Here is a 263411-nt window from a genome sequence, read left to right as displayed (position 1 = left end):
CAAAATCTGAGTTGCCAGAGACTTTTGGTGAGGCCAGCCGTGCTGACGGCCATGGGGCCAAGCTGGGCACAGAAAGGGTGCTGGTCATTTTCTCGGAAGCTCCAGAGCCCAGGGTTTGCTCTGTTTCACTTTCAAGGCAAACAGAGATTACGGAAAACACTGACGTCAGTATTCCCCTCTCCGAGGTGAGAAAGCCAGCAAGTCCTGCAGAGCCTAATAATTCTGTCTTCTGCCGAAAGTGTGCAGGGCAGAGGCGAACAGCAAGTAGGCACTGGGCATCCAGCCAGGCTGCTGCGGTCCTCTTCCCTCCGTCACTGCCCTCTGCTCTCCGGGCGCTCCCTGGCTCACCCATGCCCCGTCCCAACTGCCAGGCTTTTCACCTGTAACACAAGGCTCCCCGCCCCCACCACATGGTCTGCACAGCTTTCTCTAGAATAGTCTTTGCAGAGGGGCGAGCAGCCACCTACCACCAAACTTGTAAAATCCGCCAGGGAAGATGCACTTGAAATATGCAGTCCCTTTTTTAACTGTAAAATCATATTGAGGTACATTTTAAGAGTGTTTATCAGACCTTCGAGCACTGAAGTTCTGGAAAAATGCAGTCTCCGGGACCTCCTCACTTGTGCGGCCAGGAGTCTTCAGAGAAACCCCCAAATTGTTTTCCTGTTCACGGTTCCCTCCTTTGTTTGCCAACTAAGTCCCAGACATACTTGATTTGACTGTGAAGAAATACTACTTGTTTATCATCATTACTATCTATGCCTGGTTGTCATGTGGTACAAAAACAGTAATAGGCATCATTTCAAATACGGGGCGGATTAATTTTGTTAAATTTATTGTTTGATTATACCAAATTTTGTTGAACACTCGTAGTCTGACGCTTGTGTAACTTGCTGCCAATGGTCTCTTGTTTTTCTTAATTAGAAGAAGTATTTGTTAGGTCTACTCTTTTAATCTTATCAGCAAAGCCAGTTTACCACTGGGCCCTGTAAGCACGGCCCTTGCTAGTTTTCAGGACCTAAGAAGATGGGGGGTGGAGGTGACAACTCCAAACTATGAAAAGAAACCTGCAATAGTTAAATTAATGTTTAACTAAATGAAACATATCACATCAATTAGTCAAATGCAACTTAACTTTTATATCATAACATATAAATTATAATAAAGTAAACATTTTACAAAATGGAAATCTAAGTACTTTTGATGTGATGTGGGCGGTGCCTTCAGAAGCAGGAGTATCTTAGATGTACACAGCCCTTGAACTTGGACCTAGAAAGCCCTTCAACTGGATCATCCATCCTTCACAATGAGTATCATTGTCTGGATATAAAGGAATAATTTAAAACTTTTTGATAACTAGAAGGAAGACGGAGATTAAAGGAGATAGAGACGCATTGTATAGGAAAGGGATGCCCTGAGAGAGCTCGAACAGAGCTGTGAATTCTGAGAGGGAGGGTGGGAGGCACGGGTGTGCACTTTGCCTGGGAGGAAACCAGAGGTCTTGGACCAGTCACTTCCCCTCACTGGCCGGCAGGGGGCGCAGGGCCGAGGACCACTTGCTTGCTTTGGGTGAAGCAGGGAGAGATTTGGTGAATTACAGGATAGAGAAGTAATGTGCAACCAGACACTTCTGTGTACTGGGTGTTTCACAGTCAAATTTTTGTTAACTCGTGGAATACGTGTGTACCGTGCAGATTGCAGGTGACTCTTACAGTTGCATAGTTTTGTGGGGGCTTTTTTTCAACATCTTTATTGGAGTATAATTGCTTTACAATGGTGTGTTAGCTTCTGCTGTATAACAAAGTGAATCAGCTATACATATACATATATTCCCATATCCCCTCCCTCTTGTGTCTCCCTCCCACCCTCCCTATCCCACCTCTCTAGGTGGTCACAAAGCACCGAGCTGATCTCCCTGTGCTATGCGGCTGCTTCCCACTAGCTAGCTATTTTACATTTGATAATGTATATATGTCCATGCCACTCTCTTACTTCGTCCCAGCGTATCCTTCCCTCTCCCCATGTCCTCAAGTCCGTTCTCTACGTCTGTGTCTTTGTTCCTGTCCTGCCCCTAGGTTCTTCAGAACCTTTTTTTTTTTTTTTTTTTTTAGATTCCATATATATGTGTTAGCATACGGTATTTGTTTTTCTCTTTCTGACTTACTTCACTCTGTATGACAGACTCTAGGTCCATCCACCTCACTACAAATAACTCAATTTCGTTTCTTTTTATGGCTGAGTAATATTCCATTGTATATATGTGCCACATCTTCTTTATCCACTCATCTGTCGATGGACACTTAGGATGCTTCCATGTCCTGGCTATTGTAAATACAGCTGCAATGAACATTGTGGTACATGACCCTTTTTGAATTATGGTTTTCTCAGGGTACATGCCCAGTAGTGGGATTGCTGGGTTGTATGGTAGTTCCATTTTTAGTTTTTTAAGGAACCTCCATACTGTTCTCCATAGTGGCTGTATCAATTTACATTGCCACCAACAGTGCAAGAGGGTTCCCTCTTCTCCACACCCTCTCCAGCATTTATTGTTTGTAGATTTTTTGATGATGGCCATTCTGAGTGGTGTGAGGTGATACCTCATTGTAGTTTTGATTTGCATTTCTCTAATGATTAGTGATGTTGAGCATCCTTTCATGTGTTTGTTGGCAATCTGTGTATCTTCTTTGGAGAAATGTCTGTTTAGGTCTTCTGCCCATTTTTGGATTGGGTTGTTTGTTTTTTTGATATTGAGCTGCATGAGCTGCTTGTGTATTTTGGAGGTTAATCCTTTGTCAGTTGCTTCATTTGCAAATATTTTCTCCCATTCTCAGGGTTGTCTTTTCATCTTGTTTATGGTTTCCTTTGCCGTGCAAAAGCTTTTAAGTTTCATTAGGTCTCATTTGTTTATTTTTGTTTTCATTTCCGTTACTCTAGGAGGTGGGTCAAAAAGGACCTTGGGGTGATTCATGTCATAGAGTGTTCTGCCTATGTTTTCCTCTAAGAGTTTTACAGTGTCTGGTCTTACATTTAGGTCTTTAATCCATTTTGAGTTTATTTTTGTGTCTGGCGGTAAGGAGTGTTCTAATTTCATTGGTTGCATAGTTTTGTAATTCATGCGAGTTTGGGTCCCCCTGAGATCCCGGGACTGAGGTCGGAGGAAGGAAGCCGAGGCTGGGGCGCAGGTGAGCAGGGGAAGAGAGAGGGCGCACAGCGGCCCTGAGGGTCGGGAGCGGGTGCACAGGTGAGCTGTCGAGGCTGACCGGTGTTAATGAGCAGTTTTAACGTGGGCCCAGACCTGCTCTCCGGCCTTGCTGCTGGGCTGGAAGGAGGCGATGTGAAGGCAGGACAAGGGAAGCAGGAAGCACAGGGGTAAGTTCGAGTGGGGCCTCTCCCTGAGGGGCTGCTTCTCCGAGTCTAGCCTAAGACAGAAGTTTCCATCCTAACTTCCTGCACTGGCAAATTTAAACTCCTGAATTGGAGCCAGTCCTAAGGGAGATTGTAAGGGCGGCTCAGCTGCAAATTTAAACTCCTGAATTGGAGCCAGTCCTAAGGGAGATTGTAAGGGCGGCTCAGCTGCCGTTTTCCTTTTTTCCCCACCTCTGGCTGCTCTTCCCCCAACTTGAGCACACAGGCTCCAACCCCTCATGAAAATCTGTACCAAGAAGATAATTTAATACCAATCCATTAAGGGCTTATTCTGATGAGCAAGTATATTAACTCTTCCAAGAGTGATCACATAGAGGCATAGACTTCTGTGGTCAAAGGGACCTGAAAATCAGATATTCAAACAGTAGAAGATATTCCAAAACTAGCCTATCTTGGTCCCCTGTGCAGAATTCCTGACAAGAAGCCGCACAGCCTGTCCTGGAACAGCTTCCTGAACAGGACTAAGGCTCAGAGAGATTAAAATACTTGCTCAAAGCCCTACAGCTACTAAGTAGAAACATCTCGTCCTTTATGAACACAGATCCAGATGGTCGGAACCGAGGTTCCAGGAACCATGTTTGTTTCAGTCCCCAAGCTGTCCGTTCATGGTAGGCAGAACTCGAAGCCCCAAAGTTCACCAGCCCCGGGGTGCACACACCTTTTCCCAGTTCTTCAATCAAACGCTAATCTCAGTGCAGTGTGAAGGGATTCTGCAGGTGTAATTCAGGCCCCAAATCAGTTGACCTTACACGAGGGAGATTACGTGGGCGAGCCTTCCCTAATCACGTGAGCCCTTTGAGGGAGAATTTGCCCCAGCTGGTGGCGGAAGCCTCCGGACTTTCAGTGCAGGGGAGTGGAGATCCTCTCCCGGTGGCCTTGAAGGTGAGGCTGCCATGTGGTGGGCCACGTGCTGGTGTCGGCAGGCACCTCTAGGAGCTGAGCACGGCCTCTGGCCGACCGCCAGGAAGCCAGCAGGGGCCTCAGACCCCAGGTTGCGAGCAACTGGATTCCGTTAACCACCTGAGAGGTGCTGGGGGACCCGAGCTGCAGATGGAGCAGCCAGGAAGGTCGGCTAGCGCATGGCCCCCAGCAGAGGACCCGCCGCGCCCCGCCAGACGCCGTCCCGCCATTGGGCTTGCGGCAGTGTGTTACACACGGTGCACTAGAAAAGCGCACCACTGCCTCCCCTTTGGTCTGAGGTCAGTGCCCCTGGCCTGAAACAAGGATTTTACTTTATTAATTTTAATTATAAAATGCTCTTTTTAAATACTTTATTTACTGTATTGAAGTATAGGTGATCTACAGTATTGTGTTTCAGGTGAACAGCAAAGTGATTCAGTCTTATATATATAGATAGATAGATATTTTTCAGATTCTTTTCCATTATACGTTATTACAAGATGTTGAATATAGTTCCCTGTGCTATACAGGAAATCCTTGTTGCTTATCTATTTTATATATAGTAGTGTGTATATGTTAATCCCAAGCTCCTAATTCATCCCTCCCCCTTTCCCTTTCGGAAACCATAAGCTTGTTTTCTACGTCTGTGAGTGTGTTTCTGTTTTGTAAATAAATTCATTTGTATTATTTTTTAGATTCCACATATAAGTGATATCATATAGTATTTGTCTTTCTCTGTCTGACTTACTTCACTTAGTATAATATACTCTAGGTCCATCCATGTTGCTGCAAATGGCAGGATTTCATTCTTTTTTATGGCTGAGTAATATTTCATTGTATATATACCACATATATATACATATATATACCACATCTTCTTTATCCATTCATCTATCGATGGACATTTAAGTTGCTTTTATATCTTGGCTACTGTAAATACTGCTGCTATGAACATTAGGGTACATGTATCCTTTCGGATTAGAGTTTTTGTCTTTTCCGGATATATGCCCAGGAGTTGAATTGCTGGACTACACGGTAACTCTGTTTTTAGCTTTTTGAGGAACCTCCATGCTGTTCTCCATAGTGGCTGCACCAATTTACATCCCCACCAACAGTGCAAGAGGGTTCCCTTTTCTCCACACCGTCTCCAGCATTTATTATTTGCAGACTTTTTAATGATGGCCGTTCTGACCGGTGTGGGGTGATACCTCATTTTAGTTTTGATTTGCATTTCTCTAATAATTAGCGATATTGAGCATATTCTCGTGTGTTTGTTGGCCATCTGTATACCTTCTTTGGGGGAATGTCTGTTTAGGTCTTCTCATTTTTTTTTTTTTTTGGCTGTGGAGCATGGGCTCTAGGCGTGTGGGCTTCAGTAGTTGTGGCACATGGGCTCAGTAGTTGTGGCTCGTGGGCTCTAGAGCGCAGGCTCAGTAGTCGTGGCGCGTGGGCTTAGTTGCTCCGTGGCATGTGGGACCTTCCCGGACCAGGGCTCGAACCCGCGTCCCCTGCATCGGCAGGCGGATTCTTAACCACTGCGCCACCAGGGAAGTCCTCAGGTCTTCTCATTTTTTGATTGAGTTATCTGTTCTTTTTTTTTGATATTGAGCTGCCTGAGCTGTTTATGTATTTTGGAAATTAACCCCTCGTCAGTTGCATTATTTGCATGTATTTTTTCCCAGTCTGTAGGTTGTCTTTTCATCTTGTGTACGGTTTCCTTTGCTTTTAAGTTTGATTAGGTCCCATTTGTTTATTTTTGCTTTTATTTCTATTGCCTTGGGAGACTGACCTAAGAAAATATTGCTACGGTTTATGTCAGAGAATGTTTTGCCTATGGTCTCTTCTAGGGGTTTTATGGTGTCATGTGTCTGTGTTTAAGTCTTTAAGCCATTTCGAGTTTACTGTTCTGTATGTTGAGAGGGTGTGTTCTAACATCATTGATTTACACACGGCTGTCCCGTTTTCCCATCACCACTTGCTGAAGAGACTGTCTTTGCTCCGTTGTATATTCTTGCCTCCTTTGTCGAAGATTGACTGTAGGTGGTTGGATTTATTTCTGGGCCTGAGACAAGGGTTTAAGTGGAAGTTTGTTAGGGGGCTGATCCCAGGAAGCCCAGGAGGGCAGTGGGGACGGAGCAGGGAAAGGAAGGAAGGAAGCGGCCTTCCGCACTGGGGTCCGTAAGAGACCCCATCACTGAGTTGCCCCCCTGAGTCAGGGAAGCTGGGCTATTTAGCCTCCAGTCTGTCCTTGACTGACCGTCCTTCCAGAGGGGTGTTACAGGCAGGACACGCAGAAGGGGGTCTGGGAAGGACAGTCAGCTATGGAGATGCTCTTGAGAAGGTACCCCCGTCTAGCGACACAGGCCATGTAGCCCAGGGTCCCGGTTGGGCCCCTTAGCGGGTGATGCTGTCTTCTCCATACTTTGCAGATACTTGCAGTTTTCAGTTCCTGCAATTTTCATGCTCCCCAGGTGCTCTCTTCACTAGCTGAACATCTCCAGGCTCTTCCTGGACCCCCACGAAACAGGAATCTGAGTCCTTTACAGTCTGGGGTCGGGTGGGGGGACACTGGACCCGGAACTGGTTGGGTGGCTCCCAGCTGAGAGCTGAAACCAGCGCTGCTTTGACCACGTCAGCTTCCGGGCAGCCGCCTCACTCTGGTGATTCACGTGAAGCTGTCCTGGTCCTTTGTGGAGCTGCAAAGACCATGTCACCCTTCCTGCCGCTCTGCTGGTAGTGCTGGGATCGTAGGGGAAGGACGCGTCATTACTGGGTGGGCCTGGGCCTGGTTCTGGGGGAAGGGCCCCGTGTTCACGGCCAGTTTGCTCAGGCCTGCGTTCAGTATTTAAAATACTTAAATCAGCTACGAGGAACAGGCAGGGTGGGGCGCACGTGATCAGAAGAGGCCGCTCCAAGCAGCTGTCTCAGCTGCTCGTAACCTGTGCCTTTGGCCTTTGCTTCGGGAAATGCTCGCCTGTTGTCACTGGTCCTCTGAGATGACCGGTCACCTGGGAGCTGCTGTTGGAAGCTTCCCTTTGCTCCCCGTTCTCTGCCCTCCCCAGGCTGCTCTGCCATGGGACGGCTGCGGCAGCCCTCTGCAGGCGGACCCCGTCCTTTGAGCTGTGCGGAGAGGGGCCAGAGGAGTGACAGCCCGTGGACCGGGGGCGGTTAGGCCAGGACTCAGGGCCTCTGTGGACACGCAGCCTCCGGCGGGGCACTCAGCAGTGACAGCTGTGACCTCCACGGGGCTTAGGAGGAAGCGGGCCCCCCGAGCCAGTGCCCGGGGACCACGCTACATGCCGAACACGAAGTTGTCGGGCCTGAAGATCTGGCCGAAGGGTCCAGACCTGACCGAGTCCATGGTGCCCGGCTCCAGATCCACCAGGATGGCCCGAGGCACATATTTGTTACCTGCGGGGACAGAGCAGGACTCAGACCTGCGGTAAGCAAAGGAGTCACAGTGCCCTGCCCTCTGGGCCCGTCACGGCAGAATTCAGCAGGGAAAATTCCAGCATGAGACAAAAGTAGGAGATTAGAGGCGGTTTCTGCTCTACAAAGGGAGATAATGGCCTGCCTCGTCACGGCAAACATGCAGGAGACTTCAGGAACTCTGAAGTGTGTTTTTGAGCAGTTAAAAATGCATGCAGGAAGCCTTTCTTTGTCATTTGCATGTTCCTAATACATTGCGTCTGCCGCAGAACAGAAAGCAAGGTGAGGGGGCAGGAAAGCTTCCAATAGTCACCGGCAGCTTCATTGTAGTACACGTTGATTCTCTCCAGCTGCAGGTCACTGTCTCCATGGTGACTGCCCGTGGGGTCGATCCCATGCTCATCGCTGATGACCTCCCAAAACTGGAAATAAAGAAAACCGCGTGATGGCCTGGCATCCGAAGTATCAGTAAAGATGGCCCCCTTCTTCCTCTCCTGTCCTTGGAACAGCGGCATTGTGGTCAGACAGTCGAGGAGCCCCAGACAGACCAATAGCTGCCGCCCCTGATCCTGCGGCAGCTGCTGCCGAGGGGCTCAGGAACCCGCCCAGCATCAGCCATGTTATGGCGACAGGCTGAAAAGCTGGGAGGAGCCCTGAAGGAGGAGCGTGGGCACAGCCGCGGGGGCTGCGGAGGCCGTCACCCCCAGGCAGGGCTGAGTGTCGGCATCCAGCTGATGGACGGGTCGCCCCTGGGGCAGTGGCCAGAGCTGGGACCCTACTGTCAAGTAGAACACATTCAGACTTAGAGATGGAACAGCTTTCATCGAAAAGACTGTTACCGTCGGGAGAATGCGCTGATCTCAGAAGTGTGCAAGCATCCAGAATTAAAGGGAATGGGCTTTTTTCTGGTAGGGAGGGGTGAACAGGGCTAGTGGGAACTTTGTGGGCGGGGAGGGAGAGAGGGTGGGACAAGCAGATGTGAAATCAGCTTTTGCTGCAGCCGGGAGAGCGTTCTGTCGTCGGCAGACCCTCAGCCTGACCGTTACAGGCACAGCGTTCACCTGTGTGCTTGCTTCAGCCTGGGGGCCGTGGAGGTGGGACTGACTGAAGTTTGGTAAGAGGTGGGCAATTGTGAACACCTGGTCGTTGCCCCTGTTGTTTTATACAGACAAAATCTGTGGCTAAGTGCTACTAGGGATGAATAACAGTGTGAGGTTGACGTGGGTTCGGTTAGTTGTCAGGGCTGGGTGGGCTTCCAGGTTCTTGGTGGCCCTGAAGGACCAGCTGTTACCATCTGCTGAGCACGTTTCCAGACTGGCAGGTGTTAGAGGGTCTTAGAGACCAGGGGTTTCACAAGAGGTGTGCTTAGGAATATTATTTTTTAAAAATATTACAGGTTAAATTAGGGAGTAAAAACACAGTTTGAAGTTGGAAGGGAGTTGGTTGAGAAGGCTCTGAGATGTTGGGCCTGAAGCATATTTAAATGGCAGAGTGAGAGTGACAGTGGCAATTTGATGGATTTCTCGGTTTGCGGTAAATATTTCGGGCGGCGGCGTAGACGTTTATGGGATTGCATGCACAGCCGTTACTCCTGACCTCTGCCCCAGGGCCCCTTTGGGCAGCCCGGACCATGTCCAATGGCAGGCAGCTGTTGGGGACCGTTCACTGAGTTCCTGGAGTTCTCTCGTGGTGATGTGTGTCCTAGGTAAGAGTGTCCACGGTGCTGGTCGCTTCCTGAAGCGGAGGAGGAAAGCGTAGAGGTTCTGGCAAACTGGCTGCATGGCCCACCGGCAGCAGCTCCAGACACACATGTCCGCACGTGATCTGCAGCGGTCAGGCCTTTTGAGAGCCCTCCCAGTCCCTTAGCCTCTTGTTCTAAGGCTTCTTGAGAACCTGGCAAGGAAGGAAGGTCAGAGCTTCTTTCTGCAGCCAGGATTCTGCATGTAGACTTGTAGCTGTAGCATGCTTCTGTTCCGTGAAGATAGCCACAGATAGCTTTTGGATCACCTAGTGCCTGAAAGCTGAAATCAGAGGTAATAGTACAGTTATGGTGATGAAAGAAAGCAGTCTGGTTAAAGATTTGATAAGGGCCAGTAAGATTCGCTAGTAACAGGATCTAATCCAACCGCAGGCATGATCTTCCCTGTTTTGGCCATGCCCCGCCCCATGGGAGACATTTGTAGAACCAAGAGGTCATATCCACCAGACCCTGCACCATGTCCCACATCCTAGGATGTCTGAATTGCCTGCCCAGTCTGCTCCAAGCCCACTTCTAGCACAGAGATGAGCCTCTCTCCCAGGGTCTTCCTGAGGGCAGGTTATTGAAACTTAGTACAAAAAAGATGCCTGCCGTGTGCACCTCTAGGACCAAGGGGAGGCTGTGTGGGGAGACGGAGTGGTGGGGTTTGGTGTGTGGGCTGGGATGTCCACAAACACGCCCCTGAAGCCCAAGAGAAACTCTGAACACGGAGTTTCAGGCGAACGCCCCAGGCTGGCAATACTCCGTGCACAATGTCACACGTGGATGCAGGGAAGTGACGTGTCCTGACTCCATGGAAGGACAGCAGAAACCCTGTGTCTGGTTCGTCTCTGGACTCAGCCCTTTGCATTCTTCCCTTGGCTGCTTTTAGTCTGTACCCTTTCCCTGTGAAAACAAAACAGAACTGTAGCTGTGAGTGTAACAGCTTTCGGTAAAGTTCTGAGTCCTCCTAGTGAATTATCAAACCTAAGGGTGCCCTTGGGGACCTTTGACCTTGCAGTTGGTATCAGAAGCAAGAATAGTCTTGGAGACCGTTCCCTCTAACCTCACAGCTGGCCCAGATGCTTCACAGTTGGTGTCAGACGTGGCATTTGCTCGTGTGACCCTGACTCGCGGAAACGTATGGCTCAAGAAGAGGGCGGATGACGGGGTGGAGAGTGATGAACTTGTGGTTCCTCGGGGACCACAGGTCAGCTGAGGTGTAGAACTGGAGCCGTGCTGCACTTAGTTCTCGGAGGTGAAAGTCACGTGATGGCTCCAGCCCCTGAGTAGTTAGCTCACTGGACGCACGAGAAAATGCGGAGTAACAAAGAACAAGCGAATGAGTACCCGTCCCTGCGTGTTTTTCTCTGCAATAACCAAAGTGATAGTGGGGTGTTAGGATGGATCTTGAGGCTGAGCCACGCTTGGATTCAGGCTGCTCTGAGCTAACTCAGGGCTGCCACCAAACGGGATAGTGAAGCCAAAGACACAGATGGCTGAGATCTGCAAGATAATGGGGAAAAGACAAAGGGGAAAGTCAGAGCCGGTCCCAGTGGGGTTCAAATCTGTGAGCGGTTACTATTGGATAAGTTAAGCAGACGTTGATGGGATCAGAATAAAGGTCTTACTGCAGCACTCTCAGAAGTCAGATGGGCCCATGGGAGCCTCTGCTGGTTCCTCCACATTGAAGGGCCTTAAATCTGCTTCGTTCACCCTGGTTTGGAGGAATTTTAAAAGCTGGAAGGCACAGATGACAATGAGACAGCTGACCAAGAATTTCATGAGGTGACGGCCCCGTAGTCTAATCAAGGCACAGACTGGCTAAGAGCCCAGGTCCCTTGGGCAATCCCCCGCCCCGAGCTGGGGGCCCAGGGTGTGTGCCTGTGAGGGGGCGGAAGACTCAGGGGGTGGAGGAGATGCTTTGGGAGATCCTTGACACAGGAGCCCCGTGCACTCTGCTGCCAAAGCTACAGTTAGATTCGGAGGATACAGGGAGAAAAGAGTCGGTGGTGGGAACATATGTATGTGTATAACTGATTCACTTTGTTATAAAGCAGAAACTAACACACCATCGTAAAGCAAGTATACTCCAATAAAGATGTTTTAAAAAAAAAAAAAAAAAAAAAGAGTCGGTGGGACTGAGGTGAAAGTTTGGATGAAAACTGAAATGTTCCAGCAGACTCTGTGAAGTGGTTTGTGTGTTCTTTACCTGAATGTTTCATGGGGACAGATGTTGTGTCTGACTGGGGAATGCCTCCCCGACCTAGTATTATAAAACAGGAGGTAGGTAAAGCCATCCCCAGCTTTATTACTGTTGATTTGACAGCTAAGTGGTAGTCACTGAGATTGCCTGAAGCCCCCAGCTTGCTCATGTGACCGGGGCGAAGTACGGAGAGATTATCTGTACAGTGACCCGAGTGGGGTGCAGACCGGGGCTTATGGCAGAAGCCTGTGAATCCCGCCTGGCAGTGACCACTGGGATTCCCACTGGAGAATTCCGGAAAATTTCCATTGCAAAGATCATTCCTAGCCTGCTATTGGACATTACTTGAAACTGCCCCGATGGCTGAAGGACGTAAGATAACCTTGGAACCTGAAAGACCCGTAACGTCTTGGGTGACGTCGGAGAAATGCTCTCTAGCGAGGGGCGTGCGAAGAGCGTCCCGTAGTGGATGGAACTGGTTTGTACAGGAAAGGGTGCTGACGGGACACAAGGAGGAGAGGGCACCTCCGCCAGGACTGACTCTGGAGCCGCCTGAGACGCTGCCGGACTCTGCAGCCAGCTGCTTTGCCCTGTCACCAGCTCTCCTGACCCGCAACGGGCTGCTTGGTCTGTGGCCGGCAGCTGTGCAGCGAAGGCACTGCATCCCGTCTGGAGAGCTGCCGCTCTAACTGCGGGAGGAAGACAACAGTCAGCTCAGTGGCCTGGAATGCGAGCTGTTTGCCTCTGTGTTTGGGCTTTTAATGACTCAGGGGTTGTGGCCAATGGCCTGGCCCTAGGGTCAGGCGGACGGGCAGCGGAGCCTGGCCTGTTAAAGGGCCGCCTGCAGGGGGCACAGCCCTGTGGAAGTCACTCTGGGAGTTTGAGGGGTGCATCAGTGTAGGGCATGCTCGCTGCGCGTGAGAAGATCCCCCGTCGGGGATCGGGAGAGGTTGGGACGGGCAGGTGGCCATCCTTGAGGTGGCCCCGTGGGCCCATGAGCTCAGTGGACGTGTGGGTGCCACAGCCATGCGGAGATGGGCTGAATCTAGACACACTCTTCTGAGGCACAAAATGCCAGCCGTGCAGTCTGTGCACGCGGGACCAAGGCGCTCCAGGGGAGGGTAATGCCCACAGCCGTCAGGTGGGGCTGCTGCTGGCCCCCCCTCCCCCCATGGTAGTAGACACTCTGAGTTAGGTTTTGCATGCCTGGTGGAAGAGGCAATTGTACAAAATACTGTAAAAGGACTGGAATAGAAGGTATTGTACCAATTCGGGCCATGGAGCCCCATTTCTTTAGATCGAGGACCCCACTCTCATCCTGAGAAACAGTTGGGTAGATCACTGGAACAGGCAATGATTCAGGCAAGGAGGGCCGGCTTACACACCTCTGTGAATGTGTGCTCACACTCAACATGAAGGGGGCCGTGGAGGGTCCACCGGGGAGGTTCCTCCACTTTTCTGTGGCATCTGGGGTACAAGTGGGAGGGATGCTGATATTACTATACAACCCTTGCCCACATCACCTCAACTTCCTTTTTCTGCATGCAGTGGTCCTGGGACCAGGGCAGCAACCACTGGCCAGTAGTAAGGTTGATGCCTAAGCAAGAAACTCTCACCGTACCCTCCCATCTTTATGTCAGAATTCCTAAGGGCCAGAGGGAGTGGGTTGTGCCTTGATCTTATCTGGCAAAACCGGGGTTAACAGTGAATGCAGCTGTATTGCCTGGCGGTCAAGAAAGCCCACTCCTTCTGGACCTCGTAACCCTCCCCTACGAGAAAGGACGGGGGGACTGAAGGGGGGGGGGCTTGCCAGACTACCGTTGCTGCTGCCAACCCAACACGGAGGCTGAGCCTAGCATCCTTTCCAAACAGAGGTGGACAAGTCTGTTAAAAATAAAATGATAAATGTGGAGAAGGAGGAACGGGAGCTGAGGATAAAGGAATGAGTAAGTAAATGGTTTGTGCAGTGAAGGAAATGCAGCGTCTATGTTGGTGCCTTGAGAGAGACTCGGAACACGAGATGGTGGGGTCGCTTAGCCCGGGTACCCCGGCTGCCTGAGAGGGTGGGGCTGTCTGTTGCTGACACCACGCTTGCTTCTGGAACCTGAATGGTCGAGCGGAAGCCTGCAGGACTGAGTGGCATCACCCAGGGAGCACCTTAGGGTGTGACAATGCCCCGAGCCCGTCGTTGATGACTCAGTGGGACTCGGATGAAGCGTGATCTTTTGACTCTCGTTTGTCAGGCCGCCACGCTGTGATACGGGGTGACGCTGGCCTTGTTGGTGAGACTCAACCACCTTATGTAAACAAGTCTGATGATAATACTGATGTTGGTGATCAAATATAATGAGAAATGGAGTTAAAGCCTATTCAGGACGGACTGAAATGACTGGCTTGGGGAAGAACTGGGTTGACCCAACCATCAGCTAATTTTTATGCCGCATAGTTCTGTACAGGTTTATCACGAGGGGAAAAGAGTAATCAACTTAGTGCAGAAAGGCGGAAATACATGTACTGGCCTTGTAGGATAAATCGGTGCGTTGTTTCCTATTGCTCAGTCTGATAAATACTATATCAAGTCTAGATGCTCAAAGATGACTGCTTTGCTGTAAGAGAGCCTTGGCCAAAAGCCAGGGGTGGCCTGTGTGGTGACGAGTTAATCTTACCCAAGAGAGGTCTGGTCTCTTCCCTCGGCTGCTGGGAGGTGATTTCCAGGCCCCTGGAATGTCCTGCCTGATATGAGTGTGCTGTTTGCTTGGGGGGCTTTGGCCACTGACCGTCTAAGGAGTGACTTGCAGTTGGGGCTCTGGGCCACACGGTACCAGGTGAGACATCCCAGGAACTAGAGACCAAAGGCCTCAGCGTCCAGGAGGAGCTGGGGCAAGAGGCTGCTGGGTAGGCCGGGAGGTGGTCCAGACCCAGTAGGAACTCCGGGCTCACAGGCTCAGGTCATCGACCTCGTGGGCGATGGCAGGGGCTTCATGTGTCCGTGTCCCCACGGGGAGAGGACCACTGGGCCCTTGGCCCTCTGTTGGACACCCCTGGATACCTCCCATGTTTCTCCTCCCTCGGCTGATTTTAACCCATGTGCTTTCCCTGTAATAAACCGTAAGCAGGAGTAGAACAGCTTTCAGTGAGTTCTATGAGTCCTTCTGGCAGATTATTGAGACTGAGGGTGGTTTGGGGAACCCCTCAAACTTGTACCTGTCAGAAGTGTGAGGGCAGTCTTCTGTGTGGACGCCGTGCCCCGCCCCCGACTTTGTAGTTGTCCCTCATTTATTCAGGGGATGTGGTGAGTATTTACTGCTGAATTCTGAACCCCCCGGGCTTCTCCTTGGCTCTCAGCATGCTGGCAGCCCGGCGTAGGGAGCTGGGTGTTGGCGAGGGTATTCTGGGGAATATGGTCATCTCGGGAAGAAAGCCCTAATAATGGTGATTTTCTCTGCTATCTTTTGCTCTGTAACTAACCGCCCTCAAATTTGATGGGTTAAGACAAAGCACTTATTGTTAAGCACAGGTTTGAGGGTTGGCTGAGTGCGTTTTGTCCAGGGCCAGTCCCTCTGGGGTCCGTGTCCTGGGCCACCTCACTAGGGCTGGTGGTCGGCAGCTCGTTGGTCCAGTGACTCGCTGTCTTGTCTGGCTGTCAGCGTGATGTCAGCTGGACCAGCAGCCTGTCACCCGTCAGGTTAGTCACGCTCCTTCGTATGGTGGCAAAAGGTCCCCAGCGGTGCAGAGGGCAAGCCCCAGTCCACAGTGCCTCTCTTCACGTGTATCACCTAAGCTGTTTCTCTATCAGATCTGCATCCCAGTTATTCAGTGGTGCCTGGCGAGTGGGCATAGAAAGGAAAAAATCCACACTGAGCTCCTCCTGTGTCCGCCAGCCGGCCGAGGCGCTTTACACACGCACGTGCTCATGCACACTCGCACACACACAAGGTAGATCTGATCTCCTCCTCGGACATGAGGAAACTGGTGCAGAGGGGTTAAGAAAATGGCCTGGCATCACACGATGCCAGCAAAAAAAAAAAAAAAAAAAAAAAATCAATTGCATCTCCTGCCGCCTGACCACGCATTTCCTGGAGTTTCACATCCACGCTGTTTCCTAGGTAACCACCACACAGCCCGCAGGACCGTCTGCATGAAAGGAAGGGGGGTGGTCCATCCAGTGTCCACTCTTTCCCTCTCTTCCTGCATCAGCGGCGCTGCAGCCCTTTGTTAGGGCGTTACTGTGGGCAAAAACAGAAAGCCCAAAGCTTGCCGGTGGGATTAAATTTCCAGCAAGATACTTCTGCTCACTGAAGGACCACATTCATTGAGCGTCTCGCCTGTCGGAGCAGTGAGCCTGTTTCTATTTTTATTCGCTCCCTGCCTTTCCCTTCCCCTCAGGCTTTCTGTCTTCACAGCAGGCTCCCTTTGCTGGCGCCACAGCCGTGAGAACTCTTTACTCCAAAGAGCCTGTGCCCTTGACCCCAAGACCTCTTCCCCTCGGGCAGCGGGCAGCGGCTCTGCAAGGCCCTCATCCTGCCCTGACCTGCAAGTGACAGGACAGGGACCAGGGCCAGCAAGTGTCTGTGCCACGGGGCCGGTCATCCTGGCGCTGAGTCTTTGTCATCGTGCTTGCCCTGTGATGGTCCCTGCAGGTGGCCACTGGGACCTCAGGAATTTGACCCCCTGCCCTGATACCGGGACAGGCTTGGGGAGGGAGGAGATAGGCGAGGAACAGGAGAAGGGGGCAGCCCCTCCCTCCCGCCTTCAGCGGTTTGATCTTCCTCCGTCCAGAGCATTTCCTTTCCCTTTTCTACGAAGCTGAAACGCATTTGCTGTTACGAGCGCCTCTCTTCTGACATAAATATTAGTGAAATGTGAGCCCCCGGGCGCTGCTGCTGAGAGCCGTTTTTCTCGGCAGCGTTTTGCGCAGGCACCGGTCGGAACGTCTGTGTCCGGTCCTGTGATGCACGATTAACATCTTCACTTGCCACTTGAAATACGCCTGCACAGCTGCAGTGCGGGCCGCGTCAGGGTGGCCCATCAGCTCGGCCACGGGTGGCCCCCAGGGTCGGGACGTGGCCTCGGTGATGCGGGCGTGGGGAGGCGTCCGCATCGGGTCTGAGCTGCTGGGCGAAGGTGCCTGGCACGTCTCTGGGCAGTCTCATGCCCAAGTCGGGCTTTTGGTTCTGGAAGGCAGTGGGCAGGGTGGCGACGGGGCTCAGTGCCCAGGCGGCAGGGCCGGCAGCCAGTTCCAGCCGGCACACGACGCCTGGGCAGCGCAGCTGGGTATTAGGTGGGCCTGTGAGCTAGTGACACGCTTCCTGGGTGTGGTGACAGCACGGCGGTCGTGGGAGAGGGTGTCTTTGTCCTCAGGACGTGTGCTCTGACACTTTAGGGGGAGTGTTGTGATGTCTGTAATCTGTGTTCAAATAATTCAGCAAAAAATATACACACAAGCCAGGGCCACAAAGTGGGCAAGACATTAATAACGGTTGAAGTTAAAGAAAGGCTTACTAGGGTTAGGGTTGGCTGCTCTTCTTTCAGCTTGTAGGTTTTAAGTTTTATTTTTTAAATAAGTTTTTTTCAAAGGTTAATGATTAGTTCTAGGCCTGAGACGTGAAACGGTTTTCCTCATAACGGGCCTAGAGTTAAACTCTAGAATAAGTGGTAGTTTCTTAACTGTCTTGCCGACTTCCTCCTTATTAATGTGGAAGAGTCCAGAAAGGATGGACTTGGGTGAGAAAGCTACATTCAAATCCACCCGTTAGAAATATGTCTCACAACGCCGGCTGGTGTGTTCTATTTTTATCTCACTTTTTCTTGTTCTCACATATTCAGTGCTTAATTGTCTTTCTCACTGAAAAGAGCATTTTTATCTGACTGGCCGTCCTGCTGCAGTAAGAGGGGTGGAGTGGTGTCTGGAGATTAAACCCCAAGAGTGGATGGCGAGTCTTCAGGTCCCTTTCGTGGTTCTGCTTTTATTATAACCTTGAGGAAATAACTCCATCAGCTGAAACACACACAGGACAGCCACTCCTCTGGCCACTTGTATGTGAACAGCAAATCATTTAAAAAACAGATATTCTCTATTTTGATGCTTGTGTAAATATAACATGAATGCCTGGCTCAAATGGGTAAATGCATGGAAATCACACGATGGTGTCTGTCTCCCCTCCCAGACTGTGAGGTTCTTAAGGGCAGGGACAGTGTCTGTCTTAACCCCCATTGCCCAGCACCATAAATAATTTGTTGAATAAACACATGAATACATAAGTAAATGAAAAATAAATAAATGAAAAAAGGAAAATAAAGAGATGTGACAATATTTGAATTTTACAAACAGCCAAGGATTATGCAAATTTGTAATACCATTGTTTTTATGATTTATCATGTTTGTAGACTAAACATAACAGATGGATGTCCAGTGCTTACAAGGGAAATACTTAGGTAATGATACAACATTATCAACATGTAAAAGTCTGTTGTTGAGGAAGGATTAGACGCTAAAATTAAAAAAAAAAAAAAAGAAACTCTTGCGTTAGAGTGGTGAGACTTGAGGCAGCCTTCTTTATCCCGTGTAGCATTTTGTTTTTAATAAAAGTAACTTATAAATGAGTATGAACCCCGCAGACAAGCAAATGGAAGCTGTTTGATATAGAGAAGAAATAGCACAGCGTGGAGAATGATTTGCCTCAGTCCACGTGGAATCTAGATTCAGAGAAGTACATTACATGTTGCTCTTATTAGAATGTTGGGAAAGAGAAGAGGGGCTTTGGAAGTAGCAGAATCCTGAACACAGCCTGATGCCGTGGCCTTGGCTCCAGCAGGTGCTGACGGAGGGAGCAGGAAGGTGGGCGGGGAGGGGTGCATGTTGAAACAAAGTTCAATGTCCATGGTGAGCAGGCACACACGCAAAGACAGAGGTCAGCTTGAACTAGAAGAGTTCATCCCGTAAGCAGTCTACTTAATGTTGGACAAACTGTAAATCTACTCAATTTAAAGGTAAAAATAGCAGCACCCATTTCTGTGCCCATGGGTTCATCTTCAGATCCTAGAGTATCCTATTTTGTGAACATTAATTGCACAGAATTCAAAAGCACTGTAGTGGATTCAAAAACAATGCCTCCGGGCTTCCCTGGTGGCGCAGTGGTTGAGAATCTGCCTGCCAATGCAGGGGACACGGGTTCGAGCCCTGGTCCGGGAAGATCCCACATGCCGCGGAGCGGCTAGGCCCATGAGCCACAATTACTGAGCCTGCGCGTCTGGAGCCTGTGCTCCGCAACAAGAGCGGCCGCGACAGTGAGAGGCCCACGCACCGCGACGAAGAGTGGCCCCCGCTTGCCGCAACTAGAGAAAGCCCTCGCACAGAAACGAAGACCCAACACAGCCAAAAATAAATAAATTAAAATAAAAAAAAAAAATAATAATGCCTCCAGTGACATACGAATGGTGCTTATCCTCGCTGATAATTAGGAAATATAAATAAAATGAGAGTGAGATCATTTTTCATCAGGTTGGCAAAAATTTTGAATTTGATGATGTCCATTGTTAGAGAAGATGAATTTTTAGCACATAAACTAAAAATATGTTTATTAAAAATTTTTAAAGTTTCCTAAATTTTCTAAAATCAACCTTAGTTTCTATCTCAAGAGCCCCCGACTCTGGCAGAAAAGGCAACCTCAACTTAGTCGATGTAGGTTAATCTTTGTCAATTCAGAAGACCCTCTGTCAACTGGGGGTTTCACCCTCCCCTCTCCTCCCTGAGGCTGGTTCCGCGTTAGAGCTGGTATATGTGATGCCAGAGCATCCCAGAGAGGGGGTCTTGCTCTCCCCTTTCACTGTCATCTACCCACGCTCACACCTTTCGCGTACACACATCCCCTATCGTCCCCCAGGAGAGAGTTCGTGCTGACTTATCCTCCTGGTCCCGTTGTGACAGTTAATTGTATGTGTCAACGTGACTGGACCATGGGGTGCCCAGGTAGTTGGTTACAGGTAGTTGGAGTTTATCAGCGAAGATGCTTTTGGCTGCAAGAAACAGAAGGTCCAACTGAAAGTAGCTTTCATCTTAAGAAACTTATTACCTTGTGTAACAAGAATATTAGAGCAGTAGTTCTCAAAGTGTGATCTAGTGACCCCCTGGGGGTCCCTAAAGCCCTTTCAGGGCATCTGCGTGGTCAAAATCATCCATTCCAAGTGCAAGATAGACCAATGGATTTTAATGTAACAGAGCAGAAGTCAGCAGTCATTTACAGAAAGTTTATTACAAAAAAGGTGCTATAAGTTAAGTTTTATTGGCACACAGCCACACTTATTTGTTTATGTTTCTTGATGCTTTTGGCAGAGGGTAATGCAAATGGCAAAGTTTCATTCTTTTTCATGGCTGAGTAGTATTCCATTGTGTGTGTGTGTGTGTGTGTGTGTGTGTATGCACGTGCGTGTGTGTACACCACATCTTCTTTATCCATTCATCTATTTTTTTTTTTTTGTTATCCATTCATCTATTGATGGATACTTAGGTTGCTTCCATTTCTTGGCAATTGTAGATAATGCTGCTGTGAACACTGGGGTGCATGTATCTTTTCAAGTTAGAGTTTTTGTTTTTCAGATCTGTACCCAGGAGTGGAATTGCTCGGTCAAATGGTTGTTCTATTTTTAGTTTTTTGAGAAACCTCATACTGTTTCCACAGTGACTGCACCAATTTACATTCCCACCAACAATGTACAAGTGTTCCCTTTTCCCCACATCCTTGCCAACACTTGTTATTTGTGTTCTTTTTGATGATAGCCATTCTGACATCATGAGACATCATCAGTGGGAGGTGATATCTCATTGTAGTTTTGATTTGCATTTCCCTGATGATTAATGATGTTGAGCATCTTTTCATGGTCTGTTGGCCATCTGAATGTCCTTTTTGGAAAAATGTCTGTTCTGGTCTTCTGCCCATTTTTTAATCGAGTTGTTTGATTTTTTTGATGTTAAGTTGTATGAGCTGTTTATATATGTTGGATATTAACCCTTTATTAGTCATATCATTTGCAAATGTTTTCTCCCATTCAGTAGGTTGTCTTTTCATTTTGTCTGTGGTTTCCTTTCATGTGCGTGCAAAAGCTTTTAAATTTAATTAGGTCCCATTTGTTTATTTTTGCTTTTATTTTCTTCCCTTTAGGAGACAGATCCAAAAAAATATTGCTGTTATTTATATCAGAGTGTTCTGCCTATGTTTTCTACTAGGAGTTTTATGATTTCTGATCTTATATTTAGGTCTTTAATCCATTTTGAGTTTATTTTTGTCTGTGGTGTTAGAGAATGTTCTAAATTCATTCTTTTACATATAGCTGTCCAGTTTTCCCAGCACCACTTATTGAAGAGGCTGTCTTTTCTCCATTGTATATTCTTGCCTCCTTTTTTGTAGATTAATTGACCATAAGTGTGTGGGTTTACTTCTGGGCTCTCTATCCTGTTGCATTGATCTATGTGTCTGTTTTTGTGCCAGTACCATACTGTTTTGATTACTGTAGCTTTGTAGTGTAGTCTGAAGTCAGGGAGCACGATTCTTCCAGCTTCATTCTTTCTCAAGATTGTTTTGGCTCTTTGGGGTCTTTTGTGTTTCCATGTGTGTGGTTTTTGAATGGGTGTGGAGGTTGTGAATGGAGGGTCTCAAGAGAAGAGCAAGCAAATAAAATATTTTCCAAAACCCTTTTCGCATAAAAAGGAAGAAGTGATTTTTAGCAATTCAGGGGCATAAAAGTGAAATGGTTACAAAGCTGCCAAAATCAGGAAAGATTAGCTGCTCCAGACATTCGGTGAAGCAAGACAGAACTAGTTTTAGAAGCTGCGGAGCATCTGAATTCCCTTTTCATCTCATTATATCCAAATCTGAGGGGTTTCCAGGGGGAAGCAGAGCTAAGGCCCTGGCCAGCTCTCTTTCTGTACATGTGACGGGCTGTCGGTCCTGTCCCCACCTCTGCCTGCTTGGTGTCAGTCAGGACAGGTTTATGGATGCTGTCCCAACATCTGGGCTGTGAAAGGTCACCTCCCTGGATGACGCACAGGCCCCTGGAGCATTTCCAGTCCTCAGCAGTCTCTAGCCTGGGCAGGGCAACCAGGGCGAAGGGCCTGGAAGCAGGTCACATCCACAGGCATCTCCACAGGCAGGAGTCCCTGCCAGGTGGCAGAGCACTTACACCAAAATGCGGTTCAGCAAAAAGGTGTGGATGCCGAATGACTGAGACATTTTCCCACACTCGGTAGCCCAGCCTCTGTCACGTGGAGGCACTCAGTAAATGTCTGTGCAGTGAATGGTCAGTGAGGAAAGGGAAGAAAAGCATCCTTTTGAATAGGCTTCGTGGGCTGGCAGCAAAATGGGTAGACTGTGACCCCTTCAAGCAGGTGAGGTGTGGAAGTGTGACACGGGTGTTAGAGACTCTGCTACCCCCTTGTCTTATCTTGTTTTTAATATGCTAATGCTGCAAGGAAAACATTTATTCTGGGATCTCTGCAGCTAGAACTCAACACCCACCGACATCATCCAGGGGCCCCGCCCCTCCCTGGCTGGTGGGGCAACAGTGCGTCCCTGGGCGCAGGTTAGAAATGTAGGATTTCGGGCCCCGCCCCAGACGGACTGAGTCAGAATCTGCATTTTAACGAGATCCCCAGGGAAGAGCCGGCAGGTTAAAGTTTGAGGAGCCCCTGGGGACGCAGACACTCTTGCCCCTGTGATGAGTCGTCAGGAGAGCCTGGGAGACCCCTCTGCTCGAGACACACGTGGGGTCACATTAACAGAAATCTGGGGTTTTCTCCCCGGACCCCAGCGATTTCGTATGGTTCAGTGTCACACTTGGGGAGCGTCCAGAGTGTTTCCACGCTCCCCTCCTGGCTCAGTGCGCGGTGTCACCAGCTTCTGCTCGCTGACCTGGGTGCCAGCCGTGCCTCCTGAGAGATGGCCAGGGCTTCCAGAAGGGCGCCATGTTCAGGAGGTGACAGTTCTCCTCACCACCTTGAATGTTGTCAGCAACAACAATGACCACTGATAGTAATATCAAGTGCTGCCGTGTACCAAGCGCTGTTCTAGGGGCTGCGTCTGTATCTGACCCGCGGGGCAGGCATAACAACCGTTCCTATTTCGTAGGCGCAGAAACGAAAGCCCGGAGGCATTAAGTACTTGCCCAGTTCCCGCAGCTTGTACGTGGAATGACACCTGCTTGCGTCTGGGCCCTGGTGGCAGAGCTGCCTGATGCTCTGACAGCACAAGATTTCTTGTCACTCCCTGCTGGGCATACATGCTAAAGACTCAGAGGAGCCAGAGACGTAGTGAACGGTCTAAAAGTGGGTGAAGAAAGCGAGGACGTGAAAGGAAGCTGGTCATCCACGCCACTGTGGGCAGACATGTTCCCAGGAACCGAGGGGCCCCCTGAGTCCCACAGTCTGCAGTGTGATCTGGCCCAAGTCTGGCCCGTGTCCCTGGGACACATAGACCTCACTGAAGGACACAACTATCACAGACAATCAGCTGTGAGCGAGGACGGCTGGACAGGACGGGAGACGTGGGCAGGGGTGGGGGAGGAGTGCCAGGCCAGGGCCTGAGACCTCCAGGAGAGAGGCCCCTGAAGGCTTTGTCCAAGAAGCCCCCAAGTGGAGGTGCCTTCACCTCAGTGGTCTAGGGGTAACTGAGGGGACAGAACAGAACCGCCGGGGCCGGGGTGAGAGAGAGAGAGGAGCTCCGTCCCAGGTCCACGGTGACCCGAATGACCGAGTCTGTCCGGTTGGCGACCATCTCAGACAGCGTCAAAGTCAGGAAGGGGAGGTGGGAGGGGAGCCCATGTGGGAGACGGCTGAGTTAGGACGAGACTCTTGGAGCTTGGAAGTCCTTTGCTTCCAAGCCCTAGAATTTCTAATTTCCTCCAGGAAGTTTCTAACCTCATCTTAGGGACTTTATCTGGCAAAGGGAACTCCTCACCTGGACGAGGAGTCGGGGTGTCGCTGAACCCCTAGAGGCCAGGAGCAGCCTGGCCCTGCAGTGACCTCCTCAAGGCCTGGCCGTGAGCTAAGGCAGCTGGCGGAGGGGCGGCCGGGGGGCCGCCGACCCCTTCTCTCCCAGACTCCGGTCCCCCTCCTCTTTTAGTCGAAAGCTTTGGGCGGTGCTTGCCCTCAGCAGGCTCCCCTCCTGGGTGCTGTTGCTGAGGCTGACACAGGGGAAGGCCTTGCTGACACCATCTTTCTCCCGCCTCCTGGCCGCAGCGCTTGCTTCTGAGCTCCTGGGTCTCTAGGAAGACATTGCACATGGAGGTGCTGCTGGTTCCCAAGCATAACCACATCTTCTACGTCTCCTTAAAATCTCTCACTCAACCTTTGCATAATTGAATACCAGATTCAACACTAAAAAAACCAAAAACAACCAAAAAAATTCACTCTTATGAATAGAAGCAAGACACGCACATTGGTGCCGTGTGATGAAGATCTGCCCACAAAGACTGCTCTGGGCGGAAGCTGGGCGGGTGGCAGCCTGCCCTCATCCTGTGCCAGCACTCACATCCACCCACTGGCTTTTTCTGAGAAATATCCAAACAAAGGGGTACGATTGTGTGAAATGCCAGCCAAGGAGCCAGCCTGCGGGCCTCCCCGGGGTGATGGGAGGGGCTGGGCTGGGGAGGCTTGTCACGGGTCAGGAATGCAGGTGGACTCAGTGCCGGACTCCTTTCCGCAGAAGGACGGACGGAAAGCCACAGTCTGGGGTGTCTGCCACCAAGAGCAGGAGATAGCATCTACACCAAGCACGGCCACCCTGCTTCTTCCCGGACACCTGTCAGGATTGCTGGGGGAAGAGGAAAACAAATCAAAGACGAGGGAGGCCAGGCTCATGGTGATGGGGAGAAGCACGCAGCTCTGTGCAGGAAACCACTAATTATACAGCCACATTTTCTGTAATAACAGCTTGGCTGTTTCAAGAGCTATCGTTTAAACCAGCCCGTCGTCTCCTACGAGAGCCCTGATTCTCATTAATATGTGAGTCACATTAGACCTTCCAGTTTGGGGGGATGTAAATGTTGCTTTTCTATAGAAATTGGCCTGATTTCAAGCCAATGAGGGTGCGTTGATGCCTTCTCCGTGTTTCCATGGCATCTTTACAGCAGCTACCGCGGCCTGGTTGCACTTAATTGTGCTTCTGTTTGTCTCCCCAGCGGCGTGGAAACTCCTTGAAGGCTGGAGTGTGCTTATTCCTATCTGTATCCTTAGTACAGTGTCACGCACGCGGCAGGTGCCCAAAGATTATTTGTCGAAGTAAATGGTTGATGAAATAGAAGCGTGACGATCGAAAGCGAGACTTCAGAAATGACTGGATCCCAGGGTCCTTGGAAGACGGCGGCGGGGTCACGGCTTTGAGTCTCCATCAACCATCTTCCATCACCGCCCCCATCAAAAACAGGCCAAGAAACTGACCCTAATCAAACTAAAAAATCAAATCTCCCTTTCAGAACTAGCCTTATAGTAAGGAAAGCTGCTGGAAGCAGAGTCCATAATATGGAAGATGGGATTAACAGCATCAAAGGGAAGAAAAGATCCTGGTAAAAATGAGGGAGGGAGACTGATTGAAGCAGATCTCAGAAAGTAAGCTGGTTAAAAAAAAAAAAAAAATCACTTTCTGAAAACAACACAAGGGGGAGCAATAGAGCCATGCAGCTCTTTAAACTATCCTGGCCTTTCTTTTACGCCTAAAACTACAGGAAAACCCATTTCGCTTTAAAAAGGGCAACAGAAAAAAATCGTGCTCAAATCCCATTCAAAATTATTAATAAAAGCAAGAAGAATTATAAGCAGAATAATGTCTCTACAGATAATGAAAGTATGCCAAAAACACAACAGATTCAAATGGATGAAAGCTGTAACCTAAAATTTCAAATTATCTAAAAAAAAAAAAAAAAAAAAAAATCAAGCAAAGGATAACAGATATGAAAGAAAAATGCATTAAAGTTACAAAAACTCTGAAATGAGATTCTTGGAAAAAAAGTATTTCTAAATAGGTGAAAGAAGTGAGAAAAAAAGTAAAAAGAAAGAAAAATCATAAATGAAGTCCAAACTAAAAGGAATACAAGAGTAAATACACAGGACAGATACTGCCGTAAGAGAATTAGTAGTTGCAAGGGGAAAAAAAACCCAACACCATTTTAATCAAAAGGAAATGAAGAGAGGAATTCTACTTTCAGCCAAGATGGGGCAACAGGAATTGGATTACCCTTCTGACTGAAACAACTAAAAACCTGGGCAAAATATGTGAAACAATGGTTCTCAAGATGTTGGACACCAGGCAATCAATGACTGGCCGCTGAGGAAAGGGAGATGAAGTTAACATGTGATTGCCCCAGCTGACGGTTTGGAGGCAGCTTCCAGGCTGCAGTGGGGACGGGGGGAGGTGGAACCCAAACGGGGTTCGGTGGTCTCAGTGAGTTGAGGACCGAGACATCAGAATTCAGAGGGCCCAAGTCAGGCAGGGGCACAAGGCAGAAAACAGAAGAGGAAGGAGCGTCACAGAGAGAGCTCTGGGGGTCTGCAGAGAGGGCCTCTCGTGTCTTTGGCTGAGAACAAACGTGCACGTGCAAGGTTGGAGACTACTGCTCAGGAACAGGGGAAAAACTGCTGGAAAGCAGTAGACCAAACAGTTCCTAGACCTCACGCAGGGCTGGGCATGATTTGTGTTCCTGTTAGCTGGATTGGAAGCACCTCATCATGCTTGGGCGTTGCTGTAATAGTGGGGTTAAATTATCCCTGGACCAAAGACCACTTTGGATTTACCCTAGTAAAGCTTAGAAGCATGTTTCCAAAGGGCCCATTTGATTCCAAGTCACGAAACTGTGTGCCAGAACAGAGTCCCATAACATTTAAAGGACCATAACAAAATCCAGCAGTCAACAACATGAAACTCACAATGTCTGGCATCCAATCAAAAGATACAAAGAAGCAGGAAAATATGGCCCATGACCGCAACAAGGATCAATTATAGCAATAGATCTGGAAATGACAAAGATGATGAAATGCCAGACAAGGACCATAAAGCAGTTAGTGTATTGTATGCTCCATACACTCAAGAAAGTAGAGGAAAACGTGAACATGAAGAGGAGAGAAATGGAAAATTTTTAGAAGACACAAATAGAACTTCTAGAAACTAAATATATAATATCTGAGATGAAAAATACTTGTATGAGATTAACAGCAGAGAACAGTGAATTGAAGGTACAGCAGTCAAAACTTGAAGCACAGAGAAAAGACTGAACAAAAAATGAGCAGATTATCAGTAAAGTGTGAGACTATGTCAAGAAGTCTAAAATGGGGCTTCCCTGGTGGCACAGTGGTTAAGAATCCACCTGCCAATGCAGAGGACATGGGTTCGAGCCCTGGTCCGGGAAGATCCCACATGCCACGGAGCAACTAAGCCCGTGCGCCACAACTACTGAGCCTGTGCTCTAGAGCCCACGAGCCACAACTACTCAGCCCGTGCGCCACAACTACTGGAGCCCGTGTGCCTGGAGCCCATGCTCCACAACAAGAGAAGCCACCGCAATGAGAAGCCCACACAATGCAACAAAGAGTAGCCCCCGCTCACCGCAATTAGAGAAAGCCAATGAAGACCCGTGCAGCAATGAAGACCCAACACAGCCAAAAATAAAATAAATAAAATAAATAAATTAAAAAAAAAAGAAGTCTAAAATGCATGCAATTGGAATCTCAGAATAAAGTAAGGGGATGGAAAAATATTTGAAGAAATTATGGTAGAAAATTTTATGAATTTGATGAAACTACAAGCTCACAGATTCAGGAAGCTCAAGAAACCCCAAGTAGAATAGAGAGGAAAGCACCCCAAGGCACATCACCTTAAAACTGCTGGAAAATAGTGATTATCTTGAGAGCATCTTAAAAGCAGCTAGACAGAAAAATAAAACATTACATACAGGGAAACAAGGTTGATAATTATCGGTGATGTCTCATCTTATACAGCACAAGTTAGGAGACCATAGAATTATGTCTTTAAAGTGCGGACAGAAAACAAGTTGTCCACCTAGAATTCTATATCCAGCGAAAACATCTTTGAAAAATGAGGCAAAATACCTTTCTCAGCCAAACAAAAGCCGAGAGATTCATGGCCAGCAGGTCTGCACTACAAGAAACGTAAAGGAAGTTTTTCAGGCAGAAGGAGATGTGATCCACCCACAAAGATGAAGTGACCTGAATCGGTAAATGTTGTGGATAAATCTGTTTTTCTTAGTTTTTAATCTCTTAAAACTATATATAACATCACGCACTTTGGAGTCAGAAAACCCTGGGATTTATACACGGGTCCTCCACTTAGAGCTGAATGATTTGGGGGCGAGTCACTTAACCCGAGTTCTATCAGGAACGCTAAGTTCCCTAAGGAAGGATGAGACTGCCGGGCACGTGGCCCGTCCTCGCCCACCTCACAGGAGGACAGGAAGTCCAGGCTAGTCAACCAGCATTGCTTTTCTCTGACCACATGACCGATCCAGGGATGGGCGCACAACATCTGTCTGGCCAGTCTGGGTTCTTCTTTTCTCTGAGTCTCTAGGAATAGGGTGGAATGAACCTAACGTAGCCACCAGGTGGGGAGACCCTGCCTCAGCATGAAGCCCAACAGAAAACTGCGGAGCCAGGAGAGCAACAGAGAAGGACAACGTTCTGAGAACTTATTTAGAGGCTCCAGATGCAGCCATGAGACAGCCAGAAAGGTCTGCCCCTGGACTTTTAAGTTATGTGAGCCAACAATCTCCCAACCTTACCCCTTTTGTAAGTAAATTTTGAATTGATTTTGGACACAATGAAAAGCACCTAAACTGTACAGTATCTCTGAGAGGATGAAATGAGACAAACATGTAACCTACATGTTCAATAAACCCTGCATGTTATCACTTTCTTATCACTACACATAGCTTAATGCCCTTTAACCCTCCGTACGAGTAAGGTAAGAACTCTGTTTTATAAAGGAATTTACAGAGGTGAAGTGACTCATTAAGATCCCGGAGTTAATAAATGACGTGACTGAGAGCTGTGTCCCCTCTACACTGTGGTCTCCACAGTAACATTCCTGGCACGCGGTCGGCACTTGGTAAATGTTGAATCCCTGCCCCTTTCCTGTAAACGAGACCCTAAAATCATGCCTGTCTGCCCAGAGATCTAAAAGAAAGTAGAAGCTGAACAGCTGCTTGTCTTGATTCTGGCTCATTGCGGTATAGTTTGCTCTTCAGAGCATTATCTTTGAAGGATCTGACCTTCTCAAGGCTTGAATCTTCCCGTCTTAGCCTCCAAAGGCTCGTCCCTCTCAGCTGTCCCCTCGGGGTCTCCGCTGCGTCTGGAAGTGGCTGTCCCACAGATTCCCCGCCCCGGCTGGCCCTCCAACACACTGACTTGCATTGTTCCCTGGCATCTACCAGCGTCCTCCTGGGCAGGCTGTCCCCGTGACCCAGGTGGCCCCCAGCCGCTCATGCCCTGTGTATGCCCTGTACCCTCTCCTCCCACCCAATTCACCAAAGTCGCCTTGGTTCGTTCTCCTCAGTGACCAGGTGTGCAGGTCACATTGAACACATTCATGAAAAAAAATCCCATTGCTTTGGCCAAACAAATGTTCACAATCGGTGCAAGCTGACGTGACCACTGCACTACGGATCATTGGAAGGAATTTTCCTAGAGAAGCCATGGGCATGTGCTGTCATTAGCTGACTAAAAGTTAGGAAGGTCCGGAAGTAAGAGGAGTAAACATTTCGATCCAGGAATTTGAATCAAGAATCTTCTTTGATTCAGTCTTCAGCTCCCTGTTTTAGAAAATGGGAACTCCTGGCATGAAACACTTTGCAAACTCATGTCTGCAGAGAGCCCTGCAGCAGGAGCTAAGAGATCGGGGTTAATGTCACTCCTTAGCCGCCCTCTGATTATGGGAGAAACTTCTGGTTACCCATCCAGTGTCCATTCTCCACTTCTTCCTTCCCAAAAGAACCTCTGAGCTGGTGGCGGGGGCAGGGGGATAATGTGTGCACATCTAAAAGGCTACTTCTCTCTGCACCCCCCGCAAAAAGAACGTGGCCAGTGAAATGCAGGCAGAGGCCATGGAGGGGGCTCCTGGCACAAGTCTTTAAAGTGGCTTACTCAGCCAGAAGGTGCCTCTTTACCCTCCTCCTTCCCCCTTCTTGCCAAGAACCCAGACACCATGACCAGAGCTGCCGCAGCCATCCTGCAGCCCAAGGAGAACTCGAGGTTGAAAGCCAGTGGCAGCAACGGGTAGAGAATAAAGAGGATATTGTAGCGCTAAGGGCCTGGACTGGGTGTCTCTAGACTGTTTTAAGTTAGAGGAAAAAAATAACTCTAAGCCACTGTTGCTAGGAGCTGAACGTCAGCCTCAACTGGACAGAGTGACCTGAGGACATTGCTTACTTGGAGCCTTAGTTTCCTAATTTATGAGCTGCTGGAGTCATGTGCCATCTCTACAGTTCCCTCTGTTTCTAAGACTCTATACAGATGCACAAGTACGAAAACCCTAAGGCTCATCGGATCTCTGTTCCACCTTGGCCGCCTGGGCAAATTTGAAGGCATCTACATCCCTAGGTGGAGTCACTAGGGCTATAAATTTATACCACGTGACCCAGCAATTCCACTCCTGGGTATATACCCAGGAGAAATGAAAACACACATACACAAAAAAAGTGTGCATGAATGTTCATAGCAGTATTAGTCTTAATAGCTAAAAAGTGGAAGCAACCTAAATGTCCATCAATTGATGGATGGATAAACAGAAGGTGGCATATGCACACAGTGGAATATTATTCATCCGTAAAATGTCATGAAGTACTGACAACCTGCTACAACAGGGATGACCCTTGAAAACATTATGCTAAATTTAAAAAGCCAGACACAAAAGACCACATGTTGTATGACTCCGTGTATATGAAATGTCCAGAAAAGACAAGTTTGTAGAGACAGATTCGTGGCTGCCAGGTGTTGGAGGGAGAGGGGAACAGGGAGGGACGGCACGTGGGTGATGGGTGACGAAAATGTTCCAGAATCACACAGTGGTGATACTTGCACAACTCTGTGAATATACTAAAACCCACTGACTTGTACTCTTTTAAGTGGTGAATTTTGTGTCATGTGAATCATATCTCAGTTAATAGAAAAATAAAAAATGACTATGCAGCATTTTGAGTGAAATAGACTGCACCAAACTAAGCTTCTCTGGGTACGTGTCGGCAAGCATGCCTTAAGAAAAGCACGAAGGGTCAGGGAGGTAGGGGAAAAAGCCTTTAAGAAACACAGGTATGAATGAGTCTTTTCAAGTAAATGGCTCAACTTTGAGCCATTTAGAAAAGCATGACCTTGCAAGAGGATTTCTCTTACACACTGGAAATAAATCAGCATTATAATAGTTGTCAGGTAGTGTTGTGTAGTACGCAAGTCACAACTAAAATGGGGGTGTGTAAAAGGCGGTACTCCAAGGAATAGTCATGAACTTCCCACTCATATTCACAATAAGTACCCCCGATGGAGTATTCTTCTTGCAACCATAATTGCAGTAGGACATATGTGTGGTGTTTCAGAATCAGGAGATTCAGCGTTGCCTGACACTGACCCCGTCAGAGACAAAACGCTCGACCCTGTGCCCAGCCCATGTGGGAAGGATGAATGTGGACCCAGAGACACCTTTGGGTTTTTCCTTGAAGCCAGGACATTTCTCTTTCCCTCCTTCACAATCCTCGTGTGGCCTTGTAAACAACAGGACCTGGGAGGTGCGGCTACAGAGAAAAGAACAGAGTCCAAAATCTGATTTGTACAGAAAGTTCTGTGAACTGAGACAAAATTCTCTGACCCTCCATCTCCTTACTTACAAAATAAGGAAGTCCAACTAGATGACCTCTTCAGGTTACTTTTAGCTCAAATATCTATTAATCTAACACACTGTTAGTGATGAAATGGGAGCTCAGCTTAGGTCATCAGCTTAGCGCTGAGGCAGAGGTGCAGGCAAATCTGGAGCACGTTGGGGTTCCCATTCCTTCTCAGACGCGTGGGGTGACTCCAGCTCACCCTCCCTAAACCCAGCCTCAGAATCCTGCATCACATCCCAGTGGGTCTTGTAATTCGGGTACCATGCCTGACCAGAAAAGAATGTCCTCCTGGTGGCACCTCAGGGAGGGCTGGAAGAATTCCTTTGTAGAAATGGTGTCGAAAACACACACCGTCACCATCACCCCCACTACTAAATCCCGGCACACGATGCTAACGTGACAAACGAAAGTAACAGTTTCAAAAAGTATCTCGTAATTCAGCTGTTGTTCTGTGCATTTTCCTACTGTTGCAGTGTTTTCCTAAGTGTGCATTTCAAATCACTTTATACAACTGGGCTTTTAAAGCTTCGCCCTGGAGCGTCTGCTTGACGGGTTGGTCTGGCACCCCTGTTCCAGTCATGCAGAAGTGAGCCCTGGCAGTGTGCGTGTGTGGGTGTGCCGACGGGCTGGCAGGCTGGCCTGCTGGGTGCCTCCTGTCCGCTCTTTTCTCACAAGGTGGAAAGAGAACCAGGACACTTACAGGATGCCAAGAGGCACCTGGCAGGATTCCCTCTCGTCTCCAAAGTTACCCATCATGTGTCTGACAGGTCGTGGGAAGGCATGGCCAAGGGCGGATCCAGGGGGCCCTGGCAGCTGCCCCAAGTGATCAGAGCTCTTCAAACCCATGTTCCCCTTCAGCGAGGTTGTTGGAAGCTTTACACTAGCTCAGCAGGAAATGCACCTGCCTGTTCATTGTTAAATGTAGAAAATTAAAGCAGAATCCACTGGTTCCTGACCCGTTTGACCCTCCCCATCACTGGGTCTAGTTTTTATGATGTATAGTATTCAGAAGGTGAACTGCTGCTCATTTCCATTTGGGGGGCATTTGGTAGAATGAGCTTATTTTCACACTATTTAGAATGACACTGCTCACACTTTTTCTTTGAAACTGTTTTCATACTCCAGCCTCTTCACCCCTCATCTTTCTCCTTCTCATCTTCCTCCTCTTCCTCCTTTTTCTTCTTTAAAAAAATAAAAAACACTTAAGTAGGAATAGAACCAAGTAGAATGAAATAAACACAGGGTCAGATTTAAAGTAATGTTTTCTCTTATTTTGAATTTGTCTAAAAATTAGAGAAAAATCATAAGCCTACAGTTTCCTTGGTGTGTTTTTCTTCCTAGAGGGGTACGTAAATATGTTTTGCACATTTGTTTATTACCTACACTCCACTCTTCTCTTCCCAAAATGAGAAGCTGACTAGCCCGGACTAAGGCAGAACATTGGCACATTTTGACAAAGTATAACTGATCCCACAGAAGCATATAATCTTTACTGAAAGTCACTTGTTAAAATCCCACAGCTTCTTTGGTGATTGAGTTCAAGTCTAGAGGCAGGGTTGGGTTCAAATCCCAAATTCCAAAGCTGCATGGTAAGAACACAATAAACTGAAAATTATAGTGGCTTACCTATTAAAAGTAAAATTCTCCAATAATCCAGAATTTATAATTTCATATAAACTCAAAGGTGGTTAATGTGCACAGTTTGTAATGTAGTATAAACATAATTGCTGGGAGAAAGGTGGCTTGAGAATTTTAGTCTATTAACAATTTATAAATCTATGGCGATTCCTAAGTACAGGGGATTTCATTAACTTAAAATGTCACAGTATCATATACCCTTTGACAGAATATTCCACTTAGAGAACTTCACACAATGATATATGCACAAACTTATTCACCGTGGCACTATAAGATAAGAGTATAAGCAACCTACATGTCCATTGGTAGGGAACTGGTTAAATAAAATATGACACAGCTACATAATGGATACTATGTATCCATTTAAAGGAGGCGGCCGCTCTGTATTTTAAAGATACACTGTTTAGTGAAAAAAGGCAGCAGAACAGTATTGGTATCATAATGTGTGAAGAAAGAAAAAGGGAATAATCTAAATAGGTTTCAAGACTCATGGAATATTTCTGCAAGGACGCAAGAAAGATAACAATATAAGAATGCTTGCCGTCCGGAGAAGAAAATGCATCAAGAGACACAGGAGGAAGAGAGGCTTTCTTTCCACTCTCTAGAATTTAGAATTCTGTGCTTTAGAATTCTGTGCTGTGCGCATGTAGTAACTATCCAAAACAAAATTTTTTTTTGTAGGGGAAATAAAGGTATAGTAGAGTTTCTCCGTGAGAATAGTCAGTGTGCTTTCAAGCAGGCATCTCTCAACTCATAACATATTTACTTGAAGGCATCTTCAAATTCGGATTGCTCTCCCCTCTTAAATTGGGTATGATTGTGGTTGGTTCAGTTTTACCACACTGAACAGTAAATTCATGTGAGATTTTACCCACCCCTTCGCTTTTCTGAAGGAAGGATTCAATATAATGTGTTCTGAAAGTGCCATTTAAATTGCTAATAAAGAGAAGGAGACAGAAAAGAGGACACCATCAGGACACAAACGTTTATGTGATTTTAGCCATTACAACAGTAGTTCAGAAAGATCTCAGATGTTACATGGATGTCATCAATATTACAAAGAGGAAAAACAAAAAACAAAAAAAACGGACGGGCAACAGTGAAGAGAACCAGCGCCCAGCCGCAGTGACCCCAGCCCATGCTTCTCTCCTTCCGCGAGCCCCCCTCCCCCTCGCTCTCCTCCCGGCCTCCAGCCACGCGGCCTCAGGCCACATCCAGCCGCGCTCGGGGCTCAGGCCTCGTCCTCGCCCTCCTCCTCCTCAAACTCCCCCTGCTCGTCGGCCGTGGCGTCCTGGTACTGCTGGTACTCGGACACCAGGTCGTTCATGTTGCTCTCGGCCTCGGTGAACTCCATCTCGTCCATGCCCTCGCCCGTGTACCAGTGCAGGAAGGCCTTGCGGCGGAACATGGCCGTGAACTGCTCCGAGATGCGCTTGAACAGCTCCTGGATGGCCGTGCTGTTGCCGATGAAGGTGGCCGACATCTTGAGGCCGCGCGGCGGGATGTCGCACACGGCCGTCTTCACGTTGTTGGGGATCCACTCCACGAAGTAGCTGCTGTTCTTGTTCTGGACGTTGAGCATCTGCTCGTCCACCTCCTTCATGGACATGCGGCCCCGGAAGATGGCGGCCACGGTCAGGTAGCGGCCGTGGCGCGGGTCGCAGGCGGCCATCATGTTCTTGGAGTCGAACATCTGCTGCGTGAGCTCGGGCACCGTCAGCGCGCGGTACTGCTGGCTGCCCCGGCTGGTCAGCGGCGCGAAGCCGGGCATGAAGAAGTGCAGGCGCGGGAAGGGCACCATGTTCACGGCCAGCTTGCGCAGGTCGGCGTTCAGCTGGCCCGGGAAGCGCAGGCACGTGGTGACCCCGCTCATGGTGGCCGACACCAGGTGGTTGAGGTCCCCGTAGGTGGGCGTGGTCAGCTTCAGGGTGCGGAAGCAGATGTCGTACAGCGCCTCGTTGTCGATGCAGTAGGTCTCGTCCGTGTTCTCCACCAGCTGGTGCACGGACAGCGTGGCGTTGTAGGGCTCCACCACCGTGTCCGACACCTTGGGCGAGGGCATCACGCTGAAGGTGTTCATGATGCGGTCGGGGTACTCCTCGCGGATCTTGCTGATGAGGAGGGTACCCATCCCGGAGCCGGTGCCGCCCCCCAGCGAGTGGGTCAGCTGGAAGCCCTGCAGACAGTCACAGCTCTCCGACTCCTTCCGGACCACGTCCAGGACCGAGTCCACCAGCTCCGCGCCCTCCGTGTAGTGGCCCTTGGCCCAGTTGTTGCCGGCACCGCTCTGGCCTGCCGGAGGGAAAGAGTCTTCATAAGACCCTGATGACTGCCTTCAATTCCTTTTTCCCCTAAACCCTTTAATAGAGTTCAGGGAGTCAGTGTTCCGAGAAGATTATTTTAGGTTGTCGTTAAGATGGCCAGACATTAAAATATTTGGTCATGGACATAATTATAAATAAGGAGGGTTAGGGACCTGGCTATTAGAGGTTGAAGGGCATTTTGTTTTAGGTTATATTGAGACAAAATCAACACACAACTCTATACGTTCTCTAAGGCGGTCACACCCCTCCATCCTGAGCTGCCCAGCGTAAAATGATCCTCCCAGGCCATCAGCCATGGCAGTCACTCACCAAACACGAAGTTGTCGGGCCTGAAGATCTGGCCGAAGGGTCCAGACCTGACCGAGTCCATGGTGCCCGGCTCCAGATCCACCAGGATGGCCCGAGGCACATATTTGTTACCTGCGGGGACAGAGCAGGACTCAGACCTGCAGGCAGGGAGCTCGGGAGAGGAGGGCGTGGTACCAGCTTCCTTTTTGCAGGCGCTGCTTGCTTCCCCCAAACAAAGAAGGACATAGGATGACAGGATTCTCAAAGGGGCGCCCGCGGGAAAACCTCAGGGAAAGATGGGAATCCTAAATCCGCTAGTCTACCCTCCCCTGGGGCCACACTCCTGGGGTAAGTCCCCGGGGGAGAGGGGAAGGGGTAAAGGCAATCACCAGTGGCTTCATTGTAGTACACGTTGATTCTCTCCAGTTGCAGGTCACTGTCTCCATGGTAACTGCCGGTGGGGTCGATCCCATGCTCATCGCTGATGACCTCCCAAAACTGAGACACAGAAAAACCTTGCATTTAGCCACGCCCCACCCCTCAGAGAGGCCGTGACTCACAGGGAAAAGCCCCGACTCAGTTCCGATAACCCAACCTCTCAGGAGCTTTAGGGCAGCGGGACCTGCACAGCCGCAGGGCTTTTGCATTTTGCAATGTCACGGAGCTGAAACTGGGCGTTTCCCGGGCGAACAGCTGCTCGCGGCAGGAGGCGGGGGTCTGGCGGGGAGGGGCGGGCGCGCAGGGACCCCAGCGGCGCCGAGGGGGCGGGCCAGGGAACAGGGCCCGGAGGGGGCTGAAGGAGGGGGGTTTTAGGTTCAAAGCACGTCCAGAGACCTCGGGAAGCTCGCTCTCCGCCCCTCCCCCCGCAGCTCGACTCGGGTTCGAGCGCGTCAAATCGATTCTCCTGGCGTCGGGGCCCCGCCCGCAAAGCCGCGCACACAGCCCGGCGGACACACCGCCGCGCTCTCCAGGCCCGCGTGCCGGGCTAGAAGAGCCGGGAGGAAAGGGAGGCCGAGGGACCGGGATTCCAAACGAGTTACAGCAGAAAGTTGAGAGGTTCCTCCCCATCCCCCCCGAAAGTCGCCTCGGGCCCACGTCCCGCTCTGCGGCCCAAAGCAGCCGGGAAGAACTGCGCTTGGCGAGCCGCGGGCCTGCTCAGGACCACGCTCGCGCCCGCAGCCCCGGGCGGCGCTAGGCCGGCGTCCCCGTCCCCACCCCGACCCCACCCGGGCGCCGCGCCCACCTTGGCGCCGATCTGGTTGCCGCACTGGCCCGCCTGGATGTGCACGATCTCACGCATGGTGCCGGCTCGCTTCTTCTGGCCCCGGTCGGCGTCTGGTCAGTCTGTCCGTCCGCCTACACACCCACTGCGGGGTCACCGGGAACGCGCTCGGGAACCAGCCGGCTGAGAGCGTCCGCCCAGCGGGCTCGGCCTTTTATGCGAGGAGGGTGGGGCGCCCCGCGCAGGCCGCGCCCCCAGCCCGAGCACCCCAGTCCCCTTCGGGCTAGCGCTCTCCAGGCCCCGCTGACGTAATGCTCCGGGCCCCAGGGACCGTCCAAGGGGCTGGACCACGGGCCCGCGGCCAATCAGCACAGGCTTGCGGACCGGGCGAGGCATGGGGGCTGCGGGGGGTAGGATGGGGGCGTGCGCATTCTCTAGGATGGGGGGGGGGGGATGTGGAAAAGCTGGGCACTGCGGCTGCGGGGTGGGTGGAGGAACCGAGGGCGGAGGGCGGCGACGCGAGGGCGACCAGGGTGGCAGGCCGGGTGTCTGGGGGGAGAGCTGGCACTGAACGGGTGGGAGCCAGGGGACTGGAGCCCGTGGAGAGGCTGTCAGGTGCGCCGGAAAGGAGAGCGCTGTGCCCCGGGTGCTGGCAGGTGTCAGGGGTGGCGGGGTGGCGCAGGTTTCGCTACCAGCGAGGATTGCGGCCCTCCTCCGCCCAGGGCCGGAGACCCCTAAGCCACCCTCCCTGGTGAGACCACTGCCCCTTTCCCCAGCCCTTAGAGGCCAACGGCTGTCCTGCGGCCGAACCTCGGTCGCACAGAGTCTTGGGAGAGGACAGGCTGCCCCAGGAGAAAGTCCTGTGTGATCAGTTTGTTGGGGTCTGAAGGCGGTGACCTTGGACACCTAAGACCCAAGAGCCCCAGGGTGCCCTCCGCCCCGCCCCCCAGCATCCGCGCGTCCTCTCTTTTGTCTCTGCCAAGGGCCCCTTCTCTGTGGCGGCAGCATCCAGGGGAGGGGCGACCTCCGCGCCTCCTCCGCCCTGCGCGACCCTCTCCAAGAGTCCACAGCTCCCCGGCTGGTACCCAGGACCCCTCCACCCCGCGGGTCGGCTTTTGTTCCTCGGGAGTGGATGGGGTGGGTGTGGCCGGCCGCGCGGGCTGGACTGTCCAGCGGTCAGAAGAGGGTGGGGTTCGGGGGCGGGGCTGCGGCAGAACAAAGAGCTGGAAAATGCGTGGGCTGCCCTCCCAGAGCTGAGCATTTAAAAAGCACTGGGTTCAGTCCATCTATTGTCCAGAAAGGGGATGGGTTCCAAGGGAGGTCATCGCCCGCCCCACCGCTAACATTCTCGTCATCCATCAGGCGCCGGACCCCGAGGCGGCCCCGAGGTCCCCAGCCTTCTTGCTGCTGCTGCGGGTGAGGGACACGCCTGAAAACTGCGGCACCGCGAGGTAGAGGTCACCCGAGACCCCGAGGCGCTTTCCGCGCGCGTGCGCAGACGCGCAGCCCAGACACTCCTTCAAACCCACAATTTCTACAGAGGCCAAGAAGGAGCTGATCTCTTTGTTAGTTTTCGTGTGTGTGTGTGTGTGTGTGTGTGTGTGTATGTGTGTGAGAGAGAGAGAGAGCGAGCGAGCGCTGGAACCTGGCTCCCGCAATTCTGGGGGTGAAGCTTCCCCTCCTCCACCCTGACCCTTGACGGGTCTTCTGCGAGGTGACGTGACCCCTTTCCATCCTCAGGCGCGAGGGCCCGAATGACCCGGGTTCCCGCGGCGGAACGGAGCCCGCAGCTGTTGAGTGAGAGCCTCCCAGAAGTATCACCAAGCTGTCATCGCCTCCCTTCCCGCTGGGGGTGGAAGGGGGGCTTTCAACCCAATCCCTGCGCACAAAGAGAGACAGAGAGAACAAAAGCCCAGCCGCCCCCAAACACCCCTTGTGCCCGACTGCAGCTCGGGGCAGAGGTCCCCAGACGCGGCGGCCGTAGCCAGGGTTGGGAGGGGTGGGGCGGGGGGCAGAGGGGCGGAAGGTCGGTCCACATGCCCGCTTGCGGGGCTCCAAGGACCTGGGGCCTGGCCCCGAGTTACTAATCCAGCTCCCACAGATGCAGAAGCGTCCAGGGCGAGTGATGCCCGAGGTCACACAGCAAGTTAAAGACAGGACTCAGGCCGGAATCCCGCTTCCCGGCTCCCAGCCCTGGGCAAGGGGACCGCGTCCAGGCAGAGAGGGCTGTGCCTGGTGTCAGCACCGGACCTGGGGGTGGCGGCTCGGGTGGGACCGAGCCGCGCGGGAAGGACCCAAGCGAGGGCCGCACACACGCTGCGGGTGTGGACGCGCGCCAAGCGGCTAGAGCCCCGCCCGGGCGCCGAGCGCAGCGCTCCCGGGGATGAGCTCCTCGCCCGGCACCTTGAGCCCCACCAGCTCCCGCACCTAACGGTTTATTTCTCAGCTCCCGTTTCACCGCCAGATTTCCGCGGAGTGCCCGGCGTGGAAACGCGTGCTCAAGATTATGTGGATAAAAGGACCCTTTCCTCCAGGGTTTCTTTTTGGGAAGGGGCTTAGGATAAGGCGAGGCTGGAACTCATCCTTCCGAAAGCCTGGATACCCTTGAGGACTCAGCACTTTTGGCTCAAGGCCTGCCTTCATTTCCGACCATTTGCCGGTACTGTCCCCGCATCCCCGCCTCTACCGAGCGGGCATTCTCGTTAACCGTTCCACGGCCCCTCCCCAACTTGGATGTATGATACTGCGCATTTTAATTTTCGCAAGGAGCTGGTTTTGCGTCGGAAGGATGTGTTGATGACAACCAAATCTTTCCCCTAAGTTTTCAGTTTACCTGCCAACACTTATCACCCTTATTCTGCGTAGCTCTCAGAGAAGAGGCCGGTGAAGGGCTTTCAAAGAAAAAAACAAATCGCTCTCAGTTGGGTCCTCCAGCATCCAAGCATTTCTTTTTGTCTGTGTATTACACACAATTCCTCTCCATCTCGGTCGTTGTACGTCAGACATGAAGGCGTCAGAACAGTATATTTCATCATCACTTACATGCTATTAACTTTAATGATGCACTAACATTTCTAAATTTTCCCTTCCTGAGACCATTGTAGAAACTACACATGTAAAATAAAATCCAACCTTTATTTTATGAATAGCATTGTGTGGCTGAGGTGAGTAAGATTCCCCCTAAGCTATTGAAATCCTAGTTGCTCTCACACTTTTCAGAGTATTTTCAAGGGCACATTCTCAAGTGATTTTGCATTTATCTCTTAAGTGGCCACAGACTTGTGTTAATTAATTGAAGTCTGATAGAAAGGGGACATTACATAGCTGATTTGGTAGTAAATTTTTAAAGCGTTGTTTTCTTAAAGCAAGATATATGTTTTTACACACACTGAAATTGCAAGACTTGTAGCTTTTGGATTTTCCCACTGCCTGCTTGCATTCACCACTTAATACACAGCTCACAGGCCCGGTAGCCTGCCAGCAGACTCTGCAGCCGAGATGCACGCGGTTTCCTAGGCAACCGACACTTAGCCAATGAATGAAGAGGAATCGAAAGAAAGAGACTGCAAATCCATCATTATTTCCTTTTTTACTCGTCTCAATGCTCTCCAGCTAGAAATATTGGAAAGCTACCAACCCTAACATTTATGCAAAGGAGTCAAATGCCCAGAGAATTGGGCCTAGGAAGGGGTCCAGCCCTGTCTTGTGACTGCGGGGAGGGGGTGGTGGAGGGGGGTTCACGGGACTCGCCGAGACATGTGCTTTCTCAGCTTTGTCACTCCCCCTGTTGATGTCCCACTGTCCCCCGTTTCCTCCCAGGCCTTCCCTCCCCCCATGAGAAGCCAGCAGCTCCCGGCAGAGCTGCCCCAGGGGCTCTTTAATCAAAGGGCTGCCTGGGTGGGAGCCTCAAGCCCTTGTCCTTCCGCAGTCGTGGGGCTCTATGGGGACCAGAAGGCCCAGGTAACAAAAGACGAAGATGAGCAGAGAAAATTCCGAGGCCGTGAATGCAGGGTGTGGGGCGACATTTACTTTTGTTCCGCCGTGAGGCTGGCTGTTTTCCCATGGCCGGTGACTGAATCTGGGTTAAAATGGCCTCGGTCCAGACTGAGAGCGCTGAGCTTTCACCGAAGAGCTTTGCCTTCTTTGTCCTACAGATCGGCGGAGGGAGTCGGACCCCGGCTTTCCCGGGCACAGCTTCCCTTTTATAAGCGGCCTCCCCTCCCCTACACTATCAGGGATTTGTAAGATTCTTGGGCTGGGGGAGGGCAGGCCAGAGGATGCGGGCTCTGTGAATCCTAGGTGAACGGCATCTCATGACACAGAGTCAGACTGGGCGGAAAATAGAAGCAGAGTAGAAACCACCCTTGAATGGGAACATTATAGCATACTAAGATTGACAGGTGCAGCCCATGAAATCAACAAACGTAGAAATAAACTCCTTATGATATGAATGCTACACACAGAAGGTATGAGGGGAGCCATTTCAAGTTTCAGCCCAGATCGCTGTAGTATTGATGTGACTGCGAGGGTTGCCACTCCCCGACCCCCCAGTAGAAACCGGTCCACCAGCCACTGGTGCTCATGGGGATCCAGGCAGCTCACCATTTTCCCCAGACCTTTGCTTGCCACTTAAATAGAATTAAAACATGTATTCAGATAGATAGATGCACACAAATACATAGAGTTAACACCGTTGGCCTCTTGGATTTAGATGTCTGGTCACCATTAACGATGTCTTCACTGCAGAAACAGGTCACCTTCTGAGCAGGAGCTCTTGGCTTGACGTGTCCAGCCTCCTTTTTAGTGGCCACCACATATTCATGGTACATTTTCAAGAAAATAATGCATTAAGAGTACCTCTGGGAGAACCCTCTACCTCTTTCAAAATAACCACTGGAGAGGAAATGTATCAAAAGATTTGGTTTCTCACATATCTCCGGAATAATTGAAAGCAGAATTTCGAAGAGATATTTGTACACCCCTGTCCACAGCAGCGTTATTCACAATAGCCCACGGTGGAAGTAACCCTAAGTGTTCAGCAATAGATGAATGTACAAAAAAACCAAACGTGGTCTACACATACATGGAATACTCTTCAGCCTTAAAAAGGAAGGAAATTCTGACACCTGGTACAACATGGATGAACCCTGAAGATATTATGCTCAGTGAAATAAGCTAGTTATGAAAAGACAAATACTGTATAATTTCATGTATACAAGGTACCTAGAGTAGTCAGATTCACAGAGACAGAGAGCAGGATGGTGGGGGCCAGGGGCTGGGGGAGAGGATGGGGAGTAAGTAATGGGGACAGAGTTTCAGTTTTGCAAGACGAAAAGTGTTCCGGAGAGGATGGTGGTGGTGATTGCACGACAATGTGAATGGACTTAACGCCACTGAACTGTGTGTGTAAAAATGGTTGAGATGGAAAATTTTATGTTTATGTGCATTTTACCACAATTAAAGAATTAGCTCCTCACTATCTATGAAATATCGAGTGGCACCTTTTTTTTTAAAATTAATTAATTAATTAATTTATTTTTGGGTGTGTTGGGTCTTCATTTCTGTGCGAGGGCTTTCTCTAGTTGTGGCAAGCGGGGGCCACTCTTCATCGCGGTGCGCAGGCCTCTCACTGTCGCGGCCTCTTGTTGCGGAGCACAGGCTCCAGACGTGCAGGCTCAGTAGTTGTGGCTCACGGGCCCATTTGCTCCGCGGCATATGGGATCTTCCCAGACCAGGGCTCGAACCCGTGTCCCCTGCATTGGCAGGCAGATTCTCAACCACTGCGCCACTAGGGAAGCCCCTCTAGTAGCACCTTTTTTGTCTTGATGCTAATATGGTGCCCCAAGTTTCTCAATGATTGATAGACAGATACATAGATAGATACATAGATGATAGATACATAGATAGACAATAGATAGATATTTTAAAAACCAGTATCAATTTCATCATTTATTGCTCCTCCTTCTGCCCCAAAAGTGGTGTCAGAGGCATCTCAGCACTGTTGGCTCCTGTTCATTCGTCTCCACGGACTCCCTGTGGTCCACAGTCTTAGCGCAGAGTTCAGGCTGCTCCAGCCCGGGTGATCTGCCATCCCAGGGTCACCTGCACCCTCTGCCTCTACAGTACATCCCAGGAGGCTTGGACCTGCCCGCCCATCTCCTTTCAGGACGTGTTCTCTCAGCCTCTGCTTCTCTGCTCATGCTGTGCCATCGACCTGGAGTTACCCTCTCCTCTTCTTCACCTGGTGACATTTCAGTTGTTCTTCATGCTGCAGCTCAGCTCTCTGTGATTCGTCCCCCTGTTGCCAGGAACAACGAACTGAAGATGCTCTGCTCCTCCAGAGGCTTCTTCACGTGGTTAATGCCAGTTTTGCATTTGTTGCATTAAAGCAGTGATCACTGGGCTTTTTCATTGCACACCTCCACCCGTTAAAAAAAGAGTTGAGAATGCATGTTGCCCAATACTGTATATGTATTTATCCATAAATTGTATATATTTATTTATTGTAAACATTTATTTATTTTTGGCTGCATTGGGTCTTTGTTGCTGCACGCAGGCTTTTCTCTAGTTGCGGCGAGCAGGGGCTACTCTTTGTTGCGGTGATTACCGTGGCTTCTCTTGTTGCAGAGCATGGGTTCTAGGCGTGTGGGCTCAGTACTTGTGGCACATGGACTTAGCTGCTCCACGGCATGTGATCTTCCCGGACCAGGGCTCAAACCCGTGTCCCCTGCATTGGTAGGCGGATTCTCAACCACTGCGCCACCAGGGAGGTACCCTATACTTATTTTTATGAGCCAGTATCTCAAGGTACCATATACTTAGTATGAGTTGTACTGTGAATGATATCAGAAGTTAATCAACCTCTCAAATACACTTTTGTATAACTTTTAATTTTATTCTGGCGAACATCTCGCCAGACTTGAGCTCCTCATGGTTTTCTTACCTGGCAATGGGCTTGACTAAGAGCCCATGGAAGGAGCAGAGTGTCAGCTCTGCCATCTTATTTGTTTATATGTTTGCATCACTAATATCATCTTCACTTTGCAATTTCTTTGTTGTAGTGTTTTGAGCCCCTCCCTTGCCCAGTTGTGAGGGTCAGGGGAACAAAATCTAGATAACGTGTTGGTAAACCCATCGTTGTTTCCTCCTTTCCAGGGAATGATTCACAACATGTAACCACAGGACACAGTGTCCTGCGAGGCGCCAGCATCATTGGGAACGTTAACTAAAGTATCATTTCTTTAATTTTATGGGAAATAAGTATAAAGAGGAGTTCTCACAGTTTCTTCCCACGCTGCAAAGGCTGCCTGTCCCACCTCAACACCTCTGCGTGAGATTAGAGTTCGTCCCATCGAGGCCTCTGTTGATGGCAGGAGCCATGCCTTATTAGCCTTTATATCGCCCCCATTGTCTGAAACTAAGTGCAGGCAAACAGTAAATATTCCTCCAGTAAAGAAAATACCCCGAATTTACGGCAACCAGAGAACCCAGCTATTTCCAACCCACACAGAAGCAGGTTAGAGACGGAAAAGAGACCAAGTCATTTATACAGGTGGAAAAAAAAAAAATCACAGTTGTCCAGACTTTTCTAAAACAATATTCAATATTAGAAGATGATAGAACAATTCCTATAAAATTTTCAAGGAAAGTGTGCCCAAATATTTGTATATCCAGTTACATTGCCTTTTAATTTTAAAGGTAACAAATAAATATTTTTGAACATAGAAGAACTGAGGAAATGTAGTTTCTGTGAGTCATTTTGGAAAGAAAAAAAAAAAAGGATCCAGAGAATGTAGAAATAGAAATAAATGTTAGAAAGGTTGGCTGTTTGAAAGCACGTGACCTAAGAGATAATGGTATCTCTGAATATAGCCCAGAAACAGATACAGAAGCCCTTCAGTTGAGGAGTTCTGTGGAAATGCTTTTCCAAGATGCTGGTAGTGACCCTGGCCAAGGACCTGAGGCTGCCGGATCATAATCAAGTTCCCTGTAAATTGGAATTATTACCTCCTTACAGGGAATTGGTTGTTTGCCAGTTGATTCTGGAAGCTTCTCTGCTACAAAGAGTAGAAGATTTCAAGTGATGGAACAACAGATGCCCAGACATTGAAAAATGTCCCATGAAAATATAAAATTCTCAACAAATTGTAAGATTTTAGAGAGAAGATCAAAGCAACAAAGGTATCTCTTGAAGAACTCAGGATGCAAAATAAGAGTCTGTCTGAGGAGGTGAGTGGGCTTAGAGACACGCCGGGGCCTTGAAGAAAGGAACCAGATTGCAGCAGAAAATCCGCTTCTTATTTTGATGACTAAGGATAAATACCATGGAAAGAAACAGGACAAGCTATTGGGAAGTCAAAATTCTATGGAAATAACACAGTTTTTATAAGGAATTCAGTAAAACTCACAGAGGCCCCCCCCCCCCAAATGCTGTAATGAAGCTAAATTAGTAAAGATGAAGTCTACGGTCCACCAGGCTTACGAAGAAAATGACTAAATTTAAGAGCAGCGCGGAGCAGCGATGGAGGAATGAGAAATGCTCTGAGCTCAGTGAACTAATACAATTATGTGGAAACTCTTAGAAAGATGTGTGAGGAGGCTCGCTTGCAGAGAAAAGGAAATTGAAGTTTTAAATCATTGCATTTTGCAGTGGAAGCACAGGCCAATCACTGGAGTGACATTATTTTTAAAGAAACCAGAGAAGGAGGAAGATGAAGAGCTCACAGACAAATCTTTGCTAAATCCTTTGTTTCCAACGTAAGCTGACTGCTGAGAGGTCAGTTGGACCGACATTTGGCAGAAATTCTGCTGGAAAATGAAAGAAAAAACCTTGCAGCACAAAGCAGAGATCTGTAATGACCTCTCTCAAAAGAAATACCATACAGGGTTCTGAAAACGCAGCTGATTCACGACTGGTATAAATGGGAAAAGAAACGCAGAAGCCGCCAGCTGCAGAGGAAGTGAAACCTTACAAGCAGAGGAAGAAGACACACTGAATGCAGAATGGCAGCAGAGAGATCTCACAAAACCCCAGGCTGATCCTCGTGGGGGAAGCACGTGACAGCTGGCCCGCTGTTCTTGCTGGAGTGGAGGGGAAATATGCCAACCGAGGACAGAAATTGAGGCAGTCAAACCTGTGACTTCCGGAGAGAAATCCCCTTCTCCCTGCTGCTCTGCTCACACCCACGAGGACGCGGTACCCACAGCTCTGGATTTCTCTTCTCTTAGGGAAGAGATACGCCCCAAATGATCTGCGGATGGGCCGAGGGGATCATATGCAGTTTCTGGAACAAATTTGCCTCTGCCACGGGCTCCAGGAGCCATCATCAGTAAACCCAGAAACCTCTTCCCTTTGACAGTGATGATGTCACAGGTGAGGCTGGCCTCAGAGAACCCCGGCTTTCAACTGGAGGACGGAGGGTGCCCACGGGGTCCGCTTGGACACCTCCTCACCGTGGGTGGCTTCCGGCCTCTGCGCCGTCTCCCACCCCTTGCTCCCGCCGGGCTCCCCCTCCAGGCCTAGGGAACACTGCCCCCTCGGAGCAGGCCCTCACATGGGGGGAGGCCCTGCAGAGCCCCGCTCTAGAATCCCAGGCCCTCAGAGCTCTGCTCTGACCTCAGGCAGCCTCCCCCGCCCTCCTCCCTTCCCAGAGCCCTGCACTGCCTGCCTCCACCTTTTGCAAGATTCAGGAATGTCTTCAGGCTCCAGAGGTGACCTTGTCTCGTGGCTGCTCACAGGACGACTCTCAGGCCTCTCCCAGACCCTCGTGGTGACGATGAACGGGCGTCGTGACGATGAACGGGCTGCTGGAAACATCCCTGCCCTGTGCTTCAAGCCCATCTCTATTGTTCTCTTTTGTATCGAATTCTTTATTTTCCCAGGCTGACCTGAAGTTGTGCCCTCTGAGCCACAAATGAAGAAGACTCTGCAGATGCAGCCGCCTACAGCAGTACCTGTTTTATTTTGGTTACCACAATTCGAGTAGTTGGCAAATTACTTTAAACATTATGAAAATATGATGAAAATGAAATACCTTTAACAAATATTTTTAAAGTTCAGAATTGTTGTCAAGGTACCTTAAGAGGGAGAAAGAAAAAACCTCATTGTAATTTGAAGTGTAGCGAGGTGCCCACCTTTGCATCGTAACAATTTCCTCACTCGGGAATCAGATGATCTGGAATGACCACAGGGGCCTGTTCCTTTGTCCTAGTCGCTGCCTTCATCCTGGAAACCGATTGAAATTAGGTGTGTTCCCGAGCGGGTTAGCACTCTGCCACTTGAAAGGTGCACAGACTTCTCAGGCCCAGCTTTTTTCATGACCAGAAGGACACGGGAGAGTGGGTTATGTCACAGTGGAGGGTGAGGGTGAGGAAACAGAGCTTGCTTCCCAAAGCCACTCCGGTTCTGACATTTTCCCCAGGTGGGCAGAGGAAAGGGCCTGGTGGGCCTTTCCCGGGGAGGGGAGAGCGGGACGGCTCTGGCCTCCTCCCGAGGGTGAGCTGGGACCCCCATGGTGGGGTCAGGGCCAGGGTCTTGGCCTCTGGAGGTGCTGTCTTGCAGCTGGCACACCCAGCTTGATCCTTTAAAGTGGACTTAGAGGCCACCGAATTCATCCAACAAATATTTGCCGTGTGTCAGGCCCTGTTCTAGGCCCAGAAAGACAGCAGTGAATGAATCGGGCAGAAACCCCTGCCCTCCTGGAGCTAAGCTGCAGCCGAAGTTGTCAAGTTAGAAAAGTATGGTTCCTGGTTTTTGATGTTTTTTCTTCCTTATTTCCTTGCCCTCATTGGTTTTGTTCATCCTGTTTTTATGCTTCTCCAAGCCTTTCTTTTCTCTGTTAAATCAAGTGTGTGGTCAGACGGGTAATTAAAGGTTGCAGACACCTGGTGACAGTGAGTCTGGGACGGCTTGTGAGACGAGGTGCGGTCAGGTGCGTCACGCTGACACTCGCGGTAACGACACTAACCCATCCTCCAATCTCCTCCCACCCCCCTACCCGTGTCCTGTTTCTCTCTGAATGATTATAGATCCTGGTGTGAGAAAACAAGCGATTGAGTCTGGGATTTTGTGGAAAAAAAAAATAAAAAACAAGGAAGCAAACTCTCCGCCTAAAAATTGGCATCTTTAGTCATTACAGGGTCATCACGAAGGTGACTGCTAGGCCGAAGGCAAAGGTGAACCTACTTTCCGTTGTCACCTTGAAGCCTTTTTGCTACAGACCAGCCACAGGGGGAGAGAGAGAGAGAGAGAGAGACAGAGAGAGAGAGAGAGAGGGGGAGAGAGAGAGGGGGAGAGAGAGAGGAGGGGAGACTGAATCTCCCTAGGGCCCCAATCAAACTCCTGGGAGAGGGACTCCACGTGGCCCCAGGCTCCGCGTCTGCTGGGCGAGCACGCCAGGAGCCCACCGCGGTGTCGGCCAGGGTGCCAGGGAGGGGCCTTGTCTGGGAAAGTGTGCGTGAGCGGCAGACGGGGCGGGGTGCAGGGGGGTGGGAGGCTGGGCGTGGGGAGCTCCGTGACCCCCGTGGAGGGTTTTCATTTTAGCCGCGAGACGGCGATTCGCTGAAGACCCCCGCCGTCTGCGGCCCCTTAGCTGAGGCCTGTAGCAGCTGTGAGAGTCTCCAGAGCCCACGGGGCTCTGTGAAGCCTGCAGGTAAGCCTGGTTCTCCTTGCCTCGAGCCCCACGCGGGTCTGAGCGGTGAGAGGGGCAGCTGCAGGCCTGCGGCTCCCCCCCGGGCTCCTTCCTCCACGGGCTGCAGGGTGTCCGCGGTGTCTGCGCAGGAGGGATGGGCTCGGAGGGCGGGGCGCTCGCCCCGCAGCCTCAGCGGCCATCCTGCACGTGCCTGGAGGGCCGCAGGCGGGTGCGGGCCCGTCGAGCACAGGGGTTGCGTTGCTGTCGCTCTTGTCGCTGGACTGGGCTGTGCGGAGGCCAGGGCCGGGATACAGGAGAAGCGCGGGTCAGGGAGCCGGTGACGCAGTTAGACGTGTGGTGACGTCCTCTTGAACCTGGAGCGAAGCCTTAAAGATGCTACCGAGGGGAGCCCAGGTCGCACAGACGAAGCGGGAGAGCAGAGTGGGAAGAACGTCCAGTTTGGGCTCAAGCTGCGACCTAAACGGAGAAACTAGGGAATACGGACGCTCCCCCGGGTTGCTGACGTGTGGACGTGAGGCTCAGGCAGCGGGCCCCAGCGCCAAGTGGGGGGAACGACTTGGGAACGACTGTCACCGGTAGATGAGGGGATGGGAGGGCATAGGACCTTGTGCCAAAATGGTTGCGAAGAACCCAGCGTCAGAACTGGGACCCGGAATCGCACCGCCGTGCTGCAACTGGAAGGAAAGTACAAGGAGTTGCGAGGTGGAAGTGGGCAAAGCACAGACTTCACGCCTGGAATCCTGTGGGCAAGGAGGTGGCTCTTCAGCCTTGGCCTCCGCAGCCTGGTGCTGAGGCTTCAGGTGAGCTCGCTGTGGGGCTGGTGATGGCGGGAGGGCAGGCCTGGGCAAGCGGTGGGCGATGGCTGAACAGCGGTACTTCTGGGCTGGGAAGCCTTGCTGGGGAGGGGGGGGGTGCTCTTAGCAGCAGCTTCCAGAGAGCAGTGCCCAGAAAGGGGGCGACTGACCCAGTGGGGCCCTTGGAAGTGAAGTTGATGCAGAAGTTTACAGGAGAACTGCAACGTTAGTAACAATTTGTGATTTGCTCTGGATTCTCAGAGTGTTACCAACCTGAGTCCTTGGACTCTTTTTTTTTTTTTTTTTTAATTCATTTATTTAATTTTTGGCTGCATTGGGTCTTCGCTGCTGCACGCAGGTTTTCTCTAGTTGCTGAGAGAGGGGCTACTCTTTGTTGTGGTGCGCGGGCTTCTCATTGCGGTGGCTTCTCTTGTGGCGGAGCACGGGCTCTAGGCACGCGGGCTCAAGAGCGCGGGCTCAGTAGTTGTGGCGCACGGGCTTAGTTGCTGCGCAGCATGTGGGATCTTCCCGGACCAGGGCTCGAACCCGTGTCCCCTGCATTAGCAGGCAGATTCTTAACCACTGTGCCACCAGGGATGCCCTGGACTCTTTAATCAATAGAAATTGGTAAGAGGCCAGAGGAGAACTCCAGGCAAGGCTTTATTAGGACTCTGCAGCACGAGGGAGCGAAAACAAGTAGCAGGTGCCCTTGCTTGCTCCCTGAGGAGGGCAGGCTGGTCCCTTAAATGGGCTGCAGATGGGGCGGATCAGAGGTGTGGCTTAGGTGGACTGCCCACCCCTCTGGTGACGCCGTGTGCAGGGGGCATGCGCAGGACCCTGCTTTTGCTCCCGGCACCTCAGAAGTGGCAGCTGGGTTTTGGCCTTGTTGTTCATAATTTGCCCCAGCTGGGCATGCGTGCAGTTATTTTTCATCCCTTATAGTGTCTTTGTATTTTGGTGCTCTAGGAGGTGTTTGTTCAGGTGCAAGCACTGCAGCAAAGGGTCCCAGGTCCAAGGCTATGTCAAGAGGACCTGGTATAGTTTGGGCAGCAGAGTGTGTGGGGGCTTCTTAGGGTGATGAGACTTGGTTAAATACATCGTGTGAATGTATTTGACCTTCTGAGCTAGGGTCACCCTTCTTTTTTTAAAAAAAATTTTAATATTGGTAAAACACACATAACGTAAAATTTACCGTCTTAACCATTTTGAAGCACACAGGTCTGTGGTATCAAGTACATTCACACTGTTGTGCAACCATCACCACTGTCCATCCACAGGACTCTTTTTCATCTTGCAAAACCGAGACTCTGTCCCCATTAAACCCTAACTCCCTATTCCTCTCGCTCATGGGGCCCTGCCCCACCATCTACTTTCTGTCTCTCTCAGTCTGACCCCTCTAGGGACCTCATAGAAGTGGAACCATCAAGTATTTGTCCTTTTGTGTCTGGCTTATTCACTGGAGCACCATGTCCTCAAGGTTCCTCTGTGTTGTAGCCTGTGTCGGAATGTCCTCCCTTTTTAAGGCAAGGTCACCACTCTAAGTGGGTGTCCCGATGCTCAGATGAGGCTTTTCATTGGGGGGATCTGGCTGAATTTAATCCTCCCTTTTCCCCTGTCTCGCTGCCCTTTCTCAGCTCATCTCTCTCCCTATCCATTTAACAGGCTCTGAGCCCGCTCTGTCCTGTGCCCCCAGCTGTGTCCTCAGTGCTGACCCCACCTTCTGAGCGCCCTGCACTTTCCCCCCCTTGGTGCCTGTGCCCAGCCCAGGCCTCCCACCTGGTCCATCTGACTCCTCTGCATCCTCCCACTCCACTCCACCTCTTCCAGGAAGCCCTCCTAAGGGCTCAGTCTGCGCTGGGTGAACCCCCCAAGTCACTCCGCTTACTTCTAGCCCAGCCCTTACTGAGCTGCATTGTAGCTATTTGCTTTTCCATTTCTTTCACTAGAAAGAGCTTTGTCTTCCTCATTTTTTTTTTTTTTTTTTTTTTTTGTTCCCCTGGTGCCTGGCACAAAGTAGTCGTTCAATAATTGTTTGTAGGATAAACATATGCATGAATAAGTGAAAAACTGCTTGGGAACTCACCTCTGTGCAAGTCAGGGGCCATCATTAGGATCAATGGGCTTAATTGCTGCATTTTATGGACTGAGATAAAGACCTTTTTGGTGGAGACATGATGAAGTCTGGGGTGAATACGGAAGGGACCAGTACCGTTTAGATCTGGTTCTGCGCAAAGGTAGTATGTAGAACAGCTGCCTTTAAAGGCCTCCTGCTCTCTGAGTCAGTACACAAACATCTGTAGAGACACACAGATTCTTAAGCTATTCAAGGATAGATTCAGAAAGTGCTCAGAGCACAGCGCACGGCTCCACGGCTGTCCTAGCGGACACTGCACACCTTCCAGAGCCCCTTGGTGGCCTCCGTCCCTCGCCCCAGACAGTACCGCGGTCCTGACCCGTGGCACCAGGAATCCAGCGGCGCTGGATGCGTCTGCGTCCCTCACTGTGAGGTCCATTCATCCCGGTGCGATGCGCGTTCTCACACACCCGCGCTCCCGGCCCTGCGACGCGGTGCGTGGATGGAGGGGTGCCTCCCTCCCTCTGCTCGCGGCCCGGGGAGCGGGGTGGGCAGCCGGGGGCGGGGCGCGCGCTCAAGGGCATCTTTGTGCCCCCGGCACTCAGCGCGGGCCCTGGAGCACAGATGGCCTCAGTAAATGTTTGCCGAGTGAACCCGTGAATGGGCGTTTTGTCTCTGGATCTTTTCATTTTTTCCCTTGGCTTGCTCCCCGCTCTCCTTGAAATACAGCTGCTTTCATGGGCCGCGTCTTCCTTTATTGGGTCGCTGGGCTCGTCTTCAGGGCTAGGAAGAAAACACCAGAAACGGACCCGCCCAGCAGCCATGTTCCGGGCAAAGGAGGTCTCCTTTGTGCCACGAGCAGACCCGTCTACGCACTAGGAGGGGGCTCGGGGCCGAGGGGCTGGCCCACGGGCCGTGACTCACGCAGCGTCCGGGCACCAAGGCGGGAAGGGGCCTTGACATTCTTGAGACACCCCCCAACGTGCCGAGCAGCCAGCCCCATCTGCCCCTCCCACGGCAGGGCCTCTGCGGATGGATTCCTGCATCACATGATCCTTTCAGCAGGAGACACGCGCACACACGCAGGCTTTTGTTCCCTGTCCTCCGTGTCTGCTGATGGCGGGCTCAGCTCTGAAGTGTGGGCGAGGATTCTGCGAAAGCCTCAGGGGCTGCGCCCAGAGGCGGGCCCGGCGCTGGGCATAGGGATTAAGCTCCATCTTCCGCCGGCAGCTGTGTCCCTGCTTCCTTGTGAGCCTCACAGTGCCACCGACCCCACCTGCGCCCCGGAGCCTTCAGGTCACCCCCACCCCCCAACACAGTCACACGCACGACGACCACATTTCCCCGCCCCAGGGGGTACATGCCATCCGTGAAAAGGGTCCCCCTCCAGGTGTGTGACTTTGCTTATCTGAAAAGTGCTGAGTCACAAAGTAAAATCACATTGAGACCAACACTTACTTCACTGAAATATGAAACACCGGGATTGTGGGGAATTCTGAGGTCCGGGAGGAGAGACAGCAGGTCCCACTGACGTTGGTGACACGGCCCCAGCGTCGCTGTCCACCTTCAGGGCCACAGCAGATGTCCAGCTGTGGGAGCTGCCGTGGGAGGGCGGCGTGGAGCAGCCCCCCCCCCCCCCCCCGCCACCCCCGACACCCCGCAGCCTGTGCATCCCCTCCACCCTGGCTCCCGGCGGCGTTCAGCCCCGCCCTCTGATGGGGGAGGGGGCCCCGGTGGTGCCCACAGAGGCCATGCTCCGCCCTCAGTGACCAAGTGCCTTCTGGGCCCCTTGTCTATCCTGGGCTTCATTTCCTTGCTTGAAAACTCGAGTCACAACACCCACCTCACAGGATCGTCGTGAGGGTCTCCCACTCGTGACCCCCTCCCGCCGGCTGGGCTTCTCTGCCTGCAGGACACACGCTCCCCGGCCTGGCTCACAAGCTTCTCCCTGTCCGCCTGATTGTCCCCCATCAGGCCCGGCGCCCTGCCCGGACTAACCTGGCCCCCAGCTCCCCGCACAGTGCGGCCCTGCACCCACCCCGCATTGTTAATTATCGTCTGGTGTCTGCCTGGGGGTCAAGATGGAATGCTCTTCCCGCAGCTCCATGCGCCCTAAAAGCTGCTGGGAGAAGCAGGGGTCAGCGGCGTGAGGACACACGGCCACGCCCCTTGTTGGAACCCCCTTTCCTGCTTTGCTCCCCTAAATCCTAGGCTCATGTCGTCCTTCCCGGGGACTGTGGGCACCCACGCGGCTGCTCCCCTGGCCAGCCGGACTGGGGGGAACCTTTTTATTCGTCACTCATGGGTCAGCCAGAGGCAGGGACCAGACCTGCTCCGTCCTAGGGTGGAATTGGGGCTCCTGCTGAGTCCGGCGTGGAGTGAGGGCGTGGGAGGCCGGTCTGCGGCCGGCGCTGAGCAGGTTAACCTCGGGGAGCGGGGGGGGGGGGGGGTGGGGGGGCAGGCGGGGCTGTACTGAAGCGTAGTTGATAAAGAAACTGTATTGACATCTTTCAAAGAGTTATGGGGAAATCTCAGGGCGGATGATTCTGTGATCACAGTGACAACTTGTGTCTGCCCACTTTAAAGTTTGTTTCCCTCTGGAGCAAACTGATAGGATTATCTAATTTTCCTTTGGTGCCAGAGCCTGATGACATCAGGACTTGGGCAGGGGTTTCTTTTGCGAGCTAAGGAAAGCTCTGGGACAGCTGCTGCCAGAACAAATATTTTGTCTGCACTTGTGGAGACTGGGCGGGGGAGGCCAGGGAAGAGGTGGACGCACTGGGCATATAGCTTTTGGGGGATTCGAGGACTGACAGGGGAAATTAAAAAAGAAATAGGAACGGTTCTGATAGCCCCCAGGAAGGGGAACATTCTGGAAGACTTCCCTGGAAACAGACTGCTCATATTAGGCAGTTTTGGTTGTAGAATCTAATCCTCCTATCTCAAAAATGAGGTAAGAGGAAAGCCACTTTAAAGGACTCACTCTGTTACATTGAGAGTAGATGGTAAGGGGATGAGGGTGGGGCAGGGGGACCATTTAGAAGGTTAGCGCCTGAGTCCAGACGGCAGGCGACGGCGGAGGTGACGCACAGAGCTAGTAGGATTTGCTGATGAGGGAGACGCAGGTGTGAGAGGGAGACACAGGTGTGAGGGGGAGACGCAGGTGTGAGGGGGAGACGCAGGTGTGAGGGGGAGACGCAGGTGTAAGAGGGAGATGCAGGTGTGAGAGGAAGATGCCTGAACACCTACGAATCAGGGGCCGCGTTCCGAGGGGGGAGACAGCGGGGGTGGGGGGCAGGCTTCCTGGGGGACCCTTGTAAAGTTAGAGGTCTCTAGGCACATTCAGATGGAGATGCTGGGTGGGCAGCCGACCTTACAGGGTTGGGGCTCAGGAAGGAGGCTGGCTCCAGAGACACAAATTTGGGAGAAGTCAGTGTGTAGGAGGTTCGTAAGCTATGGGCTGGGGGGCGAGAGGGAGAGCAGCTAGGGCAGAGGGTGGACCCCAGAACAGAGGAGGCTGGGACTGTGACCCAGCACGAGGGGGAGACAGCCCGGAACGGCCTGGAAGCCACGGCAGCCCAGGCTGGGAGGAGACCGTGTTGGGCTCCGGCTCTGACACGCCGGGCTCTTTGGCGGCCTCAGTGGCAGCAGCTCGGTGACGGGAAGGGCAGCCCAGGGGAGTGAGTTCAGGAAAGAAAGGGTGAGGAATTGCAGGGGTGGGGGTGATCAGAGTCAATGGGGAGACAAAAATAGGTGTGAAGGATGTGTCTACACCGTGACGGGAATAGTCTGGAAGGGTGGGGGGGGGGGAAATCGAGGATGCAGGAGAGAGATACAAACCTCGGGGTGGTGCCCTGGAGGTTAGGCAGGGCCAGTGTGTGAGGAGGGCTAATCTTTATCCACAGGCACAGGACGGAGGTGGACTTAAGTTCAGTTGGAGAAGGTTCGTCGGCTTTGGTGGGGGAACAGATCTGGAGCAGGATGCGGGTTATCATGTACTCTTCGGGTTAGACAATGACTCAGATAGTTCAAGCACTTGGGGTGGTAGACGCAGCTTTGGGCCTCGCCTCCTGACCTCAGGCCTCTGGAAAATCTGGACAACGCTGGTTGGCAGATGCAGAGGCTCTCAGTAAGTCATGATCTGTTTTGTCACTGTGGCAGGGACATTGGTGCTCATCAAACACTCCATCTGCCCCGCTCAGCTTGTAACCCCTCTACCCCCCGGCAGGTAGATAGTGACAGGTGACTATTTCTGGCTAATGGGCTATGAGAGGGTGTGATGTGTCACTTCTAAGTTGGAGCATCGAAAGGCTGGACCCAACCCTGCAGCTGTGACCCAAGGAGCAGTCTGGGTCCTTGAAGGACCACGTGGAGCAGAGACCCCACCCTACCTCTTACCCCCTTGCCTGCATCCCAAGCTAGAAATACATCCTGAGCTGAAGATAGAGTTTGTTACATCACGGCACTGCCATTTCAGGGCTAAAATGTTACCACAGCATAACCTGATCTATTACTAACCCAGATACCACATTACCAACCATGGCATAGAACAGAGTTTGGGTTTGATTTTGGATTAAAGGTGCAAGGATCTCGTGAGAGAATCCTGTGATGCTGTAAACATCCTCGATGTTCCTGCGACTCACTGGGCACGTGCCCGGGGGCAGCTGCATCTCCAGGTGGGCACATCACGAACCCAGGACTCACCTTTCCTCACTTGGTGGGGAGCTGACAGGTGTCCTCCCCGTGGGCAGTTCTCTTAGCCATCATCTAAACCCTGTGGTTCTTGGTTCTTGGTGAATGAAATTCACACCAAAGCTCACAACCCAAACCGGTGGCAGAAAGAAGACAGGGATGAGTCGAAACACCGGGGCACCGTCCTCTCTTCAAGCAGACAGCTGGTAGGCTGGCCTCTTTCACAACCTCCTGCTGGGCCTTTGCATCTGTGGGCCGTGGGCTACCTGGGAAACAGGACCTGCAGCTGTTTCATCTGAGTGTTCTAAAATTGCAGAGTTTAGAGAAAAGACTGGCCCTGACGGAGATCTGAGTGTTCTAAAATTGCACAGTTTAGAGAGAAGACTGGCCCTGACAGAGTTCCCCGAGTTGAGGGTAGGAACTCAGGCCCTCCCCATCGCTTTGCAAAGCCAAGGCCACTCTGCATGGAGCCCGCCTCCTTCCCACCTGCCACCCTGTGGTCCCCTGCGGAATTACACCCTCCTGCTGGGGTTGGAATGGAAGGATCTGGTTACGGTTCTGCATTCTTATCTGATCTTTACAGGGTATTAGCCCTAGAAGGCGCCCTAGAGATAATCCAAGCCAATCTTCTCCATTTACAGCTCAGGTAACGGAGACCTAGCAGAGGGGCCCAGGGCTAATGAGCGGCGGGCCAGGCCTGGGGCCTGGGGGCCTTGAGAAGTTCTCTGTTTATTCTTCCCGCATTTCCTCACTCAGTCAACCACTCAATCAATATTTGCTTTGCCTGTGACATGCAGGGCCCCTGCTGGCTACCGCCCGGAAGATGAGAGACCCCGTAGCTGCCCTTAAGGAGCTTCCTGAGAAGGAAGATGGGCATGAAAAAGGCCACTGCATGAAACGATTGCTCTGGGGGAGGTAAAAAGGCAGGCCAGGAGAAGCTGCAGCCCGTCTGCCCGAGGCGGGGAAGGCTTCCTTAAGGGGCAGAGTCGGGGCAAACCTCCCGGGTTTCCCCTGCAGGGAAGCTGGGGCGGGCAGGGGCACGGCGTGCAGGGGAGCACAGGGCAAACGGAGGTGGTGGGTTCTGGCCGCCTCGTGGAGCTTGTTGTCAGCAGGGCATCAAGTCAGGAGGTGAGGGGCCTTGATGTCTGCAAAGGTGTTAGGCCTGAACACCGTTGAAGAACAATTAGGGGAAGTAACGTGGGCAGGTTTATTCACTCAGTCCATCTCTCCATTCATTCGTTCGTTCATTTGGTGAGAAAGACAAATTGGGAGCCGGTGAAGCAGGCGGCGGGGAAGCCAGTCGGAATGCCACAGCGGCAGCCCAGGCGACAGACGGGCAGGGTCTGTGCCAGGACGGAGGGCGGGGCCTGCAGGGGGAGGGCCGGAGGGGGCGTGGGCGACGTCTGCACTGTTTGCAGAAATAGAGAGGAAATCTGAGTTTGTGTGGGGAAAGGGTGGGACAGGTGTGCATTCACCAACGTAGGGACGACAGGAGGGAGAGGGCTGGGGGCGGGGGCGGTGGAGGGCGGAGAGGGTGGGTCCAGGTGCTTGGGCAAGGTTAGGAGGTGCTGGCCGGGAGGCATGTGTGCGGCTCGAAGAAGAGCAAGGCTGCCTGCAGAGTCACACTCTGGAGAGTGGGTGATGGGCAAGGTCAGGTCCCTGGATGTAATTGCCCAGGGCAAGTGCCAGGTGAGATGAGAGCAGGCCCCAGCAGGAGCTCTCCCGGGCTGGGTTCTGCAGAAAGCAGATTCAGAGAGCTGAGTCTGAATGTTGATGAGAGAGGACGCTGGGAAGCCACACCCATGGAAGGAGGCAGAGGATGGGACTGGGCAAAGGGAGCAGGAAGGTGCAGACCCCAAAGCCTCAGCTGACCCTGGGAACTGGGACCCTTTGCTGCAGAGCTGGCACCTGGACAAACGTCTCCTTGAGCAACAGAATAGGAAGTATAAGGGACTAAAGGTAACTGCACGCATACGCAGCTGGGGCAAATTATGAACAACAAGATACAAAGAGACCACAAACCAGCTGCCATTTCTGCGGTGCCGGGAGCAAGGGCAGGGTCCTGCGCGTGCCCCCTGCACACGGCGTCACCAAGCGGGTGGGCACACCACCTAAGACACTCCGGCCAGACCCACTCATCCACCTCCACCCTTTAGCCCGTTTAAGGGACCGGCTCGCCCCCTCGCCCACTTAGGGAGTGAGCAAGGGCACCTATTGTTTTCCTTAACTTGCGCTGTAGCAAGAGTCCAATAAAGCCTTGCCTGAATTTCCCATCTGGCCTCTTATCAATTTCTATTGATTAAGAGATTAAAGAGTCCAAGGACCCAGCTTGGCAACAACCCCATGGGGGGCTCCGGAGCTAAAATGGCTGTAGAGCCCCCGGGAAAGACCTTTGGGCAAGGAGGCTCTCGGCAGCCGAGGTAATCAAGAGGGGTGACACTTGAAGGTCCCAGACCCCAGGGCCCAGTGACAGTTCTTTCCTGGAAGGGGGATCTGCCCTTAGGCCAGAGGTGCTTTTTGGTCCGCTTACTGTCACAACTGGGCAGGGGATACCAAATGACTCGCAGGCAGGTCACCCAGGAGCAGGACATTTTCCTCCCTACCCCTGGGGGTGACAACAGCCCTAACCGCCTCTTGACATCGGGGTGCACCTCCCTGCTGGGGTGCCGCCTCTGCTTCGAGACTTGCGGGGCTCTGGACACAAGGAGCCCAAAGTGCTAGCGACAGCCATGCACAGCAACGGCTTCGCGGACTCCTGCCATGTCCCCTGGGGGCTCTGATCCTGCGGTGAGTGAAGGTTTGGGGAGCACCGTCCCCTAGATGGGTTTTTGGGAGGATGGTGAGTGCGGTTGCTCCTGCTGCCACCCCTGGCGTCCTTGGCTCATGAGGTCTTCCTCTTGGGGACATGGCACCACGGGAGGCACTTCGGTTCCAGCTGTGTGGGGCGTCCTGGGGGATGGCTCCCATCCTCACCATCTCTGAGCACCTCTTTCTTCGGTGGGCGGCAGCTTGTGGGTGGCAGAGGGTGATGTGACCAGCGGCTCCCGTGGGTCTGGGCCCACTCTCCCACCTCTTTCACTGTCTCGGTGACGTTACGTGGAATGCCACGCGGAGGACACACTCTGTAAGCAGCTGGATGGTGGCGCTCTCTGAGGCCCTGCGGACAGGAGGGCAAACCTGTACCTGGAATGTGGCCCGCATCAGAACAAATCGCTGGCGCCTCTGGGTGGAAGGAGCCCGTCACCACCACCCTGCTCCCACCCTTGGGGAGCAGCGCCAGAGAAGGGCTGGGGCCTGGGTCTCCCGGCCAGTAGGACATCCGGTGGCAGCAGTTGCTGGATCGACTTTGGGAAGTGGGATTCCGTGCTGCTGGCTCTTGCAGAACCTCCATCTCTGCTACCGTGGCTATTTTGTTCTTGGCCCTTTGTGCCAGCCCTGGGTGGTGGCAGACAGGGCCGACCAACATCAAGTGATGGAGTCATTTTGTCAGTTGATAAATTTGTCGCCTGTGGTGCACGTTCTCTGCTGGGTGATAGCACGTGACGCAGTGATCGCCACACTTCCTGGACAGTCCATCCACACGCCTCTTCCCCAGACTTCCCCGTCCTCCATCTTCCAGTCTTCCTCCAGGTCCTTGACCAGCCCAGCCAGGTCACTGGCCATTGCCCATGAGTCTGTGTATACTCTAACCTTGGGCTACTGCTCTGTCGACACACAGTAGATGACCAGGTGCACTGCCAGAGAGAATCTGTAATGCAACTGCCATCCATTTGTAGCCTGCATTGACCCATCCAAAAACCAAGCTCAGGCTTTTACCCCATTCTTCAGCTATTTTTATGGGATCCTGTATACAGCCGATAAGTGTGAGCTGAGGACGACAGGGCATTGGTGAAACAGAGGTGACAGTGATGTAATGCATCAGTGTGATATTATGTGGAATGTCTATAGACAGTGTAGAGCTCTTCAGACTACATTTTGTCAGGGGGTGGAGAGCTAACACAGCCTTGGGCTATGAGTACTGTTCATATAAACGAATATTGTCATCCATCCATGTCAATGCAAACCGTTTCTGCTCCTCTTCTCTGATCGGAAGAGAAAATGCATTTCCCAAATCCTGGTCCACCTACCATGTACCTGAAGACTTATTATTCTGCTCTGGCAAAGATACCACAGCTGCTGAGGCAGCTGCAATTGGGACTGCTTCTTGGTTGAGTTTATGGTGGTCTTTCGCCGTCTTCCAGCCTCAGCTGGTGAAGTAGAGAGGGAGGAGGACCACCGCCACTGCATCCTTTGGATCCACAATGCTCCATCCTCCTCTGGATGCAGTACTGCTTGGCTGAGGTGGGCCAGTATCACAGGCTCCCCCGTGGCGTTCTCCACTATGGTAGCTCCTACCCCAGGCCAAGGACCCAGTATGGGGGCGTGCCAACTTCCAAGTGCGTCCACCCCAAATACATGTTCAGGGACTAGGCGAATGGCCCCAGATGGGTCTGCAGACCCGGTGGACCCTTGGCCAGCACTCTGTTTATCTTCTGGTTCCTGTAGGCCCCCGCACTAGCAGGAGGGCAGTGATGGCACTTCTGGTCCTCAGATCTCAGCGCCAGCTCTGACCCTTGAAATGCCTGGGCCTCCCTCTTTCCCGAATGTACCGTTACCTGAGTAAATGGCCACTGGTCCCTTTGGGGAAGGGCTGGGGGTCACAGTGTGTTGCAGGGGACCTGGTCACCTCTTCAGTTATTTGGTTCCCAGAGACGGAGCAAGGGACCACGAGATCAGGGTGACTGCTGATCATCCGTCCTCAATGTTTTGTGATGGTGTAGGGTGACTACTAGCCTTGTATCACCCTCACCTTAAACCCTTAGCTGACTCCGTGGGCACCGTGGAGCGAAGAGGGCCCATCACAGCTGTCCTGCATTGGGCTGAAACGGCCTGGCCTTTACACAGCTGCCTCTGCCAGTCACTGGGTGTGGGCTGCCCTGGGGAGGGCGTGCAGACACTGCAGGAGGCCCCAGTGGGAGGCTCTCTGCTAATGGCGTTGCCAGCAGCTGGGACAACCCGTCCTTTCTGGAAGGGGTCTGGGTGGCACATCTCAGAGTCTTTGGAGAAGCCAGTGTGGTTGATGGAGTGGGTTCCTGAGGGCATGGAGGAGGACAGGGTCAGAGCACAGGGGAAGAGATCAACCTGGGACGAGGGGAGGGGCATCTCCTGCTTAATGAGGGGGAGAAGGAGGTAGGAATGGGGTCACATGAAGGTAAGGGTTTGAGAGGAGGGACAAGGAGTTGGGGAAATCGAGCCCGATGACCTCTGTTTTCTTTGTAAACTCAGAAGCTGGGTCATCTGCTGAATATGGGCTTGGGTAGCATTAGGACTTGAGGAGAAAAGTCCTCAAGGTAAATGAGAGGATGCAATCTGGGGACCACAGGAGAGTGTGTTGAGGGGCAGCTGATGATGGGGGTCCTGGAGGCTGTGAGCCCTGCCCGCTGGGTCATGTGGCTTCCGCAGCGGTTACCTGAGTCTGCCGGCGGGGCAGAGCACGCTCCCGCTTGTGGGGGGGAGAACAGGGGCAACAGGGTGTTAGCTTGTTGCCTTAGTTTCCCCAGACAGCTCTTCAAGACTCTTTAGAGAGGAACTCTCTGTTTTAAAAATGGTGTTTGTCTTCTAAGGGGACAAAGCATTAGAGGGTATTAGAGTTGATGTGTGGGTGACATCACCTGCTCCGTCAGTCCAGTTCATCGATTTATTCTTTTATGGATCATGCTTTTGGTGTTTTATTGTGAAATCTTTGTCTGATTAAAGGTCACAAAGGTTTTCTCCTACGTTTTCTTCTGGAAGTTTTACAGTTTTAGGTTTCATGTTTAGGTCTCTGAACCATTTTGAGTTCACCCTTGCGTATGGTGTGAAGTGTAAATTGAGGTTCATTAATGATTAAGGAAATGCAAATTAAAATCACGTTGAAATACTCCTTAGAATGGCTAAAATGAAAAAGACTGACCACACCAAGCAGCTGATACAGTCCTGGCTGTTTGATGAGGACGTGGAGGACCCAGAACTCATACTCTGCTGATGGGAACATACAAGGGTACAGTCACTGTGGAAACAGCTTGTCAGGTTCTTAAAAAGTTACACATGGTACAACCATTCTACTCCTAGGTCTTTAACTACAAGAAATGAAAGCATATGTTCATAGAGACTTGTACACATGTGTTCATGGCAGTTTGACTGCAATATCCCCAAACTGAAAACAGCCCAAATAGGCATCACCACCTGAGGGATAAACAAGCAGTGGTGCGTCCACCCAGCAGAACACAAAGGAAGGAACGACTGACACATGCAACAACCTGGATGAATATCAAAATAACTGTGATGAGTGAAAAGGCAGACCAAAAATTATACCTAGTGTACAGTCTATTTACATAAAACTCTAGAAAATGCAAACTAGTGACCAAGTACAGCACAGTGTTTGGGGGAGGCAGGAGGGGTTACAAAGGGCTTGAGGAAGCCTCTGGGGGTGATGGACATGTACATTCTCTTCATTGTGGGGATGGTTTCATGAGTTACACACGTGTCACAACTTCAATTCGTATACTTTAAATAGTGCAGTTATTGTAGGTTAATTATACCTTAACAAAGCTGTTAGAAACTATTGACCAGAAAATCAAGTACACAATTGAATCATTGATAATTAGTGAAGGGAACAAACTTTTAACAATACTCTTAAATGTCGATTTAGTCAACTTAGATCTATTAGAGATTTAAAAAGCACAACTCTGATAGTTCTGACATAAAACCCAACAGTCAGTTGTAACAGAATCTGACAAAAATGGGCGCTGTGTGCGTTTACCACAAACACTCTCTCTCAACACACTGAAGCCTTCCTATGTCAACTCCGAGTGTCCCAGAGTGACTACAAGTCAAGGTCCCCAGCAGGGATGACAGTGGCCCCCTTTCACCTGCTTCCCACGCCTCTGAGAGGCACCCGTTCTTACTTCCACTTTGCAGATGGGGAGACTGAGTCTCAGGGGTTGAACGGTTAGCCAAGGCCCACGCTTGTACAGGACATCAGCTCGGGGGGTCTGGGTCCGAAGGCGTGCCAACCCATCCCCCGTAACTCAGTCCATGCAATTTTCCTTTCTAGAGCTTTTCCCATATCGCTGCCATCCTCACGGCTAGCTGCATTCAAGGCTTCCTGCTGTTACGGGGCTGCTGGGAGCAGGAGGATTTTGGAAAATCTAACCGAGCACGAGGGACGGAGGAGGCTGCTTTGAGTGCTTGCGGCACCGACTGAACAGCGCTGCCCTCTGCTGGGCGGCGCGTCTCCACCAGGTAAGACGCTCCCGCAAGTGTACACTGCAGTCCGCAAGGACGCCGGCCCGCCCCCGGCCCGCCCCCGCCCACTCCCGGGACCCGCCCACTCCCGGGACCCGCCCCTCCGGCGTCCCACCTGGGCCCCGTCCTTCCCCGGAAAGCCCCGCCCACACCGGGATCCGCCCCGCCCACTCCCGAGCCCCCGCCCCAGGCCCCGCCCCCCCTCGGGATCGAAAACGAAGGCGCGCTCGACCTCTCGGCGCTCGCCTGCTCGGGTCTGGCGGCGGCGGCGAGGCTAGACCGGGTCCGGCGCGTGCGGCGGGGCCTCCGGGCGGCATGGAGGGGCCGGGGGCTGCTGCGCGGGGGAACGTCTCCCTGCACAACTTCAGCGCGAGGCTGTGGGAGCAGCTCGTCCACTTCCACGTCATGCGGCTGACGGACTCGCTCTTCCTGTGGGTGGGGGCCACGCCGCACCTGCGCAACCTCTCCGTGGCCATGTGCACCCGCTACGTGAGTGCGGCGGGAGGGCCGTGGGTGGGGAGAGGGGCCGGGGGGGAGGGAAGGGGCAGGCGGGGAGGGGGAGGAGGGGGCTAGGGATGCGGGGGAGGGATGGGGTCCCAGAGGCCGGGCCGGCGGGGGGAGGGGCCGGACGGTGACCGAGGGCCTCAGGCGCGCGCCCCGTGCCCACCAGGGGCCCGCCGGGGAGACCGCGGATTCGGTGGCCCCCAGGGCTGTCCCGGGCCGGGGAGGGGCGCTTGGGGCTCCCCGGGACCGGGGTCGGGGAGGGCTGCGCTACCCACCCGGGGAGAGCTGCGTCCCGCCGCTCGGCTGGTCCTCCTTCTCCATCTCTGGTTGGAGTGTCAGGGCTCCCTCGTGGGACCTCTGCTGTCCGCTCACACTCGCCCTGGGGGGTGGTATCTGCCCCTGTTTTTCTTGCCGGCTCCGTGTTGACCACATTTATTTACATTTCCGGCCCAGACCTCTTTCCCGCCCTTCCCCTCCCCTCCCGTGTCTCGCTGGCGAGTGTAATAGGCATCTCTCACTCGGCGTTCCAGGCTCCGCCCCTGCTCCTCCGGCAGCCAGCCCCTCTCTGTTACAGCAGCTCCGTCCCAACCTTGGGGTCATCTTTGGATCCCCCCTCCCACGCTCCACGCGCCCAGTGTCAGTGAAGCAGTAGGCACTGCCGTCAGCAGACCCTGCAGAATCCAGCCTCTTCTCACCTGCTGCCTGGGCCAAGCCTGCATCCCTCCCCGCGGCTGAGGTCCCCTTTGCCACGTTATAGGTTTCTCAGAGCTGCTGTTGCAAAGTGCCACAGACTGGGTGGCTGAAAAACAACGGAGGCTGATTCCCTCCCAGATCTGGAGGCCAGAAGCCTGAATCAAGGTGTCAGCAGGGCTGGTTCCTCCTGGAGGCTCTGGGGGAGAAGTCGTCCCCTGTGTCTGGGCTTCTGGTGCTGCTGGCACCTTGGTGCTCCTTGCTGGCAGCCTGGTCACCCCCAGTCCTGCCGCCAGTGTCACAGGCCTTCTCCTCTGTGTGCCTCTGTCTCTTCCTTTCTTCTGAAGACACCAGTCCTACTAGATGAAGGGTCCTTCTCACCTTAAGTTACATCTCAATTACACCTGCAAAGGCCCTATTTCCAAATAAAGTCACTTGCACAGGTGCCAGGGGTTAGGACCTGGACGTACCTTTTGGAGGTCGTGGTTCAGCCTTCGGCGCTGCCTTATGGCCAGTTCTCCATGGGCTGCAGTCAGTATCGTCATTCCTCTGCTCAGACCTTCCGAAAGTCCAGAGCCTGCACTGACCTCCAGGCCCTGTCAGCTGCTGGGGCGCCCCTGCCCCTCTGTCTTTGCACCCACTCGCCCCTCTGGGCTGCTCCAGCCCTTCACCGGGCAGGCCCTGCCTGCTGCCAGGAGAGGCTGCAGAACTAGGACGGCACAGGCCCACTGCAGGGGGAGGCCAGCCTGGGACAGGAAGGGGGCCGTGGGACCCTGGGTGCTCAGGTGATCCAGGAGCGTTGGGCCTTGCAGGTGGGGCAGCACTACCCTTTGTTTTCCTTGCAGGACCCCATCCCAGTGTCCACTGCCCTCCTTGGGGATATGTCCGACACGACGTCCACCGGCCTCGCCCAGCGCTTAGGTAGGTCCTGCAGCTTAGCTGCCCGAGTGCCTGCGGGGGGGGGGGGGACCTCGTTGTTCAGCGGAGCCGGGAGGCGAGTCACGGAGGAGGAAGGCTCTGTCTGGGAGGCGGACCCCCGGTCTCTGCGGGAAGGAAGGCCTCGTACACTGGGCTCCTCGAGAGCTGACCTGGTACCAGCGCCGCTCGGGGCTTGTGCTCCCCACGGGCTCCCGTGTCGCCCTGGCTGCCGTCCAGGCCGACCGGTGACAAGTGATTTGCTCCTCCTCGTGGGAGGAGAGGGCGAGTGATGCCCACAGTGCCTAGTGGGCAGCGGCCCCAGGTAGCCTCCGGGGGTTCGGTGGGGCCCCGCGGAGCAGGAGGGACCGCCCTTCGCCCCAGGTGATGTCGCTTAGAGCTCACCCTCTGCCTGGCCTGAGGGTGGCGTGAAAGGGCGTCAAGGAGGGCCCCGAGGTTGAGGGCTCCAGCCCCCCTGCACCCCAAACACGCATCCTGTAGATGCCCAGGTGGTTCAGGTAAAGATGCCCCCAGCTCGTACCCATGACTGCCGGGTGGTCCCAGGCGCCCGAGGACTTTGACCGGCAGGGCAGCCTTGTCCCCTGTCTGGCCTTCGTGTTCACAGTGTCCCAGCCACGTGCGGAGCCCCGGGTCCCGGCTGGGGTGTGGTGATGAGGCCCGGGCCCTGATTTTGAGGAGCTTATTTTGTAGTTGTGTTGACAGTCCTGTTAGCCTGATTTCGGGGGAGTGGGGATGTGTGTGTCAGTCGCTCCGGGACGCACGCGTGTGGACAGTGCGGCCACGCGGTGGAGGCACCGCCAGTGCGTCGAGGGCCGGGGCTGTCACAGGTGGCCCACAGGTCGCACGAGACGCGGCAGAGACCTGGCGGCTGCGTCTCGGGGACGTCCACCGCGCTTGTCCTTTAGCCTGAAGCTAGAGCAGCCTGGCTAGTAAGTTATTTTGGTAACTTTTTATGAGGAAGCAATTTACAATTTACAGAAAAGCCACAGGACAGATATAAAGGATTCCTGCCTAGCCTTCGCCCGGACTCCCAGGCGCTATCATTCCTGCTCTACGTTCGAGCTGCTAGTTTTTTGTGAACCACGTGAGAGCAGGTGGAAGGCCTGATGCCCCTTTGCTTCACTGCGTATTTGCCAGCGTTTCGGGGTGACGCACCCCCAGCAGGCAGGCCCCGTGTGCCGGGCCTGGTGGAGGAGGGAGGGAGGCTGCTGGTTTGTGGAGCTGGGACCAGTGGGTCTCCCCAGTGTGGAGAGTCCGGGAGAGGAGGGCGGCGGGAGCTCGTTTGATGAGCCACGAATCAGCTGGTTATTCCAGTGAAGTGAGATGGGCTCCCGGTGTCCTTGAGATGAGGCCTGGAAGCAGTTTGTGTGCGAAAACTAGGGTTCTTTTTCTTTTTTGGGGCATTTTGTGCAAATGTTGGGGCTGTTTTTAACATTCCTTCACGTGGCTTACATCGATTTATAATCTGCATAATTTGAAACAACACAGACCAAAAAATACATTCTTTCTAACTTAACTAAAGTCAGACGTCAATGGAGGCTCCCACCTCCCTGTATCGGCAAACCCTGCAGCCCTCGGCCACCGCCCAGCAGGGACGGGCACACGTGGTGAGATGCCAGCACCCCAGGGGGACAGGCGACGCGTGTGCTGAGGCCACAGGGGACCGTTCCGCAGGGAGGTCACCTGCAGTTGAAAATGCGTTATTAACCGCCGTTGGTTGTCTGGAGGGTGCTGAGAAGAGACAGGTGCCCCGAGACAGTGTCTTGTGTGGAAGAGGTGAACGGCCTGGGGGCGCTGGGGGCTTCGGTGTGGACGGGGACCCCTTGCCCTGTGTGGCTCTGGGGGGCGGGCGGGGGGGGCTGCCAGGTGGCCCATGCAGGCGGGATGGTTCTTGGCTCGCAGAGGGGCTGGAATCAGTGGCCCCCGGGGCTGGCGACTTTCCTGCCGCTGAATGCTCGCAGGCTGAGCGGCTGGGGCTCGACTGCCCCGCTCTCCCCCGTCCCCACCTCTTTGCCTTTGCCGATGGGACTGACGTAGCCCCTGACTTCGGTGGGGGGGAGGAGGGGCTTGCACCCGCCCCCTGTGGGATGGGGCCCAGGGAGGAGCTATTTCACCGGAAGAGGAAGAGGGGACCGGTGCCGGTACCGCCTGGCTCGTCCTCGGGACCTGTCCTGCCTTCAGGTTATGGGTGTGCAACCGCGCGTGCTTTTGGCGGTTGGAGCAGCTCACGTCAGCCGTGAACGGTGCCGTAGAAAGGAACTAAAACGCGTCTCTCGCATCACGTTGAGCAATCGTACGTGTGCGCCTGCACGTGCGTATGTGTAGGAACGCCGGCTCCCCTCTGTGGGCGGGGGGAGTTGCCGGAGGGGGCGGTGCTGAAGTATAGACAGATTTTTTGGGTCGTGCCCCGCTGCTCGCGGGATCTTAGTTCCTCGTCCAGGGATTGAGCCCAGGCCCTCGGCGGTGGAGGCGTGGAGTCCTAACCACTGGACCGCCAGGGAAGTCCCAGGACCTTAGTGCTTTAAATACTTGCACATTATCTGCGCTTTTTAAAAAGCAGCACAACCAGCCAGCCTCGTGTGCAGAGCGGTGGGTCTCAGACGGTGGAGTCCGAGAACAGACTCGGTGGGTCTGGGCGGGGCCGAGGGTCTGCATCTCTCACGCGGTCCCGGCGCCGTGGCCATGGGGACCGGGCCTTCAGAACCGCTGTTCAGTGCCTGTAGTCTGGTGTGCAGCAGCTGTCCGTGACGCCACAGGTGTCAGAGCTCGCTTCTCTCCCTGGAAGCCCGCCTTCCTCTTCCAGGCCTTTCCCCGCAGTGGGTCGCACGCGTCTGTGTGCTTTCTCTCGTTTCAGCCAGGAAGACCAGCAAACAGGTGTTTGTCAGCTATAACCTTCCAAACACCGACAGCAGCTTCACGTTGCTGGTAGAAAACAGGATCAAGGAGGAAATGGAGGCCTTTCCCGAGAAGTTCTAGCCGAGGCGGCAGCAAGGACGCGGATGCGCGCGCCCGGACGGACGTCTGAATAAACGCGTGGGGTCTCGCCAGCCGTCAGCAGGGTCACGCGTGACGTTTGTTTCTAAAGGGTCGGTCTTCCCGCCGTCACTGGAGTTGGGCCCCAGGGGTGCACCTGCAGGAGGAGGCAGGCGAAGGGCAGGGAAGGTTCCTCGCGGTCCTGGGGGGAGGGGTTCGGGGCCGTTGTGGGACGGAGGGGCTGCTCTCCATCCCTGGAGGGGAAATCAGTCACGACTCCGTCTGGCCCGAGGCCCGAGGTCTGTGAGGTCCTTCTGTCGTGTGTCCCCGCGTCCCGCCGCTCCCCGAGTCTCACTTCTCTGGGCCCCATTTCCTCACTTGTGAAGTGGGACGGTCTCACCTGGCTGGGTTATTGCTGGAAATGCTTCGCAAACCCTGGTGCTGTGGCCCCGAGGACCTGGGTCACGGTTTTACCCTCTTTGTTGAACGGATCCGAGTGTGTCAGCCCCTCCCTGGGCTTCCTGCTACCCTGTCTGTCCTTCCGTCCCCTCTTTCCTCCGGGTCCCAGGCCCCTGCTGCGTCGTCTTAATCCTTGGCCTTTTCCTGCCGCTTCAGGTGGAGGAGTCCAGTCTTTCTGGAACGTGTGCTCCTTTCCAGAAGCCGGTGTTTCTCAGGTCAGTGGCTCTTAACTTGACTTCCAAGGTCGAATTGCTGGCAGAGCTTTTACAGGTTCCCCTCCGCAGACTCAGGCGGCCGGAGGCCCAGGTTTTGTGGGGTTGGAAAGCCCCCCATGTGCTTCTCGGTGCAGGCAAGGCCGAGGACTACAGGCAAAGGACTCTCTGAGCTTTGGGGTCCACGTGGACCCCTTCTGTCATGAGAGGCGGACGGTTTCGGGCCCTGTGACACGGTTCACGCGATGGGTGGCAAGTCCCGTGTTGAGCCCGTGCAGGCAGCCAGAGCGGTGACACTTTGGCCGGGACGGAAAGGCCCTTCCGGGGACCAGGTCTGGGGCTCAGGACGCTAACCTGCAAGGCCCTGGCCGGTCGTGGTTTGGAAGCACAGCGGGCACCTTTCTAGGAAGAGCAAGTAACGCAAAATCAGGGCTATGGAGAGGAGAGTTTGGTATAAATACTTTATTAAAGAAATATTGCTTTCTTGTTAAAAAATACTACATTAAAGAGAGCTCTGGGTTCTCAGTCTCTCCTGACCGAATCACAGTGTCAGAATCGTTTCCTGTCTAGGAACCTTCAGGCCACGGATTAGATTAGCAGGACATCCACACACAAGAGAAAAGAACTCTGAAATCTGCTGTTGCCCCCCATTTCTCGGGGTCTACGAACGGCAGTTGGATGTTTCCTCTGCCTCTGCCCGCCTTTACGACGGGGAATCTGCAGGCAGAGAAGCCACCCGCGGTCCCCCGGGGGCAGAGCCGAGGCTGGGTTTACACAGGCGCTGAAGTAGGGACATAGCGAGACCTGAATCAACAGAGTTTATTACTCGTAGCCAGTGGTCATGAAATGCCCTTCACTGGATACTGTCAGATGAGGTAGGGAAGACATTCCAGAGGAAGTTTGTTAATGGGGCAACATTTTTATTTCTGTACGTTTACATACAAATCTCCCCCCGGGGTACAACAGCTGTGACGTCATGCAGACAGGACCGTGGGAGGGCAGGGCAGGACTGGGAGCGGGTTTGTGCCGGGAGCGGGTTTGTGCCGGGAGCGGGCACCTCCAGGCGTCCCGTCCGTCCGCGGGCCACACGGTTCTCACGCTGAAACCTCCGGCCCGGGGCTGCTGGGCCACCAGGGCACCCCCAGCGGCACGCAGGCCGCACCGCGTCCCCAGCACCCCGCGGCCCAGGGGCTTGTCCTTCGGCGGCACCTCGGCCGCCCTTGTGCGGCGCCAGGAAGTGCTATTTGCGGGCAGTACTTCCTCTGGGCGGTTTCCTTCTCCTGCTGTTCTGCGGCCGGACCAGCTTGCCAGCCCCCTGCCCCTAGTCGCAAGTGGTCATAACAGTCTTTCAGAAAACGCAACATTTAAAACGTTTACTCTGTGTCTTGGGTGCTAGTAGGCAGGGTATCGGATGCGTTGTTACCGACTTCCAGACAGGAACCGAAGGCAGGAGGGTCATGTTTGTGCCCGACTCGCTGGAAGGGGCTCCCGGCTCCCGGCTGGCTGGGACGGGGGGTGCGGCGTGATGCCGGAGGACGAGCTGGACCTTCCCGGGCGGCGGGCTGGGGGAGCCGGGCGGCGGACGTGCAGTGGCAGGCGCCTGAGAAGCGTCTCTCCACTCAGCACGGAGGGACCTGGGCCGAGGGGTCCACGCGTGACCACGGGGGTCTCACGGAGCAAGGCAGGACCGGCCCCGGCTGGGCTTGGGGCTGCCTCGCCCACGTGGTGTGGGGTCTCACGGGGCTCAGCCCACAGGAAGCTTTTCTGCTTTGGCCACACTCACAGCTGTCCCTCAGGGACCAGCCTGACCCGGGGCCGCGGGGGAGCCGGGAACCTCCCCTCCCTCACACCTGCCGCGACATCCCCTCCCTCACACCTGCCGGACTTTGGTCCTGGGAGCCCCGCCCTCGCAGCCAGCTTCTCTCCTAGTCCACGAGCTGGCCTGACCGCTGCGGACACGGTGCTGGGCTCCGTGGGACCAGCGTCTACTGTTGTCACTTAAGATGCACCTCTGAACGGGGGTCTGGGAGTGCTGTGCCCACCTTCCTGGAGGTGCCGGCCGCCCCCTGCGGCTTGAGCACGACCCCTAAAGGTCTACACGGCCAGCGGGAGGGCATGCACGGCCGGGGGTCCGGCGAGCAGCCTGGCTGCATGGTGCCCTGGCGCTGGGGTGGTGGGTGCAGACACACCTGGCAGGTGTGGCCCAGGGACCCCGCTGGCCCCGCGCCGCACGTCCCGCCCTGGACCGGGGGCCCTGCGGCCGGCACGCTGAGAGAGGCTGAGGTACTTCCCAGGTTTGGCACTCGAGCTGCACAGGTGTGAAGAAAGGCCTTGTAGATTAAGGTGAATGCGGACGGACGCTGAAACACAGGACAGACGTGACTCAAGACACCAGGCAGGGCCCCGAGCAGCTGGGCTGGGGCTCCTGGCTCCGTGCGGTTCAGTTGCTGGCGCCATGCAGGCCTGCGGGTCTGCTCGCCTCCTCACGACGTTCTCACCGAGCCGGCGGCGCCTCCCCGTGGCCGCCAGCTTGTAGGGGCGCCGTGGGGGGTGGTAGGACAGACTGGAGGGGACGGGAGGCGAGCGGGGACGCCTGGGCCTCGGGGTCCGAGCCGCCGTGGGCTGGGAGTCCCCTCGCTGCTTCCCACGGATCCGGGGCCACGCCTTCCCTGGAAGAAGAGCCCACGGCAGAGGCACCGTGGGGAGGTGGACCCTTCCAGGAAGAACCCAGGCTGTCCCGGCGCTGCCACAAGGCAGTGCCTGCCTGGCCAGCGAGGGCTGTTTCTCAGCATCTCCCGTGTTTCCTGTGAAACGGCTCCAGACAGGTGCAGAGAGCCTGACCTGGAAAGGCAGGGAGACGAAGTGAGGAACACGACGAAAACCCTCGGACACCGGGGACGGGGTGGGGCTCGAGCTTTGGTGAGTTATTGCTTCTCTCAGTTGGTCTTGACGCTCTCGGAGGCTGTGGTCAGCCGGGCTCCCCGGTGAGGGGCCCGCTCCTCGCCCCAGGCCCAGCTCCGTGCTGATGGAAGCAGAGGGCACGGGGCCATCCCCCGCAGGCTCTGGGGTCTCCGCCGGCGGCCAGCGGAGCCGAGGCCTCCAAGCTGGTGATTTCTGCGCGGTGTGTGCTCGGGACGCGGCTGACGGGCCGTATTTGCGGGAGCACCCCTCCCTCCTGGGGGGCTGCCTTAGTTGCCTGTTTAGTTATTTTCCTATTGGTTTTAGTTGAGGAAGTAGCCGTGTGTTCAAGTCGTGCTGGCAGAAAAGCTGACTGCAAGAGGGGACTTTTCTGCTGGAGCTGAACCGGGAGGGGAGGGGTGATACAGTAACTTGTCTCCGACTCGCTGCGTCTGCTGCTCGGGAGCTGAGCTGGGCAGACCTGCTTGGAAGAGCGCGGCAATGCCACCACTAATTAGGATTTCTGGTGAAATGGTTAAGCTTTTCCCCCAAAGAGCTTCCAGCATCAAGTATAAAAGGCTGATCTTGCAGGAAAGACTAAGCTGGTTTTAATGATACTGTGAGCTGCTTTCCCCCAGCACATGGAGTAGAAGCTCTTACCTTACAGAAAAAACCTTTAGAAACCATACAGACTCTAGCAAAACCCTAACCATTGACACTTCAGTCTGAATAAAGCGCAGCTGTGGGAGTGCTCCAGACACGGTGGCTGGTCAGTCTCTGCGCGCGGCCTCGGGGACAGCTGGCTCTGAGGGCGCAGCCGACCTCCCGGGGAGCCTGGGCTGCGCGGTCCTTACGGCGTGTCCTCGGCCACCGCGTCCCTCTTCCCGAGGAGGTGGCTCCATTTCGAGATCCGTGAAGGGAAGGGAATAAAGTGCTTCTTGTAAAAATGACCAAAATAAATACAAACGTTTAATGGCAGAGAGGAAAGTCTTTGAAGGGTCGTTTGCAAAGTCTGCTTCCTCAGACATGGGCTCCTCGGGGGTCCCCACGCCGGCCTCAGCAGAGTGGGCCCGCCCGTGGCCACGCTCAGCCCGGTCCGCCCCCAGGGCCCCGCTACATGGGCCGCCCGCCGTTGGCCGTGGTGCCATCCGGCAGCCCATCACCTGCGGCGGCCGCGTCGTGCAGCCCCGAGTAGTCCTTGAGCTCGGCGTTGGTGAGCAGGAGCGGCTGCTCCCCTCGCCTGGGTGGCAGCAGGGGCTGGCGCGTGTAGTGCTCGCCGTCGGGGATGCTCTCGGGCAGGTTCTGGTCCCGGCTCTCGGGAAGCAGCAGGAGGCAGATGATGCAGATGAGCGTGCAGCAGGCGAAGATGATGTGGTGCAGGAAGTAGCCCTTCTGGTTGTGCAGCTCGATGATGGGCGCCGTCAGCATGCCGAAGCCCGCACTGGCCAGCACCAGCCCCAGGCCGCCGCACCTGCGGGGAGCGCACAGGTCGGCAGCGGGTCGGACCCACAGGCACGGGGCCCCAGCACCAGCGCACGGCCGGCTCCCCCCAACCCCCTTCACCTCCTGCATCTGCTGCCACCGCTATTCAGTGAACGCTTTCCTCGCCAGCCCAGAACTTCTTACTTCATTTAGTTTGAAAGGTGACTGTAATGAATACCACCGTAAGGGGACAACCGGCCTCACTCGCCGTGAATAACATAACATTTTGTTTCTCAACCCTGTATCAATTTACGCTGTTTTTCCGAGGCTCGCTCTTCATTTAGAAGCGGGGAGGGCGGCCGGGGGTTAAAAGAAGGCATTAAGGACACGTCGACAGGAGAGCTGCCGAGGTGGTGGAGCCGAAAGACCCCCCCAGCTCGCCTCTTCCCATGGGCACGCCGGGCTCACAGTTGCGCGCAGAGCAACCATCGACGAAAAGGACCAGAGCCTGCCAGGAAAGATCTACAACTGAAGACATAAAGCAGGAGCCACAATGAGACGGGCAGGAGGAGCAGACGTGCGAGATGAGCAAGGCTCATGACCCCCACCGGGTGGGCGACCCACACACTGGAGAGCGATTACATCGCGGAGGTTCTCCCACGGGAGACAGTTCTGAGCCGCACGTCGGGCTCTGTAGCCTGCGGGTCCTGTACCAGGAAAATGGGCCCCCAGGGCGTGTGGCTTTGAAGGCCGGGGATGGGGGGCTTTCAGGGGTCCCAGAGGACTGGGGGAAACAGAGACTCCACTGTTACAGGGAGTACACAAAGTCCCACGTGCACTGGGACCAAGGGCAGAGCAGTAACTTGATACGAGCCTGGGCCAGACATACCTGCTGGACTTGGAGAGTCTCTCGGACAGGCAAGGGGGCAGCTGCAGCTCACCCTGGGGACATGGATGCTGGTGGCAGACATACTTGGGAGCTTTCTACCACGGGGACACTGGTGCTGGCGGCCACCGTCTTGGCTCATGAGCTCCAAGACCTGGTACCACCCAACCACTTGTAGGTGCCAGTGCTGGGATGCCTTGAGCCAACCAGCAGGGTGGGAACACAGCCCCACCCCTTGGTGGACAGGCTGCTTAGAGACTTCCTAAGCACACAGCCGCCTCTGGACATGGCCCTGCCCACCAGAGGGCCAAGGTTCAGCTCCACCCACCAGCTGACAGGCGCCGGCCTCTGCTGCGAGGAAGCCTGCACGAGCCTCTAGACCAGTCTCGCCCACCACGGGGCAGAAACCGGAAGCAAGAAAACCACAATCCTGTAGCTTGCAGACCTCGGCTGCTCGCAGCAGGCCAATGCAAGCTTCTGGGCACCTCAGACCCCATACCCAACTGTGTTAGGAACTGGCCCCAGCCACCGGCGATCCTACAGCAGCTCTGAGATCCCTGGGCCCTGCAGCCAGACTCCAGGACCCAGCTCTGCCTGCCAGCAGTCTGGCACTAACCCCAGGACCTGGCTTCACCCACCAGTAGGGGGTCAACAGCTCCAGAGTCGCCTGGACCCTGACTTCACCCATCAGTGACCCGGCACTAGCCCCAGGGCCCCCGGGGAGTCTGCAGTCAGCCGCCTCCTGACCAGGCCCCACGAACCAGTGGCCTCCACACAAGGCAGAGCTTGGCAGTCAACCAGACCGGGTGCCAACTAAGCCCACCAGACCACCCACATAGTCAGCCCTCCAAAACAGAAGGAACCACGCAGCCCTCATGGGGGCACCCCTAGAGCGTACAGCTTGGGTGATGAGGGGGAGTGTGCTGCTGGGATGCATAAGATGTCTCCTACAGAGGGCCACTTCTCTGAGGTCGAGAAACATGACCCACCACATACGTAATATACAAATAGCAACTCAGACAAGATGAGGTGGCAGAGGAACATGCTGCAGATGAAGGAACAAAATAAAACCCCAGGAGAACAACTAAGTGAAGTGGAGATAGTCTGCCCAAGAAAGAGTCCAGAATAATGATCGTAAAGATGATCAAAGAACTCGGGAGAAGGATGGATGCACAGAGCGAGGAGTTAAAAGCTTTTAACAAAGAGTCAGAAAATATAAAGAACAACCAGACAGAGATGAAGACTACAGTAATTGAAATGAAGGAGTCAACAGTAGACTAAGTGATACAGAGGCATGGATCACTGAGCTGGAGGACAGGGTAGTGGGAGTCACTGCTACTGCTGAACAGAAGAAAGAATGAAGAAGTGAGGGCAGTGTAAGAGACCTCTGGGACAACACCAAGTGCACTTAATATTTGCATTATAGGGGTCCCAGAAGGAGGAGAGAGAGAAAGGGGCACAGAACATATTTGAAGACATAACCACTGAAGACTTATTTAACCTGGGAAAGGAAACAGACATCAAGGTCCAGGAAGCACAGAGAGTCCCAAACAGGATCAACCCAAAGAGGACCACACCAAGACACACTGCAATTGAAATACCAAGAAATAAAAATAGAATATTAAAAGCAGCAAGAGAAAAGCAACAAATAACATACAAGGGAACTCCCATAAGGCTATCAGCTGGTTTTTCCAGTGGAAACTGCAGGCCAGAAGGGAATGGCATGGTATATTTTAAATGATGAAGGGACAAAAGCTACAACCAAGAATACTCTACCCAGCAAGGCTCTTGTTCAGATTTGATGGAGAGATCAAAGCTTTACAGACAAGCAAAAACTTAAGAGTTCAGCACCACCAAACCAGCTTTACAACATATGTTAAAGGGACTTCTCTAGAAGAAAAATAAACGGCTACAACTAGAAACAAGAAAACTATGAAATGAAAAAACTACGTGGTAAGGGCAAACGTATAGTAAAGGTAGGAAGTCATCCACAAACAAAGCTAGTAGGGGGGGTTAAAAGACAGAAGTAGTAAAATCATCTATATCCACAATAAGCAGTTAAGGGATGCACAAAACAATTAGATGTAAAACATGATGTCAAAAACAGTCATCGTGAGGGGAGAAGAGTACAGATGCAGGGTTTTCTTTGTTTTGTTTTTGTTTGTTTTTTAAAAATTTATTTTATTTATTTTTGGCTGCATTGGGTCTTCGTTGCTGCACACGGGCTTTCTCTAGTTGCAGCGAGCGGGGGCTATTCTTCGTTGCAGTGCATGGGCTCATTGTGGTGGCTTCTCTTGTTGCGGAGCACGGGCCCTAGGCTTGCGGGCTCAGTAGTTGTGGCGCAAGGGCTTAGTTGCTCCGCGGCATGTGGGATCTTCCTGGACCAGGGCTCAAACCCGTGTCCCCTGCGTTGGCAGGCGGATTCCCAACCACTGTGCCACCAGGGAAGTCCCAAATGCAGAGTTTTGTTTTGTTTTTTTTTAATTAAATTTATTTATTTATTTATTTGTTTCATTTTTGGCTGTGTTGGGTCTTCGTTTCTGTGTGAGGGCTTTCTCTTCTTGCAGCAAGTGGGGTCCACTCTTCATTGCAGTGCGCGGGCCTCTCAATATCGCAGCCTCTCTTGTTGCGGAGCACAGGCTCCAGACGCGCAGGCTCAGTAGTTGTGGCTCACGGGCCTAGTTGCTCCGTGGCATGTGGGATATTCCTAGACCAGGGCTCGAACCCGTGTCCCCTGCATTGGCAGGCAGATTCTCAACCACTGCGCCACCAGGGAAGCCCCAGAGTTTTAAAAGTACACTTGAAATTAAGAGATCAACACCTTGAAACGGTCACATGTATATGTAGACTGCTATATGAAAACCTCATGGCAACCACGAGTCAAAAATCTGTACTAGATACACCCATAAAAAAGAAAAAGGAATCCAAACGTAACACTAAAGATAGTCATCAGATCACAAGAGAAGAAAACAAAAGAAGAAAGGGGGGGATAAAGACCTCCAAAAACAAATCCAAAACAATGAACAAAATGGCAGTCGGAACATACATACTGATAATTACCTTGAGTGTAAATGGACTAAGTGCTCCAACCAAAAGACACAGGCTCGCTGAATGGATACAAAAACAAGACCCGTATATATGCTGTCTACAAGAGACCCACTTCAGACCTAGGGACACACACAGACTGAAAGTGAGGAGATTGAAAAGGTATTCCATGCAAATGGACATCAAAAGAAAGCTGGAGTAGCAATACTCATATCAGACAAAACAGACTTTAAAATAAAGACTATTACAAGAGACAAAGGAGAATACCACATTATGGATAAAATGATCCAAAAAGAAGATATAACCATTGTAAATATATATGCACCCAACACAGGAGCACCTCAGTATATAAGGCAAATGTTAACAGACATAAAGGAAGAAATTGACAGTAACACAATAGGGGACTTCAACAGCCCGCTCACATCAATGGACAGATCATCCAGACAGAAAATCAATAAGAAAACACTGACCCTCAATGACACACGAGACCAGATGCACTTAAGTGATATATATAAAGAGAGCATTCCATCTGAAAGCAGCAGAACGCACATTCTTTCCAAATGCATGTGGAACATTGTCCAGGACAGATCACATGCTAGGCCATAAAACAAGCCTCAGGAAATTTAATAAAATTGAAATCATATCCGGCAGCTTTTCTGACCACAAAACTATGATACTAGAAATCAACTACAAGAAAAGAACTGCAGAAAACACAAGCACATGGAGGCTAAACAATATGCAACTAAACAACCAATGGATCGCTGAAGAAATTAAAGAGGAAACAAAAAAATACCTAGACACAAATAAAAATGAAAACAGAACAATTCAAAACCTATGGGACACAGCAAAAGCAGTTCTAAGAGGTAAGTTTACAGTGATACAAGCTTACCTCAGGAAATAAGAAAAATTTCAAATGAACAACCTAACCGTACTCCTAAAGGAACTAGAGAAAGAACAAACAAAACCCGAAGTTAGTAGAAGGAACGAAATCATAAAAATCAGAGCAGAAATAAACGAAATAGACTAAAAAAACAATAGAAAAGATCAACGAAACTAAAAGCTGGTTCTTTGAAAAGATAAACAAAATTGATAAACCTTTAGCTAGACTCATCAAGAAAAAAAGGGAGAGGGCCCAAATCAATAAAATCATAAATGATAAAGAAGTTTCAGCCAACACCACAGACATACAAAGGACCATAAGAGACTGCTGTGAACAACTATATGCCAATAATAATAGTCAACCTAGAAGAAATGGGCAAATTCTTAGGTACAATCTCCCAAGACTGAACCAGGAAGAAATAGAAAATATGAACAGATCAATTACCAGTAATGAAACTGAATCAGTAATTTAAAAACTCCCAAAACACAAAAAAGTGCAGGACTAGATGGCTTCACAGGTGATTTCTACCAAACATTTAGAGAAGAGCTAACCCCCATCCTCCTCAAACTATTCCAAAAAAAATTGCAGAGGAAGGAACACTTCCAAATTCATTCTATGAGGCCACCATCACCCTGATACCAAAACCAGACAAAAATATCACAAAGTTATAGGCCGCTGATTAACATAGATGCAAAAATCCTCAACAAAACATTAACAAACCAAATCCAACAATACATTAAAAGGATCATACACCACAATCAAGTGGGATTTATCCCAGGGATGCAAGGGTTTTTCAATATCTGCAAGTCAGTGTGATACACCACACTGACAAACTGAAGAATAAAAACCATATGATTATCTCCATAGATGCAGAAAAAGCTTTTGACAAAACTCAACACCGATTTATGATAAAAACTCTCCAGAAAGTGGGCACAGAGGGAACATACCTCAACATAGTAAAGGCCATATATGACACACCCACAGCTAGCATCATACACAACAATGAAAAGCTGAAAGCATTCCTGTAAGATCAGGAACAAGACAAAGATACCCAGTCTTGCCACTTTTATTCAATATAGTTTTGGAAATCCTAGCCACAGCACTCAGAGAAGAAAAAGAAATAAAAAGAATCCAAATTGGAAAGGAAGAAGTAAAAACTGTCACTGTTTGTGGATGACATGATACTATAAATATATATAGAAAATCCTAAAGATGTCACTAGAAAACTATGGAGCTCATCAATGAATTTGGTAAAGTTGCAAGATATATAATATACAGAAATCTGTTGCATTTCTATACATTAACAATGAACTATCAGAAAGAGAAATTAAGGAAACAATCTCATATACCATTGCAACAAAGAGAATAAAATACTTAGGAATAAACCTACTCAGAAAACTAAGTCACTGATGAAAGAAATTGAAAACGACAAAAAGGGACGGAAAGATATATCGTGTTCTTGGATTGGGAGAATTAATTATTGTCAAAATGACCATACTATCCAAGACAATCTACAGATTCAATGCAATGCCTATCAAAATACCCATGACATTTTTCACAGAACTAGAACAAATAGTTTAAAAATTTTAATGGAAACGCAGGAGACCCTAAATAGCCAAAACAATCTTGAGGAAGAAGAACAGAGCTGGAAGAACCACACTCCCTGACTTCAGACTATACTACAAGGCTACAGTAATCAAAACAGTATGGTACTGGCACAAAAACAGACACATAGATCAGTGAAACAGAATAGAGGGCCCAGAAATAAACCCACGCTCTTATGGTCAATTAATCTATGACAAACGAGCCAAGAATGTACAATGGAGAAAAGACAGTCAAGGATTCTTTTCTGGAACATCCATGGCACACACTGTGCTTCCTAAATGTTGGGATGCTGCAGATCAGATCATCCTGGTTCCTCGGCAAGAGGGCCACTGTCCCAGTGAATGGGGCAGAGTGAATATGATGACCCTTACAAAGAGCAGTGTGACTGACTCCACCTGGAAGGTGAATAAACTAGCACCTGCGATAGCTCTTCAGTCCTTGTGAGTCTGGCCACTCCAGGAAGCCACAGGAGGCTGCAAGGAATTATATGGGGCACCGGAAATAAAGGACGTGTTTCACGGGCCTTTGATACCAGTGAGACATCATTTTCTCTAAAACTACCCACGTGGGACTGCGCTGGTGGCGCAGTGGCTAAGAATCCAATCCGCCTGCCAATGCAGGGGACACAGGTTCGAGCCCTGGTCCGGGAAGATCCCACATGCCGCGGAGCAACTAAGCCCGTGTGCCACAACTACTGAGCCTGCGCTCTAGAGCCCGCGAGCCACAACTACTGAGCCCTCGTGCCACAACTGCTGAAGCCCGTGTGCCTAGAGCCCGAGCTCAGCGACAAGAGAAGCCACCGCAATGAGAAGCCCGCGCACTGCAACGAAGAGCAGCCCCTGCTCACTGCAACTAGAGAAAGCCCGCTCGCAGCAACGAAGACCCAACACAGCCAAAAATAAATAAATAAATAAAATAAACTTATTAAAAAAAAAACCAAAACAAAACTGCCCACGTGTCTGCCTGAGCTTCCTGTGACTTGAGTGGGGTGGTGCTGACGAGCATGAGAGAGGCTTCCCCGCTCAGAGCAGTCAAGTGCTCACGTGGTTAGTGCACAGGGACGTGAGTGCACAGCCCACAAGGAATTCCTGAGCAAGGAGCTGGCGTCCCCTCAGAGTCCAGGTGAACTATGTCATGGTAGCAAGTCACGTCAAAAGAGATGGAACGTATTTGATTTATGGTAGGGTTCGATGACTTGTTTTTAAAAAGTACCGACATATCTACAGATGCATTTATATAATAACATGCAATACATGTACACATACATATGTAATATGCAATATAGCCTTATGTATTTTTTTCCACAAAAGCAATTTTCTGTTGGTTTTCTATCAAGGAGACCTTGAAATTAATAAGATTAGGAACAACTATGGCAGAATCTGGTATTCCATTTTTGGATCTGTGTTTCTTTTAGAAATCTCAGTTTAGAGAATGGGATCATTACGTGCTTGGTTCTCAGGTGCTAACTTCATCTTTCTCCCTGCAAATGCTGACTCTGTACACTTTCTGCTTTTCTGCAGGTTGTCACGAGAGGGCAGCACACGCTTAGGTTTAAACAGGAGAGCAGCCGCCTCGATTTGCAGATAAAGGAGAACCTGGAGCAAGATTGCCTTCTCGTGCTTTCGGAGCTCAAAGGCTTTTACTGGTTGTCTTTATTTTACTAGTAATAATACCTAAGTTACTTTGAGGACAGAAAGATAGGTATACAGGCAGACTTCTTAGAAGTAGCAAGCTTGACTTAAGAATTCTGGAATCTTCAGAAAAAAATAAAAAGAATGAAGGAAAAAAAAAAAGAAAAATAAACAACAAAAAAACAAAAACAACAAAAAAAAGAATCTTCAAATCATTCTTTTAACATGTCAATACCAGCGTCTTGAACACAGAAAACAAACCTCCTGTTTTCCACTTCCTTCTCTGTATTACTTAATTTGTCTTGACTACCTTTCTGTGAAGTCAAGGATGAACAAATAATTTCTGCCGATCTTTACAGAAATAAATGTCACTGCCAAAAATATTCAGGTAGGAATAATTAACACCACCACTTGTCACTTACTGTGGCCAGACCCTCTGTGTACAGTCTGTCCCCCACCGGTCCCCCCACGACAAGGCCGTCATGACTAGTCTTGTTTTGGGGCAGAGGTGAGCCCAGCTGAAGAACGTGCCCAAGGCCACGCAGGAACGCAGGTTCCCTGCCCGCTAAAGGCCCGAGTCTGGGGCTGTGGGGGGATGCGTCTTGTGTGCTTTGGCTGTCCCCTGTCCTGTCTGTGTCCCCCTCCTGCTGTTTGACGGTGAGGACTACCCATCATCTCCTCGGCCTGTGGTCACTCATTGAGCGTGTGTTATAAACATTTATATATATATGTATGACGCAAATTTTAAAACGAGCTAAACGACCCCTCATGTCACGTGACACACAGGCCATCTTTGTCCCTGGTGCCCGTTCCTGAGGCGTGTCTGGAGCAGTGACAGCGGGTGGGGTCCATTGGGGGTGGGCACAGGGAGGAGCCAGAAGGGAGGTCTCCGGAAGGAAGATGCTTGGAGGAAGGGGTGGGCACCTGAGGGGAGGGAAGAGCTCAGCCGGAGAAGGGGGTGCGCAGCCAGGGAGCGGGTGAGGAGGGGTCAGGAGGTGAAGTGGCTCGTCTCCTCAGGCAAAGGAAACAAAAGCAAAAATAAACAAATGGGACCTAATTAACTTTTTAAAGTTAAAGATTTTGCACAGTAAAGGAAACCATCGACAAAATGAAAAGACAGCCTACTGAATGGCAGACCCTATCTGCAAATGATGTGACCAATAAGGGGTTGACATCCAAAATATATAAACAGCTCATACAACTCAACATCAAAAACAAACAAAACCCCGACTGAAACAACGGCAGAAGAACTGAATAGGCATTTTTCCAAAGAAGAAATGCAGGTGGGCAATAGGCACATGAAAAGATGTTCAACACTGCTAGTCATCAGGGAGATGCAAGTCAAAACCACAATGAGGTATCACCTCATACCTGTCACAATGGCCGTCATCAAAAAGAACACAGGTGACACATGTTGACAAGGATATGGAGAAAAGAGAACCCTCGTACACTGTTGGTGGGAACGTGAAATGGTGCAGCCACTATGGAAACCAGTATGGAGGTTTCTCAAAAAACTAAAAATAGAACTACCATATGATCCAGTAATTCCACTTTAGGGCATACATCCAAAAAAACTGAAGATACTAATTCAAAAAGATACAGGCACCTGTGTTCGTAGCAGTATTATTTACAATAGCCAAGACATGGAAGCAACCTAAAGGTCTATTGACAAATAAAGAAGATGTGGTATACATATGTAGTGGAATATTACTCAGCCATCAAAAAGAATGAAATTTTGCCATTTGCAACATGGATGGACTTGGAGGGCATTATGCTAAGTGAAACAAGTCAGGGAAAGACAAATACTGTATGATACCACTTATATTTGGAATCTAAAAAATACAACAAACTAGGGAACAACAAAAAGGAAACAGACTCACAGATACAGAGAACAAACTAGTTAGTGGTTACCAGTGGGGAGTGGGAAGCAGGGAGGGGCGATATAGGGGTAGAGGGTGAGAGGTACGAACTATTAGGTATGAAACAAGCTACGAGGATGTATTGTATAACACGGGGACTATAGCCAGTATTTTATAATTTACCTTTAAATTAATATATAATAACCTTCAAAAATTGTGAATCACTATGTTGTACACCTGAAACATATAATATTGTATATCAACTATATCTCAGTAAAAAAGGAAGAAATACCCCGCAGCCAGGCCCTGGCGCTCAGGGAGCCTGAGGAGGTGTCGGGAGGTGAGGGATGCGTCCCTGCCACCAGCGCCTGCTCCCCCCCCGCTTTGTGAGGGCACACGGAGACAGCGAGGCCTCAGGGACCCGCCTGCAGCTTCCAGGTGACACTGGGCCTGCCACACCAAAGCCACCAGCTGCCCCTACACCAGGCGGGCCCCCCGTTACCGCCGAGGCCCAAGGGGAGGGTACCGAGAAGCACCTGCTGTAGCTGCAGGCCACGGGGAGGGGCGCCGTCAGCGTCTGGGTGGGCGCGCCGGACCGCTGTCATGCGTGGACAGCCGACGTCCCCCGGCCTCTGTGCAAAGGAGTTCTTACCCTCCTCTTTGCTTCTCGTTAGCCAACCCCTAACCTTCGCTACTGTCCTTGTTCAGAGGGTGTGTTTTTAACACCGTGTTGTAGAAAAGGCTAGTTTTGCACTAGGCAACGTGAAGCTCGCAGACCTGGGCGGCCCTCCCAGCTCCTCCTGGCTCACCCGTGAGAAGTCGGGGGAGGGCAGGAAGTCCACTTCCTCCCAGCGACTCCGTGGGACTGTCCCTGGGCGGACATGGAAGGAAGGGCCGGGACGAGGGGTGTCCCGCAGGGAGTGACTCGCCGGCAACACCAGACAGCCTTCTGTCCCCACCAGGAGACCCCCCCCCCCCGGACCTCATCTCCTTCCTCTGCAACTAGAAACGCATCACCTAGGGTCAAGTGAACATGTTTTCTAGTTTGTCATCCTGGCAAGCTGACCCCGAGAACATTTTCTATCCCCAAACTAATCTTTGCAGGTTTGCCTCAGAGAGGAAAAGGATACTGCATTTCCTTCAGTTTAGCTTGTTTAGCTTTTTTCAGCAAAATCTAACAATGATTAACGAGGTCTGCCGACTGCTGGAGGGGAGGGTGGCCACCCCCAGAGAAAGATACAACCACGCAAAGGTCTGACCTCGACTTCTGGTCTCCTGAAAGAGTCCTCCTTGCTGGGCTCCTTGGTAAAGGAAGGACATTAACCGGGTAAAGAAAGACACCGAGGGGCTGCTGTCCGCCTGGGGCGCTTTGCAACGTCCCCTCATGAAATGAGCTCCAGGCTCACTTCCCATGTCAGGTTAAGCAGAGGGTTGAACCCGGGTGAATTACTTGCACTGGCTTGCTTTTTCTTAAATGCACAATTCCCTGGCATTTTATTCCCCGGGTATGGGGCAGCCTTGAGGCGTGGCGTGCGTACGTAAGAATCCAGGAGGATGAATCAGAGCGAGGCCAGTGAAAATGCTGCGTCAGCGTGACGCCTGCAGACGTGGCCTCCTCCCAGAGCCCGGCACCGGGGCTGGGTGGTCAGTCCCGGGCGTCCTGCCTGGATGGGACCGGCCCCTGCTTGTCGCCCACGTGGGAAAGGGAGGATGGAACGGTGCCGTCGTGCTGGCTTCTGGGCGGTATCCCACAGCCGATTAACTGCCATACTCCCAATTACACTTTAATAGAGCGTGTGCACTGGGCAAGCTCATGGCGTTCCCACACCAAGCTCAGGAGCTCGACCGAAAGTCACAACAGTTGCTACCGCGAAGGGAGCGAGATGGCAGGGAGGCGATGCCCTTTACAAAAGGAAACCCTTCCGTGTCGCTGTAACCTCGACAGCACCAGAGGGTGTGCCCGCCCGCGTACCGCTGCCCGGACGGCGCCGGACAGAGCAGACACCCCCCCACCAGGAGAGCAAAGGCAGCTGAGTGCAGGTCACCCTGCCTTTCAGACACCGGACCCATCACGGACTCCTGGGGGCCGGGCTGCACACTCGGCCTCTGCCGGACACACGGGGGGTTCTTAACAAATATTTGTCAAACAAATCAGTGATGTAACTTGCTGGGCTTTCTCTGCGGGGCCTTTCTTTGGAGACATTGGCCTCTCAGGCCAGTAGAAAACCAAGGCCCTTTCTACTCTGCTTTGTATGTGAAACAGAGTTTCCTGAGTCCTCCTAGGAGAGTGGACGGCGTTTGGGTTGGAGCACAGGCGTAAATCCAGTGGCCTCCCACTCCACTCCTTTTCTTCCAGGCCCTGCCGTGCTGCTTGTGCAACGCTCAACGCTCCCCCTCCCTCCAGCTGCCTGGACGGGACCCCGGGTCCAGCCCTCACCTGACTCCGGGTTCCCTGGGGGTCAGGGCGGAACAGCGGTCTGGGAGCTGACACCCAGCACGGGCCGCAGCTCGTCCGGAGGCCAGAGCAGAGCTGGTGGTTCATTCGCCGGGAGCCCTGCCAGACGGGAAGCCCCGCCCCCCGTGTCCTCAGAAGAAACACGCCCCTGCACGGCGGCCCGCCACGCACCTTATTACTGTGGGAGTGATCTCTGCACAGAAGAACACGCTGAGGTTCCCCACTGCATGGGAGGCGAACATGCCCACGATGGAGAAGGTGATGGAGAACTTGTCCTTGACACTGTCGCTCATTCCTGGGGGAGAACCAGGGGGTGGTGAGGGGGGCGGAGGGGAGGGAGGCAGCTGGGGGTGGAGGGAGCAGGGGAGCGGGGCGGAGGGCGGCCTGGGGCCGACGAAGGGTCTTCCCTCCTCCCCTCTGCCCGGTTTGAGGTGCAGACCTGGGGGATGCAGCAGCATGTCCCGGGGTGGGAGGTCAGAGCCCTTCTGGCAGGAGCCTTTGTTGGGTCCCCCGGGAGTCCCTGCGGGTCTAAAACGTGGGGCTCAGGCTGACTCTGCCGGACGCCGTAGCCTCGAGCGGCCGGCAGGGAGGGAGGCTGGTGGTCTCCCCGATGCTACGGCAACGCCCTCCTATCCAGCCTTCCGGCTCGGCTCCAGAGAAAGGTCTCTGGTTCCAGAGAGCCTGGCCATCCTGGCCTCAGGCCTGACCAGTCCAATACAAGGGACAGGGCAGCCCAGGCTTGACTGAGGTGAACGAGAACTCAACCCCAAGAGGAGAACTTATGGGCCTGGAGGGAACGAGCTGGACCAACTTGAGCACCTTGCCAGTGGCACCGGGTCTGACCTCACCCCCAGGTGGCGCTAGGAGGGCACAGCAGGCCGCTGGGGTCCCACATTTGGGGCGCAGCCCAGTTCCCCACAAGGCTGCACTGGGAGCCCTGGTGGCATGGGCTCGGTCAGGCCAGGCACGTGTGCGCAGCAGGGTCGCGTGCGGGGCAGCGGCGGCTATGCCGTCCCAGAGGCCGAGGGCAGCGGGCTTGCGTCGCTCACAGGCGGGGACGGCTGCTTCCCCTGGCAGTGTGGTCAGCCAGACCCCCAGGGCCGTGTGGCCCAGCCCAGGCCTGTCCCCAAGGCCCTGCATCACCGTGGAGGCTGCTGGGCTGTGCTGGCCACTGGTGCCAGGGGCAAGGGCGAGGGCAGCATGCAAGCCGGGCACAAAGGGGGCGGGGGGGGGGGGCGGCCCGACTTTCTAGAGGCGCAACGGGCAGAGAGGACAAGTGGATGCGTGTAGTGTCCAACCTACGGCCAACTTCAGCTGCAACTCTTGGGGTGAAAGGGGGAGGGGAGAGAGAGGAAAGGGAAACCACAGGTCTGTGAGTCTTTGTGAAAACGCCCTGCAGGTGCAATAAAAAAGACAACGGTGCCGCATGTGCGTTCCGGCTCACCTGAGTCTGGATGCTGGCTGTATTTTCCGATCACTGGACCGCAGAAACGGCGGCAGACGAGGAGGAAGGCGGGCAGGGAGGGGAGAAAGAGAGCAGGTCGGACGGAAGTTACCACCGCGTGCTTCCACATGACTGGTTTCTAAGCAAGCCCCCTCCGGGACCAGCGGGGGTGGTCTTGCAGCCAGCCCGCCAGGCCCACTTGGGGACCCCAGCTGACCCCGCCAGGGGCCAGAGAGCAGGAGGGCCGTGGCGCAGATGTGGGGGAGGGTCCAGGGCATCAGGGCTGGCATTTGACCAAACGGAGCTCCTTCTGTTCGGAAGGGAGGGCTGGGCCCCTCTGGCCTCGTAACCCGGGGAGGACGCCAGCTCCTGAAAGCAGGGGCCCTCGCGCAGCGCCCGCCCTCAAGCCAAAGGGGGAATCTCGCCGTGTCCAAAGTTACTCAAGTCACTGCTGGTCTGTGCTCGGGGCACCAAGTGCTGTGGGCAGACCCGGCAGACAGCATCGCTATGCCCTCCCAGCCTGGTCCCCACGGTGCCCGGTCTCCTGGGCATCCCGGCTCAGGGACTAAGAGGGCGGCTGTGAGCCCCGGGGCTGCCGTGCCCCTGCACGTCTGCCCAACCGGCGGGAGCTGCAGAAGACTCCCCGAAGGGCAGCTTGGGTGACCCCACCAGGGGACACACCCCATGTCGTCACGGCTGAAAATGAGACCAGTCTCCCAGCAAGGTGCGGAACGCACGTGAACTTGCCCAAGTCAGAAAACTGCTCCTGAGTCTGACACTGGCTATTCTAGAATCCAGTTTGCACAACAAGGCAGAGAAAGTCCTCGGTTTTCTCTTTCTCTTCCTTCTGTTCTGGATACTCCCTCCCCACCCGGACGTCACGCAGACCTGAAACACTACTGCAGGCTTCTGACTTTCTCAGCAGCGCTGATCGAGCTCTGACAGCTCAGGGGGGAGGGCAGCCCTCAGAGCCACGTGTTCCCCGCGGCGCCTGAGCCCACTGTGGGGCACGGTCCTGGGCGAGAAGGCTCAGCCGCCCGGCTCACTCCCGCCTCGCCCCAGGCGGTCAGATGCCCTGCGGCTCGTCCCCGAGGCGAGGGCTTTCGTTCACCAGGAGCTGCACTGAGCTTGCCTCGTAGAGTTGGGTGGGCTACACGATTGGCTAGCTTTTCTTTAAATTACTTCTAACGCTTACTGAGAAACTCTCTGGCCCCAAGAGCAGCTGAGGAACTTGGAAACACGTGCTCAAGAGCAGTGTCCCAGTGAAAGGGTGTCAAAATGTATTTATCTCGCCCTTGACTTCACATGAGGAAAAAGTCCTTTGTTCCTTCTCATGTGACGGATCACAGCGGGAGAGCCTGGCCCCCAGCGGGGTCATCATGTCCAGCAGGACTGTGAGGGCCCCGGGAAGCCTTGGGGTCAGGCGGGAGGAGGGGGGGACCCCACGCACGCGTTCCAGTGAAAGCTCGTCCTTCCCGAAGCGGGAGGACACCTCGGGCTGCCCACGCACCCAGGGCTCTGGGGCGCCGCTCCGGCACGCCAGGCCCTGCCCCCGCCCGCCCAGGGCGCCGGGCCCACTCACGGTTGAGCAGCCCGAGCTGCAGAAGCGAGGCCAGGGCCGTCAGGATCATGAAGAGCAGCAGGCCCCCGCGGCGCCCCAGGACCCGCACCGCCGGGCACACGGCCAGGCAGGAGGCCAGGGCGATGCCGGCAGCCGTGTAGTAGTCGGCGTAGAAGTTCTCGAGCAGCGGCACCTTCACCTCGTGGCCCATCATGCTGCGTGCGAAGCAGTGGTGGATCCCGAAGCCCGTCAGCCTGCGGGGACACAGTGCCTGAGGCCACCACCTCCCAGCGGGGGCGGGGCACACCGCGTCGCGTCCAGGGGCAGAGCAGCCACTCGGAAGGTGGCGGGGAACGCACGTCAGAGAGGACTTCAGGGGGGGGGATGTGCGTGGTCACCTGCCTGCCGTGGCCGTACGGAGGGCGTGGGCGTAAACGCAAGGAGACCCTCTGTTCAAATGCCATCTCTCACAGGATCCGGGTGTGAGGCAGGCACCCCCAGGGTCCCTGCGTTTGACCCCGCAGCGTGGGCACCGAGGGGGCCCATCAGACCCACTTTCCAGGCGGGCAGACAGGCTGACAGCGCAGCGGGTGAGCACAACCTCTAAGACGCACCGCCCGTCTACCCCTCTGCCTCTCCCGGGGTTCTGGAAACTCGGGGATCTGCCCCGAGAACCGGCTCCTCAAGCCCCTCTTGTTGCTACTCGCGGCTCACGTGGCCTGGAGGAGCAGGAGGGGTCAGGCCGGTGAGGACACCTGGTCTTGGAGGCTGTTCAACGTTTAATTTACCGTTTCCCAACCCCCCGCCCTGGGTTCAGCCCCCTCCTGCCCCACAGGGTCACAAAAACCTGCAGGGAAACGTGTGTCCCAGCCGCCAAGACGGATGTCCACTCTGGGAACGGGAATAAAGATGTGTCGTGTTCCCTGGGAGCACGGGGCAGCGGGGCTCTGAGGCCCCGGTGGACGCGCCCCGTGGGAGCAGGGCTGCGAGTGCCTGCATCCGTCCCTGAGCTGAAACGCCCTTCTCTCCCAGCCTCCCTCCGTGCTTTCAGCAGACCTTGAGGACGCATCAAGGTCAACTACAGACCCGGCCCAGCAGGAGGGAGCCGCCCTCCGCCAAACCCATGCCTTTCCCCTTGGGGACAGGCAGACCCGGCTCCCCCGGGCCACGCTGGACAGCCTAACAGGTGTGAGTTCCGCGGGGCTCCTGGTCTCAGGGCGGGTCTCCCACCTTGTTGTTCTGGTGGAAGGACGTCCTCCGGCCACAACAAAGCCGGAGAGACTGGCTCCCCCTCCCCCAAAACAAGAATCATTAAGGTGGAAACTCCCCATCTTGTCTATGTCACAATCTGTGTTTTTTCCAAAATGAACGTTGGAGAAGTGACCCCACTGTACACGGTCCCACTAGCCCAGCCGGCGTCTGCCTGAGACCGGGCAGCGGGAGGCCGGGCTGGAGCCGACTCTGTGCAGAGACAGGCCTGAGGGCTCGGCCCCGACCAGGCGTGCGGCGCGGCTGCCCCTTCCCCGGCCTGGGCCTCGGCCGCTCGGCTGCAGGAAGAGGTGTCAGTCAGATCCGGGCTCTGCCACTGCTTTGGTGCTGGGATGTTTCGTATCCTCCCCCAAATTATTTAACCTGGAACCCCAATCCTGAGAGCTGATTAAATGGAGCTGCTGTGATAGGAGCAGCTGGGGGACGTAGGGCCAGAGGCCCGCCCCCGGGCCTTGCTCTCTACCGACGACGGCAGTCCTGAGACTGTGCACGGAAGGGTGCAAGCTCCCCTCCCCCAGTGACCTCTAACCCCCTACTGCCTAGATGACCAGTGACCCTGAACGAGGCCCCACGTGGGCAGCAGGGAAGGGCAGGGTTCCTGAGCTGTGAGTCAGCAGCACAGGCTTGCAGGTGCACACTGAACGCGGGACCGGGCTGGCAGGAAACGGTGTGAGCCACAGGGGTGCAGGTCCAAACCCGGGGCGCCGGGCTGGATGTGGTCGGCAAGGCGGGAGGGCCTCTGTCTGGCCAGGTGTGGAGGTCATACCCAGGGCCGGGCTGGCCCATCACCACCCGCGGCGCCCTGGGGTCGGGGCCTCTGCAGGCGCTGGCTCCACGCAGGGAGCAAGGACGTTCAGCAGCCTGGTCCCCTTGCCCGTGATGGTGCCTGGAGGCCCCCACGTGGGGGTCCCGTCCCCCCCCCAAGCCCCCCCCCCACTGTGCCTCGTGGGGAGGTGCATCCCGGGAGGCGCACGGCCAGACAGCCCCGCTCCCAGGACGTCCCTGGACGTGAGCCTGCTCTCCGGCAGCCCCGTCCCCCTAGGACACGTCTGTGCGGCCCGAGTGGCACGCAGGGGGAGATGCCGGGCTGCCCCGAGGCTGGGGGTCTGCGTCTGCCGGCACGCGTAGCCCTTCAGACAGCTGTTCAGAAGCCCTGACGGGGCTGCTCAGGCTCACCCCGGCCCCGCTGCCTCTCCCCCGGCCCCGCGCCCGTGACTCACGAGTTCACGCACAGCACCACAATGTTCTTCCACAGGTTCCGGGTTCCCACCACTTTCACGATGCAGACCTTCTTGGGCCTCTGGGAAAGCTCCTTCTCCAGCTCTGCAGGGAGAGGGGACCCGTGAGCCACGCTCGGCCAGGCCCGGGCCGGCAGCCCCACCGACGGCCCGATGCGCGGAGAAGGAGAGGTGTTTTTCTTTAAGGCAGGGGTAGGGCCTGGCTCTCAGGGTAGAAAACTCGCCACAGAGACACTGACTTGGCAGGTGCAGCTGCCCACGGGGTCCGCAGGGAGGCGGCGGGACACACAAAGCAGCCACCCGCGTGGGCTCCGTCCGCCGTTGTAAGGGCTGCGGAGGCCGCTGGCGGGCGCGGAGGCCCTGGTCGGGCTTGGGCAGGGGTCCTCTTCCTACGGAGTCTGAGCCCTCCGCTCAGGGACCAGGAGATGCACGCGCTGCTCTGGTCCCCAAGCCAACCCCGTGGGCCAAACAGGCTGAGGCTGCTTCCTCTGCACCTGCCCCTGCACGGCCCGCATATTAGGAGGAGAAATGAGTGACTGGATGAACACGTGTGCGTACGCGTGCACAGAGGCGTGGCCCGTGCACATATGTGCGCGCTGGAGCCAGACAGACGGCGTCTCCGCTCAGGTGACGTGACCAACTACAGCTTGGTCACGAGACCCAGCTGCTCGGGGGGCTCAGACCAGCTCTGAGCAGACGCCAGGCCCATGCCAGCGAGGTCGAGGGGTTTGCCGCCGTCCTGGGGCTGACGGTTCAACAGGGAAGATGCAACGAGGAAACGCCTCAGCCTCCCCATCTCCCGGCATCTGTGAGCAGAAATGCCGCACATTCAGCCCCCGAGTCTGTCCCTGCTCCCCTGGCCGGGCGTGCCCTCGGGGGAGGGGACCCCTTCTCAGGGCCCAGCGGAGAAAAAGGAGACTTAACCAATCAAGACTGCCGAGGTCAGGGGAAGCAAGGAAAGACTGACAGCGCACCGACCATAGGCGGCTGGGAGGTGAGAGGAGCAGGCAGCCCTGGGTGGGATCCTATGGCAGGGTCACTGGGGGTGACGTCCGGTCCAGGCTGCAGCTGGGCTGACAGCAGTGCGGCGATGGCAGTTTCCCAGTCGTAACAGGTGCAGGGGATGTGAGATGTTACAACAGGGAGACTGAGACTGGGGGTTTTTCAAAATTCTGTGCTCTCTGTGTAACTTTACTATAAACCTAAGATGAATCCAAAACAAGTTTGCTAAAAATAAAGCACGCAGTGGGGTGGGAAGGCCCGGAGGAAGTGGGGTTGCCTCAAGAGGGGCCCAGGAGCTGCAGCCCCCTCGGGGGGTCTCTGAGGTGTGTCCCCCTCCCTGTACTTCTTAGGGGCACTCTCACCCCTGGACGTCCTACCTCTTCCCTGCCATCCAATGGTGAGAGGGTCACCAACCTCACTAGTTACAGCTGGAAGGAAAAACAGGTTGCTTAACCATAACGGTTTAGGAGTTTTTTATTTAAAAAAATGTTTGGATCAGTGTCACCAGCTGGGGCACAGAAGGGAGAAGGGGACACCTGTCCTACGTCCGAGGGAGACCATGCTCCCTCAGTTTCCAGAACTTTCTTCCGTGTCAGTATTCAGGCACAGAGCTGGAGGCCTGAGCACCAGCCAGAACGGCTGGCCTTTCGGCCATCCATCCGTGGACGCTCAGCTCCTGAGTTCGTCCTGACCTTTATTATCTCCTCTGCAAAACAGGCTCATTTGATTTACAGACATACTTTCCCCACGGTCAAAACACTAGAAAACTTTTAAAGAGCATGGAAACATGGTTAACACATAGCGTTGATCCAACGATCTGAGTATCTTCACTGTTGTGAAACTGGTCAGGAACCTATTTATCACAGCCACACTCGCCCACCATGGAAATCTTCCAGGAAGAAAAACTAAATGTCCCTGCGCATGGCTATATAGGTTTAAATTTTTTTTTTTTTTTTTTTTTTGGGTAATGCAGCTCAAACTTAATTCCTGATACTTTCTAGTGTATGAAATAGATGTTAAGAAGCTGTAGTAACTGTCATTATGACCTTTTTTCTTTCTTTTTTTAAAGCATTAAACTCTGGAGCCCAAGCTGACTGTAGTCTACAGAGGGAACTGCATTATTCTAAGCGGAATTACACTAACCGCTCCGGGGCTGTTGGCATGCTGTCTCTGTCACATGCATCCCCAGCCTCTCGACACCACCACAGAACTTCCCCAGCACCGTGTCTGCTCTGGGATGAAACCCCACCAGCTCCGAGCACACGAAGCACGACGTGACTTCTGAGACCCTTGGGGTGAGCACGAGAGCCCTCCCCGTCTCTCCAGTTCTCTTTCTCCAGAAATCTCAGGACTTTCTAAGGTCCTCACGTGTGGGAATAATGGGAGTGAACGGGGGCACTGAGAGCGGATCAGACTCTGAACACCAAGGAAATGACAGCTAAAAGCATCTCCTCTCTCTGGGCCTCTCCCCAACCTCTCGACTTGGAGCCAGAAGAGAGATTCCAAGACAGAAGCCAAGGCGAGCCTCTTTGATTCCGAAGCCAGGCCTCTCCTGCTCCACCCGCGCCCCCTCCGCGCCCTGCTCCCTGCGTCTCAGCTGCTCCCGTAATGTGCGGCCAGGGGCCCGGGGCTGGCCGGGTGAGTGACCGCTTTCCCGAGCTGGGGGGGCCACGAGCGGTACCCCAGCTTTCACCCCCTTGCTGAGGCTCCTCACTCTGTGCCTCAGTTTCTCCTCTGGTCAGTGGATGGACGTGATGAGGACTGGACGCAAGAAGCCGTCAGGCCTTCCTGGCCCCGCGCTCCGGCCGACCCAGACCGTCCTGGCCGCCCCCCACCCGCTGCGGAGACTCCTTCCCGGGCCTGCGGGGACACCTGCTGACCCCAGAAATTCCCTCTCAATGCGCGAGGCTCCAGCCGGCCCGAGGCCTCTTGCAGGAGCTGGCGCGGGAGCAGGAAGTCGGCGCGGAGGGTCCGAGGCAGGGCGCCGGGCTCGGCTGCCTGGGGCCGCCTCGGCTTCATCTCCTGCTGGGGTGTGACTGGTGCAAGTCACCTAACGCTGGGGACCGTGACGTGGCCCGATACAGGGACCCGCTTCTCACCTCGGGTTCAGGACAGACGGACAAGACAGAGTGAGGCACGTGGGGCGGGATCCCAGCTCGGTTACCGAGAAGGGCTCGGGTAAAGCCCCTGCGGGCCTGATCGGGGGGCCTCGTACCCCCCCCGACTCGCTGCCTGACCTGGTGACGCCGGACTCGGCTGCTGCCCTGCGGGTCAGCCTGCCTGGAGAGGGCCTGACGCCGGGGACCCCCTCCCTGCACCTGGCTCACGTCCAAGGAGGAGAAGGGGAGCCGGTTCACTCTTTCTCGGGGGCTCCTTCCATGTGGAGGGAATGCCGGGAGCGGGGAAGCCGTGCCTCGAACCCTCAGCCTCCTGGGGCCCCTTTCCCGTATGTAAAGCAGGGCCGATCTGATCCATCGGAAAGGTTCTGATGAGGGTCAAACGCCTGTATGGCGTCTCAGCCCCCGAGGCAGGGCTGAGGGCGGGGCAACAGGGAGGATAGAGTCAAGGTGGGTGAGAGCCTGGGTTGGGGACGGGATGCTGGTCGGTGGCCTAGATAAGATGCTGGGACAGAGCATTCAAGCAGGCAAACCGGTCCAGCCTAGGGAGGTGCAAGGGGCCACTTTCGAGGAAACAGACACCCGCCTTCCTCCAGCTTTGCCCTGGTGCCGTCATGTCACCGGCACCGCGCGCCTGACAGCTAGGAGGGAGCAGAGACCCAGAGGCGGGTGAGAGCCGCGTGCCCCGGGGCGTGAGCGCGTGCCACCCCAGCCCCGAGTCGGGGGCGTCATGCGTGCTGCTGCCTGCCCCCCAGCACAGAGACCAGCACCAGCCCAGCTCCTGAGCGAGGATACCACTTTCTCAAAACAGGAGGGAAATGAATCAGCGTAATTAGGATGGAGAAAACAAGCTTCTCCCAGACAATATTTTAACCTGAAAGAAGCGGAGTGTGGTGATTTAATTAAGGAAATGCCAGAAAACAAGGCACTCTGACTTAAGAGCGCTGACCTGCTAATGGATGGGCCTGGACAAGTTTGGGGACAAGAGCCAGACACTCCAAAAGGAGCAAACGAGGCCTGAAAGGAGCGAGGTCCACTTACCCCTCACTCCCCCTGCCCGCCACGCCAGCACGTCCATCTCCCTCTCTCTCGGAAGCAGCACAGGGAAGCTGCTTCTGCTGGGCTTCCTGGGCTCAAGTCCCAGCGCTACTACTCACTAGCTGTGTGACCTCTGGCAAGATACTCAACCTCTCTGTGCCTCAGTGTCCTCATCTGCAAATGGGGATAATTATAAGTACAGAACTGCTGTGAAAAGATTTAAGTTCATATCAATACACTTCTAATATTGATATTAGAGGCTTGCTTTTTCTGTAGAAGTCCAAATAGTCAATATTTTAGACTTTGCGGGTCACAATAAATCACTTCTAGTGCTTATTAAACACACAATGTTCAGGGTTCATTCCAAGATCTACTGGATCAGAATCTCTGGGTGCCGGGAGGGGCCCAGGAGTCTGGATTTTAACACCCTCCAGGTGCTCTCATGGATCTGATCTAGCTCGTGCTGATGTTCCTGATAAACAGGGATTCTATGGATATGAAATTTTCTGCTTCCTCAGAGGCCCAACCAATAGGTCCTGACAGATACAGACAACACAGCAGCTCTCTGAAGGTCCTGCTTGGGAGACAGAGGGAGCGAAGGCCAGCGCCCCCCGGCCAGGACTGCCGGCACCAAACCGCAGGCAGGCAAGGCTGTGTGCCAGGCGCGGTTCAGCCCTCAAGGTTCCCCCGAGGAGCAGGGGCACGCAAGGTCATGCCTCCCTCTGGATTTGGACTTGGCCATGTTCCTGGTCTATCTGAGGACCGACCGTCACAGGAAGCTGGACAGCTGGTTGGACAACAAAGGCACCAGGGGTGATGTGGGGTGACTCCCGGTCCCGGCGGGATGGGTGGCGGGTCCCCCAAGTCTGGCGGGGCTGCGGGTTTGAAGGGAACACATGCTCACCAGGCATCACGCCTTTGATGTCGCTCTCGGGGTTCATGCGGTTCTTCTGTGTGAAGCGCAGGATCAGCTTCTTTGCCGACGCAAACTGGTGGGTGGCCATGAGCCACCGCAGGGACTCTGGGAAGATCCTGCAAAGAGACAGAGGGGCGGGTGAGGGTCTTCCCATCGGGTGAGGCGTGAAGGCGCAGCTCTGTCGGGGGCTGGGAGCGTCCAGCCGGGTGGGACCGGGTATCCGTCTGTGAGCGGTGGAGGCCAGCGGGGGCTCAGGACTCTCTCTTGGCCCAAGCAGACGAGAGAAGACCGTGGCCCTGGATGTTCCTGGTTTTCTCTTAGAAAGTGTAAAAGTTGCAGTTTTTAAAATGAGGCAGAAAGGAGCAGTATTCTCCCAGCTGTGTCAAGAAATCTGTGTATACTTTTCACCAGAGCGCTGGGTTACTAAAGCACGTTCCAGCAGTTCACTGAAGGGCTGCTTTTGTGATGTTTTGTCTCAAAAAACAAATGTTCAGGGCTTCCCTGGTGGCGCAGTGGTTGAGAGTCCGCCTGCCAACGCAGGGGACACGGGTTCGAGCCCCGGTCTGGGAAGATCCCACATGCGGCGGAGCAACTGGGCCCGTGAGCCACAGCTACTGAGCCTGCGCGTCTGGAGCCTGTGCTCCGCGACAAGAGAGGCCGCGACGGTGAGAGGCCCGCGCACCGCGATGAGGAGTGGCCCCCGCTCGCCGCAACTAGAGAAAGCCCTCGCGCAGAAACGAAGACCCAACACAGCAAAAATAAATAAATAAATAAAAAAAAATAAATTTATAAAAAAAACAAAACCAAATGTTCATAGAATGATTTTAAGTTTAAAAAAAATGCCCCCCCATCCTAGCAACCTGACAGGCACTTTCCGTTTTGAACATTTGGAGGCTTTCCCAGGGCTCAACTGTAGAATTATTTTCATCTCGCTGCCAACTGCCCAGAACGCCTCCCTGAGGTGGGTGATGGTTTCAAGTGTAATTAGCAACAGACTCCTTGCCGGTTTGTTCGTGTTTAACAGCATGAAATCTGGTGAGGAGTCCCATCAGAAAAAAAAAAAAAACCAAACCAAACTACTGTCTCATCAATGCGATTTGTAATTTTACGTTTATAACGAGATTTGCGAGTCCGTCAAGGAGAACCATGTGCCTGTTTGGAGCAGGGGGTCGGCTTGCTTTTTCTGTAAAAGTCCAAACAGTGAATATTTTAGACTTTGCAGGTCACAAGGTCTCTTGAGAAACCAGCCACTGCCACATGCCCAGGGATGGAGGCTGTGTTCCCGCAGGACTTGATTTGAAGCAGGTGGCACCCCTGCGTGGAAGAAGCAAAAGCTGGAAGTCAAGGTTGGGGATGACAGCACAGCCTCTGTGGGCCCAGCGCTCCAGGCGTCCCTGTGGTTCATGTCAGTTACAGAGTGTCAAGGAATCATGACTGATGCTGATAAGAAGTTATTATCTTTGCTACTACCCAACACCTGTCCTACCAGCTCTGGGGAGCCTCTAATCAAAGTAAGCCAGAAGCTGCCAAAGCTATCAGTGGTAAATTTTTATTTCAGAGTCACATCACTAATGATGTAACGGCTGTCACTCCCTTACCTGTTTGAACAAAAATCAAGCTTCTAAATGTTCATGATGTATTTTGCAGAAACAGCTGACTTCAGTGGTACACTGGGACGGTCTGATCAGAGTGTTAATCTACGCTGGGAGACCTGGGTTGTCACCAAGAGTCAAGAAGCCACCGTCCCACGTGGCTGCACAAAGGTGCAGGCGAGCTGGGGGCCCACCCTGGTGAGGTGCGGCCGGAGCATTAAGACGGGCTCAGAAAGTCTCATGTCTTTTCGCCCAGGAGCCCATATTGGAAAGCCGATAAAACACAGGTTTCAAACTGTAAGCACTGATTTTTTTTTTTTTTTTAATAATAAAAGTTAATGTTTGCTTTACTAGCCTCTAGTTTTTACAAATTAATTTTGAATATAATTCAAGCAAACAAACACTCAGAATATAACATTAACAGACATCAGTATTATATAGATATTAACATCCCGCCATATTTTATCAGATCTTTTCTTTATAATGACAACCTAACACAAATGCCTACCTCTATAGCTCTCACCTATGTTATCTCCATCCATCTTTCTGATTTATTTGGGTTTAGTGTCACTTTCTCATTTCTTAAGATAGACACATAGATCATTAACTTTAATTCTTCTTTTCTAATATATGCATTTCAGACTTCAAAACTTCACCTAAGTATCACTTTAGCAACATTTCACAAGTTTTGATAAGTAGTTCTTGCTGTGATTTGATTATAAATATTTTGTGATTTTTATCAGGATTTTTCCTTACCTATGATAGACAGACAGACAGACAGACGTATCTCATATATATACATAACATTTCCAAACATACCGGTTTTGAGAGGGGGTAGTGGCAGGGTTGCAATCTTGTTTCACTGACTTCTAATTTTATTCAATCATTTTGAGAAAACACAGTCTGTGTTACTGCAAACTGGTACAACCAGAATCCTGGCTCCAAGAGGAGGAAAGAGGAGGAGAGGAGAGAGGCAGGGCCCAGGGAGGGGAGGACCCGAGGTTATGGAGGAACAGCAGCCCTCGGACCGGAATGAACCCGGGCACAGAAACAGGGCTCCCCCAGGAGGCCTGGGCACAGGGACCAGGAGGACCCTGCCAGCCACACGCCCCGTCTCTGGTGGCAGATGGCACTGCAAGCTGCCGCCTCCACACCTGCCTGGCCTACACTCACCCTTCTACACGTTTCCCATGAATTTACGTCTTTCCAGCTCATTATGCTGTAGTAACATTATGCCCACTTCACAGATGGGGAAACTCAGGCAAAGCACTCAAGGACGTGTTCCAGATTCCAGGGCGGTGAAATGCAGAGCTGGCTTTGACGCCAGGGAGTCTGACCCAGGACCCCATATCCTTAACCTCGGGGGATGCAGCAAAGAAACCAACCCCGCGTGCGGAGACGTCGCTCCCATGACTGGGGTTTGGGAGATACTGTTCCCCCGCCACCTCCTCAGCCCTTCCAGATGCCACGGTGCCCTCTGGGTATTTAAATCTGCTGCAAAGTCATAAACAACTAGCTGAATTGTCAGCCTATGAGAAAGCCCAGAGATGGCGGTTCTAGCCTGGATAATGTGCAGTGTGGCCACATTATGGGAATTTAATGAAATGTCTGCTGACAGGCACATAATGTAGTAACACCATGAAAATTAAAAAACTGGCCACTGGCCCAGGATCTGGCAGGAGTGTAGCTGAGCCTCAGAAATACCCAACATTTTCAACAAAAATAAAAGAGCACGGTAGGCAGCTGGAGCCCACGTCTGCTGGTGGACCCTCACGTGTGGATAGTAAGAAAAAGCGACCTTGAGGATGACCTCTGCAAACACAGTAATGTGCATAAAAGCCACAGCGGCACCTCCAGGAGGGAGCTTTGCCGTTGCTGCCAGAAGGGGCGATGGCTACGGGGACAGGCAGTGGTCCCCCGAGTGGGTGGAGAGACAGGAGTGTTTGAAAGCTGGAAGTATCTGGTTCTCTCAAGCGCATTGTGTGGCAGAACTATTATCACCCCTCTTCCACAGATGGGAAAACTGAGGCAGAGCAGGTTCAAGGGGCAGAGCTGGATTTGAACTCAGGAGACTTTCAGGCTGTGATCCCTCCAAGCCAGGGCTTCAATGGCTCCAGCGCTCCTGCGGGAGGATGTGGGCAAAACGAAAAGTCTCTTCTCGTCCAGTTCAAGTCCTGAGCCCCTGGCGGGAAGCGAGGGGCACAGGAAGGGCAAACGCAGAGCCCTGGGCAGAAGTCCCATCCCCTCCCTGAGGATGGTCACAGGTTGATGGGACCTCTCGCCCCAAGGCACGTGGTCCTGAGGCGTCTGAAATACATTCAGGATGGTTAGAAGGTCCAGGATCCCTCATTCACAATTCCGGAATCCAGAAGATTCTGAAATCTAAAACCTCTTCATTTAACTCACTTGGGAAAAGACCTGAACTCCCTGAGGCAGAACGGGACCTACTGGGTATGCGCGTCGGCCTCGGGCATCGCCTCCTGAGATGCAGACACTTCCCTGCAGAAATGCGAGCATCCCGATGGGCACGTCAGCATCCCCACGGGCGGTGGCGGGGCTGCAGGTGGACGGTGCCCCCCCCACCCCCCGCCTTGCCCGCGTCACCTGCCAGGTCTTCCCGGCAGCAGGCATGAGTCACAGGTGAGGAAGCTGTGCTTCAAGACTTCAGCCACAAAGTTAATTTTTAATTAAGCAAATCACAGATAAACCCCTTCTCTACTTAAAAACTAAAATATTCCAGCGAACTCCGCCCCCCTCCGCCGACCGCCTGCCCCAGTCCTGGTGCCCCTGCACTGCCCTCCCCGCCCCGAGCTGACCCCTGCCCCATGGGTGCACATCCGTCCAACCACTGGAGCCCCGTTTATCTCGAGGTGCTCCCTCCGCTGTCACGCTGCCCCCACCTTCAGTGGAAAATGCCAGTTACGCTCTCCGAAATCCCCTTCCTTCCAGATGGGCACACAACCGCCCCCGTGGTGGTCCGGAGACTGTCACCCCAGGGGTGTGCACGGTGGTGTCCACCCCGAGATCCTGGGAAGAAGCCACGCTCACCTCCGACCTGTGCACTGGGGACACCAACGCAGGTCAGTCGGAACAACCTGAGCCACCTCGTTTCCCAGCGCATCCCGAGAACATCCAACCTCCGCCTGGATCTACAGGCCATGAACCCCGCGGCCTCAGTTATTCCACGAAAGCCAAGAACCAGAAATTTAAGGAAGAGGCCTTTGACTGAACGCCAGGGAGGTTACAGAGGACGCGCTGCAAACCCAGGCTTTCTTCAGAGGAGAACCCCCAGGCCTCACTCAGACAACCGAGTCCTGGGTCAGGAAGCCCCAGGCGGCGATGGGGGTCGGGGAGGCGGTGAGGGGCAGAGAGGCTGGGCGGGGGCAGCAGGAAACCCCCAACTGGGGAGGCACGGGCTTCCCGACCTTGCCCGGGGGCACCGGACTGCACCCCACACCACAGACCCTGCTGCAGGATCACACTTCTGCAGCACACGCGTGTCTGTTGGCATGACGAAAACCCTTGACTCACTCACAGAAGAAGGCAGAGTCACACATCTGAACTTGGAGCCCGAGGGGGTCTCTGATTTGCACTTAGCCTTTCCCCGGTGGCACTGATTCAAAGGTCTGGGACCTGGCCTTTGAATCCCTAGGGCAGCGTCACTTTTCCCACTGCAGGCCTACAGTACTACTTAAAAAGCAGGAAAAAATATTTTAGAAAGATGCCCACCCTAAATAGCTACAATAAAGGTATCGATTCTTAAAAGAATTATATGGAAAATTTATTTATGTGGAACTACTTTTCCAATGGTACCAATGTAAATGATGTTACTGTATCAAGAGAGAAAGCTTTCCCTGTTTCTTTTTTTCTCTTTAAAGGAAGAACCTTTTTTAAAAATAATTAATTTATTTTTGGCTGCGTTGGGTCTTTGCTGCGTGCGGTCTTTCTCTAGTTGCAGCGAGCGGGGGCTATTCTTTGTTGCAGTGCACGATCTTCTCATTGCGGTGGCTTCTCTTGCTGCGGAGCACGGACTCTAGGCGCGTGGGCTTCAGTAGTTGTGGCACGCTGGCTCAGTAGTTGTGGCTCGCGGGCTCTAGAGCACAGGCTCAGTAGTTGTGGTGCACGGGCTTAGTTGCTCCACGGCATGTGGGATCTTCCCGGACCAGGGCTCGAACTCGTGTCCCCTGCATTGGCAGGCGGATTCCTAACCACTGCACCACCAGGGAAGTCCTTTCCCTGTTTTCTGATCGATGCCCTTGGGTTGTTCCTCCAAGCTGAGCATCAGAAGCCATTCCAACGGGAGGACCCTGCCGGCTTCCCCTCTTCAGGCCTCTGGATTCACCACGTGCTTTTCAGACCTCGACGCTTTCTGATTTAATAGTAACGTGTTGCTTCTGATCTGCTTTCCCATCTTTGTCTTCCTTCCTGCCTTTTCTGTTATCTGGCTCTGTCTCAAGTGCGTCTGACCTGCATTCCTGGATCTGTTTTACTTGCATCGTATGGTCTCTCAGAAGAATCAGAAATTAAAATGCGATCCTGTGATCCTTTCATAATACTATGAAGTTGACATTTTTTCCTTAACATTTAACAATAAAAGCAAGTATTCCTTCTACCCCACTGGAGGACCTGACACAGACGACGATTCCACGCAGGCTGCCTTCCAGCTAACCCATTTAACACCTGCGCTTGGCAATGCTCTACAGTCAAAGTATGTCTCTCTCTTCAAATCACCGAACTGGAACATTTACTCACAAAGAAAATATGCACAGGAAGTAAGGCTAACTGCTAACGCTCTTTGAAATTAATTTTACCCTCAAGTTGTTTTGTCTGTGTTTCTGATGTAGTTAGTTTTGGGTGACACACCTGTCGACAGGTATGCTCTCGTACTGGTGATGTGACATCACCGCACTCATGGGATAAATGTGTACTAAACATGATCAGCCTGACGGGGGGAAAAACATGTAAATTAATAAATGCCTCACAGGGAGGGGCTTCTATCAAACAGGTTAGAAAACATAGAGGGAAGCACTTAAGTGAAGCTGGAGGAGCACAGCCATGAAAGGCTTTGCAGAGATGAAGTTTCCCTGAACCTGTGTGTGAAAAGAGTCTTAGACAGTTGTTCTAAGGGTGCTTTGATTTAAAGAGGTGATTCTAGCTGTTAATGCTTTGGGGTATTACCAAGTATCAAACTTAGGACGTTCTGTAAAGATTTTCAAAATGAAAAAATTCAGAGACTAGAATTGAATTAAACACCAGTTGGGGGGAATATCCTAAGTTTCTGACTCAAAGCTCTTACAAAAATATACACTTGGTTCCGGTAGATAAGCTTTCAGTTGAATTTTTTTTTAAAAACTTTAGTTCTGTTTGGTGTTAAACAAAAAAAAAAGGTAAGTAGGTTCAGTTCAGGGTAGAGCAAATGGATATGAATTAGCTCTTTAAAAAAAGTCAAGTTCATGACTTGAGTTAAATTTAGTAAATTAGGGAAAAGGGACAAGTATGAAATTAAAGAAAATTTGGCTCTTAGGATGGTTAAACCCTAAAGTCTTCCTAAGGCAAATCAACTCTTGTTGTAAATCTTTGTAGAACAAGGAATTCTTTCATAATTAAATGGCCACCCCACTAGCTTATCTGTCAACATAAATTTGGAACACTGTATCTCTTGTTTTTCAAAATGATACACGCCTAAGCTCTAGAGTTCTTCCACTACAGCAAAACTGTGGAGGGTCTATATCAGGAGGCCGGTTTATAGACCAGTTTCGTGACCTTGGGCAAGTCACCTAAACCTCCGGGCCTCTGTTTCCCCATCTGTAGAATGGGGTGGGCGTGGGGTGTGTGGAGTCACACCAAGGCCTCCCCCCAGCTCCAACATTCTCTCCCTGGTTTATTTCAAGGGGCTGATGGTAACCGTGACCTCTTCTGAAAGTTAAAAAATGCTGCTCACGCGGTGCACTTGAACAAATATCCTAATGCTGCTTTAGGTGTTGCCAGGACGAACGGAGCTGGCTCCTAAAACGCCTTCGGAGCTGGCCTTTTAAAGGCTAAGCCACTCGGAATGTACAACAGTGTATAACGGTTGTACGATATACAACTGCCATACATTTAAAATGTTCCTCGGTTCCCACTAGCAACGGGAACACCCGGAATTCATCTGAGGTGGTTCTTTCCACTTTCTCTCTCCTTCGACTCTCTTCCTCCTGCTCCTTTCACTAACTTGCCCACGTGCACGATGGTCAGGCCGAAGACAGCGTAGGGCACACGGGGCATTTAAAACGTAAGACGGTAGGGGAGTTAATTTGGCATTTTTGCAAATGATACAAATAAAACGAGATGTTGAGAAACAATTCGAGGAGGTAAGTGGAGAAGGAACCGAGGCTTTGTGTGGTTCTGCTTCTAACTGGAATTTTGTCGGCACCTCTGCATCAGCAACCGGTTACAGGGGGCTCCACAGACCCTCCCCGGGGGCCCAGCCTCCCCATACCTGCGGCTGCAGTCTCGTCCCGACAGGATGATAACCGAGGCCACAAACGCCATTCACCATCGGGGGGCCCCTGCTGGTTCTGCCCTGACCTCGGACCCGGCTCTGGAAGGTGGCCTCTTGCGTTACCACACTCACCTCGCCCGACTCCGAAGGAACGGTCACGAGGACAGGCCAGGCCACCCCAACTCCCGGCCAGGACGCCCCCTCCTTGTGGGGCTGGACGTGCGCTTTGCCAGAGTCCCTGCGGCCAGCCGACGGGGGCTGGAACCTGGCCCCTCTCTCTTTATCCGTCCGCGTGGACTTTTGCCAGCCGCCAGCCGGGCAAACACCTGGCAGCTCTCACTAGACACCTGTCACCAGAGGGCCATTTCCTCAATTTCTGCCAGCGGCCAACAGCTCGACCTCACTGCTCCCACCACACACACACGCACAGGCACACGCGCGCGCGCCATTTGAACACACAGGCTCGCACGCACGCTGCCTGAACCCTGCCTGGTCTCGAGGCTCAGAGATCCTCAGGCTGGCCTTAAGCGACCCCCAGCCTCCTAGGGGTGGGCAGGGGAGCGGGATGGAACATTGGAGCACGTGCCAGGCACGGGGTCCGCGTGGACCACGGTGTGGCTCTGGGGTCAGTGACGCTGGCCTTCAGAGCGGAGGCCAGACCCTGTGGTAGCACCTCTCTCCACATCTACTTGGAAACATTTCAGTTGACTGCAGGGGGTTCCTAGTATTTTACAGAATCTCTGCCCACTCAGAAGGCAAAAATGGGGTTGCCTCTGGCCTGAGGGCTCCTGAAAATTCCACGCCGTCAGCAAATCCCCCAAACACCAATTTAGAGAACATTTTGATTTCACTTTTAATTGCTCATCCTATGCTTATGATTGACATACGGGGCTATCATTTTTATGTCTCTGTTTGCCTTTGTCAGTATTACCTAGTCTTCCCCCATCTAGATAATTTGTAGACAAACAGGATTTGGCTAAAAACATTTTGTTTGCTCTAAGTTTCCTGAAACTCTCCCCAAATGAACTATCTGATAACCTGTACAAATAATTACTGCAGATTCATTCAAGCTCCCAGAGGCTACATGCCTTTTATGACTCACTTCTTCCACATTCCTGGAAGGAAAACATCGTCCTGTGAGGCTTAACCTTTGGTGATGGTGTAACTGAGTCCAGTCTCCCTCCTGGTGTGCGGGGTGCCCCGAGGCCCTTGTTTCGCCTGCTTGCATAGTGTTATTTTGACCCCCTACTGAAATAAAACTGTTTTTGATGGAGGAAGGTGTTTTGTCCCTCAAGTGTACAGGCAAGAGAAAAAGGCTGGCAGCCGCTGGGATGCATGTATATACTGATCCTCATGATGGCTCTGGAGTGGCCTACCGGTTCTGACCTCGGACCAGTGCTGGTACCAATCTCTGTGCCTTGATTTCTCCATGCGCCATGGAACCTCCTTCAGAGGGTCTGACTCAGAGCAAACCCTCAAGAAACGTTAAAAATTAGTCTTATTTTGGCCAGAATGTCTCCGATGCTATTTAAAAGAGCCAAGTAATATTTAGGAGCGCTTACCTATTGGAATTGTTAGTAATTTTTTTTTTTTTTTCTGGATATTTATCTAACATGAGGCCCCTTAAATGTTTCATTGGCTTGGCCAAAAAGTTCGTTTGGGTTTTTCCATAACATCCTAACAGGAAAAAAACCGAACGGACTTTTTGGCCAACCCAATACAATGGCTTGTTTCTTGAAATTTTTAAAAATTAAGATCACTTTTAGCACATACCTTTTTCCCGAGGGTTTTAATTGTTTCTCCTCTACCAGTGAGTCCCGAGGTCAGCCCTCTCGAATGTCCTGGGTTTCAAGGTTTATCTTCCATTTGAGGAATGGATACTACTGCTTATTCTCCAATGTTACCAGCGCAGCTTGATCTTTCCCTAACTTCCTCACTATTCCCACAGTGTTCACTTTCTTCTTCTCGTTCTCCCGAACGTTTCCCATGATCACGCTGACTGCCAACAGCACTCGGTAAATAATTCAGCATCTTCACACGTCTCGAAACTTCGAGGCAGTTCATGCAACACACACATCAGGTGAGTCTCAGGTGAGACCCTGTCCTACCTAGGGACTTGGCTGGGAGTCTGGGGAGTGTGAAGGGAAACCGCACCCAGGCTCCCTGCAGGGGTGAGGGACACTCAGGCTCTAGGACAGGTAAGCAAGGTGGGACCCTTCCCTCCCAGCAACTTCCATCACGGGCCACAGCTGAAGACTCCCAGGCATGTGGGTTTACGTTCTCACAGTGCAGATAAAAATCACTGGATTCAGTACTGAGGGTTTTCTGTCTTCGTCTGTCACTTCCAGGAATGCCTATGACTTCTGCCGTCTGCCGTCTGAGATGACTCCCAGTGGAGCTGGACTGGGCAGCTGGGTCCTGTGTGGCATCTCACAGACCCTCAAGGACGGCAACTGTTTCACGTCCTTGCAGAACCAAGAACCGCTTCTTAGAAGAAGGGTGTGTTACCCCAGCCAACCCACATCTCCTTTCACTCCTTGACAACATCTTTCACTTTACTGGAAGTGGACCAGGTCCCTTACCCCGTAAGCAGACGCCTGGCTTTTCCTTCTCACTGGGCAGCCTGGTGTACAGCAGCCCTCTGGGACTTCAGCCACCATCAGCACCCCTGCAGGGCTCCTCAAACCACCCGCAGACACTGTGACTCACTCAGCCTGGGGCGGGGTCCGCGCACTGGTGCTGCTAAAAAGTTCCCAGGTGGTGGTGGTGACACTGGCCCAGTGGCCACACTCGGAGAAACCGCTGACATTCAGAAACCAGTTTTTAAAGACTCGCCACACGTGTGAGTGTCTTTGGTGCAGCTTTTTGTTGTCTTGGTTTCCCCAGCTAAAAACAGGAACAATCCCACCAACCACCAGCTTGTACCTAATCCGAAAATATCAGGCTGACACAGCCTCGCACGTAGAAACCTGCAGCTGATCTCGGGAAAAGCGTGTCCTGAAAACTTTAAGATGTGCTCAAGTCGCCATACCTGACGGTGCGCCTGCCTCGAAGGAGGCGCGTGAGGTTGCCCTCCTTCGTGAGCTGCTCCACCAGGCAGGGGCGTGGGCGCGTGGCACCGACACCTGGCAGGCGCTGCCTGAGGAGAGGCCTCGCTGCCTTGGTGTCACGACCGTGCCCAGCACACGCCAGGTCCAAAGCAGACGTGCACGTGCTCGTTCTCACAGAGCGTCACAGGTACTCGGCACCCACAGCGACGCTCTGAGGCGGTGACGGCACGCACCGGCGTTCTGGGAGAGCGGCCAGAGCATCTCCACCACGTCCCGGAACGCCTCTTCCCGGGCTGCCCTCCCAAACGCCACAGGCAGATGCCACGTGGGCGGCCCCCTCCACCACCTCCTCCCCCGTCTCACTCCTCAACAGTGAGTTCCACCCAGGAAAGCCGAGGTCACGTCCTCCGTGTACACCTTCCTGATCGCCCACCCCGCAGTTCCCCTGATGCTCTCACTGCACACACGCCTGGACCCCCGAATACAGCCCGAATACAGGCTGTGCCCATGGGGCTCCGGGCTGAGGGAGGCCCTCTGGCTCCAAGCACGTGCCCTGGAGCAGGCCCGGCCCCCGAGGGACTCCTGTTGTATGCCCTGCACACTCGGAAGCCGCAGCCCAGCCAGCCAGCCTCTCTCCATCCTGGCGTTACTGCTACCCACAGCGTGTCTAAGCAGAGCTTTTCCTGAAGTCTCCATCACTCTTGTATTCTGTGGCCCTGGAAGAATTCTACATTTATTCCGGAAAAAAGATCCATCAGTATGACCTCCTTCCAGGTTAGCAGTGAAACTCTGCTGCCTTCTCAAGTGACAGCAAATGCCCAAGCAGGAACCAGCATTTCTGTCTGGTGCTGGGGTCTGGAGTGCGCAGGCTGTGTGGGTCTAACTTCCGGCGCTGGCATCTGTGGTGGAAGCACCAGGAGCTGGGACGGGGTTTACGTCCAGGCAGGAAATACGCCCAGGGCTCTCCCTCTTCTGCTCCTGCTTCACGACAAGGCGCTTAAACTTGACTCTGAGAAGCCATCTGGAGCACAGCATTGCAGCACTCAGCTTCCGAAGGTATCCCTCCACCTAAAGCCCACAGGACGACAGTAACTCACACCTCCCGGGCAGCTCCACTTGCCGGGGCACAAGTCATCTGCACACCACACCCCCATCTCCAGACCCCGCCTGCACTCGCTACACCCCCTGCCAAGCCCCTCCAGTCCCCAGGCACCTGTACCTCTGCTGCTGCCACCTCTCCCAGCTGCCTCTCCAGCCCTAGGCTCACTTCATTCCAGAGCATTCTGTAACCCTGTAGCCGCCCTAGGGCTGTGTATTAATCATGCCTTTTTGTTTTCTGTATTTTCTGATGTTTCTGGGAGGGAGGGCTGCTCCTCCCAGGGTCAGCTGATTCCTAGAGATACCAAACAACTTGCCCCGTGACAGCACCTTTCAGATGCAAAACCGATCCATCCCGAGCCCCCTCCTCTGTGGGCTCTGACACCCTGGCCACCGCCCACCTGCCCTCATCAGCCAGGGCCGGGTACCAGAAAACTGAGACAGCCCTACGCCCCAGATTCCACTGAAATGGTTCAGACTAGCAGAGCCCAAGCCTGCACACCTGCCTCACCCCTCCTTCTCCCCAGAAACCACAAGGACGGCTCTTGCCTACCTCCTCTCTCTCCCTCGGCCTCCTGAGGCCCTGGTGCTTCCCCGTGTGCCCCCCACCTCCATGGCGTGGGGAGCCCCCTCCTCTTGGGAGCTGTCTTCTCCCCACCCCCGGATAATGATACAGCCTACATTTCAGCATGGGCGTGGCTTCAACCAAGTCGCTAAGCTCCTCCCATCGGCGGCTCCTCCGGTCTCCCTCGAGGTCAAAACCCTCCCTTGCCAAGCCCTCCCTTGGCTCCCGCTCTCATTTCTGTAACCCTTCAGACTTTTCCCTCGGGACGTTACGCTCTGCTCCCCAGCGGGGCTCCACGTTTCAGTGGCCCCCAGGCTCCCATTTCGGGAGCCGGTCCAAGCCCGGGCCATTCGCCCTCTTACGCACCTGTGCCCCAGCAGATCCACAAACGAGACCTCCCAGGGCTTCCTGCAGAACAGACCTGGAACCAGACCCCGTCAGGTGACTGCCACGCCCACTGGAGCGCAGGCACCACCGTCGTCCCCCCCCCCCCCCCCCCCAGCACAGCATCAGCAGCCGCCCTGCCCTGTGGCCACTCCCACAGCAGACAGAGCGAGGCTCTCAGGGCACAGCCCTGCCCCGCTTCAACCGCTGGCGTGTTTTCAGGTGGCAGAGGAACCTCAGCGCCCAAGGCCCCCCACGTCTGACCCACCTCTGTGTCCAAGGTCACCTTCCACCCCAACTGGCCACTCGGGCTCTGGCCACACTGACCACCGCCTTCCTCTTCCACAAAAAGCCAGGTGGAGCCAGTTTTTGCCCTGGCTGTCACCATGTGCCGGGCATTTAGGCTCAGCCCAAAGGGCACCTCCTCAGAGAGGCTGCTCCTGACCCCCACTCGTTCCTCTTCATCCCACGGCTTTATTCCATTTCTTCCTAGTGCTGGTCATTTGAAAGCATGTTATTGGCTGACTTATGATTTATGGGCTGTGGGCCCCCCATCACCCCATCAAGTACGTCTCAGTGGACAGAGGTTTGGTGACGTGCACGGCAGTATCCAGAATCCCTCGTGTCTAGAACGGCATGCGGTGTGCGTAAGTGGTAACTACTCATAATAAATGAGGTGAATTAACTGCTCTTTCAGATTGGTCTGTTCCGCAGAATTCCTGAGGTGCAAACTCCCTGAAGTATAGCTTTTGGCCTCGGTAATGGGTCCCCCGGGCTCGGTGAGCTCATCCTTGGTGAGAATTCTCTTCCACATGAGTCTCGGCTCCAGCGATTCCCCACGGAGGTTTCATTTCTGACCCTGAGGTTCCAGCGAGGCCCCCTGGTTCTTCTGTCAGCCTTGGACAGCAGCTGGAATTCGGAACGGAACATGTAGCCACGTGTGGTGCAGACGCCAAGGCGCCGATGTCTTCTTGAGGGTGAATCCTTCCCGCCCACGGCCGGGGGCAGTTGGCCAGCTTTGGAGCCGAGGCCCTGTGCCGCGCAGAGACCTGTCATCACTGATGCTCTGGGGCCCGGCTTCGTCCCGGGGGCTCAGTTCTAAGTGCAGAAGGGGCCTGAGATCTCAGCCCCGGGCCCCGTGCAGGGGTTAACCCAGGCCCCTGGGCCCCTTTCTGGTTCAGCTGCCCTGCGGTGGCCTCTGTGTCACTCCAGCTTGAATGCTGTCCTGGGTCTTTGCCCCAGCACCCCCTTTCCTGCGCTGGAGGTCAGCGTTGTGTCCGCGTTTGGTTAATGCCGCCTCTTACCTGGTGTGCCTGGGTGCTCCCAGCTTCCACCTGGACCAGAAGATCCCTCATCTGCACCCTTTCCTTTGTGCTCCTGACCTGACCCTGCGTGCCGGGGACTTTATGTCACATGCTCTGCGTTATGGCCCTGTTAACACACCTGCTCCTTAGGCCTGCTCCAAAGCACCAAGCAGGCTGCCGGGCACCCAGGGCACATGCGATAAATACTTGCTCTTAAAGGAAAGAATGACTTTTAACATTCTGTCACCAATAGGCGGTCGTGCTGGCCGCTGCAGCTCACTGCCCTCCCCAGAGGCCAGTTCATCCTGTCAAACCAGAGAGCCTTCTGCGACGAATCTTCTACCGCAGCAGAGGGGAGGAAGGGTGGTCATTAGGGGGCGAGAAAGAGGGGGCACCTCAATGGCCTTTAAAAGCCAGTGACGCCCCTGGAGCCGCTCACAGCTGCGGGCAGAGGTGGCACACACCTCTCACCGTGATTCCCTCGACTGGCCCCGGATACACCCAGGCTTCCACCCTGGGAAGGCAGGGTATAGTAACAGTAAGAGCAGTAGCTGATCTCTGCAAGCGCTACTGCAGGCGGGACATGCGTCAGGGGCCTTACGTAATACCACAAGGGACAAGTACACGGGTGGGTGGAGCGGGTCCACCCCGTACTGGGGTGCCTGGTGCCTCCGGACCCTGTCCATCTGTCTGTCCACACACACACCTCACTTATCAAAGTATCCTGGGTGCCCCTTTCACCATAAAGTCATATTTTTACATTTGTGTGTGTCAAAGAATTATTTTTTATGTTTTACAATGGATTTAATAAATAAATGAACATTTTTACCTTGCCTAACACTAAACCTTGATATATTTTTAAAATTTAAAATAAAAAAGTAAGATAAACAAAACCCCTAATGCTTTCCCACGTGGGCCAGGCCCCCAGACCTGCTCCAGGAAACCCTTCTCTGCCTTTTCTCTCTGTCAGGTGTCCTCCTACCTGGGACAGGTGGGAGCAGAGCCTGGGCTGAGCCTCAAAGCCTGGAGGTGATGGAGAGAACGCTGCCTATCCTAACAGTGTGTGAGTCTCCAAGAGGCTGGTCTCCAGGGGCCGGCAGACAGCACCACTGCCCTTGGGCGCAGTGGAGCCCAGGAAGCCAGAGGAGGGGGGTGGGGGGATTCCTGACTGCAGAGCGGGAGGCAGCACAACTCCGGGCTCAAGGGTCAGCTGGGTGTCCTCAGCTTTGTCATCTGTACAATGGGGCCATGAAATGCCCAGACTGAACGACCTGCTATTTATACAGTGCTTGCCATTTGCATCTGGCACAAGCACGATACAAACAAGTGCTAAATAAGGAAATGTCCTGAAATTCCAAACCAAGCAAAGCCCAGCTCTGGACGCAGCAAGGGGAGGACCAGGAAGAGCCTCCTTAGGGATATAAGGAAGGGCTGCCCACTCCATCCTGCTTTGGGGAACGACTTCGTTCTTTGCCTCTTAAGACCCTGCAGGAAAGAGCAGGATGTCCCAAAACACGCGGGCTCCTGCGGGACGGCTGCCGTACAGCCTCGGGTGGGGGACGCTTTTCCTGGCAGGTGGCCTTTTTCTCATCTGTCCTTGTCGCCTCCCCACCACTGCCGAGGCTCTGAGGACACTGTGAGTGAGAACCTGGCTCTTGAGGAAAAGACACGTGAGTCTGGCTCATGTGATTTCTCTGCTGGGGGGTCTGCTGCCAGGGTGAGGAGGGCAGGGCCAGCCTATTAAGCTGCAAGGTTGTGCTTTCTTCCCCTCCCCCGCACCTTAGGAAAGGAAGCCCAATTAATAGCCGTGTCCGCTACCGCGAGCACTTAAAGCTAAGACACAACTGACTTCTGGCCACACATCAGGTTTTCATTAGTGACTAAATAATAGAAACACAGGGTAGCGGGTAAAATCTCCTCTCCAGTACCTTGTACCCGGTGCGGGCCGGCGGGAGAGTTTGGCACAGAATGGGGATGGGAGGGAAGGAAAGAAAGAAAAGAGGTTTTTACAGAAAGGGTACAACGCTCATTTTTCGGGTAAACATCTCTCTATCCGAGAGCGGTGTTTTTCAACCTTGGCTAAACATTAATCCCCTGAGGAGTTTAAAAGCATCTAGTTGCCCAGGTCATACCCCCAGGCCAGGCCAGTGTGTTCAGTTGTTTTTTCCCTAAAGTCAGCAAGCCAAACACTAAAAGTTACACATGGTTCTAAAAGGCCTAGTGGGCTCATCCAGAGCAGGGGTGGACAAACGTCTTCTGCAAAGGACCAGAGACTAAATGTTTTCGGCTTTGTAGGGCCACATCGTCTTGGTCGTATCTGCTCAGCTCTGCCATCGTGGCATGAAAGTGGTCACGGATGACGCATGTGGAAACACGTGAGCACAGCCGTGTTCCAATAAAACTTCATTTACAGAAACAGACAGCGGGCCAGAGTTGGCCCGCGGGCCGGCGTTTGCCCATCCCTAGCCCAGAGGAGATAGGGGACAGCGGCTCAGCTAAATCTCTCCTGAGCACCTCCAAACACATTTCCCCTCCCAACACGAGACCCCGCCCTTTTCATGGAACACCCAGCAAGCGTGTGTTCAGCCTGACCGTGGCGGGTAGGTCGCTGGAGCCGGGCAGGGGCGCCTAGGCCTCGCTCCACTCCTCCGTCTACTTCTGTGTATGTTAGAACGTCTTCCAAGATGAAACGTTTACAAGGGGAAATTTTTTTAAAAAGAGAGGAAAATTCCCTCATTAAAAAAACCACAAGCTGAGACTGGCGGGACGTCTGGGGACCGCGGGGCCCAAGCCCGGGGCGCAGCCCTGGGGCGCGATGCAGGTGGCCCGGGGGTGGCAGGGAGGGTACTCACGACCAGTAGAGCAGCATGAGCAGGAAGGGGCAGATGATGAGGGCCTGCAGCACCTGCCAGTCTCGGCACAGGGCGGCCAGCCCGGGCATGAGGAGCTGCCCCGCCGTGGCCACGAAGCTCGCCACCATCGTGATCAGGAACCGTCTTCCCGGGGGGCAGAGCTCTATGCCTGCAACACAGAAGGGACAGGAGAGCCATGAGCGCCGGGCCAGCACGCTTCCCATCTGGCCGAGGACCGCAAGGTGGTACGTCAAGGCTGAGATGCTCGCTTTGACAGCTGCACGAGCTGAGGCTCCCCCTGCAAAGGGAGCGAGAGCGTTGCTCGGGGCCACAGAGCAAGTCGTGGCCGAAGAACGCTGTGATGGAGAGCGGCCGGCCCAGGAACTAGGAGATGCTGCCTTGCGGGGAGACCGAGCGTGTGCGTCACACGCGGCCCCCATACCTCTGCTCTCTCGGCGTCTCTGAGCCCCCCCTGCCGCCCTTCCTTCCGTCTCCGCTGCTGGACCACGTGGCCCTCCCAACCTCCGCACAGGGCACAGGAAGCCCAGCCCAGCTCCCCCCGCCTCACCACCCCTCCTTCCGTCCCAGTGCTCCGGGAACTCCGAGTTCCAGGCAACCCACTCACACGTGAGACCCAGACAGGTCAGTCGCACCCAACCGATCTGAACAAGACAGAAGCCAAACCATGAAGCAGACTGGATCACGTAGGGCGGATCTCACCCAAGCTCCCCCTCCCTCTCAGAATTCTGCTGCCCCCCGTGACCTGGGCATCCCACGCACCCTCCTCAGATGACGGCTCTGCCAGCAGGGGCAGGTCTGATTCACCTTCATAGCTCCAAAAACACCAGTGTCTGCCTTCAATAAATGTCAAGGACAGCACGGTCCCTCCCGTTTGCAAGAATCTATGCTCTTAATTTGACCTCGCGTAAAAAAAGATGGTCACAAAACCTGAAATTGTAGCACCCAAGTGACAACCAGTGCATACCCACTACATGAATTCCTGTAATAAAAGTCCCCAATACTAGAAAATGCAGCTGGGTTTTATATATTTTCCCCCTATAGAGCCTGTAATTTGTTTGCTATTCTTCCTCAACAATTTGCAGGATTCCCTAAAGCTTGCTTTTTTTTCATTTTTTTTTAAAAAAAGCATAGTTAAAATGATTTTTTAAAAAAGAAGAAGACAGACCCTCAGGAGAGAATACTTCTCACGCCTCTGTATCCAGAGACTGTTCGTAGATCAGTGGCTACAGCCCATCTGCTGGTTGTCCAGAGGCCAGAGCAGAGGTCAGAGGTCAAAAGGCAGTAAGAAGGGAAGCGGATGAGAGGGGGCGGAACAGGCAAATTACATTTGGCCACAGGATGGAATCGGCGTTAACAAGGATCATGCACTACGCCAGCCAATACCTACAGCAGCTCATCAGTAAGGAATAATGGTCACCAGAACCTCCATCCTTGCCCTGCCACAGACAAACAGGTCAGCATTACAGCCATCTGTGAGCGAGAGAGAAACCTGGCCTTGCTGATAGAGAACTTGTGCTATTTAATTAAGAAAATAGGATCAAACAGCTCTCTCCTGGCCATTTACTGTGCTGCTGTTCCTTTCAGCGCCCAGGCCAGGTTCACACAAAGGATTACTTCCTAGCGGGGCTCAGGTATTTACCCCACATCTGGCGTTCCTTTTTTTTTTTTTTTTTTTTAACTTTTTATTTTATTTTGGAGTATAGCCGATTAACAATGTTGTGATAGTTTCAGGTGCACAGCAAAGGGACTCAGCCATACATACACATGTATCCATTCTCCCTCAAACACTCCTCCCATCCAGGCTGCCACATAACATTGAGCAGAGCTCCCTGTGCTATACAGTAGGTCCTTGTTGGTTATCCATTTTAAATATAGTTGACCCCAAACTCCCTAACTATCCCTTCCCCCTGCCCATCTGGCATTTCTGCTCTTAAAAATAATAAAGAGATCAGGGTCTTTTAGAGAAGACTAACAGTTGCAGGTTCCAGTTTTCACGTATTAAATAAGCACAAGCAGTGGATGCGTTGCTATGGAAACCAGAACTCGGCATCAGCCAGGGTGAGTGTGATGGTCTGAGGCCTGGCACAGGTTAGGGTCGGATGAGAAAATTCAGCACTTGGCCACTCCGAGAGGTGACGTCAAGACAGCATAATGGCTTCACGTCCTCGGGTTCGCTGTTTCGACAGGCCCTGCGCGGGGCTGGCGGCTCTCCTCTTCCCTACCTGGCTCTTTGATTTCGCAATGCGGGAAGTATGAAAATATCTGCAGCTATCGTTCTGTTCCCCCAGGCCCCCTTTGGGACGTCTAATCCCACACATCAGTCTACACCACGTGCTGTCACACCGAGGATCACAGGCAACGTCCCAAACCCGGGTCGAGGTCTGTGGGCGACAAAGGAGCATTGCCCCGTGACAGGCAGATGACTCCACAGTCTGGCTCCTCCTCCCTCTACCCTCCCTGCTACCACTGCTCAGACGATGATTACCCTGTCATGGCTCTCCTCCTACAGGGTCTCTCCTGCCTCGCCCGCAAGTGGCCCGAGCGATCCTCTAACTCCCAGCTACCCGGACGGACGCATCAGCGTCACCTGGGAGCTTGTTAGGCACACAGAGCCTCAGGCCCCGCCTAGGCCCCCAGCATCACACCCGCGTTCTAACGAGAGCCCCAGACGCCTCCCTGACAAGCACTGGCTCACTGTGCTTCTCCCAAACCGTGGGCATCACCCACAGCAGGAGAAATGCTTTTGTCTCCCAGGCACACGTCTATGAGAGCGGAATAAGTAAAATCATTTCCCGACCTCTCCAGGGCTTCTGTTTTGCTAGGAATCCTAGCAGAGATTTTGCTTTATCTCATCAGGTAGAAAAACGTAGAGCATTCCAGCAGATCTACAGTATTTTAGTATTCCTGCCGAGGCAATGGAAAAACACAGCCATTTGATGTAAGGACACGGGTATGACACTTACAATGACCCTTTTGCCTTGACTCACCAGGAATTCGTTCCAAACTGCCTGAAATCAACTGTGTTCTGAAGGTGGCTGTAAAGATGTTCAAAAAAGAAAAAGCAATTATCAAAGAACCTCAGGCACTTTGGGTTTGCCGTTAATCACATGCTCCTTTTGGATGATGAGAAGTCAGCTTTTCTGAAGTGAGGAGAGGAAGGAATACATCAGAGCGTGAACGTCCTAAGTCCCCGCATCTGGGAGCGGGTGGGGACCGCAGGTAGATGGCTCTACCCGAGGAAGGTCTGATCCCGGCTCTGCGCATGGGAGCACGCAACCCTTATCCTGTCTTTTTTTTTTTAAAATTTATTTATTTATTTTATTTATTTTTGGCTGTGTTGGGTCTTCGTTTCTGTGCGAGGGCTTTCTCTAGTTGCGGCGAGCGGGGGCCACTCTTCATCGCGGTGCGCGGGCCTCTCACTATCGCGGCCTCTCTTGTTGCGGAGCACAGGCTCCAGACGCGCAGGCTCAGTAGTTGTGGCTCACGGGCCTAGTTGCTCCGCGGCATGTGGGATCTTCCCAGACCGGGGCTCGAACCCGTGTCCCCTGCATTAGCAGGCGGATTCTCAACCACTGCGCCACCGGGGAAGCCCCTTAAATGCATTTTTAAAAAGCTGTGTATGTTGCTGCAGGTCCGGGAGTCTACGTTTTCTTGGGGGTCTCGAAGTGCTCCCAGCTGCTCTGAAATGAGTCTCCAGGGATTTTCTGGATGGCAGTCGGCCGTAAGGAGGGAACACATGCAGCTGGCTGAGGGCATCCGCACAGAACGAGGAGGAAGTGGGCCCTGCAGGGGAGAGGCTGGGGCGCCAGTGTGGGCGCACGGCAGGCGTGGGACCCCTTCCCTGCCTCTTCCTGTCCGGGTGAAGTCACCCAGCCTCTCTGTGCTGCTCCTTCCTGGCCTACAAAGTAGGTAACGTTCCTCGGCCACGAGGTGACGCACATCCAACCGCCATTCAAGGCTGTCGTCCCTACAGACCTCAGGCTCAGGCCGTCTGGGTCCGGCTCCGGGTGGGCTCATGTCCCCCAGAGACTAACGCCAGTAAAGTAAGTGCTCCCACGCGGGACCTGAACGATCCTGGGTTTTAGGCAAAACTCAGTGGGAACTGACAAAACGATACGCGTGCAAGCCCCTGTGACAGGACTCCTGGACGTCAGTAGCCTCTGCTCTCCAGGGGATGCTGATGAGGCTGAGTGGAGAGAACTGTCTCCTCCGGGTGACGGTCCCGCTCTCGCCGCCTCCGCCTCCCCTTCTGGCTGTGAGGCCCACACCCACCTCCCCCCACCCTTACGAACTCCTGCACCAGGTCCCCAGGAAAGAAACAGGGAGTCTGGACTGGAAAGAGACCAGCCTGCACGCGGGCGCCAGCACACGCTCCCAGCCAGCCCACCAGGATTTCAAGCCCTGCTCCTGTCCCCACGACTTCTCGAGAAGCGCCAGCCCCTGCGGTTTCCCTGGGGCGCCACCCGGGTCACTGTGGCTGGACCCAGACGTCACCCCACCTGGGACGGGGGTTGGGGAGACTCAGCTCACTGGAGGAGGGAGATGGGCTCAGGAAAGGACAGTCTCCCCCAAACTGTGTTCAAGCACCAGAACTAAACATGCTTCTGGATCCGCCGGGTAGTGAGAAATCCATCAAAGCCCAGGGCACCGCTGAGCGGCTCGGCCATCCCCACGAAGGGGCAAGCCCACCAAGGGCCGCCGGGCCACTCGCAGCCCCGTGGCAGCAGCACAGGCCACTCAGAGGCCACTGGGCCAGACTCATGTCCTTCCACGCGGAGCCCCCTTCCCATCCTCCCAACCACCTCTGTCATCAGCCGAGTAGCTGAGGGGCCGCTGGGGAGAAACTGCCCGAAGCAGGAGGAAGGGGGCCCCGCCAAATGGAAGGGGGTGGCATCACGGCCCCCCACCTTGGGCACCGGCTCCCTCCAGCCTGGCCCGGCCCAGCCTCCGGGCTGCTGATGCCCCCCCGGGCCCGGGCTCCTCCCCAGCAAGGGGGGTGCGCTCACTGGCCGCTGCCCTGACACCCGCCGGCCTCTCTCCTCTTCCCTGCTTCCTGCCCTCACCAAGCTGGCCCGGAAGGGGACACACCACTCTCTAATTACTGCCCTGGCTGAGGACACGGGGCCCCCAGAACCCCGGAAAATAGACCTGTGACATGTGATTTTGGAATTCCTTATTATAGCAGGAGCGCCTGAAATCGCCAGTCATGGAGACTCAAATAGCATCTGAAGGCGTGACTGTAAAAGGCTGCTATTATCACAACAGCTCCAAGTCTTCCCTTCCCCGTGGAAAACTTCCTCTTCCTCTCAATTTAGGACCTGCCAACCCAGTGGAACGGTTAAAACCCCCTCCATTTAGAGAAAAGAAGATAAAACAATATGGAAATGTAAATATCTCCTACAAATCACATTCCAGTGCCTGCCAGACACACAGACTCAAACATTGAATGCTCAAATGCAGAAGAACCACATGACCTACCTACCTGCTGGGTTACCCATCAGGTCTGCAGTGCTGGGCTAAGGCACAGCTCCCCCTCGCTGTGGCTAAACACGTCGGTGGGCATTTTTCATCCGTTAAACTCACTCAGTCTGCACAACTCTCTGATGTAGGTACTGTTTTTAATGCTCGTTTTACACAAGAGGACCCTAAAGCTCGGAGTGATTAAGTGACTTGTCCAAGATCACACAGCTAAGGAGGGAACCGAGTAGGAACTGAAGCTAGGTCCCCCGGCCCCCTGGTGCCCCCCCAGCCCCGGCCTGGCTGCAGGCAGGTCTCTAACAGGAGTCCCTGGTGGTGGGTCTGGCCTCTTTGCTGCGCCCATCGGAATCTAAGGTCCTGGAGGTCAGGCCTCCTTGGCTTTGCTCACTGCCCTTCCTCAGAGCCTGGGATGGTGCCTGGCACACAGCGGGGACTCAGGTATCTGTCACTTGAAGAACCTCGTGATGGACTCTTCCCGTCTAGTTCAGTGGCTTTACCTGTGCTCCTCTTTCCTTAGATTTCTATGATGGAATCAATTAGGGTCACGGTAGCTGAGATTGGTTAGTAAATCTGCAGAAGCTGGTCTTACACGGGAGCTCATCGTGGTTCACAGATTCACACGCTGATCGCTATTGGGGGGAACACTGCCCACAAAGCCCAGCGACGCAGTACGAGCCACGGAGCCCAGTGTCCTTTCCAGACAATGAATTCTATCTATCACCTTATGTTTCTTTTTTTAAATTTATTTATTTATTTTTAATTAATTAATTAATTAATTTAATTTTGGCTGTGTTGGGTCTTCGTTTCTGCGCGAGGGCTTTCTCTCGTTGCGGCAAGCGGGGGCCACTCTTCATCGCGGTGCGCGGGCCTCTCACTGTCGTGGCCTCTCTTGTTGCAGAGCACAGGCTCCAGACGCGCAGGCTCAGTATTTGTGGCTCACGGGCCTAGTTGCTCCGCGGCATGTGGGATCTTCCCAGACCAGGCCTCGAACCCGTGTCCCCTGCATTGGCAGGCAGATTCTCAACCACTGCGCCACCAGGGAAGCCCACCTTATGTTTCTTTTAAACGAGCATTATAATTACTCAAAATGAGGAAAAAGGATTTAAATGCTCACTAATGTTTCCGCTTAGCAATCTCTTCTGTTTAAAAACAGTGACTGATGTTCAGCAGTACACATTTAAGAATTTAAATTAATACCACTTCCAGTCTCGCAGCATTTAGTGAGAGAGGAAAAATCCAGCGAGAGAAGGGACTTGATACATCAGAACAGCCTCAAGGCCACTGAAATCCTTGCATTTTGCGTCTGCTGAGCACCTTTAAGCTGAGTGAAGGAGCAGTTACAGAGAGTGGGTGATTTTCGGGTCCAGAACACAGGTTTCCAGCTGCCAGTTCCAAAGTGACAATCCTCATTTTCTTTGGTACCATCCATCCTATGGGTCAAAATCGCACTTACTGACCAATCATGTTTGCATCATTAGATTACGCATCCAAGCAGTGTCCTCAGAGACGGCAGATGTGAACGCTCAGGGGAAGGTGGCCCAAGAGAACACTCCTAAGTTACTTCCAACTCTGCCTCACATCAGTGGCACGCAGCTCCCCAGGTGTCGGAGGGCAGGCAGGATCACCCAACTCTTATTTCTCTTCAACAGCACTGTCGACATTGTTGTTGTTTTATGAGCTTGACAAGCAGTCAGGAAAGTAGGGGTTGGGTTTTGGTAAACAGAATATATCTCAACATGAGGTCACAGTATCATTACTGTATAATACCTGGTAATGGTAAATGTACTTCACTCTTTAGCATATTCTTCCTAAACAGAGAGGAATTCTTAGCAATTAGTCTTTCTAAACAAGGTCTTCCTTTTTTCTCACTTGCCTCTTCTTTGTAAATTCTCGTTTCTCTTATGTCTGCATTTTAAAAAGCTTTTGAAAGTTCATACATTCACCAAGAAGAGAGAATCGTGTAATGAATCCCCAAAGACCACGTGTGGGGTCAGCAATGATCAATATTTTGCTTCTCTTGGTTCTTCTGCCACTTTCCTTTCACTGTTTCCTGTAATATTTTAAATCAAATTCTTGCAATCATTCACTTCTAAGCCCACAGACGTCTCTCTATAAAAAGGGTATCTTCTTACGTAAAGACCAATACCATCATCACATCTAACAAAATCTATGATAATTCTTTAATGTTATTTATTCTCCAGTCTATGCTCCAATTATTCAATTACCCCCAACATCTCTTTATGGGTGTATGTTTAAAACAACAGGTCCAAACGAAATTCATACGCTTGGCTCTAAGTCTCCTTCAATCTAGAAAATCCCCTCCCCATCCCCTTTCCCAGGGCGCCGTCTTGTTGAAGAGGCCAGACGGGCTCTGGTTTTGTCTGAATACCTACTTCCCGTGGGGTGCTGACTTGTTCCTTCATTCGCTGTTTTAATCTCTGAACAGTCAGTTAGACCTGAAGGTCCAGCTGGACTCAGGTGCAACATTTTCGGTAAGAACGGCTCGCGGTGGGCCTGTGCTTCCTGCTGCAGCCGCCCAGGAGGGGCACCTACTTTGGAAGATGCTGAGCTTGACCAACAGACTCACGTGGTGGTGTCTCAGCCTCCCATCCGGAGCCGCTCACCAACACCTTCCTCCTGGCTTCAATATCCCCCGACGGGCAAGGCCCACATCAGTGATTTCATCAGGGGTGCAAGATTTTCTAATTCCGTCATTCACTACACATTGTTTTTCGCCTTGAGTTATATTTGTACAGAAGAACTTTTATTCACCAGGGAGGGCCATTCAGAAGAGGCAGCACTACGGAACCACAGTCACACCAGGCGATGGGTAATTTCACAGGTCACGTCACCTCTGAGAGCTCCCACTGGGCTCAGAGCAAAAGCAGGCCTTCACAGTGACCTGACATGTTCTCCAGCCCCTTCCCCTTTGGACCTCATCTGCCACTTCCCCTGCCCGTCACCCACTGGCCTCCTTGCTGCACCTGTTGTCTGTCCCTGTGCCTGGAACACCCCCCCCCCCCACCCAGTGTCCCACGCTCCCTCCACCCACGTGTCACCAGATCAGGGAAGCTCTGCCCGACCACCCCACACAAAACAGCCTGGGACCGTGCTGGAAACACAAATTCTAGGGCCCTGCTCCAGACCTGCTGAATCCGTACCTGGGGCTGCATCCGGCAACCCGTGTTAACAAGCCCTACAGCGGACCTGACAAATATCACATCATTCAATCCTTCTACTAATCCTAGGAGGTAGCATTGTTTTATCATTAAATTTTAAAGATAACAGAACACAGATTCCTGGGCCCCAGCCTCGAGATGCTGATTCAGGGGCTCTGGGTCAGGGTCCCAGAATCTGAGCTTCTAACAAGCTCCCAGGCAATGCAGGTGCCGCGCGTTCAGGGACCACGCTCTGAAACCCAGCGCTGTGAACACCGTAGGGAGAGTTCTACACATCTTAGCCCTGAGATCCCATATCAGTGTCTCCTTTGCAGCATTAGCGTATTAAAACTAACACAGCTCAAGGCTACACTGCAGCTTTGAACACCTGTTGGCCTGCAGGCCTTGGGGAGACTACACGCTTGCTTTTTTCCCCATCACCATATGTGTGACTTTCTTTCCCACTGAAGAAAATAGCTCTTCCAGTGCCCCCAGGGCAAGGCAGGCAGAGGCTTAAAAGACCTGGAGTTGCAAAGAAGTTCAACTCTCAGCCTAATTCAGATGAAGGGAAACTCAGAGAACACCCACCGGGGCTGGCAGAGTCCAATGCCAGGCAGGTAAGAAACGTGCCAAACCGGCCTGGGATGAAGGGTGAGCCTGCAGCGAATCACGGCTCGCTGGCTCTGTTTAAAGCCCTTCAAATTCAATTAGAAGAAAACCTCTGTCTGGGTCGCACGGAACTCGGCGGGGGCCAGGGTCCGCCACGCGCTGCCGGCCCGCTGGCTTCACTCACGGGGAGAGAAAGGTCGCAGAGGCTGCTGCAAGCAACCAAGCCTGCTTCTCCCTGTCTCTTCAACGTCCAGCACTGCATCCAGCACCCAGCAGACACTCAGAAAATGCCACACTAAAATGACAGAAACAAGGGAGGCACACATTTCCCTGGGAGCCCAAGGGCTGGGTACGTGAGGAACTGCAGCTTCTACAGCACCTCCGCACCCGAGCAGGTGGGTCTCAGATGCAAGGAGCCCCTCAGAGTTGCCGACCACAGAGGAGCTGGCAGCCTACTGGTCAGGGCCACCGCCGCCTGCCCCCGCGGCTCCCAGTGGAATCGGCACCTGTGGCAGTGCATTCAGGGGCTGCTGCCTGGGTGCTGGGGGGGCAGCTGTCACCGCTGAGCCCGGCCTGCTCCGCCAGCACGCGCGTGGCATCTGTTCTTTTCCTTTCCTTTCCTTTTCTTTTTACTCTTGGAAGGAACCTACGAGGCAGGTAGTTATCTTTTTTTCCGAATGGGATGGACGGGCCAGGGGAGCTTCGGAACTGCCCTGGGTTCTCACATCGCCGGGCCAGGCGCCTTACACACGCCCCCAAACCGCATCCGCAGGACCCCCTCCTCACGGGTGTTAACAGTCTTCTGTGTACACACAGCTGGGCAGGGAGGAGGCTGATTCTGGGGAGCCTGGAGGGAAGGTCACAGGAGGGAAAGTCACAGGAGGGAAAGGGACGGGACGCGGTAAAGGCTCCACGGAGGGTAAGCAGCCAGCGAGGGCCCAGCAAGGCCCTGGGCTCGGCTCTGCCCCAGTGGCCCCGCGGTGTTCCCTCTGCTACTGAGTTCTGTCTTCTGTAGAAGGAATGTTGGAGAAGATTACAAAGCTGTGCAGGGGATCAGAACGTGACGCTTTGGCGGAAGGTTGGTTTTGAGCTGAAGGCAACGGAAAACCAGCAGAGGCAGGAAAAGCTCTCTGCTTTCCACCCTCCCGCCGGGAGGCAGGGCACAGCCTCCTCTGTGCAGGCCCCCCTGCCCCTGTACCAGGAAGAGGAGACTGGACGACTCATTACTGGGGACGGGGCCCATCTGAGCCCACTTCACACGCCTCCCTGGGAGAGCCCTCCTCTTCCACGAGTGTCCCCCGTATACGTACCTCTGCACAATTCACCTCCCCCTAGAAGCCCAGACCCTTTCCCTTTGTCCTGTCACTTCTACACCCTTTGTTCAAACTGCATATAAGCTTTCAAGCCTAATTGATTCTTTGGGTTTTCACTTCCTTTTCTGTGAGAACTGTGTACACATAAAAATTAAAATATTAACATCAAACAAAATTCGTAGGCCTTTCTTCCTGTGAATCTGTCTTCTGTCAGTTTAATTTGCAGGGCCCCAGGCACTACACCTAAGAGGGCAGAGAAAAAAAGTTTTTTTCCTCCCCTCCAGTTGCATCCTCAAAATTGTAACATTTCCTAAGTGTGTGATCATCTTTGTCATAATTATCAAAAGAGAACAATGCTGTTAGAAAAGGAAAAGTCTGCAGAGAATTTAAAGTGGAGGCATTAAGATGAGCTCTATCCCACAGGGAGATGTATGTAGGCTTTTCGGTTTTCTTCTTCTGTCTGAGAACGCCGGACCTTTCTAGCCCAGAGTCACTATTCCATCGAGAGTAACTGCATGGAGTGGAGGGGGCGAGAGAGACCCCAGGAAGGGGTTCCAGGAGGAGGGCTTGTGGGTCCAGGGGGCTCGATAGAGGAAGCAACCCCCAGACTGAAGCCTGATGTATGTGGTGGAGGGCACAGATGACCAGGTGGGAGAGGACGTGCTGGCAGAGGGGACGGAGGGGTCAGGGGAGAGACTGGTCAGTCACTCCTCAGGTGACAGGACAGCTGTGTGGCTCTCATTCCCACCATGACTAGAATGCAAGTCAGCCTCCTGCCAACTGGGGTTCGTAGCCTTTAAAACTGCCCCAATTTCGATAAAAATGAAACCGGCATTCCTTCCCCAGCCCTCCCCTCCCCCTGCCTCCCCCCCAATGTGATAACCTGGCACCACGCTCACGGGCTTTGATAGGGACAGACACTGACCATCACTTGCCAGGTGCAGCCGGGTTCCCAAGCCCTGGCCCCGTCCCTCCTGGGGCGAAGTCTCGGCTTTCCAGCTCATGACCTTGAGGAATATCTGCCCCGAGGCCAGCCTCCCTCTGCAGATGTACGAAATTAAAAAGGACTGTGTCCGCAAGAATCCACCTGCCGGCCGCTCCTTTCCCACGGAAACAGCATCATCCAAGACAGGTAGCCCGGAGGCGGCAACGGGGAGAGCAGAAGCGCTGAAATGGGCTGGACTTTTCCATTTGCCAAGTACCAGCCTCGTGGTCTTCAGCTGAGTACTTAACACGCTCATGCGGTCGCGGGAGAGGGTGACAGGTCCCCGCTGGAAGGACCGGTGACGGGGTGAGCTGCCGTGCTGGTTTGCCCCAGCGCCTGACACAGCCCATCCGAGTACCAGCTCAGGGACTCGGTCCAACGGCCCCGGGGCTGCGGGAGACGCTCACGGCCACCGCAGAGGCTCTCGCAAAACGCCCCTTTAGTTCCAGGTAACCACGAAACAAACGAACTTTTGTAGAAGTTTATAACTCTTGTGAAAGTTGGGGACTTTTTGCATGAGAATGGCAACCTCCAAAGTGCCGGGGATGCTAACCACAGTATACAGAGGAAGGGCCTTTCTACGTGATCCACTGTGTAAAGGCGAGCAAGGATTTTCCAGGCCCCACGTGAAAAGGGAGAAGACAACTGGCGCAGCAAATGTGCAAGCAACAGAGCACAGGTCGCGTGGAAATGGATGGGCCACGGGGAAAGGACAGCCCCGGAAGGCGAGGATGGGAGAGGTCCCAAGACATTTGTCTGTGGGTTTTGATGGGCTCCGTTTGGAAGGGACACGCTTAGCATTTGGAAAAGCGGCCCTGGAGGCACTATAGGTTCTAAGTAATTGTATTTAGAAGAGCAGTGTCTTCACACTACGCTCCTTCTTGAAGGGTAACGGTGAACGGCCGGGAGCCGCATCTTTCACGCCCCCCGTGAGCGCAGGCGTTCACATCACACACACACACCCGACCGTTTCATACCGTGCAAAACGGCCTGAAGTCAGGGATTGTATGGCTCGCTCTAGTTCTTGCTTCTGAAGGAGGCATGTTCAGGACACACAGCGCTTTATAAAGCGCAGGACCCTCACGGTGAGGCTCTCTAGAGGCCGACCTGCCCCGGGTGCCCTTGTGAGCTGCAGTGGGAAGAGTCTCCCAGAAAGCATCCCTCCTCTCAAGTTGAGAGGCGGCTTGTCAGCTGCAAGGGATTTAACGTTTGGAAAAGTTCTGCCACTGAACTATAATTTTGTTTTTTTGTTTAAAAGATTTGATTCCAAAAGCCTACTTTTTATATGGTGTAAGAGTCTGTTTCAAGGCCAAGCTTTGAGGACACACCTGAAGCTCACTGTTAGTATAATGACTGTCAGACCTCCAGGAAACTTCCAAGGTGGGTATGTTTTGTTTGCTCTCTCCCTCTCTCCCCCCTTCTTTGGTCCAGAACATAAAAGCACAGAAGTCACCCCACTTCGGATTGTGATGCTGCAGTCACCGGTGGTCACTGCTGTGGTATCAGGTGACAATCAAATGTAAATGCTGTCACACAAAACAACCCCAGAGTCTGGGGTACGTGTTCAGCCAGCACCTCTGAGACATGCTGGGCCACCTTTGACAAAGTTGACAGAAGAGAAAGAGGCAAAGGGGCAGAAGACAAACAAACTATTCACTTATCATCTATCACGACCAAAGCTCTCCTGCCAGGGTGGGGCTGTGCTTGGAATTAATTACTAGTGGGGAAAGACTCCATCTGGTTTGGGAAAAATCAAAATTCGAGTGACGGGCTTTACACAGAATAAATAATGTAAATTCCTTAAAAGAAAATAGATTTTAAAAAATCATATAACTTAAATCTCCACGTACTTCTTTCATTTCCTGAACAAATTCTAGGGTCCAAGTGATTAAATGTATTTTGATTCATGGACAGAGGAAGCAACCTGCCCAAGAGAGTTAAGAAGGTAACCCAAGTTTCGTAACACCTAACCTAGGATTTTATTCCTCTAGGTAAATAATATGGGCTTAAATGCTGGGTATGTCTGTGTGAAAACTTACGTTCAATCACCATTTTAAGATGGGACCCTGAATTTCAAATTAAACCCATTACAGCGTGATATTTAAAGGATATAAATCTCCTTAACATCGTTCAACTCCTCCAGAAAGTCATTGTATGGCTCATACGTTGACATAAAGCAAAACTGAAAAGAACACCTCAATTCACTTAGGCAACCAACTACTAAAACTGAAATGCAGAATGAAGTAGAGCCCCAGAAACTATGAACGAGGCCATGCGGGGTCACCCCCGCACCTGTGGTCCTCCTAAACGTGGAGGTTCCCCCAAAGCAGTGCTCCTCAGAGGATGGCTCCCTTAACCCTCTGCATCACCCCCCGCCCCCGGAATCCCCTGCCCAAACCTACAGAATCAGACACTTCCTCGGTAGAAGCCAGAGTTTAGCAGGGCGCCCAGGAGATGCTGATGCAAAACCGATGGGGTTCTTCATCGGTCTCAGACTACCATCAGACAAATAACACCTTCACCTGTTACTGTTGCAGGGGAGGGGAAACCTCTTCCCTACCCTTTTAGGTGCTGTTCCCGGGGGCCTGTGAATTAAACTGACAAAAGGCAGATTAGCAAGAGAAAAGACAAAGTTCATGGACTCGGGGGCTCACAAAGAAAGTGACTCAGAGAAGCACTTAGAATTTGGGGCTCATACACCATCTCAACATGAGGAAGGAGTTAGGATTTCAAGGGGCAATAAATAGTGAGAAACGAATGCCAACTACGTAGATGAAAGAAACTATTGGAAAGTAAGGTTTGCTTTAGTAAAGTCTGTTTATGCAATTTCTCATCTCTGGTGACAGGAGTCACTACCCGCGCCCCCCGCCCCCGGGATAGGAAGCTTCCCATAAAGGGGGTTGTATGGGAGTTGAATTCTTTCAGAAGATCTGCTTTTAGGCAGTAAGGGGAGTGCAGAGAAAGCCTCTTCCTGCTTCTGCCAACTCTCAAACGTCTTCAGCCCAAAGTACTCCTTATGCCACCGTGGCACATTCTGGACCCTTTCCCTAGGAAGCACAGTCACCTGCATCACGGCCTTTATTCCTAACCACGTTCTTGTCCTATTCCCATTTTACAGGGTGGCCCCAAGAGGCTGGTGACCAAACAGGTCCCGGGTCATGTGGTTTACAGTACCTAGACCTTGAATCCAGACCTTTTGGATTCTAAACATCACATGTATCCTTTAAGAACAAAGCAGACAACCCTGCCCTCCAAACACGCACACAAAGTCCCATTTAGACACTGTCTGCCTATTAGTCATCTCTTTTCAATAAGACTCGCTCAATTTACCACCATGACCGCTAACCAGACCGGCTAAGCTTATCCACGAGGGCCCACTCCCGTGTTTGCTGAGACATAATGAAACACTCAGCAACCAGCCAAATGTCTAAGGGCCCATAGCTTGCTCCTGAATTGTCCATCTGCTTCCAAACATCACGACACTGATGGATGACCTTGGGGACCGGTGTGGAGTCAGGCCCAGCAAAGAGCTCATCATTGTCAAACACTCGTGCCGACCAGCCAGCAGCTCTCCCACGCAAGAAGGAAGAAAAACATTTTATTTGGTAAAGGACAAGTGGAGGGTACGAGATGCAGAAGAAGAAAACTACATTCTATAAATATTCAGGATATTATTTCCTTCACTAAATTTTATGCTGGATTCATTAACTTTAAAGAAGATTTTTGCTAAGGAATGGAACACAAATTGGAGTGTTCAGCCCAGTCTCTGACAGCATTCGAGGAATATTCTGGTTTCTACAGCTTTTTCTTCCAGAATTGTACCTGACCAAAACGGTAACCACCTAAGGCTTTTTAAATTTAAACTTAATTAAAGTTAAATAAAATAAAAAATTCGGTTGTTGAGTTAGGCTAGCTAGCCACATTTCACGTGTTCTATTGGACAGCACAGATCTAGAATCTGATGTCCAAGTGTCGAAATAAAGACACTTTGCCAACATTCTCAAGAATATGTAAGTAGGAAGGAGGGGGAAACTGAACTTAAAAGATTATTTTTAAATTGTGAAATATGTCAAGTATATTGGGAAAGTATAAGAAATACTAGAAAACACTTGTGTGCCCAAACACTTGGCTTGGTCAAATCTTTACATTTACTGTATTTCTCCACTTCTTTTTGAGTGAAGATAAGAAAGCACAACAGACACAGTGGAAGCCCCAGTGGGCCCCTTCAACGAGCCCAGTGAACGCTCTACTGAAAGTTAAAAAGGAGCCCCACGTCGGTGTCCGGCAACCACGCGGTGAGGACCCTGCGCTCTGGACCAGACGGCACGGGTTCTAAGCTTCCGGGACAGCTAAGAGCAACTCCAGGACGTCTGGAGAGCTGCTGAAGGTTAAAGGAAACTAATTTGAATGTACGGACAGATGCATAAAGATCCTTTTCCTGGAGGTAGAAGTGGAGAGCATGTCTCGAAAGAACCAATTTCAAACTTCAAGCATGTTAAAATTCGTGATCCTTAGGCACAAATGCCTCCAACGAAACCCTTCAATATGCCCTTTCAGCCCTTGTAACTGCAGAGACAAGCTTCTTACAACTCTCCCCTGCTGAGGCCTTGAAACCGAGACGTAAACCCACAGAAACGCTGTGCCCTTGGCAGTTCGGGAGCTAGGCAGAAATAGCCACCGCCCTGGGTAAATCATTCAATAAACCTTAATATCAGGAAATGAGCAAACCCACACCGAGCAAGCTTCCTTTATACTAAGAAAACAGCTGTTTATCAGCCAGTATTTGACAAAAGGTCCACTGCTAAGCCTGTAATAAATACGCGCATGTGTCCCAGCGCAAAGAACATCCGGCTGCACCAGGATGCCGTACACACTTTCACTTAGCGTCACTTCTGTTATATCCTCGAGTCCAGGGGACTCAGGGCTCCAACACTTGGGGAATTAGCACACAGAGGTGTTCAGTGGCTAGGGAGTTTCGAATGCCAAGACGTGTGTTTTTTCGTACAGCCCACCTTCATTCAGCCAAAGAAAACAGTTCTCAGAGGGGAAGGACCCACTTTTAAGTTATAAGGAAAGTACACGTAGCCTACCGTTCTACAAACACGGTGCCTTTTGCAGGACAAGACGTGGGACTTGTGAGTATCCAGGGGTGAGGCGTGAGCTCCCAGGTCAGAGCAGCTGAACGCAGAGTACGTTTCTACTGTTGTGTACAAACCGTTCTGCCCCCAGGAGCTGGGTAATGAAGCTGGCTTCTCCTTCAGCATTTAAACTGTTCCACTTACAACTCATGGGCTGTTCAGCCTGGAACCACTGAAACTTTCTCCTGCTCCAGGTGCGCAGGGCCAGAGACGGGCTCCCCTGTGTTACAGGACACGGCTCCCCTCCTGTGCGTGAAGGATGCCACCTGAACCGCCAGCACTGCCCTCCCAGCTAAGTCCCACCTCTGTTTCCCTGCTGTCCAGTTTCTGCCACATCTAAAACCCACTATGGTTCATCTGGAGCTAAACTCACCACGGGCCTCCCCACCCCAAAGTCAGCCGTGCCCCTGACTTCTTACGTCTGTTAATTACGCATCCCTTGACGCCCACACCCCGCCCACGGCTGAGGGTCCCCCTACCTGGACTCAGTCTGTGGGTCCGGGAAGCTTCCTTCCTGCAGACCCTCTGAGATCCAACTGTCCTGTCCTACCCTCTTCCATCCCTCCTGCTCCAGCACCCTCTCCCATCTCCCACCACACGGCTCACAAGAACATCCCCTGCTTCCCCCAACCCTCCCACTGGAAATATTCTGCCCTTGCTGACGCCCAGGACAAACATAGCCCGGCTTCCACGATCCAGCCTGGAGTCCCGGGACCTGGCGGGGGACTAGCACATCTTAACCTTCAACCTTAAAGACACAGACACTGGGGGAAATTTTGAAAACAGAAAAGCATACATTAAGTGAATCACCGATAATCCAAATGCCCGGCATTCAGATTCTAATGTATTTCCTCCCAATCTTTTAAAGAATTAATTTAAAAAACAGAATTGGCTATCTGCTTGCTTTCCTTATTTTGTAGGACATTGTAAACATTTCCTCAAGTCGTTAAATAGTCCCCCAAACGAGAGGTTTTGAGGCTGCATGAGGCTTGACCCCATTAATTCATGTACCTGTCTACTCTCTAGCTGCTTCCCACTTTGTGCAGTTACACTGCCCCCCACAAAGGGACATGAATGGTCTCGAGGGCCCGGTCCCTTCTCACACTCCTCGTGTCCCCGACCCAGAGCAGCCCTGGATGACCCCGGTGGACTGACTGATCTGAGTGCCGTCCCCCTAAAGGCTGCGCTGCCCCGGGCTCCCCTCCCACAGAGGCAGCACCCAGCCCTGCAGGAATCCCTACGCTCCTCGGGTCTCCGGCCTCTGCATCTCCCAAGCTGCTTCTCTCCCAGCACCTCCTTCTCACCGGCGCAATCTGCTCTCACGCAGGCTCAGGATGGGAACCTGGTGATTCTTCTCGACCCCAGCCTCACTCTCCCAGCCGGGCCACCGTCTCTCCACCGCCCCCTACCCCAGTCCGTCCCTTCCCCCTCTCCGCCTGGGCAGCCACAGGGGCCTCCCCGGGACCCCCCCACCTCCCAGTTTCCCAGCTGCACTTCAGCCAAAGTCGCCTCTTTAGGACCAAGTCTGGGATGATCTCATTATTCCTCTCATCTCCACCTGGGGCTCCTGCTTTACCCAGGAGATGGCCCAGGAGGGCCTGCGGCGCCTGTCCTGCCCCGCTCAGGCCGCGGCCACCAGCCCTTCTGTCCGCCCCTGACAGGCCAGCCCTCCCCAGCCCGGGGCCTCTGCCTGGCCGCTCTCCCGTCCTTCCCTGGCGAAGCCTCCCGGTCCCGCACGCGTGACGTGTCCTCAGGCCGCGCTCTCCCTGCTCCCTCATGTACATCAAGGCTCCCGGCTCTTTCATGCCACCTGATACCCCCTTCACAGCACTGTCCCAAGTGGGGACACACAAATCTGATCGTCTCTACGATACGTGCCTGGACCGGAGGCTCCAGGGAGAAGGAGCCCATACCTCTGTCGTCTTTAATACCGTGTCCCCTCCTCAGGGCCTGCACGTGACAGGTTCTCTGTGCCATGGGAGGAGGGAAGTGGGCAAGGCAGGGCGTGAGCTGGCTTCTGACCACCGCCTAGTACAACGACCCCAGCTTGCGGGGCCCTGACCCCGAACCAAAGCCCACCTGCCACCGTCCCCGGGGCAGAGGTTCTATTCCCCAGGAGCTGCCATTTCATCTTCTCCCACAGGCAGGGATGCGCTTCGGCTGGTCTGTGGCCACTGCTTGAAGTGACCACTGCAGCCTGCACATTCGCATCTTCGTCTCTCTCCGGGTTCTTGATCTAGCGAGGCCACTGCCCGGTTCCTGGTCCTGCCTGTGCGTCTCCGCGTGCGCACGTGGGACGTAGGCCCTGGTGACGGCATGCCGCATCCTGCCGTCCTGCCCAGAGTAACTCAGCCATCGCCACTGGGCGTCCACCCCGTTCCGGATACCGAGCTGGGCGTGGTGCCCTCTCCTGCTCCCCACACCTGAGGTCAGCCCCTCAGCACGGCCATGGTCACTCCCTCAGACCCACTGGGAGACTGTCCAGGGAGAAAACGGTTCAGACCTTCCACCTGCACAGACTCACTGGACCTTACAGCCATGAGGGGACAACCCCCAGCCGACCTCCCGGAGCTGCCCCTTGAGGCCAGACAGAGGATGCTTGCGAAATTCAGACTCTCTGTTCCAGGCAGGAAGTGACCGAGTCCCCTGCCCTCCCCCGTCACCTCAGCCTTCATCACCACCTTGGAAATAGAAGCTAATCTTTCATGATCTCTTCAGGAGAGTAAACGCTTCTCCCTCCGGGTAAACAAGGAAGCCATAAAGCACCATGTGAGCAGGAGAACAAGGGCATGACAGTGAGCCTTTCTTCTGACAGCTCAGCGTGGGAGCAGCCCACTCACGGGGCCAGGGGCACCCTACGGCCTCAGAGCTGGGAGATCGTCAGCCCTCCAGGGAGCCGGCCTTCAACCACAGGGAAGCACAGGGCTGTTCCATGGGAACCCCAGCGTCTTTCCATCCCCACCTTCCCCTCCCCCTCCCCACCCCAGCTCCTAGAACTGGCCCAGAGCAGGAACCTAAGGGTCTGTCTCTCCCCAGGCCCCATCACTATCAACACCTCCCAAAGACTTTTCAGCCCAACTGACCACCAACAGGCAAAGCCAAAGGCCCAGGGCAGCCCCGCGGCCCTGGAGTTTCTGGAACCTTCTCCAGGCTGTGGATCACCCACAGGGCATCCCCTGTGGGCCCTGAATTATTATAGCGCCCAATATTCCTTCCTTTCTCCACCTCCACCTCCTCACGGCCTGGCAAACAGCCATGGTTGGCATGACTTGTTTTTATCAGATTAAAATGTATCACCCCTCTTCCCACGCAGGATTGTGTTTCTGTTTGGCGAAGAATACTGAATACCCGACCAATGCTTTGAATATCACTCCGTCTGGGGAGACAGAAGAGCAGAGAGATGAATACGGATTACTGAAATAAGCAAAACACGAAAGCAGGAAATTCATGTTTAGCGGTCAGTGCCCCAAACAACCTAGTAACTTAAGGATGGATATTTGCTCGTTGCTTCTGTCTCTCAGGCTACAGACCTAGGAGAGAGACGTATGCTGGGCATCCTGATTCCTGGGATACAGGAAGGAGGGGGACCACACTCCCCTCCGTCCCCCCTGACATCAGCACTCCACTGATTCCGAGTCTTTGCGTCCCTTGGGGTACGCAAAGGTCTGGGGGGTGGGGAGGGCCACGGTCGATATAAAATTCTGTCCAAGTACTCGGCAGCATTGTGACCCCGTACACACACACACACACACACGACAAAAGGTTCACGACACAGTACTTAACCCTTATTATGTGTGTTGCACTCAATTCTACCCTTTTCCTTTTAAAATGCTGGGAAGGATCCGCCCAATGGACTTGGTAACCCCCCTAATGCGTTATGAACTGCAGTTTTCCAAATGCTGCTTTAGGGTAGGGTCCAGATCGCTTTAGAAACAAGTGCACAAGGGCCTCCGAGAACTGTGACCCCGGGCCGCATCCGGCCCGCTGCCTGGCTTTGTACAACCCGCCACCTGTTTGTATTTAGCCTGTGAACTACGATCGGTTTTTACATTTTCAAAGGGTTCAAAACAACCAGAGGAAGCAGGATATGTCTCGTGTGGAATGTATGTGAAACTTGAATCTGAAAGTCTGCCGACAGCGCTGGGCTGGAACACAGCCGTGTGCGCTCACTCCCGGCCTGTCTGGCTGCTCTCGCGCTAGTGCACAGACTGCTGGCCCGCAGGGCCCTGAAGACTGAGTCTCTGACCCTTTACAGAAAAAGTTTGCGGGCCTGTGCTCTGAAGCTTTGATAGGTGCAGACTGGACCGTCAGATCGATCTGTCAAGTGTGTTGCCAGGGTCACAGGATATTTTACTTTTACTTCCGTTTGTAACAGGATGATCAGTAATATCGCTTGAAGAGCGCAGTGATTTTTATTACGAGAACAGAGTCCTTAAGAAGGCTGAGCTACTGTCACCTCAGAGAGGCAGCAGTGGAGTTTCTCTGGGTGTCGGAGGAGGGCCCTTCACCACGTACTCCGAGGGCAGTGAGCTAGTCATCCGAGGGCATTTTAATTTTTAATGCTCTTCTCTTACTGAGGTATTTAATTTGTGGTGGGAGAAAAGGATTGTTTTAAAAACCATCCCTTTTGGAACTTAAATCACGAGCCTGCATTTCCTCCACAAGAGGATACACCAGGCTGATGAGAACCAATTTCTCTTAACATTCAAGAAACCACTGTGGATAGAAAGTTCCCTTGGAACGGCTGCCAACAAAGACGTGGCCAAGGCTGACGCCATGTGTATAGAATCGCAGGAAAGAGTGAGCGCGGGGAGGCCCCAGCTTTTGTGAGGCCCACACTGGAGAGGAAAGAAAGTTCCCGCCAGCCCTGCAGCCCGCGGGCCTTTGTCCAGCATCATCCGAGGACGCAGAAACGCCTGGGGATTTAACCGCTCGGGGTGCACAAAGGAGGGAGAAGGAAAAGTAAGAGGAAGAGGGGCCTGATCCTGGCTGACGGCGTGGGGCGGGGAGGGCTTGGGGGGCTGCTGAGCTACAACCCTGGGCTTTGTCTGAGGACGTGGCCGCAAGGGGCACTCGGCCATGTCTGCACAGTCAGAGGCGGGGGGGGGGGGGAGTCACTTTAGCCGAACAAAGGGTCCCTTTGTTGTCTCCAACTCCTGCCCCCATCCCCCAACCCCAGAAGCTCCAGAAGCCTCTCCCCTGTGCCCCTGCTGGCCTTGGCCTAGGAACGTGCCATTGGCCACTCTGAAGGCTCGGCAGCCCCTCTCGTCCCCCCGCCGCTGCCCACAGCAACTGGCCTTGGGGAGGCCACGCTGCTGCCATTTGGAACCAAACCGGTGGCCAAGGGGACTCGGTGCTTCTGTGCAAAGTGAGCCGGAGACCCAGGCTCGAAGGGCTGTTCACCAGCCATGTGTGCCACCCGGTCGGGGTCCAAGGTGCCGAGGCCGGTGGGCACCTGCGCACGGCGGGGCCCCCGCGCTGCCCGGCTCCCTGTGGCCGTGGCCCGCGAGAGGGCAGGGAGGGGCGCTCAGGGCTGTGGCGCCCCAGGCCGGGCTGGCAGCGCCCGACTCTGAAACCGAGTCACAACAAAGGCATCCCAGGCCTCCCCCGCACTGGGCAGGGCTGCTGGCAGGTGGGCGACCGGAGCAGAGGGCACGGCCAGGCCTGGGGGACCACGGAGAGGGCAGGTGGGGACGGGAGGGTGGGAGCCTCACTTGCACACAGCACACACACGTACATATACACACACCATATACACAGCACACACAGCCCACACTCACACAGATACAGGCACACAGCCCACACTCACACACGCGACACGCGATACACACAGCACACACTCACACACGCGATACACCACGGACACAGCACACACAGCCCACACTCACACAGGTACAGGCACACAGCACACACACACGCGACACACCACATACACACCACACACAGCCAACACTCACACAGCGTGAGAGCGCGCCATGCTTCAGCTGTAATGATGGTTGACAACAAAAGGGAAGGAAAAGCTACTCTGAGGATTTAACTTCCAGAGGGTCTGGTCTTTGCCTCCATCTCGTTCTCATTTCTCCACCTTTACGTAAGAAACCTCTATGGGGAGTCGCCTGCATCATGGAAAAGGGAACCCCCTGGGTGCTTCCATCATATTCCCACATCGTGTGAAAACTGCAGAGGTCTAAGCAGCAAGTTTATGCTCCGAGAACGATTAGTGTGCTAACAAGTACTTACAAAAACTAGAATTCTGAGGGGGTGGCTGGCTGAGACTGAGCTTGACCGACAGTCTGGGGGCACTCGGGCCCGGCCTGTGACAGGCTGAGGGCGGCAGACGTCGGGGAGACGCCCCACCTTCCTGCCAACAGAACCAGCGCTGGCGAGTAGCTTTGTTCCAACGGAACTCGGTGGCCGAGGAGCAGGGCAGAATGTCTTACTTAAAAATGAAGGCGGAAAGTAAATACAATCAGCGTACAAATACGGACTGGTCCCAGGAGACGTCAGGTGATGTGAGGTCTCGCCACCGCTCTGCTTAATCTACACAGAGAAACTGCTACCGTTGGAAAGAACAAGCTTTCATCTTCCTGGAGACTCGACGGCAGAGGCTACAGAAGGCACAGAACTGGGGTCCTCACCTGGCCTCCAGCGCCTGAACGCGAAAGAGAAGCGCCGTCTGCCAGCGCCCCTACCGCACCCAGAACCCCGACTAGGAGATGTCTCTGCCTCCACTTCTCCCAGTTCCCAATTCCACCCTCCCCCGTAGCGGACCAGTTTATACCACCTCCGGCGTCTCCTGAGATCTCTCGTCATCCGGCCTCAGGGCCTGGATCACACCCGACAGAGACCCTCTGTGCTGGGCTTGAAAACATCACACTCCTCTGATTAGGGGTTTACCACCCTCTAGAAGATCACGTAGAGTCAAACATCAGGAAGAAGGTTCAACTGAAAACAGAAGGCTAGAGCGGCTGGGATTTTTGTCCCTAAATCACCAAGTTGGTCAAGCGCTGCCTTCCCGGGGTTCGGGGGGAAAGGCTGTACCTCTTTACCCTTTACTGAAGCTCTGACATGGTTCTCTGTCCCTGCTGCAGCCACCCAAACGTGAAGGATCCCGAGGGCCCTGGCTCAGGGAGCCCCAGGCCCTTCTCAGCAGAGCAGACCCTCTCCTCCACTGGCGGATGTTTCCTGGGACCCCAGCTCACCCCTGAACGTGACACACGCAGAGGCTCCAAGCCCCAGCCATGGATTTTTCCCGATCTCCCGCGGGTTGGCTGCTTTGCTTTTTCGAGGGAGACACTGGGGAACACACCATTCCTGAGGCAGCCTCACTGGATGCGCTGCTGTGCTGTCTGGGGTGACAGGGAGCAAAGCCACCTTCCAGTGCCAAGGTAAACCTCCCTGGCACACTTGGGTGGTTCGTGGGGATTTCGATGACGATCACAGGTAGTCCTCCCTTAAGAGTCGGCACGGCCAAGACGAGCTGCATGAAAGGCTCAGGGAGAATTCCAGGCCAGAGACTCAGCCTGCCGCACGGACCGGACCCTCCCCCAGTGGCAGTCAGGGCACCAGATGGCAGACACTGCCCCCAAGACCCTTCACGGTAAATTCAATGAGAGATGCACATTTGCCTGGAAGCTGGCAAGTGAGGCCCTCAGAGACCCCCTTCTCCTGCCTTCACATGAGGGCGGGTCGGGGGAGGGAAGAAAATTCCGGAGAGGCTGGGAGTCTGCCTGTCCTGCACCCCCAGTGCATTTGCTCTGTGTCTCCATCATGCGAGTCCCGCGTGTGGCCAGACGCCACGGTCATTCCCGAGACCCTGAGCCTCGACGGCCATACACCGTCCTCTCATCTTTAGAGCCCCGCATCCAGCAAGCACTCAGTAAGTGATGGATGGACCATTCGTTACTGGAGGAACGGAAACTCGGTCTGTGTTTTTCAGCAGATGCCCCATTACGAGTGTCGGGGCGAGAGGAGGAGTAGGAGGGGTTGCCCAGCTTTCCGTCATCTGCACCGTCGCTGACATCCCACCAACCACTCAAGTCATTAGTGCACGTCTACAGTGGGAAGGGGCCGCCCTGGGCCAAGTCACCGTGGTCGCTGAGTCTCATAATTCAATGTCATGTCCTCCCACGTCACACAGAAGGTAGCTGTGTCAGTCCACAGGTAAGATGGGGTCGTAGAAAAGTAATGAGCTGAGGGTCACAGGTCACAGCACTGATTCTGTCCCTAAAAGCATGATGCATTCGGATGCCTTTGTGCTGCACCCTTTTCCTTTAAATAGGAAACAGGAAAAATACTGAGGCTTCTTCTATTACTGAGTTTAAAACAAGAAAAAAAATAGCGCCTCCACCTGTAGGACATGGGAGCATCCACTTCCTTGTCTGTGGCTCCCGTCCTCCACCCTCTCTGCACGGTTACTACCCTCACCAATCAAAAAAGGGATCTTCCCGCAAATCCTGACTCGCATCTCTTCACCTTTACATCGTGGAAATAAAACAAGATGAATAGAGGCCCCAATACCATCAGTTTCCTCATCTTCAAACTGAAAATCAGAAATAAGAGTTTCAGAGGAAAGAGATGAACTTACTGTGCCTGGTAAGATGCCTTTGAACTTAAAACAAAAATAAGGGGAAGCCAAGTTTCCTGTTCATAGATGCTTCATGACTTATTCTTGGCAACATGGCCATCTTTCCTTCTCACCATTTGTACAACAGAAAGAAAGGGGGCAGGGGCCGCAGGCCGAGGGAAGGCAGAGGCCCGAGCGAGGTCACGTCGGTGACATTACGGATGGGGTCTGATCTGGGCCCTCGCAACCCCACTCCCGCCCTCAGCCCCGCTCCCAGGCTGCAGGCTCGGTCGCTAGCTGCCCCGTCCAGCCTTGCCGTGCCTTCCAGGATTTCATTTCAATGCGTAAGAAACAGAAGCACAGGATTTTGTGGCTCCTCCACTGCATCCAATTGCTATTTCTTTTTATTTATTTATTTTTGGCTGAGTTGGGTCTTCTTTGCTGCGTGCAGGCTTTCCCTAGTTGCGGCGAGCGGGGGCCACTCCTCGTTGCGGTGCGCGGGCTTCTCACTGCGGTGGCCTCTCCTGTTGAGGAGCACAGACTCCAGGCACGTGGGCTTCAGCAGTTGTGGCTCGTGGGCTCTAGAGCACAGGCTCAGTAGTTGTGGCTCACGGGCTTAGTTGCTCCGCGGCACGTGGGATCTTCCCGGACCAAGGCTCGAACCCGTGTCCCCTGCATTGGCAGGCAGATTCTTAACCGCTGCGCCACCGAGGAAGCCCCAATTGCTATTTCTTAAGTCAAGGCCCAAGTTCAATCCTCAGCGACCCGACCATCAAAGCCAACGTGGCTCCAGTTCATTCCCTCCACCCTGTCAATGCCGGGGGGACCTCCCAAACACAGTGCTGAGTTTTAAAAGAGGAAAAAAGGAAGTTCAGAAGAACAAATACATAGGATACCACTTATTTAGAGTGTTCTTTTTAAAGGCAAAACGGTACCACACAGCATTCTAGATACAGCTTAGGGACGCATATAGATGGGCTAAGACGAAAGGAAGTTCATGGGGTGACAGAGCGACGGGGGTTCCAGACGAGTGGGGGGAGGAAGTCGCAGGGCGGGGGGCGGCTAGACTACTCTTCTCAGAAAAACTGTACTGGAGGTGGAGGTGGAGCTGGTTCCCAGTGCTGGGTTCACCTCTGCCGCACACCACAGCGACTCAGTTACACACGTATATACATTCTTTCCCATAGTCGTTTCCATTATGGCTTATGCCAGGACATTGCATAGAGTGCCCTGTGCTCTACAGTAGGACCTTGTTGGTCATCTATATTTAAAATTTATTTATTTATTTTTAAAAATTGAAGTGTAGTTGCTTCACAATGTTGTGTTAATCTCTGCCGTACAGCGAAGTGACTCAGTTACACACATACATTCTTTCTCATCTTCGTTTCCACTAGGGTTTATCCCAGGACATTGCACAGAGTGCCCTGTGCTCTACAGTAGGACCTTGTTGGTCATCTGTATTTAAAAGTCATTTATTTATTTTTACAAATTGAAGTGTAGTTGCTTCACAATGTTGTGTTAATCTCTGCCATACAGCGAAGTGACTCAGTTACACACATACATTCTTTCTCATCTTCGTTTCCACTAGGGTTTATCCCAGGACATTGCACAGAGTGCCCTGTGCTCTACAGTAGGACCTTGTTGGTCATCTATATTTAAAAGTTATTTATTTATTTTTACAAATTGAAGTGTAGTTGCTTCACAATGTTGTGTTAATCTCTGCCGTACAGCGAAGTGACTCAGTTACACACATACATTCTTTCTCATCTTCGTTTCCACTCGGGCTCATCCCAGGACATTGCATAGAGTGCCCTGTGCTCTACAGTAGGTCACTGCTGCTCTCCATCCTATTCATACTAGTTTGCACGATGGTGCTTTGTTGCTGAGTCTGGGAAGGGGGTGCGTACCTGTGTGACGTCAGGAATATTTCCCAGTGACCACGGATAAAAGAAATCGAAGCACACACCCTCCTCTGAGTGCCTCTCCCACGCGTGCCAGCCCTCGGGAGCGGGACCTCGGGCTCCTGGAACGTTCAGAAGGTAATGGTGAGCAACGCAGCGGCCGACGGAGCTGGGTCCTAAGGCAGAGCTTTAGCCGACCCGCAGGAAGGTCAAGGGTCACGGCCCCGTCCTGGAGACACCAGCAGCCTTCTCAGGAAGGGAAACCTCGGAGGAGGGGTCCTGGCAGCCTCTCACTTCCTCACCTGCTGCTGCAAATACAGCCTACCCTAACAGGAGGCACCACGCTCTGCCCTCCGTCAGCGTCTCCATTCCACTGGGCACACTTCAGCCAAGAGGCAGAGTGTTTATCTGAGAACCGAACCCGCCGGCAGGGACCCCGTCCGCGTAGGACACTTCTCCCCCGGTCTGGAGCTGCGCTGTAACCGTGTCGTCTCCGCCCTCCTCTGCTCAGCAGCGAGGACCAGCTGGCTTGGACCGCTGGGTGTTGAAATCGGGCCCGTGATATCAACAGCCACCCACAGGAAGGTGCACGGTTACACCTGGGCCCTTCAGAGCATTTTGAGAGGAGCGACCTCTTAAGCCCTCAGTACATCCTATAAATAAGGATGTTGGGTATTCCACCCATTTCCGAGATGGGAAATGGCATCTTCAAAGGTTGGTTCATCGACACAGGGATGGACCAGAAGTACAGACTTCTAGATTCCCACCCCCGGGGCCAGCCCGGAGGCTACAGCAGCCTGGACCACACACAGCCTGCAAGCAGACGACCCAGCAATACAGCCTGGAGGAGACAACAAACGAGAAGCCAGGCAGGCACTGCACAAAACGCTCACACCTCGTGCAGAGTCACACCACATTCCCTGAGTCTCAGAAGTCCAGTGGCATTTAAAGCCCAGGAGAATATTTATCATTGGTTTTGCCAAACAAACCCCTCCTTACCTTAGGCAAAGGTCAAAAGCACGGCAAAACCCCCAGGGCAAACAACCAGCTGGAGGGCCCTCCTCGGCCTCCTCCGAAAGTCTGGGCTAATGATTATCCAGACGGCTTTCTTAGGTCAAGCAGGCAGGCGGCCGGGGACCACTCCCCTGATCAGGCAGCGTGAGGAGGTGACCCCCCCCCCCCCCGCCAGAGTGGGTGTGTGTTCCCAGCTCCCTATAGGCTCGGCATCAGTCACGGATCTTAACTACTTCAAAAACTGAACTCATATGCTGTGCTGTTTACCTCTTTCTAGATACCAAAAAACGTGAATCATAAATAAAAATTCAGAATCAACCTTTCTGGTTACCACATTAAAGGCTGCTTGAGATTAGGGACTGTGGTCTTATTCAAAACCCCATGCCCAGCTCTTGACCTGGAGAAAACCGTGAATAATGGTGAATCACGGAAAACAGAAGGCTAGCAGCGCACAATAAACGCACCCCGTCTGCTTATTCAGTAGAGACCACGCAGAAGCGCTCTGCCGGGGGAGATGCGGGATGGGTAAGTCGGCCTTAGGGGGCCGACAGGCTGATGAGGGAGGCACGAGACTATGAGATCAGGCAGCTGGGTGTATGGGGGGGGGGAGCCCTGGGGAGACCTTGGTACACAGCGGAAAGTAAGCAGGACTGTCCCGCCTTGTGGGTGACGGGGAGGGGGAGGGGCTGAGAGGAGGGTCCGGCAGAGGCAGCTCACTCCCCGAAAGAGGGTTTGCGCACGAGAGGCCGAGGGCCAGCTTGGACATCAGGATCCGAAGTCCCCAGGAGGGTCTGTTTCATCAACACCACCACCACCAGAAGGAGCCACGGCTCTGCGGGGAAGGCGCTGCAGGGCGGAGCCCCGGGAGACAGGCAGGCGTCTGTCTGGGGGACGGTGCCGAGTCACCGGAGGCCCTGGCTGCCCTTGGGCCACGCGTCCTGGGCGGCCTCTGCTCTCCGTCCCCCTGGCCAGGTCTCTACCACCTGTCCCGTTTCCACAGTGGGTTTGCTGCCCCTCCTCCCCACGCCCACCCCTGTGCGCCCATGGGAGGACAGGGAGTGCAAATTACACGACTGCCAAGAGGGAAACTCTTACTCATTCAGTGCCGCAGAGACAGGTCAGAGGCTGGACAGGCTGCCTCCAGAATCACTGACTGTCTCAACTGAGAAAAGGCTGGGCGCCGAGAACGGGAGGTGAGGAACGCGCCAACTGAGACCCACCTGACCTGGGGACAAGCTGGAAGGCACACCTGCGGAGGACCCGCCACCACCAGGCAGACACAGATACTGCTGAGCCAGCCGGCTGGTGCTGGCGCCTTCATCCCTCATCACCAAATGGTTCTTCTCAGGCCACACACATAAACATCCATCTGAATAAGGATCCTGAGTGCAAGTTTAAAACAAAATGAAAACCAAAGACGACCTACAGGTGGCCAACAGGCAGGTTAAAGATGCGTAACGTCACCAATCGTTAGGGAAACGTTGATACAAACGGCCATGAGATACCACATCACACCCACTAGGATGGCAAGAATGTGGAGAAACAGGAACCCTGTGCACTGCTTGTGGGAACGTAAAATGGTGCAGCCGCTGTGGACAACAGTAGGGAGGTTCCTCAAAAAGTTAAACACAGAATCACCGTATGACCCAGAAGCTCCACGTCTGGATGTACACCCAAAATAACTGAAAGCTGAGACTCAAAAGCTACCTGCATACTCACGTTCACAGCAGTATTATTCACAATAGCCAGAAGGTGGAAATGATCCAAATTCCCACTGATGGATAAACAAAAAGTGGTCTACACGTGCAACGGAATGTCATGCAATCTTAAGAGGAGAGGAGATTCTGACACATGTTCCAACATGGAGGAGCCTTGAGGACATTATGCCAGTCACAAAAGGACAAATCCTGATTCCACTCAGATGAGGTCCCTGGAGCCATCAAATTCACAGAGACAGAAAGTAGAGGGGTAGTTGCCAGGGGCTGGAAGGAAGGGGATGGGGAATTTGGTATTTAATGGCACAGAGTTTCAGTTTTGCAAGATGAAAAGCTTCTGGAGGTGGACAGTAGTATAACAACATCAACGTACTTACTGCTAATGAACCATGCACTTAAAAACAGTTAAAATGGTAAACTTTACATTACTGTCCTTCACCACGATAAAAAAAATCCCCTTCCAAACAAACAAACAAAATGGACAGTAGGCATGTTTGCCTTTGGAGCTCTGACCCGGTCTGTGCCCAGCTGCCCCACCCACCAGGGTCCCCGCTGTCCCCTTTCCCTTCAGGGGGATCAGATAAACTCCATCACCACGAGGCGGAAGTGACTCCGGGAGCTTGCTGCGTTACCATCCTCAGGGCAAGGCTCCCGTGTGGCTTAAACTAGAGAACTGCGTCCTGGTGGCCAGATGTCATCAGGCACCTGCTCAGCAGCAGGCAGAGGTCACTTCAGGGCCTTTTCACCTCCTCAGGTCAACCCTGACCATCTCATTCCGCACACCCATCTCCACGTTTCCACTTATCCCTGTGTCCACTGCCACCTAAGCCCAGACACCACCCCAGTTCCTAAGGAAATGAGCTGAGCCCTCCATGGCGACACGGGACAGAGGTGCAGGGACCCCTATGAGGTGCATCCTCTAGCGGAGACCACAGGCTTCCCTGGGATGGAGGGAGGGGGCGTCGTGAGCCGGGTGTGGGCAGAAGCAGCGGGTCAGTAAGAGGGAGTGCAGGTGGGCAGCAGAGGAGCACGAGGCTGGGCCCTCCATCCAGGCCACGGACGGCATCCCACGTCCCACATTTCCACAGTTCATGGACTTCCTACTTCTATGCATCTTACACTTACCCCAAGTTAAACTGCTCAAGCGACTTCAGCCTGAACCAGCTGTGGTCTAGATCAGGGCTTCCTCCCAAAGAAGCCTGGTGACTGCATCCCACAAAACACACCCTCTGACCTAACACATCTACCAAAACAAGGTGTCAGATGGTGCTCTGAGGGAGGGGTGTGGGGTCCCCCAAGCCCTCCCTTTGTAAGGAGCTTGAAGGTTCCTACGTCATCTTTTATCTTTTTAAAAGGCTGGACGAGTCAAGTCTGTGCCAATGGCTACTTCATCCCGAATCCTGCCCTCTCTCCTAAGCTCACACCCCTTGGGTCACCCCAACCAGCATCCTAATGGCCAGGTGAGGACCCGCATGTCACAGTGATGCAGGCGTCTGAAGGTCAGCGGCTGAGGTCACACAGGCCAAGGTCCCGAGAGGGGGTGGTGACCCTGCCTGTCATTGGTTCCATTGCCAAAACTCTGGGGTTTGGGTCTTCCATCCCAGTTGTTCTGGGAACTTCTGCTAAATGGTGGTAAATGTTTAACTCGCAGTTATCATGGGGGGGAAGGGTTAATGTGTGTTAACTGTCTAGTGCAGTTCCTGCCTCAGCAAATAACTTATTATTTTGTTATTACTACCACCAGTAATACATAAAGAGTAACTTTTGCTGAGTTGTTTGGTACTCAGGATATCTCACGTGGAAGAATCCTTGCACAGGATCTATACAACTGCTGAAGTCCACAGAACTCACCCTGACCTTTCCCAAGCGAAACAGCCGGCCCAAATATCAGTTTTATCACTAAGTTACAGGGCTCCTCCCGGCAGAAGCCACCGTGGACCTCCGGCTGAGGGGTCCTAGCGATGGCAGGGGAAATCTAGGAGAATCCAGCGGCCTCTGTCTCCCACCCCATCCTCTGTGCAAAAATAAAACTTCGCCGAGACTTTCCAATGATGCAGCCATCGCCCTGCAAGGAAGGGGCAGGGGCTGATCCCGAGTCTCAGGCAGGAGCAGGTGTGTGGACCCCATGCACAGGCGAGCGTGGCCGTCGTTCAACCACCCCGTGAACTCCTGATGAGAGCGGAGCTTCAGAGAAAGCGCACGCAGCGCTTGGAGGAAGTGTCCTAAACCATCCTGAGATGAGAGGCGAGGGTCAGGCAGGCGCGGCTCGCCAGTGGTCTCTGAAGGTGGCTGTCTCTGCCCACCGTCACCTCTGGCATCAGCGAGCCAGGCCCGATGGCACCTGCAGGGCTGTCCTCCGGGGCCGGGGGGGCCAGGCCTCTGCAGCGCCTGCCGACGGCTCCGTGGCCATCTCACCCCAACGGCCCCCAGAAGGCAGTGCACCCTCCGGCCACCCTAGCCAGGGCTCAGAGAGTGGAGAGAGGGGCCCGGCGCTCACTGCACAGCTTTACCACCTGGCTCACAGCAGCTCCAAGAGGAAACCCGCGCGTCAGCACCTCCCAGGAGAGGAGGCCGGGGCCCGGGAGGCAAACCAGGTCACCCAAAGTCACAGGCTGCGGGGACAGATGGGCTGAGAGTGAGTCCAGGTGGACGTCTGCTAGCGTCAGGCGACTCCTGACTGTTCGTTAACCGTGAAAGATTAGTCACGTGACGTGAAGGAGATCAGAAACCCTCGCCCACCCCGTGTCCCAGTGACCTCGAGTGGGGCTCAAACGAGCGACCCCCTTCCCCTTTCCTCCTGCTGAGGACCTCTCTCCCTGGGCTGGTCACGTCTGTTCCGACGCCAAGTCCTACGATGCTGTCTTGGCCTCATCCAAACGCTTCTAGCTCTCTGCCGTGTCACGGACACCCCGAGAGGCCCATCACCCAGAACAGGTGGACGGCCCTCCCGGGGCTCCAGCAAGGTCAAGGTGACCGAGGGTGAAGGGCAGAGGCGGGAGGCCTCCTGGGGTCAAAAGTCGCAACCACTTAACGCCCCTCCCATTTGGACACAAGGTATTTTCTGGAAACAGGGGGTTTTGACCAAAAATTGAATCCTTGGTTCTCTATGACAAAGTGCTTGCTAGACCCACACCGTGGGAATATGCTTTCTGCCCTGGCCCTTCCTGTGATGCGTCTGCCATACAATCCCAGTGCTGGCGACACAAGTCAGGCTCCCCCCAGGGCCCCTGCCCCTCACGCCCAACCAGAGCTGTGTAATCTTCAGCCTGGGAGGCACAGATGTGTTTGGGGGTAGCCGTGAATGTTCTGTAGTTTTGTAAGATTGTATGGGTGTGTGGGTGTAAAATATGCATTTTTCCAGGGGAAGAACCCACGGTTTTCATCAGATTCTCGAAGGGGTCTCTGACCCAAAAAAGATTCAGATGACTCAGAAGCACCGCTTTAAAAGGAGCTTTCATTTCTGTCAAATTGGCCACATTTCAACATAAAGTGGGTCAGAGCGATTACAAGTGGAAGAAAGGCAAGGATGGGCAATTTCATCTGTAAGATTTCAGGGAAATTAAAACATCCTCCAACGGAATACATTATGCGAAAGGACCGCAATAGAATGGGGGCTTACTGGTCGTGGAAGGGGTGCGTCAGGAGGGAGAACAAGAGCCGTCGGAAACGCGGAGTGGACGAGGGGCCCTTGCGTCCCCCCGTGCGCTGTTCCCGAGGTGGGCTCCGCAGGCAGCGGGCTTGTTAGCCTGCACACCGGTTCCTATTTTTACTTAAACCTACTGGAAAACCATGTGTGCAGCACAGAAGTCCTGGCCTCCCCCTGGGACCAACCTGCTGACACGTCAGAGCTGCTCAGAGAGATGAGCTAATGAAAATCCTGTGGTCTTTCCCAGAGATGCTCTATTTTTAACCTAATTCTGACTGTCACTTAAAGTGGGAGGTTTACATATTTTTTTTTTTTTTGGTAGGAAAATACCTTTTCCTTCTTAATATTCCCATGAATAATTTAGCCTAGCTGATAATTCCTCCAGTCTCCTTCAAGCATTTCTTCTGAAGACAGATGGGGACATTCCAGGCAGAAGAGAACTGAAAAAACATGTGAATCCCTGCTTCGTACCCTGCAGGGACCCTAATTAAAAATAAAAGAACCACAACACAAAAAGATGAAAGGGACTGTAGCCCAAGCACTTTGAAAATCACTATCAACTCCCTGTAATTTTCCTGCAACTCTGTCTTCAAAGTGATAGATCCACCTCATGAATGTTTCCCAAAAGTTCATGTGTAACTTGCTTATTAGGAATAACGGTGTAAACAAATGAACATATCTATGAAACAGAAACAGACTCACAGACATGGAGAACAGACTTGTGGCTGCCCAGGGGGAGGAGGGTGGGAGAGGGATGGAGGGGGAGTTTGGGATTAGCAGATGCAAACTATTACATATAGAATGGATAAACAATAAGGTCCTACTGTATAGCACAGGGCACTATATTCAATACCCTGTGACAAACCATAATGGAAAAGAATATAAAAAAGAATATATATGTGTGTATAACTGAATCACTTTGCTGTATAGCAGAAATTAACACAACACTGTAAATCAACTGTACTTCAGTTAAAAAAAGAAATAATGATTGACATATATACACTAATATGTATAAAATAGATAACTAATAAGAACCTGCTGTAGAGCACAGGGAACTCTCCTTCACTTTGCTGTACAGCAGAAACTACCACAACATTGTAAAACAACTATACCCCAATAAAAAAAAAATTTTAAAAAAAGAAATAATGGTGTAAACATATGTTTAGGTTCTCAATTTGAGGCCACATTTTTTAGGGGCCTTGGGCCAGTCTACACAAGCATTTTAACCCAAAGACTGTTGAAATGCTTCATACTTAAAATATCTGTGTGTTGAAACACTATTGCTTCGATATTAAAAATGGTTTTTAAAATATTATATTTTAAACATAACTTTTTTTCTCGTGAAAATTTCCATCACATACAGGTACACCTCCAAATTCAAGAGAAAAAAAGAACAACTCAGTCTATGGTATACAATTAATATTAATATTAATACAAATAATATGAACAATTAATATTTGTTAACATCACACTTTTGTTTCAGGAGGAAGAGGCAAATTATGAGAAAATTGCTCCAATTTGATTAGGACGACGATTAGGGCTTGGACTAGTGTACTCCACTGAATTTCATTTTATGGGATCTATGCTTCCATTTTTAAGGATGCCTTGCTTGGGAATTATTTCCCCTAAACTTCTCCACTGACTTTCTTTACAAAACTAAAGGTTGTTAACCACATCTAGGAATGCAACAAGTCTTTTTAAAATTAAGCTCTTTTGGGAAGTGACTTTAATGGAAATCATTTAGTAAGACAATTTAAATGCTCAAACACATTTTGAAGAATCCCGAGTTGGTCCTTGAGGAACCCCGAGTCTTACAAGGGGCAGAGGGGGTGGGTGCGGACGCCCGAGGGCAGGGGGCCCCGCTCTTGGTTCTGATTTCATGAAGCTTCCTCTGTACGGCATAAAGAGTGGGCTCTCTCCACGGGACCCTGACTTGAGAGAAAGCCGCATCGGGGTGGGCGCACCGCCCAGGGCATCAGCCAGCCGTGCTGGTCCAGACCTGCGGCCCCCGCAGCCACATGAGGCTCCTTCCTGGGGTCAAGGCCGTGGAGCTCCTCGCTCACCGGGCCGTGGGCCCACCTGCCCGACCTCGGGCTCTAACTCCAGGTTGAGCAAGTTCCCCAATGACCTTGATGGTGCCTCCTCTTGCCTGCCTTGTACACATTTAACGGGGAGGGAACATCGATCCTGCTTGAGTGTCAATAACTCCATCGACCTCTTGAAACCAGCAGGGCCTTCAAAGCAGGACATCGTGGACTCACTTCTCTGCCCACCTGCCGAAGGGTCTCCTGACCACTGACACCCCACCACCTGCACTCAGTCCTACAGCCACGTGGCAGGCCTTTCAAGGGCTGACAGCACGGAACCAAGTGTTCGATTTCCTGAAAACAGGTCCTCCCTGGGGCTTTTTTACCCATTCCGCGGCTCCCGGGAACGTGACCTTGTTAGAAGGGAATCGCTTTATTTCATTTACTCTCTAAGAGATGCTGCAACACAAAAATGAACTTATTTGGAAAAGTGTCTTGGAGAGTTTCCTTAACTGGTTTTCTCTCCTTGAGCCGACGAGCATTTTATTCTGAGGTTTATCTGGTGCCCTGGTTACCAGCGCGACTGAAGATCTACGCTCAAGACTCAGGAGCGATTACAGAAATTCGATTTAGCCGCCGCCGGCTGAGTGGCTGCCAAGCGTGGAAGACAAAGATGAACAAGATTCTCCTCCAACAGACACAGGTCGGCGGGCCGAGAACCAGACCAGGCGTCGGCAGCTTTTCCCGTCAAAAGCCAAATGGCGAGTGCTTTAGGTGCCGCGGGCCACATGGTATCTGTCAGGACCACCCAATGCTGGCACCACAGTGCAAAAGCCACCAGCCTGCACAGAACCGTGTGGGCAGGGCCGGGCCCAACAGAACCCTTCTGATGGACACAGAAACTTCAATTTCTTACAGTTTTCACACGCCACCCAATATGCATCTTCTTCTGATGTTTTACAACTTCTAAAGAATAGAAAAAACACTCACAGCTCACCAACCATATAAAATGTACAGCTGGCCGAGCGTGGCCAGTGGCCGTGGCTTGCAGACTCCTGGGCTAGACTCCTGGGTCTGCCCCTTCCTTGCTCTGTGAGGGAAGGTGAGTTGCCTGGATGTCGCGAGCCTTGCTTTCCTCATCTTTCAAATGGGGATGAGAATCTTTGTCTCGTGGGTTCTAACAATTAGATGCCTAAACATAGAAAGCACTAGACGAATGCCAGGTGACCTCCTTCCTGGAGAGGTGGCCTTGTTGATCACAGAAATGATGGCTAAGCTTCCTGCCAGCGTGGTGTTAAGTGCTGCGTGCTTTTTACAGTATTTTATCTAATCTACGAGGCCATCGATTTTAAGACACACCATTACTGAACGGACCACCAAGACAGAAAAAGCTGCCAGTTAACCTCTGACACAGCATCGACTGTAGGATGCGTCTTGATTTCACAAATGCTAAAACGTGTGTGCAGTGGTGGTGTTGGGGGGGGGGGGGACGACTGCATTTTAGAACCAATGAAATGTGGTATCTCCTTTAAGCCCGCAGCCATCCTCGGAGGCAGGTACTCCTATCCCCATTTTACAGAAGAGGAAACTGAGGAGAGGTCCTAGCCTGTGCTCACACAGCTGGGCCTGAACACGGGCAGCCCAGTCCAGAGTCTGAGCTCTGCCTCTTGGGCACGAATGCCCAGCAGAAGCTGAAACAGCTGGAACTTTGAGTAGGAAACGGCAAGGTCCGGGAGTCGGGCACAGATGCACCTTGTCCTCGGTCAGAGGACACACAGGCCAGCCATTCTGTCCCTCTGGTGCTTCAATGCAGGGCATGACTGCAGCACGAAGTAACAGGAAACGGGAGCCTCAGATGTAGAATAAAAATGGCAAGGGGCACCAGCATCTCGGCTGCAGGACCCTCCTGATGGCTGCACTGGGAACCCTGCCCAGTTCAGGGGAGGGTGGGCGCAATGCTAAGAGGATGTGACATGATGTCCAGGACCTGGGACTTCAGGAGTCGTCCCTTGGTTTCCTGACCGACAAGCATGGCCCTTGGGACCTACACTGTGCATTCAGGGTGGTTCACGCTGAGCACCTGCTTCCTTCTGAGAGCCTGGAGGCTGGTCCGTGCCAGGCAGAGGGGGCCGATGTGAGCAGCTCCAATCAAATCCCTGGGCGCTGGGTCTCTGATGAGCTCCTGGTGACGCCATCTCACACGTGTGGTCACAGCCCATAGCTGGGGAATGAAGTACCGGCTGCGTGACTCCACTGGAAGCGGATGCTGGAGCTCGGGCCTGGCCTCTTCTGGACTTTGCCCTGTGCTGATTTTGCTCTGTATCCTTTCCTGCAGTAAAATCACAGCCAAACTAGAAGCCGAGATGCTGAGTTCTGTAAATCCTCAGTCCCGGGGGTGGGCTGGGGCTTCCGGCACAGCCACCCTCAGCTGTTTCATTTCAAAACCCCATCCTTCTGAAACGGCGCCGTACCAGGTGCTGGACGGAGGCCGCTGCCTGTGCCGGCCCTGAAGCAAAGGTCGTGAGAAGCCAGGTAGAGAGTATCTGTGTTCAGCTCCATTGACCAAGCACCCCTTCCACGCTTCTCTGGGAGAGGTGACCTCGTGATTTCTGTCCTTCGGGTAGGAGATGGCCCAGGAGATGGTAACGGTGATGGGAGAGGTGACCTCGTGATTTCTGTCCTTCGGGTAGGAGATGGCCCAGGAGATGGTAACGATGACGACAGAGGTGACAACAGCCTGCACTTACTGGGACCTGCCATGACCACTTCCCATGTACACTCAGTCCATCCTCAGCAACCCCAGGGGGCAGGCGCCTTTATTATCTCTATCTTTACAGTGAGGAAGCTGGCCACAAAATTGCTGAGAGCCGCCCTGGGTCGCACACTGGTCACTGGCAACACGTCCTCTGGCTTCAGAATCCAAGTTCTCACCACGACACAGAACTGCCTCTCTCTGGACGTGGACATAAATCTGAACCGGTATCACCTGGCCCAACTCCACCCACCCCTTTAAAAAATACAGTATTTATTATATTCCACCCAAGCCTCAGAATGACCTGTGTGCATGTGTTACTGCCTGCGCTACCCTCTGAGCCGTGTGGCCAGTCCGTGCCTGGTGGGACTCTGGGTCCCACCAGGGCACCACGCCTTGCACGCGGCAAACATTCAGATGCAGACGGACGGGAGGGAGTCACCATTCAGGACTGGGGGTCAGCGCAGACTGGAACTGTGATCTAGGTTTCGGGGAACACGTGGACATTCGGATCTCTAATGGTCAGTTCCCAACAGTCAGAAGGGAAAGCGGGCGTTCACGGGGCAGCAGCAAAGCAGGCAAAGAGGTGGACCCGGCAATGACCATGAGAAGGTGAGAGGTCTGAGAGACGACTGGCCAGAATAAGGGATGCGTCCAGGTGAAACTGGGTGAAATCAAACTGTGATGACCCTTCAATGGAAAACTCGGGTTAAACAGCGGAGGGCAGCCAGTGAGATTTGGTAAGAGTTATCTGGGGGCAGAGGGAGGGACGGGCCAGAGCTCTGGGGAGGCGGAGGAGTCGAGAAGCTGCAGAAAGAATCTCAGCACAATGTGAACACGCGAGAAATGCAGCCAGAGCCCAAGACCGGAGGCGGGTTCCACAGCACATCTGCTGCTTAGATGTGTAAGACCTCGGCCAGTGCGACTTCTCTGAGCTGACGGGCGGTGTTGAGAGTCTCAGCCTTTCCCACTTGAACCTTTAGGATCCTAATAGACTTGGACTGGAATTGGTGGTAGCTGTGGGTTTTAAGCACCATTTCTAAAGAGAGGATTGATGGACTCTGGTATCTGACTAACATCGGTGGGGTATTCATGATGGCCCGAGAGCCAGCGCAGAAAGCTGGGTGAATGACGGTGATACTGATGGGGGTAAGGAAGTCAAGAGAGAAAATCAAAGACATTCTTTACTTCACACAGGAAAGTATGTTTAAAGGAAAAAAATAACCTTAGCAGCTACTAGAGGTGAGACTCTAAATGACAGTAAGCTACAAGGAAAAAAAAAGCAGGAAAAAACGAGAAGCAAGCCCAAGAGAAGACAGACTTGCTGATGGCTGCTTTATCCACCCTGGTCACCAGTTAACCCTCCAGCACGCCCCAGCTTCAAGCAAACCACCCGTCAAAATACTGCTTCTACAACTGCGGTCAAAGCTGATTAAGTCTCAGGACTGTATCTGAGCACATTCTGTGTTTTGAAATAGAGTATCAGCCACTGACCCTCGGGGAGCTAATTGCTTTTCCATTTTTGAGCACAGTTGTGCATCTAACTAAACCATTCACCTGCCAGGTGGCTGTGCCCTACAGTGAGCTTTACTGCCCGGGGACCAACGTGAGCCCACGGCAAGTGCCAAGGCCACGACCGTGGGCAGAGAGAGAAGTTCTGGGGAGAAGCTGCTCAGTCCTACTGTAGAACCTATTTTCTGCAGATGTGATTTACTGCTTTGTGCAGATGTGATTTACTGCTTTGTGCACAGTCTCTCTCTCCAGGGAGGGAGACTTTAGCCTCTAATGTGTATATTATACGGTTGTATACTGAATATACAAGGCTGGTAGCAAATATGACAGGGTAAGCAATTCTGCAATTGGCCCCTTGCAGTTAATTATCATGCCTTGTACACATATATTGGGTCACTACTGGCAAAGACCAATTTCTGGTTTAATGGGGCAGAAAGAAGAGATGCAAATACAAATGTCTATCAACTGTCCCTATTCTCATTAAAATATTCCCCTTAGAGGAAACCACACGCCTCATCTGTTTACTTGGATTTGCCTTTAAAGTGGCTGATACACTAGGAAATTTAATAGTAGAAATAAATTCATTTGGTGCCATGCATATTTCCGTTCACTTTCTAGCAGGCATTAGAATATTTCATCTCTGAATATTTTGTAGCGGTATATAATTCTTTGGAAAACACACTGCATTTGGGGTAGTAAAGATCCTGCAGATTTTATTAAACAATTGTGCCAGTAAGAGCGCAGCAGTAAATGCTAATGCGGGCTTCAGAACACAAACGCTCATTGTGCCGTCATTTCAGAGCGAGAGGCTAGTGAGAGGCCGGACCAGAGACTGGACTCCCGGTGCCTCCTCCTCCTCCCCCTCCCCCTCTTCATTTCACTGTGTGATTCGAGCAAGTCACTGAACCACGGCAAGGCCAAGACCACATCACGGTGCCAAGAGAACCCTGTCATGGCTCTCCGCTGAAGCCCACCTCTCCAGCCGGGTTAGAGACCCTCCCAGCCCCGCCACTCTCTGCCACCCCTCCTCGTCCCTCGCAGCCCCAATTCGGTCACTCCACATTCTCTCGCTATAGAACGTGCCCTCTTGTCTCCCTGGCACTAAATACTCTGTCTCAGGCCCCCTTCCCACAGGAAGGTCTCCCGTCTCTCAATGCACACGCTGCTCTCCTTTCTCCTGAATTTCCGGTGACTTTCAGCCACCTGCATCCATCCTTAACTCATTCACTTGCATCACAAATACCTTGGTGTCTGTCAGATACAGTTCAGCGCATGTAGGTGCAGGTCACTGTATGCATGTTGTGTTGGGTCATTTAGACAAAAACCAACGGGACACACATGAGCCGTGTGGGCCAGCAAGAGAGAGAAGGACGCTGACCGTAAGGAGGCGAAGGTAGAGTCGGGCAGGGAGTTCAGAAGAGGCAGCCGGGCCCTGCCCAGCCTGCGGGGTGGGGTGGGGCGGGAAGATCTGCCCTTTGTGTTCACGAGCAGCACATGTCCTTTAACTGAACGACACAGAGAAGATCAGTGCGGCCCCTGGGAGGATGACGGGCACATCTGCAAAGGCTTCCACATGTAAAAACAGAGCCGGGAAGGAGGGCCTCTGATTGGCCCCGGGGAATCTGGAGATGCAAATGGAGGAGGAAGAGGGCACTCCAGGCGTAAGGACGGTGCGGACAGAGGCTTGAGAGAGGGCCGGGTGCAGAGCCTGGAGGAGGGGCTGGGAAGGGGACAAGGGGAATGATGCTGAGAGACCCCCCCCCCCGCCCCGACCCTGCCTCGCCCCACCCCTCGGACCCTCTCGGCTGGGCAGCTGCCCCTGAGGTGCGTCTCCCTCTCAGGTCTGTGGGCAACACGAGGGCGGCCGCCCCATCCCTGGCTTTCGGGCCGGTCACCTCTAGGGCACCACGCAGTGACCCATGGGTGAAGCCACACTGCCCAGAATCCGAGCTGTGCTCTGGAAAGATGCCTGGTGGGCAGCGGGAGCAGCACCCGGAGAGGGGCGCCTGGGGAGGGGCGCCGGGCAGGAGGCTGCCGAGACCCTCGGGCAGGCGCAAGTGGCCCCTGGGCGGGAGGCCTGTCTTCTCCAGGTGCTCCTGATGGCGATGCCCGGTCCCCATGGCCTGGCGGCCCCCGCGCACCCACAGAGCCACAGTCTGCCCGGCTGGGGACGAGCTGTCAGGCGGCTCCTGTGAGCGGCTCCACCACGGCCCAGACGCGCACCTGCGAGGGGGTCTGCTCCCCCGGCACTGCGACGGCCCGCGGCCAACACGTGGTGCCAGCCCCGCGTGCACCCGGCTCCCCCAGCATCAGGAACGCCCACGGCTCCAGAGACGCCCCACTTCCTGCTCTGCTGCCCGCGCCTCTAGCAGGGTCCACGCTTGGCAGGTGCCAGAGGTCAGAAGTTCCAGGGCCAAAAGTCAGGCAAGCGTGGCAGTGAGGGCCTGGAGGGGTTTCTCAGGAAGTAAAGGCAGAGGGGACACGATAACCTCGGCCCGGGTATCAGCACAACTCCTGCCGAGCTGATACACAGTGACCCCTGCTTTTATTCCTACTCAGGCCATAGGCCTCGACTTCCCTTGAAAACCCACCCTTTCCAGGGGCTTCCCTGGTGGCGCAGTGGTTAAGAATCCGCCTGCCAATGCAGGGGACACGGGTTCGAGCCCCGGTCTGGGAAGATCCCACATGCCACGGAGCAACTAAGCCCGTGAGCCACAATTACTGAGCCTGCACGCTAGAGCCCGCGAGCCACAGCTACTGAGCCCGCGTGCCACAACTACTGAAGCCTGCGCGCCTAGAGCCTGTGCTCCGCAGCAAGAGAAGCCACGGCGATGAGAAGCCCACGCACCGCAATGCCGCGACTAGAGAAAGCCCACGCGCAGCCAAAATAAATAAATAAAATAAATTTATATTAAAAAAAAAGAAAAGCCGCCCTTTCCTGTCTTTCCTGGATATTCCCCGACAACCACAAGCCCCTCCCTGTCTGAGGGGGTTTGACTGCGACTCACGAGGTGTGAGTTCTGACTCTGGTTCAGACACCACCTGCCTGGCCTTGGGTGTTTTAACCTCTCACAGTGTAGATTTTCATACGTTGGATGAGCTGGACTGGGGTCTGGGCGCTCAGATGCAGCTCAAGCAGGCCTGTCTTCGTAGGACCGGCTGGTCTGGGGCAGCCCCGTTTTCTCCGGGATGTGGGTCTCCCTCACAAGCTCCCTGGAGAGCCTCCCTGCACCCGGCCTGCCCAGACACGAGCCCCGTGCTCTGCGCGCAGAGCAGACAAGAGCCGGAATCGAGATGCACCTCTTCTCTGCCGCAGGGATGCAGTCCCTGTGCCCTAAGTGTGCGCCTTCTTCTTGCAAAAGTCTTACAACCCACCAGATGGGAAGCTCCTGGAGAGAAAGGCCCACCTTTCTAATGATAATCTATAAATGTTAAAAATCACCAAATGCTCCCTGAGAAAGTTCAGGGCACGTTTCCCATCGTCAAGGATGAAATTTATTTTTCATGCTGTGGGACGCTGTTGGTGAACTGAAGAACACCGCGCTGCAAGTCCGAGGTGTTGTACCTGCAGGGCCTGGGGATGGCGGGAGGGGAGGGGAGGGTGGACCGCGTTTCCACCTGGCGTTGGAAATTCCAGCTTACGGGACACAGAGGCAAACACACCTGTGGGGACCGGAATGCTGCCATCTTTCCTTTCCCTCGGGACTAAATTTCTCCCACTAATTCTACCCCTGCTCCGTGTCAGCCTGAACACAAGCTGAAAACTGACACCCATGGAGCTGAAAGCAGAGACTATGCGATTCAAACTGAAGACCGCGGCTGGGTGGGTTCAGGGCCCTGACCCCCTCTGTGCCCCGCTGGAGCGCTTCAAAGCGTTCCCGCAGTTCTGTTCACCAGGGATGATGAAAAACACGTGTCTCCCCAGGGTCAGGGATCTTAGAACAGGATCCGTTTAAATGCTTGGCGGGGGGCGGGGGGGGGGGGCTGGTGGAGGGACAGAGACAGAGGGGACACCTATGTGTGAACAAGAGAAAACGTGAAGCACACGACGAGGGAGAAGGGGAGGGTGAAGAGAACAGAACCCCAACGCTGGCTGTTGAAGACACTTAACAGAAAACACGTCCTGGCCGGAGCAGCAACTGACGTGCGAACGCACAAAGCGTACAGGCCGACAGGGCGAACGCGTTGTCCACACTCAGCAAGTTAAGCAGGTTTTGGAGATGTTTAGACGAGTCTCAGGTGGACGGGGACACAGGGACGACACTCTTCAGCACGACACCCACACCAGCCCTCCTGGAACGCCTGACGTCGCTGGGCAAGAAGTGAGGAGAGGGTCTTCCTATGAGGAACCAGTTCCAACCACAGTAACGGGAATTGGTAAGAAGAATACGCACGGCAGGGGCCGATCAGTGAAGAGTATTTCTGTACCTCTGGGCCCCTGACAACAGCCTGACCGATGAAGCAAACGTGTCCTGACATCATCACTACACGAGACGTTTTGGTAGCTTTACCAACACATACCAAGTCCTGTGGAACTGGACCCTATTTTTGGAACGTCTTATCTATTCTTTACAAAACTCTACCCAAATTCAACACTAACATTCTTTCCTGCTTGTCCTAACTCACTGACATAAAACAAACAAACAGAAAAATGTGGCACAAGCAAGGTGTCTGCACGGAGAGAAACCCGCAGTGGGTGGTGTGTTAGTCATGGGCCACACCACGCTGCAGGAACAAAAAACTCTGAATAATTTCAGACGCTTAAAAGATCAGAAGGCCATTTCCCGCGTACACTACATGCCCAGTGAGGGCTGGCGGAGGGCTCGGATCGCCACTGTCACCTGGGGGTCAGGTGGAAAGCGCGGTTATGAGTTAGAGGCCCCCAGGTCTCTCGCAGGTAATTAAATGCTCCGGCCCAGGAGGGACACGTCACTTCTGCTCACCGCTCACGGGCCAGAACCAGACACGGGGACCTGCCCAACCTCAAGGGAAATATTGGCCAAAGGCACCAACGACGTCCACACCTTGTTGTGTGGAGCTGATTGTTCGAAAATGCTTCAAATACACATCACACGTGAAGAGGCTGGCCCGACTTCCTGGGCGCTTTGCGTCCTGTGTCTAGACCCCTCGCCCCGCCTTGTTGCAGCCCCAGGACCACGATGGGGACTGACTCGAGTCCCTGCCGTGGTTGCCACTGCGTCGCGGGAGGTGGCTTTGCAGTGCCGACCCGGCCACTAACCTCAGCCCCGGGATCACCGCGGGGGCTCAGCTACTTCAGTTTCACACCCCGCTCTCTCCCAGCATCTCTCACTAGGGCGGCTTCTGTCTACTCTGCCAGAGGCTGGGCACCACGGACGGCAGGAGAGCAGGTGGGCCCCGCGGCGGCTTCAGGACCTGAGCAGCGCGACAGCAGCCCAGCGCACGGCGTCACCTCGATGCCACGAGAGGCAGTGTCGGGGTGAAGGGCACGGGCTCCCCAGCCAGACTCACTGCGTCTCGGCCTCAGTTCTTCCCTCTCTGGCCAAGCGACCGTCTCGCAAGCTGGGAGGGTGACGGCTCCTTCCCCACCCCGACCCCGGTCGCTGTGCTGTGGAATGAGGGGTGAAGGGGCACGTCCAACAGGCACTGGTGCCCACTGTTCTTTTTCTTCTCCTCATCACCTAACCCCCTTTGGCCACACTAGTTTCAAGCAAATTTGTTCCACAAAGAGGAAGTCACATTCCTAACGTAACCTGGGAGGTGGATGTAAGCACCCCCATTAAATAAGGAAAAGACCAAGACTGACCCAGGATTAGAATCTGTCTATCTGAGCCGGCCCTCTTTCCCTGCAACGTTCTCCCAGGTTTGCCCTGACGTCGTGAACACAAGGGGCCAGGTCAGGATCAGGAAAACAGCTTGGTCAAGGTCGATCCCCCACTTGTACCTGGAACGCTTCAAAGAAGCCGCTCTGCTCAATTCAACAACGATAAGGCGATGCCTTCCCCCCCCCCCGCCCCGCCGAATGCATTCTGCACGCTTGACCCTCCGCTGTCTGCACGCACAGCCAGCCAGGCTCCCGCCGCAGATGCTGGCGGTGAATCGGGAAAGGAAGGGTCGCGGGAAGGACGGGGAGGTGGCCGTCCAAACCCTGTCGCCCCTCCTGCACCTCAGAGGCCCAGCAGCCTTTGTCTTCAAGGCTCCACACGCACACACAGCAGGCTGATTGGAAGGTGCGCTACGGTCCCGGCCTGGAAACCGCTGTCTTTCCCCCCGGACGGGAACCCATCACCTCACCCTCTGGCCGCGGCCCACTCTGCTTGTCCTCATCTGGACCAGAGGCGAGGGTCCCCCAGACGGCATGGTGTGATCGGGGGGGGGGGGGCTTCCTCTCACTGTCCTCCTCTCCAACCAGGAAAGTCCTCCAGAGCAGCGGTCAGCAAATAGCTGGGGGGCCAATTCGGCCCAATGGCTATTTTTGTAAATAAGGTTTTATTGGAACACGCATCCGTTTACGCATCGTCTGTGGCTGCTTTGTGCCACGACGGCAGAGTAGTTACGCGAGAAACCCTACGGCCCAGAGAGCCTAAAATATTTCCCATCTGGCCCTTTACAGAAAGCGTGCTGAGCCCTGGTCTAGGGTTTGCGGCAGGAGAAGGGGCAGGGAGGAAAGAGCTTTGGACCCACGAGGATGGTATGGTGGCCCGTGACCGTCCCTGGCAGACCCTCTGACCAAGGGCGTGGCTTTCCTTTACTAAATACTTTCTTACGTGCTGGATACTGGGACATAACAGTGAGCGAGATAAACGCAATCTCTGCCCTGTGGGAGTTTAAAGTTGTGTGTTGGGATAAAGACGGGGCATAACGGAAAGAGAAGAACAGAGATCCATGAAAAATCAATTAGGGGGTCACACAGTGGTGGGCTATTCACACAGCAGTGAAATGAGCGCATTACAGCTGCAAAGAGCCACACACACGCACCTGGGAAAAAACGCCGAGTGAAAACAAAAACGTCCAGAAGAACACATGCTGCAAGATTCCACTTACCAAAAGTTGAAAAGCATGCAAAGCTAAATGATATACTGTTCGCGGATCCCAGCAGATGAGGCAAAATTATGAAGAAAAGCAAGGGAAGGAGAAACACAAAAGCCAGGCTCATGGTGACCGGGAGGGCAGGAGTGACCTGGGTGGCTGGGAAGGGACACACGGGGCATTTTAAAGCAATGGTCACAATCCTCAAACGTGCCTGGTGTCAGAAGCCTTCATATCTGACTTGTTGGCATTTTTATGTCTGTTCAGTATTTAATCAAACTGACTTTTGAAAGCAGACTCACTGTGATGAGTGAGGAAGGCCCCCAACTCAGATGGGAGGGGGATGCCGGGAGAAATCTCTGGAAAAAATGGCGCATCTGTCTCCTGAGGACTTGAGCAAATTTCACCCTGAGAAGAAGTCGCAGAAGGCTGTTCCAGCAAAGAGCACCTGTGCAGAAGTCCGGAGGTGCTACAGACGACGAAGTTTTCAAGGAACTGAAGCAGCAGATGAGGGGGCAGCGGGCAAGCAGGGCTGGGGGTGTCCCCAGGCCACACTGAGAAGCCTCACAGGCCGCCGTGAAAAACGGGCACTTTGTTCCCAAAGCAACGTGAGCCTTTGGAAGACTGAAGCCATGGAGTGAAAAGACACGGTCAGAGCCGTCTTCTAAAAAGACTCTTCTTGCTGTGGCAACGTCAGTTTATTCTGCTGTCCTGACGTCCCCTTGGGTTTCTGCTGGGTTGAGAGCAATGCTGGTCCCTGCCTGTCACTGACAGCACCACCAGCTACACAAACAAAACTAAGATGTCAGGCCAAAACCACAAGGCCCTTCGTAACACAGCTGAAGGGTATCAACTATGGACCGTTACGAGCAGGAACACACTGTGTAAACCAATATTTTGCACGCTGAATTAAGTATCAGTGCACCAGCAGAGAATACAGCGATAAAGACATTACAGCGGCGACGCTTTGCAAAGCAGGTGCTCCTTCTCTAAAACAAAGACTCTCCTAACACATGCCAACTTTACGAAAATAGATTTTAATCTACCAGACCCATTTTAAACAAGCATTCTATCTAAATGCTTCTTAATTCTTTAAGAGAACAGATAAGTGGAACTATGAATGCTGTAAATATTTTAAAATCATATCAGTAGGAAAATCAGTTCAAAAGCACATTTCTCTAGTGGCAAGAAGAAACATGCATATATAATAATAATAATAATCATTATTATTATTATTATTATTAAATGCTACAAAGAAAATAAAACATAAAAACAGCACTCTCTCTGGTTTCATCACCCCACCACCTACTTCAAACTTGTAACTTAATTACTAAACAATGACGGTGTTTTTTGCCTCCTGTTAATTCTATTTGGAAAAAATGTCAACATAAACTCTTATTATGCTCGTAGGAAGTTAGACCAGATAGTCTCCAAAGAAGATAGCGACTTTAAAAGTCCTCAAAACTACATGATCCAGCAACTCCACTTCAGAGTATATAACTAAAAGACCTGGAAGCAGGAATTTGAACAGACATTTGTGCACACACTTTCACAGCAGCGTTATTCACAACAGTCCAGAAGTGGAAGCAACCCAAGCGACCATCGACGGATGAATGGATAAACAAAAATGTGCTGCATCCATACGATGGAATATGATTCAGCCTTAAAAAGGAAGGTAATTCTGACCCAGGCTACAACATGGATGAACCCTGACAGCATTATGCTCAGTGAAATAAGCCCCCAAAGACAAAAGCTAGATGATTCCACTTCTATGCACCCCTACGGTTGTCAGATTCATAGAGGCAGGAGGCAGAACGTGGGTGTGAGGGTCTGGGAGGAGGCGGATGGCGAGTTCGTGCTAAATGGGGACAGAGTTTCTGTTCTGCAAGATGAAAACTCTTCCGAGATGGATGGTGGTGATGCCAGTAATAGGAATATACTTAATGCCACTGAGTTGTACACTTAAAAAGGTTTGAAATGGTAAATGTTACATAACATATATTTTACCACAGTAAAACAAAAAGTTCCAAAACATGGATGTCTTAACTGAACTGCACAACTGCTGATTTAATATTACAGACTCAACCTGCCCCTCACTGTGGCCCTAATCATCTTGGTCCCTTAAAAGTCTCTGGGTTCCTCAGGGATGACCTCTGAGGGTACAAGTGCTGACCAGAGACTAGGGCACCTGTGTCCTCCCCATTATGGTACCAAACACACGTGCCTGCTACTGGCCCCCAACCAAAAACCCCTGTCCTCAAAACAAAGTATTCCTCAGAGAACCCTTTGTTACCAGGACAGAGAGATGCATTACAGCTGGGATGTCATGAGGGCAGACTTGGTCACCGATTATTTTCAGCTCACCTTCTCCAAAGAACATCCACAGAATAATCCATTAGGCCACCGAGACACCGCGACAAGCGCCCCAGCTCTGAATTCAAGCAGGAGGCTGCCACGTTAAGTGCATCGCACTCTGAATGACGCGGGTCTCAAACTCCCCATTAAACATCAGTCCCTGCTGGACACAAAGAGGAGATCTCAATAGGCTTAAAAAATAGCATCTTTCCACACTCCTCCTAGGTCTTTAATTACCTGGCAAATGGATTTATTAAATGACCTGGCTCGACACTAGCAACAAACACCACACTGATGCCACCAGGGCTCAGAGAGCTCCCCAGGCGTTCATTCAGAAATGGACCAGAGGGAAGATGAGAGGGAAGCAGGAAGGGATGCTGTGGGGTGGCAGCCCCAAGGAGGCCCTGCAGGACGGCAGACAAGCCTCAGCCCCAGAGACAGAGAAGGAAGAAGAAAAACCCACTTGTTCCACGGAAACCGTAAACAAAGCCCACAGCTACGAACTTGGTTAAGCGGGCATTTGTGACTCCTTCTTCCCCGTCCCCCCTTAAAAAGTTTGCTTGTTTGGAGAGTCGGGGGAGGGGCTCCAAATAAAGCGGCCACGGGAGGCCGGTGGTTCTTCCGAGACAGCCTGTTCTTCGTGCCCAGAGGAGACGGGCACCGCTGGTCACACCCACCCCGCGGGGTCTGCTCCTCGGTGGCCAGGCCATGCAATGCTGGAGACAGCCCGGGGCTCAGAGCGGGCCAGGGCCAACACTTTGGTCTTGCGGATGAAAACAGTGAGTCCATATGATGCAGCGATCCCACTTCTGGGCACACCCCCAAAAGAACTGAAAGCAGGGTCTCGAAGAGATACTTGCACACCCATGTTCCCTGCAGCACTCTTCACAGAAGCCAGAAGGTGCCAGCGACCCAAGTGTCCATGGATGGATAAACTGCACGCAGTCTAGACAGACGATGGAATACTCCTCAGGCTTACAAAGGAAATTCAGACACATATCACAACACGGATAAACCTTGAGGACATGATGCTCAGTGAAATAAGCCAGACACAAAAGGACAAATACTGTGTGATGCCACTGATGTGGGGTCCCTAGAGGGGACAGATGCACGGAGACAGAGAGTAGAAAGTGGGTGGCGGGGACTGGGGGAGGGGAGACAGAGCGTTTAATAGGGACAGAGTGCCAGCGGGAGACGGATGGTGGTGACCGCTGCACAGCGACGTGAGTGTACTTAACACAACACAATGACTTAGAAATGGCTAAGATGGTAAGTTTTATATTATGTGCTTTATAACACAATTAAAAATTTTTTTAAAAAAGTGAATGCCAAGAATCAGGGTGTGGTAAGAGAAATAAGCTGGCGAATTCTGCGTGAACTGTCAGGGAAGCGTCTCTGAGGAGGGACAGAAGGTGGAGGGCAGGGTAAATGTCTAGATAGAGCCGGCTGGCGTCTTTCATCCGCTGCTCCCCGACCGCCCCCTCCTCCCCCTTTTCAGGCTGTTTTCCTGCAATCACAGCCTCGTCCAGGCTCACAAAGGTCTCAACTCATCGGGGGGATGGAGCCCCTGCACGGTCACCTGGCCGGGGGCCTGTGCAGCAGACACCCAGGGCCAGGTGGTTCTTCCTGACTTGTGAAGGCATTGCAATCAAGTCCCGCAGATCCGGCACGAGGGGAGAGGGTGCGGACACGTGCATTTCAGGTTGTCACCAGCTGCTCGAAACCCACCCCACACCTGCCGGCAGAGGGCTGCCTTGCTGGAGCCAGTTTTAAAGATTTGCCCTCAGCATGTGCCTTTTTTTACTAACTCGCAACCCTGATGTCATTTGTCCTAAAAAAAATAATATTCAGCCAGCTTTGGTGGGCCATAGATCAAAGGGACATCACAATGCTGTGTTTCAAAAAAGGCCCCGTTTTGGATGAAATGAACAGCCCCCCCTCCTGGCACGGTGTCACCAGGCCAGCTGCCACCATCTGTCTGCTGCGTCATCTGGAACAGCTGCCAGCTGGGAGTCACGTCAGGCATAAGGGAATGAGGCTCTTCTCACACCTCCTGGCCTAAGCTAAACCTCTCATCCAATGATCCTGAAGAAGAAAAAGGCATGACCACCTGGACATTTTACATACATTCAGCCTCTCAAGTAACTGGCCTCAAATCACAGAGCGCACTGATCCGAGTTTTAAAGATTCACCCACAACATAAGAATGCAGAGCGATCCAGGCACACCCTGGGTCCCCTACCTGCCCCCTCCTCCTCCTGCCGTGCCCAGAGCCTAGTCGAGTCCTAGTGCAAACCCTTCACATGCGGGCCAAGAATTCTACCCACGTGTGCAATGACCTCCCCGGCAGGCTCTCCCACGGGAGGAGCTGGGAGCCGGAAGTAAGCCTAATGCTCCAAGGGGCCCAGAGCTCTGGGCACACTCAGCGTTCCCTGCAGGTTTACGACCTCCTAGGAGGGGCCTGGGCTAAGCGTATCCCCTGCGGCCACCCTGGCCCCATTTCACTATTCATCTGTCTCATCTATGAAAGACGGGGTGGAAACTGGGGGCCGGCCTGCATCCCGCATAGGACCCTTGGCACTCCCGAGCCTGGTGTGCATTGCTAGACCCTAAGGGAAGGTACAGAGTCTAGGCAGCTCTGCTTTATTTCGTAAACATTAGTTTCAGGTCCTGAGACCTTAAATAAAACGCTGGCTACCTGTGAAACCACGGCCGGACAGCAGCGGAGCCAAGGACCCTGACACGGATGCTGGAGCCCGGCCTAAGGGCCCTGCATGCCCAACGCGAGGGAACCAGACGGTTTACTGCGGATGCTGGGTCCGCTCTTTAAGTGCATCTCGTGAGCTGTGTGGATGGAGAAGCGACACCCTGACTCTTTACAGACTCACCAAAACCCCCCATGAGATCCCTTCCCATCTCTTAGCTCTTCCGGAGTACCCACCACGGGCAGAGGGTACAGGATGGGCTGCGATACCCCCTCCCCGCCACGGAGCTACGGTGAAGGCGACAGCAGTGACTCGCGGGCAGTCAACCAATCGTGGTGAAGACAAGGAGGACGGGGACCTGTGTCCTCGCTCCTGCTGGCCAGCCCCGCGTTTTGTGCTCAGTCAGACGTCGTCTGCACACAGGGTCACTGAGACCTTGTTCTGCTAGCAGCCCGTATCAATCAGCCGTGGGAGTGCAGGGCTGAGCCGTCGGTTCTGAGCCCAGCCAACTCTTCTGGCGTCCAGCCCACAGCCGTCTAGCTCACGAGGCTTCCTGAGAAACCCCAGCTATTACCTTTCCTCTTCATAACCACCTACGTGACAGCACGCGTCCTTTTCCCTCATCTTTAATAGGCGGGAATGGGACCAAGAGAACTCCAGCCTTTCCGGCTTTCGTATTTTACAGCCACACACATACTTCTACTCTGTGACAGAGCTGCACAGCTTTTCATCACGTTCCATGAATTCATTCACTCACCCAAATCATGTTTAGACAGCCTTTCTGTGCCAGGTACAGCCCCACGTGCCGGAGATACAGGGGAGAAGAAGAATGGGAAGGCCGTGCTCTGCGGAGTCTACTCCAGAGCCGGGGGCGGGGGCGGGGGGTATTCATGGAGATTCAGATAAATAAATATCTTTCCAGGGGGTGGTAGGTGCTTAAAAAACAGGCAGGTGGTCCTAAAGGAATAATTTGGCTGATGGTTAGAGGGATGGTCTGAGAAAGTTTTGCAGACGTCACATGAGCAGAATCACGGCGACAGAACGTGGCCAGGTTACTATGGGGATGTAAGACGTGGTACCCACGACCTCCGAGCAGTGACCTTAATGGGAAGGGCGTTCCCACCTCCTCTTTTCCACCCCCGTGCTGGCTGGAATGTGGACGTGACGGCAGGATTAGCAGACAGGGAGGGTCCGGGCCCCGGGCTCAGGAGACCGTCCATGCCCGCCTGGATGACTACGGTGACGGTAGAAACAAACAGCTACTTTGTTTAAACCCTTGTCATTCTGGTTTTCAGGCTTCCGCAGTGAAGCCACGGCTAACTTACCCAGAGGGTTTGAAGTAGATGAGCACGAGGCCTGGTTCCGGATGCATAGGTATCACCCTGGTTGTAAGTGAAGAATTAGCTGCACGGCATGAGCAGGAAGCAGGAAGACGGCTCAGGAAGCTACTGAGGGCAAGAAATGGAAAGGCTTTGCCTCGGGGGCTGTGGTGGGGTGGAGGGAATCGAGGGCCTCAGCAGGTGATCAGAGGGACTTGCTGATCAAGGGGGAGAGGGGAGAAAGCGACTCAGACCCTCGGCCGGAGCCGCCGCGCGGTCGGTGGTCTGGACTGAGGTTGGGAAGACGCGGCGGCCGTGGCCGTGAGGCTGAGGGTCTGGACTGAGGTTGGGAAGACGCGGCGGCCGTGGCCGTGAGGCTGAGGGTCTGGACTGAGGTTGGGAAGACGCGGCGGCCGTGGCCGTGAGGCTGAGGGTCTGGACTGAGGTTGGGAAGACGCGGCGGCCGTGGCCGTGAGGCTGAGGGTCTGGACTGAGGTTGGGAAGACGGGGTGGCCGTGGCTGCGAGGCTGAGGGTCTGGACTGAGGTTGGGAAGACGGGGGGCCGTGGCCGTGAGGCTGAGGGTCTGGACTGAGGTTGGGAAGACGCGGCGGCCGTGGCCGTGAGGCTGAGGGTCTGGACTGAGGTTGGGAAGACGCGGCGGCCGTGGCCGTGAGGCTGAGGGTCTGGACTGAGGTTGGGAAGACGCGGCGGCCGTGGCCGTGAGGCTGAGGGTCTGGACTGAGGTTGGGAAGACGCGGCGGCCGTGGCCGTGAGGCTGAGGGTCTGGACTGAGGTTGGGAAGACGGGGTGGCCGTGGCTGCGAGGCTGAGGGTCTGGACTGAGGTTGGGAAGACGGGGGGCCGTGGCCGTGAAGCTGAGGGTCTGGACTGAGGTTGGGAAGACGCGGCGGCCGTGGCCGTGAGGCTGAGGGTCTGGACTGAGGTTGGGAAGACGGGGTGGCCGTGGCTGCGAGGCTGAGGGTCTGGACTGAGGCTGGGAAGACGGGGCGGCCGTGGCCGTGAGGCTGAGGGTCTGGACTGAGGTTGGGAAGACGGGGCGGCCGTGGCCGTGAGGCTGAGGGTCTGGACTGAGGTTGGGAAGACGGGGTGGCCGTGGCCGTGAGGCTGAGGGCGGACGAGGGCTCTGTCTCAGCCACACTAACCCCGAGACGCTTTCAAGGGCCGAGCGGGACTCCCACCAGGCAGCTGCGTGGAGGGCTGTGGAACCTGGTAGGGAGGTCAGGGCTGGCGAAATAAACCATCCCGAGATGATTCAACGCCAAGCTTCCAGCAGCGCTGACCAAAGCAGCAGCTGCTAGCCACATGCGGTTACTTATAGTTAATTAATGAAAAGTAACTAAATTTACAGATTCAGTGCCCCAGTCCCCGGCCACATGTCACTGCTCAGCTGCCACATGCGGTGGGGTCAGAGCACCGGGCAACGTAGACAGAGCACACTCCCAGCCCTGCTGCAAGGTCTCTCGGAAAGCTCTGGTCTAAACCTCTTTAGAGAGAGTTTATGATGATGGATTGGCTCTGTCTCACAGTCTGACGTGTGAGAGAGAATGGGAGAGAAAATAAAGGCGTGTGTTTTCCCATTTTATTTCTTCTTCTATAACTTAGACGTGTAACCACCACACTCCTTCACCCAAATCCTTCAGGTTCATGTTTATAAACTGTTCACAATAATTCCCAATATTTGAAGAGATCAGAGGTCTGTGTAACTTTTCAGAAGGTAACTATCCTGAGGTTTCAACTCTTCTTTTATTCTCAGCTGCCTTATCAGCCCTGAAGAAGGATGGGAGCCTTAAGCGATGCTCTCTCGTGCGCTGAAAGCAGACAGCAGCCCCTCCCGCCCTGCTGGCCCCCCAGCCCCACAGAGATGCCAAAGCAGCGGTGATGAGACAGAAAAGCCAACTGTGCAAACACTTGCTTCTACTGTCACAAGGTGGATGGGGAAAATGCCAAAAAGAAGAGCCTGGAAAAACAGCAAAAGAACAATTATCCCCTGGAGAGAACGTGAAATAAGACCCTACAGTGACCCCACAAGGGAAACGGAAAATAAACAAACGGGTCAGAGACCAGCACCAGGTTTTTGGGTGACGATCACAAAGGAAAAACAAGGTTTGGGCACCGCGATCCCCTCCCGGGATGTCAGCCTTAAACCCCCGGGGTGGCGTGTTCTGTGATTCAATTATACTCTCTTAAAGAGAGAGATCCGAGTACCCCAGAGCAAGCCGACACCCCGACGACTCCAGGCTCACATCAAAGTTGCAACAGCAATCCCCGGCCGTGGCTGGGAGCCCGTGCCGCCGGGAGCAGGGTGAAACACGAGGACGGATGCTAAAGGATGATTCCGGAGGAGACCACCTTTTCCATGACAAAAGCGCCAAGAAGAGGAATGGCCTTGGTAAATTTCATTTATGGGAAAGAGAGATCTGAACGATGGGCTCTCCACTGAACTTTCTGCAGGGACGCCTTCCGTGACAAGAGGACATTCTGGTTCAAACTGGTTAGAACTAGCGAGAACTAGAATGGCACAAACTCTTACTACTTGCCAGCCACGATGGGATGAGAGGGCAAGGCCCCCAGAGCTATCTCCCCGAAACACGGAACGGAGCAAACACTTTCGCAAAAAGCCGGCGATGGCTGTCCTCCGCCTACAGAGTGACGCCGGGACACCGCACCCGGCACCCATGTCCCTCGGAGGCCCCAGCCCTTTGGGAAAACCTTTCCAGCCCCCCACAGTGACTCCCTGTGGAGAGGTCCCACTCGCCGGCCAGGCTCCTGGGTGAGAGGACAGAGGTATCTCTTGGGAAGGTGCCTGGTCCTCAGGATGCAGGATGAGGCCAGAGAGGCAGCTGACTGGGGAAAGGGACGGGGAGCGGGGGGGGGCAGGCCGGAGCCAAGCCATCCAGCCAGTGATGGGGGTGGGAGGAGCTGAGGGCGGCAGGAACGGGGACAGGGAGAGGGTCACCAGCTGAGGCTGGAGTCTAGACTCTAGAACGCGGGTTCCTGAGTTGGGGGAGGCCCATCTCTGGCCACCTGAGGACACGTTCTTGGCGGTCTGCAGGAACCTTTAAATTTTGTGTTCTCACGTCAATGGAAATCCGTTTATATTCACACAAGCATCACCTTGATTGTCTGGCTGAGCAGCCCGGAACCCAGCAGGGACCTGAGATTTCAGACCACGTTCGTGTCTAGATTTACAGTCCAAAGGCCGAAGGTCACCGTGGCTGGCTGCACAGAGGCAGGCTTAAGCGTGGTTTGAACAAAGCAGCAGGAGATGGGAGCCACCACGGTGTCCAGCACCCCAGGACGTGACCAGGCTGAGGCCATCCCTGGAAAGGCCATGCTCATCAGCACAGGAGCGCCAGGACACGGGACGTAGTGATGGCTTCCCGGCTCAGCCCCGGTCAGCACTGGACTAAGCGCCTGTTTAGCTAATGTTTTAATCATGCCACAAATCTCACTTTATGGTCAAGAGAAGCAGACAAGTCAGCAGGGCCGTCGAGGGCCCGAGGCGTGGTGGGTATGAAGGATGAGTGTTCCATGCGGGCAAAGCCTCAAAGCTGTTAACACCATCTCAGACAGCAAAGTTATGTGAACAGGCATCCCGGACGCTGGGAATTTTCAAGTCCAAATGCCAAAATAGATTAAATGTGAGACTGAATCTGCAGCCATGTCTTTCTGCTGCTTGACCCAACAAGGCTGAACGGGCGATTCTGTTTCAGGAAAAGACCCTCACCCATCACATTCAAGTGCCATTAATTTGGATCGTACTGGTTTTGGAATTGGAGGTCATTAACACTTTGGTGTTATAGTCATTTAGAAGTTGTAAGAACTAATGCAAACTCCTTATGGGATATTTGTACACATTTAAAATGATATTAGGGCTGTTAGGAACGACATGGCAGTTACCAACACGGGCACTGGAGCCACCGAGACCTGGGGTCCAGTCCTGGCTCCTCCATCTCTGGGTTTGTGGTCCTGGGCCAGTTACCTCACCTACACCTCAGGTCCCCATTTGTAAAGTGGGGATAACAGTGGTGCCCAAATCATAGGGTTAAGGGGTGGAGTAACTGAACTATTGATTCTGCACTCAGCACAGCATCAAGGCACCCTGTAAAGTCCAGTCAATGCTAGCTCCTCCTGAAAGGCCCCACTCACCCGGGGATTAGAGGTCTCAGTTTCCTTATCCGTAAAATGGGGGTCTTAGTAGGATCTACCTTATACAGTTAGTATGAAATTTTAAAAAAATGTGTGTGAGATCTTGAAAACAGCTGCCAGTGTTCCATTTCCTTGTGCCTTTCTCAGCGAGGAATGGAGTGTTCTGGGTCCAACAGAAGAGCCGAGGGCCCCTCGTATGATTTGTCCAGGAGAACCTTTCCTTTAGTTTATTATCTTCTCCTGCCCCTGAAGTGGTGTGGAGTTTAAAAATGCAGCCTGTGGGGCTCTGGATGGATGTCGCAGGAGAGGTGGTTTATTAAGCCAGCTGCTGGAGAAACGGTTATGAAGCGGATTTTTACCCCGCCTGTCCCCACCACAGGGACTCTCCTCCGTGACCCCCAGCGAGTAGCCAGCCCCAGTCCAACGTTCCCCTCCAGCTAAGTGCTCCGAGTCTGCTGTGAGCTCAGGGAAGCCCTCGGATGAGGCCCTTTGGAAGAGGAAAGGCTTGATGATCCCAGCACAGGATTCCTGCTTTCAGCAGAGCGGTGGCCGTCACACGCACAGAAGCACGTGCACGAACACACACGCCCACCCACACTTCTCTGGATCTTCGTGGTTTACTGACGGCGATAACGTTCATCCTCTCAACTCTCTGCACCACCCTTCATGGTAAGAAACGGATTTAGAGTCTTTAAGCACCTCGCCCAAGATCACACTGGGCGAGGGGTGGGGCTTGGCTTACATCCAACACCAAACCCTTCCCAGCATCTTCCCAGATGCTGACGTGTGACACACACATGCGTGCGTGTGGACAAGAAGGAGCGTGGGCGCACAGCGAGTGTGCAGACCCTGCTTCCGGCGTGAGCAACATGACATCCCTTGGAAGACAAAACTGCATCTCTAGTTCAACTGCAGTTCTGAATTCCCAGCTACTGAGCCAAGAGAATGCACTGTTTCAGGTGACTTCAAGAAAAGACTCTTTACTGATTTGCCTTCTAAACTCCATTTTTTCTACCCAATTATAATCGACACTTACTTGTTATTTTCTTGCACAGCAATGTGGATGCACTTAAGCCACTGACTCGTACACTTAAAAATGGTTGCGATGGTAAATTTTATGTTACATACATTTTACCAAAAAAAAGTTACTTTCTTTCTAAAATACTTGACATGAGGACAAGATGCATCCCTCTGGGGAAGACAGAAATTAAAACCTATGCTTGAAATGATTTAGATTACATTAATAACTAAATGGAAGTTGCTTTTGCCCTGGTTACCTCTGACCTACTGGGCGACCATTGCTCCAGCCCAGGGCTGTTTCTCAATCCTCTTCTTGCATCATTGGACACTCTCATTGGCCTCTCCTTAGCGCCCTGGTTATCAGGCTATTCTGACTTTCCACTGACCACTCAGGCTACTCCTTCCCACCTCCCTCACTGGTTCCTCTTCCTCCACCCATTTATTTCTCACGTTACACAGGCTCTGGGCAAACTCAGCTATGCCGGGGCCTGTAACTGCTACCTTGATGCTGAGGACATGCGGACCTTGCTCCTGAACTTCTGAACAGCCAGTCACCTGCTAAATCAATCACCCCAGATACCCCTAAGACACCCCCGACTCGTCATATCTGAAACTGAAGCTGTCATCTTCCCCCGGCAAACCTGCCAGAGGAGGGGAGGGGCCGGTGGCTTCGAAATCTATAGGATTAGGAATCTGAAAGCCTGGGTTTTATTCCTCACCCCACCATTTGGAGGAAAACCTATCCAGGTGCCCAAGCTGGTCACCAGGTCCTCTGCGCTCCCTTCTCCAATCACCTAAGCTCAGGTCCCACCTCCTCAAAGTCTCTCCTTCCCCGTGGCCACAGCCTTCATCCAGGCTCTCCTTCCTCACCCAGATGCTGCAACCGCCTGCAGCTTTCAGCTTGGCCTGCTTCCTTGGTCTGCTCTCCACCGCCCCAGCCTGAGCAATCCCCCCAAAACGTGCATCTAAAACAGTACCTTTCTGCTTGAGACCCTGCAGTAGCCTGGCACTGTCCCAAGGTCACGGAGGACAGAGTCTTTTTGTGCATTGTCCCAGCCTCCTTCCCAGGCTTCACTATTCATGATTCAGCCTCTGGGCTACACCCAGCCCCTAATAACCCACATTATCCAGGATGCTCTAGGCTCCAGCCGGTCCCTAACCATTCACATTACCCAGGATGCACTAGGCTCCACCTGGCCCCTAATCACTTACATTTGCCAGGATGCACTAGACTCCAGCTGGTCCCTGATCACCCACAGTACCCAGAATGCACTAGGCTCCAGCTGGTCCCTGATCACCCACAGTACCCAGAATGCTCTAGGCTCCTCTGCCCTCTGAGTATCCACTGCAAATAGCTAACACCTACTCCCCCTGACCCTAGCAAATTCACAGCTCGGGCTTGCTTTCCGACACTCTCAGTGCAGCCGGGGCCTGGCCCTGCATCTCCCTCACTAAACTCTGAGTCCCGGTGGGCAGGAAGGTGTGTCCGCCTTTGCGTGCTCAGCGCCTGACTTAGGTACCCGGTAAGTGCTCAAGTTAATCACGGTCCCCTGGCACCTAGGAAGCCCTCGAATGCTTGCTGAGTGCATGAGTGAAGGAGAAAGCAGTCCTGTTTTCACGAGAGCCACCAAAAACAAAACCGAGACTCCCTGAAGCCGAGTTGCTCTGGCGTGACACAGAGGCACACGGTCGCTGACAGCAAGCCTTCAGGGCTCTGCGTCACGGGAGTTGCGTTTCTCTCTATTCTCTCAGCCAAGATTATGGGTTTTTTTTGCCAACAGGAGTCTGGGCAAACCAGTCACGATTTCATCTCCCACAGATCCGTTTGGAAAACCAGTCACGATTTCATCTCCCACAGATCCGTTTGGATGTTTTTAAAGAAGCCTGGTCTTTTTCACTTGCTTTCCAGGTGACGTTCATTTCCTCTCTTTTGTTTCAGGAGTGAAAAACAAAACAAAGTCAGTCTAACACGGCTCTCTTACTTCTCCTCAACCCCCTCTTCCAGTCGGCACAGCTTCCAGCACTGTGTCCCTTCCTGTCTTTCCAGACGAGAGAAGAAAACCCTGTGGCGTCTAACGGGATCCCTGGAACAGACCTGTGAGCCCACCTGGCAAACGTGTGGCGAGAAAGGAGGGTGCGGTGGGCAAGAAAGGCTTTCCCAGAAGTGGCGGGGGTGGGGGGCGGGTGGTGGAGCTGCGGCCTAGAAGGCAGGCCCGAGAACCACAGGGACGGGGAAACGGTCAACTGCTAAGCCTGCCCCCCACTCACCTCCCACGTCACCTCTGGCCTCAGCCCCTCAGCGCTGCAGCCTCCAGAGAGCAGTGACTCAGGCTGCCAGCGCGGGCCGGAGAAGGACACCATTCAGGGCCTAGCATCCCCGGGTTCCTGCCCTTCGTGGCCCCTGTTGAGGGCTATGAAACCCTCAGCACCGGGGGGGGCTCCTGGCTGAGCTTAGAATGAAAAGCCATGGAATGCTTAAGCAGGAAAGCACAGGGTCAGCGGTAGTTTCCACTTGGTTTTGTCGTTGCCTTATCTTGACAGAGGTAGTCAATGTTAACACCTAGAATCCATTTGTTTTTGCTTTCTACCCATTTTCTCCACAAATGGTTCCACGGGACACACTTTGAAACCTGTGCCCTGACTTGAGAGAGAGGGAGACAGAAGCTTAGAGATAAAGCAGTTTGTTGCAGGCACAGGGTCGGTCCACCATGGAGCTCACGCTACACCTGGATCTCCTGATCTCCACATCTCTCTCCTTCCCCTTTTAGTGTGTGAGCAGCTTGTTTCAAACGAAGCCCTCACGCACCACTAGAATCCCAGTCTGGGAAACACCCAGTCCTCAGGGATGGACACGGCGTTAATAACATCCTCCACTGCGGGGGGGAAAAGGCATCCAAATACTCTCATTTTAGAATGCCAGATACCTAAATATTTTCTATTTTTTCAGCTGATTTTGAGACAGGACTCTCCTCACCAAATTCCAAACACCCAAAGGAATATGCACTTGACGCCCACTCACACGAACCTCTGTCCCAACTTCCAGCAGAAGACTGGGCATCCTGGCCTTAGTGATGCCACCAGACGCGTACCCTTCCTCTGCCCTCGTATTTCCACCTTTGACGTGCAGGTGACACAACATTTCCTCACATGCCCTAGAGACACACAGACATTTGCACTTTCTTCAGAGAAAAGTCTCCATATAAATCCAAGTAGCGGCTAGTACGTGAGAAGCGGGAGAGAGGTTTCATCATTTTTATTTGCAGAACTGCCACTACTCCAAGAAACACCGTCCTCGGCGGCGCTTCCTGGTTCCCTGCTGGACGACTCGGCCCTCCAGTCTCAGACCAGCCACAGGGCCCCAAGCTGTGCCACCTCAACCCCTCGGGAGGATGGGACCAACCTGCTGGAACCCCCGCCCTACGGCAGCATCCCAAGAGCGCTGGGGTTCCTGGGGGGTGTGACGGGGAAGGCAGGTGAGGGGACCAAGGCCTCGTTACCTTTCTCTCATACATCTGCTCCCTCCCTCGTCACAGTCTGCCTGTGGGTTAGTAAAGTGTTTCCCGTGAAGAAAAAGACAGATGGGGAAACCTAAGTCTGTTCTGATTTCCCAACCATTCCGTTTTGAACCTGGGTCGAACCAAAACTCTTCTGAAGTTTAAAAATAAATGTTTGTCAAAGGCGCTGGGTAAACTCTGACTCACTTCCTTGGTGGACAAAGCCCTGTAGGTAGAGCTGGTCCCACCAGAACGGGGCAGTGGCTCCGAGGGTGGCGGCAGGGAAGACCCAGGCATCTGAAGACGGGGCAGGTGGGGGAAGAAAAAGGCAACAGATGACGATGGCCAGGCACACATTCACGAGAAACTGTCCCTTCACCCAAACGCAGTGCCAATATTTGCTCATCAGCCAGCTGGGGTCACTTATACTGAAACTGTCCCTTCACGCTAACGCGGTGCAAATATTTGCTCATCAGCCAGCTGGGGTCACTTACACTGAAACTGTCCCTTCACCCCAAGGCAGTGTCAATATTTGCTCACCAGCCAGCTGGGGTCACTTACACTGAAACTGTCCCTTCACCCCAACGCAGTGCCAATATTTGCTCCTCAGCCAGCTGGGGTCACTTATACTGAAACTGTCCCTTCACCCCAACGCAGTGCAAATATTTGCTCACCAGCCAGCTGAGGTCACTTACACTGAAACTGTCCCTTCACCCCAACGCAGTGCAAATATTTGCTCATCAGCCAGCTGAGGTCACTTACACTGAAACTGTCCCTTCACCCCAACGCAGTGCAAATATTTGCTCATCAGCCAGCTGAGGTCACTTATACTGAAACTGTCCCTTCACCCAAACTCAGTGCAAATATTTGCTCATCAGCCAGCTGGGGTCACTTATACTGAAACTGTCCCTTCACCCAAACGCAGTGCCAATATTTGCTCATCAGCCAGCTGGGGTCACTTACACTGAAACTGTCCCTTCACCCAAACGCAGTGCAAATATTTGCTCATCAGCCAGCTGGGGTCACTTATACTGAAACTGTCCCTTCACCCCAACGCAGTGCAAATATTTGCTCATCAGCCACCTGGGTCACTTACACTGAAACTGTCCCTTCACCCAAACGCAGTGCAAATATTTGCTCAACAGCCAGCTGGGGTCACTTACACTGAAACTGTCCCTTCACCCAAACGCAGTGCCAATATTTGCTCATCAGCCGGCTGGGGTCACTTACACTGAAACTGTCCCTTCACCCAAACTCAGTGCAAATATATGCTCATCAGCCAGCTGGGGTCACTTACACTGAAACTGTCCCTTCACCCCAACGCAGTGCCAATATTTGCTCATCAGCCAGCTGGGGTCACTTATACTGAAACTGTCCCTTCACCCAAACTCAGGGCTAATATTTGCTCATCAGCCAGCTGGGGTCACTTACACTGAAACTGTACCTTCACCCCAACGCAGTGCAAATATTTGCTCATCAGCCAGCTGGGGTCACTTACACTGAAAATGTCCCTTCACCGCAACACAGTGCAAATATTTGCTCATCAGCCAGCTGGGGTCACTTATACTGAAACTGTCCCTTCACCCAAACTCAGGGCCAATATTTGCTCATCAGCCGGCTGGGGTCACTTACACTGAAACTGTCCCTTCACCCAAACTCAGTGCAAATATTTGCTCCTCAGCCAGCTGGGGTCACTTATACTGAAACTGTCCCTTCACCCAAACTCAGGGCCAATATTTGCTCATCAGCCAGCTGGGGTCACTTACACTGAAACTGTCCCTTCACCCAAACTCAGTGCAAATATTTGCTCCTCAGCCAGCTGGGGTCACTTATACTGAAACTGTCCCTTCACCCAAACTCAGGGCCAATATTTGCTCATCAGCCAGCTGGGGTCACTTACACTGAAACTGTCCCTTCACCCAAACTCAGTGCAAATATTTGCTCCTCAGCCAGCTGGGGTCACTTACACTGAAACTGTCCCTTCACCCAAACTCAGGGCCAATATTTGCTCATCAGCCAGCTGGGGTCACTTACACTGAAACTGTCCCTTCACCCAAACTCAGTGCAAATATTTGCTCCTCAGCCAGCTGGGGTCACTTACACTGAAACTGTCCCTTCACCCAAACTCAGTGCAAATATTTGCTCATCAGCCAGCTGGGGTCACTTACACTGAAACTGTCCCTTCACCCCAACGCAGTGCCAGTATCTGCTCATCAGCCAGCTGGGGTCACTTACACTGAAACTGTCCCTTCACCCCAACGCAGTGCCAATATGTGCTCATCAGCCAGCTGGGGTCGCCTATACTTGACCACACAGCTCAGTGACTCACCCCCTGGTGCCACGGTTCAGTGGACTGTCTTCTTAACGTACAGCACAGCTCTGATGCTCAGAAACCCTGTCGACTGAGATACGTCCCAAGGAATATTAGCTCAGAAGAACATCAAATTATAGAAACACAGACAATCGCGAGGAAGAAAGTCACGCAGCACGATGGAAATTACGCAGCCTGAGGCCAGATCCATCATCTATCTCACGAGCTAGTGAGAACAGAACATCACCCCACCCAGAGCAAACTCAAGGTTCTTCAGAGATTATTTACCAGTTAAGACTTGGCTCCTCATTTTGCAAAGTAATCAGTAACTTAGTCACCTGTGAAATTTCTGGTCACTCCTTGATTATGTGTAAAATTCGTCCAATTATGTATGCTGTCTGGGTTTGAGGAGGGTTATTATAATGAGAACATGAAGCTTTTAATTTTTCAAGGAAATTGTTCAAACAAAACAAAACAATTGTTTTGTTTTTTGGCCTAACTGTTGTTAGGCCAAAAAACAAAAACAGAAAAGTAATGTTTATTCACCCACCGTCAGTAAGGCATGGTCTCTGCTGGCAAAAAGCAGGGCTCATTACTTGCGCTCAGGGTCGGGGGAGGTTGCTAAAAGTGGGGCGGGGAAGACAGAGATCAAACGAGGAGAGAAACTCAAAAGAGTATGCTAAAATCATTCCTCTCCCCCAGGACTTTTTACATCTGATATCAAGTCAACTCAAAAAGCTATAACCTCTCGGGGCTTCTTTTAAACAAGGACACATCTTTACAAAAGCTGCATCACCGTGTCTGTGAGGTTACGAATCCTTGTTGGAAAAAGAATTCACACCACAACAAATCACACCTGCCCGTGTCGAAAAGAGTCTATTTCTTTAGTCTCTGACAAGACTTTATTTTTCATAAACGAATAAGGAAATGTGATGCTCGCTTCTTTTCTTTGTCTGTGGTTCCCTGCTGCTGGCCCAGCTAAGTCAAGACTTTCTACCTTTTTTTTTTTTTTTTTTTTTTTCCGGGTCCAGAGCTAAAGGGCTACAATGAAGCCACCAGGGTGGCCCAAGTGTGTTTAATTATTTCAGTGTCTCGTGAGGCCTCAGAGGCGGCAGGAAGCTCGGCTGTAGCTGCCACTAACCATTCAGCATGGCTTGCTGTCTCTGGCTCCTGCCAACATGCTTACAGGTACAGACTCCTGGGAAGAAGCCAACCGTCTCTAGTTTATGTCCTAATTACACAACCACATCTCCTTCTGGTGAGCCGAAGGAAACTTAAGTTTCAAGGAGAGAGTCTTTAACTGGAATGTACCTTAGACAAATTCCAAAACAGGAAAAACCTTAAGCAGCCTTGCACGTAAAAGCACATAACTTTCACATGTCAGTATCATGTCTCAAAATGAAGAGTCCACCTTCATGGCAAGCTCCGCAAAAAACGAAGTCGGCAAAAATCATGACTCTCCCTTCTTACAATGCCAAGAACCTGCAAGGCTGAAAAAACAACGATATCCAGGTCTCTTCTGAGAAAATTCAGACCTTTCCAGCAGATGCATTAAGTAAGCTAAAAACCTGCCAGTTGAAGGGGGAGAAAATGTCAGGACCGTAAAAAATGTATCTTACAAATAATCAACCTCCCCAACGTAAAAACTTTTCTTTAGAGTCAAGAAATACTTCGACCCTGTGACCAGGGTTATGAAGAATTTCCTTTAAGCAAAACAAATTCCCAAGCATTCACTAAGCATATATACTAGTGTATAACATGTTAGCAAGCACACTAATCAGGAAATTCAGAGTCACCTGCCCTACGGACTGAGAGCTGGTCTCTTAAATTCTCGTCACCAGCCTGTCTTCTCCCAAGATTGCCAGAGAGAGGGGCTACCCCAGCCCAGCACGCAGCACACCCACTCCAATGCTGTCTGCCCGTTACAACTCTATTTCCTTTTTTGAGTCTCCTTTCCCAAACTTAGCTTTCCTGATTTACGCTGTTTAAATATTATCTCAATGAACTCCAAGTAATCATTTATATCGTTTTGCTTTATTTTAATTTTGCTATATCAGATATCGTTATTAACTCGGACAACGGGCCACTGGTGGATATTTGGAAATTTTCATTGCAATGGTATTTGTTCTGACGTTTGACTCATAATCCCAATCTAAGAAAACATAACTATTTATTTACGCCTTGCTTCATTTCCAAGAAAACTTAAGACTGTGTGCAGAAATCCATATAATAAAATAATACTTAAATTATGGAGATAGGAAAATGGGACAAAGGAGAAATGAAAACAGAAAATTTCAAATAAAACTAGGAGAGAGGCCAGCATTTAAAGCTCAGCGTGTCAAGCCCACACACATGCTAGATCAGATTCTAAGCCTTCCAAGCTTCCCAGCGTCAGTGGAAAGAGAGAGAATCACTTATCAGTGGCTAAAATATGACGGCCCACTGGTCAAATCTGGCCACCATCTGCCTCTAAACAAAGTCCTACTGGAACACGGCCACATCTAATCATTTACATATTATTTATGGCTGCTTTCAGGATACGACGGCAGATCTGAGTAGCTGCAACAGAATAAAATATTTACTACCTGTCCCTTTACAGAAAAAAGTTTGCAGATGCCTGGGTTACATGATCTGTGCCGGTAAGATAACAGCAAAGCCGTCTCCCGGGATAAGCACGCTCTTCGTATGGTTCTGAAGTATGTCAGAGAACGTTCTACTATAAAGAGCTCACTGTGTAAACTCATGAAAAAACAGCCTTAGCTTCATTTTTCGCAGTACATACAGCAACAGATTTCACAGGGACAATGGCGATTCTACGTGAGGCTGAAATGATGCCGTTTGGGGGAAATTCTCTCCAGGTCTGGCTGAGTTCAGGGGAGTCTGCAGAGATGGCCAGGGCCGGCCACCCCCTGCCCTCCTTCCTTATCACAGGCCGGCAGGGCTAACAGGTCAGGCTCCTCTCCCGCTGGGCCCCAAGGGTTCTGCCAGGTCCTCTGAGGTCTCTGCCAGCAGTTGGCATGCAAGATAAAACCGATACGTCAGCTTTGCTTTAAGGCTCTTTTCCGTGAACATTCTCTCCACGGAATGTGGTTAAGTACCGGGGTGGTGAGATGGAGGTTATTTCTCTGCTAAGTGTCTGAAGCGCGGCTGTTCCATTCTGCCAGCGTGCAGAGCCGTCCCCGGGAACAGCGTCCTCAAGGAAGCAAAGGACGGATGTCCTCCTGGGGGAACCGGAGCCCCGTGGGGATGGCGGCCTGGAGAGCAGACGCCCACACGCCTGAACCAACATGGGGCCAGGGGGCCTGAGAGCAGGTCCCAGACCCTCCTCCAGAACGAGCGCGAGAGCCGCTGCTCTGCACAGACGGACGGGTGGGCAGGGATGGAGAACGGCCCAGGCACCTTGAGTGGAAGCGCTCAGGCCCACCCCGCCCATGATGTCTGTTCAAAGAAACACACCCTCCGAACAGACATCACCTCGACCCACTGCCCTGGAACACGTACATTCCTTAAGAACCCCCAAGAGCAAGGGTTCCAAAATAAATGCAAATAACCTGGAAACGGTGATTTCTAAGAAACCACAATTCAATTCAGTGCCGGAAGAAGATAACAGAACTGTCAACAGTGACTTTAGGAGAACACGTCTGTAGCCCTTTTATTCTCTGTGGTTATAAAGCTACGTTATAATCGACTATACTTCTGTTCTCTACAGTAAGGGAACAAAATCCAGGCTATCTAAAAGTGTTATTTAAAGGGATCACAGACTAAACTAAGAGAGCCATACTTTAAGATAATCAGAGCTATCCTTATTAACCCCACTGGAAACTGCTACTTAGTCTATCCTGCCTATATTGTCAAAGAGAAAGAAAAAGAAAACACGTCATAAATCATCTTACATTAGTCCTAACAGTTCTTTCCACACTGTGATTAAAAGGTATAAAACTAGAAAATAAGTAAACGCCTAAAACCTTCCTTCTCCTTGTGGGCTTGTGGCCCTGTGCTAGGAACCACCAACTACAAAGAAGTGAGACAACCACCCTTGACAGGAGAGTTAAAAGGGCCACAAACACGATGGAAATTTTCTTCACCCTGAAGAGACTGCCGTTTGCTCTCCCAGCACCAGTGTCTAGGGTTCAGGTCCAGAGCACTTACGCCACATGGGGAGGTGAGAAGCCTGAACCTGGCGCAGTCTTAAAGACAAAAAGACAAGAAACACTCTTGAGGAGTCCCTCAGAACACTGAGCCCGGACCAAACTGGAGCAAGCACTTGGTATGCTCTTCTGGAACCAAGCGCAGGGATGCCCGGATACGTCCAGGTTTGGCAGTGCACGGAACGTGAGCACAGAACATCCCAGGGGAAAGCAGAAGCCCGTCCACGCCCACTGTGGGCCGACCCCCACTTCTCCGGGCCATGATGCAGCCCCCCACGTCCTCCGACGGGCCCTGAGCCTGAGCTGGAGCTCGGGCTGAAGGGAGGGTTAGAGACGCAACGTGGGAACAAGTGTTTTCACAGCAGATGAGGCCTGTGGTCCGCACCTCCAGAAGCTGCTGCCTCCACAGCCCGCCCCCCCCGCCTCCCCGCATCGCAGCACGCAGCGGCCACACGTCCCCTCATTTCTTCAAGACCCGCCGTGAAGGCTCCTACTTACGTAGTGCGTACAGGGTGAGAATCACTCCAGCCAGGCAGAATCCTTCAAAGAACCTGAGTGTGCTGAACATGGTCACGTTCACAGACAGCGCCACGGTCAGTCCAAAGACGAGGATGAAGATGACGGAGAAGAGCAGCACGGGCCGCCGGCCGAACCTGCACGCGGACAGGGACACGGTTAGCCGTCACCGCCGGGTGGGGCCGCGGGGCGGACGCCACGGCATCCCTGGGACCGCCGGCGCTCGCTGGGTGCTGGATGAGCACCGCACCGAGTCTGTATCCCTCCTGGACCCACCCGGGGAGGCCCAGGGGTAGAAGGTCCCCGGGGGATATGCACGCACCCGCTCGACTTGTCGATTAGGGAACACAGGTCAAGAGTACCGCACAACAACAGACGAGAGACGGGAACCACGTCCTGTTGTCGAGTCTGTTCCCAAGTACATGGGAGATAATTCAACACAATCAATAATACCTTCCCCAAACACCAACCTTGACACGCCCAACATTCAATGTCTTGAGAAGCTGCTGACCTTTGGAACTGGCTCCACGGTCAACACAGACCCCGGGCAAGCGGCTTCAAGCCGTTTCTCTGGGCTGTTAACTAGCCTGGCCTGACCTTACCCGTGGCCTGGTGGAGCCAAGGGCCAAGCCGGCTGCCGACTGGTTTCAACTATATGATGAGAAGAAAATTTAAGGGATCACAGGCTAAACTAAGGTAGCCTGACCTGTACACAAGGGGTGCGGACCTGAAAGTGAAGCCCCCAGGGGCCCATCCTCTGCATCTCGGGAAAGGGCAGCGCGCACCCTGGGCTGGTGGGCCGCAGCGCCAGCCGGTGAGAGCTCGGTGACCACTAGGGGCGATGTGCTTCTAGGCGTGGCCCGGGGGGGAGCGGGGAGCGGTGGCCCATTGGGACGGGGAGGCCCTTGTTCTCCATCCCTCCCAAGCTAACCTGCCACGTGTCCCAAATAAAGCAGAACCCTCCACCACACAGATGAATGTGACACAGCCAGAGTGAACTGGAAGGAAAGCTCACAGAGCAACTGGACCCCATTTGCCAAGGGAACAAAGTCCACGCCTGGTACCCCAAACACCTAGACTTAGGACAAGGCACCTACCTAAGAGCAAAATGCCCAGAAAGGGCAAATGGAGAGAAATGGAGAGTAGATTCGTGGTTGTCTAGGGCTGGGGTGAGAATGGCGGTGACGACAAATGGGCAGGAGATGGAAATGTTGTAGACGCAGCATGTGGTGTGACTGCATAACCCTGTAAATATACTAAAACTCACTGAATTGGGGACTTAAAATGGGGGAGCTTTATGGTATGTAAATTATCTCTCAATAAAGCTGCTTTTGAAAAAAGCAATACTCAGCAGTGCACGGCCTTGCCCTGTGCAGGAGATGGATGTAATTTCTAGAAACTCTGGGGGCGCGAACTACAGGACACAATTTCATTCAGAATCCCTTAGGCTTCTGGGCATCCGCATCAGTCACTTTGGTTTAGAGAAAGGGGGCCAAGGCTGCGAGCTCAACGCAACGTAAGTCAACCTTCTTATCGAGATTTTAGCCATTACCTCCCTTGACTTGTGCTGGGGTCACTAAGCCCTTATCAGCAAAGACTCTATAGGTAGTTTGGTCCAAACCCAACCCGTTTACAGAAATAAATTTAAGCATGGCTTAGTTGGGTCTCCTGAAATGAAGGAAAACAAAGTCTAACTTACCCGTTCTTGTTTACCTCGACTTCCCTTCTCTGTAACATGGGGCTAACCGTCCTGCATCACAGTGTGTTGGGATCACTAACAGGGATGACAGACAGGGCACCAAGCAGCTCGTGGGTCCCCTTCCCGCATCCTACGTCCCTGTCGCCCACCAGACGTGGTCTGCCCTGTCCTGACACTTTAGGAAAGATCCTGGATTTTTTTTTTTAACTTGTAGAAATGATTCTAAATCTTTCCCTCCCAAATGGTTGCTAAAATCATTAAGCGAATTAATTAGGATTAGGAACTGTGGGACAAACATGGTCCTCAGAGCCAGAGCCCCCGGCCCTGAATCCAGGCTCCCTGAGGAAGGATGGAATCTTGAGGAAGACCAGGCTCCGTCAAACGAGCCTTGTGCTTTCTTTAGGAAGGGCTGTCGGGTACAGACACGTGCAAGTGATTTAGAAAGCACTGGAGTTCAAGTGCGCACCGGCTGCCCCAGAGCTGGGGCCCTCCCCCACCAGATGACCGGTAAAATCGCACCCCCAAATCTGTGATGCAGAGCCTTTGCAGTCAGGATCTGTGATGCGCAGAATAACGGCCTCGGGGGTGCCCCGGTCCTAATCCTCAGACCCTGTGACTGTGTCACCTCTCACGGCAAAAGGGGCTGCACAGACGTGACGAAGGTGAAGGGCCTGAGGTGAGGTGACTGTCCAGGTGGGTCTAATCTAAGGACCCGGAGAGCCTGTCCTTGCAGGGAGCCAGAGAGATGACCTTGTGAGAAGCACCTGACCAGCCACCTCGGGCTCGGAAACTAGAAGAGGGCCGGGAGCCAAGGAACGCGAGAAGGTGGAGAAAGCAAGGAAGTGAATTCTCTCCTAGCACCCCCAGAGGGGTACTGCAGCCCTGCGGGCACCCTGAGTTCAGCCTGGCGCGAACTACAGGACCGTAAGTTAGCTCAGCCAAGCCACCAAGTGCCTGGTAACTGTGACAGCAGCCCCAGAGAAATACGACGGCGTCTCAACAGGACACAGGTGTCCCGCTCAAACGGAGGACTCCAAGGAGATTTTAATGGAGGGATTATTCACAAAAGGGTGGGCAAGCTGGGAGAGAAAGCTGGGGCTCCCGACAGCAGGGAGTGGGGGGAAGGACAGTCCGGAGCTCAGAGACGGGGTGCAGGGGGCCCCTGACTGATGGTAACTCTACAGAGACCAAGCAGGGGAGGGAAATGCCGCCCCCTCGCTGTCCCCTCCCTCAGATCTCCAGCCGGTGCTCCCCCCCCCCTCCGCCACCCCCGCCCTCCGCCCCGCTGGCCAGGCTCAGCCGGGAGCCAGAGGGCAAGAAGGCCTGCGGTGCAGCCCATAAAGGCAGCCTCCCGGGACCGGCTGGACGAGAAATGCAGGATGTCCAGCAAAAGACCCAGTAAGGAGCGGGGACGAGGTCATCGGGCGAGAGCCGCTGACCGGGCCGGTCCGCCTCTTCCATCTAAACTATCGCGTGACCTGACAGTACATACTGTCCAGTCCCAGATAGAACGTGTGCGGAAAACAGTCACTTTATAAAGTTTTCTTAGACACTGACTGCGGTCTTAGCTTAACCTACGACTTGATCAACTTCCCTACACGGCCGTGAAACGGTGCCAAGGGCTGTGAAATCTGGACTTCCCTCTACATGTGTTTATCTCCTTTGAAGCAAGGCTCTAGCAGGGAGTAAAATGCCAAAAATAAATCAGGCAAGGGTGGAAAACACCAAACTTTCAAACTGGAACTGAGGCCCACTCAACATGTGCAGAAAGCCCCAGCACAAGCTGCCTGCCCTGACTCCCCGGTGCCCCTTGCCCAACCACCGCGACCTTGGTGAAGCGGCCACGGCATCAGACTCTGGCTGCTCGCCAAGGAAGTCCCCAAACTCTCCTGTCTTCTGTCCCCAGGCCTGGCGTGCGGTCAGGGAGGCCAAACGGCATGGATGGGCAAGAAGTAAGAAACCACAAAACCACGTCTAAACAATTTAAACCATCACAGATCTGTTGGTCGAAGTCCATATTTACTTCCCCTATTAAATCTCTCAGGAATCAGGACACTAAAACCTCCGTCAAGTCCGTGTTTTTAGAAAGAAGTGACATGGTTATATTACTATAGCTTTCCCACCTATTTCAATGCAGGTTTCTAGGAAACAAAAGTCCTTGTGGTTAAAACACTGGGATTAGAGTATCTTTTAGGTCAGTATAGCTCACTCTGAAGACCTTTAAGCTCAAGTATTTGGTTTAAAAAGAAACAAACCCCAAACCCTCGCCCTTTCCCCGCCTCCACCCCCCAAGAAAAGCCACCACCAAACCCCATGCGAGGGCGGGCTGTGGGTTTCCGGAGATCACTGACAGCGTCTCTGTTACCATCTCCAGGGAGTATGCCCTTAAGAAGCACTTCCAAACGATGATTAAGCAAATTCTGAACACTCAGGAAATCACACTTCATGTTAATGCAAGGAACTCCCAAATAGGCGCTAGCTTTGGGGAAGAAAGTTCTAGAACATGAAAGGGGCCTCCGTGGGCTCCCCCGCCACTCTGTCCCCGCAGGCGCTCTCTGGAGCACCAGCCAGCTGTCTACACCCGTGGAGCCAGGCTCTGGGGCCACCACCAGCTTAGTCTCAAATCCCTGGCTCTCCGACCTAAAAGCCGAGTGAACCTGGGGATTTTACTTAAACGTCCGTGCTTCCGTTTCTCCACCGTGAGACAGGGGTAATAACAGTACCTTCTTAACGGGGTGCTGTGAGGATGGGATGTCCTAATCCACGGAGACACTCAGCACAGTGCCCGGCAAAGGCAGGCAGTCAGTAAGTGAGGGGTGCTACCACTGTCGCTGTTATTATTACCATGACTACCCCCCATCGCCCTCCGACCAACCTGTCACTTCACCCTGAACCACACACCTGGCCCCTGACCCACCCAAGTAAAGCGTATTCATTCTCACCTCTGGTCACTGCCCCTCTGCCTGCACCGCCCAGCCATTACCCACATGCTGCCCACTTTTCAAGGTCCAGCTCCCCGTGGACCCGCACAGGCATCTGCTGGCCAAGCCGACTACAAGGACTGTCCCTCTCTAAGATATGTGCGGCATTCAGGGCGCTCACGGGCACAGCCCCACCGTCCAGTTCTCAGGGGTGAAGAGAGTCCGGCATGTCCTCTCCCCATCTTTTGACGCCTCTTGTATACCCACCCGCTCAGGGCCCAGCCCATAAAGCCTCGAAGCCACGTCCCCAGGCTCTTCCTAACCGCACTCTGACGGTCAGGAGGAGATGGGCTTGCAGGCTGCGAGCTGGTTTTGCTAGATTCTAGCAGCCGGGAAATTGCAATGAATTTAAATTCTCACTTCAAAAGGGTCTGCTCTGTGCACCGGCCAATTCTTTTCATTCTGAATTCTGCAGGTGGCAGCTACAGGCTTCTGCTGTGGCACCAGCACCAGGGCAGAGGAGAGCCTCGGTCACGGTGAGCTCACACCGACTGTGCCCCGTGAGGCAGCAGAGGCTCGCTGCGGCTCCCGGGTTTGTGCGGCGGGCATGTGGGTACTTACCAGTCAGCAATGCATCCAGTTATCAGGTAGCCAAAGATTAATCCAACCAGTAAGGAGAACTTAGCGACATGGACCTTCCAGGCATTATCACACACAAGATCCCACTAGAGAGGGGCAAATAGAAAACAGATCAGAGAGAAACACACACAGAGGCCACTTGTCAATCATAAGGGCAACACATAACTGCGCTCAGGGTCATAACACCCTTTACAGGCTGTGTCACACATACCGCTAAGAGTCTCTTCAATGTTTTTGAAAATCCAACAATGAGAAATATAATCTGCCCACAGAAGGCGGTGTAATGTTTTAGCCCGGGACAGAGGATAAAAGTCTGCAGGGTCTCACACCCCCCATGACATCTGCGGATGAGTCTTTCCTCCATCCTGCCACCACAGGCCGGGCATCCCCCATCACTGGCACAGCTGTCACGTGGCCCTGCAGGTGGAAAGCCCCTGCCAGCTTTTTGCATGGGGTACCACAGTAACACGAGGAAATTAAAAGCAACCTCTGTGTTTCCATCCCAAAAAACTCCCCAAACTTTATAAGTCGTCTTAAAATAAGAGGGTTAGCAGTAAATACTGAAATATCAACTTTAACTAAGCATTCTTACTTTTTTTCCTCATCAATGTCCCTTGTGTTTTCCCACATTACATCCTAAAGCTACCTGCTCCACTTGGAGAGAAAGCCAATCAATCGGTGAATGAAACATTTAGACTATTTTTACAATTAAGCTTTATTATTTAGAAAAATAAATAAAAATAACCCTCCAATTTTTCCTTCCTCCTTTTGCAGAAGTGAGAGAGAAATGCACGTCTGTTCCCTCGAAGTGACGTGTGTCCAAGTGGAGCACACGTGAAGACACGGCCCTCAATCCACAAGCAACTGACGTCTGGGCCCGAGAGGCAAACAGACGGGGTCTCGGCTTCCACGGGCTTTGGGACAAGCCGAGCTTCTGCACCAGCCACTGCGGACGGAGGGGCCGGCCTGGACAGAGCAGGAAGGCAGTTGCCCGCCACGTCATTCCCTGGACTCCCTGGGACACATCCAGGGCCGGCACTGCTGGCTGCACGTAACCTCATCATTAACAATTCAGATACAGGAGTTCTTTACAGGGGTGACATCCCCCTATGTCTCCCCAGGGACCGGCGGCACCAGCATCACCTGGGAAGACGTCAGAAATGCACATTCTCAGGCCCACGCCAGACCCCGAACGGGAAGTTCTGGAGGAAGCACAGCAAGCGGTTTAACAAGCCGTCCAGGTGACAACGCCGCCGCCCTGGCCTGCCATTTCCCTGCTGTTTTGAATACAGTGAATGAGCTTCCCAGGCCTGGGCCAAGGCTCAAACAGTCAACCCCCAAGAGCAGGGTGAGGCCAAAGGCCACATGAAACATGCAGAGCAGGGCTGGTCAGTGCTTTGTGCGGCAAATGCCGGCTCAGAAACTAGAGTGTGAGCTAAGGGGCCTTTTGGAGGCCAGCCTGGAAAACCAGCATTCACGGAAGTACCAGTGTGTGCATATTCTGTCTCCCCAGCCTGGTTTGTACATTCTGAGGCTGTTCCTGAATTGTTTTCTCTCCACTCTGCCTAGCACAGGACTCTGCCCACAAAGTAATTGATTCCAAGGCTAAGAGCTACATCTACCAGCCTATCTGGCTCCTCCGGGCGAGGAGGTGCTTTACAACACCTATAATCGTTACAATCCCAATCACATCACACCTTCCTGCACCTCAGCCTGGCACGTTCCCGGCAGGAGAAGGACACGCCCGGTCCCAGGTGGCTGCCAGGGGGAGGGGGAAGGGAGAGGGGAGGAAGGGGGACCAGCGGCTGGCTCTGTGGCCCAAGAATCAGTCACTCCTGTCTCCACCCAGACTTCTCACTGATGAGCTTATTTGAGGTTGGTTAAGTGAGGCCAAGGAGCACATTCTGCTTATGTGAGATGGCCAGGAGACAGAAGAGGTTTTCATAAAGGCATCTGGGGGGGGGGGGAGCGGGTTGCCCACACTGCTGTGAGTTCAGGCCCTTGAACAATAACTCGCCCTGGCCTTGGGCAGCCATGACCCAATTCAGCTGCTACCTAGTCAGATGTTCAGGGCAACCTCTATCAATTAACAAGGCGGGAGTGGAAAACTGAAACAGCTGAAGGAGACAGAACCGCTCCCACGGCCAGGAGGGAAAGGCAGCCTGGTGAGCAGTGCCTGCTGGCCCCGCGGTCCCCAGCCTGGGGGGCGGGGTGGGGGGAGGATCCAGGACAAGGCAGCCACCTGGCGCCTTAACCCTTCAATCAGGCGCCGGAGCAGACAGCATCTCTGAGTCAACATGAAAACCACTCCAGACCCCAGCAGGCTCCCCAAGATAAAGTTCCTCCTGCTCGGGGCCTGCTGGACACCCCTAAAGCCTGGAGGCCCCCTGAGGTCCACTCCATAAACAAGGTGAGGTAGGGCTGGGAATCCACGGGGACAGCAGCCCTTGTCCGATCGCCCCACTTCTGATGAAAATAAAATATGCTCAGATGTCGTACAACCTCCAGAAGAATTTCAGAAGTATGAGGACACTTTGAGATCACCTCGCTGTCGAAATCTGTCCCACTATCGACAAGACATGGCAATCGGTCATTTCACTAAGCAAAGGCGAAGGGACGTTAAGAAACCTAACCTGTGCACAGCCAGGACTCAGCGGCACAGGTTCTGTCTCTGACATCATCACCTGTCACCTCCCTCTTCTCACACCCATCGACCACCGACGCCAGAGGGTACCTTCCTAGCGTACCCGGCACCCATCCCCCACTCCACCTCTGCCACGGACAGCCTGATTTATGGGGACGTGTAGGGGTTCACTCATCACCCTTTTGGTGTGGGTTCCTCCAACGTGGGCTGGAAAACACCACTTCCGGGCTCCCTTACTGCTAAGCTCTCACATGTGACTGAGGTTCTGCCCGTCGTCTGCACGTAACTTGCAGCGCACAGCCTCGATCTAGTTTCCAGGGTGACTTGAATTAGGAAGAGCCTTAAGCCGGGAATAGGTGGGACATCCATTTGGTGGTCACATCAGGCAGGGCTTGGTCTGCAGGTGGCCCAGGTGTGATCCCAGAGCCTGGGTTGGACAGTGACCTCCTGAATCCCCAGCCTCCTAACTGTGACCCAGTCCCGGGACCGGCCAGTTCTCGGGAGCTGCTCCAGGCACCCTTCAGGAGGCTCAGCCCTCAGCCGCTCCTGCAATCGGGTGAGCACTGATTTTATGACCAGATCTCCCTGGGAAGGAGTGTGCAGGGCAAGAGGAGAGGGGGCCTCCCCACTGAACTAACACAGGGGTCTCCATGCATTAACCCCTCAAATCCATTCCCTTCACAACAGTGAGAACAGCCCTCTAGTCAAGCACTTCGTCACCAGGTTTCACAAGATCGCAAAAGCGGAGAAGTCAAGGCCCCATTACATAGTCTGACGCCTGCCTCCCTTGCCGTTGTTCCGGGACCGGGGATGGTCCACTGTGATGCCATGCTGAGGGAACGGACCCTAGAATGTGATCTCGATCTTAGCTGCACACGTTCTGTTTTTTTCAAAAAGACAGTGGTCACAGAAAATCTGGTAGACTGTTTTCCTACCTATATATTTTAAAGATAAGCTAAAAGAAATAAAATTTATACTGTTTTCAAAGGGATAATCTAATTGCCTGACTTGCCAGAGGGGAGAAATATTCATCAAGGAAACTAATGAAGTTTCTAAAGAAGATGGAAGATAAATGGGAGACGAGGAAGATAATCTTATTTTCAGCAATAATGAATACTATGATAAAGTAAAATGCAAAACAAGAACATAAAAAAACTGGAAGAAAACAGATTACTTATCCAATTTTGAAGTGGACAGAGACTCCCTAAGGATAAAAACTAAGAGAAATAAAACTACCTAAGGAAAAGATGATGGATTTTATAACAGTTTATCTGTTACTCCTTAATTATTATTCATTTTACTTATTATTTGAAACCTCCATGCATCAAAAATACCATAAACAAAATTATAAAGAGATAAATTTGTAAAATATATTGGAAGGGGGATCAGAATGTGTCACCCCCCCAAAAATGCCACTTTGGCCTGAGGATGATTTTGAGCTGGAGCAAATGAGAATCAGCAGATTCAGAAAGAAGCCTTCTCAGGGCGTCCCTATCTGCCTAAAAGCAGAGACTTCTGAGAAATGAAGAAGGCCATAAACCCCCTCTCCCGGGGGAGTCCTATGGCCGTGAAGACAAAGTCGGCACCAAGATGCGTCTGCAAACAGCCTCACTGACAAATTAGGAGTTTGGGATTAACATGTACACACTACTATATATAAAATAGATCATCAACAAGGACCTACTATAAAGCACAGGGAACTCTACTCAATATTCTGTAATAACCTAAATGGGAAAAGAATTTGAAAAATATGTATAACTGAATCACTTTCCTGTACACCTGAAACTAACACAACATTGTAAATCAACTGTACTCCAATATAAGATAAAAATTAAAAACCACCTCACTGAAACAACCCTCCTCTTCCGTTAGTTCCCCCCATATATTTCCTTCCCAAGTTTGCCACCCCTAAAAGCCTCAACCCCTTTTCCTCTGTCTCCTCACTTCTGTACAAACGGACTGTCCTTCTGTTAAGATGTGAGCCCAAGTTCCGACCACCCCTTTGAGTTACTGGTCACCAAGCGCTCCTGTGTGCCCAGCTGCACTTGGCAATGAACCCTGGTTCCCTCCTGTTCAGCTGCCTTCAGTCTAGTTCCCAGGGCCCCAGCCACAGAACCTAGGAGGGGAGAGGAAAAAGGTTTTCTCCTCCCCTACAACAGCCAAAGGGTTACTATCCTTAGTAAGTATTTCCATAACAATATAGACTGATACTCCTACTAGAAATGGGTAAAGCACCAGGCAAATTAACAAAATATGAAACAAATGGTTTAAAAAAACACCTGGGAAATGCTCAATTCCACTCATTAAAATCAAAGCTCGATATTTTATTTTCAAAAAAAATTTTTTTTTTTAGTTTCCCAAAAACGCAGGAGAAACCAAGAGGACCAAATCTGTGCTGGGCGTGTAAACGAAGCACTGCATTTCTGCAAGGCCGTAACATGCGTCCCGTGACTTGAAATCATGAACACTCTTTATCCCAGCAATTCCCTTTCTTGGAAGTTTTTCCCAAGGAGACTATGACTGATGCCCACAGATGTCCTGGTGCAACGGTGCTCAGTGTTTGTAACTTGTAAGAAATGGGAACCTGCCTGACATCCAGCAAGACTATACAGCATGAAAATGTTTGCTTTTGGCTGTGTTGGGTCTTTGTTTCTGTGCAAGGGCTTTCTCTAGTTGCGGCAAGCGGGGGCCACTCTTCATCGCGGTGCGCGGGCCTCTCACCGTCGCGGCCTCTCTTGTTGCGGAGCACAGGCTCCAGACGTGCAGGCTCAGTAGTTGTGGCTCACGGGCCTAGTTGCTCCGTGGCATGTGGGATCTTCCCAGACCAGGGCTCGAACCCGTGTCCCCTGCATTGGCAGGCAGATTCTCAACCACTGCGCCACCAGGGAAGCCCCAAATGTTTGCTTTTGAAAGCAAATGGTTGAGAAAAATGCTCATGATATAACGGTACGAGAAAGGCTCAGAATAAAAAACCATGAATAGAGGAGATATTTGTGTACACAGGGGAAATTAGAAGAAGATATTCCAAAATATTTAAAGTGACTATCTCTGGAGAGTTGAGTTTTATTTTCGATTTTATACTTTTCTTGACTTTTCCAAACTTTCTACAGTTAATCTATAAGCCTTATAATGAAAGAAAAAAAGTAGAGGTAAAAGTAATGTAGACTCCCACCCACAGTGGTAGGTGGAAGTGATCGTAGTTAGGGTGAGACCAAATCATTAAAAAAAAAAAAAAAAACCTTTTCACCTTTTCAGGAATATGCATTTTAACACAATCTAGACACTCAGGCCTAGCGGAAGCCTGTTGGGAAAATGACTAAAAACAAACTACATCTTTGGAGCCTGAAGAGTACTGATGATGTTAATATTCATTGACTAAAGCCAAAAACATTTTTTAGCAAACTAAGTGAAAAATTTCCCCCAAGTTTCATCTTTTGTGCCAGAGATCCCCACCTGAGGCTGTTCCATTAGAAGCCACGAGGGTTTTACCAGTCACAACGCACATCTGTTCTAACCCTGAGGAGTCAGTAGAGATAAACGGAAAAGTTTCTGCTCAGACTGCAAAGGGGATAACACTGCTTAAAACTTCAAAAGCTTAAATAAAACAAAATTCCTGACTGAGGTGGAGGAATTTACAGAAATGCAGGGTCAGCATTCTTCTGCAACCTTTTTTTCCCCCTAAAGTGGTATTTCAGCAGACCCTCATGAACCACTGTTTGATACACCGAGGATTTGCCCTGCTCTGTGTTCTTAACTGGAGACAATAGAAGTGGCAAGAATACCCCCCCTGACACACACACACTCACACACCCTGGAAGGCTGGCCACATAAGCTGGACCCATGAAGCACATTAGCTACAATCAGCTGCTCAACACTGAGGCAGCCTATGCGGGTCTGTGTTATTCAGCGGTTCTTTTTTTTTTTTAATGGATTTATTTAATTTATTTATTTTTGGCTGCGTTGGCTCTTCGTAGCTGCGCACGGGCTTTCTCTGTTTGCGGCGAGCGGGGGATACTCTTCATTGCGGTGCGGGGGCTTCTCACTGCGGTGGCTTCTCTTGTTGCGGAGCACAGGATCTAGGCGCCTGTGCTTCAGGAGTTGTGGCTCGCAGGCTCTGGAGCGCAGGCTCAGTAGTTGTGGCGTACGGGCTTAGTTACTCCGCAGCATGTGGGATCTTCCCGGACCAGGGCTCGAACGCGTGTCCCCTGCATTGGCAGGCGGATTCTTAACCACTGTACCACCAGGGAAGCCCTGTTTTTGTTTTTTTTAATCTAGTAGCATTTGGATTTTTTTTTTGCTAAAGACGTTATCAAAATTCAAGAAATACTGCATATTTTAAAAACCCCAAATTATTCTCTGCTTTTTGCCTCTAAGTTCATCCTCCAATTTTAGGAGATTCACAGCAGCCAACATAACTGCCAATTAGGGCTGGCACTCTCTCGAGCTTCCTTAAATGACATAATGAACGACCTTGCCAGATACTCTGGGAGGTTTTTGGGTTTCTTTTTAGTTTTGTTTCCCTGTTTTTCATTAACTGCTGCTCAAATGGCTCCTCCACTTTCTTTTTCCCCAACCAACTTGGTGCCAAAAACCCAAACACAGCACGCTGAGGGACACAGTTGAACCAAAAATCTACTACAAGCCTGTTGGTGCTCCATGGAAGAGACCAGCAAACCCGCTCTCTCCTCGTGCAAAGGAAACCGGTCCAAAACCACAGTGTCAAAGCTGGTGAACTTCTTCAACCTCACGTAGCCCCGTTCTGGACTAGTGTAGTAATTTTAGACTCACCCTAACCCTTACTCAGTGATCGGTCTTGTTCTGTTTTTCTTCCAGTGACGACTCTTACGCCTGCTGCCCTTTGGCTGTAGTACCACCTTGGTGTGGAGGAAGAGAGACGGAGGTGACAACTGCTTCAAACTGTCGCCTTCGGGGGCTTTCCTGGTTCTTACTGAATTTGACCATTTTTAAAGGGCTGGAAGTATAAAACCTCTTACTTATAGCACAGGGAACTATATTCAGCATCTTGTAAAAAACTATAATGGAAAAGAATGAAAGAAAGAATATAATGATATATACATATATATTATGTATAACTGAATCACTTTGCCGTACACCTGAAAACTAACACAACATTGTAAATCAACTATACTTCAAATTTAAAAATAAATAAATAAAAATTTAAAAAGCTAACTTAAAAAGGAAACAGAAAATTCACCACCTAAACAGGCCCTGAGTAGTGGATGTAGGACCATCTCTGCGAGGTAACACGAGGCTCTCAATTTTCCTTTACTTTTTCTGAAAGGAAACAAGGAACACTGTACAGTTCTGAGCAGAGGTTTACGTTAGTAAACGTCCTTATGAATGTGCCACGATGTCCACTATGGCACTGGGGGGTGCTGAATCTATATTCCACAGGCAGCAGAGATGGTAAAAAAGCAACGACCTTCTATCAACCAAAACCTTGGAGAGTCTTTCCAAATCCTGCAATGCCTATTTTACTACCTCTAAGAAGGGAAATTGATAGTAAACCCTATACATTAAAGAGGACTATTGCAAAACCAGAAAGAAAGAAAAAAAAAAACAAAAAACTCCACCGCCCTAAACATTCAACCCCAGGGAACTATTCACGCCTTAAGTGAATTCCACACACCGGCTTCTCCCACGTAATTGATATTAAGTAACTGAAAGATTCTTAGCGAGAAATTACACAGTTGCTACATGTGTTACTAGAAGAGATCTTTTAGTATTGCGCAGGAACAAAACTGGACTCGAACATTTAAAAGAGCCACACTAATTCTGGAAAGGAGCGAAGTGTGGAGACCTTCGGACAGCAGGGTCAGGGAATCCTTGGAACGAGAAGAATGTGATGACCAGGTGATCAATCGGGAAGAACTCAGAGGCAGAAGGAAAATTATCTTTTACCTGCGGAAACAAATGCCTCGTCCCTCCCCACTGCCTGGCAGCTGTGACCCTGACTTCTCTCAGCCCCGAGAAGTGCCTCTGGGCCAAGTCATTCCTCACCTCCCTGCCCTGCCAGGGTCCATCCACGCCAGGGAACCCCCAGCTCCCCAAAAGCCGCAGGGCCCTTTGCCTGTCCCACAATATCCATGCACACCCTGATTTTCCTGGCTCAATGGATAAAACTCATTTCAACCAAAATTATTTAACATTGTAGATCACCTGCAGGTTGGAGAATGGCAGCCTTTCTGTACTCCTGGCATTATTCCTTTCAATGGGCATATAGTAGCTTTGTAAGCACACAATTAATTACAAGGGGTAGAAAATTAGAAAGATACAAAGAATACATTTCCACATATTTAATCAAGTCAATTGAGAAGCTCTCCTCTTCCTAGTGCCCCTGTTCTGTACTCCTATGACAACCTGTACTCAGGATAAACACCCAGACTATTTATCAGAACATATCACAATTGCCTGCCGCTTACAAATCTTTCTTTCACCAGCTCAGGGGTTGGCAAACTACACCCCGCAGGCCCGATGTGGCCCTGCCCCCTGTTCTGCACGTCGAGTTTGATGGGGGCCCGTCTCTGCTGGTGCACAAGTGCGTGTGCGGAGCACAGGGGTGACAACACAGAACACACGGCCTGCAAAGCAGAAAACGTCTACTATTCAGCCCTTCACAGGGCAAGTCTGCCGACCCTGGCACTCGACCGTGAGTCCCTGAAGAAAGGGACCACGTCCTCAGTCTCTAAGCTGATGTCTGGGACGGGGCAGGACAGCACGTGGAGCTGCCACTCTGGAAGCGGACATGCTCTGTGTTTGCCTGTGTTCACTGTGCCATGCATCTTCTCAACCCTCTTTCTCTCCGTGATTATTTCTTCAAACAGGATTTAAATAATTAATACAGAATTACGTATTATACAACATTTATACAGGCAATATAGTTTTAAGTGTTTCTGCCATACTTTTCACCATTAGTAATTTTCCCCAAGGGAAAGAGAATTCTAGTTTTATTATAAAAGCCCACAGAATACAGGGTATGAGAAATTTATTTAAAACAATGAATAATTCTCTCTTAATAGAACAAATCTGTTATATAAATTAAATATCGTCTCAACATTTGTTAAGCACCTGCCATGGTCTTGGGGCTCTGCTGGCTGCTTTGACTAAGTATCTTATTCAGGCATCGAAACAGCCCTACAACACGGGCTTATGACCAGTGAGTCCATTTTACAGATGAGGAAATTGAGGCAGAGGGGAATCAACTAGTCCAAAGTCAAATGGTTTTTCAGTAGAAGATTATCAATCCATGTCTGATTAAAACTCATGTTCTTCTCCCACCCCAATAAACTCAAAGAAACAGCCCTTGTTCATGCAAATATAAACAATTCTGTGGTTTATATTAAATTGTTATCGGTTGCAGCATTTGTCTTGCCCGGTATTCAGAAGACCTCAGGTACAAGGAAGCAAAGCATTACTGTGGAAGCAGGACAACCTTTGTTGTTACTTCACTGTTAACAATGACTAAACAAAAATAGCTGGTAAAGTCCCTGTGAATAGCAGGTATGTACTCAAAGGCATCTATTAAAAATAATATCCCAGTATCTTATTTTTCATAGAATTTTAGTATCGAAATACTGGGAAAAGTCAAGGTCAACCTCCTAATTTTAGAAATGAAAAGCCTGAAGCGCAGAGAAATGACATAACTTGCTCAAAATAAAAAAAGCTTGGGGACTTCCCTGGCGGTCCAGAGGTTAGCACTCCTTGCTTCCACTGCAGAGGGCATGGGTTCGATCCCTGGTCTGGGACCTAGGATCTTGCATGCCGCGCGGTGCGGCAAAAAAAAAAAAAAAAAATAAAAATAAAAGCCTGGGGCTGCTGGACCCCAGCCCAGGCTGCTGTGGAAGATCTCACTTCCTCACAGGTGGCCCTGATGCAAACCGCCCAAGTTCATCACTGCCGAGCAGGACAGAGGTGTGTGGTCCAGCTCCCAACCTCACGGTCATCTGTCGGCACCACGTTCACTCCGGTCCAAAGCCCTTACAACATAAAGGATTTTTAAAAATTATCTCAACATTCTAATTGAGACCAACTCTTGGGCTTCTTGTCCAACACTTTTTTTTTTTTTTTTAAATAATAAATCAGAGCAGTTGAGAAGCTAAACCAGTTTTCTCCCTGTTTCAACATCGGTCTCACCATCTTGAAAGGATGTGAATAATATTAGGTGAAACGGCCTCTTCAAACAGGGATGCTGTTTGCTGTATCTGATTCAAATTAAAAGCCAGTACAGGGGCTTCCCTGGTGGCGCAGTGGTTGAGAATCTGCCTGCCAATGCAGGGGACACGGGTTCGAGCCCTGGTCTGGGAGGATCCCACATGCCGCGGAGCGACTAGGCCCGTGAGCCACAACTACTGAGCCTGCGCGTCTGGAGCCTGTGCTCCGCGACAAGAGAGGCCGCGACAGTGAGAGGCCCGCGCACCGCGATGAAGAGCGGCCCCCGCTTGCCGCAACTAGAGAAAGCCCTCGCACAGAAACGAAGACCCAACACAGCCAAAAATAAATAAATAAAATTAAAAAACAAAAAAAAGCCAGTACAAATGTGAATCTAAATGGTCAACTTTTCCACGAAGACAGCTGACACCAACCTGCTAAAACAAGGCACACAGAACCCTCAGCTGCTGAACTCACAAAAGGTCTAGTAGAACACTAGTTGGGGAATTTTTACCAATTTGGCCTTTTCCTCCGTTGTTCTTGGGCCGGGCTGTAGTTTACCAGGGTCTCCGCAGAAGCGCATCATCAGATAAACAAGAGCCTGCAGGAGGCCTGGAATTCAGAGACCACCACGGGGGCTGGGCCAGGAGCAGCCGGGAGCAGCCAGGCACCGAGGTGAGAGCACAGATTTCCAGCTGATGGACCCGAGTTTCGATTCTAGTCACGTGACCCGGGTGAGTTACCTCACCCCTTGGGGCCTCAGTTGCAACGTCTATGATATAGGAGTCATAAAACTTGCAATATAGGTTTTTTATGAGTCAAAACTAATATAAAGCATGTGCCTGGTGATTATTACTCATTAATTCTGTCTGTCATTTAAGCAGCTCCTTCGGGGCTTATGTCTGTTGGTAACACTTGAAAGAGAGCTAATAAAACTACTTTCAAAAAGGGTTTTGATATTGAGAGTCTGCGTTATTCACCGAGGCTGACCCTAACTGATCCAAGTGAAGGGGTATTTTCTAGCTGTACCTCTTGTCTGCAGAGCAGGCACCAGAACAGAAAGTGGGAGAGGCAAGCACAGAAGATGCCCCCAGGGCACAGCTGTGTCCACAGTGGGGAGGGACTGGACGGGGAGCCGGCACCCTTCCAACACGGGGTCTACGCGCCGTTCACGTCCTTCCCCAGAGCTCGGATGCGACGCCCTTCGCTTCGATCTCATCAGCTGCAGACGGGACAACATCAGCCCCAAGTCCCAGATGTCCTACAAACAGTCATTAAATATACTGTTTCTCTGACCCAAAGGAGAAAAAGGAGGTTGGTTCTCAACAGCTAGCGACACTATTACACCCAAAAGCGTGTTTACGTTTTTTTCCCTTGAGCCAACTATTAATCTCCCCAGAACATTGAGCAGAATTGGCAATGTGACAGCCAAAGGTGACAGTGCAGTTTGTTTCCGGCTGCCCGGGGCTCAGCGGGACACGGATGTGCAGATACAGGCCCGAGGAAGGACCCCTGCCACCCACTCCAGGGGCCTCCGACATCCCGAGGGACAAGTTAACAGAGGACAGACGGTTCTCCAAGATTTTCCTCGAATAAAACTCAAAGCATCCTTAAGCCAAAGCCAGAATCAGCTCCTCGAGGGGTACCACGCACTGCCGTGAGCCAGTTCTCCTGAGGACAGACCCCAGGGACCCACATCGGGCCCAGCCGGGTGGGAGAGGGAAGTGGATGACAGACTCAGCTGGAAGGGGAAGGAGGGGGCAGAGACCCCTTGGGCCGAAGCGGCTGCGAGTGGCCAGACTGGGCCTCAGGTGGCCTCCCTCACAGGCCCCCCACGGCTGTGTGGATGTTCTCACCCTCCTCACCCGCCAGCCCGATCAGAACCACGTGGGCTTTCATACTGGGGACGGACCTGGGACGGTGTCTTCTGCTATGGATGCATTTGGAAGTACAGCACGCAGGAACTTGTGCGGCAGCCCCTTCCGTGAACCTTTGGAAACCAGGCTCTTTCTTTCAACAGTATTAACTGCATCGTGTTCAGGGCTTGGTGGGTGTGGCCTTGCTGATTAAGCCAGGGCAGCTGAATTCCACCCCAGCCTAAGGCATGCTCTGGAAAGGTGCCCTTCACAGACTGCCAAGTGAAAACCCTCCATCAACCACTGATTCAAGAGCAGATTTTACAAAGCTTGTCGCAGGGCCATCAAGGCCACCCACTGGGCACTCTCCACTCCTTCCCCTCTCTCTAAGGCACACGGGAAGCAGAAGAGGAGGGAAGGGTCCCCTGTGGGGCTGCATCTTTAAGACGCATTCACTTCTAAGTCAGCAGCTGAGGCGTTTTCTGAAGGTGCTTGAAAGGGCACCAACAGGTGTTCATCTGCAGTAACAGTCAGTCAGAGGGAAGATGGAGTCTCCCCTGCAGGACTTCTCAGAGCCTTCACCGTTACTGCGCGCCATGGGTCCTGCACAGGGGGCTCTGCGGCTGCGCTTCCCAAACTCAGGAGGCCTTGGACACCCCACACACACACTTTGAAGGGCATATTTTTGAACTGCAGAATAAGAGATGTTGCCATGCATATTTTGTTTGCCCTACGACCTAACAGACGATCACAACGCCAATTATAATATGACAATTCTGGGATTTTGAGCCTGGGGTAAGACACTTTGGTTACCCCTGCATCTACATGAGGGGAGGAGGGCTGCTATTCATATGTGTCAAAGGATAGTCAAAGTAAGCTGAGGAATTTGTTTTCTACCTTTGATCAGAGAAAATAAAAACGATAACTATGTTTCTCTGTCTTTGCAAGAGGTTATAAAGGCTAATTGGTAACAGATGGACAAACATTCACTACTCTTAGGAAACGATATGTAGGTCAATGACAGCAAAAAGCACTCACTGTGTACAATTCACCCTCCTCGAAAGGACATGTACCAGCACTGGACGCTGCAGCCTCTCTTGCAGGAGGACGCTCAGTCAGCCCAAGTCCAGTGGTGCTTACGGACCCTTTAAGACGTAGTCTACGTACCCAACGGAAGTGAAAGCAGGGACACAAACAGATATTTGTACGTCCATGTGCAAAGCAGCATTATTCACAATAGCCAAAGTGTTGAAGCCACCCAAGGGTCCACAGACACATGAATGGATACACAAAATGTGGTGTATACACAGAATGGAATACTATGCAGCCCTAAAAAGGAAGGAAATCCTGACACAGGCTACACCATGGATGAGCTTGAGGACATTACACTCAAAGAAATGAGCCAGTCACAAAAGGACAAAGTACTGTCTGATTCCACTTATATGAGATCACTGGAGCCGTCAGATTCACAGAGACAGAAAGTAGAAGGGTGGATGCTGGGGCAGAGGGAGGGGGGAGGGGCAGTTAGTGTTTAATGGGGACAGAGTTTCAGTTTGGGACGATGAAAAAGTTCTGGAAATGGATGGTGGTGATGGTTGCACCATACTGTGAAGGTACTTAATGCTAGTGAACTATATACTTAAAAATGGTTAAAATGCTAAGTTTTATTTTATACATATCTTACCCAAAAAAAAAAAAAGTGAGATAAAATTGCATTCCTGTTCTAACAATGACAAACCCAAGGTGCGACTAGTCAGGGTTCTGTTTGGCTTGCACACGGAGGACGCCCCCTCGAAGAGCAGGAAGCACCGGGACAGCCACTTCCTGCTTGCAGATCCTCAGTCCTACGCGTTAAGAGTCTCAGGACAACCTTCTCCAAGGCCCAGACCATTCCCTGGCAGGGAGACGTGAGCAAAGGAAGCGTGACAGTCCTCCCGCCCCTCACACTCGCCTGCTTCCTCCCCTGGGCTTCACTTCCCACGATGCTCAAGCCAGGCTCCCGGCGCTTAGGCTCTGTCCTCATGCAGTCAGGTTCCTCCCTTTGCGTCCCCGCCCGCGGCCAGCACCCTGGTCCAGGCCCATCGGGGACTCGTCTGCGTATTCAGAGGGCGGCACAGCTTCCATATTTAATGGCTGTTTACTGGTCACTATTGTGTGCCAGACCCCAGGAAATAACAGTGCAAAGTGCTGTCCTTGCTGTCGAGGGTCTAAGGGTGGAAAACAGGCCGTGAGTAAGAAATGAAATACAGCTGAACTTAAGGCGCTGTGCGAGCACATCAGAGGGCCTGGGGCTCTGTTTAGTTAGGACTCTCCCTCTTGGCCGGGCAGGGGGTCAGGAGGTGAGCGGAGAAGGCGGGGCAGGGGCAGACCCGGAGGCCCTGCACCCCACGTTACAGAGGGGAAATGCATCAAAACCAACCTTTAAATGGACTTCAAATGTCAACTGAAATCAAACCTCATGTTGGCTCTTGCTTGATGCTGCTCTTGTTAGAAACACCCTGATCCAGCCTGGCAGCCTTTCAGAGGAAGGGGACCAAATCCCCGAGCCCGCTGTTCAGGGGACGGGGGAGGAGAGAAAGGGAGAGAGTGACCAGGGGGTGGGGCGCGGACCAAGCAGGCTCCAGCCTGTCTACAGACGCACCGATGGGTGGGCACGAGGGTGCAGGCCACACATCCGCCACTGATGAACAGGCTGCAGGATACGGATGAGCCCCGAGGAGAAGGATGAGCTCTATCATCACATGTACCTTGGTGTGAGCTGCTTTACCTCTTAGCCGAGACCAGCTGCCCAGACGTTTTCTTAAGGTGAGAAGGCAGGGTCCCCACGCGCGGCCGCGGCTCAGGTGGCTGCCACGTGCCATGAAGGCTCATTTGCCAGGGCTGATCGTAATTTTGTCCTGAGACCTTCCAGACGTCTTGTTTTAAACGTGTTGTGTTAACGGCTGGGAAACTGTGGCGCTTCGTACGATGCGTCAGAGCAGCTGCCCTCCCAGCCCCAATGGGGGCTCCTCGAGGAAAGGGCTCGGAGGAAGCACGGGTCTCAGAGCTCACACCCTGTGGAGATGGAGCCTGCATGTGGGTCGTTTCCTTTCATCCCTGCAAAGCCTACGCAATGAGCGGCATCTCCACCTCGGAAATTAGGGTCCAGGAGGCCAAGTAACTCCAGGAGCTGGAGGTCTGAGTGGAAACGTGGTGAAGAGCCCGGGATGGAGACCCAGGTCTCCTGCCCGAGCCGAGGGCCTTCCCCCCGCCCTGCTGCACTCAGCACAGCCCCCGAGCACGGGACCGTGTCAACTGCTGGACCAGCCCCGGTTCTTACAACCACGCGGTGCTTGTGGTCAAGTCGAGACTGTGAAAAAGCCACGTGTAAAATCATTTTTCACAAGGTCTTTTGTTTTTTTTTTTCAAATCATGGGGCTGCGTTTACAAAACCTAAAGGAACCGAGCTTCCTGGCTACTGTGCACAAGTGCCGTTCAGAACGCCACCTACCCAAGCCCAGGAAAGCCGCCTCTCGCTTTCCCCTTCGGCTCAGTAACTTCCACAGCCATCGGGATAAACGCATTCTCTCTGCTGAACACGGCGGGGCCTCCAGTCCCTAAACTGCTGCCTCAACACAAGTGCATCAGTGGCGCCTTCACCTGCTTCAACACGAGTGCAGATCACCTTGGACGACGGCGCAGGCACGGACGCAAACACTCTGCCCGACGAAATGCCCAGCGACACGCGAACACGGACACACGTGAAAACCCTGGGGAAAACGCCAGGTTTTTTGAGGTTCAAAAATGGTGGGAACCGTCTGCCTGCACTTCGTTGCTTCCTTTAAGGTCTGTAGGCGGAGGGGGTAGATTGGGAGGGATGATTCCCCTCCCACGTCCCAGCCCTGCTGGGAAACAGTGCCCTAGCCCCCTCCTTCCCCTGAAGCAGGATCCTGCCGGGCAGGTCCATCGGAAGAGAACTCCCCTTGCCCTTCCCTACGAGTGTCCCTACACACGGGGCCGCCGCTCTGTGTTCAGCCGTGGCCGGGAGATGGCGGACACACCGGCTGTTTTGTTTGGCCTCTTGCTCCCAAGCTTCTTTAACCCCGGAGCCGTCGGCCCTCACCAGGCTTACCCAGGTCTTCCTGAGCCAGGAGGGGTGCGGGGCTCCCAGCTCGTTTCCCACATGCGGCAGGAGGCCCTGCTGCTCCAAGCCCCCCGGGGACGGGGTGAAAAACCACGGGACTCCTGGTACCCGCCCTGGGGTCCTGGCCGCGGCCGGTCCAGGTGTGGCTCCTCCCGCCCACGTGCGTCCCCGCCCCCGGCCCCACTCCTCCGGCCTCCTCATCACTCTCCGGCCCTGGAAACTGCACCTGGATTCCTGCGTCTCGGAGGCCACAGCTCCTCCCCCACAGGCACCCCGTCGCCCCTGCTTCCGACCCCCAGGAAGAAAAGGGAAAGAGGGAAACCTACCCAGATTACAAGTAAGTCAAGACCTCCCACTAGCTGCTCCGATTCTGTCCACTTGGACGTCTTAGAACTGAAAGGTAACGAGGAGTAGGAAGGGCTTACGAAGTACTGAATTTCACTGTCATGGCAATCTACGCGTAACGGCCCCAAACAGGAAACGCCCCGAAGTCCACCGACAGGTGAGGGGAGAACCCGAACGCGGGGCACACGAGCGATGGAGGGCGGACCAGCCGCACGAGGAGGAGCGACTACTGACGCAGGCGGGAACGTGGACAAACCTCACAGGTGACGCCGGGTGCGAGCGGCAGACGCCCAGGCCCCGTCCTGCACGGGTCCGTGTCTGCCACGTTCCGCACCAGGCGGCACCCGGCTGTGCTGGGGGAAAGTAGCACGCAGGCCGCTTGGGGGGAGGCGATGTGAGGCGCGCAGGGTCAAGTTCTCCGTGGCGGGGGAACGCGCTGCTGCTTAATTTAGGTGGTGGTAAAGGGGCAGATAAATGGGTCCCAACCCACTGAACTATACACTTAAAATCTGCCCATTTTACTGTGTGTTAATTGCATCTCCATTTTAAAAAATCTGGGAAACTGTTTTAAACGGGTCCCCAAAGATGAGGAAGCAGCACCCAGAGCTGACGGGGCTTCCGTCTCCTCCCCCCTCCGGCAGCTCTCTGGCGACAGGCGGCGAAGGGGAAGGAGATGCAGGGGGTGTGACAGAGCCCAGAGGGCTGGATGACCCTCCAGGAGCGAAGGCGTTTGTTTGTACTTTCCCTTCTGCTCAGGGAGAGGATCTCTAGGCCAAGAGCTCAGGGCAGAGTGAGCAACTCGCACAGGTGCTGTTTATTCCAGGGCCCCTCCGCCTTCTCCCTCACCGTGAACAGCGCCCACAGGCACTCCCGCCACCATCTGCGGCCACCTGTTACCTGCCCCCTCTGTCACCACCTGGATTCCAGCCACTGCAGCCACCTGCTTGCAGATCCATCACTCGACAACAGACCCAATGGGCCGGAAAGCACTCTTCTTGCAAAACTAACGTGAAGGACAGAATCACCCGTGTTGCAGGGATAAGAAGTTCTGTCTTCCTGCAAGGACTCCATCGTGGGCTGAGCTGCGTCCCCCCAGTAAGAGCTGGCGAAGTGACCCCTCACCCCGGCGGCTCAGGACGTGAGTGTGGGAGGAAGGGTCCTCACAGAGAAGATGAAGCTAAATGACGTCATCAGCGTGGGTCCTCATCCAGCATGGCTGGTGCCCTTGGAAAACGGGGAAACGTGGACGCAGAGACACAGGCAGAGAAACGATGACGTGAAGACACACGGGGAGACCAGGTGGAGATGGAGGACTGGACTGGTGCATCCCCGCCCAGGATGCCAGGGACCGAGGCCGCTCCGGAGGCCTGGACGGACCCTCCCTCAGAGCCCCCGGGGGGAGCCAAGCCTGCTGACGCCCCGGACTTTCCGTCGGACTTTCTGAGGCTCCGGGCCGGCCCCCTCCTGTCACCTGATGCGCGAGTGAGTCTGGTCTGCCCCTTGCCCACCCCGTGTGGCCGGGCACCATCACCCACAGCACAGACGCTGGTGGCCCCGGCCCTCCTCTCCGCCGGCACATGGTCTGTCTTCTGGAAACTGGGGGGGGCCGGGGGGGGCTGGTGTCGTGGAGGGAGCACAGGTGGCGGAGCGGGACTGACGTGTCCGGGATGCCGGCTTCGTGGATTAGGAACGCCGCGTCCCTGGCCAAGCCCCTTGGCCTCTAAGCCTGGGGTCCCTCACCTATCAGACGCTGATAACAGGAGGGAGAAGTGAGTGGCCAGCCCACGGCCGGGACATGTTGCCACGACCTGGCTCAGAAACCTTCCACCCTCTGCTCACCTGCCAGAGACGGTCTGGGGTCCTCTGCACACATGCACACAGCCCCTCTTCTCCCCGATCCCACTCCTCTTGAACCCAGTTTTGTGCAGGTGCCCGCCCCACGTGACTCGGGGAAGGGGCATCCCCGGCGCGCACAGAGCACCCCCAGTGAGTCCAGGGCAGGTATGCGACCTGAGGGGGCGCAGGTAAGAGAGGAGGACCCACGCTCCAGGCTGCAAGGAGACGCTGTCATTCCCTCTTTCCCAGGCCAGGAGCGGGCTGGGGCCTCAGACAGCCACCGTCAGGGGGCGTCACCTTGCCAACACGAGGACCTCGGCACTTGGCCACGGGCTGAATCGTGTCCCCTCAAAAGCCATCTGGTGAAGCCCTGACCTCCAGCACCTCAGGTGTGGCTGAATTTGGACACAAGGCTTTCAAGAGGTGATTAAGTTAAAACGGGTCGTTAGGGTGGGACACGACCCAATACGACCGGTGTCTTTAGAAGAAGAGGAGATCAGGACACAGACACACCGAGAGATGACCCTGTGAGGACACAGGCAGGAGGCGGCATCTACAAGCCGAGGGAGGCCTCAGGAGAAACCACCCTGCCGACACCTTGATGTTGGCCCTCCAGCCTCCAGACTGTGACGGAACAAATCCTGCTGTTTCAGCCCCAGTCTGTGGTGCTCTGTTACGGCAGCCCAAGTAGTATTAGCCTCTCACTGCACAGTGTTAGGATGAACCAACACTGACGAAGGCCAGGAAGAGACGCAGAAAAGACTGTGGACTGGGGCCTGGCCCATCCCTGACCTCCGGAATGTCTTAAGTTTTCCTGCGTATTTCAGAACTCAGTGTGATCTGAGGTTTTCTGCTGTTTGCAGCGGACAGCATCCCTACTGATGCCCAAGGTTTCAAACCTTCACAGCTCTGCGCCTTATCTCCTCCTGGTTTAAACAAGAGCTCCTTCCCACTTCCTGCCACCCAGGACTGACCCCCGACACACACACACTCCACCCCTCCCCACTGCCACCCCTGGCTCAGGCTCCCCCCTGCCCACGCCGCTCTCCTTCTCCTCGGTCTCCCGGGACCACCCGATCCTCAGGGCGTGACCCAGAGGCTCTCAACACGGCACTCTGCAAACAGAGCTGCCCAGCAAACGTGTGAACGACATACCCTCTGGACTTTGCTCCTGTGGTCTCCTCCCCACGTGAACGGGAACCAGATGAGATTAGGCCACCACCTCCGCTCTACGCACAGATTCCATCAGACTGTGGATTGCAGCCTACCCCTCGACAGGAGACGTTGCCTTTTGGAGACCGAAAAACCTTCTCTTGGTATCGTAAACTGAGCCTTTAAATTCTGGTCACCCTCTGCCTGCTCAGGTCATTTCAGTGTCCCCCAAACTGCTGCTGGAGCGAGACCCACAACCAAGGCTCTAATTTTTCTTTTTTCGCCACCCTCCCTTTAATCACTTGTCTGAGACCCTAGTCAAAACTCTAGTCAAAAGAGGACTAGAGCTACAAATGGGGAAAAACAAGATGGCAGGTGAGAAGCTAAGGAGAGAAACCACTGCTTATACTTAAACCACAATTCAATTCAATTCAAACCTGTTATCAGCAGACACACAAAAACCAAAAAAACCCCCAAAATACTCTCATAACCTTGATGATATCCATTTTTGAAAAGCAGCTTCTTCTGGGACTTCCCAGAAAAAAAGATTAAAAATAAATCTTCTTTTACAATGAAATAATACAAAACCCTACCCTGGAACCTAGAAGATTTGACAACTGGTCCACCACGAGACAGCCCCAGAAGCTTCCAAGCTGTGCACAGGCCCCAACAAGATGCGTCACCTTCTCACTTTTCTCTACCTCTCACTGGGTGACCGCTGGTTGAGGCATCTTTATTTCCCATTTGAACGTTACTTCTGAGAGCCAGCTAAGACACTCCGCAGCCCCAGAACACTCGGCGAGGTCTCCCCGCTCGCAGCCTTGGATGGTTCTTTCCTAGGGACACCAAGGACGCCGAGCACAGACCCCTGAGAAGGAGGACAGCGAGTGGGACAGACAGACAGAGGGCGCTGTGAGCATCTAAGGAGGGAAAGATCTCGCTGGTTGGGGAAGACGGGCAGATGGGGCCCAGGGTCGGCTCCGGTGAGTGGACAGGCCCCAGGCCAGCAGCTGCAGTGACCGCCCGCCAACAGGCCGACTTTCGGAGGCACACGTGTCATGGGGGATGTCACACTAGGACCACTGCAGGTTCACCGTCTGCACCGAGGGGGGTCGCCCTGATCAGTTACTCTGATACCGTAAACAGCGCTCACGCTTCGTTCCGGCCCCGAGCGCTCGGCGTCTCTGTCCCACAGGGCAGCTCTCGTTGCCTGCCCCTGAAAACACTATCAAACCACCTTAATGGGAATTATGGAAAAGGCTAGTCCGAATTAGAGCCATTTAGAAAATAAATACCTTTTACTTGCAAATGAATGTTTCCCTTTCAAGTAATGAACCATTATTCTAAGCAGAGGTTCAAAGGGCCTATTTAACAAGTGACGGGGTCATCAGCAACATCCATTTGCAGGTAGACCGCACGGATTGGTGCTTCACAATGTGCCTGCCCCGGAAGCCTGGCTGCGGGCGGGCGGGCTGAGGCTCGGCTGACGGCACTCATGCGCTCCGCAGACCCTTCTTCCACGGGGCAGAGCGCCCAGCTGACTGGTCATTCCTGGCAACTCTGCAGCTCCTGCCCGGCTTACAGGGGAGCCTCGGTCTCAGACGGGCTGAGCCCTGGCCATCTGTTGGGTGGGGTCAGGAAACACAACGAACGTCTACACTAGCTTAGACCAGGACGTCTCAGACCTGGCGCTCCGGACGTTTGGGGCTGGATCACCCTTTGCCGCGGGGGGGTGGCGGTCCCATGTCGTACCACGTACGGCAGCATCCCTGGTCCCTGCTCACCAGACGTCAGCAGCACCCCTTCGTCCGCGTGACAACCACAATGTTTCCAGACACGGCCACGTGTCCGCTGGGGAAGAACCGCACCACGTGGGGATATCCTAGAACTTTTTTAAACAGCTGGTGCCTGGGTCCCACAGGTATTTCCCAGAGTTCCCCAAGCGAGTCTAGGTTTTCCAGACACCACCCCCGCCCCCAGTCCTAGATCCAGAAAGACCAATTCTGTCGATACGCAGCTTTCATTAGAAGGAAAGACTCTGTGACTAAAAGTTCTGAAAAACACTGGCTTAAAGACATAATGTGCTCCAGAGCCCAGGATGAATTCCAGTTTGAAGAGCTGCTGCTTGAGATACATCACACCACCCTTCATGGTCCTCAGCAGCTCCTTGAACCTGGGCTTCAGGCCTGAGTTGACCTGTGATTCTGTCCTCTTTCTATTCTTGCCGTCCTAGAATTAAATCGGCTAACACCCCACACCGGCAGGGCCACAGCCCCCGGCCACCTTCGCCGCGGCGAGCACCTACCAGGGCCAGGTACCCAGGCACAAGGAAAGGCCTGGAGAAGGGGCGGGGTGACCAGGAGGCGGACTCCGGGATGGAGAACACCGTGTGCAAAGGCTGAGGCTGCCTGAGGAAGGGTCGGGGCCAGAGCGCAGGGTCCCGGTGCTGGGCGGTGGGGACAGTGGCCGGAGAGGCAGGTGGCGGGCGCGAAAACCCGCCAACCAGGCCCAACTCCGCCCTAAAGGCCAGGGAGCGCAGCGAAGACTGAGCAGGGGGGTCGAAAGAGCCAATCAGCTACGACTTAGGGCAAAAGTGCTGGGGTTTGAGGCAAGGGGGGTGGAGGAGATCAGAGACCAGAGGACACGGCCAGTCTTGCTGGTGATGGAACATGCAGGCCTGGAGCCTTGCGGAGATATCCAGGAACAGGCAGAGCTCTGGGGCCGCCCTCCTCAGGCTGTGTGCTGGAACTCAGCTGTTAACAGGCTGAACTGTGTGTCCCCTCACCCCCCAAGAGACTCTCCTGTGTTGAAGTTCTGACCCCCAGCACCTCAGATGTGACTATTTGGAGATGGGCCCTTCCAGGAGTAATTCACTCAAAATGAGGTCACTGAGGTGGACCCTGATTTAACAGGGCTGTCCTTGTAAGGAGGGGATGAGGACACAGACACAGAGAGATGACCGTGTGAGGACACAGGGAAGAGGTGGTGTCTACAAGCCCAGGAGAGGGGCCTCGGAGGAACCAGCCCCGCTGCCGCCTTGATCTTGGACGTCCAGCCCCCAGACTGTGGGGATAAATGTGTGTTGCTTTAGCCGCCCCGTCTGTGGGGCTTGTTTCTCGGCCCATAAGGAGCTAAGACACCAGGGAACGACCTTAACGGGTGAGTGATGAAAAGGATTCTCGCAGGAGACCAGGAGGAGAGCCGCTAGGAGACAGATGGGAAGTCCAGGCAGCGCACCTGTCCTGATACAGCTGAGGACTGAATGGTCACCGCTAAGGCCACAGACAGGTCGCCTGACGTCCCTGAAGCCGTCTGCGGATCTGGTATCACCAGCCTGACTCGGCTGTGGCACCGAGACCCCGAGGCCCGGGCGAGGCGGGGACCAGGCAGAGCCGGCACCTGCCAAGGGCAGACACGTCGAGAGGGACAGGCCCTTGGTCAGAAGCCCCGGGAAGGGCCACGGCCATGGTTTTCGAGGGCGGAGGATGGATGGAAGGGCTGGGGGACCCCGAGGACACGGCGTGGATAGCTGGGCGGCACTGCTCCCCTGCCCCCCGCACGGTGAGCACAGGCCTCCCCAGGTGTGTTCACCTCTGTGCCCCATGCCTCAGCTCCCGCCCCACAGCACGCCCAGAGCCCTCCATCTGACACTGGTCTCGGCTGTACCAGGAGCTCCTTCTCTGGGCACAGACGAGCTTCCGTCCACCTGGGTCACTACCCGGGCCGGAGCAAGGCCTGCCACGGAGCAGATGTCCCGAGAGCGGAAGCAGGGCAGGCTCAACACAGGCGGTGCGGGGCTGCCCGATGGGGAGGGGCCGTGTGTCACTGTCCTCAAAGCGGGGCTGCCCGATGGGGAGGGGCCGTGTGTCACTGTCCTCAAAGCAGCACTGTCACAACAAGGAGGGAGCCACGCAAGTGTCCACTGACGGATGACGGACAAACAAATGTGGTATAAACACAATGGAATATTACTGTTCAGTCGTAAAAAGGAAGGAAATCCGGACACGGGCTACAGCGTGGATGAACCACATGAGGCTCAGTGAACTAAGCCGGTCACAAAAGGACAAAAAATGGTTTCACTTATAGGAGAGGTTGAAAGTAGTCAAACTCACAGAGACAGAAACTAGATGGTGGGGGCTGGGGGCCGGGGTGGGGGAGAAGGGGAGTTAGTGTTTAATGGGGACAGAGGTTCAGTTTGGGAAGATGGAAAAGTTCTGGAAAGGATGGAGGTGACGGTTGCACAACACTGAGAATGTACTTAATCCTGCTGAGCTGTGCACTTACAAATGCTTAAAATGGTCAGTTTCATGTCATGTATACTTTACCACAGTTACACAAACATTTTTTTAAGTTGGACAAAAACTTTGTGTTTGCTGCAAATGCTCACGTATATCTATTCGGGAACAGTGGAGTTCCTCAGGATGAAGCAATCAAGGGTGCCCAATTTGTAAAGCATCTTTTAAACACACAGGAAAAGCAGCTTTTAATCTAATCTGGGAGGAAACAGTCTGTAGTGCAAATTATGGGGCTGAGTGCCTAAGCATCCATAATTTAATATGACCCCTGGGAGGCTCGTGGCTGGTTTACAGCACACTGTCTCCTTTGCGCTTATTCTTTATTTTTTTTAATTTTTAGTTTTGGCTGCGTTGGGTCTTCGTTGCCGCGCGCGGGCTTTCTCTAGTCGCGGCGAGCGGGGGCTACTCTTCGTTGCGGTGCGTGGGCTTCTCATTGCGGTGGCTTCTCTTGTTGTGGAGCACGGGCTCTAGGTGCCTGGGCTTCAGTAGTTGCGGCACGTGGGCTCACAACTACTGAAGGAGTAGTGACAGGCAGTGGGTGGCGGTCCCCAGGAGCAGGGCCCAGCTCAGAAGGGCGGCGTGTGGCTTCATGCTCTGCCTGTGGCTCGCAGGCTCTAGAGCGCAGGCTCAGTAGTTGTGGCACACAGGCTCAGTAGTTGTGGCTCGCGGGCTCTAGAGCGCAGGCTCAGTAGTTGCGGCGCACGGGCTTAGCTGCTCCGCGGCACGTGGGATCTTCCCGGACCGGGGCTCGAACCCGTGTCCCCTGCATTGGCAGGCGGATTCCCAACCACTGCGCCACCAGGGAAGCCCTACACTTAGTCTTTAAATTGTGCTAAGAAATGAAGTGTGACTATCACGCTAGCAGGATTAAGTTATACAAAGACTGACCCTCTTCCCCACTTAAAAAAAAAAAGGGCTGATAAACACTTAACCAGCCTTCTTATGACTTGACCTTCCTTCCCACAGGCTCCTGTGACTCAGCTATGGGTTCACTGCTCAGATAAGGAAACTGTCTCATTTCTGGAGCAGGGTTTCGAATGTAAGAAGCCTCCTGGCTCCTTGGTGCCACTGCAGGTCCTAATCTAACTGTACACCCAGAACTAAACCGGTTAGGGCTGTGCCTCTGCAAAACAGGCCCTGCAAAAGTGAGTTATACTTTCACTGCAAGGAACCGAGAAAAAGACACAGCAAAGGAGTGGAGAAGCAGAAGGACGTGGAATCGGGAAGAAGACGCAGAAAGGCGCGGGGAACACTTGCTGAGCTTTGCGGTGGTGACACCGGCTCTGTGAACAGTGACAGGCGGTGGGGGGCGGTCCCCAGGAGCAGGGCCCAGCTCAGAAGGGCCGCATGGGGCTTAACGCTCTGCGGCTGCCGTCTCGATCTCGGGGATCGTTTACGAACAAGGGGCCCTGCATTTTCATCTTGCACTGGGGCCCCACAAGTTTCGTGGCTGGTCCTGACTGGAAGAAAGGTTTGGAGAGACCAGGAGACCCGCCCTGAGTGGGGCAGGGGGTGGGGCAACGCTTTGCTGCGTGTTTCAGCGTCTGCCCAGGGGCTCGCTCCAAGCCCCCTCTGATCTGGAGCTAATAGCTGAGGGCATCTATACCTATTTCCAGAAAAGAAGCCTCAGGAGGGGTGTTCCTGCCAATTCCACACTAAGCTTAAGGAGCCGGGTAAGTTCCACCCTGAGTCTTTGAGAAGAAAAAGAGTACTCTGTCTAAAGCATTTAAGGGTTAAATCATCAATATTCATTTATCCTCCATTAACTGCCCAAAAGATCCATCTCTAGTCTCTTCCACCCCCCAATGAAAAACAGCTACTGCTGCCCCCCACCCCATGGTCTGCAGGGGTCCCCCCCCCGCCCTGGGTAACTGCACCCTGTGCTCTGAAACCCGCCTGCCCTGCCCCAGCTGGACATCGGAATTGCGCCCAGGAATCTGGTGTTGGACAGAGGGGTGGTGCTGGCCTCTGCCTGACCAGGGACCAGGTGAGCAAAACCCAGTCTGGACGGGGGTTACAGAAGCTGATCTCAGGAGAAACTGATGCGGCTTCCAAAAGGGCTCTGAAACAACCCGTCCCACTTTCTGGTCTCAGATCCCAGCCTAGGTTTCCTGAGCCATCCCTGCATCTTTCCTGTCAATTTCTTTTCTATTTTTGTTAATTAATGTAATTTGGAATTTGTTTTCATTACTTGCAACCAAACAAGTCCTGAGAAGAGAGGGTTTGACAGCATGTCATACAGTGCAAGTGATGACCTGAGAGCCCGCTGGCGGTGTTCTATGTCACAACCACTTGTTGTAGGGGAAATCCACTTAAATCAGCCCATAACCCTGCCCCCTTTCCCAGAAATGCAGGCTTGTGAATCTCTAGGCCACTTGTCTCAGGGGTGGTCAGCCCGTATGTAATGACCAGCGCTGGGTAAACGTTGAGAGAAGCAGAGACCACAGAGCCAAGTCTGTGGACCACGGAGGTCAGGGTCAATGCCTCCTACAGACCCAGCAGGGACAACACTCCAGGTGGGCAGAGGCCTCTCTACAGAGCCTGGCCCTTCCCCCGTTTGTACCTGCCCTGAAGGCAGCTCCCTGATGCCTGCAGTCAAGGCTCGGGTTACCCTCTGCCCCCCTTTACAATTCCACTTTCTCTCCGATCCGCTTCCCCCCCAGCACAGCTAACCCAGATTTCTAACTCGGTAGACGGTCCTCCATCGAAGGGCACGGACTCAGATGTCTGGCCCACGACCTCGGTGGAGGTGGAGGAGCAACTGACAGAGTACCCCACCTCATCCTGGGCCCCGCCGGCCAGGAAGCCCCTTTCCTCTTCAGATCCCTGAGCCCTGCGGCCAGAGACCTGCTCTGTTTTCACAGGAGAACTCTGAAAACCAGCCAACCCCTTCAAGGGTCTTTCAGACAAACCCCCTGGAGGTCAACCTTGGCGGGACCCCTCAGGCCACCTGCATTGCAGCGTCCCATCTGAAGGGCACACCTGGCTTCCCAGGTCATCAGTTTCTGGGCGAAGGCGAGAGACACCTCGGAACGGCCATGGAATTAACCACCCTTCCAGGTGTGGCCTATCAGGTCCTCCCCATCTAAGCATTTCTGACCTGACTCGTTCAGCCAGTCCTTACCCCATAGAAGAGGAAGAAAGGAATCTGAGATTTCCAGGTGTCTCCTGGAGGGGGGTGCGCGCTCCCATTCCGCCCCACAGCCGCCCTGGAGGGGAGGGGAGGGGAGCCCTGAGCCCACTTTACCCGCGAGGTGCCTGCAGATGAACGGGTCATAACCCACACCTGCCAAGCTAAAGAGCTCCGCTCTTCTCATGACATCAATGCAGGTGAGCTCAGACACTTCTGGTGAGGACTCGGTGGGTAAAGGGCACACCTCCACTGGGGAGAGGGACAGACACACAGCCAGTGCTGGGGGCACTGCGTGCGGACCTGAAGGATGAACAGGGACCAGCAAGTAGAAGGAAGGAGAAAAGGGTTCCAGGAAGTGGGCTCAGAAGGCAGAAGGAGCAAAGATTAGGGAATCTGCCCGAGAGGTCTGCACAGCCCACCACGGAAGCCGCAGGTAACAGCACACGGCCACGCCCATCCTCAGGCAGGAGCAGGACCATCTCTGATTGGCCAGTAAAGATGAAGAGAAAGGGCAGGTCCCCCCATCCCCCCTCCCCCGGGCGGGGCCCCTGGGGCGGAGGCAAGAACACCCTGCAGGGTGAGCAGGTGAGCAATTCTAACCCTATAGCTACGGCTCTGGACACGTCAGTGACCCCCAGCCTCGTTCTCCTCCCTGAACTGAACTTTGGACTCGAAGATAACACCACAGCTCGCTGTGCCCAGGGCACACTTTTACCTACACTGGGTGCTGGGCACAGGTGAAGCTGGTTGAATGAAGTCAGTTCTAGCCGATGGCTTCCCATTTCAGGGTCCTCTGGCCCCATGGAAATTTAATTAGCACCCTCCCCTTTTGAGCCAGAGGGCAAGAGAAGATGCTAGAACCCTCCAGGGCCGGTGCTTCTCCAATCAGCAGCCCGGGAACAGGGTCAGACCCACTTGCCCAAGGCCTGGTCCGAATCTGCCGGCCAGTGGGCTTCTCCACGGCTCCTCCTCAGGCCGCCCCCCTCCCCTCGGGCCAGCGGCCTCCTTCCGGCAGAAGCAGGCCCGGCTTCCCCCCTGCCCGTCCGTGGGGCCCCAAGCAGGGTCAGCGCCAGCCCCGTCCTCACCCCACAGGCTCTCCCTGGGCACCCCCGTTCCCTACCCATCCCTCGGCTGGCTGAGTTCATCGTCTCATGGCTATGAGTCACCCCATCCCCGTGCTCCCAGCCACCCTGCACGCTTCAACCCCAGGCTCCCGCAGGCCACAAGGCCCTGCAGATGCCACTCCCTCTCGGAGGGAAAGACACCCCACCCCCCACCCCCTCCTCTGCCTCTCTCCTCCTCAGGCCTCAGTCTAATCACTGAGGCCAGTCCGTCTGGGCCAGGCTCTCTGTTCTCTCTCATTTCCCATTCTTTCCACTCACTTAACTCAGTTTGTAATTAAAAAGTGATGATGATTAGTTAAGGTGTGCCTCGCTTGTTAGTCCATCAGCTCGGTGGGTGCTGCGCTGTCTCCGCCTAGCGCTGCATTCCCAACAGGAAGCACAAAGCCTGGCCCAGAATCCGCACTCACGTCTGAGAAAGGGAGGAGGGAGGGGAGGAGAGGTTAGGAAAAAACAGAGGAGTGGCCCAGGGTCACACTCAGTGGCGTGATGATTGCCTAACAACTGTTTCTCGGAAGAAAAACAGACCCAGGTGTGCGGTGTTTGCAGATTTCCATGGTGTAAATGCTCTCACCGTGGCCGGCTCCCAGCTGCCAGCCCTGCATCCTGAATGTGTGGCCGAGCCGGCTCCCGCACCAGGACTGACATTTGGTGCCCAACGTGTTTTTAAGTGACATCAACTTTTGACTCGATCCTGCCTGGGACTGAAGGCCAGAATGAACTGAGACTTGCAAAACAATGCTAAAGACAAGAGGTTTTGCAGCTGGTCCAGAGCAAGAAGATGAAGGAAAGGTGAGACCTGGGGACGAACACTGTCCCCCAAAAGATGGAAGAGCTGCTTAGCAACTGTGCAACTTCCGGTGTCTCCATCAGTGAGGACCACACCAGATTCTATGCTTAGGAGCTCGTCATGAGCAAGTCAAAGCCTGTGAGAAATGCTGTTATGCCCACTGACCTAACATTTATTTCCCTTCCTAGCAATTCATCCTAATACCTCAATAGAAGCAAATCTGACACCTACAACACCAAATCAAAAAGGTACTGAGATCCTAAAAATATTCAAAGAAAATGTGTTTTTTCCCTAATATTCCAGGATTATAGAAGCCCTAAATCTACCACAAAACCCAGAAACCATAAAAGATTCACCTGACCCTATCCAAACCAAAAGTCTCTGCGTGACAAAAATACCATAAACAAAATCAAAAGACAAACAACAAACCAGGGAAAAACATTTACAAAACATCCAAAATGCTTAATTTACTTTATGCATAAAGTACTCCTATAAATCAGTAAGAAAATAATGCCCCCCCCCAAATATACACACAAGAAGGCAAAGGATGCGAAGAGACAGTTCAAAGAAAAGGAAACACAAGTGGCTCAAAAAATTTCAGAGATATTTAACCTCCCTCCTAACAAGATAATGCAAATGACAACAACGACCAAATACAATTTCTCACATGTCAAACCAGGAGACATTTAAAAGTATGACAACCCCCTGGGTCAGGGAGGGTGTGGGAGTGGGGCCTCACACCTTATGGATGGACGTGTGAAAGGGCAGTAAGATCTCTATGGAGAGCACTTTGACATCTGTCAGAATTAAAATGCAGCCCAGTTTGACCCTCCACTTCTAAAAGTTTCATGTGTGCGGGAGTTTCATCGTATATCGTGTAATAACAAAGACTGGAAACAACCGAAATGCCCGCTTGGAGGGTGACTTGTTAAATTATTACACAGAAAAGAGTGAGGGGCTCCCTGTACTGATACGCACACATCCCCAACACAGGTGAACAAAAGGCCTGAAACAGTGTATACGAACAGCTTGTGAGAGAAAAATATATAAATGAAAATATACTTGGAATATTTCTGGAAGGATACATAAGGAACTGGTAACCATGGCTGCTTCCAAAGAGGGAAACTGGAGGCAGAGATGGCGAGAAATGTTACTTTTACTGTTTGCTTTTGGTCCCATGTGATGCATTGTCTATTTCAGTCAGTTTCTAAACACAGTCACTGCACAAAGATGTTCACTGTTGTGTTGTATATAGTAGACACACGAAATAAAACCACACTAGTATGACCTACCGGTGAGTTCTTTCTAAAGACATTCCTATTGCGATGACATTGTAATTATTTTTCACCCTAATTAAATCGTACTGAGTCACTTTAAATAACTTCTAATCTTGAGCCCCAGAAAAAGAATTCAAATTACTTCCTGGGGTACTTAAACAACTCTCAGGTTACTTACAGGATAAAGGCCAGCAATCTGTGAGAATTCTTGGCGAACAGAAAAAATATTAGAAGACTGGAGATAAACATCTTAAATTTCACGTACAGAAAGAGAGTGTTGCTAACATTGATGGTAGGCAAAATTCTAGGGGTTATTCAAGGAAGTGGAGAGCATTAGAAACCAACAAGGGTTCACTCTGAACAATGCAGGATAAACCATGCATATTACTGGGAGGAGTATTTTAAAGTCAGCAGAGTTATGTTAAGCACTGACGATCTTTCTACGCGGCTGGGGATAAAATGCAGAGCAATGAACGGCATTTGGAAGTTGAGGACCAACTTTCTGGTCCACTCAAGGCTGGTGAGCGGACTTAAAATCAGGACAACACTCAGTGTTAAGACTGCCTTGGATGGCTCAACATTCTTAATCAAAGGAAATAACAGGTGAAAATGTTTTGAAAACTTTATAGGGCAGCACAAAAGAAAGGTGGTGTCATCATCATTATTACTATTTCGAAGGCATTGCAAATTCTGATTAACAAATACCAGGGACCAAGGCAAAAAATAGAAATAAAAAAGATCCTAACAGGAGAGATCTAACAACCCAAAACTAGCAAGATGAAACCTACATGGTACCCCACGTCACACAAGCACAGGCTGAGAAAGCCCTGACATAACGGGATCCCATCGAGGCCCCGAGGTAGACAGATGACACGTCTACTGAAAGCCTTAATGATCGACTGTAAGCTTCATTAGTGAAGTGTCCAATGTCTTCTCTTCTGATCAGAACACACAGGCCATGCCTATTGTGTTCTGGGTGCCATGCTTAAGAGATACATACGCCACGTGGAACCATCAGAATGGCGAATTCTGTCCCGTATGGAAGGACTGAAGGAGCTGGCGATTTCTTAGCCAGGGAAGAAACCAGTACTTGGGTATCCTCAGATATCTGAGCATGTATTATATGAAGGAAAAAGAATCATTCGGAGGAGAGAGCTGCACAAACAGGCATGAGATGACCCGAGTTATGTCCACCAAAAAGCACGACTCTCTGCAAGGAAGACTAACCAGCTAATGGGGTTCTGTGCAAGGCACAGCCACGCCAGGGATGCCACCCAGGAGGGGAGAGACTCTGTCAGTTCCAAGACCCCTTTTAACTATAACGACCTGGGACTCTATCTGCCTTGGCAGTTTCATGTGTGTAAGTGCTATTATAGCCTGTATACTAGACTATACAATATATGATATAGATATTAATGATATATATCTAGAACATATATTTAATATAATGTAATATGTGCCTGGTGATTCTTCTGTATCCAGGGAGAGAACAGGCCCTCTATCGCAGGGAGGCACACACCTGCTGGAGGAAGTCTGATGATAAAGATATTGCACGGGGCTTCTTTGTGAGTGGGAAGATCGCGGCGCTCAGTGGGGGAAGAGGGTACAAAAGGCAACTTCTCAGACCCTGAACTTTCATCCACGGACAGAAGGAGAAGCCTGCCACTTCTGCTTCCACTTGCAAGCCAAGCTGACAGGCACCTGACCTCTGGAATCAGCACCCATCACAATATGCATTCCACGTCTGTACATCTGATACAGAATCCAGCGGGCACCGCCATCAGAGGAGAAAGCTGGCCTCAGTATCTGCCAAAATGTGCTTAAAAAGCTTTTGAAAGCATTGGTTATGGAACAGAACAGTCCTTTATTTAGATTTTATTTGTGCGTGAGAATCAATATGTCCTTTTTAGTCTTTATCTTACAGGAAAATGCGTCTCTACCTATTGCCCCCAAGTGTTCACCTCCCGGACTGCCTTGTCAGCTGTACATAACTGACGCACCCCAAACCATGCTGCACACCCTTGTGCCATTTTTGACCCCCTCGAGTGCTTACTTGGAACACCTGTCCAGCTCTCCAAGGCGCCTCCATAGCCTGCTTTCAAGAACTGTTCTAGCTTTCTCCTCCCACCATCCACAGCAGGGTCCCCACCACTGGGACAATGATGCTCTGACCCACTCCTAACTTCCAAGTTGGCCTCCCCTGTGACCCCAGAACAGAGTACCCTCTACACACATCTGCTTCGATCTACATCATTCCTCCTGTACTTTAGAAAGAGGCTCAAAGTATTTGACACGTTGCAAATCCTTACTTTCACAGACATACAAACAGTATTAAGATAGTCACTGTTCTTAAGTTTTCCGTGTGGTAAACAACAACCAGACATTGACCTCCATCGATGGGAAACAGTCACAGAAACGCCTTGGCAAAGGACAGGCTGACTGACGGGATCAAGGTGAACCAAGCTAGAAGCATCTCCCCATTAACAGCTAATCCAGAGAGTTCCCGGAGGCCAGCTCATTTCTCGCCAGGCTGGTACAAGCTGAAGACAAGGGTCATGATGATGTAAGAGTTTCATCTTACATATCCATGAGGCACAGCTGTTTACTAACACACGTTTGGGGCGGGGGGGAGATACATGCACATAGATTATTATAAACTGTCAAATTTCAGTCTGGCATTTAAACAAAGCATTTCAAACTCTGCCCAGAACTGCCCAGAAGTGGGAGAAAGGTCTACATTTACTTTGAAAGGCAAATTAGTTATTTAAAACACAGAAGGGGCACAATAACACAAGTTGTTTGACACACTGGCATACAATCTCTCTTGTATGTTAAGAAATCCAGAAAACTGTAGATGCCTTAGGCATTGATTTTCTAGCACTGCCCCTTCTCCACCTTTATGATGGCCACATTATCTCTCACAAACACTCCTACTCCATTTCCCAGGATGCAGCACCTCTGCTAGAGGGCCCCCCTGGGCTGGAGCAAGTCAGATGTCCAGGTAAACCTGGCCAGGATCTGACCTCAACGCCTGGACAAAAGGGCTGCTGTGTGACAGCAGGGGTGGTCCCGAAACACCACAAATTCTTAGCATCCTTCCTATACTCCAATGGTGTTTGCTACAGTCCCGAGAAGACACCTGAGGGAACACTGGGGTGGCGAAGTCCAACGTGAAATACGCCGACCTCTGGGGAGGACTGAGCTTGGGGAAACCGAAAGGGAATCTTCAAAAGCTGTTTGCTTCTCTGGCTACAACTTGAGCTCTTTAGTCAGCTTTAGTCTGTTTCCAAAGCCAGCACTGGATGGCTGAGGTGTGCCCGGAAGAACACCTGGGAATAGGGACTATTCTGGCAGAGGCTATTTCTTTGTGGCAGACTTGGGGACAGCTGGCCCGGCAAAGGGCAGAGCCCGGGGCCAGGCTCCAGCGGGCAGACCTTGAGAGGGGCATCCTCCAGGGCCAGCTGGTGACACATAAGGCCTTGCCCTCTGCGGGCCACTCCTGCCTGAACGAAGTGACAGCTCGAGGGTGGGGGAGGGAAGCTCCAGCCTTTGCAGAGAGAGAGGCGCCCCTTTCGTGTGTGCTTTGGGACAGGAGTTTGGGTGCCAACTCGGAAGGCTAAGGTGCCCCTTGGCGTAGGTAGGCAGGGCCACCGCAGAGGGCTGCCGGAGCCCGGCTTCACACCCGGGCAAACACATCTGTTTGGGGGATGGAAGGAGAGCAAGCCCACGTGAGGTGCGAGGACACGCGGGCTCGCACCACTGCGGGGACCCGGGTCTGCACGAGGGCGCGGGGAAGGGCGCGAGGACCGCGGAGGGCACAGCGCTCGGGAGGGGGACGCGGGGCCGGGGCGGTCGCGGCTCTTACCTTGCTGACCACGTTTTGGACCAGGCCTGTGCGGATGCCGTAGTTCCACGCGTGGCAATCACAGTTGGAGGCGTTGTCCCCCTTGTCCGGAGGGGACGGCAGGGGCGGCGCGTCGCCCCCTTCCGCGCCGCTGCCGTTGCCGAGGGGGCCCGCCGTCCCCCAGGCGGCGGTGGAGAAGGGGGTGGTCGGGGGGCTGGTCCAGTTGGCCAGGTCGCCGCCGCCCCACCGGCCCGTGGCCGTGACCCCCGCCGGCTCGGCGCCCTTGCTGTCCCCGCGGCACCAGAAGTTGGGCTGGTCCAAGAGGAAGGAGTCCGAGAACTGGCTGAAGCCGATGAAGAGCGCCGGGATCCAGGTGAGCAGCACAAGGGTCTTCTGGTAGCCGCCGCCCAGGCCCCCGAGGAAGGGCAGCACCGACCCGTCATAGTCTAGCAACAGGAGGCTCGGGTGCGGGCCGCCGGAGGTGTGCGGGGCGGGCAGCGGCTGGATGTCGCCGCCGCCGCCCGGGCCCGCGCGCCCCCCGAGGGGCGCCGAGGCCGCCGCGTCCCCGGGCGGCAGGGCGCCGTTCTCCTCGGCCGCGGGCGGCAGCCGCCCAGGGACGCCGCCCGCCGCCTCGCGCCGCCGGTCTATCGCCATGGCCCGGGTCCGCGACGCCCGCAGAGGCGCATAGAGCGCGGCGGAGGCTCCCGCGGGGCCCCGGGCAGAGCGCGCGGGCCCGGCGCCGCCGCCGCCGCCGCCGCCGAGGAGGGCCCGCCGCTCGCAGGGACGCTCGGCCGCCGCGCGCGTCACTGCGCCCCCATGGCCGGCCACCCGCGCCCCGGCTGCGGCCCCGGCGGGCGCCGGGTGGAGGGCGGGCAGAGGCCGCGGCCCTCAGCCGCCGCCGCTCATCGGCTCAGAGGCCCGGGCGCCGGCGGCCGAGCCCGCCGCTCTCCGCGGCTCCGCGCCCGGCGCGCGAGGAGGAGGAGGAGGAGGAGCGGCGCCGCGCCTGTGCCTGTGCCTGTGCCTGTGCCGGCGGGAGCCCTGCGGAGCGTGGCGCGGGCGGCTCCGCGCTCCCCGCGCGCCCGGGATGTATTTATCCGACCCCGGCGCCTCCCGGAAGCCGCGAGCTCGATGCCAGCCCGCCGCGCCGGCCGCGCTCCCCGGCTCGGCTCCCCGGCCTCCCTCCGCCTCCCGCGCCCCGGCCCGCCCCCTCTCCCCCCGCGCGGTGGAGGTAACGCGGCACCTGCTGCGCCGGCTCCTGCGCGCGAGCGCCCCCTCCGGCCCGCCGCGCCGCCGCCGCCGCCGCCGCCGCCGCCGCCGCCGCAGCAGCCGGGGAGGGGCGGGGACACGGGATGCCCGGCCGCAGGGCGCGAGGATCCCCGCCAGGCCCTGCTCCGCCCCCGGCAGGGAGAGGAGGAGGCGCCACGACCGCGGGCTCGTGAGGCTGGGGGCCCTGAGTGGGCGGCGCGCGCTGAGCGGGTGACCGGGTGGTCCTCAGGCTCGGCTCCCGCGGCGCCGGCTCTCGGTGACTTCTGTTCTCTTCCCAAGTGCCCGCCACCAGCTGCCCGCACCCCACGCCAGGTCCCGAGGCCAAGGGTCGCCAGCGTTCGGGAGCAACCCTCTTGCGCTGTTTCGAGGCGCCGACACGGTGGATTTTCGAGTCGAGGGGGCGCATTTGCCAATTTCAGGTCGTGGGTGACCCGCAGCGTCGGGTCACCCGCGACCGACCGCAGCACCCACTTCCAAATCGCCATTTCTCGCCCCACTCCCAGAGGAATGCTATGTAAGCACGAGGCCGGAAGGATATATTGCCAACACCGAGTTATATGTACATGACCGTGAACGGTGCTGGTGTTCCCCACCCCCTCCCCAAGATGCATTCCGGTCTCCGGCGGAGCGCACAGGCGCACACGCGGCGGCCGGACTCCCCTCCTCGCCCGCACTCCCGCGCAGACCGCGCTGGGCAGCGCCGTGTAAACAACACCGCCCTGCGGCAACCGGCCGCGTTCGCAGGTTTCCTCCTGCGCCCGGGCCGGCGGGCCCCTTCACCAGGCGTGCCCAGTGACAGGACCCTTGACGTTCTGAGAAGTTTATTAATGGGTGTCTCAGATAGAGCAATCCATTTCCAGCCTTGTTTGGGGCGGGGTGGGGGTGGGGGGAAGTGGGAGAAATGCTTTTGCTTTCCAAAAGAATACACTCTAAGCTGCATATACTGAACGTACTCTTGCATTTCCATTATTTGCTTACATTTTTAACCTGCAGTTCTTTTTTGTTACGGGCAACACGTACTTACAATTTAAAATACTTGCACACCAGAGAGAGAATTCTTTAAAAGCCTTCTAGCGCCCCGGGCCTTGGGGGCGGGGGAGGTCGTGGACTGGGGTGTGGCTGAGAAGGGGAGATTAGATACGCAGGGGCAGGGGCGCAGGAAACACCAAACCTCCGAGAGATGGGTCTCAAAACCTGCACGTATTTTAACAGTAAGCACTTGTTAGCGTTCAGGATTTCGGTAAAGATTGAACTTTGAAGGGTTGGCTTTCTGATACACAGCGCTCACTCAGTCCTCATGGGACCCCCAAGAGGTGGGTCTTCAAGATGAAGCTGTAGGGTTAGGGCGTTGCCCACAGCAGAGCCAACCTTCTGGCTTGGAACCAGATCTTCTGACTTTACACTCCAGGATTTCTCCGTTTCAAAAGGCAGGGTAAACAACAACAACAACAAAACCTCAACAAAGCAAGCAAAAAAACAGCGAAAAAATCATAGGAAAGAGTTTTAAAAGACATTTGTCAATATACATTTTTAGGTGGGAGAAGCCCTAGCCCTGGGGGGGAGTTTCATTGCCAAGCTGTTATTAGTTCTTGTCTCAAAAAGGTGATAAAAATCCTCAAATGGTACATTCCTAAGATTTGGGGACACACTCGAAATGGTACCCTTTAAAACTCAAGCTAAAAGGAAGTCACATAAGATGTTTGGAATTAGACAGCTGCAGCACTGACCCAGGCATTGTAATTAAATTGCTGATTAGATTAGGGGTTTCCCTAAATCCCTCTTGGATCAATATGCCCCCCAAATCTAGTCAGGAAGATTAAAAGGTAGCAGTTAAACTGGCCTTTAATTTATTAAGATATACCACAAAAAGTGACCTCACGGAGGGACCTAGAACCAAAAGAGCAAAGAGAAAAGAACTGGAAACTCTGATGGCCGCCAGGTTCACTGGCTCCTATACGGCAGCCACTCAGGCACCTGCTATCACATTACCCTAGTCTACTTTCCTGCACTGTAGTTTTCACCAAGTGCTAGTTTTCTTGTTTACTTATTTATCTACTGCCTCCTACCTCTAGACTGTTCCTGTACTCAGCTGTATTTCTGGGGCCTGGCACACGCAAGGCAATATGTATTTGCTGAATAAATGAGTATATCCAGTTACTATCACCGAGTGATATTATCTGTTGGGATCCTCCATCTCTGTTTACTTTGCTTCTTAAGTCACCAAGCAACCTTTTCATGTTTGTTTAGTCTCTCAAATATAGTGCTCAGATCAGCCAGCAGGAGAATTCACATGATCTTGACACTTCTATGTCTTAGTGGAAGTTATTGTGGTTGGTGGATTAGCTCCCAATGTGAAGTTCTTGTGGGCAGTTATCAGTCTGCAGATGGACAGTTTGTAGGCCAAAAGCAGCTCACAGACTACACATGATGCTTCCAGAAAAATAACTGCCAACATTTGAAAATCGGGAGATTGAACATTTTTTAAGTACATCGCAGAAGTCCTGGCCCTTGTCATGCCGTGTTTTCTTGGAAGGCAATGGAAGGACAGGAGTTCTCCAGCTCGCCTTGTTTCTGCTGGGCACACAGGGATGTGAGTACACGTCATTTGTCTGGCCCCGGAGAACATCTGAGACTGTGACCCTAAATTTATGTTAGTATCCCGAACTCACTGATCTCCATTTCTCTCCCTTTGAAAGCATGTTAAATAATCTGTCTGTTTGTAATTTTCTTAAAATTGAGAAAGTAACAAGAAGAAATAAAAGATACAACCAAATCACCGATGCACTTGAACAATTTTATTTCCTTGGAGATAGCAGGAGGAAAAAAAATATGTAGCTTACTTCTAAAGTTGACAGAAATCTAATTTTAAATCCTCCATAATTCTGTAAGAGTTAGTTTCAAGGAATTGGTGTCAGGGTTAATTAACTTAAAATGTACAAAGCAATCAAAGCAAATGGATTTCACATTGGTTTTTTTACCTGTATGCTCATGTTTTTTCTTTATACTTGAAATATGGATAGATATATTTAAAAATATCATGTCCTTTTTCTTTTTTTTACTGCAGTTTGATTTCTTTCAAATAGCTATTTGAAAAGTAGGTTATCTTGATTTTTGGAGGATGGGAGAAAGTGATATGAAATTACTTCAAACTCGTGTACCCTTGAACATTATTTACATCATTCTTAGACTTTTGGAATGTTAACTTTGACTAACAAGGAATTTGACATTTACAAAACCTATCATAAATGAAAATGCAAAAGCTATTTTTGTTTTGGCGAAGAAGTAATAAAAATGTCAAAATCTACCCCCCCCCCAAAAAAAAGAACTACAGGTAATATCTTGAGAAAAACTACTTACTCGTGGAGTACAAGCCAATTCATTCTTCCTGATCGAAAGACCAAGTGAAAAGAATTAACAAAGTGAAGGTAAGACTTTTATGCAAAAAGCTATTCAATTGTAAATGTGATTGATAGGGCCGAATTAAAAGCTTGGTTAAAATTTAATTTTGAATGCTTTTATTGAGTTTAAAAACAATTAGTATAACAAATTGATCTAGAATTGGAGGCTGGCTTTTGTTTGCTAAAAATCACAGATGTCAAGTTTGCCTTATCGTGGTTAAGAATGTTCACTGTGATATCACTTATATGTAGAATCTGAAATATGATACAAATCAACATATCTATGAAGCAAAAACAGACTCACAGATATAGAAAACAGACTTGTGGTTGCCAAGGGGGAGGGGATGGGGAGGAAAGGAATGGGAGTTTGGGAGTAGCAGAGGCAAACTAGTATACACAGGATGAATAAACAACAAGGTCCTACTGTAGAGCACAGGGAACTATATTCAATATCCTGTGATAACCATAATGGAAAAGAATATGAAAAAGAATGTGTGTGTGCGTGTGTGTGTGTGTAAGAGTCACTTCGCTGTACAGGAGAAATTAACACAACAACCATGGGGCTGTGTCAAAGGGATAAGCTCCTGATTTGAGCAACAAAATAAATAAAGTCGTGTTGGTTAATAACCCAGAGTATAAAAGAACTATCCCCAGATCCATGCTGATATAAACAAATGATTGAATAAAGAACGAAAGAAATGGGGAAGAAGAGATAAATCTCCCCCGTGGAAGAACTGTAGATACTGTGTGTACGCACATGACCCTCAAGAAGGTGGAGCATTGACTCAACACTCATGAAGTGTGGGCTGCCCACAGTGTTTCCGTCCAAAGAGGACAACATCGGCAGGGACAAGTCATCTTGAGAGCGTGTAGCCTTGACCTGGTGTGATGAGAAGGGCCTTTACCTCTGGGGTCTTCCTCCCCCAAACCCGTAACCCCACTCTAAGCAGGAGGAAAACACCAGGCGAATCCCAGCTGAGAGGTTCTACAAAATACCTGACCAGAACTGAAAACTGCCCAGCTCATCAAAAACAAGGCAAGTGTGAGAAACCGTCACAGCCCAGAGGAGCCCAAGGAGACGTGAAGATCAAGTGGGATGGGATCCTGGAAGAGAAAAAGGACATTCTGTCAACACTAAGAAAATCCGAGTGAACTATAGACTTTAATGAATAAAAATGTATCAGTATTGGCTCATTCGTTGTGACCAATATACCAGACTAATGTGAGATGTTAATAACGGGGACATTAGGCCTAGGGTATATGGAACCTCTCTGTACTATCCTTGTAATCTTTTTCTATAAGCCTAAAAATATTCTAAAATAAAAATTTCAGTGTTTTAAAAACGGTGATTTAATACTCTTTCCAAACACGATTTCATTTTAAGCTCTAAATCAGTAATTTCCCTCTGAATAGGTTCTATCTTTGCGATAATACATTTTTAAAAATTTTATTGACATATAGTTGATTTACAATTTGTGATGATATTTTTAATCAAAGATTTCATGGTTCGGAACTCAAAGTCGATGGGGGAGCAGAAGAAAAAAACAAAAAAAAGAAAAATAAATTTTAATAAAAAGCTTGTTTTAGTAAGTGATTTTTTAAACGACTCCAAAATGTTAAAAAGACACCAACAGCACTAAACGTGCCTGCTGTGGTCCAGTCTCTGGTCTGTCTGCAAGGCCGGCGGCGTAGAGGATGAGCCTTGAGCCCAGTCTGAGGGTCATGACGACTAACTGCTCAAATTCTCCTGTTTTCATTCTAGTTTTCATTTCCATCTTTTATCAAGTTTTGATCATTGACCCAGAAATGCACTTATATCCAAGTTTTCCTTTAATTTTTCAGTATTTTTTCCTGCTGTCTTGTTAACCTCAAAGATTCCGTTTCTTTAAAGTTAACATAGATCCTTCAGGGAGGCTGCAAAATTCATGGGTGTGGAATAAGCAGCCGCTTTTAGCGAACAGAATAGAGCGGCCGTAGCCTCCAGGTTAATGGTCTTTGACAAGAGTGTTTCCATCAACCAGAAAATGCTGGGAATATAAATCTAAGGGCATTCAAGTAAAACTGCATTTTCTAGTGTATGTCCCTAAAGGACAGAGCCCTGATGTATATGCCTCAGGAGCCCCCCTGCCTGTCACAGGGCCTGGCACTCAGTAAATATTTTTGGAATGGATGAAGAGTGGGGTGAAAGATGGGATTTTGCCAGAAAGAGAAGAGGGAACAGCCGAAGGAACAGCAGGAAGGAAGGCACCGAGGTACAGGGAGAATTACACGTTTGTGAAGGTGTAGGGACCTCATGGCATTTCCATCTTATGATTTAATTATGACATTTATAGAATAAAATTTGACGATACTCTTTGTGAAATAATAAGAAATATATCTATGGGTCTCTGCCCCTGGTTCCCGGCACAGGACTCCTAAAACCCTTGTAATTTCCTAAGTGACGAGATCCCTGGGAGCATCTCTTGTTTTGATGAGGTGACTGGGTGGGCTCCTGGAAGCGGCTGGTCTCCAGAAACACCGAGCCAGGATGAGAAGCTTGGAATGTCAAGCCACCCTCCGCGTTTCTCTAGAGAGGGAAAAGGGGCCGGAAGTGGAGTTAATGACCCATCATGCCCACGTGCAGAAGACTCTGTGGGTAAAATCCCACTAGTGTGGGGTTCAGAGAGCTTCCAGGTGGGTGAGCACAGCCACACGGGGAGGGTGACACACCCCAACTCCAGGGGGACAGAGGCTCCTGCTCTCGGACCCTCCCAGACCTCGCCCTGTGCATCTCTTCATCTGGCTGTTCATCAGTATCCTTTACTATATCCTTTAATAAACTGGTAAAGGTAAGTAAGCGTTTCACATCTGTGAGCCCCTCTAGCAAGTTAATCAAACTCAAGAAGGAGGTCATTGCAACCTCCGCTCTGTAGCTCAGCGGTCCCCACCCTTTATGGCACCAGGGACTGGTTTCGTGGAAGACAGTTTTTCCACGGACTGGGGCCGCGGTGGGGAGATGGTTCAGGCAGTAATGTGAGCGATGGGGAGCGACGGGGAGAGGCAGATGAAGCTTCGCTTGCTCCCCCTCCACTCACCTCCTGCTGTGCGGCCCGGTTCCTAACAACCAGCCCGTGGCCCGGGGTTGGGGGCCCCTGCTGTAGCTGGTGGGTCAGAAGCACAGGTGACGGGCGGCCTGGGCTGATAGCTGGCATCTGCAGTGTGGGGAGGGGTGCCGTCTTGTGGGACGGAGCCCTAATCGGTGGGATCCGAAGATAACTCTGGGTCGATAGTGTCTGAATTGAATTAAAGTGTAGGACCCCCAGCTGGTGTCGCAGAGACTTGCTTGATGTGGGAGAAAACCTCCCACACGTGGTGACCGGAGGTGAAGTGTTTTCCGTGAGCAGCAGAGGAGACTCACAGGCGAGAAAGACACAGTAGGGAAGAGCGGGGGGAGGAAAAAACTGCACTTTCCAAAAGACTATTTTAGGGGCTTCCCTGGTGGTGCAGTGGTTAAGAATCCATCTGCCAATGCAGGGGTCACGGGTTTGAGTCCTGGTCGGGGAAGATCCCACATACCGCGGAGCAACTAAGCCCACGAGCCACAACTACTGAGCCCGCGAGCCACAACTACTGAAGCCCGTGTGCCACAACTACTGAGCCCGCGTGCCTAGAGCCCGTGCTCCGCAACAAGAGAAGCCACCGCAATGAGAAGCCCGTGCACCACAAGGAAGAGTAGCCCCCGCTCATCGCAACTAGAGAAAGCCTGCACACAGCAATGAAGACACAACGCAGCCAAAAATAAATAAATAAAATTTTATTTTTTAAAAAAGACTATTTTAAATATCAACATTAGGAGTTTTGAAAGGACGTTAAGAAAATCCTAGGGAAATACCTCACTTTAGAAAATGGCTTTATTGAGGTATACTTTACAAACACACATTTTAAATGTACAGTCCAGGGAGGTATACACCTGCGAAGCCCTCACCCCCATCAAGATACAGACATCACCCAGAGAAGTTCTGCTGAGCCTCTTTGCAGACAATCCCCGGCCCCCTCACCTCCCTAGACAGTGACTGGCCCACTTCTCTCACTGCAGGTGAGTCTTTCCTATTCTCAGCTTCGAGTAAATGGAACCAGGCACAGGCTGTCCTGTGTCCGGCTTCTTTCACTCAGCATAACACTTAGGAGACTCACCCATGTCGCCCGTATCGGTACTTTATTCCTTTGTATTTACTGCTGAGTGGTGTTCCATTGTATGAATACCGCAGGACTTGTTATCCATTGCTCTGTTCATGGGCGTTTGGGTTGTGTCCAGTTGGGGCCACTTGGAATAAAGCTGCTCTGAACCCTCAGATACAGTTCTTTGTGTAGACACATGTTTTCATTTCTCTTGGGTAAGTATCTAGGAGCAGCATTGGTGGGTTATACGATAAGTCATATCTTACTTTTGAAAATGATACCTTTTGGGTCATTAACTCACAAACAGTGTCCTTATAGCCACTATTTGAACAAAGAACACAGGCTGGATAGAGCATCATCCGAGCTGGCATGGAACAGCTTACGTTCTTAGATTAGAATAATGCTCGTATTCTTTGAGGACACAAGTGACAATGGGGAGATGGCACTGAATATGCTGGTTGGTACGTCTGAGCTGAAGTGAATACTTTACACGTCAGTATCTGGAAGTGGACTCATTTTAGGCAGCATATCAGGGTCTCACACTTGCTTACATAGCAAGACATCGACAGGAAATGACCAATACTACGAGTGCATTAGTATTTTTTTCATATGAAAACTATACACCCAAGGCAAACTGACTTATGCAAAAAAAGAGACTTTACTAGCTTATGTAACCAAAAAGACCAAGGGTGACATGGCTTTAGACATGGCTGAATCCTGCTCTGTCTCCACCTCCAGGTTGCTTTCTTCTCTGTCACCTTCATTCTCAGGCTCCACGTGGCGTGTCCCCTGCTCACTCACCCTGGCAGCTCCCACAGAAAGAGGCAGCTCTTCTCTAAAACATCCCAACAACATCCCAGCTGGTCTTGTCAGCTCTGACTGTTGCTGGCGGGTCCCGTGCTCTTTCTGAGCCCATCACCATGGCACCCAGGCTGTGATGCTCTGGCCAGGCTTGGTCACATGCGTGGAGGTGGCCTTAGCCTGGTCTGAACCGCAGGCCTGAGCGGGGAGTAGCAGGATTCCCAGGCGCAGTTACCAGAAGCAGAAACAACGATGGCCATTTCTGTGCTTGTTAGAAACGTTGTGCAAACTCTAGATTTTTAAATATATTGATGTCACTCAGGCTCCTTAATCTGAGAAAGAAAATGGATGAGACATTAGTTACAAGTTGTCAGGAGAGAATCCTCCACTTTTCGGGATAACTCATCAAATAAATTAGAGGGAACTACCACCCACAGAGCACCAGTGACTCCCAGGTACTAAACTCCACTTTCCCCTAAAGCATGTGGGGGAGTGCTACTCACGTGGCCGGCATCACATGATTGGGATGCAGGACCTTCCAAGGCCTCCTGGCTAGAGGGATGCTTTGCCCAGACCCCACAGGACCCTTGTAACTAGTTTTGTTGGGAGGGCTTGGGGTTGGGGAAAGGAGGCGGGCTTTAAAGGATGTTCATCCCATCAGCCCCCAGTGGAGACTTTTCTTTTTTTTTAACATCTTTATTGGAGTATAATTGCTTTACAATGGTGTGTTAGTTTCTGCTTTATAACAAAGTGAATCAGCTATACATATACATATATCCCCATAACCCCAGCGGAGACTTTTCCTCAAAGCGTTGCTCTTGGACGCCTGGAACCTATGGACCAAGTCAGCAGGAAGCCCTGGGAATTCAGTTCCCCTTAACCCGGGACAGGTGAGTGGGGGGCAGTGAGGCCCCCGCCCCCTTGCCTGCATCCTCATTCCAGGGTCTGCTTCCAGGCGTCAAAGCCTAAGTCAAGGAGCATAAAAGTTTCAAGCCCCCCAAACGCTTGGCAGGATCCCGTCATGGAGAAAGCAGAGCATCTGAAGTCAGACCTCCTGACGTTTTCTCCAGACCTCACACCTTCCGGCTGTGTGACCTTGAACTGGTCTCATCACCTGTGTGAGCCTTACTTTCCTCATCAGTAAAGTGGGAATAATCATAACACCTGCCTTACCTACCAATCACCTGTCACATGGGGCTGTTGCGAGGTACACGTGTGATCATGTGAGCGGGGAACTTGGACGAGTGAACAATTGTACAATATCCAGGATTATTTAGGTGCTGTCAGAAGTGGTCATCTTGACCCCAGCCCCTCGAGAGGTCCAGAAGGAAGTTATCTGATTGTGCATCCCCACAAACTGGGGTCGGATCCAACATCAATCAAACAGAGAAAAGAGGTTGGAATCCCCAGGACAGTTCATTCCATTTGCTCTGCTAAATAATTCTGCAGCCGAGCCTGAGAGACACAGAGCTGGAGTTTGCTGCCTGTGGTCAGACTTCCTGGTAGCAGATGACTCTGGGCCTGACCTCTGGGTAAAGTCCCAAATCTCCGGTGGCCTCTTTGCCCAGGGGCAGTCCACCCGGTCCTCTATCTTGTCGATGGGGCTAAATCCACATCACCAAGTGTGGAGGACCGCCACACCCCGTCGTCTAGGGTCGCGTCCACCTCCCCACCCCGCCCAGGAGCAGCCCCGGCCAGGCTTCCCTGGTCCCGATTTTATCGCCTGGTGGAGCTAAAGCCTGGTCCTGGCCCCGCTGCACCCTGCCTGCCCTGTCGCTCTGCATCTTTGGCAGAACCAGAGATAGGACATGCTCCTAAAAAACTCAAGAGCCACCCCAGTCACTGCCACCCTTCCCCGTGTGCTGCCTCACTTGAAGCACCTGCACACCTGTGAAGGCCACTGTGGAGGTGAGGACAGCAGGCTTCAAGGGTGTTGAGTAACTTGCCCGAGGTCACATGGTACGCAAACCAGGACTCCAAAGCTCAGACTGTTCTCCTGCCAGACTCAGGATGCCAGCCCGCTGCGCTCAGCACCTGCCCTGCTCCGCTCCTGTCCTCTCAACAGAAAGTCATGCCAGGGGCCTCCTTGACCCCTGCCTTTGTTCCTGGAGCCGGCTTCCTCTCTGCCCCAGAACTGGTGACCTTGGGAAACCCCAAATTGCTCCCCTACAGGAAAATGCCCTGTAGTAAGTATAGCTCCTCAGGCCAGCACTGTCACCCACCGCCCTCCCTGGGGGACATCTCTGAGCCCTTAATCTCTCAGGAATCATTTATCTAGTCATTTCAGCATCAACCCTTAGTCAGTGAACAAAATAGAGCCCTAGACGGTGAAGCCTTCTCAGAAACATGCCTGATTCCCCCTTGTTTTGGGTTCAGAAACATTCTCCCGCTGAAAAGGCTCTGGAGTACAAAATTTTGTGTCTTCCCCTCTGTCTTCTGTGTGTGAGATGCTCAGGAAATCCCGCTGTTGGACACGGAACTAAACAGAAGCACAGGTGAACTCCTTCAGTCCCTCACCCTTCCCTGGAGGCTCTGGAGGGATTTGCCCTCTTGGGCTGGAGCCTGAGCTGGGCTGAGTGGTCAAGGGAACCGGGTATCGCCCTCAAGATGCTGGAGGACTCTTTCTGCAGAAAAGATCCAAAAAATGAGAATCTAAACTCCATTGCCTACAATTCTATTTTATGTTTTTACCTTTTTCCCCACCTAGTTCATTTTAAAAAATGACCTTAATGCCTTGCATCAGATGAGACTTTTACATATAGAAACAGATATTTTTATTTTATTTAAAAATTTTTTCATTTTATATTGTAGTATAGTTGATTAATAATGTGTTAGTTTCAGGTGTACAGCAAAGTGATTCGGTTAAACATATATATGTATCTATTCTTTTTCAAATTATTTTCCTATTTAGGTTATTACAGAGTACTGAGCAGAGTTCCCTGTGCTATACAGTAGGTCCTTATTGGTTATCTATTTTAAATATAGCAGTGTGTACATGTCAATCCCAATCTCCCAGTCTATCCCTCCCCCCACACCCTTCCCCCCAGTAACCATAAATTCATTCTCTAAGTCTGTGAGTCTTTTTCTGTTTTGTAAATAAGTTCATTTGTATCATTTTTTTTGATTCCACATATAAGCGATATCATATGATATTTGTTATTCTCTGTCTGACTTACTTCATTTAGTATGATAATCTCCAGGTCCACCCATCTTGCTGCAGATGGCATTATTTCATTCTTTTTTATGGCTGAGTAATATTCCATTGTGTGTGTGTGTGTGTGTGTGTGTGTGTGTGTGTGTGTGTGTGTGTGTGTGTGTGTGTATGCCACATCTTCTTTATCCATTCCTCTGTCAGTAGACATTTAGGTTGCTCCCATGACTTGGCTATTGTAAATAGTGCTACAATGAACACTGGGGTGCCCATATCCTTTTGAAGCAAGTTTTTCTCCGGATATATGCCCAGGAGTAGGATTGCTGGGTCATATGGTAGCTCTATTTTTAGTTTTTTAAAGAACTTCCATCTGTTTTCCATAGTGGCTGCACCAACTTACATTCCCACCAACAGTGTAGGAGGGTTCCCTTTTCTCCACACCCTCTCCAGCATTTACTGTTTGTGGACTTTTTGGTAATGGCCATTCTGATTGGTGTGAGGTGATATCTCACTGTAGTTTTGATTTACATGTCTCTAATAATTAGTGATGTTGAGCATCTTTTCATGTGCCTCTTGGCCATCTGTATGTCTTCTTTTGAGAAATGTCTGTTTAGGTCTTCTGCCCATTTTTTGATTGGGTTTTTTGTTATTTTGGTATCGAGCCACATAAGCTGTTTGTAAATTTTGGAGATTAATCCCTTGTAGGTCACATCGTATTTTCTCCCGTTCTGTGGGTTGTCTTTTCGTTTTGTTTATGGTTTCCTTTGCTGTGCAAAAGCTTTTGAATTTAATTAGGTCCCATTTAGAAACATGTTTTTAAATGATCAGAACATGAGCACACGAGTCTCTCCTCTTCCCAGAGAACAATGGACCTGTGAGGAAGGGGCTGCTATTGTTCGAAACTTTCCGCCTCATTTCCTGAAATTGCATTTGGAGCAGCACATTCTTTGAATTTTCTCAATTGTGAAAAAATTTGTTACACTCTTGATTTTAAGTGGCTGAAAGTCCATTGAAACCAAGTAGAGTGATTAACCTGAGAAGCATCCTGTGGAGCTTGAAATGACTTTGACTATGAAGTAAGGAGGGAGTTTCCTGTGTGGTCCTACGTGGCTCTGAGGGTCGTGAATTTCTTCTGAGGCCCAGGAGGCTGTCAGGGAGGGGAGGCCTTTCTCCAGCGACGGTGATGGTGACGGTGACAGGCTTGGCCGTGCCACTGAAGGCCTTCCCGTCTGCTCCATCCTCACTCAAAAGCACCACACTCCCTTTTGATCTTTGCTGAGCGTTTATCCCTCACGTTTTCATTTAATGAGGGTGACACCGTGTCCAAATCCCGGGAGGAAGTGGAGAAGAATTTAAATCATCCCTCGAGCACAAAAAGGCAGTTTTGTGTCCTCTACAAAAAGGCAGTTTCTTAGTTGCTCTCACTCAGCCCAGCTTTCCAACTGGGCAGATGAAAGGATTCCTCTGGGGTCTCTCTTCTCCGATTTTCAGTTTTTTCCCTTTCAAAGGAGAACACATGTGATGGGCACCGTCCATGTCCCCATCTAATGAGATCTCAGGGTGTGAGGTCCTGCCGATCCTGCCTGGCAAGTTTCCGCACAAAGCACCTTCATCGAGAGAGTCTGCTAGGGATCTTCAGTAGCTTCAGGTTCACCTGCTGGTCGCCGTTCAGGCCAGGCGGGAGGGTGACTCAGGTGTTTCCAGCCCACTTCTCACCACCCAAGCCCCGTGGGTTCTGGGCTCAATGCTGATCCCAGCAGCATCTACACTGGCGCTGGGCCTCACCGTTTGAAGCTCTCTGTTGCCAAGAGAGGCTCTTTTGCATTAAACCCAAGTGTGAGCTCACCAATTAAGGCCTCTCAGAAACTTTGCAAATAGCCGCCCATGCCCCTGCCCCCAGCAAACGGAAGAGGGAAGAAGGAAGAAGCAGCTCTTTCAGGGGCGAGCTGGTTAATGTGTTTGCCCGTGCATCGTGGCTGGTTTTCTTCCAAGAAAACAAAAAAATCAATACCTTCTCCCCATCCCGGGCGAGGGATATAGTTCTGGATGATAACACACGAGGAAGCTAAGCGGACCCTCCAGCCTTCTGACTCTAAGCCTCTCGATTTCTGGGAGAGGAAACTGAGGCCCAGGGAAATCAACTCCTTTGACCAAACCGAAGATTCCATCGGAGGCCAACCCGGGACTAGGGCTCAGGTCTGATTCCCAGTGAACACATCCTGGGCGCTGCTCCTTAGAAACTGAGTTTGTGTAGGACGACCGGGGTCAATTGTAAAACGACTGACACACAATCAATAGGGCACTTTCCCTGATCTCCCTCCAACCTCATTTCTCTGGAAACAGATAGCTTGAATGTATTAAAATAAGTTCTCTCTGAGTTGCTCCCTGAAACTTGAAACTCTCTGAAGATTCGACGGTGTATCCTTCATCGTTTGAACCTAGTAGGGGCTCAGTAAATGGGGAATGAAGGGATGAATAAAACCAGGCAAATCAGCTATCCCAACCAGGATCCCCGCGGCTCTCCTGGTAATGCCAATGAGTTTGGTTAACCAGCCATTAAGTAACTGCCACAACCTTTCCCCCTGATATTTTGAGGAAGTTGGCTTCTTTTAAAAACATCAGTGCAATACTTAAATTAAAATCCAAAATAAAAATGCTACTCACCCGACGTTTCACTTTATCTCCTGAGCTTAATTATACAAAGCCCCCAAAGAAAGGCAATTCTTCTGGAAAGGCCAGCCTCTCTTATGAACTCTGCCCTGCTTGAGATTTCTAAACCTTTTCAAAGCTTCTGAGTCTTTTTCAATCAACCTCTGACCTCAGCACTCAGAGTCCTGGGAGAGCTGACTTCTGTCACAGACATCGGAGACGCTAATAAGGCAATAGACAGGCTCTGAGGCTCAACACCAGCTCACAGCCGCGCGGGTCTTTGTTTCTGTGGGCGCTTGTCGGGGGCTGTGTGGACATGTCAGGGGCTGTGGGCCTGAGGGGAAGAAGAAGTTCCTCTTTCTTTCTGGCAACATAATTAAATTTCTGGACCGACACAAAGTGAAAGAGCTTTGCAAAGTTAAATGCGGTGCAAATACCCATGATATTGTTGGGTTGGCCAAAAAGTTCGTTCAGGTTTCTCCATGCGATGTTATTATTCTTATTCAATACTAGGCAATTATTACTTAATTATCATTCAATTGTTCAATGTTATTCTTATTCTACTAAAGTACAGGTGCAATGACTGAATGTCAGGGGAAATGACTTTCTGAAGGAACTGGCGGTTTCTTGCTAAGCGGGGCGGCATTGGACTTTTCTTTGCGGCAAATGAGCACAGCTTGGAGTGGTGAGACCTTAGGATCTGGGCTCCTTACATCATCAGAGTCTCAGCGATGGCTCCTCCCATCTCTCTATTCCTTTGGGTGTTACTTGTTTATTACGCATAAACCACGTGCTGGTTAGATGGTGCTTGTGAATAGAATCAAATATTTCCACTGCCTTGCTGACGGCTTCCAAGCCCCTTTTGATGTCTCTAAAGAAAAAAAGCCACTTGATAAAATACTGTCTGGTCCCCGTGGTGGCCTCTGTCCAGTAAATGTTGATCCCCGTGGCAACTTCCTGTCTCCTAGACATACTGGGGGAAACTGTGGGATTAAACCAAACGTAAAACCCTTCAAAGCATCCCTTTATCAGCCAGTGATGGGAAGAGCTTTTAAGGTGGTCATGATTTGCAGTGTGTTGCCCGTGTTATTTTCCCAGCCAGAGAATCGAGGTGTCTGCCCAGAGTGTCACGCGGGGGGATGTACACGGACACGTCTTGTTCCAATGACAGTGGGAAACTCCAGGACGGCGCCAGGTGAGGGCGGCGGACCTGGCCTTGTCGACTTAGGGCAAGAGCTCTTTACTTGGGGTCGGTGGACCCGGAATTATATGCCAATTGTGTGCATTTATCTGGGGAGAAGTTCCCATCTTTCCTCAGGCTTTCAAATGGGGCCAAGACATCTCGAAAGATTGAGTCCCCGAAGTGGAGGTCTTTTTAATGTCAGTTTACTGAGATGTGCCATAAAAAAATAGCACTTTGCTACAAAATTTTAACCATGCACTTTAAAAAAAATGCGGATAATTTTAAAGTGAGTTAATTTATTTTAGATTTAGCACCAAAAAAGATGGTAAGAAATTAATTCCATGCATTAATGTGCTCTAGAATCAGGCACTTCCCTTCCCTGGATGAACCGTTTGCAGTTTGGCTGATGGCCTGACGGGTATATCTAAAACTGTGTATTCTTGTTCATTCATAAAACACTCGTTGAACCGAACTCCACGTGCCATATGCTGTGACAGGAAAACTGCCCAAAGGCTGAAGGGACCGCTGGGGAGTTCACCGTCTGGGTAGCAGCTGGTGGTAGTGCCAGATGTTTTGAGAAAAGCAGGTATAGGGCATCACAGAACTCCTGACCTAGGCAGGGGTTCAAGGAAATCTTAAAATATCCTTGAACTACTTCCGAGCTTTAGGAGTTTGGGAGGTGATGGGCAGGGCAGGGGAGAAGAGGCAGAAGGAGCACTTTCACGTGTCTAGGAATCATCTGGGGCTGGTTAAAATGCAGACTCTGAATCTTTGGGGCTGGGCGGGACCTGAGAATCTGCGTTTCTGCGAAGCTGAAGGCCGACCCCACTTTGAGTAGCTCTGGCTGTCTGGGGCTCAGAGAGGGGCTCAGGGTGGCCTTGCTCCAGACCCCTGGAAGAGTCTCTCTCTCTTTCTCTCTGAAATGTTTCAAACATTCAGAAAAGTACAGGGAATAGTATAAGCCTGTACCACCATGATTTTACAAATGTTGATGTATGTGCCTCGTGGCTTTGTAAAGATACGCTCTCCCTTCCCGCTTCTCCCTCATCCCACCCACACCCCTCCTCAGCAGAACCCTCATCTGGTCCTGGTGTCTACGTTTTCCATCCATGATGGCAACGAGACGCAAATATCAAAGCAGGGCCTGGATTTAAAATGATCTGAGTACATTATAGTACATCAATTCCACAGAGGCTTTCAAACCAGACTCATCAGGCATTTGAAAATCATTTATCTTAAATGGGGCTCTGAAATGCACCAGGACATTAAAAATGACTGTGAATTATGTTTACTTCATGTTTTACATTAAAAAATAGGAAGCATCACAATTCCTGTTCCGGATAAAGGTATTTTTCTAATCCCACAGTTTGCTCTGCAAACATCCCAAACAACATCTAATTCCAGCCTCTGGAATAGCCACCTCTTTTTCAAAAACCACCTGATGTATGCATTTGCAGACACAAAGACCAAAATAAATCAAGCAGGGCAGCTTTGGTACCCTTAGGTGATGAGACTCGGGGGGAAGGAATGAGAAGAGGAAGATGTCGCTGGCCTCTCCCGCTCTGGAAGCTTGACAACACCCTCCTTGTTCCTCTAAGGTCTGGAGAGGGTGCGCCAGGCTTTGGCAACGCAGACTAATAAGGGCTCCTGGGCCACAAGGGCTTCCCTGTCTAGGGAGAGGGACAAAGCAGAATTATGTCATTACCGTGCTACGTGGGGAGTGCTCAGCACGGGTGAAGAAGGGCCGTTAGAGCACAGAGCAGTGAGGAACACAGGGAAGTCTGCTTGTAACTGGTTATGGGTTTAATGATCTTGGCCTTTGTCTTGGCTGAGGTGTGGAGGTCTCCTGTGCTCTTTGCTTTGTAACTCAGGGCACGGATGCTGGTGGTGTGAAGGCTGGCGGTGCTTCGCGCCTGTTAGCGGGAATTCACTCATCAAACACTCGCTTGACGTGAGGCCCTCTGCTCGTTTCTGCGGATACTGAGGACGGACACGGCGGTCGGCTTTGGTTTAATCATTAAGCCATCATTAAGCTTTGGTTTAATCACCTTGTGCCATCATGATTCTGTACCTTTGGATGACAAATTCCCACACTGGAGGGTGGTGGTGGGGTCACTGAGACCCTAGAAAATTGAAATACAAGAGCCTGGTGACTGGACAGCGGAGCCCCGGGGGATCTGGCCTAAGTCTGGCCTCTTCCCCCCGATGCCCTTGGTGGACACCATCACTCTCTCAGGCGGAGACTGGACACAGCCGAGACTCCTTTGGAACCCAGTATTTGCCATCCTTGGTCTCTGTTCTAAAAAAGATCCCCCCGCCCCGAAAGAGAATGCCACTCCTCCCTTACTTACTATCAGGCAAGAGGCCAGTATGGCTGAGCACAGACGTGGGCTTTGGTGGTTTGACTGTCCGGCCACGTAGGCCCCGGAAGCGTGACTAGGAACCCCTTAGGTGTGCGGGCACTGAAATGCCTCCACACTCATGGCTGGTTTCACCCTTGCGACAAGCCTGGGAAAAGGTCATGTCCCGCCATCCCCAAGCCCCAACGGCAACACTGAGACCCATCGTGGTTAAACGGCTTCCCGAGCAGGCAGGGCCAGGATGGGAGCAGAGGTGGCCAGACTGAGTCAGGCGCTCATTCCAGGAAGTCACAGCCACCCACAGCGAGGGCTGTGGGACACGCCACCTGGATGGAACCGGGGAACACACTTCATTTGTTCAGAATATTGGTAGAAACGCGGATGTTAAAGGCCATTCTCAGGAGGCTCACATAGAAACGAGGAGTGTGGTATTGGCAACTGGTTAAACAGTGACAAGGAGCTTGGCTGGCCTGTGTTCTAGGGTTGAGTGGAAGGTGGAACTTGCAAGTGATGAACTTGGATGTTTAGCTGAGGAGATTTCTAAGCCGAGTGAAGGGGTGGCTTGGTTCGCTTAGAGTAAAATTTGAGAGGAGAGAGAGAAATTAAAAGCAGGGGCTGGAACAGATATTTGCACACCCATGTTCATACCAGCATCCTTCATGATAGCCCAGAGGTGGAAGCAACCCAGGTGTCCATTGATGCATGATGGATAAACAAATGTGGTCCATACACACAATGGAATATGATCCAGCCAAAAGAAGGAAGGAAATTCTGACACAGGCCACAATATGGATGGACCTTGAGGACATTATGTCCAGTGAAATAAGCCAGATACAAAAGGGCAAATACTGGATGGTTCCACTTATATGAGGTTCCAGCAGTCGTCAGATTCACAAAGACAGAAGGCAGAATGGGGGGCGCCAGGGGCTGAGAGGGCGGGAATGGGGACTCAGTGTTTAATGGGGACAGAGCAGCATTGTGGGAGATGGATGGTGGTGACAGTTATACATCACTGTGAATGTGCTTGTGAATGTGATGTGCTGCCCTGGACACATAAATGGTTAAAATGGTAAATTTTATGTTATGTATGTTTCACAGTTTTTAAAACTAATAAAAATATTTTTAAAACAAAGAAAGAAGAAAACTCTCCAGCGAATTCTCATGCCACTAAAATGTGCCCTGACCCGTTTACATCGCTCACCTCCTGGGGCCTGAAAGGCTCTCATTTCTTCACCCTCTGCATGCAGCCTGTTACCACGTCCTGTTGTCTTCCCTGCGAGTTGTCCTTCTCTCCCGTCCCCGTCCTGCTGCCCCGCCCAGCCTGCACCACCTCGTGCCTGCCCTGCTCCTCTCTGCTCAGTGTTCCTGCAGCCTCTGGTCTGGACTCTATTCTGCCTGCTGAGCAGGTTGATTTCTCTGAATCACCTGCCTCTCCACGTCCGCTGGCAGCTGGTTACCCTGTTCACCAGTGGTCCCAGCACGCGCCCCTGTCCAGACCCTTTGCCCTCCATCTTCTGCTCCCACAGTCACCCCCGCCCCTGTGCCCCCCTTTCTGTGCTCCACCTACCTTCCCCCACCTGATGCCTGCCCCCAGTCATCCCCCCACCCCTCCACTGCTGTCACCTTCAGCATCCACGTCACACCTTGAAGCCCTAGCTGCCGTCCTCAGCGTCCCTGGAGCCTCCCCAGGTAGGGAGGAAGCTGCTTCCCAACGTGGACCACTTTGTGCTTCTTTTGCCCCAAACTCCCAGCAGGTGTTCCACAGGTCGATTGAGAGGAGTAGATTTCAACTTAGGCAGCTGAGCTGAGCAAACAGCAGGTTATTAATCAGTTTCCAGAATATCAGCTCCGCTATTTTAAAGCTATTTAGGATGTGCAGTCCTGGCCCGGGGTGTCTGCCGGTGGCAACAATGAGCTGGGGCTCCTGGTTAGGGAGAAGGCGGCTCTCAGGTCACCCGAGGGCAAGGCTGGGAGCATCGGGGGACTGCGTGGGAAGGAGCCGAAATGCGTGAGACAGAGGAGCTGCCAAGAGGACGCGTCAGTCATCCCTGGAGAAGCAGCCTCCGCAGGAGGGCAGCTCGGATTGCGACTCTCAGACCTCAGTGGTGCAGGGGCTGCCGGGGCCGGTCTGTCTCCAGGGGAGAGTGAAGGTCCAGGTCGAAGCTGCCCAGTCTCCCATGGCCACCACCACTCGCCCTTCCCATCCTCCCTCATTCTCTCCCCACTGCCATCCTCCCACATTCCCCGTTCCTCCCCATCCCCCCTCCTGCTAAAGCTGCATCAATCTGGGTAAATGAAAAATCACGGGCGCACCTCTCGGTGGTGAGAACCTGACTTTGGCGTCCTCAATGCCCTGGTGTTCCTCCGTCACCTGTGGCTTAGCTCCTCTGTGCCAGGTGCTGGGAGAGAGCGGATCCTACAGACCAGACGCCCAGCCCTCCCGGGGGCTTATACCTCGTCTCACGGCCGAGATGCTGCCGTGTGCCAGGCCTGGTGCTAGACCCTGAGACGCTCTGATGGACACGAAGGGCTCACGGTGGAGGGAGGGGATCGCAGTCGGCAGGCAGGTCCAACGCGGCGTGTGACGCACGTTCCCAGCAGCAAGGCGCTCGGGCCCTGTGCTCACCTGTCACACCTCGACAGAGACGAAAGTAAAACTGTTTAATGGGGGCACGTTTCATCTTTGCTTTGTCTTTTCAAATCCTATCTGATTAAAAAAACACTCTTTACAGAATCGTGGAAATGCCATTCTCCCATTTACCGGATCCCAGGCTTCTTGCCCTCACTGCCAGCGCGGGAGGCCGTCAGAGGCTGGTGCTCGAGTGGATGTAGCTGAGGATTTTCAAGCACCGGGCCTTGGGAATGTCCTAGCGGGTCTTGCGCCCAAAGGACCGGGGGTGGAAGGCCCCCCTCCGGGCCCCCTTGCTCTGCTAAAGCGCCAGCGACGCCAGAATGCCTCTCTGCTGCCCCCTGAGGGTGCTACAGGTCGTGCAAGGGGTGGGAGCCGGGTCTCACCTGGAACACAACTTGATGCATTTCTCTGTCCTGAATAAGGGAACAGACACCGCGGCCCACGGCTCCACCCCTGTACTTTCTGGTAAGATCTTACAAAGCCCCAAAATGACCTCATTCTGTTGTTATTTAGAGAACAAAAGACACACGTCTGTCCACAAATATTTTCCCACCGTTGAAACTGGTGGTTGAAATCCTCACAATTAAGGCCGCTTTTTAAACAAGCGCATCTGTTGAAATGTGGCTCCAGGACCCGCGGAAAGGATTCCCGAAGGTGAGGGTGGAAATAGCTGGGAGGCCCAGCCTAGGCCAGCTCACCTGGGCCCAGAGGTGGCGCCGTGAGGACCTTTTTTGAGCTCCCTGGGTGATTCTAAGGCGCTGGGAGGGTTGAGAACCGCTGCCTTGCGTTCCCAGGACTCAAGGAACCACGGAGGATGGTCAGCAATTCCCCTCGGGGTCGCCCTGCCTCTCCTGAGGGTCCCTCACAGCCCAGTCTCTCCAGCCAGTTACTGAGAGATCAGCCCCGCTCGGCCCCAAACCCAAACCCAACTTGAAGAGCTCGACAAATAACATGGACGTTCCCGAAGCTTTTCTTGGGAGGTGGAGGAGAGGCTAGTGATGCCCGCAGAGCGGCAGCCGACCGGAGTCTGCAGACTCCTCTCCCCTCAGGAAACTGCCAAACCTCTTCTCAGTCTTTAGCTCCCCACCGTACCTTCCTCTCGACATCCCTTCCCCCAGATCTGGCAGTTAGCATATTCTATCCCATCAAACTACAGCCAGGGGACGGCACTGTCCAGGAGCTGCAGGCCGAGACCCCTGGGCACATCTGTGCTTGGACAGGCGGGGTCGTGACCAGCTGCCCCGAGGGGGAACGTCACCACGGGAACGGCGGGTATCTTGGGGAGGGGGCTGGAAGGGACCTGCTGCAGGAGGTGGGTGATTGGGGGCGTCTAGGAGGCTGCCATTGGTCTAGACTGGAGGTTAGATGCTGTCGCAAGAGTGGGAGCGTGTCTTTGTCCAGGCATCTCAACCAGCCTTCCTAAGGAGCGGAGACTGAAGATAACGCTGTAATTGGCTAAGTAGCAGTTACTCGCTTTAGCCGACAAAGGGTTTCTGTGGGTGTCACAGTGACCTTGTTTTTGTCTGTGCTTAGGTGAAATTACAAAGTGGCCTTGCTTCGTTTCATTTTACCATGACATCAGGGATTGGTATCCAATAGAACAGCACAGCCAGGCCAGCCACTGGTGGCAGGGTCAGCTCGGTAAAGCATCTTTCAGCACAAGACACACCTGTGGGTTTCCAGCCAGTCCCTTTGCCTGTTGTTTTTTAGGCACAGCTCTGGGCAGGGCATCTCGTGTATTGGGTGAGGGGCAGGCAGAGGGGCTTTAGGACGAGGTATCAGGCAGCTCGTATCTGACACTCATCCACTGATTCAGGGCACGCCTGTTCACCAAGGCCTCCTAAGAACTGGGGCCTCCCTGGGTGTGAGGAGTTCTGGGATGACCAGCAACCAATCCCCAAGAGGCCAAGGTGTTCATTGCCTTTGTTGGGGGGCGGGGTTGCAGGGCTGGGAAGCTGAGGTACCTTGTCTGCTAGGGCTGCTGTAATGAAGACCACTGGCTGGGGGCTTAAACGACAGTTCATTCCCTCACAGTCTGGAGGCTGGAAGTGCAAGATCAAGGTGTCACAGAGTGGTTTCTCCTGAGGGCTCTCTCTTTGGCTGGTAGATGCCGTCTCCCTGGGTCTGTGTCTTCATCTCTTCTTCTTATAAAGACACCTATCGTGGTAGACTAGGGCCCACCCATATGACCTCATCTAACCTTAATTACCTCCTGGGGTTAGGGCTTCAACATGTGAATCTGGGGGCAGGGGGACACACTTCAGCCCACAATAGGGGCTCAGGTAGTGGAGGGAAACGGTGCTTTAAGTCCCGGGGGCCAAGGTAGAAACCTGTGGGCGCTGGGATGGTGGTCACCGTGGGGTGGGCGCAGGTCTCAGGGGCCCCGCAGAGGTGACGGCCAGGCCTTCAGAGGTGAGGAACCTCACCTGTGGGCAGAGGGGCGGGTGGGAGAGGCGGAGGAGCTTCCCAGCCTCGGGTGGGGGAGTAGCTGGGCGGAGGGAAGAGCAGGGAGGGGCAGCTGGTCACCCCTGCCCTGCCCTCCCGTGCAGCTTTGGGGCAGAGATGAGGGTGCTGTTACCCCGCCCAGAACGGGTGATGCTGGGGCCGTGTCAGGTAGACCTGGGACCCGGTTGGGCAGCTGCGCCGAGAGGCCCACGCTGATTCCTTGGACCCCCTGGGGCTCTGGTTTATTGGTCTGTGTGTGTCTGCACTCCCACCTCTCCAGCCCCAGCGCCTCACACCCGCCCCTGAGTGGGGCTCAGGTCCCAGCGTCGTCGCCCGCCAGCTGGGTCACCTTGGGCAGGTTCCATCGCTTTCCTGAGCTTGGTTTCCTCATCTGGAAAATGGGACAAGGCCACCACCTTGCAGGGCTGCCCCAAGGAACACATGAGCAGGGGTGCAGCCCCCGGCTCAGCTCCCTCCCTTCCCCTCGGCCGTGACTGAGCAGGGAGGCCGGTGACACCCCGAGAAAGAGAAGAAACACACAAGGGCAGGTTCACACACAATCAGCTCTGTCACACTAAGCTGAGCGGGGCTCACGTGCTTGTTACGTATGAAAATTAAACAAGAAGGTATGGCCGGTGTAGTCAGAGTGCGGGAACATTCAGAGGGCTTCCTGTAAGCTTCAGAAGTTGCTTTGTCTTTCTATGAAAGGAACCTTGAAAGTCAACTAACCCGTCCTCCCATTTTATGGGAGAGGAAACTGGGGCCCAGACACTGGCGGGGCTGAGGAGGATGAGGGCTCACACACAGGACCCTCGGGGCCAGACTGGGGGCATAGGACAAACAGTGATCGTCTAAATTAAAAGTTTGTATGAGCTCCTACTTGTGCCCGGGTCAGGTGCCGTGCTAAGTGCTTTGTCCCTATTAACTCAGTTCTCCTGATGATCCTGTGAAGCACATACTGCCATGATGCCTGTTTTAGAGACGGGTAAACCGAGGCTCAGTAAGTAATTGTCCCAGGCCCCACAGTGAGGGTGGAGCGAGAATTTGGACCGAGGCAGTCTGACTTTCAGAGTCTGTGTTCTTCACCGCTCTGCTTTACCGCCGCAAAACCACTGGTTCTCAAAGAGTGGTCCCTGGACCAGCAACTCAGCCTCACCTGGGAGCTGGTTCCAGACGCGGGGCATTGATGCTGGTCCAGATCTTCTGGGGTGGACCCTGCAAGCCCTCCAGCGAGTTCTGATGCTCAAGCTTGGAACCACTGCCTTCCTTTCCCTTCTTCCCCCGGAGGCCCCTTGCTAGAGGTCGAGAGGAGGCTAGAGAGGTCAGGGGAGGCTGGGATGTCCCCTCCAGGACACACTTGGGTCACTGCTTTTGAATTTTAATGAGCGCAAGAAAAGGTCTGGGCTGGGAAGGTGCCGTATTGGTATTTGGTCCATTTCTTTCTGCAGAAGTAAACTTGTGGCTTATTTTTATTTTTCATTTTTCCTCTTGTCTAAGTACCTACCACAGAGTGGACCATTGATAATCAATAAGCTTTTATGGTGCCTTTAAGTTATTTGTTTTCCACACAAAGCTAGCCTGAAAGCAATAGATCTCTGCTGGGAAAGGCTTCCTGGATGGAGGCCATGTTTGTGGGAGAGAAAAAAGGGCTCTGGGTGGTGAGGTGGTGAAACTCTAGGAAGCTGGCCTGCTCAAGTGCCAGGTGCCTTGTGTCTCTGTTTTCTTTTTCTCTCTCTCTCTCTTTTCCTTTTCCCTTTCCTTTCCTCCTTCCTTCCTTTCTTCCTTCCTTCCTCCTGCAAAAGACTGACATTGACACAAAAGACTTGATTTAGATCCCACCAGACTTTTTGTACCAGAAGACCATTCACTGAAATCAAAAAGGTTAAGACGTGTCTGAGATGTATAATCTCGGCATGGGAAAGAGAGATTTGATCCAGGGGTGAATTGAAAGAAAAAAAGCCACTTCAAGGTATTTTTCCCTATGAGGGCAACTTCTTCAAACACCTGGTCACACCTATGGATCTGACCCATCACTCATGGCCGTGGCAGAGGACTGTGATACACCCTTCATCAGCCTACAGCAAATTTGAGCTTGGGTCATTTTGTGGTGACCATTACCATGCTCCAGGAGTTCCACAAAACTTGTTATGCCAACCAGGAACCATTGCACGCTCTCTAGCACAAGTCTCTAACAACTCTTAAATCATATATATCCATTAGTTGAAAGAAACTAAGCAGGTGCCTCAAATATATTTATATTTACACTATTGTACAAATATGTTAATTACAAAACGTGATGCACAGGGTTTAGTTGCAGATGAGAGAAAGTTCAACAGAAGGGATTTAATACGGGAAATTAGATGCTCACAAAGATCTGGAAGAACAAGCTGCAGAGTCCGAGAGACGACTTCTAGAAAAACACCGCAGGACGGACGGGCGAAGGAGCTTCCGGCCCCGACACAGACAAGAGGTCATGGGGTCAGGAAGCTCCCACTGGGTCTCTTGGCTCAATCCCCACCCTGGCCAGTTACAGGAGGACTGAGAACCTTGCCTACTTTCTCCTTGCTTGGATGTGTGTGCCTTTATACAACCATTTTCTTCCCCTCTTTCCCTTATTATTATTTCATATACAGATTAACTTTACTGTTTAGGCTTCAGGTGACAGAATGGTCAGCGGGATTGTGACTTGAGTAGTAATGAGCTTGTCTGGCCGTGGGTACAATGGCTCCCGGGGCCGTGTACCTCCTCGTTTGCTGGGGGGAGTGAGGGCTTCCTCACTCGCATGAAGGACAGCCGTGTCTCGCTAGGTGGAAACAGAGTTCTACACAAGTTCAAGTGTGTGTGAGAGGGAATACGGAAGCCAAAGGGCCAAAGGGGCGGACTGTTAACGAGACCCAATTATTGCACCAAAGCCTCCCTCCTTGGAGCTGCTCTGTGACCGGGAGCTTGGGCTGGTCCTGCAGCCAGCAGCACCGAAGGTCAGCAAGTCCCCAGCACTGCTCCTGGAGGTTTCACATGGAGTAACTCCAGTGAGACAGCCCCATGATCAGCTTTCTGGGGCACCTTCGAGGACAGACTACCAGCAAGTTCCACCGGTGAAGCACCCCAGCCCCTTCTTGGCCGCTGGCCGAGCCACGGCCGGGACCTGGCCAGTGCGGAGCAGGTCTCAGCCCGGGGTGGGGTATGAGCTGCTTCCTGGCCCCCTGTCAGCCCTGGGGGGGTCATCGCTGCTCTTTGCATCTGCTTTTCCTGTACTTTCTGGAGCTCCCTTTACTTCTTCCTAGCCAATCCCTCATTACTCCCTTCCCCTGGTACAGTTAATAGTTCTTTTTATGAAAGTTCGCCTGTTTCAAATTGCTGCGTGGTTCTCCCTCCTGATTGGACCAGAGTGATGCCCTTTGCAAGACGAAGGGGCTTCTCTCCCTGGACCCAGGGCCGTTGCCCTTTGCAAGACGAAGGGCCTTCTCTCCCTGGACCCAGGGCCGTTGCCCCTCCACCGACGGCCTGGCTGCCCAAGGGAAACTTCCCCAGCGCTGGTGGGTGGAGCCCTCCCTCCGATGACTTTCCCAGTGGCCGGACTGTGAGAGCCCACAGAGGAGGGCTGGGGTGTGCACTCTGGGGGAGGGAGGGGCGGGGCAAGGGTGACAAGGAAGGCAGGAGGCCCGGGCCGGGTGACTCAGGCCTGTCACCGGGTGCCTGTCTGGGACACGTGTGTAGGACAGACGTGACAGCATCCAGTTGACAGCAGCTTGAAACGCGGCTGATGCACAGACATTGCTGCTGGCAGCACAGGGGCCCAGGAGGTGTGGATTTGGAGCTTTCCAGCCTCGGCAGGTAAGGAAGTCAAGCCAGGAGGTTGGAACAGAGCCAGAGAGGGTCCTCTCAGACGCACAGCGCCCCGCTCCACAAATGCGCCCAAAGAAGAAATGAAATGTAAAGCTTGGGAGTAAAGCATTCCAGGTGCCCTGACATTCTCTTCCTGCACCACGATGGGTCCCTTCGCAGACCTCTCTGTGCAGACCAGGCAAGAGCAGTAATAAAAGGTCTCGTGACAGCGTTCTGTGTCCGGACAGCCTCACACCCTACAAAGGCTTCCACCAGGCATGCCATCACTCGAAACCAAACACAGCTTCCTGAGGGCCAAACAGGTGTTTCCCCGTCTCACACCTGCAGAAGCTGAGGCCCAGGTGGGGTAACTCACCCCCCGTCACGTGCTCAGTGCTAGCCCACCCGCAGCTTCAGTTCTGCTGTCTTCTTGGCCACACAACATAGAGCTTCACGAATATTCTAGAAGCGTTGTTGGTGTGGAAGAAAACTGTGGTCTCGTACCTGGGTTCTAATAATTGTGTCCGTCTCTGATGCTCTTTCAGCTCGAGGCTGAAAGCTGCATAAACGTTGAAGAAGAAAACTTCTTTTGAACTGTAGGTAAAATATTGCCCATTGCTGTAAAAGCTATAGAATTCAAGAGCTTTGAAAGGTGTGTGGAAACAGTCTATCCAGTCTCCTGGCTTCAACCGTCCAGTATTGACAGGCACTTCTAGGGAGGGTGGCCGTTTCAGATTTCTGTGATAAAGCAGCCATGCTAACAAGTCACCGCTGCGCACCGACTCGGAGCCGTAAAGGCACAGAGCACGTGGTCTGACCGTTTCTTAAGTCACGTGAGCAAATTCTGAAATAGAGAATATGGAACAGGTTGGGTTCTGGGTTGGGCAGCCTGTTTCTAGAAAACCACATGGGTATTTTGTCTTTTAATTATTTATTTTTATTAAAGTACATTTAATTTACAGTGTTTCAGGTATACAGCAAAAGTGATTCAGTTATACATATATATGTGCATATATATGTATTTTTTCAGATTCTTTTCCATTATGGTTTATTACAGGATATTGAATATAGTTCCCTGTGCTATACAGTAGGTCCTTGCTGTTTATCTATTTTATATATAATAGTTTGTATCTGTTAATCCCAAACTCCTAATTTATCCCCCCCCCTTTCAGCTTTGGTAACCATAAGTTTGTTTTCGATGTCTGAATAAATCACATGTTTTGAAAAAAAAATACTCCACAGAGATTTTTTTTAAAAACATCTTTATTGGAGTATAATTGCTTTACATTGTTGTGTTTCCAAAGAGATTTAGAAAGAACAAGTTCAAAGATACCCTGAGGGAACTTGGTGACTCAGATGGCAGACAAATAAATTACACCTTTGGTTCAGACTAATTCTGTGTGTGCACTTCTAAAAAACATATGCAAGCAAATGTGAATAGTTACCCAGAGTTTAATTGGTTTAATGTCTTAACCACTATGTTGCAAAGTTAGCAAATATAACTGCAGAAAGAAAATCCAGTTGAAGATTTCATTTATCAGGGAAATATTTACCTCCGTTCTCTGCAGATTTCTATTCCAGCAGTGAGAGGTCCTCTTCATTGAGACTTTGTGTCACCAGAGAAACCAAAGTGCTTCATTTACCTTTGCAACATTGAACTGGAAAAGAAATGGGCAGATTAGCTGGGATCAGCTAGAAAGATTTCCAGTCTGATGGGGAAAACCCACAGGGACCCAGTTGTTTGTTTCTTACACTTCATGTTTCTATGAAGGAAGCCCAGGTCACCCTCAAAAGAAATCTGTTTTTGAAACAGACTCACAGACATAGAGAACAGATTTGTGGTTGCCAAGGGGAAGCAGGGGAGGGAGAGGGAGGGACTCGGAGTTTGGGGTTGGTAGATGCAAACTAACATTTACAATGGATGAACTACGAGGACCTACTATAGAGCACAGGGAACTATATTCGATATCCTGTGATAAACCATAATGGAAAAGAATATATAAAAAAAGAATGTACGTATGTGTATAACTGAGTCACTTTGCTGTACAGCAGAGATAGGCACAACGTTGTAAATCAACTGTACTGCAATTAAAAAAAAAAAGAAACCTATCTTTAAACAGGAAAGGGGCCAACAGGTTATTCTCTGCCTCCGAGTTTATGGGGATGTGCTCAGAGCCCATGAACCCTAACCTTAGAATCACGTGGGAAGGAGAATGATTAGAATGTTTAGTCCCCTAAGAATGTATCGCAGAATACATTCTACACATCACTCATCTTTGCTGGATTCTATGGAGGAAACAAAGCATCTGGAAATCCTGTTCTCTGGCCTCAGGGAGCTTGGATTTGTATTTGAGTCTACCTGGGACACTCACCATCTCCCTAAGGGAGGGAAAGAGAGAAAATAAAAAGCAGACGATCCGGAGTCCAGGCTTGATGGAGGTGCACAGGCGTTTCCTGGCAGCAGCTGGTGGTCTGTTCTCCCTTCTTTCCTCCCTGCCCTTGGATAATTCCCTAGGGAGGTCCTCGAGCATCACGATTAAGAAGGTGAGCGGTGGGGTCAGCAAGACCCTACATCAGGTTCAAGTCTGAGTTCGTGGGATCTCAGGGAAGTTACTTAAATGTTCTCATCAGTAAAATGGGGATAATCACACCTACCTCGCGGGCAACCATAAGGCCTCTATGAGCCAGGACAGAGAGGCGAGACCAAGTTCTGGGACACGGGGCCGTTTCTCCCACACACATGCCCCTTGGTGAACGTAATTCCTCACGGCCTGGGTCCTCGCCTCCAGAGACACGAATTGACACAGGGAGGGAACACAGATGCTGAAGCGTCCCCGTCTCAGCTTCTGAGCTCCAAAATGGACTCTTCTTTTCCTGTTCTTAAAATTTTGATTGAGCTGTAACAAAGTACACAAATTGTAAGTGTACAGCTCAACCGCGAAATACACACATTTCTAAACTGAAAGGTCCGAAAAGTGACCCACAGAATGAATGGAAAGACGCCCTTACTAAGGCACCTTGCTGAGATATTAAAACACCGGGAGGAAGAGAAGACCCTAAAATCTTCCAGAGAGGGGGAAAAAAGAAAAGGTCACATACAAAGACAAGAGTATGCACATTTTAGGAGGACTTCTCAAAAGCCGTAATGGAAGCCAGAGGACCAGGGAGACATGATTCTCAACGTACCCAAGCATCCATCCAGAGGGAGGGTAGAGTAAAGGCATTTATCAGATATTCATGGTCTAAAAATATTGACATCTCACGCACCCTTTCTTGTGAGTTATTAGAGGCTGTGCTACCAAAACAGAGAATGAGGAAGGCATGGGCTCCAGAGAACAAAGCATCTAAAACCGGACAGAGGCAGAGAGCGTCCAGGCTGAGGCTGGCAGGGCCGCGGAGGCCGAGCGCGATCCCGTGTGGATTGCGGTGGAGGACCGGGAGGGAGGGTTTAGGAGGAACGGATCCTAGGAAAACTGGAGCTGGTCAGTTAGATGTCTGCTGTGTTTGGCCACGTAGGCAAACAATAGTATTCAGAGGACTTTCATGATGCTGTTGGAGGCGGAATTAACAAAGCAAACAAAAATGATTAACCCCAAAATGACAACTATTATTAGATCCAGGGGCAAGAGTTAAAAAGATGTGTAAGGAATGAATTAAATCACGTGTTCCTGGTTTTCATAAGGTAAGTGCAGACTATTGATCTGTCCCATGATGGGAGGCACTGCAGGCCAGGTGATGGCGGGGACAAACCCCGCATTTTTCATGACAGGAAGTCAGTGGATAATGTCTAAGATCAATAAATCAGAAAGTAATGGTCTAATGATAACAGTTAGAATTACTGCCGTAAACAGTGGAATAGAAACGTTAGAGGTGCCGTGTTTCATCACGAGGCTTGTGGTTCTGTTTGATTTTAATTGTGTAGATGTATTGCTTTGATAATTTTTAAAAAGAAAAAGGAAACTCAGAGGCGATGGTCTTGTTGAGAAAAGAGCTTTTGGTCTGCAAGAGCGTGTGCCGCAGAACTGAAAAGTTTAGGCGCTGAAGCATCCAGGCGTGAAGCGAAGGCCACGAACAGTGCCTCGGAGGGGCGGACGGCCAGCAGCGTCCTGGCCTCGGAACTAGACCAGCGTCCAGGGCAGGGCCCGGGGAGGGCGGGCTCGCTAGAGGCAGCACTACGCTCGACTTTCCACTCTGTGGGCCAGACCTCTGGTGGGAAATGACAATAGACGCCTCCAAAAAGTTTGGGAATTTGAGAGTAGGAGGGCCTCGTGCCCCACTCCCAGGAGAAATCTGGGGGTCACAGCAAGCCTTGTAGAGAAGACCCCAGCCCATTGTGGTGTGGACTGTGGCAGCAGCAGAGGGCAGGTGACAGCCAAGCGTGCTGGCTGCACGGGACCCCCAAGCACCCCCTTACCTCCTGGCCCTGAACCTCCATTCCTCCTGTGTTAGTCAGGATGGCTAGGTGTGTGATGGTAACACCCCGCATCCCAATGGCTTAAAGTGATGAAGTTTCATTTCTTGCTCAGGCTGCACGTCCCTCCTGAGAGGGGGTGTGTCTGCTTCACCCGGTCGTCACCCCAAGACCCGGAGGGATGGAAAGGCCGCCGCGTGACGCATTTCTGACGACCGAGGTACAGCGAGGGGGTGACCGGCTCCCGGGCTCTTCTAAGTCTCCACCTGGAAGTGACGGACGGCAGGTCTGCTCACATTTCATCGACATGCCCCAGGGTCCCCCAGCGTCCAGGGGATGGGAAGTGCCATCTCTTCATGAGCCCCAAGAGGAAAGAAGCCCGAGAGAGTTACTGAAGCCCCAGGGGCCTCAGCACTGGGGAAGGAAAACAGAGTGTGTGGCCGAGGCGGGGAGGGGGCGCAGGGCCCTCGGATTGAGCGGGAGGGGCCGCTGGGGTTGAGCCCGACGCCCAGGGCCCGCAGGGAGAGGCGGTGCGCTTGGGAGCGGGCAGTGTGGCCTCAGGCAGACCCCCAGCCCGCCAGCGCCCGAGAGGCCCGCTTGCGGAGGAGGCCGCGGGCCCCCCAGCGCGGACTGCGTTTCCTGTGGAATGAGGTCCTGGGAGCGGAGGTTTCGGCCTCCAAGCAGAGCGGAGACTCGAGGGAGAGACGAGATTGAGGAAGAGGACAGTGCGGCCCCTCCTGCGCACCTGAGCTCCGTGTGCTGCCACAGTTCTGTCTGTTTGTGGACCCCTCGCCCCCGCACAGCAGCTGGCAGGGGGTCTCCGTCCCCCTGGGCGGAGGGGCGGCCGCCCTGCCTGGGCTTCGCTCCGTCCTGGCTCTAGAGCTCGGTTTTTGTTCCGCGGCTGCCAGGCCTCTCCGGAGGGGAGACGGTACGTGGAGGAAGACTTCGGTTGGCTGGGCCACACGCCGGGGGGTCCCGCGGGGCCCCCGCCGCCCACACCCTCCCACGTGCGGACAGGACCGTGTGATGGGCTCCGTCTCCACCGCTGACGGTCAGGCGGCCACTGAGTCGCAGGTGTGGGGCACTGATCTCGCTTAAACCCCAAGTGACGACATGATTCCGGACCCGGTTGCTTTCTGAACGCGGATGAGGAGTGAAGAGGTGACGCTTCCCTCCCATATAGGGCCTGGGGTCTCTGGGGTCAGCTGGCGTCCAGGAGCCGAGCGCAGAGGGCCCGTTACGGGAAGCTGGCTCCGGTTCTGGTCTGCGACCCTGGCGGCGGTGGCCGGGGGCAGACCCCGACTTGCTGGACCTTGGTTTGTGCGTCTGCGACCTGAGTGGATTCAATGGATGGTCTCCTGAGGTCACCCCTGGTTTTAGCTTTCGGGTCGTTTGTGACTGCCGAGGCCAAGGGGAAGGGAGGCCGATGGGGGGGGAAGGGACACGAGGGACGAGGAGAGGGTGAGTGAGGAGGGGATCCCGGGGCGGGGCGGGGGGCCAGCGTGGCGTGTGCCCCCCTCCCGCCTCCTGGCCGTGCTTGTTAAATGATGGAGCCACAGCTGAGCAAAGAGCCCTCAGCCACGCATCTCAAAACAGAAGTCTCGGCATTTATTTCAAAGACAGTAATTTCATTTTCCAGGGAGAATTTTCGGTACAAAGAGTTGACGTGGGCCATTAAATTCTTTTCTTTTTTTTTTTTTTTTAAATTTTATAGCTACTTTTATTTTTATTTATTTATTTTTATTTTTGGCTGTGCTGGGTCTTCGGTTCGTGCGAGGGCTTTCTCTAGTTGCGGCAAGTGGGGGCCACTCTTCATCGCGGTGCGGGGACCGCTCTTCATCGCGGTGCGCGGGCCTTTCACTATCGCGGCCCCTCCCGTTGCGGGGCACAGGCTCCAGTCGCGCAGGCTCAGTAGTTGTGGCTCACGGGCCCAGCCGCTCCGTGGCATGTGGGATCTTCCCAGACCAGGGCTCGAACCCGTGTCCCCTGCATTAGCAGGCAGATTCTCAACCACTGCGCCACCAGGGAAGCCCTAAATTCTTACCTTTCAACGTACCTGCCTGAAAGCTATGCAAACAGCAATGTCTTGTCTTTCCTATGAGCCAGCACTTTCTAAGGATGGCAGTGACCTAATCCATCCTCATAACACGGTGACATCAGTGCTGAGAAGACCCCCGTTCCCCTGGAATGCCCCCTGAGGCTCAGAGAGGTCACGTCATTGTCCAGCGGGAAGGCAGAAACACCGAGGTTCAATCCGAGGTCTGCTTTATGGCGAACCCCGGGCTCTTTGCCCCTGGCCAGGCCGCCGAGGCTGCGACCCGGACACCCGTACGGAGGAGGGCTCCCTGTGCCCTCGGGCTCAGCACCATGGTCCATTTCTCCGCCTCCCCTTCATCCTCGTATCTTTTATTCTCCATCCTTTGGAACAAGCACCGCAGTCATAAAGGGAAGCAGAAGGGAGGGCCGGCGTTGAGATGTCTCCCTCCTACCCGCCTGGCACCACGCTCCTCAACCCTGCTTCCTGGTGCCTTTGGGCTCCTTTCTCTTTGCAAAAACAGGAACTTAGAAATGCGTGTTCTTGTTTCCTACCTTCTTACCCCAAAGTCGGCACACCAAATTATACCATACTTTGCACTTATTCTGTCATTACTCAGCGATGTGTCCGGGAAATATTATGATTTTAGTTCTCAGGGAGCTTCCTCATTCCTTCTCACAGGGACAGGCGATTCCACCGGGTTGGGAAAGTCATCGGTTTACTTAGCCAGGTCCTCGGATCCGGCCACTCGGCAGTTTCCACATGTCTTAGAATCACAGACAACGCCTTCTGGGAGTCACCTTGCAGAGGTCCGTGCCCAGCTGAGCATCCTGGGTAAGACTCTGCTCTACCAGCCTCCTTTCAACAGTTCCAGGAGAGCTGGTGTCGAGTTCGAGCTTTGCCTGGAGGGGCGGCTGGGAGGGGGGCTGGAAGCGGCACTCAGCTCTGCCTCGGAATAGACGGGGAATCATATTCAATTTCACTGAACTGTCAGCTCTCTCGGGGCCCACAGGAGCCTCCAGCTGACCCTGCTTCCCGGTGAGAAAGAGGAGGGCTTTCTGCTGTGCCCTCTGAAGAGCAGCCAGGAAGGGCAGAGACTGCCAGGACGGAGAGGGGCATGGCTGGCGGAGGTGCTGGTCCCTGTCCTCGCGTCCTGAGCGTCAGACGGTGGAGCCGGACGTGACGGTGGTGCTCCGCGACCATGTGGGACAAGTCACAGCTGGGCGTCTGGCGCCGTCCTGGCAATGGCCTGGGCTCTGTAGGTCTGAGAAGCACCAGAATGTTCTTTACAAGGTTGACACAGGAGCCGGGCCCTCCCACGTCAGCCCCGTCCTCCCTGCATCTTAAGTCTGAGCTCTGGTGGGACTTCTTTTCTTTTTTTTTAATTAATTAATTTATTTATTTATTTTTGGGTGTGTTGGGTCTTCGTTTCTGTGCGAGGGCTTTCTCTAGTTGTGGCGAGCGGGGGCCACTCTTCATCGCAGTGCGCGGGCCTCTCACTGTCGTGGCCTCTCCTGTTGCGGAGCACAGGCTCCAGACGCGCAGGCTCAGTAGTTGTGGCTCACGGGCTTAGTTGCTCCACGGCAGGTGGGATCTTCCCGGACTGGGGCACGAACCCGTGTCCCCTGCATTGGCAGGCGGATTCCTAACCACTGCGCCACCAGGGAGGCCCTGGTGGGACTTCTGTATCAAGAGCGAATTAACAGGATAAATGACATTCAACTAAAGAGTTCAACAAACACACTATGATGTAGCCGAGCTCGTGTCTGAGCAGAGGACAATCCACACAGGTGTGAATCGCTCTTCTGAGGTTGATTTTAATATTTCCAATGTTAGCATTGAAACGTTGGAAGAGCTTGTTTCCCTGGTGTGAAATTCAGGATTTATAAATTCAAATAGACTATGAAACGATTTACAATTAGTCATTGATAGCCTCTAACTGAATAAATCACTGGCTTGCTTGCTACTTCTCCGGGATTGCCAAGATTATACGTCTAAACAATGTGGGAGTTCCCCCTCCCCGTGTGCGCACGTGCACGCGCGCGTGCGCGCGCGCGCGCACACACACACACGAACACACAGAGTCTCCAAACTGTGTCACAGCAGTGTAAAAATCTGACTTCTGAGAACTGCATGCAAGGATGAGAGTAAAGGCTAGAAGATGTGGGGCAGCCCGTCCTGCTCCGTATGAAGACGATGCCCTAACAATCAGAGCTCCCCCAAATGAAACGGGGGTCCATCCGCAAGGAGACCGGCTCTCTCGGAAATGTTGAAAGGGGGAGGATGAAGCAGAGTCTTACGCGGGGTGCTCAGATGGGTGGATGGCCTCTAAGGCAGGTGGCTCTCAGCTCTGAGGTCCATGGTCCTGCGATTGCACACCTTGAAGACAGTACCTGGGAGGTCTTCCGTTTCCTCCCTCAAGTTATTACTTCCTGCCCATGGATCCACCAGATAGCCTATCTGCACTCTCCTTTGAGAGAACCTGGGCTGACTCACCCTGATGGAGCGGTTTGGCTTTGTGAGCCCCTGACACCCACCTTCTCCCCTTAGTTTGTGAGCCAGTGTTCCCTGAAACCCCAAACTTCAGCTTGATTAAACCTGTTGTTTCTTCAGGGTCACAGTGCAACAGCCAGGCCTGCTGAGGGAAGTTCCCCACTCCCCATCATCTCCCCTCCCCCTCCCTCCCCCTGCCTCCCCACTGCCTCCATCCCCTTCACCCCCGCCCTCCCTCCCCTCCCCCTCCCTCCCCCTCCCTCCCCATCACCTCCCTCCCATTACCTCCCCACAGACTACCCTGTATCTCCCCTTACTCCCTATCGTCCCCCTTCCCCCCAGCTTCACTGCAAACCGAGGGAACGGAACTAATGGGAGCCAAGCACCGCCTTTCTGCAGAGAGTTCCACAGACCAGACAGAGAACTTTTCAGAAGAGATCATGGTGCTCTGTGACCTCAAGATGCAGGATGCCAAATTGCTCATTTCCTTCGTTCAAAATCTCCACTGGGGCCGGTTTGTCCGTCCTCTGCCTCTGAACCATAACTGGGAGTCAGATAAGAGCCTCCGCTCCCGTAATCCCCAGGGAGTCCTCCACAATGAAGCTCCTGCGCCGTCCCCGGCCCCACCCGGGGCACCCTGGCTGCAGTGTGACCACCCACAGCCAACGTGTGGAAGGCAGTGAGCCTTCCCTTCCCAAACAGGTCTCCGCTGGCATCACTATCAGCTGACGGTTCACACCTTAGACATTGCAAAGTAAAGCACTTGACAGCATCGCGAACTCGGATGGTTATGCGCAGGGACCACTCTCCAAGGAGGCAAAAAAATAGCCCCGGACTGGAACAGGACACTGTCCCACCGTGGGACCTTCCTTGGGGAAGCCATGGCCCATCTGGGCATCCCTCTGTCTTCTCCTCCGTGGAGAGAGCGCTGGGCACAGTGATCTCTGAGGTACAGCCAGCTCGAAGCCTGTCACTTGACAACTAGGGAAGAGTTTAAATGAGTATGTATTTTTCTCCACCCTCCCCGCAGTTCTTCTTAGTTAGGTTAGAGAATTAGGAAATCAAACCAAACCTGGACACAAAATCCCACCCCGGGATCAAGCTATTTGTAGAGCGTGTATTGGCTCCAGCCCTCGACCTTGGTCACCAGTGTCTGTGCTTCCCTCTCCTGAGCAAATGATCCTGATACTCACGAGGGACACAGCTGCTTCCTGCCCACCTTCCACCAGAGTTCTGCAACCTCCGTGCCTGCTGCGTTAACACCTCTCTGGGAGATGACAGACGTGACATTGCGGGGATCGGAGCAAAGATGAGCCAGAGCTGGACGTCCCAGCAAGTGGCTTTTCAGGCAGAAGGGAGCACTTGGGTCCTGATGGGCTTGGTGGATGAGTCAGCACAGGGACGGCAGACACAACCTGTCAGGCCCCGGGTCTGTAATTGAGCAGAATATCGACTGCACTGGGGTAGGGAGGGAGGGAGAGAGCCATTCACAGCCGATGGATGCAGATCAAAAGACATGAGGCATGCAGCCCCGGCGTTCCTTCCCAAGGGCCTGTTAGTAATAGCTAAGGCCAGCTCCGTGCTAAACCTGAGTCCCCTGCGCTGCCTTCCAAGTAGGTTGGAGGTGAGCTGGCGTGGGAGGGGAGGGAGGACAGTGGACATCACGGCGGGTCACAGTCTGTGGATGTCCAGCGCGCCTGGCGGCCTCTGTTAGCAGCAGCATCTGCTTACTTCTGAGCCAGGCTGCACTCAACAGAGCAAGGATGCATCTGCATGGAAGCGGCTGAGCCCCAGGAGCTGGCGGGTATCACCCCTGGCTTCTTACAAGCAGATTCTCTGGTCCAAGGATGAAATCGCTAGGTTGCCAGAGAATACGACTTTAGATCAGGGGACATGATATACACTCCAGAGAAGAAGAAGGGATTCATTTTCCTTTTCTGCACAGGGTTCAGCCCAACTGTGGACAGATGTGCCCTCTCCCCCTCAGCTCTGTCTGGAATTAACCTCCCAGAGTCAGACTGTTGGGTGCAAAAGAGAAATGAAACAACGTAGTCCTTGGAAACTGGACACCATGTACCTCCAAGGGTGCAAGATTCCAAAGGGCATATGGGCACTGGCTTTGTCGTATGTTATCCGGTACAACACGGCTGCATAATTGGCAAAAAAATAATCCAATTTAACAAACATTAAGCAGCAGCTATGTACCGGGCATGCTGCTAGCTGCCAGGGCTTCAAATATAACTAGGGCTCTGACTTATTGATACACTTTCTGATGGTTTTGATGGTTGTCAGGGAGGAACTTAGTATTAGAATTGCTTAATGGAACAACCTCTTACGCAGTCACTGGAGTCTTTAAAAGAATACGAATCATTACATTTAAAATTTATTTATTTTATAAAAGGACAAAAATAAATTAAAATTGTTGAGACTTAAATGTTTCTTTACCACAAAAGAGATTATTCCTCTTAGTATAAGAGATTACAGAAAACTGAGCGCACGCGCCCACACATCTATAGTGGTCTATACTGTATGTCTCGACTTTAGGAAGTATCGGTCGTCTCCTTCCAAATGCTGCTTCCATTTTCTCTCTTCTTCCTCTTCATTTTATTGTTATATTATTATTGTTGGTTGAACTGAGTTCCCCCAAAAGACATGTCTGAGTCCTAACCCCGGTACCTGTGAATGTGACTTCCCTTGGAAATAGGGTATTTGCAGATGTAATCACGTTAAAATGAGGTCATATTGGATTGTAAGTAGTGGGCCCTAATCCAGTGATTGGTGTCCTTACAACGAGAGGGACATTTTGACACAGACACACAGAGGAAAGAAAGCTGCGTGGGGACAGAGGCTGAGGTCGCAGCGGGACGTTTACAAGCCTTGGAACGCCAGGGGCTGCGGGAAGCCACCAGAAGCGGGGAGAGGGGCCTGGAACAGATCCCCCTCGGAGCCCCCAGAAGGAGCAAACCCTGCCATCACCTTGATCTTGGACTTCTAGCACCCAGGACTGTGACACAAGAAATTTCTGTTGTACCCAGTTCGTGGTACTTTGCTATGGCAGCCCCTGGAGACTAATACAGTCATTTTTACATTGTCCAGGTTTACATTAATCACAGTCTGTTTGGTGACGATAGTTCTTATGGTGTGTGACATACGCTTTATCTTTAAACAGATTCACTGTTCACCACCTGTGCCTTTAGCTGCGTGCTCTCCCTTTTCTCTCCGCAGTTATCTCCTCATCTTTGGACTCTTGGTGAATTCCTTCCCCCTCCCTCCCCTCCTCCCTTCCTCCCCTCCCTTCCTCCCCCCTCCCTGTCCTCCCTCTCCCCTTCCATCCTCCTCCTCCCTCTCCCCCTTCCCTCCCTCCCTCTGTGCCGGATGCTGGCATAGCTGCTCAGCGGTCCTTTTCATCTGACACCTGCTTGAGGAGTTCCCTCCAGACATTCTGTTTGCCCCAAATTAAAGCAGTGACTTGACATGACTCCTTCCTTCTCTGAGACTAGGTTGTTTTTCTCTACAAGCAGTTTGAAGTCTGTTTCTCTTCCTGTTGCCTTGGAGAATTGCATGGGTGGAGGGAAGGGCTTGGATTGACATGATCGGGTATATTTGTTGGACTGTCTGGACTTTCCTTCATGAACCAGGGGACCTGCTCTACCTCACAGCAGAGTGCACCCTGTTCCCATGGGGAAGCACCCCGGAACTGGGGGCATTTCCCTCGGGCAGCGTGCTCTCCTGCAGCCTGACTGCAGCCCTCGCTCACCCTCCTCCCTATTTTACCCGTTTCTCTCTCACAACTGATTCCACCCGCTCAGAGGAGAGAGACAGCCCTCCTCTCAGCTTGGTGGACCCTCTAGTGTGGCTTCCAGGACGGGGGCTGTGAAGACTGGCCCCACTGGGTCTATGCCCTGTGCTCCACTCCGGAATCCGCCCTTCCTTGGCTTCC

General features: G+C 52.6%; 3 protein-coding genes across 4 annotated transcripts; 1 reads left to right on the top strand and 2 right to left on the bottom strand.

Annotated features, from left to right (window-relative positions):
- Positions 1-34174: 34174 nt before the first annotated feature.
- On the bottom strand, positions 34175-37296 carry LOC137772951 (tubulin beta-2B chain). Its single transcript, XM_068557137.1, has 4 exons — positions 37059-37296; positions 36205-36313; positions 35837-35947; positions 34175-35495 (listed from the first exon to the last, which is right to left on the bottom strand). Exons 1-4 carry the CDS (start codon positions 37113-37115, stop codon positions 34435-34437), a joined length of 1338 nt encoding a protein of 445 aa, XP_068413238.1. The 5' UTR covers positions 37116-37296; the 3' UTR covers positions 34175-34434.
- A 26525-nt stretch (positions 37297-63821) lies between these two features.
- On the top strand, positions 63822-68758 carry PSMG4 (proteasome assembly chaperone 4). Its single transcript, XM_068558123.1, has 3 exons — positions 63822-64063; positions 65614-65689; positions 68559-68758. Exons 1-3 carry the CDS (start codon positions 63890-63892, stop codon positions 68678-68680), a joined length of 372 nt encoding a protein of 123 aa, XP_068414224.1. The 5' UTR covers positions 63822-63889; the 3' UTR covers positions 68681-68758.
- Positions 68759-72240: 3482 nt separating this feature from the next.
- Positions 72241-223318, bottom strand: SLC22A23 (solute carrier family 22 member 23). Of its 2 annotated transcripts, XM_068558120.1 has the most exons (10): positions 222686-223318; positions 188062-188165; positions 182803-182957; positions 113941-114109; positions 96603-96730; positions 91524-91626; positions 89056-89288; positions 87474-87506; positions 86201-86324; positions 72241-73717 (listed from the first exon to the last, which is right to left on the bottom strand). In XM_068558120.1, the coding sequence occupies exons 1-10, from the start codon at positions 223316-223318 to the stop codon at positions 73360-73362; spliced, it is 2040 nt and encodes a 679-aa protein (XP_068414221.1). In that variant the 3' UTR covers positions 72241-73359. The 2 variants fall into 2 exon arrangements, with proteins under 2 accessions (XP_068414221.1, XP_068414223.1); XM_068558122.1 differs by lacking the exons at positions 72241-73717; positions 86201-86324; positions 87474-87506; ... (2 more) ...; positions 96603-96730; positions 188062-188165 and having other exon boundaries at positions 114025-114109.
- Positions 223319-263411: the final 40093 nt, after the last annotated feature.

The sequence above is a fragment of the Eschrichtius robustus genome, chromosome 12 (genome assembly GCF_028021215.1).
Source record: "Eschrichtius robustus isolate mEscRob2 chromosome 12, mEscRob2.pri, whole genome shotgun sequence".
NCBI classification, from domain to species: Eukaryota; Metazoa; Chordata; class Mammalia; order Artiodactyla; family Eschrichtiidae; genus Eschrichtius; species Eschrichtius robustus.
Note: the sequence above shows the minus strand (reverse complement) of the source record. Positions and strands in the feature narration are given on the sequence as shown.

Bases quoted from the DNA above. Each gene is read 5' to 3' on its own strand.
- LOC137772951 (XM_068557137.1), bottom strand. From the start codon at position 37,115: ATGCGTGAGATCGTGCACATCCAGGCGGGCCAGTGCGGCAACCAGATC. The intron at 36,314-37,058 runs GTGGGCGCGGCG...TCTGTGTCTCAG, and splicing joins GCAACCAGATCGGCGCCAAG to TTTTGGGAGGTCATCAGCGA. The intron at 35,948-36,204 runs GTGATTGCCTTT...CTGTCCCCGCAG, and splicing joins GTACTACAATGAAGCCACTG to GTAACAAATATGTGCCTCGG.
- PSMG4 (XM_068558123.1), top strand. From the start codon at position 63,890: ATGGAGGGGCCGGGGGCTGCTGCGCGGGGGAACGTCTCCCTGCACAAC. The intron at 64,064-65,613 runs GTGAGTGCGGCG...TTTTCCTTGCAG, and splicing joins TGGCCATGTGCACCCGCTAC to GACCCCATCCCAGTGTCCAC. The intron at 65,690-68,558 runs GTAGGTCCTGCA...CTCTCGTTTCAG, and splicing joins CGGCCTCGCCCAGCGCTTAG to CCAGGAAGACCAGCAAACAG.
- SLC22A23 (XM_068558120.1), bottom strand. From the start codon at position 223,318: ATGGCGATAGACCGGCGGCGCGAGGCGGCGGGCGGCGTCCCTGGGCGG. The intron at 188,166-222,685 runs GTAAGAGCCGCG...GCCCCTCTCTAG, and splicing joins TCCAAAACGTGGTCAGCAAG to TGGGATCTTGTGTGTGATAA. The intron at 91,627-96,602 runs GTGAGCATGTGT...CTCTCCCTGCAG, and splicing joins CATCAAAGGCGTGATGCCTG to AGCTGGAGAAGGAGCTTTCC.